Source organism: Nyctereutes procyonoides, unplaced genomic scaffold, assembly GCF_905146905.1.
Source record: "Nyctereutes procyonoides isolate TBG_1078 unplaced genomic scaffold, NYPRO_anot_genome, whole genome shotgun sequence".
Lineage (NCBI taxonomy): Eukaryota > Metazoa > Chordata > Mammalia > Carnivora > Canidae > Nyctereutes > Nyctereutes procyonoides.
In genome coordinates, this window is record NW_026575046.1 from 64610793 (window position 1) to 64851522 (window position 240730).

The 240730-nt window shown below is 37.4% G+C and overlaps 2 protein-coding genes across 3 annotated transcripts; both read right to left on the reverse strand.

The window, feature by feature from the left end:
• Window positions 1-233: 233 nt before the first annotated feature.
• OIT3 (oncoprotein induced transcript 3) lies at window positions 234-26094 on the reverse strand. Of its 2 annotated transcripts, none has more exons than XM_055324812.1 (9): window positions 25987-26094; window positions 21428-21802; window positions 20180-20287; window positions 15530-15652; window positions 11317-11439; window positions 9439-9599; window positions 7374-7789; window positions 2800-2899; window positions 234-1207 (listed from the first exon to the last, which is right to left on the reverse strand). In XM_055324812.1, exons 1-9 carry the CDS (start codon window positions 26045-26047, stop codon window positions 1034-1036), a joined length of 1641 nt encoding a protein of 546 aa, XP_055180787.1. In that variant the 5' UTR covers window positions 26048-26094; the 3' UTR covers window positions 234-1033. The 2 variants fall into 2 exon arrangements, with proteins under 2 accessions (XP_055180787.1, XP_055180788.1); XM_055324813.1 differs by lacking the exon at window positions 234-1207 and adding an exon at window positions 1228-1689.
• Window positions 26095-31269: 5175 nt separating this feature from the next.
• MCU (mitochondrial calcium uniporter) lies at window positions 31270-226390 on the reverse strand. Its single transcript, XM_055325882.1, is given in 9 exon segments — window positions 31270-33240; window positions 34802-34918; window positions 40256-40459; window positions 42115-42275; window positions 52703-52807; window positions 53924-53984; window positions 53986-54095; window positions 71633-71702; window positions 226244-226390. Coding segments are annotated over 9 exon segments (1053 nt in total). The 3' UTR covers window positions 31270-33162.
• Between the last annotated feature and the right edge of the window lie 14340 nt (window positions 226391-240730).

The following is a 240730-nucleotide window of genomic DNA, read 5'->3' on the forward strand; positions in this document are numbered from 1 at the left end:
ATAATATTTATTTCAATAAAATGTATTAAGCATCTACCTATGTAATAGAGTATGGTATAATTTTACACCTTTTTCTATTGCTTCATTAGTCTGAGGGCATAGGATGCCAAATAACAGGGCATACGGTACCAAATTTTAACTTTGTCTATAGTTCAGTCATTGAACAACTTAAGCATGTTAATAAATTTTTTTTAAAAAGATTTATTTATTTATTTTAGAGAGGGGTGGGGAGGAGGGATAGGATAAGGGAGGGAGAATCTTAAGCAGACTCCATGCTGAACAAAGCCCAAGGCAGGGCTTGATCTCACAACCCTGAGATCACAACCTGAGCCAAAACCAAGAGTCAGATACATAACCGACTGTGCCACTGAGGCACCTTGGACGTTAATAAGTTTATTAATATTTATTAATTGAATATATTTCACTTAATATAAAAATATCAAAAGAAAACGTCGTGCAAGAGGAAAATCAAATAGTAATTTTTAGTACACACATATTGATAAACTTCCGAATCCCCTAAAACTATTCTGTGTTTGAATTGAAATTTCAGAGCGGGATGGGGGGAGAAAAAGGGGATAAAAAAGAAAAAGAAAAAAAATTTCAGAGCATAATTATTATTTACATATTTAAGGAATCATTGGATATTTAAGTCATAATTTTCAAGCAACTATTTAATTTACTTTAAGTTTGTAGTTTGAAATATCATACCCAACTCTTGATTTTAGTGGTCCCACTGCATCCTATACTAGGTGTTTTATTGTAGGAAAGAAATGTGGAAAGTGGGGTGAACTGCTACTCTTTGGCATCAGGAGGATGAAGCCCCATGTGGGTCAGGGCATCAGTAGTGAAGTGACCTCTCCTGACCCAGGGGCCAGACTCAGAATGAGTCAGTTCTGAGAGTCGGTCTAAACCCACAGTGTGAGGTTTAAAGAAGTGCCATGTTCTAGGGTGTTGACTGATGTTCTCAGAGGCCATGGGGAGAAGCTCCACAGAGGTGGGCAGCCCAAAGCCAGGAGTTGGGTGTTGGGTGCTCTTAGTCCTCCCAGTCGATGCTGATGGGGCCACCTGTCAGCATCTGGCTCTGTGGACCAGCTGCGTCCTCTCTGTCCACTGCCTCACGACGCATTCTCCGGTGGCAGCCCTGGGCACAGCGGGAATGCTCATCCAGCCGGCCACAAACGAGGACCTGGCAGTGCAGAAACACTTCCTGGAAAGACCATAATTATAATTAATAAATATAGTGACAACAGCTGCCCCTTTCTGGAAGCCAGATGCTGTACCAGATGTTTCATATATAATATCTCATTTCATCTAAACAACAAACCCTTTGAGGTAGATGTTGGCATCCCAATTTTATAGATGAGGAAACCGAGACCTAGTTTAGAGAACTTGCCCAGATTCACACCATTCATCAGGTGGGCACACACACTGAGTCACGTGGTGATCTAAACCCCCACACGCACAGCTCCTGCCTTCGCGCAGGGACAGACCTTCGAGAAGGGAACACCTAATAACGTTAACATCCTCATTCTTCACTTCAAGGTCTAGGAAAAACATCGGTGCTCACACGCTTCAGTGTCAAATAACAAGTCCTTTGTCCAAGCTTCTTCCTATAAGTTACCTCCCAAAGCATGCTGCCTACTTGATGAGGCCATCATGGTTAGCAGCTGTCCTGGAACAGTGATGTAACTGGAAAGGACATGAATTCACTTAAATGCAGCGTGGAAAAGATTGTTGGCTCTTAAACTTCCTTTGGTTTAAATGTTTCAACAGCTCTACTGAAAAAACAAAACAGTCTCCACCTTAACATACTATCTACAGCCTCTTATAACCTCTGTTGTATGTATACTTTTAAAAAAAAGTAGCATATTCAACATGCATGTAAACTGTTATGATAAATGATTTTTCATTATCTTCTTTTTCTATATTTTTCATTTGAATAACTGCTTAATATTGCACTAATTGATATATGGTAGCCCTGTTTGGGGTTTTTTTCTCATTCTCCATGTAACAATTCTCTATAACATCCAACAAATCTTGTTTCTCTTCTTTTGCTTGTTTTTGAGAAATTGTCAGAATTAGAATTTTTAGATAAAAGAATATGATGATTTTATGGCTGTTACTGCATATTATCAGATAACTTTCCAGAAACTATACCCATTTATACTGCCACTGTATACTTCCCCCTATAACTCTGCAAAAGCACTGTGATTTATAATTTTTATCAATTTAATATGCATAAAATAGTGTCTTATAATTATTTTGACATTTTAAGTACTGTTTTCACTGGACAATTCACTCTTTGCCTATTCTGTGAATTTTCTGCCCATATCCTTTGCCATATGACTACCACACAGGTTTTTACAACCATACCTACCCACAACAATTTAAAATTATGATCCTATGTCTGGGTGGCTCAGTCTGTTAGGTGTCTGATTCCCGATCTCAGCCCAGATCTTGATCTCAGGGTTGTGGGTTTGAAACCCACATTGGGCATAGAAATGACTTATAAAATAAAAGTTTTATAAAACATAAAAGAAAATCAAATTATGACCCTATATTATTTTCTTTGAAAAAACAATGATTTTATTGTAAGGGAGGCAGATAACTGTGTTAATACCTTCATGAAGGTAGGTATTAAGCTTCTAGATGGCCAGTTCTACAATGTTTTTCATAGGGGGTAACACAGATCCCTACTGTGGGCTCACAGAGAATGTCAACAAATTGGCAAACCAAGAAAGGACGCTCAGGTCTGGGGGTAGGGGTGGGGGTGTTACAAGGTAAAGGTGTTCAGCTCACCTTGTGGTCTTTGCCCACAAACTTGAAGACAGGGACCTGGAAGTGCTTTGCTAGGTGGTCCCGTGATGTGTACTGCTTCACTGAGTCATCTGAAACACAGCTGAAAGCAGGACAGGAAAGCACATAAGGACTTGATCGTTTCAACAGAGGTGGAAAAACAATCCAGACCAATGTGTTTGGCCCAAAGAAAGGCTAACTGGGTGGAGGAAGTTGGGCTGCATTCAAGCTTTTCGAGAATGAAGGAAAAATGAAATTCCCTCCCTGCAAAGGCATCTTCAGGTACAGCCCTGCTCATTAATACTGCCTTTCCCGTCTCTCATTCTCTGTACCCACAAGCTGGGCACAAGGATCTTGATATGCCAATGCATTGAAGCATTAGCAACAGCAACCACATTTATTTCAAAGATAGCTTTTGAAATGAAGACATCTTTGAAAGGCTGCATTTTCATTTGTAACATATTGCAGGAATCCTGTGTTCACATACTTGATTATGGGGTTGAGAAGGCTTTACTTAATTAGATTTCATAAATATTTATTGGACACCTAATATACACTAACCCCCGAAGGAGGCTTAAAGGTGAGCAAATCCCAATTTGTGCATCACAGAACTGCATAAAGATTTAAGTTCCAGAAGGAATAACTGGTTTTATTGGGAAAGTTCAGTTGCCTGCAAATTGCTCTACTTCTTCTTTCCCCAGATTTAATGCTAAGTTGTAGTTTGATAGGGTTTTGAGGTTTTAATTTCAGGTCTACTGCTAACAGTGACTCATAGGCTCACCTCAGGGTTAGCTGGGAAAAAGAAGTGTTATTGATTCTCGATTTTGAGACCAAGGTTTAGTATTTGATGAACATTTTCTCCTTACAGGCTAGGGATTACACTTGTGTCAACTTTCCCATTCTGAATTTTGAAAGAACAATTTCCACCCCCTGAATGTATTTTCCTTTTTCTGGATACCTAATAGCTCTTGTTTACCAGGCCAGGAAAAAAAACGTAGGGATCAGAAATAAAAGTCTATGAAACTGGATCCTTGCTCCACATGTTTACAGACCACTTTCTAGTTCATTGCTAAGTGCTATTTCAGTGCAGTTGAAAAATCCAATAAAGTTGTTTAAAAATAAGGCATTGTTATTTATATTACCCCTAGTACCATATTCCCCTGAACTGAATAGGATCTAAATATATAACACGGTTTCTGTTATTTCTTGTATTTATGTACTCATTTTCATTTTCCTGAGGTAAAGTTAATTTATATCATCTTTTGATTATGTTCTATAATAAATACCTATCACATATCTAGTCTGTGCAACACACTCTGGCTGGGAGCTGCAGAGGATATAAAGATGAATAATATGGTTTGTGATGTCAAGGAGTTTATAGTCTGGACAAAAATAGTAACATGATATTAAAATGGCTCTTTTTATCTAAGTGCCTCACCATTTCCAATTTATTTATACCCCAAAATACCATTGTTTTTCTTTAAAAGAAAAAATGAGGAAGAAAGAGTTGTTTCAGGGTGATATATATTACAGAATGGAACCCAGGACAAATTCTGGCTCTTGAGTTGGTGTTTGCTTTGATTAGACAAGGCTGGTTCATCACCTCCAAGCTCCTGTGAAAGTAGTGATGGTATAGGATAATCCAAAATAATCAATCACCCAAAAGTTGTCCAGTAATTCACTTTGGCATTCAATACATTTCTTTGTCTGGAGGTTAACTTTCTAATTCTACTTTGCTTCCGCCTGTATTGTGACTTTGTATTTTCAGAGCACGTGCCAGCCGCGAATGAGCTGTGTTAAATATCAGGGGGAAACGGCCTGATTTAAATGTAAGCCGAGGACAATGAATAATCAAACAATTTATAAATGTAAGCACACTGCATTATGTTTATTTTAGGGTTCTGGACTTGCCTCAAATGATTATTATGATAAATGTTCATTCAATAGTTCATCTGGCAACTATTCAATGGTTCTTAGTATAGACCAGACATTGAGAAGGAAGGGAAATTTCTAGCTCAGGGTGGAAGGAATCAAAGAAGGCTTCATGGAGGAAAGAAGTCTTGATGAATCTGGAAGGAACAGTGAGACTTAAGCTGGAAGAAAAGAGGAAGAAGAGGGCACCTGGGTGGCTCAGCGGTTGAGCATCTGCCTTTGGCCCAGGGCATGATCCTGGGGTCCTGGGATCAAGTTCTGCACCGGGCTCCCTGCTGGGAGCCTGTTTCTCCCTCTGCCTATGTCTCTGCCTCTCTCTGTGTCTCTCATGGATAAATAAATCTTAAAAAAAAAAAAAAAGGGAAAGAAGATTTCAGGCAGAGGAAATAGCAGGTGGGATGAGGAGGGTGTAAAAGACAATAGAGTTTGTAAGAACAATAGAGTAGTTCCCTTTGCTGGGAGCAGAAACTGGAGAGGGCAGAGGGCAGAGGGTGAGGTGAGGTAAGGTGAGTCAGGCTCAGAGTTGGATTTTATCTTGAGGAATTGTCTCACAGACACCCTTCTGGTACTATCCATAATTGTGCTAGGGATGGGACTATTTGCCTGTTTACTAAATAGACCTCTGCTGCTGCGTTTTTGAGTTCTTGCCTCTGGCTTTTATGCATTTTAATTTCTCCTGCAGCTCTTTTTGTTTTTGTTTTTGTTGCTTTTCCATATGTGCTAAGGGCTACAAAATTAAATAGTACAGCTTCTCAGAACTGTCTAAAATAGAAAGTATATAGTCCTTAACTGAGCATCTGAATAACAAATACAGAAATAAACTTTACAAGCTCTACTGAGATTGTAGATTACATGTTTTTCCAGTGGGTTATGATTATACATTTACTTTTCCAAAAAGTAAATACAGGAGTAGGAGAAGACTCTTGGAATGAAAGAAATGTTCCCTATCTTGATTGTAGTGATGGCTTCATGAATGTATACACCAGAACTTACCAAACTGTACACTTTCGATGTGTATGCTCATTTGTATGAGAATGGTACTCCAATAAAGCTGTAAAAAGAAAAAAAAAAGAACCCGAATCTATTCCCCCCCCTTAAAGGAGATCCATTCCTTAAAAAAAAAGAAATAAAACATGATACTTCTACTATTCATTTTAAAACCTTGTAGAGGTAACTGTAAGATGGCAAGAAATCCAAAGAACTATAGACCCTTGTGAGACCTATTATTGGCCATCCAAAGAAGAGTGAGAAATTTTCCGTCTTCAGAAAACAAGCTAAGGAGGCTATAGAAATCTGAGGCTAGAAGTATTCCTGCTGGTAAACAGTGAAATTTACCAACCAAAGGAAATCAAGACTCATTAAATGTTTTCAGCAGGGATTTGAGTACATATATATTTTTTTTCTAATTTTTAAAATTTATTTTCCTTTTGACTGGTGACCCAGGGACTCTGAGAGCTGAGATTTGAGATTTGGGATCTAGGGGGCTATTGGGAGGCTGTTTTAGTTGTAAGGTGAAAGGTTAAGGCCTGGAATTAAGATGATAAGAGTAGAACAGAGAGAAAAAGTTTGGGGTACTGCAACTTCTACAAAAGCCTCTTAGTTGAACCCAATGTACTTCAAGGTTGAACATCACTGGGCAAGAGATTGACAGCAGCAGGTGGAGGATGCTTGTGGTGAGAGATCCAGTAGATAAAAACTAAATAGACCTTTCAGAGTCTATCAGGCCAATTCGCAAAGGGCATGACCCACGTGGTGCTCTTGTCAGACCATTTCCCTTTCATTGAGCTGCAGGTCCTGACCCTACCTGAGCTACGTCCCATCTGACATTGAGAACAAGGAAGAAATTGATAAGATTCTCTCATGAGTTTGGGGTTTGAGTGTAATTTTCCTGGGAATATAAGCAATGGGTGTGACAACTGCTAGGCTTCCAATGGTCCTGTGGGATGCACAGTTCTCAATCCAGGGATCCTTAGGAAATAAGGAAATCTCCTTCATATAAAACAAGAAATCAAAAAAAAAAAAACAAAAACAAAAAACAAAACAAGAAATCAAAACCCAAATTTCACTTGACCTTTCTTCTAAAACCTTTCAAATATTTCCTCTTTCTCCCTCACTAAAAGAGGCATCTACATCTGCTGCTTCCACTTCCTCATCCCCTTGCACTTATCAGCCTTCCACCATGCTCAGTATTCATGCTCTACCCTCTTTCTGAACAGGTTAGTCAGTCCTATGTTTCAAATAGAACAGGGATGACTCTGGTTCCCTTACCTCTAGCCCTCCTGGGTCTGATACACATTCCCAACTTCCACTGAACTTCTCTTCCCATGTATGCTGTAGGCCTTTCCAATTCAATACTATTATACAGAATTATCATATTCAATATTTCACCTCGAATCTGCTCTTCTGCTTAGAGCCTTCCATCCAGGTTAATGGCATCTAGTTGGTCATCCATGCCAGACCCCTTGGAGTCATTCTTGACCCCCGCTCCCTCACCAGTTTTTACCTCCAACGTCAATAAATGGTTTCTGAGCCAATTAGGAGCTCACAAAAGTGTCCTGTTGTTTTAGGAAATGACCAAGTATGCTTGTGTGCTCAGAAGTCGGATGTGAACTGGGGATAATAAATCATGTAAGCAGCATAATTACCCATCCTGGATGAGGTAGTACTTCAGGATCTCATCGATCTTGGAGGTGGGGGTGGCAAAGCAGCTCTCCACCAGGCTCTCTAAGCCATTCACGTGCACCACAGGCTCAATGCCAAAGTAGAGGGAGTCTCGAAGCTTGAGGGTGGGCAAAGCTTCCCGGTAAGGCTCCTCAAACTCATTGTCCTTGAAGATCTCCAGAGTGAATGGGAAGATTCCATGACTTCGGCCCATGATTTCCAATGGGGCATTTCGAAGGTTGGGAACATATCCTTCGGAAATGGTGTACAGGCGTGGAAACTCGCAGGTCACCGGGATCAGCAGTTTGCTGGTTCGGATAATAATATCCCCGCTGCTCCCTGGGGTCTGCTTGGGTAGGCCTGTCACGAGGTTGCTTGCCACAATCTTGTCATTTACCACCTGAGCCAGGCCAGGGACAGCAGAAGAAAAAGATTTTATGTCTATTTCTGTAGAGTTCCCCCCCACCCCCCCAACCTACCTTCCCACCCCAGCCCCCACCCCACTCCACTCTTGACTGTCACATTCTCCAAACTTCTATTTACATCAAAACTATTAGAGATTTGGTTGCTGAGGCCTGAAGCCTTAAAAAAAAAATCTCCTCTCTTTTTAGCAAGATTTTCTGACCGTTCAGAGTTTTATATACTACTTCATGGTCAACCCACACATTCCTTTGGAGTATCACTCATTAAACCTGAACTATGCAGAATCAGCAAATTCAAAGCTCTGGTATTTTAGGAAAGAATGGCTTCTTCACATCATTTTTTTTCTGGAATCCTAGACCTGCTGATCAGGCTGCAGCCTGACCTTGTACTGAACTCATCCACAGGCAAAGCTTCGGCTGCCACATTTAGGCAAATGACTTTCAGCTCTTTATCTCCAGCTTTGTCTGCTCCCCCAGGTGCCAGCAATTCCAATCTACCTTTGGGTATTTCCACATGATTATCCTCAGATACTACAAACACAATTTGCCTGAAGTGGGACCCCCTTCTCCTGAGATACCACCTCCATGTCTCTCCCCAAGTCTAATTATCTCTCTGATTTTCTCTTCATCAGATTCAATAAATAAATATTGTTGTAACCAAATGGTCGCAAGAACCTCTGCCCTGATCTCCTGGATCCAGGTCTCCCCCGCTTTCTTTTCTATCATCTCACACACTTCTGATTTCATCACAACAGTACCAGAAACCTCACTCTATGGAACAAAGCCCAAACGACTCACCCTTGCACACAAGGCAGAGCTCTGGAAGCATGGTCATCCCCACCCCCCACCCCCAACTTATCCAGTTTCCCTTTCCAAAGTGGATTCCTTGCCAGTCAGTCTGCCCCGCCCGTTCACTCGGCCCTAAATAGTCCCATCTCTGAGGCCGGCTCACTTGTTTCCCCTATGAAATGCCCTCTCTTTTCCTCTCTGTATAAGCCACACACAGGCTTCCGCCCCAGGTCAAGTCCTCCTTGTCATGACTGCTCCAGTGTTTGTCCTTTCCCAGACTGGGACAGCACCTGTCACCTGTACCCCTGTTTCTTATTTCTCGTGTGTGTTGTCATCTCAATACTACTGCTTGTGTCCCCCAAAGTTAGGAATCTTACTTCATGTATCCCTTAGACTCCAGCGCACATTCTTGGATGAGGGAAGCACAAACCTCTTCCCTCTACCTCAAGTTCAACACTTGAGCTCTTTGTTACCTTGTAAACGAACCTTCATCTATATCAGTTGCTTTCTTTCAAGTAAAATAATTGGTCAGAGGAGATGCAACCAGCCTGCCAGTCCTGGTGCTGATGCGCTCAGGAAAATGTCTGCTCATATTGGGGAGATAGGACTATCGAAGAACAGAAAGAGCAGAATTCTTACCTCCCTTGCTCACGGTGCCAGGACCACGGTAGAAGCTCAATAATACATGTGTTAAACGAATGGCAAATGGTTTTTTGAGCTCCATCCTTTCATGCAGAAATATTTCATCTATGACAAGTCACACTGCAGACCTTTGTCCACTACCTCCCAAATAACTGGCTTTTGGTCATTCCCCAAGAGTCCTCCAGGAAGAACCTACATCAACCACTGTGCCACACGTCTTGAGGGAGAAGAGGATGTTGACATGGGTGCCATTGGACACTCCTCGGCAGGAGGTGTTGGTCAGGAAGAGCTCCAGACCACCAACCAGGTCCCTGGGGATGCTCACTTCAATGGTATTCGACTTGCACAGCACGGGGACTGCAGCGGAAAGGGGGTACTGTCAGAATTGGGAAATCTGAATGGGAAGAAGGATAAGGAAGGCTTCTAGGAGAAATAATTTTACCCTCACACAACTTGAGCTTTTTGTTCTATCCTCAAGGAAATCTATGAGGCTCAAAACAAGCTGGTGAATAAAACCAGGACTCCTAACTCCCCGGGTTGTGGTCAAATAATTGCTCCTCAAATACATTGATTCCCCACTGAGGAAATATTGCATTCAAGTTTCGATTCAACATTTATTTCAAAATATGGGTAGCATGGTTCCATGAACTGAACCACCTAAAGGATTTACTTTTAGCACAAAAACAATTTATTGTCAATACAGAAAAAATACTGCTTTGATATAGGCTTAAATTACATAACAGTACTGCTTTGACTTTACCATTAATTATGTCTCATAAAACAGAGGTAATAAAAACAACGTTAGTGCACTTGGGGAAGAGTTCCAAATTGTCCTTGCATTGTTCAGTAAACCATAAATGCTGACTATAAATTCCACTTGAACTTAATATGAAAAGGATTGCTTTTCTTTAGCATTCCTGTGTTCACTTTCCCGGCTCTACAAATACCCTAAAAGGAATATTTATGGGTACTGTCAAAAAATATGTGAGGATATATCATAACAATGACAGTATAAAGAAATCAGAGGTAGATGCTCATTAAATATTTGCTAGATGAATAAGTTAAGATTCTGGACATAAATTACTAGATTTCCAGAAAATAGTTCTCAGAGGGTTGTTGATGCTCATATTGTAATTGTAGGTAGAAGAATCAGTTTCCTAAGACTTTCAACTTAGTTTCACCACCCAAGTATCTGTTGGAAAAGAGATGAACTGCATCAATGTCTAAGGCTTCAAAATGAACTACCAGTTGTACTACTAATAATAGAAATTAGAGAAAAAAATCACAAGTGAAAAGCAAAGGAAACTGTACAATCCAGCAATCTCATTTCTGGGTATATATCCAAAAAGAATTGAAAGTAGTTATCTCAAATAGATACCTGCACACACCTGTTCATAGCAACATTATTCACAATATCTTAGCCACAGAAGTAACTCAAGTGCCTGTCAATGGATGAGTGGCTAAATAAAAGGTGGTATATACACACAGTGGAATATTATTTAGCCTTATGAAGGAAGGAAATCCTGTCATACACTACAACATGGATGAACCTGGTGGATGTTATGCTAAGTGAAGTAAATCAATCACAAAAAGACAAACACTATATGATCTCACTTACATGAGGTGTCTAAAGTAGTAGACTTCATAGAAATAGAAAATAGATAGTGGTTGCCAACCATGGTGGGGGGTCGAGGGAGAAGGAATGGAGAATTGTTGTTTCATGGGTATAGAGTTTCAGTTTTGCAAGAAAAAAAAATTCTGGAAATCTGTTGCATAACAATGTGAACATATGTAACACTACTAAACTATACATTTAGAATTGGTTTAGATGGTCAGTTTTTTGTTGTATGCTTTTTTAAACCACAATATCTTTAAAAAGTGAAGGAAAATTAACTTTTTGGTAATATTTTCTTAGAGAGCTTCTCTTTTGAATGACCCCAGAGTAAAGCTATAGGGATACACACTGCTGAAAAAGCTGATATTCTAAAAGATGAGAATTTTAACACACTTGAGTGAGGACGGCAGGGAGATTCATGTGGAGGGGGAACAGAGGTTGAGCCCATCCATGTACTACCTTGGCATGTGTGGTTATCCTCAGACAGCACCAAGCCCCGGGGACATTCACACTGATAGCCCTTCTCAGACACCAGGCACAGGTGGCTGCAACCACCGTTGTTACTGTGACATCCTTCAATGTCTGCAATAAAACCAAAAGAAAAGGGAATGATCCTGCAGGCCTCTTCCCTGAGAATTCTGGTTCTTGGGATAGCACTTGGTATCAGGGAATACACCTGACTCATCACAGTGTCACTGGGGCCTAACTCAGTCACTGAGTCATGTAGGGAAGCCCACAAAAAAATGTTTATTCAATGTGATAGCTGCAAAGAGCAACCTTACAACATCCAAAGCTCTAACCTCTTCATCTGGTCATTTTGTAGAATGTCCTTCAATCTGTATTTGTCTGTTTTTCTCATGGTTACACTACAGTTTTGGAGAGGAAGACCCAAAAGTCATTTCTTAACTGCTGTAACATTTAATGTACCCATTTTGAAATTTTATAGAATATTACAGATATAAAGGAGACTGACAAAACATAAATTCAACTAGGCTAGCTAGATGGATTATTTAGTTATTGCCAGTTGGTCGGATTGCCTGGGATATATGTTTTGGGCTGACAGCACACTATAAAAATGAGGCCTGGATAACATACTAAGAGGGTCTACTCCATCAAGCTCTTTGTTATATTCCTCTTTCAAGGCAGTTTTTAAGTTTCCTTTTAAAAAGTTTTGCATTTTTTGAGGGCGCCTAGGTGTCTCAGTCAGTTAAGCATCCAACTCTTGATCTTAGCTCAGGTCATGATCTCAGGGTCATGAGTTCAAGCTCCACCAAAAAAAAAAAAAAGTAAAAAGTCTTGTATTTTCAAAAAGCATACTCAACAAGTGGACAAGAAAAAAGGATTCAACTGAAAACTAAAGAGACTACCATATGATTTCATAGTTAGTAGAGAAAAATTAATGACCTTTGTGGGCTCTAGAATTACCTTCTAGGTCAGGAGTCATCAAACTCTGGCCTGCTACACGCCCTTGGAAGTTTAACTGGCACACAGCCACATCCATTCATTCACCTATTGTCTATGAGGGCTTTCTCACTACATGGTAGACTTGAACAGTTGCAACAGATTCCATTTGATCTGCACAGCCTAAAATGCCTACTATTTGGCCTACACAGAAAAAGTTTGCTGCCCCTGTTCTAGGGGTAAGATAAATAAAGGGGATGCTTTTAAATCATCTCAGCTGCTTAAGGAAAGATTTGAACTGATTTCCAGTTATAATTATAGTTCTCAATAATTCTCAGTTCAAAAATAGTAAAAAAAATTAGTTCTTTGGAACATCAATAAATTAACTGGGGATGAATCAATTTTGGTGAAACATATACAGAGTGTAAATTTACAGTGAATTAATCCTTGCAAAACTTAAGAAAGATTAGGCTATGACCTGTTTATAAATCTGGATACTTAAAAATGATAAAAGTACTGCTATGGGTTTTTAAAAGCTGAAAACAATATATAACAACGTAGATGACAGCATAAAAATATACTATAAAATGTTAAAATCAACATTAATGGGAATTTTTTTTCCTAAAAATGATCTTCCTGGGGCAACTGCGTGGCTCAGTCTGTTGAACATCTGACTCTTGGTTTTGGCTTCGGTTGTGATCTCAGGGTCATGAAATCGAGCACTACGTAGGGCTCCACACTCAGTGGGGAGTCTGTTTGGGATTCTCTCCTTCTCCCTTTATCCCTCCTCCTGCTCACATATATGCTCTCTCTCTAAAAAAATAAATAAATATTAAAATGAGTACATAAAAATAATCTTCTTTAAGTCATTTAATTTCTCTGTGTCTCAATTTCATATTTCATATTTCAATCTTTGTAAAAGGAAGGAGTTGGAGTCAATGTTCACTTAGGATATTTCCAAGCCTAAAACTGCAAAGCACAAAAATTGAAATTCTAGGTTGGCTTACAGGACTTAAGTCTTGCATGAAGGTATTCCAAAATGTTTGGATAGATCTGGCAAGTGGGATTGTGGGTCACTTTAGTTATCTTTCATTTACTCCTCCATTATTTTCTTCTATGAACATAACTTTCATAATGAGACAAAATAATACAAATTACTTAAAATTAAAAGAGCCACTTTTTAAAAAAAGATATAATTATTTTACAGACTAACCAAAGATTAGTTGGTTAGTCTGTAAAAACAATTATGTTTGAACTGTCAATAAAACTTAAGGTTTTAAGGGACACCAGGATGGCTCAGTCGGTTGAGAGTCTGACTCTTGATTTTGGCTCAGGTCATGATCTCAAGGTTATGAGATGGACCCCTGCATGGGGCTCCTCACTAAGTGGGGAGTCTGTGAGATTCTCTTTCCCTCTGCCCCTTCCCCCTCTCCCACTGTGCTGTTCTCTCTCTAAAATAAATAAATAAATCTTTAAAAAATAATTTAAGGGTTTCAAATATAAAACTTAATGCTAAAGTATAACTTATGTACAAATTTTATCCTCTGTGAAAACACTTTTCAATTGTGACTGTTAGGTTTTAAAATTATATGAGGATTAACAGTAATACTTCCAATAAAAAGCTCATGAATAATTACAAATGTTCCTCATGGAGCATTTTAATATTCAAATATGCAAAGATTATTACATAAAATAATTAAGATTTAAGGAAGATTCAGGACATTACCTGTATTCGATAAAATTTAAAGTACACCTAGTGTTGTTATAAGGGACAGTAATTTAATATTCTGGCTAATGGTCCTTAGTGAATAATGCAAACTTGGTTGCATAGAATAAATTGTGGGAACTAGTCATAATTTTTCCTTTTGGGGTAGTATTTTATTATATTGACTATAACTCGAATAAAGTGAATGCTTATAAGCAGTATTATACCACAAATTCAATTAGTCTCAGGGGCAAATCATATGTCCTCTGAAATAATAATAATTAAGCCATTTATCTCTTTATATAATCTGCAAAAAGGTTTTTTTTTCTTTTGATCCCTCAACTCCCAACATCATGAGATTCAGACTTAATTAAGTAGAAATGATGACATTTTAGTTTTGATAATTTGCAAGGGCATATGTGCCTTACAGAAGGGACATTTTCTAAATTTCATATTGTTGTAACAAATTTCAGGTATTTGACATATGTTACAAATTATTTTTATTACTTAATCATATAATATGTACATAGCATTCCTGCTATCAAAAATAGATAACGTGGGGTCCCAGTTGAACGCGTGACTCTTGGTTTTGGTTCAGGTTGTGATCTAAGGGTTGTGGGATTGAGCCCCCTATGGGGTTCCACACCCAATGCCAGAGTCTGCTTGAGATTCTCTTCATACTTCCACACCCCCACCTCACTCATGTTCTGTCTCTCTCAAATAAATACATAAATAAATAAATACAAACTTCAAGAATAAAAGATAATGTTACTTATTTCCCTCAAAGTGTATTAATCTCCAATAAATGCAAAGCACAGAGGGAGTAAAAAAGGCTTCATGTGAACTAGTTTTCCAAACTTTCAAGATGGTAAGACTCACCTAATGGAACTTGGTAAAAACACAAATTGTAAGGCCCATCTCGCCCCACTAAACCAAGCTTCCAGGAGAGAAGCCTGGGAAGAGCCAGGTGTGAAAGCATCTGGGTGATTCTTCTAAGCAGGAATGTTTGAGAAACCAATTTTGCTACCACCTCTATTTCTTGCTACTTCAGGTATGCTCCGGGATCTGCAGCAGAGGTGTCACCTAGAAGTTATTTAGAAATGCACTCTCTCCCTGACCCCAGACCTTCTGACCCCAGCATCTGCATTTTAAAAAGATCCCAGGTGATTTACAGATATATTAATGTTTGAGAAACACATAATATCCTATTTTTATTTCCCAAATCAAAACAGATCAAGAGTCTGTAGAGCCTGTGACTGTTTATCCTGGGACTGTGAGTTCGAGCAGCATGTTAAGGGTAGAGATTACTTTTTTTTGTTTTAGGTGGCTTTCTGCCTCTTGCAAAATGCAACAACTCCTTCCTGTTAAATCTTGAAGATAAAATCAACACTGAATTCTGCTTGCAACATTACCGTCCTCAACATTGGTGAACCCCTTTTGTCATTTTTTTACACAGCCCAACCTTGACTCTTTTCTAACATTGGACATTTCATGAACATCAATCAAAGAATAAGTCAATGGCTTAGTTCGAGCTCTTGATCTGAATCCCTTCTTGGCCATTCTCACCTTCACATGTCTTGCCATCATTTCTTAGCACACGGCCAACCCCACACTCACAGCGATACGAATTTTTCAGGTTTACACAAATCTCACTGCAGCCACCATTGTTTTGCTCACATTCATTTTCATCTGTAGAAGAGAAACCACACCATTTACATACTGCTGAGCAACACAATCTTTTCCCAAGCCCCTTAGCAGAATCTTCACATTTTCAGAGCCTGTTGATACAACTCCTTTGCTATAATCCTTATAATTACTTCCATCAACTTGATCTCCTCAACCAAGTTATTTGTCCATCTGCCCTCTGCTGGAGTACAAGGCACTTAGATGTTTGCCAATTAATTCCCTTCTAAGAGCAAAACTGAAGGGAAATGATGTTTCTTTTGTTACCTGGATTCACCTTTTCTTTTCTTTTCTCTCTTTTTTTTTTTTTTGTATTGGTGACTATCATTTACTCCAGTGAGTTCCTGAAAACTTGCTAAATAAATATATTCTTATAAATCAGATTGTGTTTTAAATACATCAAAGGCATTTACATCACAGAAGTAAATAGCTGATAAAATTTTGTGTGAGGCAGTCTTCTGTTACAACATGAACAACTACCCTTGAAGTCTATTTTAAATATGGGAATATTCTTACACTGTACTTAAGCAAGGATTGTTAACCTTTTAAGAATCTAATGAAGGATATGGACTCTTGGTATAAGAAAATGCATAGCTGGGAACAAATGTCGATCCTCTTCTTTCTATAAGGAAAGGGAAGCTTGGGAACTAAATGTATCATGGCTCGGGGTTGGGGTTTGAGGGTTGGGATTTAAACACCCACGGGGTGACAGAAGGCATGGCCTTGGGCCCAGAGGAAGTGATGAGCTGCAATTGAAACCTTACTTAAAACCAGGACCCCAGAAAAAATATCCCCACAATGAATGGAGGAGTAGAACTTTGCCCCAAGGCCCATGGACACAGTAAGCAAGCTCTCTCTGAGGCTCTAGGGAAGAGAAAACCCTTCATGAACAACAGGAACCCCAAGTCAGGCCTTGCCACAGGTGAAGTATGAACTTACCTTAAAGCTGAGAAATTGGTATAAAATTGGGTCTGGACCAGGGCACCTGGGTGGCTCAGTGGTTAGGCATCTGCCTTTGGCTCAGGGCGTGATCCCAGGGTCCTGGGATCGAGTCCTGCATTGGGCTCCCTGTGGGGAGCCTACTTCTCCCTCTGCCTGTGTCTCTGCCTCTATCTCTGTATCTCTCATGAATAAATAAACAAACAAATAAATTTTAAAAATCTTTTAAAAAACTTGGCCTGGACCGATGAAGCTTCTGTGATACCTGATAGAAGCATCTGAAAAACTGCTCTGTAGTCAAACTTCCACAAACCAGGTGGTCAGAGCAGCTCCACAGAAACACAATTACAACAGAAGGTGGTTTGCCACAAAACACTACACAGGAGGAAATGATCCACTGTGAGAATGACTCAGCAAGATTACAAATGGGAGGCTTTGAGCTGGAGATAACAGAATAATCCAGAAAAATCCATGTTGCAAGGATTTTAAAAATCACTAAACAGATGGAAGAAAGGATAGTAACCAAGATAAAGGAGTGTGCAAAAAGACAAGGCAATGAGATGAGCCCTGGGTGTTATACTATATGTTGGCAAATTGAATTTAAATAAAATGAAAAGAAAAGAAAAGAAAAGAAATAAAATAAAATAAAATAAAATAAAAGACAAGGAGGAATTGAAACCAAACAAACATAGAACTTGTAGAAATGAGAAATGTAGTGGTTAAGAGTAGACTCTTCATTGGAGCCACTACTGCCTGGAAAGCGGTTGCAGCTCTCCCAGATGTGGCCACACTCTGTTCCAAGCTTGGACAATTTACCTTGAGACCGATTTTTTTTTTTTTTTAATGTGAGAGAGTGATACCCTTCTACTGACTTAAGCTGTTGTTACTTGGGAATTTATTATCATTTACAGCCTTAGATACTCTGTGTCCCAGCAATTCAACTTTCATGGGTATGCTCTAGAGAAAATCTCACACGTGGAGAATCATTTTAATGTAAATTTTAAGAACATAAAAACAACACTCTGTATTGTTAGGGTACGTACAAAAATGATAAAAGCATAAAAACAGGCACCAGAAGAATACACACTGACTTCACAATAGTGATTACCCCTGGAGGATGAAATAGGAAAATGAAAAAGGAGATGGAGTGAGATGGCTTTATTTATATTTGTAAAATTTTATTAGAAAGAAAAAGGAAAAAAATGAACTATAGTTAAATCAGGGTACATGATTTATATCATTTTATCATCCTGGCCAGAAATCCTGTAGTATTATTTTCCTTTACTCTTCTCTCTGCCTGAAAAAAATTTATATAATTTAAAATAAAGAATTAAAATTGTTACTTTAAAAAATAAATAAAGGAAAACTGACATAATGCACATTAACACAAAACTTTGCCTTTGATTTTAGGGAATTCATGACCCCCCTGAAATAGACAGACCTTAGGTAGGAACTGGGGGTTTTCCCCTATGCACTGCTGGGCAACAATGTTAAAGATAAATTGTTAAGCAAGAGATGTGTAGGATATGCAACCTTTGGCATAAGAAAAGGGCAGTAAATAAACATATATATTTGCATTTTTTTATATCTGCCTGAAGAAACCCAGGGAGCACACATAAGAAAATAATATAAGAGGGGCGCCTGGGTGGCTCAGCCTGTTAAGCGTCTGCCTTCAGCTCAGGTCATGATCCCCAGGTCCTGCGATGGAGCCCCACATTGGGCTCCCTGCTCAGCGTACAGCCTGCTTCTCCCGCTGCCTGCTGCTCCCCTGCTTGTGCTCTCTCTCTCTCTCTGTCAAACAAATAAATAAAATCTTTAGAAAAAATATAATAAAAGAGTTTACCTGAGATGGGGTTGGAGAACAGAGAAATACCACAAATGGAGGAGAGAGAGCTAGACATTTCATTGGATACCTTTCATGCTGTTTAATTTGGGACCCAGTAAAGCTGAGGGGCACCTGGGTGGTGGGATCAAGCCCCATGTAGGGCTCCACACTCGTGGAGATTCTCTCCCTCTGCCCCTCCCCCATTGGCGTGTATGCTTTCTTTCAAATAAATAAATAAATAAATAAATAAAATATTTAAAAAACAAACAAATAAAAAAAATCCCAAAAGCTGAATGATGAAACAAAGCCTGCCTTAAAATGACATCAAATATTTGCCAAGCACACTGTGTATGTGTGTGTGTGCATGAGAGAGACAAAGACAGAGACAGAGAGAGACAGAGACAGAGAGAGAAAGACAGAGTGAAGGAGGGCAGGAGGGTGGAAGAAGGGAGGTTGGGGAAGATTACAGGAACCATCCTCTCCTGTATCCCAAACCTTAGCATTAAATGACACAAAGTCCATCACATAAGAGCCCTAACAGTTGGTATGGGGGGCATAAACATGCTCCATAGGATGGTCCACGGGGTTCATTAAGGAGGTTGAAGAATAAAAGCTTTTCTAAAATAAGAATCTTTTTAATATACCTTTCAACCTAATCTCCATTCCATTCTGACCAGTTACTATTCCTCTTGAGGAGGTGGGTATCAGCCAGTCCTCCCTTTCTCTCTGAGTGTGTTTTAAATCTATTTGAATCTGAATACAAAAGGTTTCATAATGGGAAAAGATATGATCTTCATTCTTGGGTTTTTCAACTCTATTTTCTTCCAATTACAGACAACAACACATTTACAAGGAGACAACTTTAGATTTCCTAGAAAATATTCTGACTCCCCTTTCTTGCTACTCAGAGAAACCGTAATCATTTCAGTGAAGCCATAGAACTATGTCCTTAGATAATTCTAGACCAAAGCCACCCAACAGAAATACAAAGCAAGCCACATAAGTAATTTAATATTTTCTAGTAGTCACATTAAAAAATTCTAATAATACATTTAATTCAGTACATCTAAAATATTTCATCTCAATATAAAATCATTATTAAAATTATAGAGATATTTTTCATTCTTTTTTGAATGAATCAAGTGTATATTTTATACTTATAGCACATCTCAATTTGGATGCTAATTTTGATTGGAAATACTTGATCAGTATTTAGTCATAAAATTTACAGTTGGTTACTCAAGTTGTCCCAAACATTTTTAATTTTCCAACAACTGAGTCAAGCATCCGTTTTTATATTAAAATTAGGTAAAATTACAGGGCACCTGGCTGGCTCAGTGGTTAAGCATCTGCCTTTGGCTCAGGGCGTGATGACCACATCAGGCTCCGAGCCTGCTTCTCCCTCTGCCTATGTCTCTGCCTCTTTCTGCGTGTCTCTCATAAATAAATAAATAAATAAATAAATAAATAAATAAATAAATAAATAAATAAATAAATTTTTAAAAATTAGGTAAAATAAATTTTTTTTTCAGTCACACATCAAGAGCTCCACAGCCACACACAGCTAGGGTTTGCTGTACTAGACTGTGCAATTCTAGACTGTTCCTACACACAATATAAATTTAGTTCAGTCATGAACTAAAAAGGCAAACCCCATTGTAAGTGTTTAGAGACACAGACTAGATAAACGACAGAGCTCTGACTCGGGAAGTTTTGAGTTTGTCCTTTTGATCTAATGGTCTGTTTCCACGTCAAGATGAGTTTCTTACCGAGGCATGTCTGCCTGTCGGGGCCTAGCACAGTTCCCGGAGAGCACGTGCACTCACTGGTGTCCACACAGCTGCCATGGCAGTCTTCATCACAGATGTCATAAAAATCTGTGGAAGGATGAAGCCAACTTTTCATGAGGGGCGAGGACCAGAGGGCACTTTCATTCGTGAGGGAGCCTCACGAGTTCAGTCATGAAGTCTGAGTTCTTGGACAACATCAAGAGAGTTCTCATTGTTCAGGGTCTATGTAACCCAATGGAAAGAGAGAGTGCCGGGACATCTGTCATTCAGATCAATGATTCCCAACTTGAGATCCATGGGTGATAGAGTTTCTGCAAATTTAAAACCTCACCAAACGTGAGCTGGAGATTAAATAAATGTTATGCCCCACTCTTCTATGTACCATGTTTTCTTTAATGCCTATAGATTTTGGTGGGATTAATAACACAAAAATTCATTTTAAAATATTACTGAGGGGATCCCTGGGTGGCGCAGCGGTTTGGCGCCTGCCTTTGGCCCAGGGCGCGATCCTGGAGACCCGGGATCGAATCCCACATCGGGCTCCCGGTGCATGGAGCCTGCTTCTCCATCTGCCTATGTCTCTGCCTCTCTCTCCTTCTCTCTCTGTGACTGTCATAAATAAATAAAAAATAAATAAGGGATCCCTGGGTGGCGCAGTGGTTTAGCGCATGCCTTTGGCCCAGGGCGCGATCCTGGAGACCCGGGATCTAATCCCACATCGGGCTCCCGGTGCATGGAGCCTGCTTCTCCCTCTGCCTATGTCTCTGCCTCTCTCTCTCTCTCTCTGTGTGATTATCATAAATAAATAAAAAATAAATAAATAAATAAATAAAAATAAAATAAAATATTACTGATCTCAAACTCGCGTTTCTCATTACATATCATTTTTAAAAATCAATGGATACTACGCATGACGGTACCCTATGGGTGTCTGATACATATTTTAAGAAAGGGTCCTCCATATTCAAAAAGGTTGGAAATCCATTATCTAGATAACCCAAGTCAATATCCCATTTTCTAATGTTTTGTTTGAACAGAACAAAGACAAAATAAAATAGAACTGATCAGAGTCACAGCTCCTTTCCCTCTCACAATCTGAAGTTATCTGGGGCCCTAAATCAATGTTATTCAGACTGTGAAATACTATCCTGAATTTCATAGCGCATTTTTCTGATGCGCTCTATGGCCCTAACAGGGGAGGAAAAAGAGCACAGAGAAGGTACTCACGACCACAGTAGACATGAAAACAGACACTCGGCTTGGTCAGACGATACACATAGTAGCCTCCCGGGCAAGCCTTGACCTCCACTGTGGTGTTCCAGAGGCAGCAGTTCCCATTGAAGCTTGCACAGGCCTGGCGTTGCACAATGCCATCACCTTCAAGAGGGTGGCTGCCATTGAGCCAGACAGGTGCATGGGTTCCACAGTGATTTTCCGGTATGCAGAAGGTGGGCATGGCATCCCCCGCCATGCCTGTGAAGCGGTACCACTCCCCATCCACATGGTTGTCACATAGAGGAGAACCTTGAGACTCATCCAACTGATGGTCAGTGTTCCTCCATGGCTCATTCAAACTGATGTAAGCAGAACAAGGATCTAGGGCTGGGAATGAAAAGGTACCTTGTGATGTCTCAAACTACAATGGCAGGAGCCTGCTGAGTCCACCTTCTTGGTCTTACATTTTAGCTGTTTTTTTTTTTTTTTGAAGAAAGAAATAATCTAAAATCCCCCTCAAATTGACTGAAACATGTTTTATAAATGCCTTTTACAAAATTATTTCAAATCTGTTTAAGGGTTAGTGTTACTGTTGGACTAAACTTTTTATCCAGAGTAATCATTTGATAGAATGATAGCTGATCAGACCAAGGGAGGTTAGGATTATAGTCTCACTGAACTTGGTAGCGCTCAGAAAATATTCTGAATATTGTGTTCACCTGGAGACTATATTACACGAAAGTATGGACAAACCTGGTGTCCAGAGAAAAGTGACCAGACTTGTAAGGGAGTCTAAAAATTACTAACCGGGGAAGAACCTGAGAACTATAGTTTAGAGGAAAAAAAGACTGAAGAGCATGCACCAGTTCTCACAAATCTAGGTTCTCTGTTACAAAAGCAAGAACAGACCATTGGGGGAGCACATTTTAGTTCAGCTGTGGTATAACGGAGAGACTGTATCACAGTGTTGTAAGCTCTTCATCTTTGGAAATTCTCAAAAAGTGTTTAGATGGTCATTTGTATGCAAGACTATAGATGAAATTTTGCACTATTGGAAAGTTTGTCTTGTTAATAAGGTGTATAGCTCATTCCACTGAAAAGGAAAATGCCTCTGGCAGATGTCTGCTATTTCGAAATATACAGCATATTGGCAAATTATTACCAAAGTTATTCTCTAAGTGAATGTCGGTACATTTGCCATCAGCTTATTGAAAATATGAACTTTGTGTATAAACAATCAGCCATGGCATCACTATCTATAAGAGAGCCTAATTTCTCAAGCTTGCATTTTTAATGCGTAAAATCACATGGATCTTATCAAAAAAATTTTAATGACTAAAGACACCAGTATCCCCAATATTCTCAGTTTCCCTCAATTTCAGGGAAACATTGAATTAATATGGGCGGTTTGTCCTTATGAAGACTCTATAAAGCCAAGAAATTCTGGAAAGGAACCCTAGCCAGAGAGTATTATCCTTTGTAACGCACATGAGGCTGACTTGCCTGACACTGTAGGCAGGGAATTCACATTAAGGCCGATACATTTTATAGGCAGAAAATACAGTTTTAGTAGATACTGCACAATAATTAAATGTGGATGGGCCATGATCATAAAATTTAAGTTGTCTAGAAAATATTTTGGATTTTCCCAGTCTACGTTTCAAACTCCAGTTCACTCTCTAAATTCAATCACGTGTAGAGGAGGGTGTAGCCTGGTGCTAATGGTCCCGAAGAGAATATGACCGTTTGGGACAGGAAATAAGTGGGCTATGGCATTTTCTGGAAATAACACACTTGCAGAGTTGCACATGGCAGGAGACACTCTCTCTCTTTTACAATGTCCCTGAGAGAGGTGCCTGGGCAGCTCAGTGGTTGAGCGTCTGGCTTCAGCTCAGGTGGTGATCCCGGGGTCCTGAGATCGAGTCCCGCATCAGTGTCCCACAGGGAGCCTGCTTCTCCCTCTGCCTACCTCTCTGAGTCTCATGAATGAATAAATAAAATCTTAAAAAAAAATGTCCCTGAGATATCCCAGCTGTGCCCTAGACCATATCTGATATCACTTGAGGGCAGGAAATGTCTTCAAAGAGACTGTCTCTCCTCTCAGACAGGAAAAATTCTCTCATCTGTCCTCCCAGCTGCAGTTCTCTTCAGAAGCCAGGTTTCCAGGGCAATTTTGCAGGTGATTATAAATTCATAGAAATATTTGGTTGATCTCCTTGGCTCTAATTTTACAAGAAATGGTTAGGTACTCAACTCTTAATGGCTTTTGCAGAAATCCCTAAAACTCCCTCAATAACTATTTCATGACTTATAAAGTCTTTCCTTAAATTTAACTGTCATTTCTTGTGCTCGCTGTTAAAAGTTCACTTCCTCTCATTGAAGGGGGGCTGATGGCACAAATAGGTGACAGGACGTCACCGACTATCTTCTGTAAAATAAATATGTTTTTATGTCATCCACGCAATATTTTCTAACATTAAATAACCGGTCCGTCTGAATAACCCCTTCAGGCCTCTCATACCCGGGCAGGCTCGCCTCAGGGTCTAGGTGCGGAGCCTGGAAGCCGGGACTGGGCGCCCCGCGCGCTCCCTAACTGGGCGGTCCTCCCGGAGGCGCCAGCCCCGCCCTGCTGTCGGGCCCGCCTGGGGGCTGCTCGGCCTTGACCGGGTCCCCCAGGGGCGCCGCTGTGTCCCCCAAGGGCCCGTCGGTGTGCGCGTCCCCAGGGCCGTTGGTGTGTGTGTCCCCCAGGGGCGTCGGTGTGTGTCCCCCCAGGGGTGTCGGTGTGTGTCTCCCAGGGGCATCGGTGTGCGTTCCCCAGGGGTGTCGGTGTGTGTCCCCCAGGGGCGTCGGTGTGTGTCCCCCCAGGGGCATCGGTGTGTGTTCCCCAGGGGTGTCGGTGTGTGTCCCTAGGGCCGTCGGTGTGTGTGTCTCCCAGGGGCGTCGGTGTGTGTCCCCCAGGGGCGTCGGTGTGTGCCCCCCAGGGGCGTCGGTGTGTGTCCCCCAGGGACATCGGTGTGTGTCCCCCAGGGCCGTCGGTGTGTCCCCCAAGGGCCCCGGTGTGTGTCCCCCAGGACCGGCCCCTCGCAGCCAAGTGCGGAGCCAAGTGCGGAGGGACCCTGCCCCTCTGGCCCAGCCCAGCAGGTGGAGGCGACTCGGCCCCTCCAGCTGGGTCCTGAAGCTCCGGGTGCCCTTCCTTCCCTCTCCCTCCGTCCCCCTCTCCCCCTTTGCTTTCTGCTCCCTCCCCTCCTCTCCCTCCCTTTCTCTCCTTTTCTCTCACTTACCCTCTCCTCCCAGGGAAGGCCCCCTCCCTGCTCCCCAGCGCCCAGAGTTTCTCTTTATCTCACTTTTGGCGTTGAGTCAAACATCCTAGAAGGGCTACAAAAAAATTAATAAAATAAAAAAGGTCTGGGAGGGAGATCTATGATGGGAACAAGAGGTACTAGAGGAAGAGTAAGCAATTAAAAATAAGAAGAAAGGGCAGTGGAAGTTGAAGGGTGGTGGGTGGCAGCCTTTGCTTAGGCAAGTCTTGTCTAGTTATTGGCAGCAGATACAGCGTGATTAAACTTAGTTCAAGACTTTTCCTAATAGACTTTTTTTTTATGTTTTAGATTTAGGACATACTTGAGAAAATAGTACAAAGAGTTTCCATATACTTGGTGCCCAGTTTCCCCTGTTATGAAACACTATACACTGGGGTGGTATCTTTTCCACAATTAATGATCCACTAGAGATACATTATTATTAACTCAAGTCCATAGTTTAGATTTCCTTTTTTTTCTTGCCTGTGTCTTTATTCCAGGATCCCATCCAGGAAACCATATTACCCTAATTTTCACATCTTCTAGGGTCTCAAAGCCCATTTTAAATAGGTATCCTTAAAGGTGCTAGAGCAAGACCTGAGTTACCCTGGAGAAATAAATTGGGGTCAATTAAACAGAGAAACGCCAAAGTGCCAAAAAGCATGGCTCTGTCCATCTCAACCTTCTCTCACTTCCAATTAGAACTTAAATTCTACTGGAAAAAGGAGAAATGTGTTAGTAACTGCAATTGAAACTTTGTTTTGCCTTGTTGGCCACTTTTGTGCCAAGCTCAAAAAGGGAAAGAGTTTAAGATTCTATGCAAAAGTCATATTTTTCAGATGTCCAGACCGAGAAGTTTGATTTATCCAGATCTGTGCCTTTCATGGGGATAGAGCTTTCATTCAGTGCTTTGTATTCATTAAAGAATAAAAACTCTATCCTCAGCTCTAAAGATTATATTTCTGCTTTCAAAATTGGAATTATACAAGTGCCTATAATATAAAAAAAGTTGTAATTCTTTTTACATGTACTCCAAGAAATATTTAGCTAGTGGAAAGCTGTTGGATATGGCAGGTCCATGGAAATTCTGGATGCCCAGGCAAGAGGCTAATCGGAACATGAAACAGAAATTCTATGAAAATATATCTATTGTAGGTTATCATAGATTTTTACACTATTCTAGAACCGGTATTTAAGATACTGGAACCTAACTCTTAATCTGGACATAATAGAAAATTCCTACAACAAAAAGTTCGTTGTGTCAAGACTCACCCATTGGTGATACAGGTGTGATTGTGATGAAGAGGCAGGTGAGAAGCAGGAACTGAAGCATCCTTCTGGACAAGCCACCAGAACAGACTGGAAATCCTCTTAATTCCAGTTGTCCTTTGTCCCTTTCTTTTTCAAGCACTTAAAAAAAAAAAAAAAAGAGGCCACTAGGCTCTTCTGAAAAAAGACTTTACAGTACTGGCCGGTGCTTTATCAGAGGAAGAGGATGAATGGGATAAGGTGTCCATTGCTCTGGCCTTGACCCCAGATAGAAACACTGCTTTACACTGTCAACAGGGTTACTGATATTTTTCTTTAGGGGGGAAAGAACCCATCACAATCCCTCATCCTCCTATTGTTTTCTCCCAAGAATTCCCTGCAACAAGGCCTCCAGTATCTCATCCAGAAGGGAACTCTAAATGGGGGATGTCCCCTCATGTCAAAACCTTGTTTTGTGACTTCTAGGAATTAATTTCATGATGTAGCCCTACCATTGCTTACGAATGGGATAAAGCCAAATTGTTGCAACTGGTCATTAGGAAATGTCTTGGTCAGATGGTAAAGGAGTTTACAATAGCATACAAAAAAGTAGTAGTAGGGAAAGGTATGGAATGGGGGGGACGACATTGTCTTGAAGCAAGCTCCTAAGTGTGTTCCGTTATGGTCTTTGGTCTCAAAACTTCCTAAAGAAACAAGGTTTAAGTTGTGTTTTTACCAATTCAAACAGCAATATCTCATGTTTTCAGAGTGCCTGCCTTCCCCAAATTTAAAATGGTTTAGTATTATTTTACTAATTCTCACATTAAGATTGAGGTAGAGGCTTTGAATTAGGAACGACTCATTAAATTAACAACACTGAAAAGTGATGTTTACAAGGATTTTTTTAGACACAAGAGGCAAAATGAAGGGACCTATATAATATGTGCCCCCGGACAACAGAATGCCGGCTCCCTGGCATTCTATGGTGTTTGGACATCTGAGAATTGGCAAAGCACTATTACTGAAAATAATGTGAAGGGGAAGGACAAAAAGGAAGGTAGAGGGAAAGTTTTTTTTTTTTTTTTTTTTTTTTTTACCATTCTTTTTTTAAAGTAGGCTTCGCACCCAACACGGGGCTTGAACTTACAACCCTGAGATCAAGGGTTGCATGCTTTGCCAACTGAGCCACTCAGGTGCCCAAAAAGTTTGTTTGTAAATACTATATGAAGGAAGGATCTGAATGAACCCCAAATTTCTCTTACCTTGACCTGATGCTTTGGCCTTCTGTCATTCTTACTCTTTCTCTCATCTGTGTTTCTTGTCTTACTAACCAAATTTCTAGTGACTGGGGAAGGAATATTTATTGCTTTAGGAAGTAGCTCATAAGCTGGTCTTCTTAATCTCTTATCACAATGTTTTCCTACGCTAAGTGGCATTCAAATTATTGTGGCCCCTTTTCTCTAAGGGTTTTGGTTCAATTAAACATTAGTGCTTACTGGGGGCTAAGTGCCAAGCTGTCTCTGTTTTTTTACAGTGACTAAGGTAAAAGTGGTTCCCGGAAGTACAGAGTTTACAATCATCTAGAGTGGAAAGCTCTAGCAAGGGGTTTCCGGTGATCTAAATTTATAGTTGGCTACTTTATCACTAATGTTAGCAGAACACAGGCAACCTGACCATTTTTAGCTTATTAAGTTGCAATGTGATGACGGCAATGGATGATTCTGGGACTGAGGAACTGTTTCATTGCAGTTAATAGTGCTCTTAACAGAAAAAAACAAAACCCTGCAATTTCCTGTCCCAGAGAAACTATCTGAATGCTTTGTAAGTGTTACAGAGAAACAGAGGACGTGTGCATGAGATAAACCCAGATTTGCTGCCAGGATTGATTGCCAGAGTCAAGGACTTTTACCAGATAGCCCTTTGGTTCTGTAAACAAGCATTCCCAGGATGACAGGACCTTTTTTTTTTCCTTATTCCTATTTTTTCCTTTTTAGTTGACCTGCCCTCTCTTTTTAATCTTTAATGATGAAAAATTTCAAATGTATACAAAAGCATAAAGTACATATAAACACACAGCTGCAGATACTAATATTTTGTCAGTCTTATTTTATTTATACACCAAGATGAATTTCTAACATATGGATTTTTTTTTACAAAACTATAATATTATTACGACTGTGAAAATTTAGTACCATCTAATATCCATTTCATATTTAAATTTCCCCAGTTGTTTCAAAAATTTCTTTGCATTGCTAGTTTGAGTCAGGATTCAAACAAAAACCATACATTGCATATGGTTGTGTCTCATATCTTCTTTTAATCTAGAATGGTCCCCTTCTCCCCCAAGCCCCACATCCTTTGTTGAAGAAAGTCAGTTATTTGTCCTATAGAATGTCTCACATTCTGTATTTGTCTGACTGCTTCCTGGGATGTCTTTTGGCATCCCTTTTCCCATATAATTTTTATTTATGGGAATAAATATTTTATAAATAAAATATTTTTTATTTTAAATAAAATATTTTTATTTTTAAAATATTTTTTATTTTTAAATCCCATATAAGATTTATTCATTCATTCATTCATTCATTCATTCATTCATTCATTCATGAGATAGAGAGAGAGGCAGAGACACAGGCAGAGGGAAAAGCAGGCTCCCTGTGGGGAGCCTGATGTGGAACACCATCCCAGAGCTCCCGGATCACACCCTGAACTGAAGGCAGACGCTCAATTGCTGAGCCACCCAGGCATCCCCTTTTCCCATATAATGTTAATTCTTGTTCATATTTTATTTTTCCAAAGTCTGTGCTATTAGAAATTAAAAACAAAAATACTCTGGTGACACTGAAAGAATTTAATGTACAGTGGGGGACATAGGTCAGTTAGAAGATAGATAAACCAGTCTGCTATTCAGGAAAGATCTGAGCTTACCTAACAATTTGAGAACTACCCGCATATAAATGGAGGAGGGGAGTGGGTGAGATCATCCATGGAAAATGGGGTCCAATATGAAACCTTGGAGAAGCCCAACATCAAAGATGTGGGCAAAGGAGGAGGATACTGCAAATGAGACCAAGAAGTAGTCAGAAATTTAAAGAAGGAAACCCAAGAGTAGAGTCATAGGAGCTGAGGACAGTTTCAAGAAAGAGGGATTGCTCAGTGGATGATGCATTTATAAAACATATGCAAAGGAAAATTTACGAGGCAGGTCATTTTATATTCAGTAGAATTCATTAAAATTCACCTATACATTTGTCCTAAGGGAGTAACTATGTAGTACATTCTGGAAGACAAGGAGTTTGTACTTACTTGAGAGAGCAACTAACTAAAGATCCTTGGCAGTGATAAAAACAGATTACAGGGGATCCCTGGGTGGCTCAGCGGTTTAGCGCCTGCCTTTGGCCCAGGGTGCGATCCTGGAATCCCGGGATCAAGTCTCACGTCGGGCTCCTGGCATGGAGCCTGCTTCTCCCTCCTCCTGGGTCTCTGCCTCTCTCTCTCTCTCTATGTCTATCATAAATAAATAAATAAATAAATAAATAAATAAATAAATAAATAAATAAATAAATCTTAAAAAAAAAAGAAAACAAAAACAGATCACAAGTAGGGCATCTAGGTGGCGCAGTCAGTTGAGTGACCGACTCTTGATTTTGGCTCAGGTCACAATCTTGGGGTTGTGGGATTGAGCCCCATGTGGGGCTCTGTGCTCAGTGGGGTCTGTTTGAGATACTCTCTCTCCCTCTGCCTCTCCCTGTCTCTCAAGTAATGAAACTTTTTTTTTTTTTTTTTTAAGATTTCATTTATCTGAGAGAGCAAGAGCAAGAGGGATCACAGAGGGAGGAAGAGAAGCACACTACCTGCTGAGCAGGGAGCCCAATGTGGGTCTTGACCCCAGGACCCTGGGATCATGACCTGAGCTAAAGGCAGCCGCTTAACTAAGCCACTCAGGAGCTCATTTTTGTTTTTGTAAGCATCTACTATGTGCTCATCACTACTCTCCTGCCCATAAGCAAGACGCAACAGGACATGTGACGTGAGCTCTATTCCTTTCCTTTACCATATTCACCATACTCACCAATCCTCTATCACTTGGTTTCGTTGTTGGTCATAGGATTCACTTGTGAGTTGTGATATAGATGTCCTGTGCTTCAGTTTCCTTTCTCTTTAAGGCATTGGTTTGACTAGACCAACAGTTCCCATCAAAATCACCAGGACTTACTAGGACAGATTGCTGGCCCCATGCTTAGTTTCTGATTCAGTAGGGATCAGAGAACTTGCATTTTTAACAAGGAGATACCAGGTTGCTGCTCCTGCAATCATACCATGAGAACCCTTTTTACTTTTCCAGCTCCAAAGGTCTATCATCCTTTAGCAAACCTGCATTATCTACATTCGTTAATGGATTTAATTCTCCATTATCTATCTCCACTGAAAAGTTTACTAACGCCTAACAGTGTTGTTGAATATGTAGACATTATTCTTTGAAATCAAACAGTGGCTTAGCGTTTTCAATCTTATCTTCTTACACTTTACTTCTGTCTCAGGGATGTATTGGTTTGTTGTAGCTGCCAGGAGACTCTCAGTATATCTCATACTAAATATAGTCAGACATTTAACGTATGCTCTCTGATATGCCTCCAATGGACTAGTTAGCATGTGATATTTTCCTGTTTGGTGATCACTATTTGATTTGATCAAATTTGATAAAATTCTTAAAACAATGAATATTTAATCTTGGTTCATTCTTTTTATGTTTTATTTATTTGAGGAAAGAGAGAGAGAGGGTACTAGAGACAGAGCAGCATGAGTTGGGGGGTAGAGGGGGAGGTAGAAACAGGCTCCTCACTGAGCAAGGAACCCGATGCCAGGGCTCCATCCCAGGACCCCAGGATCATGACCCAAGCCACCCAGGCGTCTCTCTTGGTTCATTCTTGAACAACATTCTGAAGTCCAGGAGACCACATTAGGCAATCTGGTGGTCTGATATAATGGAAAAAATACCCTATTAATCAGGATATAAGTCTCAGTACTGCCAGTGGCTTAATTTTAGCTGTAGAAGTCACTTAACCTCTGGTGGCTCTGAAAAATTAGGAAAATACTGACCATCTTAGATTTAGGAAGCATTAATGAAATGCCTATTTTTAAAATACAAGCTCTAGGAACCAACTTTAATTTCAAAATGGTATTTCTATAAGAATTAATTTTAAAAGTAAACAGTTTTCCACCTAGAATCACAGGAAAGTAAATTTTCTTGCTGTTGTTGGCTTTTTTTTTTTTTTTGGTTTTGCTTTAAAGAATAAGATGCTCTAATTCAAAAACTGAATAAGTATTTATTGTTCCAGAAGGTACATTGCTTTTTATACATATTTCATAAATGATACAGGATTTTACACATGTTCAATATTTTGCTATTTGTTTAAAGGACTTTTCTCCACATCTTCCCTCCCTTGCCTCCCACACACCCTGAAAGGATTTGCTTGTACATTACACTGTGCTGTTTCTTCTTAAAAACGCTGCACACAAACAGGATAAGTGACTTAAAAATAATTCACATAACTTAACAAAAATAAATGAGGGAAGGGGTTGAACGACCAGGGGGGGGTTGGGGGACTGGAAGGAAGGGGCGACATGCATCCTTTCATTCCATCATGCCAGTGGAAGGGGTGGCGGCAGGAGCAGCAGCAGCAGCAGCGGTCCTGGCTGGCCTTCAACCTCTGCAAGGCACCTGGAGTCTGGGTTGTCATCGAAAGTGTTTCTTTTCATACACAATGATCCCAAAGGAGGAAGAAAATGAGAAAGAACCTCCTTGCCACAATGAGGAGGGGTGAATCATGTGAAAGAAAAAGCCAATCGGCTGTGTGGCAAGCCTCATCATCCTTTCCATCCTGCCCCCACAGTAGTTAAAAACAGGATATTAGACACAGATTCCTTTGACTCTTCAAGTGCAGATGTCATCTGGAAATATGGTAGAAAATATTTTGATAGAGTATAAGATTAATTCTTCCTTCTCTCAATTTAAGATAAGAAAAAATAGGGTGAAGAGGGTAGGCTGAAAGAAGCCATAAAAATGTATTCCTGTATAAAGATAAATTGCACCCTTTGAGATCCACACACTTGATTTACAACTATTGAAGTGGTGGAGGTGGGGCGGGGGGTGGCTCACAAACAGTGTGGAAGTGTGTGTCCTTCAAGATTAACAAAGTCTCCAGACAAGGCAGCGCCATCTGGGGAGCTGGAATGCTGTCACACAAGCAGATCAACAGCAGTGAAATTACTCTGGTTTGAAATGGCTAGAGAGCCATGATTTTTAGCCAATTTGTAAACCTTAACATCTTCCTGATTTGGTAATACAGCTGAACACCCTCCTCTGATTTGAGTTATGGAGGGAGAGGGGACATCTCAGTAGGACAGTTAAATAAAGGAGGGAAGTTTTGCCTCCTCTTAAAGATTAATTAGTAAAAAACAAAACAAAACAACCTCATGCAGTGTTGCCAATGATTCCTAGATACTGATCCAGAGCACTGGAATATTACAGACATTTAAGAGGTATTATGGGGTAATCCAAAGTGTCAATTATCAAACAGTCTTAAGTTGGTTCCAACTATCATATGGATAAAATTACTGTAACCAACAGGAGTGGGTGGTCAGAAATGGGGCACAAATAGGAGAGATTCCTGGTAACTTGGCAGAGACTAGGTCCAATTTAAGATAAATGTTAATGACATGGGCTCAGACTTTGTTTGCCACCCACATATCTTGAGGATTTGCTTTTCTGGTATATTTATTTACTCCTATGTCAAAAACAAGAAAAGTTAAATTAAAAAAAAAATTAGAGCTGAGTTGGGTGCTGGTGTGTTACTGTTTTGCTGACCCTGCAAAGAAGATACAAGAAAGGAACACCCCAGCATCCTTTTCTCCTTATGAATCTCTCAACTATATAATGCATCATTTTCATCCAGAAACTAAGATGCTTGATTAAGACAATATTCACTAAGCCCTTTGAGCTTATGTTCCACAAAGCCTGATCCTTAGATTTTAACATTCCCTTCTTCCCTAAGATCCTTTTTGTTATTGTTTTTTAATTAAAGGTAAAAACCCTCTACCCCGACATGGCTCTCAGCTTCCACCTGCAATGCTTTAATTAAAAAGGCAATAGTTCTAAACAGGTGTTCTTTCTGCCAGGATTCAGAGGCTCTTTGCAGATCAATCTTTTTCACCAATTTGTCGAAGGGGCAGATGTACTTGTAATGGGTCTCTCAGTCTCTTAAGGTCCATTTCTGCCTAAAATAGAAACAAAGGTGAGAAAAACTGGCTAGTCAAGCTTTCAATGATATTACTTCTCTTGAGAAAAGGAAATTGTCTTTTCTGCATCACTGTGAATCACAGAAATCATCTCAATTATTCTCAAAGTAAGAGTGCCTCAGAAACAACAGGCTTTAAAGGCAGAGGACAGGGCAGCCCGGGTGGCTCAGCGGTTGAGCGTCTGCCTTTGGCCCAGGGCATGATCCTGAAGACCCGGGACCGAGTCCCACGTCGGGCTCCCTGCATGGAGCCTGCTTCTCCCTCTGCCTGTGTCTCTGCCTCTCTATGTCTCTCATGAGTAAATAAATAAAATATTTAAAAAATAAAATAAAATAAAGGCAGAGGACAGCAAATGGGGACCAGAATGAAGTCTGTGCTGGCAGTTTCAGCTGTCAACAGAACCTCCACAAGAGGCTGTGCTGTCCATAGGGCAGGACTTAGAGGCTCAAGAATGTGGAGAGCATCTGATATCCCCTGATGGCATTTCTCAAGAGAAAAGTCCTTTCACAGACCTTAACCTGATCCAGAGCTTTACTTTATGTTGCTCAAGACTTTAGTTGTTTCTCCAGTAGGTAGGTTTTTCGTGTAGTGATTTTAAAAACAGGGATGTGCTGACAACAGTGGCACTTTCAAAACTCACTCGGGCTGGGACCTCACCCCTGTGCAGCTGGATTATTAGGCTTAGGGCAGGGCTGAAGCATCTGTATTGTTAACAGCTCCAGAGATAATCTGATGCATTCTCTCTAGTTGAGAACCATCACACAGAGCAACAGTAGACACAAGTCCACTTGGACCAAGGCAGAAAGACAGACTAAGCCTATTCAAAGTACAACCCCATCACCAATAAGGGGCAGAGAAGAACAACCAAATATTACAGAGGATGGAAGAGCTTCTAGAGACTTTTAAAAAATCTCTGATTTAGAGATTCTCTGTTAGACTACAGAGAAGAGGAATGAAGACTTATACACCAAAATCAAAGGTATCAAAAGGAAGCAACACAGAAATTTGAAAGACGTAACTATTATGAAAAATGAAATACATCAGTCTTTTTAAAAATAGCATCTTCTATTCAATAAACTGTGACTTGTGTCTGGCAAACATTTCCAGTGGTCTCTCTTACCTGGATTTTATTTTTGCCCCATTGCTACCACACATATTAGGTGTCACATCTTTGGAAATTGTTATAAAAAAGATTTTTAAAAAGAGAGAAAAATTAAAATAGACCACTTTAGAGAAACATAAAGAAAAAAGGTAAAAAAAGCTCCACAAATTTCAATATGCTATGTGAGACCCATCACCTTTTCACCTGCTTGTGTTCTAAAACTTTACAACGAGGTGTCCATGCTAAAATAGACATTTTTATTAACTGAGGAATAATTAATATAGGAAGAGATGGGTGGGATCTTTTTCAGAGTTTATCCATCAAAGCACTATAGTTATGGATAATAGTAATAATAGTATAATAAAAAGAATTATTATTATAATATCATACCATATAAAATGGAGCTGGAATTTATTTTTATTTTTGGGGAAAACTTACCTGAGCAATTGCATCCTTGAGCTGATTATATTTCTCTAGGTCAAAACGTGACTTTTTGGCTCCTTTATGGAAAAATAATAAGTATTGTCTGTCTCTGGCTTCTGGATAAACATATTCCTACAAAAATAAAGGAGAAATTAAATTACTAGTTCTTAGAACACTATCTTTACAAAATGAACACTTACTAACTGTTGATTAGGTTCAATACACTTGCACACATATAAAATATATACAGATATGTGTGCTGTATTAAGTATTTATTTTTTTATTGTGAAACATACATGTAAGAGTACACACAACAAAAATACACATCACAATGAATCATCTTATAACAAACAAGTTAATCATCATCAGATAAAGAAAATCTAATATTGCCAACAACCAGGTAGGCATCTTCCTGCCTCTTCCCAATTATTAATCTTTCCTTCCTCCCAAAACTCATCACTATCTTGCCTTTTATGGTAACTATTTTCTTGCATTCTTTACAACTTTCCAACTAAGCATGCATCCCCTTGCACTCTATGGCTTAATTTTATCTGTTTTTTTTTTTAATTTTATAAAAATGGAGTCAGACAGTAAGTATTGTACCTCTGCTCAATGTTTGTGATATTCATACTTTTGAGTCCATTTCCATTGCTATGTTAAATTGATGTATGACTACATCACAATTTATTTATCCATTTTACTAATGATAGATTTTTGGGTTGTTTCAGGCTCTGCTATTATAAATAATACTGCCAAAAACATTTTGGGGCTTATCTCTTCTGTTGGATGTATACCTATAAGTGGAGATACTAGATCATCATAAGGTATGCCTGTGTTCAAATTAAGAAGTGACATCAAACAGGTTTCCAAAATGGTGGTACCAGTTATACTCCCATCAGCAGTCTATGAGAGCTGCCATCATTCCATGTCCTTGCCAATACTTAGTATTGCCAGTTAAAAAATTTTTTAGCCATTCTGGTGTGTGTGCAGAAGTACCACCTCACTTTTCAAAAACAGCTTTACTAAGATATAAATCACATACCACACAATTCACCTATTTAAAGCACAATGTTCAATGGTTTTTAGTGTATTCAGGAAGTTGCATAACCATCAGTACAATCAATTCTAGAAAATCTTCATTTTCCCCCCCAAAAATCCTGTACTCTAATAGTCACTTCCCACCTCCCTCAACATCTCCAATTCCAGGGAACTATTAATCTACTTTATGTCTCTATGGATTTGTCTATTCTGGACATTTCATATAAATGGAATCATATAACATGCAGCCCTTCATGGTTGCCTTCTTTCAAGGTTCATCCATTTGCAGTATATATTGGTACTTCATTTCTTTTTGTTGCAAAGTAATATTTCATTGAATGGATATACAACATTTTATTTATCCATTAATAAACTGATAGACATTTGGGTTGTTCCAATTTGACTGTTATGAATAATGCTGTTATGAATATACTTGTACAAGTTTTTCTGTGAACATGTTTTCATTTCTCTTGGAGATATATAGAATTTTCTTGATCACTCATAAGGCTGAGGCCTTTTTGTTTCATATATTACTGGCCATTTGAATTTCCTTGTTTAGTTGTGCTTATTCAAATCTCTTGTCATCTTTTTCTATTGGGTTGTCTCTTTTTCTTACTGATTTACAGGCTTTGTTAATATACTCTGGTTATGGATCCTCTGTTGGATATATGTACTACAAATATCTCCTCCCAGCCTGTCAGCTCTTTTAATGGTGTTCTTTAATAAACAGAAGTTCTTAATTTTTTTTAAAGAGTCTATTTATTTATGAGAGAGAGAGAGAGAGAGAGAGAGAGAGAGAGAGAGAAACAAGCAGTGGGGTGGGGGCGGACAGAGAGGGGGAGAAGCAGACTCCCTGCTGAGCAGGAAGCCTGATGTGAGTCTTGATCCCAGGACTCAGAGATCATGGCCTGAGCCAAAGGCAGACATTTAACTGACTGAGCCACCCAGGTGCCCCTAGAAGTTCTTAATTTTAATATAGTAGAATTTATCATTCTTATTTTCTTTTTTTTTAAATTTTATTTTTAAAAGAGATTTTATTTTTAAGTATTCTCCACACTCAATGTGGGGCTTGAACTTACAACCTTGAGATCAAGAGTTGCATGCTCTACCTACTGACCCAGCCAGGAGCCCCTCTCCTAGAAGCTTTATTACCTTTCATATTTATTTATTTTTTTAAAGATTTATTTACTTATTCATGATAGACAGACAGAGAGAGAGAGAGAGAGAGAGAGAGAGAGAGAGAGGCAGAGACACAGGAGGAGGGAGAAGCAGGCTCCATGCAGGGAGCCCCACGCGGGACTCGATCCTGGGACTCCAGGATCGCGCCCTGGGCCAAAGGCAGGCGCCAAACTGCTGAGCCACCCAGGGATCCCCTACCTTTCATATTTTGATCTATAATCCAACTGGAATTAATTTTTGTTAATTACGGATGTGCAAAGATGGGATCGTTTTACTTTTTTTTTAATATGGATATTCAATTGTCCTAGCACCATTCATAGAAGAAGATTCTCCTTTCCTTGCAGCACTATCTTTTTAAAATCAAAAGTTCATTTATACCAGATCTGTTTCCACATTCTCTCATCTATTCCATTGGACTATTTGCCTTTGTGTCATTTTCTTAATTACTGTAGCATTATAAATAAAGCTATAGTCGTCCATGTCTTGTAGAGCAAATCCTCTTACTTAGTTTTCCTCAAGGGTTTACTGGCTTTTACATTTTCATAGAAATTCTAGAAGCAGCTTATTCAAATCTTTTCCCCTCCCCCATCTCCAAAATTGTTGGAATTTTGACTGGGATTGCACTGAAACAGATCAATTTGGATATAACTGACATATTTTAATATTTACTTTTCCAGTCTATGAACATGCTTATTCTACTTATGAAGTTTCCTTAAATTTTATGTTTTTCAACACAGAGGTCCTGTACGATTTACTTTTAGATATATTTTAAATGATTTACTTATAGATTATTTAAAAGTCATTTTAAGTTGCGTCTTTTAAATTCTCATTTTATAATTGTTTGTTGCTGGTATACAGATATGCAATCGATTTATGTATGTTGACCTAGTATCTAGTAACCTTATGAAACTCACAGATTCTAACCAATTATATGTACATGGCTTTGTATTTTTTTAGGTACAAAATCTTTGAATAACGTCAGTTTTCTTTCTTTCCAATCTTTTTTTTTTTTTCCTTTTCTTCTCCTTCCAGGGATGACTTCTGTTTGCTTCTGCCTGGAATCTATGAGCACTACCACTTTGGGATTACCACTCTTCTAGGAATATCTTAGTCTAATTTGAAGGACTTAGACGAACGAATATGGGCTACGGTTCAGAGAGAACCTACAACAGGTTCATCCTTATTCTACAATAGTAGCCATTAGAGGTTCCAAAGCAAAGCCAACTCTATGGTTTGGGTTCTTCTAGACTATCAGGTATGGCTCAGCTTCTTGGTTTCTCAGTCTTATTACCCTGTTTCGTCAGCATAAATCCCCAGGGGAATAAGCACACCCAACATCAAGTTCACCTTCCTTTTCTTCAGGTCCTTGCATGGTAATTTTTGCTATCTTATAAGCTCTCTAGTGCCTATGGCAGATGTATTTTATGTTTTGTCTAACTATTCTAACTTTTCCTAATGGGAGGATTGGTCTGATTGCCCAGTATGCCATACAAGAAGCAGAAGTAAATACTGAATTATTCATGATTGATGATGACAGGTAATGTATTAATAGTAACTAAGGGAAACAGAAATAGAAAAAACTGAATGCCTCACCTCATAAGACATTAAGTCTAGTAGAGGGGTGAAGAAATTATATGTGAATAAATATAATGCAAGATAGCATAGGATACGTGAAATGAGAGGCACAATGTGCTACAGGAATTCAGAAGGACCATTCAAAGTTGGCTGTAGGGAACTGGCCAAAGGTTTATGAAAGATAAGCATTAAGAAACCTTGAAATATAACAGGTAGAGATGAACAGGGAGAACTTTCCCAGCTGACAGAATGATGAGAAGGAATGAAGTGGTAGAAAACTCAGGGCATTTGGGGGAGTTAAGAATATAATTTGATTTGTTTAGAACACATGGTAAGTACACTGTGGGAATTGACACACCTTTGGAGAAGACAGAGAGCAACCAGTTATGAATATCAGGCTAGGGAGTTTGGACTTCAATCAATAGATAAAAAGAACCTATTAAAGGGGTGTGTATATAAGGAACAGGAACAGGGAAGAGAGGAGAGAGAGAAGGAAAGAAAAAAAGACAGACAGACAGCAAAGCCAAGTCCAGAGCTGTGATTAGACATGACTAATCTGGTTGTTTAATTCTGTTTACACAGAGTAATGAGTATGAGCCAGACATGGGACTTGGTGCTGGATACTCTGGGCAAATGATGGCAGGACATGAACAGTTTGTCATCTCTCTTTTCTACTAGACAAATTTGGGAAGCCCAGAAAGGTTAAATAACATTCTTGAGCTTTCATTTTCTTACCCAGAAATAGGCCTATGACCAGTGTTCTAACAACAACAGACACAAAATGCCTATGTTCAATAGCAGCCATATAAAAATATAAGAGAAGCCATTCTCAACTTTCTTTTGATACCTAAGAATAGAGAAAAGGTTTCTCATGTATCATCATTCATCGCAAATGTTTTTTTATCAAGGGAGGTTGGATCTGTGTTGGTATCACACAGATAAAAATAAGTAATAATAAGTTCTTCATACTTTCTAAAGTGACACAGGGATTTTCAAGGTATTATAAAAATAACACTGGCAACAAAAATTATTTCTAGATACTGATATTTAATAAGTGAGTCTTGCCTCCTAGAGAATAGGACAGGCGCATAAAGTGATTAGATACCTAATTTTCACCTATCTTCCAAGAAGTAAAAACAGTAACAAAGAAGCCTACCTATACTCTTAAGATACTTAGAGATAGCATAGAGTTGAGTTTAAATATCTGATCACCAACTTTCCATTCCAAAAATTCAATAAAAACAAAAAGCTTGAGACTACCCTATCCAACTTTCAAATTAACTACATAGTACACAAAAAGCCAGGCCAACTGGCTGAATAAGCTATCCTGTAGCTGATCATTCTTCTCCTTTGCCCTTTTATCCTATAACTTAGTGTGAATTTTTTCCTGAATTTAATGGTTTATATGGCTCATTTTATAATCTGTGAGGTTCATGAAGTCAGTAGCCATGATTTACCTCCCTATCTTTAGCACCTAGAATAGGGGCTAATACACAATTATCATGCAGGTACATGTGTGCATGCGTGTGTGTGTGTGTGTGTGTGTGTGTGTAGGATAAAAGAGTGAGTACTTAAAGGGAACTGGCCTTAGAAAGAATATAAAAGAAAAGAGAACTACTTTGACAACCAAAACTTCATTAGCATCTCATAAAAAGTTACTAGAAGAGGAATTCTTACCTGGCGTGTCATTACAAAATATGCATACATCGCCATGGCACTTCCGTAAGTGATAAAGTAGGTGACTGGCTCCATGATGTCCCAGGAATATTCCCACCAGGTAAGCCGGGCCAAAATGCCAAACTGTGTGGCCATGTAGGCAAGTCCACCCCATAGCACCAAAGTGGTCCTCTTCTCAGCTTTTCTGCTAATCTCAATTCGTACCTACGGGGCACACATGATCAATCAACCATAAGGCATTTTAACATAGAACAAATTATAAATTTAAACTGTTCTACATTCTCTGAAGAAATAGGGCTCATAATCAAGACATATTAGCCTCTATTCTAGTAAATGCAGATTGTCTTTCTAGATAGCATCTGTAGTTTTTACTGAGTATTTTATAGGAGTAACAATTTTCTTAGGATACTTATGTTTTATGTTTCACCCTAGAAGTAGATAAAAATATAGTGAAACTATGGGAATAAGTTAGAGTCAACAACTCTTCATCCAACTACACAATAATCTTCTTTGAGGGTGAGATATGAAAACATGCCAGTGTTCTCTTACTGTAGTATACAAGATTTAATCTATCATTCTTTACTCAAGAGGTCTGCTAGGGGCAGAACAGCACAGTGAGTCAGAGCATGGACTCTGTATTCAGAATGCCTGTGCCCAGGCCCCAATCTGTATATCATCATCAGTGTCATTACAGAGTTGTTCTGAGGACTAAATAATGGAACACAGATAAAATACTTGCACAATTCCTGGCACAGAATAAGTATTCAATAAAGGATGATAATTATTTTGTTATAGCTGGTACATTAAAAAATGCTTTCCTTATATTCTGAAAATATCAAATTTAAATCTCATTCTCCTTTGTAACAGTTCAAGTTTAATTTATCACATTTCTAATGGTCTTAAATTTAATGAGAACAACCTTGAGATACATGTTCATTATTTTTAAGGAAATGAGAAAAAGCACAATATTAAGAGTATTTGTTCCCTTTCGTAATCTCTGATAGTCTAATTTCTGAAAATGAAAATATCTGCATCATTAAAAAATAAGAATGACACACTTACTATAAAACATCTAGAAAAATGTAAAAAAGAAAAATAAATCATCATCCTACCACTCTATTACCATTTTGGAATATATTCCTTTTGACGTTTTTCCTGTGGTTTACATATACATATACATAAATATGCATAGCTATATGCACAACACATTTAAAAATCATATCATAGGGATCCCTGGGTGGCGCAGCGGTTTGGCGCCTGCCTTTGGCCCAGGGCACCATCCTGGAGACCTGGGATCGAATCCCACATCGGGCTCCCGGTGCATGGAGCCTGCTTCTCCCTCTGCCTGTGTCTCTGCCTCTCTCTCTCTCTCTCTGTGTGTGACTATCATAAATAAATAAATTTAAAAATCATATCATAGTATACACTAATGTGCACACTGTTTTATAATTTACTTTTCATAAAATAACATGCATATTCTTGTATTAGGGCTATATAATCATTTTTAACAGCTGCATAATATTCCATATAATATTGATCCCTGGCCAAAATCATTATTCACTACACCCACCACTTTTCTCAGTCAGTAATTTTTTCAATTTTTGTTGCAAAGATGGTAAATCTGGTTAAGGGGAGACATTTAGAGCTCAAAATTATATGCCATTATGAAGACTCAAAACTATTCCTTTTAAAGTTTTTTTCTTAGCTTTGACTAAAATTTTTTTATAATTTAGCTCCCAAAACTAAAGGATCAATTTGACACAACTCAATTACCAAAAATGATCGAGGGGGGAGAAAGCAAACATATATGCTTTAGAAAATTACTGTTGAAGAGGAAGGTCTGTGATTTGAATTGGCACCTTTTCCAGGGGAGCCAGTTGTTCTTTGAGATCCTCTAATCTTTCAATAAGCTCCCTTTCCTTGTTTAACTGGTGCTGCTCGATGCACAGTGTAGTATACAGCTGCTGGACAAGTGTCTTTACATCATTCAGTGTTGCTGCATTTTCATGGCTTAAGAGGTCTGAAAAAAAGGGGTTACATTTTTTTAAATGTTTGCCTTAGATGGAACATTACTATTCCCAAGTCTGTTAGACAATAATAAAAATAAGACAGATTCATTTGCTACAGGGATCCCACCATCAGTTCAACTGAAGGAGAGTGATAGTTGCTTTTTAAGAAAGAGGTATCTACAAATCCTAGAAAGTCAATTCATATTTAGGCAACCTGAAAATTTTGAAGCCAACATATAATATACCTTTATATTCTTAGAAGTCAAAATACAACAAATAAGGTTACAATAGTAATAATCTTCATTAGATAAAAACAAAATTTTAGGCAATACGTTAAAAACTAGCAGAAAGGTTCAAAATGTATCTAATTATCATGCTTATCAAAATGCTTATCTATAATTTATCTGTGGTCTTGCCATTTTAATTGGTGATATTCCTCCTGTTTAACACCTAAGGAAAAAAATACACAGGATTTCAAATTTGCAAATACAAAAGTATAAATAAAAATACAATTATCCTAAAACTATTAGCTTCCATAAACCTTTCCCTTAGCATACCAACTTTAATTTATTCCTTTTGGGAAAAGACACAGGATATAGCTGTTTGGACCTCAATATCATGTTTTAGAGGGCATGAAGTTAAGAACAATGATTTAAAGGGTAAAATATTAAATTCTTTGATTCAATACCCTTTTCTGTGAGTAGCATGTGTTTCCAGAAATCTAAAAATTATGTTTTGAGAATCTAATAAAAAATCTGCTGATCTCAGCTGTCAAAAGAATAAAAACAAAAAACACAAGAAAGAAAACTTTTGTTTTAAAACCTTATTGGCCTTAAATGAGACATTTTGTTACATACAGCATAAGGTCAACCCTCACCTAAACAAAAATAAGCCATAGTCAGAATTAGTCATGTATTTAAACTTTTTTCAAGGATATCCTTTAGTACAGTTATCACAGAAATGCAGTCAATGAAAAATTCAAATAAGGGTAGCAGATTGGATTAGAGAAGAGCTGATAAAGTAAAACAGGATATAGCACCTAGTAGAGCATCTTGCACACTTCAATAAATGTGTGCTGATTTAATGGGAACAGACAAAAGCAAGAACACTTTGAGTTCTAGAAGTCATCCATGTCAACAAGGTCTTCTTTGCACTGAAGTTGTAGCTCACATTTGCAATATGGCTTTACACTCTCCAAAGTTACCAAAAGAGGAAGCTACACTCTAGAAGGCAGTAGCTTGTCTGGAATGTCACAGTGAAGTGATAGAGTCCATCCATGTCTCCTGACTCCATGACTGGAACTGAGTTATAATGTTTCTACTAGATCAATAACAATATTGCTCCTGAAAGCTTGGTCCCCTATCAAAAATACAACTCCTTAAGTAGTGATCAATTATCCATGGTTAACAAAATCTCATCTATTATTTATATGTTATCCTCACAATAAAAGCATGAGTAAATTTGGCAGCCAAAATTTATAAATGAGGAGTCTGAATCCTAGAGATAAGATTAACATATGTTTTTGTATTAGTTACTGATCTAGTCACTACAGAGGGAAAAAAATAATATAGGCAGTGGTTACTCTCTTTCATGAGGTCTAATAATAATTTTCACAGGAAGTTGCATAGCTAGCAGGGAATGGACAAAAATCTTCAGACTGGTAATCCAATGACTTTCCTATTGTATGCTCTTTCAACTTTTTTTTTTTAAGATTTATTTTTTGAGGGGGGCAGGAGAAGGGACAGGAGAGAGAATCTCAAGCTGAGCATGGAGCACAAGGGGGGGCTCAATCCCACAACCCCAAATTCACAACCTGAGTCAGATGTTTAACCATCTGAGCCACCCAGGTGCCCCCATTTTAACTTTCAATACTATAATGCTGTATTTGTGTAGAAGTCCAAGGAAGGATGGGAGGGAAGGAGGGGGAAGGAGAGAGGAGGAAGAAAAGAGGAAAGGAGGCAAGTAAGCAAAACTAAATATCTTTTCTTCTTTTTCCTAATGAAGTATGGACATGTTAATGATCAAATGTGTAGATAATCATAATCTGAAAATATATAAAATTGGAAATCAGGCTTGGAATTTGTTTTATAAAATGTAAGTCTCTATGAGAATACTGTTCATTGAAAATTTGTTAGCTTAAAAATATTCGTATTATAGGTTCTGCTGTGTAGAACATTTATTTTTTATACCAATCTTGTCTTTTATGGCTTCTGGGTTTTATGTTATAGTTAGAAAGCTCTTTCTCAATCCAAGGTTACAAAAAATATTTCTGTTTTGATTGTATTTCAGTACTTTTAAATTTTTTCTTCTTCAAAATTTAAGTTTTTGATCCATTTACCCTTTGACAGTCTACCACTTCCAGATATTTTTCTTACATATACACTCATAGACTTCCTAAATGACACATATTTAAGATTATTTGACACTATAGTAAATACTATAGCAAAGGATTAAGATTACATAAAAGTCCAGTTTCTAGACCCTTTCTTGTCTTTCTCTGTTTTGTGTTTTGCTCTTTTTCTTTAGTGATATATTTGGATTTTTTTTCTTTTTGAAGTGTGTTTCTAATCTAGTTTATTGCACTCCTCATGTCTGATTCCTTTTTAAAACTTTATTTATTTGAGAGAGAGTGAGGGAGAGGGAGATCATGAGCAGAAGAAGTAGGACAGCAGAGGGAGAGGTAGAAGCAGACTCCCCTGCTGAGCAGGGAGCCCACTGCAGGGCTCTAACCCAGGACCCTGAGATCGTGACCTGAGATGAAGGCAGGTGCTTAACCAACTGAGCCACACAGGCATCCCTGTCTGATTCCCTTTTAACTCTTTTTATCTCTATGGTAAAGTTCTCAATAATATCTTCCATTCTTTTCTCAAGCCCAGTGAGTAATCTTATGATCACTGCTTTAAATTCTCCATCAGATATGTTACTTATATGTTTTGCTTAGATCTCCAGCGGTAGCCTTATCTTGTTTTTGCATTTGGGATAAATTTTTCTGTCTTCTCATTTTGTCTTAGTCTCTGCCTGCCTCTGTGTGTTACAAAAGTCAGTTATGTCTTTTTCTCCATCTACAATGTAGCCTCTTCCCTCCCCTCATCTTTTTTTAAAGATTTTATTTATTTATTTGAGAGAGTGAGAGACAGAGAGAGCAAGCATGAACAGGGGTAGAGACAGAGGGAGAGGGAGAAGAGGACTCTCCCTCTGAGAGAGGAGTCTGATGTGGGGCTCCATCCCAGGGCCCTAAGATTATGTCCTGAATCAAAGACAGATGCTTAACCAACTGAGACATCCAGATGCTCTACTGTTCTCTCTAGTTGTGGAGTTTGTTCTGTCAGTCTTTAGGTTGATTTCTGAGGTATTTAGGAGGATTTGATAGGCATCTAGTTGTATTTGTGGGAGATGAGCCTAGGGTTCTCCTACTCCACCATCACCTTCCTCAGAATCCACTCTTACTTTTTTAGCTTCATTTACAATTGTACAAGGTTGACTCAGTCCTATAACAATTATTTTATTCCACAATAATTATGTGGTTCTGCTTCCCCAGTTGAACCCTGACTGATACAAATACTATGTATGTATATATGAATGATATTATTTGCATACAAAGGGGGGGGGGAATTTATGCATTTATATTTTCTTAAATGCATCAACAATGTCTGTCAGAAAACATAAGAAACTAAAAACAGTGCTTCCTGGTACAGAAGCAGCAAAAGGTGGATGTGGAACAAGGAAAAGAAGACTTTTTCCCATATATACTTTGATTTTGGGAGTTGAACTTTGTGAATGCACTATCTATTCTAAACAAATAAAAAAACTTAATGTGTAATCAGATACTTTCTAACAGCAATGGAAAAAACTGTAAAATTATAATTTATAGATCAATCTCACAGATATCCAATTACTAAAGCCCCAGTAAACTCAAGAGAATTGGCTTTATTTTGTTAGATTTTTCTTGTCAGGAAGAACATGGTTCCAAGGTATTATCATGGTGGAAGAAAACATCAACCTCAAACCCTTTGACCTAGAAAAATATGCCCACATATTTGGAGATGAAATTATGAGAGAAGCTAATGGCTTAACAACAACACTTTTGGATAATCTGTGTATGCTTTACTACAAATGCAATTAGAAATTTTTAATGTTTTTGCACTTAACATCAGTGCCAGGAAATTAAGGTACAGAAAGGCAAAGAGATGTGTTAACATAATGAGTATTAAAAGTCTTAGATACTAGAATGGTTTGAGAAGGACTTTGGTTGAGTCTCTGATAAAGTACTTATTGTTTTTATTTGGTTTGCGTGTTCAACCGTTTCTCTCAAGTCATTTACATCATTAAGAGAGAAGCAAGGTTTCCAGTAGCCTCTGGATGGATAAATGGGGAAAAGGGCTTAGTGGTACCAATCAAAATGATTCTCCTTAGCACAATAACTTTCAACAACCAGTGACTTAAATTATATTCTCTTCCTCCCCAATACTAAGTCAAAGGCAGTTAATTATTATTTCAACATGGACTGAGATAAAAGACCTTTTAAAGTACTCTCTTTCCATAGGCCTTCCTCTATTTTATATTTAGATTAGGTTTAAAATAATCTAATTGCTAAAACAGTTATTCTTCTAATCCTGTGGGCAGAGGGCAATCCAGCCATAGCTATGGTAATCAAAAGAATGCAATGATGCTTCCAGCTAGACTTAGTGCTATGACCTGGTCCCTTGATTTCATTTCAGGTTTTTTCTGCCTCTTTCCATTCAATTTTGAGGTTAGGTACAAGGGTTGTTAACACTTAAGTATCTGTAATACTTACAGACTGTCAATCCCACATAAAGGTTAAATAGGCCTTTATTAGATCCTCTATCAATACGTCCTTTATCCTCAGTGCCTGATGGAAGTGTGTAAAGTTCAGGTTTTCTAGTACACAACATACAGCATTTTTAGTTCTAAAGTGCCACACATCAACAGGGAAAAGAAAAATAGGAGAGAAGTGAAAGTTGAGAGGGGGGCAGTGAGTAGAAAAAACTATTTCAAAACTTAAAAAACTGTCCTAGAAAAGTTCTCCTTCATTAATTCTTTTATTAGATTTGTTCCATCTGCTCCGTGGGTATATATAATCCTAGTGTTCCTCCTCATCATTTGATCCCTGAGCCTTAGTACTTTCAATTGCTTTTCTGTTTAGCCTTTTCACTATAAAAGAGTTCTAATGTGGAGAAGAGGAATATGCCTACTCATCTGCATGACTGCCAACCTTCTTAAATACAGAAATTCAAACAACTCTCTTGATGAAGCTGAAAAAGACTGGTAACTTGGATGCCAGCAGTATCTTCCTCAGACAGGGAGAGGAAGATAATATGATAGAAACAAAATTAAAATCTGTTTTATGTATCATCAAAAGAAAATGGTTTTCTTTACTATGTTTTTAAAAGATCTTTATAAAAAAATTTTAATTCCAATATAGTTAACATACAGTGTTATATTAGTTTCAGGTGAACCTCAGGTGAATCATATAGTGATTCTTATAACAATATAGTGACACTTACAACACCTGGTGTTCATCACAACAAGTACAGTCCTTAATCCCCATGACCTGTATCATCCATCTTCCCACTCTCCTTACCTCTGGTAACCATCAGCATGTTCTCTTTAGTTAAGAGTCTGTTTCTTAGTTTGTCTCTTTACTTTGTTCATTTGTTTTTTCTTAAATTCCACATGAGTGAAATCATATGGTATTTGTCTTTCTCTATTTCATTTAGCATTATACTCTCTAGCTCTATCTATGTCATTGTAAAAGGCAAGATTTCATTTTCTTCTATGGCTGAATAGTATTCCATTGTGTGTGCATATATATGTACACACACATACATACATACCATATCTTCTTTACCCATTCATCTACGTGGACACTGGGGCTGGTTCCATAATATGGCTACTGTAAATAATGCTGCTATAAACACAGGGGTGCATGTATCCCTTTGAATTAGTGTTTTTGTATTTTTAGGGTAAATACCCAATAGTGTGATTACTGGATCGTAGAGTACTTCTTTTTTTTTTTTTAAGATTTTTATTTATTTATTCATGAGAGATGGGGGGAGAGAGAGAGACAGAGAGAGGGACAGAGAGAGAGAGACAGAGAGAGGCAGAGGGAGAAGCAGGCTCCATGCAGGGAGCCCGACATGGGACTCGATCCTGGGTCTCCAGAATCACGCCCTGGGTGGAAGGCAGGCGCTAAACCGCTGAGCCACTGGGGCTGTCCCGAGTACTTCTATTTTTAATTATTCAACTATTTTAATTATTTTTAACTGCCTGTCTCCTTTTTCTCTACATTCTCACCAACACTTGTTGTTTCTTACATTTTTGAGTTTTACTATGGTTTCTTTTTTTTAATTATTATTATTTTCTTAAGATTTTATTTATTTATTCATGAGAGACACAGAGAGGCAGAGATACAGGCAGAGGGAGAAGCAGGCTCCATGCAGGGAGCCCGACGTGGGACTTGACCCCGGGTTCCCAGGATCACATTCCGGCTGAAGGCAGTGCTAAATCGCTAAGCCACCAGGGCTGCCCGATTTTTACTATGTTTTAAAAGTTTGGGGAAAAGTGTTTACGGACTTGAAACAGTATTATTTGAGCTCCTGCGAGAAATGGTATCTAATGGCATAATCTCTCATTGTCTAATAACAGAGATAAGAGAACTATGATGTGTGAAAATGTTTTAAATGCTAAAAAGATATTTTAGGAGTGCTTGGGTGGCTCAGCTGAGTTGAGTTGGGTTGAGTGTTGGACTTTTCGTTTCAGTTCAGGTCATGATCTCATGGGTTGTGAGATCAAGCCCTGTGAAGGGCTCTGTTCTCAGCAGGGGGTCAGCTTGAGATTCTCTCTCTGCCCTTCCCCCGACTCATACGCTCTATGTGGAATAAACAAATTAATCCTTAAAAAGAAGATACTTTAAAAATTCTACACCAGTGTCATTGAGCTTACCAAATTTCACATTTCAATTTCTAGTTATTCCATGAATTATAAACTTTTAACCTTTGCAAACTTCATATTCCTTTTTTTAAATAAAGATTTTATTTTATTTATTTTTTTTAATAAATTAATTTTTATTGGTGTTCAATTTACCAACATACAGAATAACACCCAGTGCTCATCCCGTCAAGTGTCCCCCTCAGTGCCCGTCACCCATTCACTCCCACCCCCCGCCCTCCTCCCCCTCCACCACCCCTAGTTCATTTCCCAGAAGATTTTATTTTTAAGTAATCTCTACACCCAATGTGGGGCTCAAACTCCTAACCCCAAGATCAAGAGTTGCATGCTGCACTAAATGAGTGGCCAGGTGCCCCACAAACTTCATATCCTAACTGACTTTTGGGGAAGCTAAGTAGTATTCTACAATTCTGAGATGTAGATAAAGCAAAGAGTTGTTAGATTGCCAAATTGATTACCAGAGAATCAAATATATCTCCCCCTTTCAGTTTCTATCTTTACTTTTTATTATTCAGCTCAGGAATAACCCTATTTAAAAACCTAAAACATTCATTTCTTACTCTGAAAATAAAGAATTTAGACAGGCTGTTTAGAATTAATCATTGATTAAAAGCCTCTTTTTTTTTTTTTAAAGATTTTATTTATTTTATTAGAGACAGAGAGAGAGAGACAGACAGACAAACAGGCAGAGGGAGAAGCAGGCTCCATAGAGGGAGCCTGACGTGGGACTTGATCCTGGGTCTTCAGGATCACACCCTGGGCCAAAGGCGGCGCTAAACTGCTAAGCCACCGGGGCTGCCCAAAAGCCTCTCATTTTTGACAACATAATATATGGAAGCTTACTGTCTTGCTTATTATACCTAATGTAAGGATATATTAATCAACTTTTAAATTTTTACTAACAGGGTCACCTGGGTAGCTCAGTGGTTGAGCATCTACCTTTGGCTCAGGTTGTGACCTTGGGGTCCTGGGATTGAGACCCACATCAGGCTCCCCATTGGGAACCTGCTTCTCCCTCTGCCTATGTGTCTGCCTCTATCTCTTTGTCTTTCATGAATAAATTCTTAAATAAAATAAAATTTTACTAATAGAAAATCTAAATAGAATGTGAACTTTCAGGATAATTCACATACACACACAAAATATTCCTAAGTATAATGCCCTCAAGGTTTACCCAGGTTGTTACAAATAGCAGGTTTCCTTCTTTTTCACAGCTGAATAATATTCCATTATATGTATATACCATACCACAACTCCTTTATCCATTCATCTGCAGACAATTAAGTTGTTTCCATATCTTCACTACTATGAATAATGCTTCAGTGAATATGGGAGTGCAAATATCTCTCTGAGATCCTGATTTCATTTTCATTGATATATATCCAAAAGTGGGATTGGTGGATCGTATGGTATTATGGTATGACTGCAAAGGGTGCCAAACTTCCCACTGTAAAATGAGTAAGTTTGGGGATCTGTTGTACAGCATGGTGACTATAGTTAACAATATTGTATTGTATACTTGAAATTTGCTGAGAAAGTAGACCTTAAGTGTTACTACACACACACACACACACACACACACACACACACACAGATAATTATGTGAGGTGATGAAGATGTTAATTAAGCCTATTGTGGTAATCATTTTGTAATATTAAAGTCTATCAATCATCACATTGTACACCTTAAACTTCACAATGTTATATATCAATTATATGTCAATAAAGCTGGAAAAGAAAGAGCATTTTTAAAGAACAACAACAATCTTGTGAGTAAACTAAGGCCTGTACTTTTGTTATTTTAAAGAGAGCTTCTAGTTCAAAAATCAGGGAATAAAGAAGAAAAACGTATTAGCATAGCTGGTATATAGCTAACAATTCTAGTTCAAAAATCAGGGAATAAAGAAGAAAAACGTATTAGCATAGCTGGTATATAGCTAACAAAGAAGAAAAACGTATTAGCATAGCTGGTATATAGCTAACAAACATTATTCAGTTATTCCAACATGATAAAGTCTGGTTCAGTAATGTCTTACTATTTCAAGGACACTTTTCCATTCTTGCTGTATTCACTACACTTTTTCTAAGCTAGTCAACTAGCTCACACACAGAAGAGAATCTGGCTTCTGAACAACCAAAATGCTACCACCTTAACTCACTTACTTCACTCAATACAGAATGACCACCTGAGACAATGAGGAACACAAAATCACAGCGCCTTCTGTCTGAGCATTAACAAAGAAGAGGAATAAGAAGAGTTCCCAGAACAGATGAGTCACTTGTAGTTGGCTGGGAGTCAGAGCAAAAAGAATAGAAAAAATAGGATCATTAAAGCCTTCGTGGAAAAGCTGACCTTGACAATTTTGACATGAGGAATAGGAGGTTAGGAAGACAGAGAAAAGGCACCTTAGAGAAAGGTGAGCAAGTACTGGGATGGCAAAGAATGGCACAGTTCAGAAAAGAGCAAAGGAATAGAAGGTGGAGGTAAAGGAGGCAGCATGTAAGGGGGAAGGAGGAAAACCTTTAAAGTAGATGTGGATCAGATTTTGGAGGCATTCAATGTTTAGGCTTTCAGGGAGAATATTCTCTATATTAGACACAATTCTCAAAAGCAGAATTGAAAAGAAGGGATATCCTAGGAGGCTAGTGATAATGGAAGTGGCATTAACAATAGCAGTAAGCAACAATAAAGATCAATGGCAGAGAGAGAAAAATGACCAAAAAAGATCCAAATTGAAGGCTACTTTAAGAGAGTTTTCTAGCATCAGTACTGTGCACAGCCATTTTAGAGTCTGGGATAAAAAGAAAAATCAATATACAATTGCCTTCATGTAAATTTTGGTATTTTGTTCATCACAGGTGTTTTGCATTAACTTTGGTTTTAAAAAAATAGTTCCTTAAAATTTTATCTTGATTACTGAGGTAATCAAAATTTTTTTTGAGGGGGCACCCTCTTAAAATTTGCACCTGAGGTAAATACGCTTTTTATATAAAAGCATAAATATTATACATCAGAAGTTCCTAAGGACTATTATTTTATACTGACTTTCACACTACTGATCTTGAGCCATCAGGAAAAAAAAAAAGATTAATTCCTGTTACAAATGTTTAAGAGGACAAGAAGTCCATAATTTATTTTAAAAAGATTCCCCCTACAATTTTATTAGAAGAATATGACTTTTACCTTGTAAAAGGTAAAATAGAGGGAAGGAGCTCATTTAGAATATTAATGTGTGTGAATGCATGATAATATCCCATAATAAAGCATTCTGGTATCTAAGTTTTAGTCAGTGTACTAACCAGGTACTCAAGTATGAGGTACTCAATGAGTTTTCAATGAAAAGAGTCTATCTGGACCTAAGACTTTCAGTTTTGTTGATCATTTACTTGTCAAGGTTATCCATGAAAAAACAAAGTTCTTTCCAAAAGCCCTTCCACATTTGTCTGACCTTATCAAGATTACTTTTTACCTCTCTTTGGTGGTCGTACATGATACGTTAAGTCATTAATGACCAGCTTAAAGTCATCAAGGAGTAGGAGGTCTATCCCTGTTGAGGCAGCAACTCGAACACCATCTGTGAAAAATTTAAATGTAAAAATTTAAACTTGCCATATGTCCATAATTATTCAAGAATGATCAGGAAAAAGCAATCCTTAAAATAGATTTTAAAAATTATATCTTCTCTTTTAAATTCCAGTTTACTTTTGCCTCATTCCCAAGTACTATGCTAAACAAAGCTTTTATTATCTGAGGTTTTTTGCTTTTATGGCCTCAAGTCCATGAAGATTTAACAATATATTTTTCTAACAGAACTTCATGAATAAATAAAACAATTACATAGATATATAGATGTTAACTGGAAATATAGGGTCACTGGGAGAGCGGCATGGATGTCATATCTATGATGGAAGTTGGTTGAAAAAAACACAATGCTTTCTATGTATGGTACTTCTCAGTATAATTACTGATTAGTTGCAAATAATTTAATAGGGACAGATGTTAAGGTCAGCAAAATACACCATACTGGTATACTAATTATATTACTAGATAAGATGAGAATTAAGTATACTTAAACTATATGAAGTATAGAATGTAGTAAATTGATAAATGATAAATCCAAGGGTAAATAGGTACTTCCTATGTAGTCTTTTATGTTTTCAGTAGGTTTAAGATTTTTCGAAGAATGGGAAAAAAATGTAAGGCACTCAAATAAATAGGACAGATGTCAAATCAAATGGGAATTTTTTAGTGCCTTATTTTACATTCTTTTCCAAACACATATGTCTTTACTTTGAAAACTTTCATGTGAAAGGCAGAAGATCTAAAAAGAAGTCCTAGTATTTCTATCTCCAGAGATGAGATCTCAACTACTAGAAAAATTTATTTTATACCTAGGATAATAATAAAAGGTTCAAGAACATAAAATGTCATTGCTTATCTTTGCCTGTGGCATTATATGTGAGGTGCTTCTGAATGAGACTTCTGTGTATATACAGTTCTAAAATTGAACAATTATATTTTGAGAACTGCAAGAGAAATAACTGTCTCTCTTGACATTTGCTCAGCAAAAAATATGTGTTCTAAAGTTAAGAGTGTGGGATTCTTTAGTAGCAGTGTGTGTGTGTGCACGCAGAAGTGGTCTGGGGTGAAATGAGGGTTGGGTGGGAATTAATAATGAATGTGACCGTACCTGGTGAATAGATTGCAACTCTGTCAATTCCTCGATCCTCTTCTTGAAGTTGTCGTAAAAAACACACCAACCGAGTCTGAGATAGGTTTAAGTGTGAACTGGCAGCGTTCACGCCGGGATGGCAGCCTCACAGATATCACAGGTAACCCATTTTGATACACCACTGTCACATCTGAATGAAAAAGACCCGTAATCATATGATAATTAGATTTCATTAGAAGTTAAAGCTACATTATTACTATTCTTATATAGGGTCTATTATTATCAATGTGGTTTAAAATGTTTTCAAAGGTTTAAGAATATGCCCTTCATCTTTTGTTGAAGGTTATTCTGAGAACTGGCTTATGGAAGATCAATCATATGGATCACACAATTCACTTTTCAGGAAAAAAAAAAAAAAAAAAAACAACAACAAACCAAACCCAAGCAGAGGATTATCTTCTAAGTAGGTCAAGGAGAGACTTTCCCAGGAATCTGAGGTAAAGATTTTGGTATTGGTAAATATAAACCCTAGTTCTATTGAGGAAGATTATTATTTTCAGGGTACTTGATAAATCAGTATTCTCTTAGATGATGTGAATATATTACAACATAACCAAAACAATTCTTTCCATGTTCTCTTGAACATCATCCTCAGGTCAGCTAGAAGCCAAAACTCAACCATTTGGGATTTTCTTTTTTTTTTTTTTTTTAATTTTTATTCATTTATGATAGTCACACACAGAGAGAGAGAGAGAGAGGCAGAGACACAGGCAGAGGGAGAAGCAGGCCCCATGCACCAGGAGCCCGACGTGGGACCCGATCCCGGGTCTCCAGGATCACGCCCTGGGCCAAAGGCAGGTGCCAAACCGCTGCACCACCCAAGGATCCCTATTTGGGATTTTCTAACAAAAGTTATTAAGGGAAACATTATCATAAGCTATAAAACTGAAAAGATTTTCTACATTACGGCACAGAATTCCTATTTCCTTATCTTTTTCCTCAATAGTCTTGATTTACAAAGCCTTAGTAACTAAAACAAATGTCAAAATAAAATAACTCTTTTGAAATAATTTTCATATGCATTTTTTAAATAATAAATTCTGAAGCAGAATTTTTTACACAAGTAACTAAGATTTAAAGATGGTAAGTTAGCACTAGCCTGTGAAGGAGAATAGGCTTTAGTGGCAAATCTGGGATGGAATCTTGACTTTATAACTTTGGACGTATTACATAACTTCTCTGAGGCCACACTTTCATGGCATATAAGATAGATTTAATCCTTAACTGACAGAGTTGTTTCAAGGAATAAGTAAATCATTTAAAACACTTAACACACAGGGCACTTGGGTGGCTTAGTCAGTTAAGCATCTGCTTTTGACTCAGGTCATGATCCTGAGGTCCTGGGATAGAGCCAGCCAGATGTCAGGCTTCCTGCTCAGTGGTGAGTCTGCTTCTCCCTTTGCCCCTGCCCCCACTTGTATTCTCTCTCAATCACTCTCTCTTTCAAATAAATAAATAAAATCTTAAAAAAAAATTAAAACAACACACTGCTTGATATATACATGATAATGTTTATTAGCTTTTTAAGAATAAAAAATAAATTCTACAATGTTTCTAAGGATTCATAACCCTCAAAATTGCAGAGTTGAGAGGAAATATATATAGATTAATCTTCTGGAGATTCCAAATGTATCACACTTTCAGTGTTATAATTTTTATTTATAAAATTTATTAAAAAATTAAAAAATCGGGATCCCTGGGTGGCGCAGCGGTTTGGCGCCTGCCTTTGGCCCAGGGCGCGATCCTGGAGACCCGGGATCGAATCCCACATCGGGCTCCCGGTGCATGGAGCCTGCTTCTCCCTCTGCCTATGTCTCTGCCTCTCTCTCTCTCTCTGTGACTATCATAAATAAATAAAAAATTTAAAAAAAATTAAAAAATCATAATTTTTTACATCTTATTTCCTTGCTCATTCTAGTAAATTTATAAGGCCTATAATATATACAATAGCCTCACATTACATTTTTTTAAAAGACTTTATTTGAATCAGAGAGAGAGGACGAGCAGTGGGGGGAGGGACAGAAGGAGAAGCAGACTCCTCACTGAGTAGGGAGCCCAATGCAGAGCTCAATCCCAGGACCTGTGATATCAGGGATCATGACCTCAGCTGAAGACAGACATTTAACTGACTGAGCCACCCAGGTACCCCTCCACTACATTCTTTCAGTACATTTTAAAAGTAACCTTGATCGAGGCATAGTTTGTAAATAAGATAAAATACTTTTATTTTAAATAGACATTTGATGAGTTTTGACACAGTAACCAAGATAAAGAACATTTCCATTACTCTCCCAAATTCTCACTTCCTATCTGAGTTAATCCCCAGGCAACCACTGATTTGATTTGTGTCAATACAGATTGTATTTAGCTTTTTTGGAGTTTTTACATTACTAGAATCATATCATATAGCACAGACTTTGTATCTGACTTTTCTCAGTATAATGATTTTGAGATTATTCCGTGTTGTTGCATGCATTAGTAGTTCATTTTTTATTGTTGAGTGGTATTTCACTGTATGGATATACCATGATTTATTCATTTTCCTGATTGATGTTTGGACTATTTCCAGTCTCTAGCTACTATGAGAAAAGTTTTTATGATTAGTCACTTTCAAGTCTTTGTATAGACATATGTTTCTGTGCTATACCCTTTCTTATCCATTTACTTTTAACCTATTCATGTCTATATTTAAAATGGGTTTTCTGGGGTATGTGGGTGCACTCTGTAGTTCAACAGAGGGGGTGGCTCAGTTACGTGTCTGCCTTTGTCTCAAGTCATGATCCCTGGGTCCTGGGATTGTGCCCTGCATCAGGCTCCCTGCTCAGTGGGGAGCCAGTTTTTCCCTCTCCTCCCTACTCATTCTTTCTCTCATTATCTTTGTCTCTCTCAAATAAATAAATAAAATCCTAAAAAAGAAAAGGGTTTTCTGCAGAGAGCATATAGTTGAGTCTTGCTATTTTATCTAATCTGACAATCTTAGATAAGTCTCTCAGATAAATAAATAAGTCTCTTCCTAGACTTTTTTATTTTAGAGAGGAAATAGACTGCACAAATGTGAGGGAGAGAAGAGGGACAGGACGAGAATTTTAAGCTGAAAGTGGAGCCAGAAGCAGGGCCAATCTCAGGATCCTGAAATCATGACCGGAGCTGAAATCAAGAGTTGGACACTTAACCAACTGAGCCACCCAGGTGCCCACCAATCTCAGCCCAATTAAAGTGTGTACATTATTTTCATTTAATACATTATCAGTAGGGTTGTGTATAAATCTACTTGTGTATGTCTTGCTTCTTTCTTTATTGACTGACCCACCTGTTCTTTCTTCTACTTTTCCTCTAGTCTTGCTCTCTTTTAGATTAACTATTTTTATGATTATACTTAATCTCTACTATTGGCTCATTAACCATACCTTTTCATATTTTTAGGGGTTTACCTACAGTCAGTGTTGGCAAACTTTTTCTGTAAGGACTAGATATTATTATTTTTTAAAATAGACTTTATTTATTCATGAGAGACACAGGGAGGCAGAGACATAGGCAGAGGAAGAAGCGGGCTCCCCGTGGGAACCCTGATGTGGGACTTGATCCCAGGACCCTGGGATCACGACATGAGCCAAAGGCAGACGCTCAACAACTGAGCCACCCAGGTAACCTTGTAAGGGCTAAGATATTAAAGATTTTATGTCTTGTGGGCCATAAAGATCTCTGTTGAACTACAGAGTGCACTGTGCAGCAGAAGTAGCTACTGACAGTATGTAAACAAATAGGCATAGCTATTACAATAAACTTTATTTACAAAAATAAGCAGTGGCCTGGATTTGACCTATTGGGTTTGCTGAACCTTGCTCAAAGTTTTACAATTTACATCTTTAACTTCTTTCACTTGATCTTCATATAATTTGCAACTTTAGGTACAATGTAGAATATCTTAGATAAATATGCTTCCATTTCTCTTGCTTTGTACTATTGTTCTCATACATTTTTCTGCATGTTACAAACCACACAATCCATTATTTTTACTTTGATAACTAATTACATTTTAAAGAAATTATAAAATGAGGAAAAATATCTTTTTTTCTATAGATCTAAATTTCTAATTAGCATCATTTTCCTTCTGTCTGAAGAGCTTCCTTAAACATTTCTTGTTGGACAGATGTGTTGACAATAAATTCTCCCCAATTTTGATAAGTCTGAAAAAGTTTATTTACCTTCATTTTTGAAGAACATTCTGCAGTGTAAAAAATTCTAGATGAACAGATTTTTTTCTATTTAGTACTCTAAAGAACTTAAGTCTTCTGGTTTGCATAGTGTATGATAAGTTCATGTATAGTCTTCCTTATTCCTCTGCTTTATATGTCTTTTTTCCCTATGGCTGCTTTTAATATTTTCTCTTTACCATTGGTTTTCAATAATTTGATTATAATGTTCCTTTCTATGGCTTTATAAGTATTCTAACATGGGAGTTATTAAATTTCTTAGATCTATGAGCTCATAGTTTTCATCAAATTTGAAAAACTTTGGTATTACACAAGTATTTTTTCTAGCTCTTACTCCTCTCCTTCTCAGATTCCATTTATACTTCTATTAGATGATGTAGTGCTGTCTCACAGGGCACTGAGGCTCTCTTCATGTATTTCAGGTTTTCTCCCCCCTCCCAGATTAACTTTGGTTAGTTTTAACTGCCATACACTTCAATGTCACCGATATTTCTGGAGTGTTTAAATATGTTGTCAGTTCCCTATACAACTGCTTTTCATCTCAGATATTATTTGTTTCATCTCTTGAAGTTACATCTGTTTATTTTTGTATGTTCTATTTTCTTCGTTTTATGCTTATTTTCCTTTTCTCTCCTGAATATAAAAACATTTATAGTAACTATTTTAAAATCCTTGTCTATTAATTCCATCATCTGTTGTTTCTAGATCTGTTTCTATTGACTAATTTTTCTTTTCTTTTTCCCCCCTTCTTCATTTGCCTAGTAATTTTTGATTTGGAGTTAGACATTGTGATTTTACATTAAGTGCTGGATCTTGTTGTATCATTGGTTGCATGCTATTTTGATCCTTTCAGGTCCTTTAGAAAGTTTCTTAGGACAGATCTAGAGATTACTTTGTTATAGGGCCAAATTTGGCCCCACTTCTAAGATTCAATGCACATTGAACATTCATATATTCAGTGATACCTCTTCTCTGGCTGGAGGGAAGTCTAATGATTTCTGGCCCTGTATGAGTACTAAGAATTATCCATTTTACAATTTCTGGTAATTGATATTGGAAGTTATTCTAGCCTGGTCTTGTGGTTTAGAATTTAGCCAAAATTTCAGGCTGTGAGCTGAGGCAATATAAGGTCAATCCCATTTGCTCTTCTTCTCTCAGAGGTCACAATCTTGTCCTTATTGTCCAATGTCTAAACAAATTTGTTTTACATATTTTGTCTGGTGGTTTTGTTGTTAACAGTAGGGCAGCAATTCCCATAGTAGTTAATCCTCTGTGTATACATGATTTGAATTTTTACATAAAAATTTAAAAGACAGAAATCTCTATTTCTTTAATTCTTCCAAACGGGTAGTTTATATTTCTTTAGGAAGAAGAGGCCAAAGATAATAATATGAACTTTATAATAAGTACTATCTAAAGTTTTCAATGTCTAAAGATATCTGGAAATTGTCAGTTTCTTTGCCATTGCTAAAAGAATCCTTAGCAATCCAGTGTTTCCTTAAAGTCAGAGCCATTAATATGAATATCCTCACTTCTAAAGGCAGTGATGATGATGGCATCATAAAATTGGGTGACTTATTTATTTCTGTGCCCCACCCCCTTATCTTCTTTCTATATGTGAAAAAACTATTCTGCCACAGATTTCAAGAAGTAGACAGAGGTTAATTTATTATTATTATTTTTAAATATTTTATTTTATTTTTTCAAGGCGGGGGGCAGAGACACAGGCAGAGAGAGAAGCAGGCTCCATGCAGGGAGCCCGACATGGGACTCGATCCCGGGCTCCAGGATCAGGCCCTGGGCCAAAGGCGGCCCTAAACCGCTGAGCCACCCGGGCTGCCCCGACAGAGGTGAATTTAAATAAAAGATGGGAATCTTTTTTTTTTTTTTTTAAAGATGGGAATCTTAAATGCAAAAGCATGGAAGATTTCACTAAAGCTTCAGTTTTGCAGGTTAAGTGCTTAGGGGTTACTGTTTTAAAATAACGGAGATGAAGTCAACAGAGAAAATTAAGGTCTTTCTCAGCCACTTTTTTACACTAAAGATCATGAAGCCTTTCAAAGGAGTGAAACATGAAAGCTTTGAGAAACTCTGCATGGAATAACACAATTCAGGACTGACAAACCTTCATTATAACACTGTTTTTGAAATAAATCCTAAGCCTCCTTCATTCCCACACACTAGATTGTAATGTAAATGTCAGATTTCTTGGTTTGCAACCAAAGAACAATTACCCAAGCTCCTCAAGTTTAACAATATGTAAAATAGCTGCTGGTTGTAGCTAAGTCACAATGGGTATTTACAAGCTACTGACAATTGTCAGCTCCTATTCTCTAGAGACAAAAATTCTTTTTAAGTGCAAATTACACCAGGAGTTCTTCCCTGGGGTTTATTTTTAATCTTTTGCTTTGATTTCCATTTCAGTAATATAAGAAAATAACCTAAGTATGTTCTGAGGTAGTCTGCTTCAAAGAAATCCAGAAATTATGGGTCAACCAATATGAATATTGAGAAGGAGAATATGACAGTGGATTCACACATAAAAACAAAAAAGCAAGGGATTTTCCAGACTAAGAGAAGTGCAAGGACAATAGACATTTGGGGTTAAAGAAGGACTACATTAAAAAAAAAAAAAAGTCTTTAGGGCATCAGGTACAGAAAAAGTTGTAAGGTAGAAATGCTTATTTTTTAGCCAATTGTTAAGTAGGAATGTTAAGTTCATTTAGGAAACTTCTTTGATGTCCAAAACCATGGGTAAAGTCCTTCAAAATAGATCATCTCATGTATGAACATGACTGTATATATCTTAAGGACTTACGAAAGGGAACTGGTATTATAAGGAAGCACATATAGGGTGTTTTTTGCAAAGCTACTTAGAGGTGAACCTTATATGATATAAGATTTCAGTGGTTTAATATCTTGTCTGTTTCTTTTCTTCTTTCTGCATTACTATGCATAAAAAATGTGAACTGTAAGCATAGACTTTTAGTGTTGGAAGAGACAGAGAAATCATATAGACTTTGTCCTTCTTTTGCAGCTAAGAACAATAAAGTCCATTATGGTTAAATGATATTTTTAAGGTTCAACCCAATGCAAAGTGGCTTTGGATTTCATCCAAAAATGACTAACAAGTCATTATCTTCCAGGTCATATGGGATTTAGGTTGCTAAATTCAGTGGTAATGTTAGCCCTTAACTTGCTTGTTTTAGGAATATCTAATATGTCCACCTATTCCTTCACTTTATAAAAAGTTTTCCTTTTGGCTTCTGTGATTTCATACTCTCCTGGTTGTTTTGTATCTTTCTGTCTACACTTTCTCATTTTCCTTCATGGGTTCTTCTTCCCCTATTCATCCCTTTTGAAAGTTTCTCAGTGCTTTGCCCCCAGTCTTTGTGCTTCTCAATCCATATACTCTCTAGGCAATCTCATGTCCTTTCATGTTGTCAGGTACCATCTAAATGCTGCTCATGTCCCAAATCTATATTCAATTCTCTGCTAAGTTTCCTATATACATACCTCAAACTCAAAAAATCCTAAAATTTAATAATCTTCCCCGAACCACTACCACTCATCTCTGACAATTCTCATCTCAGTCAATAACACCACCATTATTTAACAACTGCCTAATTCAGAAAATTGTCTGATGTCCCTGACTACTCTAAGAACCAGAACATGATATTCTTCTTATCTAATCAGTCACCATGGTCTTTCATTCTTTTTCCTAAACATCTTTAATCCTTCCAATTCTCTCCACTACCAACATCTTCTTAGTCCAGGCCAACAACACCTTTCTTCTATCAGCTACACTGTAATTGGACTCCTTACTTTATTTCAGCCTTGCTCCTGTTCAAAACATTATCTACACTTAAACAGAATAATCTTTCTTTTTTCAAAGGAAACCACTATCTTGAAGTTGGTATTTGGTGTTTAGCATTCCCATCCATTATATACATACAAGCAGGCAGGCAGACAGACACACACAGACAGACACAGACACAGCTCAATATACCATATATAGTATATGGAAGCCAGCCTTTATGATGGCTCTCTATGATCCTTGCCTCTAGGTATTCATATCCTTGTGTGGTCCCATCCCACATCAAATCAGGGCTGGTCTGTCAAAATCAGTAGAATACAGCAGATGTGATGGTGTGTAACTTCCCAGGCTATGCATAAAAGACTGTAGCTTCTGTCTTGCTCTCTTGGATCACTTGCTCTGAGGAAACCCAGTAGCCACAAGGACAATTCTGCAGCCCTATGGAGAAGCCAACATTGAGAAGAAGTGGAGTCTCCTATCAAGAGCCAGTACCAACTTCTCAGCCATATAGTGAATCACCTTAGAATTGAATCCTCTAGCCCCAGTCAAACCTTTAGATGATTGTAGCAACCCCATGAGATCCTGAATTGCCCAGCTAAACTGCTCCTGAATTCCAAATGCATAAAAACAAGAAATAATGGATTGTTATTGTTTTAAGCCACTAAGTATTGCCATATTTGCTATATGGTATTAATAACTAAATTTTGCATGGTTTTTACATGTACTTAGATATTACATAAATGGTTGCACTGTATTCAACCTTCTACAACTTGCCTTCTATGCTCAATAATGCTTTGAGATTTATCCAAATTGAATCACATTTCTGGATCATTCATTTAAAGTCCTATGTAGAATTTCATTGTATGAATATACCACAATTTATTCATCCATTGAAAAACCAGATTTTTTATTCTTATTCTAAATAAGAAGAAAGCTAAGAGAGCTACCAGCACTCCTTGTTTTTAGTTTCCAATATAAATTTGGCCAAATTTTCTTTTCCTTTTTGAGCTCTTTGTTTCACATTTTACTCCTTATGCCATCTGGAATTTACTTCTATGAGGTAAGAAGTCAAATTTAACAGCAGCATTTATTGAATAGTCTGCCTTTTCTCCTGATTTACAATGTTAATTCTATCATACGTCAAATTTCCATATATGCAATGTTCCTCTAATCTGACCCTAAGATCTTTCCTGAACCAGTATTTCACTGTTTTGATTATTATGGTTTTATTTATTTATTTTTTTTTATAAGTTTTTTTTTATTTTTTTATTTTTTTTAAATTTATTTATTTATGATAGTGAGAGAGAGAGAGAGAAAGAGAGAGAGAGAGAGAGGCAGAGACACAGGCAGAGGGAGAAGCAGGCTCCATGCACCGGGAGCCCCATATGGGATTCGATCCCGGGTCTCCAGGATCGCATCCCATATGGGATTCGATCCCGGGTCTCCAGGATCGCGCCCTGAGCCAAAGGCAGGCGCCAAACCGCTGCGCCACCCAGGGATCCCTATTATGGTTTTAAAAATACATCCTAGTATATGGAATACGTGGTTAGGGCAAACCTTCTCCCCTTTTGTACTCCAAATTTATCTCAGGTATTTGTATAGTTTTATTCGTTCGTATGAGTTTTTGAGTAAGTTCAGCAGTTACTGTTGGGGTTTAGATTAGCATTGCACTGGAGTTTATAAATTCATGTGAGGGGAGCTGACATTTTTACAATATTGTCTTCACATTCATTAATGTGTTATAACTCTAATCTATTTTCATCTTCTTTTATGTCCTTCAAATATGTCCTTCAATAAAGGACATAAAATATTATTCTTAATATATGTTTTATAGATAACATTTTTCCATAGCAATAAGAAATCCCAATTATATAATTGTAACTTTAATAGATTGATTAATCCAGTTGTCTCTTTCTAACCAGTAATATAAATTAATTTTTAAAAAAAGAATTTATTTATTTGAGGGGTCAGGAAAGAGAAGAGGGAGGAGCAGAGGGAGAGGGACAAACAGACTCCCTGTTAAGCACAAAGTCTGATGCTTGACCTCAGGACCCTGGGATCATGACCTGGGTGGAAACCATTAGTCAGATGCTTACTGAATGAGCTACCCAGGCACCCCTAAAATTAATTTTAATCACATCAACTACATATTTCACTTTATACCTCAAGTGAATCAGTATTTGTAAAACCGAATCTCTATAAACTATGTAAAAACTATTTTTGTGAAGTTATTATGAAGCTTAAATGATGAAAGCTGGAAAAACACAAAGTTGTAAATCATCTTTGAATATATGGTATCATCAATCTGATGTTAAATAGCTGTATAACTTATGTACCTTTTGTTAATTCTGGTTCTTTTAAAATGAGTTAATGAAAATATTTCTCATACATGTCAAAACCATTTATGCTAAAAGGTCATCCCCTCCTTTCTTTTTGTTCATGCACTCATTCTACTGAGAATTAAACATTTTTGTTTGCTTTTGTAAAAATGAAGTCCTGTCCCAATATAGTACTGTAACTTTTTTTCCTTTCAAAAGTAATGCTCTTGGGATGCCTGGGTGGCTCAGCGGTTGAGCATCTGCCTTTGGCATGTCGTGATCCCAGGGTCCTGGGATCATGTCCTACATTAGACTCCTCACGAGGAGCCTGCTTCCCCCTCTGCCTGTGTCTCTGCCTCTCTGTCTCTTATGAATAAATAAATAAGATCTTTAAAAATATGGGATCCCTGGGTGGCGCAGTGGTTTGGCGCCTGCCTTTGGCTCAGGGCACGATCCTGGAGACCCGGGATCGAATCCCATATGGTGCATGGAGCCTGCTTCTCCCTCTGCCTGTGTCTCTGCCTCTCTCTCTCTCTCTCTCTCTCTCTCTGTGTGTGTGACTATCATAAATAAATAAATTTAAAAAAATTTAAAAAAAAATAAAAATAAAATAAAATAAAAGTTAATGTTCTTGATTGGGTGCTGTGAAAGTAACTTTATTAAACGTTGACCTTTGACCCACTTTAATTTCTGGGTAGTGAGAAGCAGAATACAGTCCTAAAGTGAGGACAGTGGAATGCAGTTGAAATAGTATGGTTTTGGAATCTCAGATTTGATAGTACTCAAGTTCTACCACAGAGGACACCTTGAATCCATGGGCACACTACTGAAAATAATTGTACATTAGTTTTCTCACTATAACCTCATTATAACCTCTCTTATAACACAGGGGTTCAAAAATCTCACAAGGCTGCTCTGAAGATTCAATCAGAATATGTGAAAAAAATACCTGCTTTAATAGTTTCTCCCAACTTTCCTAAAAACTAAGGTCTTAAAACCCAAAGTCTAAAATCAGAATATCAATCAATCAATCAATCAATCAGAATACATCCATGGAAAATTTCCAATCATGCCTTTAAATCTCAAGATAAGAAATTTGACTTGTTCCACTGAGGGCAACAAGAAGAAAAACAGTGTATGCTATACAAAACAATTCCATGTTTCTTAGTATTTTTGGATAACTGACCTCTTTGAGACACTGTAAAGATATGGATTCCTCCTTTGGCCCTATTTCCTGAAAAAATTCCAATAATTTATACATAAAAATTTTAGATATAATTTATTTTAATGCATCAGAAACTGATCTCCTTCATATTGCCCACTATGTACTGAATTATGTATCCCTGCGCAATTCATATGTTGAAGCTCTAATTCCCAGTGTGACTATCTGGAGATGGGTCTTTGGGAAGTAACTAAGGTTAAATGAGGTCATAAAGGTGGGGCCCTAATCTGTTAGGACAAGTAAGGAATCTCCCCATCCCCCTACCATGTGAGAACACAGAGACAAGGTAGCTATCTGCAAGCTAACAGATTTCTTATCAGAACCAGACCATGCTGGCACCCTGGCCTCAGACTTCCAGCCTCCAGAACTGTGAAAAAATAAATTTTTATTGTTTAAGCCACCCAGCCTATGCTATTTTGTTATTATGGCAGACCAAGCAAACTACTACATTGATAATATTTTTAAAATAAATGTTGACCAAAAACTTAAGTATTTTCCTCATTTTAAATCCCAAATTAATGGTCATTTCCTGCTTCTCTAAAGAGATAAAACAAAATTGTATGACTTAAAGTTTAATTTTTTATAAACAACTATTTCACTTATAAGGCTTCTATTGTTTGGTTTACATTAAGAAGCCACATAATGGCCTGGTTTGGGAACATAGTTAACTTGTTTATCATCTTTGATATCTAAAAGGTTGTGCCTTTCTGTTTTCATGAAAAGAAGTTATGAAAACTCTGAGACTCTGGTAAAGATATGTGGTAACAAATATAATCACAGCTCACTTTGCCACATGATGATGGTAGGCTAGGTATGTGTATGGAACCTAAGAATTTCTAAGACTCTTAGAATTGAATTCATATCACTGTTTTGAGGCAGCATTAAAAGTGAAAAGATTACAAATCCAAAATTCAATTTTAAGGTTTCTGAGTGGAGGTAATCTTCAAGAGCCCTGAGGCTTTTCAATTCTTGTAGAGAAGCTGATAAAGCTTTCCATTCATGACTAGCCCCAGAGAAACTTTCCTCCAGCAATTGAGAAATTCACAAGGTTGTCTATTTCTAATTATTCCTTGGATAAAAGAACTCAGGATTGTTCTATCAAATTCATCATAATGACTGCAAGGTCCTGAATTGGCGAACATGCTCATTCATGAAGTCCCAAATATCCCTAAATAACTCAAGCTATAAGTAAACACTTCCTTGTACTAAATTTTCTCTTCTTTTAAAAAGCAAACTCTTGTCCAAAGTTTAATCAAGCAATGGAAAATTTTCTATACTGATAAAATCTTCTTCTCATGATGATTACTTCTGTGGTGGTAGGCAAGGATTCTTTTAGGGCTGTTGGAAGAGCCTTCAACTCTAGTAGGTGCCAAGGAAGAAAAACAAACCGAATGTATTATTACAATGGGTGGGGCTCCTTTCTTCTCAGAGGCAATGTAAATATGCATGTTACTAAGCTTGGAAGATGAACCATCTGTGCAGAGTACCAAGATCTGCCTTAGCATCAAGAAAAATTTTTTTCTGGTAGTTATTTTGGCAAAGAAATTTAACAGTCTTTCAAAGATGGTGACAGCCATTAATGTTAACAGCTTTTTTAATTTCTGTAAGAGAATCTCACATATTTGAGATTTTATTTTTGATTGTGTCAACATGCTTATTAACGGACAAACCCTAGGAAATAACTCCCCAGAAGAAATCACTGGTTTCATCAAGGTGCATTCTGAAGGGAAATGGGATAGTTTTCAATTCCTTCAAAACTTCAAAATACTGGAATAAATGACAGCAATCCTAGAATGGATGACATCATCTGAAATTTGAAATAAATCCGCTTCTACTCCAAGCTAAGTCGGTTCAAAACTGTCAGGACATAAAACTTAAAGGTCTTTCCAATTTCATGTAGCAGCTTTTCTTGGCAATGTGAAAGTGAATTTTATAGAACCTTTTCAAAAAAGGGTTTTGTGATCGAACAAATTCAATCACATTTTGATGGTTCCTAACTGAAACTTCTACTTAGAACAAAAATTCCAAACTGTAAGATATATTTTAAAAATGGAAAACGAAGGGATCCCTGGGTGGCTCAGAGGTTTAGCATTTGCCTTTGATCCAGGGCGTGATCCTGGGGTCCCAGGATTGAGTCCTGCATTGGGCTCCCTGCATGGAGCCTGCTTCTCTCTCTCTCTCTCTCTCATGAATAAATAAAATATTTTTTAAAAATTTAAAAATATATATATAAATAAAAATGGAAAACTATAAGCTGTTTCAGCTTTCCCAACTTCATTCTTAGGTTGGTGAGAACTCTGCCACATTAAAAAACTAAGGCTTCGTGTTCTAGCATCTTTGGTGATTAGGTGATTTCATTTCTTTTTTGTTGTCAAGTTTCTTAAAAGTTGGAATGAAAGATAGTGGTGGGGTAGTTTGTGCCCTCAACACGGCAATGACAATAAACACAGAATTTCCAAATGTATATACGAGTGGCCATTAATAAAACAAGAGGACTCAAACAATAAGCTGAGGTCATGATCCCACAGTCCTGGGATGGCGCCCCCTTGGCAGGCTCCAAGCTCAGTGGGAGACTCTGCTTCTTCTCCCTCGCCCCTCCTTCTCTCAAATAAATAAATAAATTCTTAAAAAAAATACCCCACACTGAAATAATACTACATATCCACTAAAATATCTATAATCAAGAAGACTGATCCAATTGACAAGTGTTGGGGAGGATGCAGGGAAACTGGAACACTTGTATGTTGCTGGTGGAAATGCAAAGTAGTACAGCCACTTTGGAAAACAGTCTTGTAATTTCTTCAAAAGTCAAGCATATACCATATAATCTAGCCATTCCACTATCTACTCAAGAGAAATGAAAACATATGTTCACACAGACTTATAAACAAATGTTGATACCAGAAGTATTAACAGTCCAAAATGGAAAACAATCCAAACATTTTTCATTGGTGAATAAACCAAATGTGATATGTCCATATACTAGAATATTTCTCAGCAATAAAAATAAAGAACTGCAACACCCACCACAACATGGATAAACCTCAAAAGCATTTTGATATGTAAAACAAACTATAAAACATTATGACATGTAAAAAGAGACTACATATTATATATGAATCGATTTACAAGACATTTCAGGAAAAGATTTAATTATTAGAGGCAGAAAGCAGATTAGTGGCTGTCTGAGGCATAAGGTGGGAGAAGGGAATGACTGCAAAACAGGAACAAGGAAACTTTTTGAGGTGAAGGAAGTAATCTTAAGCTGGACAGTTATGATGCTTTGACACAATAGGTGAATTTTATAGTATGTAAAATCTATCTCAATAAGGTAAACAGGTAACAGGACAAAGACCAAAAAAAAGTTGGGGCACATATTTAGTTCTCCAAACCACTCACAGACCTTAGGTTAAGAATTTATATATTATCTATATTTCGGCTGATTAAACAGATGATTATTCTTAAACAGGAATTTTGAATGACCCTTCATTACTAACATGATTTGCCCTCAAACAATTCTTGTAAGGAAATCTTGTACCTTTTGTTAAGTACAAAATAAACACAACTGTCTACCACAATTCTCAACACAGCAGCATTACAGGGTTAATTTAGCAGCATTACATTCTGGATAGAGAAATAAAGACAGCTAGAAAAGGCTTATTTTCCTTGTTCTTATCCTAGATCACCTTTGTTACTTTCCCAATTGCTAAGGTGAAGATGTGTCCTGGCTTATACTATTAAAAATTGTTAGGAAAACTCTGGTTGTCCGTTTTTCATCCTCAAAAGTATCCTGAGATGGATGATCAATTATACATTCAACCTGTCTGTAGCAGAATTATTCTCATCCTTAACTTTCATTAACATGAAAGGGAATCCCCTGAAGGCTCTGAACATTGTAAGTAGGTATAAACAATGCAATCATCAAAACTGTGCTGTTAGTTATTTTATACTTGAGTGTCAGGGGGTCAGGGGGTCAGGGGCACAGGGAGATTAAAATGAGACGCCTCAAGCCACATTTTTTAGATTAGCAGGATTTAACACTACCACTAGCATTCTTCACAGAGTGAGTGTTTCTAGTGGACAAGCACCATTTCTGCAGGGTAAGTATGTTTTTCTCTCTTTACTAGAGAAAAGAGGCTGTGAGAAGTTAATTATCTTCCTAAGGTTATAAGGTGGTTAAATCGTGAAATTGACCTGAGTACACTCAGGTCTTCTTGACTCCAAACCTATCTCTTACTTAATCTCTAAGCATAATGCCTCTCCTGAAAGGGAACAAGGGCATGGGTGTGGGTGTGTACATGTGTGTCTGTGCACCATGTATCCAAAGTGGTTCTCCAGTTGACAGACATGGGACTAGGGAGTCCGTGGGCTGGTTTGGGGGAGTTTGTATCACTAAGAAATTATGCGTAAAATTTCCTATATATGTAAATAACTTTTCTTTAAAGACAGAGTCTAGAACTTTCACCAGATCTTTGAAAGTATTTCTGACATAAGTAAAATAAAGAATTTTTAAGCTACTCTGGTAAGAAGGTTAAACACTTAAGATAATATATACCTTTTATATCAGCTATTATAGTCATGATTAGAAGATGTATCAAACAGCACAATAAGCAATTACTGAGAGATAGTATAGATTAGGCATGTATATATACACACACACCCACTATGCATATAAATGTAAGGTGGTATTTTGGATTTTGTACTTTTAAAAAATGGGGGTCCTCATTTGATAAAGAGTATGATCCAGCAGCCTCAACTAAAAGCAATGAATAATGGTAGAGATGTTTACTACTGGTGGCTAATTCTATTCAAGTAGCTGTGTATTAGGCAGAGTTTTCTCATAGGCTATACAGACCTAAGGTAAAATCAGTTTAGAAGTAAAAATAAGAAAAATGTATAATTTGGGGACAGTAAAGACAATGAGTTGCATTAAAAATTATGTGCTTCTATTTCTTGATAACTAATATGAGTTGGTTTTCTTGAGAAGGACAATAGCATTGGTAGGAATTTAGGGAGCCATGCTTTTTTTTTTTTTAAAGTATGTGTCTTTTCAACCCCTTATGCAACACAGGGGCAATCTACTAGCATTTATGTCCTAGAATAATCCAGATACTCCAATATAACTGTACCATTGTCACCCTATTGAAATATTTCCATACAGGGTAACAGCAACTGCATTAAGTTTAAATAGCTTTGGGTGAGGGGAGGATTCTGATAACACTGCAAGTATTTATTTTGATGAGTAACAGGGGATTCTTGGAGTTTCAAAATTCCTCTGAGGTTTCTTCACTTTTGGTGTCTATAAGTTTGCTAGATGTTCTCCTGATGGTTGCTTTGCCCATAAATTAATGTTTATAAATTTGGAATTAGAATTCTATCAAACTAAACTTGATACAGAGGAAATATATGTAACATTCAAACCAAAGCAAACAATCTAAACTGTAGATGTGTAATACTGGGTAAGAAAAATGACAGTAAGAACTGTGAACATATTTCCCACTACTGTAATAACTACCAACACCTCTATCCTATTGCCAGTTTGCAGCATCATGGACATCAAAGGACTGTATGGTTCCCAAGCATCTGTTAAGCATCTGTTCATTCTTTCTCACATCAAAGAAGAGTATTACAGCCCTCAGTCTAAGGGAAGAAAAAAACGATCAGGGCAGGAGGTCTCAGATTTTGAAATGCTTCTGTCTAGGTGCTGATGATACAAAGGGGCTGGAGAGTTTGATCATGATCCATAATATGAAGACCCAATGGTTAGGAAATACCAAAAACAGTGCTTCTGTGATCTTTACATTACCTATGTCCCCATTTTTAAAACATAAATGGAAAGATGAGATAACAATATTCCATGTTCTATGAAAACCTGATGGGTCTATTAGTTTTTCTTTCTGATTTCTCCTCTAAATTCACTGTATTTTCATTTGAATTTTCTCTTCTTTAGTACCACACTCCCTCAGCTTCTCTGTCTGACTCTAAGTCCATCTCAAGCGAAGGAGTATGATTTTTAAGTTTATATGTTACAGAATGAGAAATATTTAGTTAAGGAAAAAAAAATGAGACATAAAAAATGGATTTGCCAAAACCTACCATCAGAGGGCACAACAGTACTGCAATAAACAACTCCCAAATTCTGCCAGAAAGAGAGCCTCTGGTGCACCTAGAAAACACAAAAAGATATATTCAGGGTCAGGTCAGAGCAACAAATGTGTGTGTAAATGATAAATAACTTTTTGATTATTTAAATAACATGTATTCTTTGTAGAAAACTGCTCCATATATGCTGACTAGTTTTTTGTTTTGTTTTTGATATTAACTCCATGGATTAACGTAAGTAAGGGAAACTGACTTCCATATGATTTAGAGTCTTCATACCCAATAACCTTGTAAGCCTTTCCCTTTAAGTCTATATTTGTGTCACTGAGAAGCATTTTAAGGTCTTCTTCACACAGATCTTATATGTCCTTTTCCCTAATGTAATGCTTCTTGTACTAACTGTACCAATCTTGTCTGATATTAAGATCATGACCCCTGTGGGTTTTTTTTGGTTTGTATATGTCTGTTGTATCTTTACCTGCCCTCTAACTTTGTTATTCTTTCAGAGTTTTTTTCAGAAATGACTCTAAATAATTTTTTTGGTGATCTAATCTGGGAACCGTTTAATGGGAAAGTTCAGCCTATTTACACTTATTAATATAACATATTTAATCTTTCAGTCATCAAATATTATGTTATAAAAATTTTATGCTTTCTTTTATTATTGCTCTTTCTTCTTAAAAATAATTTACTAAATAGTTTGGGCTTGCTTTATTTTAGTTATGCATTCATTTCTTCTGATAATATGGAAAGTTTACTTTGGTTTATTGATTTCAGAGTAAAAGTCTAAGTTCTTTTAGGTGCCTTTAAGATCCAGTACTATCAGATATCCTATTATCTCTCAGTCTTCATCTCCTACCCCTTTCTCAATTATTCTGCTTAAGCCCCTCTAGACTCTTTCCTGTTTCTTGTATACACCAGTTATGCTCTTGCTTCAAGACTTCGGCAATAGTTACTTTTGCTTAGAATATTATTTCTCCAGGTAACTATCAGGCTCCCTCACTTTCTTCAAATGTTTGCTCAAATTTCACTTTCTGAGGGAAGCCTACTCTGGCTACCCAATTTAAAATGTCAGTCCCAGAAATTAAGATGGCAGAGTACTTGGGGGACCCAAAGTTGGTCTCCTCTCTCGAATACAACTACATAGTTATCAAATCATTCTGAATACTTGAAAAATCAATCAGAAATCTGAAAAAATAAATGCTGCAAGTCTACAGGTAGAAAAGAAATCACAGTTTAGGAGGTAGGAGATGCAGAGACTTGAATCTGATATGATATACCAAAGGATATGATGAAGGGGTGGGAGCCTGCTTAAGGAGGCTACTGTAAAGTATTATAAGCAGTGGAGAGCAAATTCGGAACTTCTAGAAGTCTGCTACAGTGGGGGACATCCCTGGCTTAAAGGTGCCCAGGTGGCAAAGTGGAATGAAAACCCAGATGTGACAGGATGGTCTCAGGATCCCTAGGATGGCAAGAACAACAGGGGGCAGAGTGGGGCAGAGTTCCCAGGCATAGGAGCAGAGAAGTTGGCTGAAAACAGTGAGTCTAGGTGCAGGCTTTCTACTCTGTATTGCCATAAACTGCAACAACTGGATGATTGTGCAACTGCTTTCCTGGACAGGATCCAGCAAAAGGCAGAAGCCTGGCAAGATCCCCTCCCCAAGAGGAAAGTGTGAATCTGCTATGGGAGTCCCTAAAATTTGGGAGTTTTGAAACTCAGTCATATGCCGGAGATAAAAAAAGCTTGGTCATAGGCTGGGTGGACAGAATTCTGATGGAAACCAGGGAGACAAGAGTGATTGATTGCTTTTTTGTGAGGGTTCACTGAAGAGGAGGGGTGTGAATTTTCACCTCTGGGGCTAGAGAGCAGGGTGCAACCATATTCATCCAGCCCATTAGTGCTGAAAGCCTTCAGGGAGCAAAACAGTGCCACCTAGTGGAGTCTGGATCTCTTATTCTGTGCCCTGGCCCCTCTGAATACTGGAGGCACTTCACCAGAGGTAGTCCACCTGACAATCAGCGCAATAGACGCCTCCCCCAGAAGACCACCACGAACAACTCACTTGCACCAAGTTTATTGATGATAGAAGTCTACAAAACTTCAGCTCTTGGGGAAAACAATATATACTATTCTTTGTATTTTTATTTTTTAGTCTTTTAATATTATATTTTCAGTTATTTTATTTTTTCAATTCTTTTTAAATTTTTATATGTATTTTATATAATTTTTGCTTCCTTTCATTGTATATTAATACACATATATATGTATTTATACTCACATTTATATATTCACATATATACGTTTTTCTTTCTTATTTGGGGATCTAGTTTCTTTTAACAAGCAGATCAAAACATACTCAAGATCTTGTTTTGTTTTCTGTTGTTGTGGTTGTTATTATTCTTTTTTTTTCCTGTTTCTTTCTGCTTTTCTTTCCTGGACAAAAATGACGAGATGGAGAAACTCACTCCAAAAGAAAAACCTAGTGGAGTCTGGAGCTGGAATCTGGTGGTAGTACTCACTGCCAGGGATTTAATCAATATGGATACAAGTAATATGTCTGAACTAGAATTTAAAACAATGATTATAAAGACACTAGCTGGGCTTGAAAAAAAGCATAGAAGACACTAGAGAATCCCTTACTCTAGAGTAAAGAAAACTAAAATCTAGTTAAGTTGAAATTAAAAATGCTATTATCAAGATGCAGTCCAAGATGGAGGCCGTAAAAAAAAGGATGAATAAAACAGAAGAGTGAATCATTGATATAGAAGATAAAATGATGGAAAATAAGGATGGTAAAAGAAGAGGGAAAGAAAACTACTAGATCATGAAGGCAGACTTAGGGAATTCAGAGATTCCATAAAGTAAAATAATATATGAATTATAAGAGTCCCAGAGGATAAGGAGCAGGAAAAGAGGCAGAAGGTTTATTTGAACAAATTATAGCTGATAACGTTCCTAATTTGGGAAAGAAATGGACATTTAAGTCCAAGAGGTCCAGAGAACTCCCCTCAAAATCAACAAAAATAGGTCAACATCTCGACATATATGACAGTGAAGCTTACAAATTACAAAGATAAAATCTTGAAAGCAGTTTGGGACAACAGGTTAGACACATAACCCACAAGGTTAGACACATAAAGCTAGCAGCAGACCTGTACAAAGAGACCTGGCAGGCCAGAAAGGACTGGCATGATATATTTAATGTGATAAATGGGTAAAGTATACAGCCAAGAATACTTTATAGAGCAAGGCTCTCATTTAGAATACAAAGAGAGAGAAAGAGTTCCCAGGACAAACAAATACTAAAGGAATTTGTGAGCACTAAATCAGTCCTGCAAGAAATATTAAAGGTACAGAGAGAGCCCAAAAGTAACAAAGACCAGAAAGAAACAGAGACAATCTACAAGAACAGCTACTTTACTGGTAATACAATGCCACTAAATACATATCCTCAATTATTACTCTGAATGTAAGTGGACTAAATGTTCCAATCAAAAGATATAAGGAATCAGAGTGGATTAAAAAACAAGACTCGCTATATGTTGCTTATCAAAGACTCATTTTAGACACACAGACACCTCTAGATTGAAAGTGAGGGGGTAGAAAACCATTTATCATGCATGCTAATGGACATCAAAAGAATGCTGGAGTAGCCATCCTTATATCAGACAAACTAGATTTTAAACCAAAAACTGTAATAAGAGAAAAGGACACTGCATCATAATAAACAGGTCTATCCGACAAGAAGATCTAACAATTGTAAATATTTATGCCCCTGACATGGGAGTAGCCAAATATGTAAACTGATTAATAACAAAAATAAAGAAACCCATTGATGATAATACAATGATAGTAGGGACTTTAATACCCTACTCACTGCAATGGACAAATAATCTAACCTGAAGATCAACAAGGAAACAGACTTTGAATGACATACTGAACCAGATGGACTTCACAGGTATATTCAGAGCATATCATCCTAATGCAGCAGAATACACATTCTTCTCAAGTGCACATGGAACATTCTCCAGAAGAGATCACATAGTGAGTCACAAATCCGATCCCAACTAGTACAAAACGATTATGATCATACCATCCATATTTTCAGACCACAATGCTATGAAACTTGAAGTCAACACAAGAAGAAATTTGGAAGGACCACAAATACATGGAGTTTAAAGAACATCCTACAAAAGAATAAATGGGTCAAACAGGAAATTAAAGAATTTTTTTAAAATACATGGAAGCAAATGAAAATGAAAACACAACAATTCAAAACTTTTGGAATGCAACAAAGATGGTCCTACGAGGGAAGTATATAGCAGTATAGACAGTTCTTCCTCAATAAGCAGGAAAAACACACAACCTAACCTCATACCAAAAGGAGTTGGAGAAAGAATAGCAAATAAAGCCTAAACTCAGCAGGAGAAGAGAAATAATAAAGATTAGAGAAGAGATCAATAAAACGAAAAAAAAAAACAGTTGAACACATCAATGAAACAAGGAGCTGGTTCTTTGAAAGAATAAGATTAATAAACCCCTAGCTAGACTTAAAAGAGAAAGGACTAAATTAATAAAATCACGAATGGAGAGGAGAGATCACAACCAACACTGAAGAAATACAAACAATTATAAGAATATATTATGAGCAACTGTATACAAACAAATTATACAACCTGGAAGATATGGATGCATTCCTAGAAATATATAGACTACCACAACTGAAACAGGAAGAAATAGAAAAGCTGAAGAGACATATAACCAGCAAGGAAATTGAAGCAGTCATCAAAAATCTCCCAACAAACAAGAGTCCAGAGCCAGCTGGTCTGGCAGGGGAATTCTACCAGACATTTAAAGAAGAATTAATAACTATTCTTCTGAAACTGTTTAAAAAAATAGAAATGGAAGGTAAACTATCAAACTCATTCTATGAGGCCAGCATTACCATATCCCAAAACCAGACAAAGACCCCACCAAAAAGGAGAATTACAGACTAATATCCCTGATGAACATGGATGCCAAAATTCTCACCAAGATAGAGCCAATAGGATCCAACACTACAGTAAAAGGATTGTTCACCATGACCAACTGGGATTCATTCCTGGGCTGCAGAGGTGGTCCAATATCCACAAATCAATCAATGTGATACACCACATTAATAAAAGAAAGGACAAGAACCATATAATCCTCTCAATAGATGCAGAAAAGGGGTTTGACAACACACAGTATCCCTTCTTGATAAAAACCACCACATGTAGGGATAAAGGGAACATACCTCAACATCATAAGAGCCATATATATGAAAGATCCACAGTGAATATCATCCTCAGCAGGGAAAAAGCTGAGAGCTTTTCCTCTAAGATCAGGAATATGACAGGGATGTTCACTATCACCACTGTTGTTCAATATAGTACTAGAAGTCATAGCCTCAGCAATCAGACAACAAAAAGAAATGAAAGGCATCCAAATTGGCAAAGGAGAAGTCAAACTTTCACTCTTTATGGACAACATGATACCCTATGTAGAAAACTCAAGGTTCTAACAAAAAATTGCTAGAAGTGATACAGGAATTCAGCAAAGTCCCAAGATATAAAATCAATGCACAGAAGTTAGCTGCATTTCTATACACTAACAATGAAGTAGCAGAAAGAGAAATCAGGAATCAATGTCATTTACAATTGCACCAAAAATCCTAAGATACTTAGGTGCCCAAAGCAATGTACACATTTCAACAGAATCCCTATCAAAATACTAATAGTATTTTTCAGGGTGCTAGAACAAACAATCCTAAAATTTGTATGGAACCAGAAAAGACCCTAAATAGCCAAACTTACGTTGAAAAAGAAAATCAAAGCTGGAGGCATCAAATTCTGGATTATTCAAGCTGCATTACAAAGCTGTAATCATCAAGACGGTATAGTACTGGCACAAAAACAGACACATAGATCAATGGAACAGAATAAAGAAACCAGAAATGGACTCTCAACTCTGTGGTCAAATTATCTTTGACAAAGCAGGAAAGAATATCCAATGGAGAAAAGAGTCTCTTCAACAAATGGTGTTGAGAAAATTGGACAGTCACATGCAAAAGAATGAAACTGGGCCAATTTCTTATACCATACACACACACACACACACACACAAACCCTCAAAATGGATGAAAGACTTAAATGTGAGATAGGAATCCATCAAAATCCTAGAGGAGAACACAGGAAGTAACCGCTGTGACATCAGTCATAGCAACATCTTGCTGGACACTCTCCAAAAGCAAGAGAAACAAAAGAAAATGAGCTATTGGAATTTCATCAGGATAAAAAGCTTTTGCACAGCAAATAAATAATCCGTAAAACTAAAAGGCAACCTATAGAATAGAAGATACTTGCAAATGACATATCAGATAAAGGGCTAGTATCCAAAATCTATAAAGAACTTATTAAACTCAGAAAACAAAAAATATAGTCAAGAAATGGACAGAAGACATGAACAGACATTCCTCCAAAGAGGACATACAAATGGCCAACAGACACATGAAAAAATGCTCAACATCAGCATCAGGGAAATACAAATCAAGACCACAATGAGATATCACTTCACACCAGTCAGAATGGCTAAAATTAGCAACTCAGGAAACGACAGATGTTGGCACGGATATGGAAAAGGGGAACCCTCATACAGAATTAGTGGAATTGCAAGCTGGTGCAGCCACTCTGGAAAACAGAAGGGAGGTTCCTCAGTTAAAAACAGAACTACCCTATGACCCACCAATTGCACTACTAGGTATTTATCCAAAAGATACAAACATAGTGATTCGAAGGGGCACATGCACCTTGATGTTTATAGCAGCAATGTCCACAATAGCCAAACTATGTAAAGAGCCCAGATGTCCATTAACAGATGAATGGATGAAGATGTGGTATACTGGGGCGCCTGGGTGGTTGAGTCATTAGCGTCTGACTTTGGCTTAGGTCATGATCTAAAGGTCCTGGGATGGAGCTCCACATCAAGCGTCCCACTCAGCAGGGAGTCTGCTTTGCCCTCTGCCCCTGCCCCATTCATGCTTGGTCATGCTCTCTCTCAAATAAAAATTGTAAAGAAAAAAACAAAACAAAACAAGATGTGGTATTTACTCAGCTATCAAAAAGAATGAAATCTTGTCATTTGCAATGACATAGACAGAACTAGAGGGTATTATGCTAAGCAAAATAAGTCAGAGAAAAACACCATATGATTTCATTCATATGTGGAATTTAAGAAACAAAACAGATGAACATAAGGGAAAGGAAGGAAAAATCAAATAAGATAAAAACAGAGAGGGAGACAAACCACAAGAGACTCTTAACTAAAGGAAACCATCTGAGAGTTTCCTATAGTTAAGGGAAACCCCTGAGCTAAAAGGGAAGTAAGTGGGGGGGATGGGGTAATTGGGTGATGGGCATTAAGGAGAGCACTTGATGTTATGTGCAACTGATGAATCACTAAATTCTACTCCTGAAACTAATAATACACTATGTGTTAACTAAATTGAATTTAAATTAAATTTTTTTTAAAAATGTCAACCCTAACAATTGGTACTGCTTATATATTTATATATTTCCCATCTCTGTTGTGAGCAGTGATGACTTTAACTATGCCTTAAAAAAAAAAAGATTTTATTTATTTATTTTAGAGAGAGAATGAGCATGAGTGGGGAGAGGGGGAGAGGGAGTAGAAGAGAGAGAATCCCAAGCAGACTTCTCACTGAACATGAAGCCTGATGTGGGGCTTGATCTAATGACCCTGAGAACATGACCTGAGCCAAAATCAAAAGTTGGATGCTTAATTAACTGAGCCACTCAGGTGCCCTGAATTATGTCTCTTTTTTTCTGCCCCACTACTATACAGTTTAGTTTATATTATTTCTTAGTGCTTACCTATTTATCATCTAATTATCTATTACCTATTTATCTATCATCATCTATCATGTATTATCATCACTCACACCCTCTTTTACTGGATTTATTGATTTTAAACATCTTTTGTTAGTGTGTTACACAACATAAGGTTTATACCACTTTATGTCACTTTTGTCCTCACTCTTCCAGCTTTTGTTAGTTATATCAATACTGCCTTGTCAAGGTTTTAAACATTCATACTTGCTCTATAAAACCCTATCTAGGGGCACCTGGGTGGCTCAGTGGCAGAGCATCTGCCTTTTGGCTCAGGTCTTGATCCTGGGATTGAGTCCCCCATCAGGCTCCCTACTAGGAGCCTATTTCTCCCTCTATGTCTCTGCCTCTCTCTAAATAAATAAATAAATAAATGAATAAATAAATAAAATCTAAAACAAAAACAAAAAAACAAAATCCTAATCTACATATTTATTCTAGTCTTAATTTTATGGATCCAATGGACTTGATGCTCACTTACCACTGTGTTAACTATAGTTTCTCCTTTCACATGTTGGGGTCTGAACTCCATCCTATAGAAGTAGGACTCATCAGAACAAAATTTCTCTGGAATTTGGCATGTTAGAAAATCCTTGCCTTTATACTGAAAGATCATTTGGATTGGCATACAATTCCTAAATAAATATTTGAGGAAAGTATTAGGTAAAGTGCTAGTATTGAATGTTGCATTGGAGAAGACTGAGGTCAGCTACTTCTTTTGGAGAACTGAGCTCTCATAGCTTTTGGGGCTCTGGAGCCATACATAACGTCTCTCAGAATCTTCTCACACACACCTATTTGACCTTCACTAGATCTGGAAGCATTTCTTCATATATCAAGCTTTAGGATCTCTCTGGCTGTGTTGAAGATGGAACTTATTTTCTTATTCACTTTCTTATTTTAAGGTTATTTCAAGAGAAGGGGAAAAGTGCTGCCTTTATCAGGCCATTACTTATTTAAATAGTAACTCTCTAATGTGAACATTTCAAAACATACAAAGAAGTAAAGAGCACAGTGTGATGAAGTAAAGAGCACCGGGTGATCTTCCAGGTACCATCACCTACTCCTATATTTACCAACATTTTATCAAATTTGTTTCATCTATATCCACTTAGTTTTTTACCTGTAGAATAACTTAAAGGAAATTCCAACCAGCATATTGCATTACCTGAAATTATTTCTACACACATCTACAGACCATTTAAAAATAGGATTTAAAATCTGTGATTTTACAAGGTATCCTTAAAAGTAAAAAATGTTTTTGTGGGGCAAAGAATTGCTTAAACACACGGTTGTTTATGAGTATTATTTGTTAGGATGCCATAGAACATAGGTTGGCAGGCAAAACAACTGCCTTTCTAAATAAAGTTGTATGGAACACAACCAAACCCATTTATTTACTTCCTGTCTAGAGTAAGTCATCAGTCATTTACTTTCTCACTACAATGGCTGAGTAACTGAGTAACTGTAGCAGTGTTGAGTAGTTACAACAGAGACTATATGGCCCAGAAAGTGTAAAATATTTACCCTTTGGGCCTTCAAGAAAATGTTTGTTGACTCTTGCTGTAGAATGCTACCTCTGTAGTTTGAGATAAATCACTTTCCCAAAGTCCTTCCCAGTCACTTCTATAATGATACTGGTAATTATAAAATATTACTTATTAAATGTTCACTAACACACATATAGGTCCTTTCCTTTCTTTAAACCTTCTAATACCATAGAGTCTAATAGACCAGTAGAAACAGAAATGATTTTGCTCTTGTCATTTTTTTTTTTTGAAACGGAGCAACAATAACAACAAACCAACAAAACCCAAACAAGACAAAATGAAGGAGAGAAATGTACATGCTGGAGAGCAAAGAAGCACTGTTATTCTAAACTGTCTTCCATGACTCCCCCAGATTCAATATATTTCACTGTTAGTTTATATTCCTTTTTTTTTTTTTTTAAAGATTTTATTTATTTGAGAGAAAGAGTGAGTGAGCAAGACAGCATGAGCAGGGGGAGCAGGAGAGGGCAAAGCAGGCTCCCCACTGAGCAGGAAGCTGGCTCTGGGGCTCAGTCCCAGGACCTTGGATCCTGACTTGAGCCAAAGGCAGATGCTTAACTAACTGAGCTACCCAGGCAACCCTTAATTGTATATTCTTAACAAAACACAAGAAGATAGAAAGCTTTTAATAAATTCTTATCTGATGCTTGAAGTTAAAAAATCTCAAGTTAAAAAAAAAGGAAAACATGGGACACCTGGGTGGCTCAGTGGTTGGGCACCTGCCTTCGGCTCAGGTTGTGATCCTGGGATCCAGGATTGAGTCCCTCATTGGGCTTCCTACAAGGAGCCTGCTTCTCCCTCTGCCTATGCCTCTGCCTCTTTCTCTCAGTCCGTGTCTCTAATGAATGAATAAATAAATAAAATCTTTAAAAAAAAAAGGAAAACATTCAGGCAAATGGCATGTATTTATTCACACATTTAAATTTCATAGGCAAACATAAAGATTAAGGTTAAGAAAGCAAATATTCAAATGTGCAGAAATCATAAGAGTAAAATCTCTAGTAATATCAATGCCAAATGAACAAGGTGATTTGGTGTCTGATTCCTTGAAAAAACAAGATTATACTTTTGGCACAAAAGAGTCCACGGGCACCTGGGTGCCTCAGGTGGTTGAGCATCAGACTCTTGATTTCAGCTCAGGTCATGATCTCAGGGTCCTGGGATCAAGCCCAGCATTGGGCTCCTTGCTCAGTGGGGAGCCTGCTTGAGAATTTCTCTCCCTCTCCTCTGCCCCTCCCCTTACTCATGCTCTTCCACTCTCTCTAAAATAGATGTATAAATCTTTTTAAAAATAGCCCATATATTTTTCTTGTTCCTTTTTAAAAAGTAATCTCTATACCCAACATGGGGTTCAAACTCACAACCCCAAGATCAAGAGTTGCATGCTCCACCAACTGAGTCAGCCAGGTGCCCTGATTGTCCACATCCTTGATAAATAATTTGAGAATTTCTGGGAAAAACAAGGGCTTAAAGTATAAAATCTGCTCTGGTATTACAACCATTTCTTAAATCTTAACTCCAAAGAAAAATGCTAGCATTATCAAGTTCGAGTCAGTCTACAAAACATCGTTACTTAATTTTCCCAAGTCATAAAATTCAAGCTAATAAAAAATCAAACTTAAGTATTATAAAAAGACATTTCATGCCCTCAGAGCAAATTATTAAATGTAAGTCAAAGCTTACTTTAAAATTCTTTACTACTATCATAAATTATGCAACTTCCCCTACACTCACCTTTCATTGTTCAGAAGAGCAAACTCAGCAACATATTTCTGTCAGCAACTTGGGAAGAATGTCAAGTCTAAATAACCTGTCAATACCCTCAGAATATTAATTGCCATTTAGACACTAGACCATCTAAGTTAAAACAGAAGAGAGGGAAGGAGGAGAAAGGAATATAGAAAAGAAAGAAAAAGGCAGTTCCCTATTTGCACAATTCCATCTATTTAAAAAAATCTTAGATTAACACTGTAAAACTATTTCATTTGATCTCAAGCAAATGTTAAAAAGAAAACCAGAGGCCCAGAATGGCATCACTTAAGTTGAGTCCCCAAACCAGGGCTTTATTATAAACCCAACTGCAGTTTCAACCTCCCCCAGAAATGTAGACTTAATTGGTCATCAAGAAATTTCTAATGGGTGCCACCACGTCTGCCACCAGGGCCCTCTCCATTCCCTAAGTAAGATGAGATAGTCTGTTATAAGACACTCTGCTCTTCCCTCTAAGGGAACAATCTTTTCATTTTGCTAATAACTTTCCTGCTCAGCCTCCTTCTAATAAAAACTTTCCATTTTGTACAACTCCTTGGGGTTCCCCCCATACTTGCTATATGGGATGTGACCCGATTCATGACTTGTTTAATAAAGACAATTAGATCTTCAAACCCACTCAGCTGAATTGTGATTTTTAACACAAGACAAACTTATAATAGCTTCTACAATTTGGCATCAGTTTTATCCATATCCTCTATATAATACAATTGTTGAAGCATCCCTTCTTTGATAACTTTTCCTACTTCAACTCTAACAATATACTGAAATAAGCACCAAGACTGTAACTCCTCAAGATATGATATATGGGAAAACACCAAAAGACTTGGGCCCAGTTCCAATTCACTATCTTCAATTTCTACCCTTAAGTCTTGGTATTTTCATTTGTTAAATTAACAACAGCAATGACAACAAAATTGATGATTTCACAAGGCTGATTTCATTTAAGGATAAGTGATAATATGAATGTGACAACATTTGAATGACTAATGTCTTACTAAAATAAAATGTAAGATATTTGGAAATATAAACTCAAAATAATCTTAAATCTCCTTAAAAGACTGACTGAAAAGAATTTAGTTAGTATAATGTATTTTGACTACCTGTAAACTACCTCTAAACAAGGACATATTATACAACCTAAACACCTTATTATGTTAAAGGTAGAAATCTAAGGTAAGATTTTAGAAGAGAATCTCTTCAGGTAAACCATAAAAAATATTTAAACGGTTAGACTAAATATAGGGTCTATTTTAATCTTCTTTCAATAACTCACCAAGGACACAAAGTTTCTTATGCAGAAACTTTGGCATTAATATTTTGTGACTTAAATTATATTACAGTTTAATATTAGAAAATTATTTTCTCCTTGAAAATAATTAAGTTACATTTTATTATAACATAGGCAACATTTCCTCCACTAGAATATATTGTTACTTTATAATGGAAGTCATGATTCAATTGATATATCTTTGATTTCCTAGAGAATTTCATATGTATACAACAAGGCAATATGAAGCTTTTTTTTTTTTTTTGAAGGACTTTTTGTCGCATGTAGTCAACATCAATTTTTGAATTAGGGAATTAAATCTAGCTCCTAAATTATCAAGAAGTTTATTTAAACATTAATACTTGTTCACTGACGTGGGGCATAAAGGAATTTCCTTACAACTTACAGTCTGTTGACAAGTACTTGAAATGGGCAGAGTGACCTTCCTCTAGGAACTCAACTGCCTTGATGTTAATACTTTGCCAAGGGCAAAAGGCAACCTTAGCTTAACATTAGCCCAGGATCCTAGAAGTTTCCTTTAACATATAAAAATACCTTTGGAATTTCCTTTATCTCCACACCTCCCTCCTCACCTAAGCATACAAGGCAAGACCTTAGCCATAATATTCAGCACCACTGCTGATCTAGCAATAGATTAAAATAATCAGAGCACTCAAACCTTAACTGAAACTAGTTGTACATCATATTATTCAACATAATATAAACTGATGAAAGGTCATTTTTATTTTTTTAATTCTTTAAAAAAGATTTTATTTATTTATTCATGAAAGACACAGAGAGAAAGAGAGAGAAGGAGAGAGGCAGAGACACAGGCAGAGGGAGAAACAGGCTCCATGCAGGGAGCCCGATGTGGGACTTGATCCTGGGACTCCGGGATCATGCCCTGGGCCAAAGGCAGGCGCTAAACCGCTGAGCCACCCAGGGATCCCCTGAAAGGTCATTTTTAATCCTAATAAACATAAATATTCATCCACTTAACTGTATCAAGAAATGCTCATTAAAGCCAATTCTCTTATATTAGGTCTTAAAATTAATAACTAGATTTTAAGACTTAAAAGATTAGTGATATTTCTGGCATGAATTAACTTCATTGATAAACAATGTTTCTATTTTAGATTTTGGTATTACTGCAAAATTACAACATATGGTTTATATTATGCAAGAAACAGAGCCCAATATCTGCTATAATTCCATTGTATAGTCGAGATCCCTAGTATTTGAGGTAATCCTACACCTGTATTTGGTATGTGTTTATACCCTAATGGTTGCTACATTTTCCTTAATGGATGCACTTTTACTCCCTTGGGTCTCATGACAAATATGTTAATGATACCACAGTGAAGAATTCTGTTTTTTCTTAAGTGACAACCTTCCTTTCCCACAGTGAACTGGAAAGCTCTTTTCTACCTTGTTTCTTTCTTTCTATTTATTAAGAACCTACATTCACGCGCAAAAATAAAATGTTGGGATGCCTGGGTGGCTCAGCAGTTGGGCATCTGTCTTGGGCTCAGGGCGTGATCCTGGAGTCCCACATCTGGTTCCCTGCATGGAGCCTGCTTCAGTCTCTGTCTCTGTCTCCCATGAATAAATAAAGTCTTTAAGAAAAAAAAAAGAAAAAAAGAAAATGTTGGCCTCTTTATACTACCTTATTTGGGTTTTTAAACAACTATTATTTTTATCCAACATTTGAATTATAAGACTTTTCAAACATGCAGCAAAATTGAAAAGATTTTACTGAGTTAAATATTACAGTTTAACAATTAGCTCATAATTTTACACCCTTTATAACCACCTTCACCTAGATTCAATATTACCAGGTTATCTATCCATTCCTTCAAATTTTACAAAAAATTTTAATTCTTATAGTTTTTCATTTTTAAATGCATTACCTTTTCCAACTCCATTTCCTTTACAACTCTCCTGCACTGTTCTGATTTTTGTCATTACCTGTTTTCACTTGTAATATTGTATTCTAGATGTCTATTTAGATGCCTGCTTCCCCTTCAGAGTAACAATCACCCTGAAGACTGCTTTCATTTCTTTATATTTTGGAGCCCACCCCACCCCTAGACCCTAGGAGAAAATAGAAGCTTACTAAGCTTTGTGTTGTCTTTGTCTCTTTCTTCATATCTCAGTATCTTTGGCAAGTTTTACAACTTTGCTTTGTGTCCAGGTTTTCCTCTCTTGGAAATTGTTACTAACTTTTCTTTTACTGCTAAACTACCCTGAGAAATAAGGAAGTAATTATGATTTCTATAAGCATTTTGGTAGATATTCAGAGTGTAAATTTCTTCATGTATATATTAAATATCTACTTTATTTTAGCTACTGTCATTGCATAAATATATTCCATGCTGTATTGGGATGGCCATTAAACTGCTAATCATTGTTTTTATTTTTTAAAGATTTTTTAAATTTATATGACAGAGAGAGTGAGAGAGTAAGTGAGCATACATTAGTGGGGTGACCAGTAGAGAGAGAAGGAGAGGCAGACTCCCTGCTGAGCAGGGAGCCTGACATGGGGCTCAATCCCAGGACCCTGGGGGTCATGACCTGAGCTGAAGGCAGACACTTAACTGACTGAGCCACTCAGGTGCCCCTAATCATTGTTTTTAAACAAAAAAACCCAAATGCAAAATCCTCAAAGGACTCATTGTTCCACCAAACCTAGCCAGCATTTGTACCTTTCAATAATTATTTGTACATTTCAAAGCAGTGTAAAGATTTAGACATGAGGTAATGAAATCAGAATATAAACCACAATGGAACATGAACTTTCAATAAGTGTTAAAGGTATAAATGTAAGTTTTTGAAAGATGTTTTTATTGAGAGTAAAACTGAAACTTCACTGGTTGCTCTTTTTGATTGACAGTTCAATTTGGCTATGGTTCCTTTTATCACCTGAATTTGTATTTCCCTCTAGTACCACTGAAGTCTGGAAGCTCAGTATTTGTTGATATAACAATATTGGGGAAGTAAGTAGTTGCATCTATAAATTAATGTAATGGGATAAAACTCCCACTCTGAAATGATATAAAAGGAAAATAACAAGTTTTAAACATTTTTTTTTGCTTGATGATGAGTAAACAGGATTTGTTATATTATTCTCTATATAACTGAAATATTTTGTAGTTTTCTCTACTTTGCTAGTGCCTGGGGGCCATGAGACTTCTGTGCTTGTTCTAGATAACTTCTCAAAAATACTGTCCACAGATCTGCAGCATCAGCATCAGATAAACATGTTAGAAATGCACATCTCAGGCCCCCCCTCAAACTTATCACATTCTGCATTTTAACACAACCACTAGGAAACTCATATGCATATTCAAGTTTGAGAAGCACCACTATAGTTCACCCAGGTGAGCTTCAAGGGGGTTTACATTAGATGGTTAGATGTAGTACTCTCAGACATTTTACCTTTCTCCTTTATCCAGACCCCAGCATAAGAATTTAGAGTTTGTGGGGACACAACATGACATAATAGAAAAAATGTGACACTGCGGGTTTGAAAAATGGGGCTGTAGTCCCATCTCTGTATGTGACACTGAAACTTAGTTCTTCTCATCTGTAAAATGAATGGGTTATACAACATTCACTGTAAGGTCCTTCAATTCTAAAAGTCTTCAAATTTATGAAAATAAATAACAGATATTTAGGGAACTGGCTCAACTGTATGTGATATCCAAGGAACTGGGCCTACTTTTAATGCTATAGGTATCTTGTTCATCAATTCCTTTATGTTTATTTAGGTTTGAAAATTAACCTCTATCTTTTGTTTTCACACTTGGTTTCTGGAAGATACATAGTGAGCCTACTATTAATAATTTCCCTCACTGCTTCCTTTGTTCTTAAATGCAGATAAAACACAGGTAATAGGATTCAGGAAAAAGTAAAATCAGATTCTATGTTTTGTGTAAGAGCATGAGAATGTTAATGTTCTTGGAAAAATATGAATCATTTAGAGGTAAAGGATTATAATTCCTGACACTGTCAAATGGATCAGGAAATAATAAAATTCATCTGTGTGTGTGTGTGTGTGTGTGTGTGTGTACATGCACGAGAGAGAGAAGAGAAATAAAGCAAATGTAGCAAAATATTAATAACGATGAATCTAGTTGAAGGGTATAGGACTATACATTGTACTTTCTGTAATTTTTTGTAGGTTTGAAATAATTTCTAAATAAAAGTTGAGAGAAAAAAATTAACATAAATATATTATCTACTAACCCTCAAATGCCTATTTTATTCTTTCTTCCTTAAAGTAAAATATAGATTTATTTATTTTTCTGTAACCTTTAACATGCAAGAGGAAACCTTAAAAGGAAAAAAATCATTATCTAGAAGATTATAAAGAAGCGTTAAGTGCAACTTACACTCCCATGTTGCTTCTTTATTTTGTCTTTTGGATACAGACTTGCTTAATTTTCTTCCTAGCTAAGGATAAAATAAAAAGGGTGAAAGAAGGGGTGAGAAGTTGCCTCATATTTTCCTTATATTAATGAAGTAAACAATTTTAAACCAAAAGTTGGCGTTGTACAATTTTCATTTTTGCTCTAGCTTTGGCTAATAATGAAAAAGAATGTAGCTACCACTCACAAATATAAATAACTACAGGCCTTCTTTATTTCTCTGCAAGGAGAGGGATACAACAGCTGCTATAAAAATCATTCTCCACCCTCCCATGTGCTGTGTAATTGTAATAGACTTAAACCATGAGAAGACCAAATATAAAAAAAGAAAGAGCAAAGCAGTTGGTTCTGTTGCAGGGTTCCTTTTCCATTTACTGTAAGTTACTTTACCAAATTAAAAACAAAATAAATACACTGCCTGCATTTCTAACATAACTGTCCTGCTTAACTGTAAATCTCAACCCAAAATACCAAAAGACTCATATACTAGCTAACTGATAATGTTCCTTCAGTCTCTCCAGACTTTCTTCAATCCATAAAAACAATAAATCTATCTTCAATTAATCAGATATTTAAAAACACTCGTAAGTTTTGTCTTTAACATTGGCCTCATACAAATAACACAGATTTTGATAACCTTTCCTCCTTTTAACTACCATTACAGAAGGGGATTCATTTTAATTTGCTTAGTTTTAAAAAATGTCCTTAACAAAACCATTCTAGAGTATAACTTCAGATAATGAACACATTGCTTAAAATTAATACAAAAGAATAGTCATTAAAGGTCTTAGTGCAGTACAAAGGGTAAGATCAAATAAGATAGTTGAGATCATTTTCATATATAATTCAAAACTGAAAATACTCAACCCAGAATGGTCCTCATCCCACATTCTCTGACTCCAGCTGATCTCTCCATCTGTTAAGGGATCACATGGGAACCAATCTCAGCAAACAATCCTAATCACAACTTTACACAGTCTGAGAGATTGATAGAGCCTTATCTAGAGATCCCTGATATATGATCACTATCATCCTCTTCATTTTCTAAGTATATATAGGGTCCAATTTTTCAAATTATTTTTTTATCCTTAGTTCTACAAAGAATTTGAGGCAACTACAACACAAACATTTTTTTAAAAGGAGGTTGGTCTATTTTTTTTTAAGATTTTATTTATTCATTCATAGAGACACAGACAGAGAGAGAGAGAGAGGCAGAGACACAGGCAGAGGGAGAAGCAGGCTCCATGCAGGGAGCCCGACGTGGGACTTAATCCCGGGTCTGCAGGATCATGCCCCTGGTCTGCAGGCAGCGCTAGACCACTGCACCACCAGGGCTGCCCCAACACAAACATTTTTGATAAAATGGTGGTTACTTTAAAAAATCTTGAAATCAAAATTTAAAAAAACCAGGACCAAGAAAACAAAAATACTTGAAAACAAATATTGGGGCAAAAGAACATGTGGATCATTAAAACCTTCACACTGCGAAATTAATTTCCATACTCTAAACCTCTAAGATAGCCAGAATAATGGCCCCCCCAAATGTCCATGCCCTAATCTCCGGAATTTGTGGGCATGCACATGCCAAGGGGAAATTAAGGTTATATAGATGGAATTAAGGTTGCTAATACATGGAAGATACTGGAAAAGCAGATTCTCCTTTGGAGGCTCCAGAAAGGAACACTTCCTTGCTGACACCTTGGTTTTAGTTCAGTGAGACCTGTATTTGACTTCTAAACTATTGAACTTTAAGATAAAAAACTTATGTTGTTTTAAGCCATAAAGTTTGTGGTAATTTGTGAGAGCAACAATAGAAAACTATTGCTCCCAAGACAAAAAGACAACACAATCAGTGATAACCTCCATTAGAAGGGAGGAAACATAACAATTTGTCAGGAAAGGCAAATATTTTATTTTTTATTTTTAAAGATTTTACTTATTTATTCATGAGAGATGCAGGGTTCCTAATAATACTCTGAATATTAAACAAGAAATTTTACATGATTTTTTCTTACATTATTCTTTGATAAAAGATGAGAATATCTTTATCATCTTAAGATACAATTAGTAAAAAGTAAAAAGTCAATCTTTGAGGGAGTAAAATAATATAAACCAAGTTTGGACTTTTTGGGCAGAGTCAGCCTGATTTGAAAAGATTATAACTTGGAATAGCATAAATATTATGGGTAATTAAGTGTAATAACTCATATAATAAAGTTCAATTAGAATTAAAAACTATTAATAGATATATACTGGATAAATCTTAAAATTAAATATAGAAGGATAAGCAAATTATATTACTGCAGAAGTTAAAAGAAACGTGCTATTTTAATTTTCATATGTATTAATATATACATGTATAATATATTCAACATAAATATTAAATATTAAAATATATGGGAAAGATATCATTTTTATGACAATTATCTCTGGAAAGAAAGGATTTGGGGACTTGGGATGGGAACAAAGGCAACTTTAACTTTATTATATTTATATTGCTTATTTTCTTTCCAATTTTTTTTTTTTAGTATATGTGATGCCAAAGTGAGCACAATACATTGTTTATTTTTCTTTTTAGTAAAAAAGATTTGATACAGGTATGACAAAATGTGAGTATTTAAGGGTATAATTCTCTGTAATTTTGTTTACAAAATTTCTAAATTAAAAACAAAGAAATAAAACACTATCCTTTTAACAGTCTTTGAAAAAATCATTTCTCCAGTTAGGCTTTTTATGGGTGCTGGAAAGACTGAAGATTTTATTTTGTGATATAGGACTGGACTTTATTTTTTATTTTTTTAAAGATTTTATTTATTTATTCATGAGAGATCCAGAGAGAGAGAGAGAGGGGCAGAGACTCAGGCAGAGAGAAAAGCAGGCTCCATGCAGGGAGCCCGACGTGGGACTTGATCCCAGGGTGTGATCCTGGAGACCCGGGATGAAGGTGGCACTAAACCGCTGAGCCACCCAAGCTGTCCTAGGACTGGACTTTAAATGAATGGAACCATACAGCATTTATTAATTTCAGTTTGACTTTTGTTGCTCAACACTATATCTATTAGATTCATCCACACTGTTGAGCTGTCTTTGCTACATATCTGTGTATCCATTATATGTATATGTATGTATATGTATCCATTGTATGAATATTCCAAAATGGACATTCAGGCTTTTTCTAGATTTGGCTAAAAATGCTGTGGTGAACATTCTTCTTCTTTTTAAGAGAGGGGGAGAAAAAAGGGAAGATAGAGAGAGAGAGAGAGAATCTTAAGCAGACTCAGCACTGACCACAGAGCCTCACATGGGGCTTGATCTCACAAGCCTGAGAGCGTGATTTGAGCTGAAATCAAGAGTCAGACACTTAACTGACTGAGCACCCAGGCGCCCCATACATCCTTTGGGTATAACTAGGAGTAGAAGCGCTGGGTCATAGGATATGCATACGTTCAGCTTTAAGAGATATTAGCAGTTTTTAAAGAGGGTAGATGCCAACTTACACATCTATTAATGTTTAAGAGTTCCAGATACTACACCTTCTTGGTATTGTCAGTTTTGTTAAATTGTGGCCATTCTGGTAGATGTTCAGGTTATCTCCTTGTAGTTTTATCCCTTCATGATTAAAGATGTTGAGATCCTTTTCATATATTTACTGACCATTTAGATATCCTCTTGTGAGTATCCACTCAAATTTCTTGCTCACCTTTTTGTCACATTGTCTTATTTCTCAATGATGACTAAATTTCTTGATATAGTAAGGACATAAGCCCTCTGTCAGATGTATTCCTAGTATCTTTTTTCACCCTGTAGCTTGCTGCTTCTCTCAATGGTGTCTTGATGAACAAAAAATTTTAATGTAGTCTAATTAGCAATCTTTTCCTTTATGGCTAGAACTTTTTGTATCCTGTTTAAGAAATCATCTACTCCAAGGTCATGAAGATATTCTCCTGTGTTTTCTTTAATAAGCTTTAATGTTTTATGTTTTCCATTTATGTCTATATTTTACCTAGAAGTGTGCTTTTTATTGGTTGGGGGGGTGTCTAATAGGAGTTGAGGCCAAGATAAAATTTATTTTTATTTTTTAATATGGTAACAAATTGATCCACCAACATGTATTGGAAAGACCATCCTGGGATGCCTGAGTGGCTCAGTGGTTGAGCGTCTGCCTTCAGCTCAAGGAGTGGTCCCAGAGTCTCTGGATTAAATCCCACATCAGACTCCCTGTGGGGGAAGGGGGGCTTCTCCCTCTGCACATGTCTCTACCTCTCTCTCTGTGTCTCTCATGAATAACTAAATAAAATCTTAAAAAAAAAAAGGGAAAGACTATCCTTTCTCCACAAATTGAGATAAGCATTTGTTCTAAGTCAGATATATAGGTCTGTTTCTGTACTTTCTACTTTGTTCCATTCGTCTATATATCTGTCCTTGCACCAATTCTGCACTATCTTAATTACAATAGCTTTAAACAGTATGCAAAGATTTATATAGTTTTATACTGTATATAAAACTTCATATAGATTTATACAGTCTTAATACCAAATACTATAAATCCTTCAGTTTTGTTTTGCTTCAAGATCATCTTGACTATGCTTAGCCCTTTGCATTTCCTCACACATTTTAGAATCAGTTTGTTAATTCTCACAAAAAATTTTTTCCTGAGGTTTTAACTATTACATTGAATATATAGATCCACTTGGGGAGAACTAATGATTAAACAATGTTGAGGCTTTCAGTACTTAAACACAGTATATTCCTCCATTCACTTGGGTTGTCTTTGTGATTTTCTCTAGAGGTTTGGCACAAGTTTCATTTATTACTAGGTATTTTTATGTTATTTGACATTATGGTAAAGAGTATGATTTTTCAAATTTCCTTTTCTAATTGGTGGCATATAGTGATACAACTAGGTTTTTTAGAGACTGTACTAAAGTATAATATGTATGAGAAAAGAGAATTTTAAGTGCTATACTTTGGTGATTTTTACAAACTGATCACAACAAGCATACAACCAATTTTTATATATTGACTCCAGTTCTAGTAACCTTGCCATGTCTACATATTTTAATATTTTATCTGTAGAATGTTTTGGATTTTGATGTAAAAAATTACATCATCTGCAAATAAAATGGTTTTAAATCTTCCTTTCCAGTACAAGACTTATTAAGGGAATTCCTATCTATTCCTAGTTTGCTGAGAGGCTTGTTTTTAGTTTTCCATTTTTCTTTTTTGGTTGCTGTTGCTTGATTTTTTTTGGAGGATGTCTGTATCCATCTTTAAGAAGAAGATGGCCTAAAAAAAAAAAAAAAAAAAAGAAGAAGATGGCCTAGGGTTTCCCTTTCTTATAATGTCCTTGTTGGCTACAAAACAAGTTATAAAGTAAGCCCACTTTTTATATCCTCTGGAAGAGTTTAAGACAGCTATTATTTCTTCCTTAAATGTTTTAAAGAATTGATCAGTGGCACAGTATCTGGGCCTGGAGTTTTTTATGTGGGAAAGCTTTAATTATAAATTAGATTTCTTTTATAGATAAGAGACTGATCAGATTTTGTATTTCTTCTAGGATGGATTTCACTGTTTTTGGGGGGAAGGGTTGCTTTTATTTTTTTTAAAATAACAGCAATATAAGTATATAAGTATATAAAACCATTCAGTTCATCTATTTAAAGTACGCAATAGTGGTTTTTTTTTATACATAGAGTTAGGCAACCATCCCACAATCAGTCATTGAACATTTTCATTATCCTCAAAACTTTGTACTTAACAGTCATCTCCTGTTCCTCCTGACCCCTAACCTCTGACAATCACATATCTACCTTCTGTCTCTATGAATTTGCCTACTGTGGACATTTCATATAAATGAAATCATAGAATATATGGTATTTTGTTAACAGCTTCTTTCACGTAACATAATCTTTTCGTCTTAGCATGTATCAGTTCTCCATTCCTTCTTGTGGACAAATGATATTCCATTGTATGGATAAAAGATATTTTGTTTATCCATTCATCTGTCAGATCAGAAATCTGAGTTGTTTCTACTTTTTGGTTATTATGAATAATGTTAATATGAATATTTGTGTGTAAGTTATTGTGCGGACATATGTTTTCATTTCCCTTGGGTAGTTACCTAGGAGTAAAACTGTGAGATCATATGGGAACTCTATATTTGATTTTGAGGAATTGCCAAACTGTTTGGTAAAGTGGCTGTACAATTTACATTCCCACCAGCAATGTTTAAGGGTTCTAACTTCTCTATATCCTGACTCATACTTATCTTCTTTATTTTAGCCACCAGAGTGAATGTTAAGCAGTATTTCATTGTGGCTTTGACTTCCATTTCTCTGATAAAATGTTGAGCATCTTTTTACATGCTTGCTATCATATCTTATTAGAGAAATGCCTATTCAAATTCTTTGACCATTTTAAAAGACTCTTTTTTTTTTTAAGATTTTATTAATCTATTCATGAGAGACACACAGAGAGAGAGGTAGTGACATAAGCAGAGGGAGAAGCAGACTCCCCACAAGGAGGCTGATGTGGGACTTGAGCCCAGGACACCGGGATCACGACCTGAGCCAAAGGCAGACGCTGAACCACTGAGCCATCCAGGTGCCCCAGGTTGTCTTTTTTATTATTGAGTTTAGCGTTGGTTTTATTATGTTATTCTAGGAATTTGTCCATATCATGTAAAGTTTAAAAATTATTTGCATAAGGTTGTTGGGAATACTCTCTTTCTTTTTTACCTTTTTAATGGCTGTAGGATCTGTAGTGATATTTCCTTTTTCTGTTCCTGATATTGGTAAATTGTATCTACTTTTGTTCTTTTTTTTTAATTTTTTTAAATTATTTATTCATGATAGTCATAGAGAGAGGCAGAGACACAGGCAGAGGGAGAAGCGGGCTCCATGCCAGGAGCCCGACATGGGACTCGATCCTGGGACTCCGGGATCGCGCCCTGGGCCAAAGGCAGGCACCAAACCACTGAGCCACCCAGGGATCCCCTCTACTTTGTTCTTAATTTGTTAGTTTGAATTATTATTTCTTCTTTGATATACTCTCTAATACTGGACGATTTTCCAATGAAAATGTTATAATTTTCAGCTTAATTCCAATGTGGTTAATAAACATATTCTGTTTTAAATCATTTGAAATTTATCAAGCTGTGCTCTATGGCCTAGCTTATGGTCAATTTTGGAAAATGTTCTATGTGCCTTTGAAAATAGCCAAGTAGGGGATCCCTGGGTGGCTCAGTGGTTTAGCGTCTGCCTTTGGCCCAGGGCGCGATCCTGGAGTCCCACGTCAGGCTCCCAGCATGGGCCTGCTTCTCCCTTCTCCTGTGTCTCTGCCTTTTTCTCTATGTCTATCATAATCTTTAAAGAAAAAAAAAAAAAGAAAATAGCCAAGTATCTATAGTTGTGGTGTTGCCAGAGGCTTTTAATACTTAGAATATTCTAAGCTACCTGAATGAAAAAAACTTTCCTCTTTAACTTCTTATATTTATCTTGGCATTTTTATACTTAATATGCTGGTATCTAAACTTACTGATAAGTATTTACGATGTTAAGATGAAAGAAATAGTGGGAAATAGGAATAACCACAATTAATGGAAGGACTAACAACCTGTGTCTTACTTAATTCTGTGTTTTTTAGTCTTCCCTAGAACCCTTGCCTGAAAAAACAGATGCTTAATTTGGGGACACTCTGAGATCTTCAATATTCCAAAGCTAACTTAAGCAGAGAAGAGAGGGAAAGTAAGAAATTTCTTGATTTTAAAAGTCAAATTGGTGCTGCAAGATTCATGCTGGGTTATTTTGTCAGTCAGAACACTGTAATACCTAAGTGGAGGCCTACTGATGACAGATTGGCAGTGGTTCAGGAGGTTGACTCCTACCCCCATGACCTCCAAGGTCTCGATAATTCCTTCTGAGCTTCTACATGAAACATGATGTTAACTCCTAAGGCCTATCTTTTAATAAATATGCAAACAGATATCAGAGGTTTCAAATATAAATATATAAAAGAGATAGATTAGTGTGTATGCATAATAAAAATGCTTTTCTTTCCTTTCCTCCTTTCTTTCTCTGTTGCTACTCTTTCTTCTCAACAAAATGTCAAACTTACTGTGAAAGCTATCTCCTCAAAGTAGCTTTTCAGTTGAACTACATATGCAAGCTATAAGGCCTATCCTGGTTTACCCCAATTTGTCAAAATAATGAAATTTTATTTAAATCCCTCTCTGCTGTTGATTTTTAGAGATGTTGGTTAGATCCAGACACTATTTGTCATGTGGTTCTCCAACCAAATGGCATCTGACAAAATACCTTACATCTTTCTCTTTCCTTTCTTTCTTTTTTTTTTTTTTTTTTAAAGATTTCTTTATCTACTTGAGAGCAAGAGACAGTATGTGGTGGGTCGGGGGCAGAGGGAGAAAGAGCTCAAGCAGACTTCTCACTAAGCACAAAGCCTAATGCAGAGCTTAAACTCACAACCTTAAACAAACAAACAAACAAACAAACAAACAAACTCACAACCCTGAGCCGAAATCAAGAACTAGATGTTTAACCCACTGAGCGACCCAGGCACCCCCCAAAATACCTTTTATCTTTTTCTACCTTTCCCAACAGAAGAAAAGTATTATAGAGACATGACAAAGTCCAAACTGGCATCTGTTTATACACTGAATTAATGGTCCTATAAAGGGAGGATTAAGAGTATTAAGAGTTAGAAGTTACTTTTATTGCTAGTGTATAATTCTCAGTGCCAATATGTTTAAGTGTCATCGAACAGCATCATTACGACAATGCTCTGAGTCAATGCTGTCTTCCTATGGCTTGATAACACAAGCTCTTTGAGGATGGCCAGAATATCACATTCCTCCTCTCTGGATTCAACACTACTAAATAATTTACAAATTGATCTTCAGTAACAATTCCAATAAATAAATGCTGGTCAATTCTACAATTGGGGTATGGTAAAGGAGTTCAAGTTTCTAAAATCAAGAAAGCCAAAGGAAAACTTTAGCAGCTTCTAGGAATAGTACTTTTGGTATTATTTTCATAGAAAAAATTAGCAAAACACTGTGAATATTATTATTACCACAACAGAGTAATCATGCTTTGCTCACTCAGCCTATCCCCTCCTATTAATCATTCTACATTTGAAGCAAACGAAATTCTGAAAAGTCACAGAAGAGGACAACGACCTAAATTACCAGCAGGAACTTTTCATTCTAAATCACAATCCTATAATATAGCCAGAACAGCTGCTCGATTATAAACTGTTTTAAGTCTTTCATGTTTTTTGCTCCATTATTGTGCTATCACCTAATTCTCCAAAAGGAAGTTGAACGCTTTCCATTTTGCCTCTTTCCAAACAGCTATTTTCCATTTTACAAAATTCTAAAAGAATGAAACAAGTCAAAATATTATCCACCACTTAGAGATTAGAGTTACGACTTGATTGCACCATATAAAAGTACTTAGTACAGGCAAGGCATAAAATAATGTTAATTCTCTTTGGGATAGAATTTCAAAGTCCTCTGCATCAACCAAGTCCATTAAAGTCTCTACTATTCTCCCTCTATCACTTTATTAATACAAAATAATATACTTCCAACTTTTCATTTTCAATGCTTCTCCAATTAGACTGCAAGCCCTTTGAAAAATGTGGAAATGGTGTCATATACTTTTTTTCAATGCTCATATATAGCAAGAGCTTTATAATTGTAATGTTATAGACAGTAATAATTCTAATATCCAAGGCCAGTGGCTACTGTAAGTGACACCTAAAGAGAGTTTCAAATGTTTATTCAAAATAGTATTGGGTTTCCTTATAAACTATTAGCAAGCCAGCATACCTCAGGCTATTGTTAAGGTAAAATTTTAAAAAACAAACAATATTGTCACTCTTCAGGGAAAGGCTATGTGATGAGATGCAATGAGCTAGGACTGAAGAGTCCTATTACTCTATTGTGTAAATGGTGGTAAAACTAGAAGGGTAAGAAACAAGCGGAGGTATACTGAGGAGAGTATACCTCCAAAATAAACTTAGTCACCATAATTATTTTAAATGTAATATATACACACAGGATATCTACTTTGCAATAGAGAGAAAACTGAGTACCCAAGGTGGAAGGGAGAGAACCAAGGAAAGACTATTTTTCTGGATGCTTCTGAATTAAATTGATTTTACAGTGTATGCTGGGGGGAGGAGGGTGAAGGAAACTGGCTCCAGGAAGTGATCATAAATTCATAGCAATGAAAATAAATAGAAAAAAATATTGGCAATAAGTTTGCTGCATAACCCTTCTTATTAATCAAATTATAAAATGCAACTATTTAAATTATAACATTGTGCTACCACTCCTCATCCTACCTATATGGGATTGTTTGCTTGGTTGCCCAGCAGATTTTTTTATAAGGAAGCTCAGTAATTTTTACCAGGTTATGTCTTAGTTTTAATCATTCTGAATTAGCTACTTAAAAGCACACAACTGGGTGGAAGGGAATACCTTTCAGTTACTGGAGTGTAGGAAGCCAGAGGAAATTTCCTTTTATATAAATGACTGCTAAAAGTTCTACTGTGCAACCAAATAAATCTCTTATTTTTTGCTCATCCTAACATATTCCAAATATTCCTAGGGGTTTTTTCTACGGTATATTAAAAATTTCATTGAATTACCTTTAGAAAAAAAATCTAAAATGAAAGACTTGCTGACAAGTGCTGCATATACAACACACTGGTCCCTAAAAGACCCCTCTGGAATTAAGAAAAAAATTATGAAAAATACTAGATTGGAGCAATTTTTTAGCCATGTTCAACTTTAAGGAGCATTCATGATTTCTTACCATGAATGATGAAGAAAGGATCACATTTACACTTCTGTCCATCTCCTTCCCCACTTGATTTGTTATTTTTATAATATTGAAGTTTAAAAATTTACAATTTATTTTTGAAAGTATAATTTCCACAGAAGTACTTCATTTCTGTCATGAAATGAATTTAAATTTCTTATTATCACACTGTTTTTGCCATGGTTTATTTCTTTTCTTTTTTGTTTTTGCCATGGTTTATTTCTGAGTTTTTAATTTTGATTCATCTCTTGATTATGTCTATTTTATCATGATGTAATTTTTTTAAAGATTTTATTTATTCATTCATGAGAGACAGAGAGAGAGGCAGAGACACAGGCAGAGGGAGAAGCAGGCTTCATGCAGGGAGCCCGACATGGGACTCGATCCCGGGACCCCAGGATCAGGCCCCGAGCCAAAGGCAGGCACTCAACCGCTGAGCCACCCAGGCGTCCCTGTCATGATGTAATTTGCTTTAAAAGGTCTTATGGGTATATGTTTCTTCAGCTTCTCCACGCTAGTGTACATCCATGCATGCATTGTATTTATGATTCAAGTAAAAAATCTCAGGTGAAGCCTCAGGACAAGATAGAATTCCTCCGCTATTTTCTAGCATTGGACCTACTTTAGCTTCTTCAACAAGAGACAGGTTCTATCCCTATGCCACTTCTTAGATAGCCACAGAATTCTTTTTTCAAGTGAATAATTTGACCAGGATATGCCTCGGTACAAGTTCTCATATATCAATTGTTCCTAGGCCACAGGGTAGTCATTTTGATTCAAAATTTTAATTATCTCAGGAAATATTTTCTTCTATTATGACTCTGAATGTTTTTTCAGTTCCATTGGTTGTTTGCATCAAGAACAGAGATCAGCAAACTATGAACAGGTAAAATCCAGCCCCAAACCTTTTTTTGTGTATAAAGTTTTACTGGAGCCCAGCCATACATAGTGTCTATAGATGCTTCTGCACAGGGGGCAGAGCCGACTGGCTGCAACAGAAACTGAATGGACTGCAAAGCCTAAAATATTTACCATCTGAATCTTTACAGAAAAAAATCTGCTGACCCCATGCATATGTTTTATCTCCTTTGGTTTCCCTTATCTTCTTCTCTATAATTTTATACTTATATTTTATTTAATGTTATATAATTTCCTCAAGCCTCTCAGCCATGTCTCATTACATTTACTCTCTTTTTATAATTTCTAACGTGGTTTTCATTACTTTTATTGTTTACCTTTTTTCTCCTGTATTTCTTTCCTGAGGTTTGCCCACTGATTTTTCAGCTCCTTCTACTGTCCTATTATCTCTTCTTAACATTTATGTTGGAGAGATTTTTAAAAACTATATTTTCTGTAACAGATCATGTCTATAATTTCTTTGCATCTATGATAACTATTGGAACTCCAATAAAGCTTCACCTGTTAGACCTTTTAAAGTACTGTAATACTTACTTTTAGAGAAACCAATATATTACTTGGGCTTCCCAAGAGAGGGTCAGCATTCTCCCACAGTGGAGTAGATTTCACAGTATATAGCAAGTTAAACTTCATTGTTTGCATTCTGGGCTTAGCCTCATGTCTAATTTCATTAAAGATGGACTTCTTTTCTATTTTCCTGTTTCGTTTTTAGCGAGTTTCGAAGGGAAGAGTAAAAATGTCTTCACTCTGCTATCTTTAACTGAAGTCTTCTCCTGACACATTATATTTTAAGATGAGCTAATCTTCAAATAAATAAATTATAGGCTTGACAGGTTTGAATGCATCAGGTAATGAAAGAAAAAAAAAAATCCAACATCAGCAGTGTGAAAGAATTGCTTAGAAGAAGCCCGTGCCAGGAACAACATTTGTTTGGAGATCTGTTCCAGCAGCCGTGCCAAATCAGTTGTGAGACTTGGATTAAAAGTAGCTGCAGAATGCTGTACTATAAGACTTCCATAGCATGTTTTCAATTAAGCTTAGGATAAGGATTAGCAGTTTCACCTGAACATCACTTTATACAGACCCTTTTTCCACTCTTCCTTTTGATTTAGCCCTCATTTGTTGACATACTTGTGTATAACTGCATTACCTTTTTCATCACTTGCCATTCTGGTTCAAATATCCCTTTCAATTTCAGGAGGTTAGACTAGGTGATTTCTAAGGTTTAAAAAAAATTCTTTAAGTCTAGGTATAAAAGTATCATGTTGTTGATTATAATACACATTGTTCAGTATAAAGCTGAATTATATTTTTAAAAATATTTATTTATTTGAGAAAGAAAAGAGCATACAGGGGGAGGAGCAAAGGTAGGGGGAGAGAGGGAGAGAGAGAGAAGGAGAGGGAGAAACAGACTCTCAAGCAGACTCTGAGCTGAGCACAGAGCCCAACACAGTGCTCCATCCCACTACCAGATCCCATTATCAGATCATGATCTGAGCCAAATCAAGAGCCAAACACTTAACTTACTGAGCCACCACCAAGGCACTCCTGAATTATATTTTTAATATATATATGTATAGATTAAGGAACATTGACAAATAGACTTATAGGTGATTATGTCTGTATAGTTCCAAATTATTTACAGTAATCATGTATTATTTCACAATAAAAAAAATCACAAAAATATGCTACCTATAGTACAGATATCAAAAGATAGGACAAACTAACAAATCCTTTTACACTTCTTTCCCAAATTTTGTCTGATTTCTTAATCATCTTCTGTAACTGAAGGTTCAGAGTTGCTTACCACTCTGTATCTTACATCTTATTGCTGGTTGATGTCTTTTGTGCATAAAAAGATCCTCTAAGTGTTAATATCCAAGTTGGCTGGTCAGCAGCTCTCACTAACAGTCCATGGCTGGCTAGATAATTTGAATTTGGGTTACAATGGGTTCTACTCGTCTTGCTAAAAGCTGTTTCATTTCAGTTTCCTATTGGGAATCTGTTTGGATTCCTGACATGAGTCATCCTCAATATATAAAAAAAATCAAGAATGTGGGGCTGGAATAGTGAGCTAACAACCGGACTGTGTTCCAAGTGCTGGCAGCAGTGAGCCCTCATGCTATTTAATGTTTAGTACAGCTTAGAAAAGACACTGATGAAAGTGATCCCAGAATCAGATGTAACAGTTAAAGCACATTTTGAATCTAAAAGTCTCAAAGATGACTAAATTGTCAAGTTGTAGATCTTATGTTTACTCAAGTGCTGGATGTCCCACTCTGCCAACCTCCCACAGGACACTAATAAACGGACAACATAAAACCCAAGTATTTGATAAAACATTATTTAAACCAGTAATGGGAAGAAAGCTTATTTCCTCTTTGTATTGCTTTGCAACAATTTGCTTCAAATTGCAATGGTAAGCTTATTTAGAGCATATTTTCAATAATGAATACTACAGATTACTCACTAGAGATGAAATTCCTTTGCCCTTTCACATCCTATATTCAACCACATAACCTCTTTATAAAATTCTGTTCTCTCTGGTCACTGACTCAGAGGTCCCTTTTCTTCCTTTTGTCCTATCTCTTGCTCTGCCCACTGTCTCTACCTCACGTTAATAATGAAGAAATCTTGAAACTGAAAATGTTATACTTTCCCCGCTAAAGAAAAAAAGCACCAACCATATCAAAGATGAATAGGTAAATAATATTGTTTCCTAAAATATGGTTTTTTTAAAAGATTTATTTATTTTTAGAGGGGGGATATCTATTGGAGAGGAAGGGGGCAGAGGGAGAGAAAGAATTCCAAGCAGACTCCCAGCTAATAAGCACAGAGCCCAATGTGGGCTCAATCTCACAACCCTGAGACCAAGACCTGAGCTGAAATCAAGAGTCAGATGCTTCGGGCAGCCTGGGTGCCTCAACCGTTTAGCGCTGCCTTCAGCCCAGGGCATGATCCTGGAGACCCAGGATCGAGTCCCATGTCAGGCTCCCTGAATGGAGCCTGCTTCTCCCTCTGCCTGTGTCTCTGCCTCTCTCTCATTGTCTCTCATGAATAAATAAATAACATCTTAAAAAAAAAAAGTCAGATGCTTAACTGACTGAGCCACCCAGGTGTCCCCTAAATTATGTTCTATGTGGGAAATTGCCTTTAGGTTTATCTAGTACCTAAATGTCAAGGAACTTAGTCTTGGTTGGGTGAAATTTATTTTTCCCCTGAAAAGAGGCATATAAGGAGGAATGCTTTAGGTTGTGTCTGTGATGAAGGACAAGACATCATTTAGAATTTTATAGGTATCAAAATAAAACCCATAGGGTCTTTTTGCTAAACTCTGCAAAAAAATTTATAGTATCTTGAGAAATTATCATTCATCTTTAAGGATAAATTGGTTAACATGAAACTTCTTTTTCAAAAATTTAAACATCCTTATTACCCAGTCCTTGAATACAGAGATAGAAAGCAATGCTTAAACAATAAGCTCAAAGACAACATATGCATTTAAATTAATAGAATGCCTTTGTATCAAACTGAGTTGAGATTCCTTCCCCCTGCTCCAACATACTAATGCACCGATTGAGAGAACAGCATACAAGGATTGAGTAACAGACTAGTCAAGAAAAGAAAATCCAAATATAAGAATAATCTGAATGGCCCGCACTGATTTTACACTACAAATCTTATTGAGTGAATTAATAAAAGATCAAGTCTATTGGCTACACTGGATCTCCAGTACTTAAATAACTACAACAGACACAAAAACATGTTTATCTCATAAAAATGCCAATTCATTTCAGCAAAAACATACACACATACATGAACTTATCAAGATCTTGAAAAATGATATTTTGGCTCACTGATGTTATAATGCAAATTTTCTTTAACATAATGAGCTTTTTCTCAAAACCACCACCACTACAACAAAACTGAAAAGGCAACCTGGACTTAAATCTTATCATCCACTATATTGTAGCCTATCTTTCCTATATTATAAATTATGCATTTGTTTTTTAAAAAACATCAGTGAAAATCTTGAGTCTAAACTCTCTTGGTTCAAAGTGTGACCCCGAGAAGTCAACTAATAAAGTAGCTATTACTAAAAGCATGTTAACAGGTTTCTTACGGGGTGTAACCAAAAGAAATCACCACATAGCTTCAATATTGTCCCTCAGCATATCTAGGCCTAACCTCCCTGCTTTATGACTCTTACTCAGTATAAGCCTTATTTTAGTTATGTTTTCTAGGGTCTCTCTCAGCTTCCTTGATGTCCAAGACCCACTTCACCAAGACTTACTTCTGGTAAGTCCATTCGATCAACTCCTGTCACAGGATGAAGCAGGGACTATAAAAACACTTTAACACTATAATTGTGTTAAATGACATCACTACAAATTCATGTTATCCAACCTTAGCTAGATGGCCCTGACGTCACAAATGGTTTTGGATCACAGCTCTCCCATTTGCTAACTTTGTGATTTTGAGCAAGTTCTTTATCTCAAGCCTTAGTTTCTGCATCTATAAATCCAAATGTTGTGAGAGGTCAAAGGACTAATGTATAAAAGCAATGACACCCAAAAACACTAAAACCAAACCAAACAAAAAAAAAAACAAAAACCCTGCTATTGTTAATTAATCCTGCAATAGCCTCCAATCTTTTGTCCTTCAAATAAATCCACGAGGGTACACTAGTCATCTGCCTAAATAAAAACTGGATACCATCCTCTCCTGAAAACATTTTCACTAGCTTTTGTTTAAAGGATAAAGCCAAAACTTCATATGAGTTTCAAGACTTTTCACAAAGTTAACCAATCCCAGCTCTTCTTCAAGGTCCTGAAAGGATACTTCCTTCTAAAGCATACCTTAAAAATGTGGGTCATTAGAGTTTTATTTCCTTTATCTAACAGCTGCCAGCCCATAAATATGAGGAATTCACTTAAAATTTAACAAGAACTTTTAGAAACTTCATTCTCAAGTCAAAATCGTAAAATATTTTCTTAGGATTCTGCAAGGCTTCTGAAGTTAGTATTTCTGATGCCCCTGACTGTTCCTGCCTTACAAATTTCTATAACAGACTCATTTAATTTCAGCGCAAGCATTTACCTGAATCTTTTCTCATTTGGCTGGTAATGAGCTCTGCATCACGAACCAAAGACAAGAAAATCTGGCTAAGTTTCAGATATTGCAGTTGGAAGAAAAGGTAAGCCAACTGCAAAATATAATGACAAAAGAAATCTAATATCCATTAGTGGTGATGATATCTCGTTGTAAAACATAACTATTCTTTAAATTCACGGTATTCTTTTCCTAAGCATTTCTTACAGAAATCATCTATTTACAATCAAGTAAAATAAGTGTATCTAAAGATCACTGCAAAGTTTCATATTTTGTGTTACTTATTGACTAGATTGCATCTAAGAGATTTGCTTCTATGTGGAAAAGTAATTAGATGTTTAAATAAATAAATGAAATCTGGTTAGGAATCAGTGATTTTTCTCTTAAGCTTTTTTTTATTTCATGAGTTTATCCTAGTAATAATTTATAAATACGTGTTAATAGAATGTTACTTTATGAATTGTTCCTGGCAGAGAGTAGGGAAAAGGTTCTCAGCACCCTATCTTCTTTGGCCATCTCTTAAAACAGTCACTTACCATTTCAGTAGAAAGCCCAATGTCAGGTCTATTTTCTGAACAAAGCTTATGTGTGTGGGGAAAGCAGGAAAAGGAAACAGAGGCTATATGTATATATTGAAAGAAGAATGAAAAACAGAAAAACCAAAGTATTAAATTCACTCTACCAATAATCAATTTAGAACTGAGTTACCTGGAAGCTTTTTGGGCTTTGGTTATACTATGACAATTAGCCTTTTTTATTTTTATTTTTTTAAAGATTTTATTTATTTATTCATGAGAGACACAGAGAGAGCGGCAGAGGGAGAAGCAGGCTCCATGCAGGGAGCCCGATGTAGGACTTGATCCCGGGACTCTGGGATCACAGCCTGGGCTGAAGGCAGACACTCAACCACTGAGCCACTCAGGTGTCCTCTAGCCTCCTTTTCTAATAAAAATGACCAATAAAGAACTCAGTAGAGTTGAGCAGATTTTATTTAGTTATCTTAGCTTAGACCACATCAAAGTTACTGGCTCCAAGGAGAAGCACCTTTTATTTTATTTTTTTTTTTATTTTTATTTTTTTTGTTGTTGTTGTTGTTTTAAACATTTCAGAAGAGGGACACCTGGGTGGCTCAGCAGTTGAGCATCTGCCTTTGGCTCAGGGCACGATCCTGGAGTCCAGGGATCGAGTCCCACATTGGGTTCCCTGCATGGAGCCAGCTTCTCCCTCTGATTGTGTCTCTGCCTCTCTCTCTGTATCTCTCTCTCTCTCTCTCATGAATAAATAAAATCTTAAAAAAATTTTTCAGGGATACCTGGGTGGCACAGCGGTTTGGCGCCTTCCTTTGGCCCAGGGCGCGATCCTGGAGACCAGGGATCGAATCCCAGGTCGGGCTCCCGGTGCATGGAGCCTGCTTCTCCTTCTGCCTATGTCTCTGCCTCTCTCTCTCTCTCTGTGTGACTATCATAAATAAATAAAAAATTAAAAAAAATTAAAATAAATAAAATAAAATATTGACAATAGGTAATATATTCCTCAAGATTCTCATTAGGTTTTATTTCAGGTGATTGTGCTGTTAATGAGGCATTATTACAAAGTCTTCTCCCCTGCCCCACTCCCTAAAGCTGAATCATCTTATGGTATTTATTTATGGCCAAAGTCAGGTTTTAAACTCATCTAAATATCCAAATAATAAATGAAAATGCTGCTCCTGTGTGTGAAAAGCAATACAACAATTATCATTTCTCAATGACTTTAAGAAACCATATTAATCACCAGAGCAAAGGTCACTCTTTAGAAGTGTAGAAAAACCATAACCTAGACAAACTGGAGTAATGCTATGAAACTCACTTCCACATTTCTGTCTTACACAATGCAAAGTTCTGTGCAGCCAAGTGACATTATGATAGATGGTACAAAGCTTTCATATCATTTCAAAAAGAAACAAATAATGGCAGGAGACTGAGCACCACACCACAAAGTAACATATGTATGTTGAATTCAAAAGAGTCTGATCAGTGGTGGTAATCAGTATCATAATCATATTTCAAGTTGGCCATTTAATGGTAAAACACTGCCACTTAAAATTAAGGCCAATTGAAATTTACTAGTTTTATAATACAGTTTTATAGTGATATAGGAGCTATGTGCCTCTCTGACCTTATTCTGTCCCTCTGTCGTCTTCACTCCTTGAACTGGCTAAGTTTGTTCTGGCTTTATGGCTTCGAATTACTCTTCTCTGCCTGGAATATTCTTTCCATAGATTTTCATATGATTGGCTTTTTCTTGTCAATCAGGTTTCATTAAACATCTCTACTCAGAGTCCTCTCTTTCCATCAATCTGAAGAGGCTCAGCAGTGAACACAAGACTATGAACACAAGACTGCTTAATTTTACTCCTGGCACTTCTCAATGGGTGATTCTTAATTGATTTGTTTTCATCGCCTTCCCTTCTGCCCACACCACCACTAGAACACAAGATCCATGACTGGCTCAACTATATGTTCCTAGCTCCAAGAGCAGTGTAATTGGCACATCATAGACATATTTATTCAAATAATTACTGCATTATTAGAATGAATTAATGAATTAAAGGCTACCACACAGCTGCCTCAGTCCTTTGTGGCCTAGTGCCTACCTGTGTCTTTGGCATCATCTCACATCAGCCTTCCCCTTACTCTGTACTTCAGTGCACACTGGCTTTTTGTAATTAGTTAAATTCTATATTCTCCTCTGTAGGCACAGGGCCTTTCTTCATTCAGTCTGTTTAGAGAAAGATCCCAGTTTGTTCCTTCAACTGACGAATGCCTATTCATTTTGCAACTCTCACTCAGTCACCCCCTCATATAACCAGACTAGGTCAAATCCCTTTGCCTAATGTTTGTTTGTTTGTTTTTTAAAAGTTTATTTATTTAAGTTTATCTTTATACCCAACATGGGGCTCAAATTCACCATCCCAATATCAAAAGTTGTATGCTCTTCTTCTGACTGAGCCAGCCAGGCAATCTACTACCTAATGCTCTTCAAGTTTTTTCATCTCTCTCTTATAAGCACTTAGGAAATTATAATTTTACTTTTTTTTTTAAGTTTGGGCTTTTTTTTTTTTTTTTTACTAATCTCTACACTCAATGTGGGGCATGAACCTATGACCCCAAGATCAAGAGTCACATGCTCTTCCAACTAAGCTGAACGTATAATGGAAGTTCTCTTCTGTCAGAAATATATTCAATAACATATGCCATGCAATTATAATGCACCACACCTTTTTCTGTTGTTGGAAACTGCACAAAATAGAATTAATCAACATTCCTATTTGGAGTAAAACTACAATGAATGCATCTGTGTGTGAATTCGTTTTTTGTTTTTTTGGTTTTTTTGCATCCAAACTATCCACAATAAAAAGCAAATTGCAATAAATCATGCTAGATAAAAGACTAAATTAGCTTTTGCCCTCTACAGAAAATTATCTAGAAAATTGTCATATGAAGAAATGATCTAAGAGTATGAAGACCAAAAAAAAAGGGGGGGGGAAGTACTACAGAAGTGTGTCAGGCAGGTAATTAATAAAAATAAAAATGTTGAGGGAGGGGCAAGATGGCGGAAGAGCAGGGTCCCCGAGTCACCTGTCCCCACCAAATTACCTAGATAACCTTCAAACCATCCTGAAAATTTACGAATTCGGCCTGAGATGTAAAGAGAGACCAGCTGGAATGCTACAGTGAGAAGAGTCCGCGCTTCTATCAAGGTAGGAAGACGGGGAAAGAGAAATAAAGGAACAAAAGGCCTCCGAGGGGGAGGGGCCCCACGAGGAGCCGGGCTGAGGCCGGGGCGAGTGTCCCCAGGACAGGAGAGCCCCGTCCCGGAGGAGCAGGAGCTGCACCAACCTTCCCGGGCGGGCAGAAAGGGGCTCGCAGGGAGTTGGAGCAGGACCCAGGAGGGCGGGGATGCCCTCGGGCTCCCGGGGACACTAACAGACACCTGCGCCCCGGGAGAGTGCTCCGAGCTCCCTAAGGGCTGCAGCGCGCACGGCGGGACCGACCGGAGCAGCTCGGAGGGGCTCGGGCGGCGGCTCCGCGGAGGGGGCTGCGGGGCGGGAGCGCGAATCCACCAGCGCAGGCCCCGGAGCACAGGGCGCCGGGACACAGCCCAGGATCCGGCCTCCCCCGGGACAGGCAGAGGCCGGGAGGGCCCAGGACAGCGAGGACGCTCCTGCCCCGAGCTGAGCAGATCAGCGGCCCCGCCCCGGAGCCTCCAGGCCCTGCGGACGGAGAACCGAGAGCCCCGAGCCCGGTAGTTCCTGCGGAGGCTGAATCCAGGCTTCCAGAGTTGCCGTAGCAACTGCGGCTGTTCCTCCTGGGGCCTGGCGGGGTAAACAACCCCCGCTGAGCCCGGCAGCAGGCAGGGGCAGAGCAGCTCCCCCAAGTGCTGACACCTGAAAATCAGCACAGCAGGCCCCTCCCCCAGAAGACAAGCTAGACGGACCAGTGATACTCCCCCGTGTTCCAATACAACTTGTTTTTGGCCACTCTGCACTGAGCAAAATGACTAGAAGGAAAACCTCACTTCAAAAGAAAGAATCAGAAACAGCCCTCTCTCCCACAGAGTTACAAAATCTGGATTACACTTCAATGTCAGAAAGCCAATTCAGAAGCACCATTATACAGCTACTGGTGGCTCTAGAAAAAAGCATTAAGGCCTCACGAGACTTCATGACTGCAGAATTTAGATCCAATCAGGCAGAAATTAAAAATCAATTGAATGAGATGCAATCCAAACTAGAAGTCCTAACGACGAGGGTTAACGAGGTGGAAGAACGAGTGAGTGACATAGAAGACAAGTTAATGGCAAAGAGGGAAACTGAGGAAAAAAGAGATAAACAATTAAAGAACCACGAAGACAGATTAAGGCAAATAAATGACACTCTAAGGAAGAAAAACCTACGTTTAATTGGGGTTCCCGAGGGCGCCGAAAGGGACAGAGGGCCAGAATATGTATTTGAACAAATCCTAGCTGAAAACTTTCCCAATCTGGGAAGGGAAACAGGCATTCAGATCCAGGAAATAGAGAGATCCCCCCCTAAAATCAATAAAAACCGTTCAACACCTCGACATCTAATAGTGAAGCTTGCAAATTCCAAAGATAAAGAGAAGATCCTTAAAGCAGCAAGAGACAAGAAGTCCCTGACTTTCATGGGGAGGAATATTAGGGTAACAGCAGACCTCTCCACAGAGACCTGGCAGGCCAGAAAGGGCTGGCAGGATATATTCAGGGTCCTAAATGAGAAGAACATGCAACCAAGAATACTTTATCCAGCAAGGCTCTCATTCAAAATGGAAGGAGAGATAAAGAGCTTCCAAGACAGGCAGGAACTGAAAGAATATGTGACCTCCAAACCAGCTCTGCAAGAAATTTTAAGGGGGACTCTTAAAACTCCCCTTTAAGAAGAAGGTCAGTGGAACAATCCACAAAAACAAGGACTAAATAGATATCATGATGACACTAAACTCATATCTGTCAATAGTAACTCTGAACGTGAATGGGCTTAATGACCCCATCAAAAGGCGCAGAGTACCATGGACTTTCTTCAGAGACTTAGAACAAATTATTTTAAGATTCGTGTGGAATCAGAAAAGACCCCAAACAGCCAGGGGAATTTTAAAAAAAGAAAACCATATCTGGGGGCATCACAATGCCAGATTTCAGGTTGTACTACAAAGCTGTGTTCATCAAGACAGTGTGGTACTGGCACAAAAACAGACATATAGATCAATGGAACAGAACAGAGAACCCAGAAGTGGACCCTGAACTTTATGCTCAACTAATATACGATAAAGGAGGAAAGACGATCCACTAGAAGAAAGACAGTCTCTTCAATAAATGGTGCTGGGAAAATTGGACATCCACATGCAGAAGAATGAAACTGGACCACTCTCTTGCACCATACACAAAGATAAACTCAAAATAGATGAAAGATCTAAATGTGAGACAAGATTCCATCAAAATCCCAGAGAAGAACTCAGGCAACACCCTTTTTGAACTTGGCCACAGTAACCGGAGAAGGACAAACAGTGTATGTTCTCATTCATTTGGGGAATAGGAATAATAGCGAAAGGGAATATAAGGGAAGGGAGAAGAAATGTGTGAGAAATATCAGAAAGGGAGACAGAACATAAAGACTTCTAACTCTGGGAAATGAACTAGGGGTGGTGGAGGGGGAGGAGGGCGGGGGGTGGGGGTGAATGGGTGACGGGCACTGAGGGGGGACACTTGATGGGATGAGCACTGGGTGTTATTCTGTATGTTGGTAAATTTGAACACCAATAAAAATTAATTTATAAAAATAAAAAATAAAAAAAAAATAAAAGTACTCTGCTTTGATCTACTAAAAAAAAAAAATAAAAAAATAAAAATGTTTTGTTATTATTCTGGAATATGTATTTGCTGGCTTTTAAAATCTGTAAATTGGTGGAGTTCTTTTCTCATTCTAAATATTCACTTAACATTGTTTAAAAAAATGTGAAGGAAGAGGAATTTACAGAATAAAACAGAACTTAAAGTATAGTCCTTATTTAGATTCTACTTCAAATGAACCAACTGCAATAAAACATTTATGGGACAATTAGGAAAATACGAATAATTACTAGTTATTTGATGATACTAAGAAAATATTGCTAATATATTCAGTTGTGATGATGATAGTGGCTATCTATCCTCATGTCAGAGAAATATATTGGAGTATTTGTTGAAAAATGATATGATAATCTGTATAAAACAATCCTGTATTTGTGTGTGTTATGTTCAAGTAAATGGGTAAAGGTAAAGATGAAATAAGATTGGCAATGTGGTTGATAACTGATTAAGATAGGTAACTGATACATGGGATTCATCATTCTTCCAATTATCAAAAAAGGTTTAAATTTTCATGATAAAATATTAAGAATATAAAATGGAAACTTAAGGTTATTTATTACAGTTTAAAGTTATTTATTGGAGGATAGGAAGAGAATAGATTTAGGGATTCTCTAAGAAAAGCCTTCAAAAACAAGTTCTCTTTTCAGAGTTTTTAATATGGATAGATACATTAATAGCAGAGGATGCTACGAGAACAAACAACAATCTAGATTTGTGAGTTTGGATTTTTGTATGTGTGTGTCAAATGTTTGTGCATTCTTTCCAGTACTACACTATTAAATAAAAATCCTGCAGCTTTTGTAGGCTTGCTGAATCTCTTACAATAGGCAATAGAAGGTAGGGGAAAATGAGAGCCAACTAGATGAAGAAATACGGGAAAAATTAGAACTGCTGCTGATTCTGTGAAAAAGTGGTTTCTAAAACAAAGATACCAGCAGGAAAAGAAAATAAAAACCATCTACTGTGTAAGTTATATTGCCTACTACAACAAACTAAGCCAAAACAGATTACTCAGATGGAAAGACCTACCCAAATTTGCTCCTGGAAAGTATTCTGCTTTAAGCCTATCTTCTCTGGCAATAAAACCCACAAAGAAGAGAGAGTGGGAAATAGAATATTATTCTATCATAAGAGAAACACAGAAACAATGAGTCATGAATAACACAAATGAAATAAGATACAATTCTCTTGGTAGGAGTTCTGAAGGTTGTACGGGGAATGGAGCCACTGTTGATTAAGGTGTAGTGAAAAACTGCTCAGTGCAATTACTTGGGAGTTATAAATATTTCAAAATAAATTTGAGTAGTGATGTTTTTGTGAAGTATTGAACAGATTTACCATATCACTTTTCATAGGCACTTACAGAATAAAGAGGAAAATATAACATTTTAATGTTCAAATAAAAGCATGAAACACAAAAGAAGAAGTGAAACTTGAAGGGTTATGCAAAGGAATCCATGTTTTGTTTTGGCTTTTAAAAGCAAAAGCTGAACAATGAAGATATATACATAATGAATATATTTGAGCAGGGTAGGCTTTGAGAGCTGTGGTTATCTAACAGCCTGAGCAGTTAAGTATTTACCTTTATCATAATTTTCCTTTCACTCCATTTCTAATGAAATTATACATTGGTAGGCCTCATTTAGGTCCTTCCCAGTTTCACTAAAGGACTTTTAAGTATTGTTCAGAAGCCCTGGTCAGAGTGGTCAGCTTTGTGTCACTCATATGCCTTTATCTTCTTTTTTAAAGAAAACTCGAACAGGCTTGATTTATATCTCAGTTAAATATAAAATTATGCTTAACTGGTAATGGGGTTAACAAAATTTGTCTTATTTTTTTATTGCTCCTCTAGACTCACTGAAAATGCTGAAGGGGTGCCTGGGTGCCTCAGTCAGTTGGGTGTCTGACTCTTAATTTCAGCTCAGTTCATGATGACAGGGTTGTGAGATCAAACCCCACGGTGGGCTCCATGTTGGTCATGGAGCCTGCTTGAGGATTCTCTCTCCCTCTTTCTCTCCCACCACCCACCAACCCATACATGGGCACATGCACATGTGTGCACTCTCTCTGAAAGAGAGAGAGAGAGAGAGAGAGAGAGAAACAAGCAAGCTGAAATTACTGAAGTAAAGAATAGATGATTATCTCAAAGGAAGCAAGAAAAATCCTGAGGATGCTCTGAGTCTGTCTCTAGAATCATTTGCATCAGAAAATGCCTTTTATGTCCTTAAGGACAGAATGGGCCAATCTCTCAAATGTGGAAGTTTCCACTTTTGAGTTGAACATTTGGTATCAACAATTTCTTAAAGGCCACATATGCATTCTTAAAGGAAATCTTAGAGGATGTGGAAAGCATGCTTAATTAAGAGTTACCTTGAATTAATTACCTAAACCCCTCAGGAACCAAGGTATGTGTCCTATTTTCAACTTTTTAAATAAAATGGCAATTTTAAAGAAAATAAACTGGCAAAGAATTACTTTTAAAAAGTCTCTGGGTCAGAGTCAGTCCAAGCCTCTCAAAAGGAAGTCGGGTACATGGGTGGAACATGTGACCAATCGGGAGCCCAGAGTTCTACTGCCGACTTCCAGAACCAGCCAAGACTGTGACTTCTCTCAAATTCCTCACTTCTCTCTGAACTTCAGTTTCTCCATCTGTGATTCAAGGGCTGGATTAGATGATCTTTAAGATCCTGACTATAAAGTTCTACCGTATCATTCTTGATCACACAGCTTCAATAGTATAATCCTAGATGATGAAAAATAAATGTCCCAGAAGTACCTGACAATATAATGATTCAAGTAAGAGTCATTTATATTAATTATACTGCACCTATAAAATCAACAGAACAGATCTTTTGGAAACACTTAAAGCAAAAAGGACTGCAAGTGTTATGAGTCAATACTGATTACCCAGAAAATTATTTAATCAGTTAGAACCCCTCATCACGTCCATTTGGAAAGCACTTTAAATTTCTACCACACAGTAAGTAATTGATACTTAGCTTAATACAATATGATATTGTATCATAACACTAAAAGTACTATGAATTTTCTAGAGGAAAGTGCTCAAAGAACTATGAATATGGACTCTACCCACCTCTATCTTCCCAAGTTAATGACAATATGTTCTATTTTCTGATTTCTCCTTTCACTTCCAGATAATCCAAAAGCCTAAGGTTTATGTACTTATTTGCATGTGAACTATGTTTCAATTTTTAAAAAATTTTAATGAATGTGGGCAAGGTTTAAAAAAAAATCCAAAACACAATTCAATTCAAAGAGTTTGTTAGGAAAATACAATTTTCTCTTTTATTCAGCATTGTTTGCTTTTATTATCAGTGATTTTCAGGCTTTCAAATGAAGAGAAAAACTACAAGGATGTGATTTTTAGACAGGGTAGATGTATGAACTCATTAAGTCATTCAGTAAATAAATCTTGACTTGCTGATTCATGAACAAAAGGCTTTTCCATTTTTTGCATTGTCAGAATGATTATAAAGAAAAAAATTAATAGAAACTATGATATTCCAACAAATGTATCTCAAAACCAATTTATTATATACATCACAGTGAAATGAGTTTTTTTCCTATATTATTAGAGTAAAGAGATTGAGCAGTATCTAATGTGTGCTCTTTGCCCCAATGATTCTGCTCTCAAGTATTTTCTGTGCTGAACTCGTCACAAGTATTCAGAAATAGGAGCATTCACTGGAGAACACTTTCATGAAGGCTTGAACTTAGTTTTATTTACTACTGTGTTTTCAAAACCAAAAATAGTGGTTGGCACACATAAGGTACTCATTAAATATATATTAAGGAATGAATATTTACCGTGGCACTGTTTATTATAATGAATATTTGGAAACAATCTCAACAAGTTATGATATGTCAATATAATGAAATACTACATAGCTGTTAAAAAGAATGAGGTTGGGGACATGTGTGGGTGGCTCAGTTGTTGAGCATCTGCCTTCGGCTCAGAGGGTAATCCCACGGTTTTGGGATTGAGGCCTGCATTGGGCTCCCCATAGGGAGCCTGCTTTGCCCTCTACCTATGTCTCTGCCTCTCTCTGTGTCTCTCATGAATCAATCAATCTTTAAAAGAAAAAAACCTTCCCCAATTATATTGTTGGGGGGAGGAGCAGGATATTTGCTTTGGCAAATATCCCCAGTGTTCTCCCTACTTGTTGCCAAGTAAAGCCCTTCCTTTTCCCACTCTGGCTTGGTTGTGTCATTTGGCTCCAGGACCCACCAAGAGACAAGCCCAGTTTCAGGTTACTATAGTTTTTCCTTTTGCTGGTTGCTCTCTTTTTGAGTGGTTTTTAACATCTGGCTTCCTATCGGTTGCTGAATTTTGCCCAAGTAAAATTCTGAGGCAGGCTCTGTGATAATGCTTATTTCTAAATTCCTAGCTATACAGTCACCCCTTGAACAATGTGGAGGTTAAGGGTGCCAAGCCCCCTCACAGTAGGAAATCCCTGTATAATTTTGACTCCCCCAAAACTTTACTAATAGCCTACTGATGACCAGAAACCTTACTAATAACATAAACACTCGATTACCATATTTCATATGTTATATGTATAATACACTATATTCTTACAATAAAGCAAGCTAAAGAAGACGTTTTGAAGAAAATCATAAGAGAAAAATACACTTAGAGTACTGTATTGTGAAAAAAAAAATCCACGTAAAAGTTAGTGCACCTGCATAGTTCAAACCTATGCTACTCAAGGATTGACTGTATTACTGCAATAAACTTTGGAAAGGGGCATAATCATCACTGTCACCAACATCTACTGGGCACTAGCCATGAAACACACTCCACTTCACGTGCACTGACGTCATTTAATTTTCAAAAGAAAGAAATTCCTGAGGAGACATTATTATTTCACACTCACACAGAGATACTGAGTGACATTATCCAAGGTCACACACAGCTAGAAAGTGGCAGAGCCAGGATTCAAACTTGACTTCAAAGGCCCCATTCTTTACTACATATTTGGCTCCTTTTGATAAAGGCAACTGAGGTAGCAATCTCTTCTGGATAGAGTTAATTTTAAAATGTTGATTGCTGGGGGATCCCTGGGTGGCTTAGCAGTTTAACAACTCCCTTCAGCCCGGGGTATACTCCTGGAGTCCCGGGATCAAGTCCCACATCGGGCTCCCTGCATGGAGCCTGCTTCTCCCTCTGCCTGTGTCTCTGCCTCTCTCTGTGTGTCTCTCATGAATAAATAAATAAAATATTTTTAAAAAATAAAATAAAATGTTGATTGCTTTTTGGCATTTAGAAAGAATTTCCTACAAAAAAGAAAACGTTTAGAAGGAGAAAAACTGAACTTTATCATTTTCATATTCTTATATAAATGTGCAACTACAACTAATATAACTGCACTCAACTACTAATTACTCAGATTAGTTGCATTTAGTAATTCATGGCATTTTAATAATAATGGGAAAGCACACTGGCTGAAAGGCTCCCTGATAAAAATAAAGATAAATTATCCTATATCTAAGTATGCAATATAGTTAAGCAGAAACTTCCAAGAAAGAGAGAAAAAAGCTACAGCTTTTTCAGCACTGTTTTTAAAAAGAGAAACGATCTCTATAAGGAATCCCTTCAAGGACTAGCATAACTCTGACACCCTTCTCCTAGACTCGGGGTATAGATGGAGATGGTGAAGGGAGTAATAAACAGAAAAGGAGCAAAAATAATTACTAATGATTATGATTTGCAGTCCATACATGACATTTAGTTAAAATCCTCTTCTGTCCATTTTGTATGACTCTGAGCTACATTAAGAGATCGCCATCAGTAGTTGAGCTTTATAGACTTAAATTTGATTTTAAAGCATTACAGTCATTTCATAATATAAAAGAACTCAAATGACATAAGACCCATCACTAATTTGAAATCATTGGGAATAAGACAGGGCAACAAAGACAAAACGCGCTACCACTTCTTACCTCTCAACAAGGAGATCATTTCACATAAAATCTTAATATATGCTTGCAACTCCTCCCCTGCATCTGCAAAGACTATCACGGATACATATCATATGAACATTATCCTTCTAGGGAGCATCAATCACTCTGAAGAATATTTACTAAGTATATACCAATAGAGCAAGGCTTTCAAGATTTTGAAATGCCTCCAAAATATCTGATCTATCTTTGTCAGACCACAACATATTTCTTTGTTTCTTATTTCTCTATAATCGAAATGAAAAGCACCATTATGATTTAAAATATATACTGGATTTGAGATCCTGGGAGATTGCATTTTGACTGAAGTGCTGTTATTCATAAAAGTGCTTCTGCAATCAGTTTTCTGAGCATACAGTGGCATATAGCACACGTAGTAGCTTTTATTACATAGCCACAGCCTTCTCTAGATACAAAACTATAAATAAATAAACACCAGGGAATCCCAGGAATGTCCAGGGTTATTTCATCAAGCAAAAAGAGATTCAATCTCAATAGGAGATGTATATTTCAACTCTATGCTTATTATACCTTCATCTCCATTCATCTCCAAAATAATAGAATTCAAAAACAAAAAAACATCAAATGATCTTGCAGATCTTCTTCTAATACCACAATTTCTAAAAGGAGAACATGATTCACCTCAGATTTCATTAACAATCTTCATACGTTTGTTGGGGCTTCTAGGAGGTATATAATACATATAACTTCCCCTGTGGCTTTCCCCACTTTCTTAACTAGGGATGGAAGAATGAAGATAGAAAGCACTGTAAATACAAAAGTCTGGAATTAGAAGTCATTTCTCTTCTCTTTTCAAAGAAAAAGCCAACATTCACTTAATACAGATTAATGAAGGTCTTCCTCGCCCCCTACTTTCTTTGCTGAATTTTGCAACATGAAAGACATACTAGAACTAAACTGAAAAGTTAGTGTCAGGACTGCAATGCTGCAGGGTTAAGAAAGATTCAGAGTTCAGAATTCTGAAATACAGGTCTACAGTTTAAGTGGTCTGTGATAATGCATGGCAATGAATAGGTTCCCACAAAGTCTCTCCTGAATCAAGCCACTGACCAAACCAGAACCAAAACTAGTAAATATATCAGAAATGTGTAACCAGAAACTACCGATGGGTCATGTATTGAGAAGAACAGATATCCTTTGAGAAACTCTGCAAGGCAAATGCAGAGGCATTTTTCCAATTTCTTTTCTAGTGCTCCATATTTTATTGTGTGATTTTCGTGGCTTGATTAAGTCTGAAATGCCTTTAAAAAAGGATAACTACTTCTGTGCTATGATTAGAAATATGAATCTAATTTCAGAAGCCTAGGAGAGTTACAAAGATTAATGTACTGATAGTCTTTTTCTTGGGTAAAAATTTGATGAAGAATTATGAGGGAACAGAACTCAACATTTTTAATGGAAATAGAAAGGGAAAGTTAGAAATCCTGGAAAAAAACTTCACCAATCTTACTTTTAAGGGAAAGAATAAGAGGAAGTGCTAATCCTGTGTGTCTAATATGGGTTAATCTTACTTTATATGGATGCAGAATGAAAATGAGCAATTCTCCCATAAAACAAAATCAGAGAGAAAGCTCAAAACAAGATGATGGCTGTAAAACGACATAGAGCTAGCTAGCATCATAAATTCTTATAAGCTCCTATACTTACTTGACATGAAGCCAAAAGTGGTTCTAAACACATCACAGAAGCTACTGACATTTGAAAAATGCTGTATTATAGCTAATAGGCAATAGTAATTACTCAAATTCCACCCATTTGATATCATCCTCCCAACAAAACTTGAATTACATAATATTATTTAAATCTAAAACATCTTATTACCTATTGTGCCAAGATAACACCCTTAAGTACCTTAACTATTTCCAAAATTTCCAGCCATCCAATCCTATTTTCGGAACTTATCCCCTCATCCAACATATTAATTTTGTTCATTTGATGGGGTAAGTTCTAAGGTCCCTAGACTGTCCCGGAGCAAAGTGAACTCAGAAACAGTCAATGGGAGAACCCAAAGAAAAGAAGTTACAAGCCTATTCTCTAATTTTTTATTCATCTAATACCCTAAACTCACCCCTTACAAGCCTCAAGAAGTAGACACAGTACTCATTCTAGAGAGGTAAAATTAGCCAGTTACAGGACTTAAGGACTCTAAGCACAGTCTTATTTTTTCACTGGGGGAAGATAACACAGGAGATTCAAGAAAATAGCAAAACTGGCTACTTGAGACATTACACCTCATTCTAGACTGTTGTCAGAGGAAGGAATTCAGACATACCCATTCCCTATATCTTCAGTCCCTACTTAGCAAATGTTTATGTTTATTCCAACAAACTACCATATCCACTGCAGTAGCTGTTAAAATAGAGGATGTTATAGATTAGCAAACAAGCACTCTATCATGAGTCAACAACTCCTGATGTGTTACTATGTGACAATACAAAATATTAAATGATTTTTTAGACACATCTTCTTTACCCATCCCTTAGCAACGTGGGTGTGGTGTAAAATTTCCACATAGAATGTACTAACTTGGGGCACTTGGGTGGCTCAGTTGGTTAAGCATCTGCCTTCCCAAGGTCCTGGGATCAAACCCTGCATCAAACTCCCCATTCAGTAGGGAGTCTGCTTCTCCCTTTCCCTCTGCCTCTCCCTCGCTCTCTCTCTCAAATAAATAAAAGTTTTTTTTTTAAAAAAGAATGTACTAGCTGAACCTTACTCATTACTAGTTTGTATGTGCAACCATTTATACAGTCTACTACCTATGTACTTGCCCTATTAATCCTATCATTTCAGTACTACATTAGTCATTGAATTTTTTAACTAGCTGGAGTCATAAACCCAAAGTCAACAACTACTTGTTTGGGTAATGGCTAGATACCTATTGAATGAAGGAGACGGAATTCTCTCCACAGACTGGAATACATCAATAGAATCCATCCTTGTTTCCTGACAACTGTTATCATCTTCCTCAAGTAAAAGGTATCCACTCAGAGCTTATTATGTATAAAGCAACACTTAGGTGCTGGGAAGAAAATAAAAAAGAATAAGACAAGGTCTGTGATGGCTAAGAAGTTACAATTTAATCAGTGAGGCAAGATACAACCATAAAAATGAACATACACTGGTTTATAACAATGCGTAAGTCCTGAAAGAGAGGTAAACCCAATGAAATTTAAATTATCAACAGAAATTGAATTTTCAATGAGTGAAGAATATTGTGGCCAGGAGTGGCAACAGAAGGCTTCTTGGAAGTGAGACCTTACTTGGGTCCAACAAGATATGTTATTTTATAAGGTGCAGGGACAGTAGGTTTGTCTTTTAAATTATGTTTTGTTTAGCCTAATATGAAAATCACTTTATATTACATTATTAAGCTGATGAAAAGTTTATCCTTTAAGCTTGAGATTAAAATATGGCCCTTTAAAAATCTCTCCTTTTCCATATATATTTTTTCTTTGTTCTTTTGCTATGTGAAGTTCAAGGTGATTTACAAGAGGTAGGAAAGCACAAATTTGGTGGTTTGCACAAGGACTGCAGGAAATACCTAAAACTTCAAAAATAACTATTCTACCAGTGATGGCATGTTTCCAGGAGGACTGAATTTAGTGTGAAAACTGGGGAAATAAGGTTTATGTGTTTCAAAATAACTTGGAATCTAACAAATCTGTGAAATTAGTAACTATAATCCTAATCCTTCCAATGAGAAAACTGAGGTCCCAGGAGGAGAGAGAACCAAGAATCAGCACAACTAGGATTTGGAATCAGATATATCTGGTTCTAAAAACGCATCTTCTATGTGACTCATTTTTACCTAGTAGAAACAGTGCTCACTCCATGTTGATGTGTTCCAATACACTGAAGACATATATATTAAAAACAAAAACAAAAAAACCCAGCCAGAATTCCACAAACAGCTATTTAGAACTACATTAATTAAACTGGGTGACATCTGTGAACACCAATCTCACGTCTCATGAAACTATCTCAATGGCAGGTCAGTCCATTATGTACCATTTTATTCTTGAATTTTAACTGCATGGCATTAATACCTTATTCAATACACTTAACTGTTCAATGGACAGCTTTCATCTACTCAAATTGGTAACACATACCTTGTAAATACATCTATTATTCTCTTATAGAATCTGTGCTCAATACATTCCATAATATATATACAATATATACCTGAGAATTAAGAGGTGCTGAGCAACATTCTTTTAATTTCTATAAAAGTCTCATTTCCAAAGGATTCTCTTCAACCACTTCTATTACTAGAGACTAACTCTAAATTAAAATAAGTGGCTACACACATATTACAATGTTTCTCTTACAAATTAAACCAAGGTGAAAACTGCTGTCCTTGTAAGGTCTTTCTATAGACAAGGGTCAGAGATAAAGTGAACCCTTACTACCATGAAATGAGCCAAGAGGATACCTTTATATAAACACTGAAAAGTGAATAAAATTGCAGTTCTGGACTATATGCCGACACACAAAAGCAGCTCATTTCAATGTGTCAGATAAACGCCCACTCAGCAGATATGACCTCAAGAATATATATTTGGCTATTTTTTATCCTGTTTCCTTAATCTGCCACCAACTGTGACAATCACCAAATGTTTGGGGATGTGAGTGGCAGGAGGGGAGGTGGGGAGACAGAGGCAAAGAAAGGAGGAAAAGAAAGTTGTGGCTTCAGTGAATACACAACCACTAACCTTGCTGCAGAGACCCCAAGGTGATTAGGAAACTGTTGGCATAAGCACTGCCAGGATTGTCTGGAGCAGCCACCACTACCATTTGCTTGGCTGATGGTGTGATATATGGGGAAATCGGGGAGATTCTCCTGCTGGATGGTGAAACTGCATCTGCATACTAAATATCTAGAGGAAGGAGAAGCCTTCGGTAAAAGAAGAGCAATCCCTGTGCTATGTGGAATCCTAACTCTGTTGACAACAGCAAGATGCTGCTTAAACAGCTCTATCAAACAAGTAAAAGACATACACACTAGGAATTAATTGATTCAGGTTTTAATATATTTGCCTATGTGCTTTTCGTTCTTCAGTCTAACAAAGGCATTATCCTTTAAGAGCTGAAAACATATCAGCATTAGGAATTTCCCCAAATTTGCTGTGTAGAAGGAATTCCCCACACCATGCCCATGAAAAAGCAAAGATGCTATGCAATGTACTTCAGCCAGAGGCAGAGAGCTCAGCAACCCTCACACATACCCACACCCACGCATACTTAGGGACAGGCTTTCCCCATCATCATGCACTGAAATGAGAAGACTCCCTCATCTCCCTGCACCATGTCATATTAACATTTAAAGAAGCGACTGGGTGCACAGAGGACTTTTCCTGACAGACAAGGACATTGAGAGATCTAATCCCTGCCAACAGAGGCTTTGCTGGACTTTTTGTCCTTAGATACGCCACTAAGCAGCAAGCATACTTAAATCTATTCTTTAACCCCTCCTACAACTAAATGTACACATTCTTTGCACTGGTTTTCCAGACAGAATAGAAAGAAAATGCAAATCTCTCAACATCCAGGTAAATGGGCTTTTCAACCTCACCGCACAACATGAAAGGTTAAGCAAGGAGCTACAGTATCCAAAGGTACCTAGCTTCCTCTGGCTTCTCTTGAATCAAGCAGCAAGGTTAATTACGTGGAACAGCCAAAAAGGTACAGTAATTGGATATTGACTTTTGGGCGCTGGTGAATTTTAATAATGACTGTGGCACTAGACTTCATAATAAGCTTCTTCTTAACCTGTTTTTGAAACTGAAGAGTGGAAGACAAAGTGAACAAATTAAAAAAAAGAAAAGAAAAAAAAGAAGGAAGGAAGGAATGTACGAATGAAAGAAACCATACTACCTTAAAAAAAAATGTCTGAAGCTAATCATGGGGAAGATCCTTCCCATATGCATCTGATTTTAGGGACTTCTCACATTTTCTTCTCCACCTTACTCCAATTTGTGTTTTTCTTGGCATGATCTCAGCTCTCTCCCTTCCTTTGAGAAAATAAACAGTATTTACTGTATTTAACACTTTGGATACAATAGACCCCCTCCCCCCAAAAAGCCTATCTTTCATCCTACAATGTTTAAATTGACATATTTTTCCCTCATCAAAAGGAAAATGGGCTAGAAATCCCAACCCTGTTTTGCTCAAGAAGGGTTCACGCAGTATATGCAATGCCTCTTAGATGCCAAAGACAGACTCAAAGGAGTGGCATATGGCAATTCCTTACCTGAGTCCAAATCACATCCCTTCAAGGAACCACTAGTTTGTTTTTACCACACCTTTGTCCTAAATGATATTCTAAAATAAACAGCATCATACTTGTCTTGGATATGAGGATGGAAGTGAAGCAATGGAAAGGAATTTAAAATATCCTTCAAAAATCTGGAAGCTTTATTTACAGTGCAGCCAGATGGTGTACCTATGCCAGATAATAAAATCCAAATTGAAAACAGTCAAAACACTGACATTCTCTAGCCAAGGTGGAGCACGTGCAATGCAATGGTTTCATTTAAACTATTCAATGAAATACTTAGGGTAGATATTGATTATGATTAAAGTGCATTCAGCAAAAATTTCAAACCAGTTGAGTTATTGTTTCCTTTTTTATAGCTGGGAACTCCTTTCACACTTTCCTATAGAACTGTAGACTGCAAATTGTTCTGGTTTGCCTTAGTAGAAGGAAGGTCCATTGATATACACCACCAGTCACAAATATTTCTAAATTCCCTGGATTCTTGATCATTTATTTTGTTTCCTTTAAATGTTAAGGGCCAGTTCCTTGTATACTACTGTAGGATGTTGGCTCATGGTTACACAGCTACACTAAGACACAACTATCTCTGTTGTTGGCTTTGCTCACTACCTGCCAAATACAAATAATGGATGAGCCCTATAAGCAACAAACTTACAAATTAGTAAGGGAAACTAAATACACATCCTTGTAAATTTAAGTAAGAAAACAAAAGTTAAAATGAGTTCCTCAGAAGTGGTAGAAATTCAGTTGGACGTTTAAAAAATAGGTAGAATTCAGATAAATGAAAAAGTACAAGAGAGCATTTGGTAGAGCATGAGTTTAGGAATACATATGGTGTGAAGGTAAGAATGTACCAGGCACAGGCACACTACAAGTGGAAATGGATCAGTTCAAGTACTGCTACACCTTTACAACCACTTCACAAAGGAAATTTCAGGCAGACTGAGAAGGGCTATAGCATTCATTACACTGCTATAGTGTAAAACCTTTTTGGGGTTCTTTCCACCCAAACATGTAGTTAGAGAATGTTTTGTGGAATCACCAAAGGTGATGGCAAGTTCCAGAACAGAGTAGAGAGAATCATGATCTATGTCCTATAGAAAGGAGTCTACAATCCTGGCAGCACATACTGGTTTCCTTTAGAGAAGTGACCAAAATATCTGATGTGAGTGAAAAGGAATTCCCCCTTTTTGCAGCCTATGCATGACCAAAAATCACAGTGTCCTCATTGTTAGAACTGACCATTTGAATCATCTACAGATCCTGTCACTAAAAGTTTCTGGGATAATCAACCCTTTGGCCAATCACAAAGACATTAATTATGTAATAGCAACCAGGGGAAGGGCGGGCGGGAGGGGGGATAAAGAGAGAAGAACTGAATGAAAGTAGGCATCTATTTTTCTGAAATATGTTTGAGAACTAAGGAATTCGGAATTCTCATTTTTCACCTAGGAATTAACTCAGGTTAGGCTTCCACACTAAAGTCTCAACTGATTTCAGGAAAACAAAACATCTGCTTCTGTATCACCAAACAACCATCTGTTTCTGAAAATAAACACCCAATCCCCAAAGCCTTGTTTTAACGACAAATGGAATGAATAAGGTCTCATCCACAGTATACTTTAGGTGTATTTTGCCTTTGGGAATCCTCATCACCTATAATCTGGCTAGCCTTCGGTTGAATTTAACCCCACCATTCATTTAAAATTAGTAAATCCAAGAAACTAAGGAGGCTATCTGAGGAAGCAAAGCATCAGAGACAAAGTAAGCCAAGGGGAAAAATTCTAAGAGTTTGCAGTCCAGGCTAAGGATACAGCAGTTTATACACCTGAACAAAGAAGTCCATACTGGCTCCAAGTAACCTCAGCCTCCAAGTAACCTCAGCCTCGACAATTTCTTATCCCCAAATTCCTGGCCTTACAAATTCAATTCGTCTTTCTGATGACCAATAACAAGACACCAAATTTTACATCAAAAACTTAACAGTCCCTCCATGGGTACTATCCCCCTTAATCCCACTCAACTGTTCTAATCCTTATACTAAAATGGCAAAAAAAAAAAAAAAAAAAAAAAAAAAAGCCTCAGTGGTGCAGCGTTTTAGCGCCACCTGCAGCCCAGGGTGTGATCCTGGAGACCAGGGATCAAGTCCCGCGTCAGGCTCCCTCCCTGCATGGAGCCTGCTTCTCCCTCTGCCTGTGTTTCTGACTCTCACTCTCTCTCTCTCTCTCTCTCTCTCTCTCTCTCTCTCTCTCTCTCTCGTGAATAAATAAATAAAATATTTTTAAAAATAAAATAACATGGCAAAAATACCCAGAAATAAATAAGTTATTCATTGAATTACTATCTCTGTATGTCAGTCAAAGCAATTAAATAGGCATCATAATGTCACCAAATTAACACAAATATATATTACATTTGTAGAATGTTTTTTTATTTTTTTTAAAGTAATATCGGGATCCCTGGGTGGCGCAGCGGTTTGGCGCCTGCCTTTGGCCCAGGGCGCGATCCGGGAGACCCGGGATCGAGTCCCGCGTCGGGCTCCCGGTGCGTGGAGCCTGCTTCTCCCTCTGCCTGTGTCTCTGCCTCTCTCTCTCTCTCTCTGTGACTATCATAACTAAATAAAAAAAAAATTTAAAAAAAAAAATAAAGTAATATCTATGCTCACCATGGGGATTGAATTTACAACCCCAAGATCAAGAGCTGCATGCTCTAGTAACTGGGCCAGCCAGGTGCCTCACCCATAATGTTAATTCTTTAAGAGCTTTTACCTTCTAAAACTGCATCTGAGTGTCACAATAAGCCTGTGAGTGTGAAGAAGGTATTAACAGGAGAAAACGAGAGAAGCAGTTGACATGGTAAAACTTAGATCAGATATCACTGTTTCAGGATTTTGGTTTGTGTGGGTTTTTTTCTTTTTTTTGAGGGGGGTGCTGCTAGACCTTTCCAGATGATGAGGTGGGGAGGAGGGGGGGAGTGGAAGGGGAAGGAGTGAAGTTTTTTGTGGCTTTCCATCTAAGTTAAATAGGCATTATGCTCCTCTTATCATAAAAGATCATGGTAAACTTGTTTCAGCAAGTGATGACAAATGCATCTTTCCTACTCTTTCCAGTTCATCTAAAACACACACACACACACACACACACACACAAATATTACCCAAACAATATCTTAGAAAATCACTTTTTAAAAACCCCAACTTTGTTTTCCATTTCCTTCTTCCACAGTTTTTCAGTTATTTTTTAAAAATATTTCTGAGATACAATTCACATATCAAATTACCCTTTTTAAGTGTACAATTCAGTGGCTTTAGTATAGTCACAAAGTTCCATACCCATCCTCAATATCCAATTCTAGAAAATTTTGTCACTCCAAAAAGAAACCTCAAGCTGGTTAATATTCTCTCACTGTTTCGTTTACCCAGTCCCTGGCAACCACTAATCTACTTTCTGTCCCTATGGATTGCCTGTTCTGGACATTTCATACAAATGGAATCAGACACTATGTAGTCTTTTGTAACTGGGTTTGTACGTTTAACACATTTACAAGGCTCATCCACATTATAGCATATATCACTACTTCATTCTTTCTTGTTGCCAAATAATATTCCATTACATTCTGTAATATTCATTACATTCTGTTTATTCATTCAATGGATATACATCTATGTTTATCTAGCTGATAAGTATGTAGGTTATTTCTACTTTTGACCTATTATGAATAAATGCTGCTATAAACACTGTACAGGTTTTTGGGTAGATATATGCTTTCATTTCTTTTGGGTATATGCCTAGAAGCAAAATTACTGAGTCATATGAGAAATCCATGTTAAACACTTTTAGGAACTGCCAAACTGTTTTTGCAAACTGGCTATACCATTTCACATTTCCACCAGAAATATATAAATGTTCCAATTACTCCACATCCTCACTAATACTTATTATTTTCTATTATTATCATTGTTGTTGTTGCCATAATAGGCGATGTGAGGTAGCATCTCTTTGTGGCTTTAATTTGCATTTCCCTAAGAACTGGTGAAGCTGAACATCTTTTCAATAGTTTATTGGCCATTCATACATCTCCTTCGGAGAAATGACTATTCAAATTCTTTGTTCATTTTTAAATGAGGGTTGTTTTTTTTTTATTATTGAGTTATAAGCGTTTAATATATTCTGGACGCAAGTCCTTTATAAATGATTTGCAAATACTTTTATTCTGTAGGTTGTTTCTTCACTTGTCTAATACTATCATTTTGCAGCAAAGAAATTTTAAATTTTGATGAGGTCCAATTACATATTTGTCCATGAACATGGGATATTTTTCCATTTGTTTAGGTCTTCTTTACTTTCTTTCAATAGGTCTCAGTGTATAAATCTTATACCTTTTATTAATTCCATAGTTATTTTTATCACAAAGATACATCTGAACTACATGTTCCATTGATGACTACGTATGTTAATGGTCCTCCCTGTATTTAGTATGTGTATCCACATACAAATTTATCCTTTTAATTTTTATTTTTCATCCATTATACATCCATATTAATTTGGAACTTTAATCTGTAAACTGGTTACAAAAACAGCAATCCATTACTGCTACCTCTACCCCTAAAACCTCCACTCCTCCATCCCCAACACACTCAACTTACTTCTTTTCCAATTCCCTCAGGTAACTACTCTGAACTGATCATTTTGATATGTTCTCTCATATCTCTAAATAACACACTTTATAGTACCACCCCTTGAAACAAATACCAATAATTTAAAGAGTGTTGAAATTGCTAATGAAAAACTTTCAAAGCCTCTGACCCTTACCTGGAAGAATGGCCACCTCTGAATTATTACTTAAAAGTATTTTATTATAGTTAGTACTGAAATCCACAATTTGATGGCAAATATACACACTGGAACAGCCTAGTCTTGGAGCTTTGGAAAAGTCAAGAATTATCCACAAGTGAGATATACCCTCTCCAAATGACACTGGCTCCAGATTTTACTCTGAAACACTCTCAGGATCCTTCTATCATAGAAGCTCACATGAAACAAATGTGCTCAGCTTCAACTGGTGTATTAGCCCTATGTTGGGACTCACCTAAATCAAATGATAAGAATGGCAAACATACTGATGACTTGGCACCAACTATTCTGGGTTTAAAAAAATATATATATATATGTATATATAATATGTAAGTATTAATTAACATTATGTAATGATTAATATTATGTTATACATTAATTAATATTATGATAATATAATTAATAATTATATATGCCTAAAACAGTAAAGATGGTTGAAATGTTCTTTTGTAACAATACAGAAATTAGTAATGATTTACATGTCTAAATTTCTCAGGTGCCAAAGGTCTTCTAAATCTTAACCATGTGAATTTAAGTATTTATAGAATAGTTAAAAAATAAACTCGGCATATCAAACTCCAATAAAAAATATATATATATATATATATATATATAAATTCAAAAAAGGAAGAAAGTAAGTCATTTTAACTAGTGAATTAATGAAACCTTAATAATATCACTTATGAAAATAATATCACTGGATACCCGTACTATATTGACCCCTCACCATACACTGACAATTCCATGATAGAAAAGTATTCTTTCTAAAAAATGTAAACTTAGGGGTGCATGAACAAGGAAAATCTAAAGTCGTTTCCCCTCAAGACTTGGTCTTCTATCACCAAAGTAAATCAAACATCTAGTCACCTCTAAGTCTAAGAGACAAAAAAAAGAGTAGATGGGGGACTGAGGATTCCATTATACCATGTGTCCAACTTGGTCATTTCTCTCCAGGCATCTTATCTAATACCTCTGGCAAGTGAGTGTCAGGATGTAAATCCTGGTCTAGATAATGACTACACAAAACTTGCAGGCCATGAAGAACTGGGAGTATACGAAGCCAAAAAGATTTTCTTTTCATAAATTAGTCTAAAAGCATGAATGAAATCACAGTACTACAAAAGTAAAACAGTACTTGTTTCACTAGAACACCACATTGAGAGTTAAGAGAAGATTTCTTCCCCCACGCCACTCACCAAATTAGGAAATCAAATATATTTCTCCAACAAACTTGCTCTATCCCTTGTATTCCTTCTCTCAGAAAATGGCACTATCATTTAGTTGTCAAAATGATAAACTTGGCCATCGTTCTTAACTCCTTCCTCCCACCTTCCTTCCTTCCTCCATTCAGTCACCAAAAGACTGTGGGTTCTATCTCTTAAATAGCTGTAAAATCCATCTGTTTCTGCATCTCCAAGTCTGGACTGCACCAATTCTATTCTCCCTGCCTACTATCTATTCTCCACAACATAACCAAAATTATCTTCCTAAAATGCTTGTCTTTTCATGTCACTCCCTTGCTTAAGACCTGTTTCTTTAGCTTTAAGAGCTTTAAAATTCCAAACATTTAAGGAGAAGAACAAAAACAGTTACAGAATTTCAAGAGTCAAACGTCATGAATATATACTTGGGAAAGGGCCAAAAGAAAAGATATGGATTAGTAAAATGTCAGGAGAAAGAAGAGTAGCAGTGGGAACCAGGCTGTGATTAAAGCCAATGCTAAAAATCAAAGGTGGCATAAAAACTTTTTAAAAGTGAATAAATTGCCGTGTAGCAAATTAAAATCACAGCATTACTTAAATCATTTATATCAGATTTTTCAATTCAATAAATGTTTAAAAGAACTCCAATTATATGGAAGGCTTTGGATTATCCACTTAACTCCAAGAAGCCTCCAGTCCAAAGACTTGCTACAATTCCACTTCACCAATAACCTACTCTCAAGACAACCCCTTCTCCACTTTCATTCAAAAACAGAGTTACACAGTATTTATGGATAGAATAATATGTCTGAGATTTGTTTTGTGTTTTTCTTTTTAAGAGATGGAAATAGGGGAAGAGGCAGAGATAGAATCTTAAGCAGCTCCACACCCAGCCCAGAGCCCAATGCAGGGTTCAATCTCATGACCCTGAGATCATGACCTGAGCTGAAACTAAGAGTTGGACACTTAACTGAACCACCTAGGGGCCCTGTCTGAGATCTGCTTTAGAATAATTCTGGGAAGGGAGACAGTGGGAGAGAGGAAAGATAAACAAAACTGGCAAAAGTTCACATACGGAAGGTGGTTGGTGGATATGTCAGAGTTCATGGATTAATTATACTATTGTCTTTGTATCTTTGAAAAATTTCTGAATTTCTGTAATAAGTAAAACAAACCTAAAACAAAAGCCACTCAAAAATTATAAGAAAAATGATCCATTGCTGAAAACATAATGCTTTTCTCATTCAATAAGATTTCATACAGGATAGTTACGTAGACTTTCATATTTCATACATCACTTTGGTGTGATTTTGAAACACAACCAGAAAGATTATTCTTTCAAATTCAATTGTAGAACAGAAAGATTTATACCAAAGTTAGAGAAAGTAGGGACGTCTGGGTGGCTCAGCATTTGAGTGACTGCCTTCAGCTCAGGGCATGATCCTGGAATCCGGGTGGAATCCCACATCAGGTTCCCTTCAGAGAGCTTGCTTCTCCCTCTGCCTATGTCTCTGCCTCTCTCTCTCTCTGTGTCTCTCATTAATAAATAAGTAAATCATTAAAAAAAAGAGAAACTATAAGACAGATCAAAGTTGCAGTAACAGCTTCTGCAACTAAGATATAGAAATCATATTTACTTTAAGAAAACTTTAGTACCATACTGCCATTCTTTGTTCCTAGATCCATTACAAAAAAAAAAAAAAAAAAGAAAAGTTTCTACAGTTAGCATCTACTTCACAAATAATTGATTTTAAATAGTCCTGGTCTATACTAGAGGATAGACTATAGGGCATTTTGTGTTTCCAATAATAAACTTTTTATGAATATGATCATGCTGCTCCCTTTCTCTCTAAAACTAACCTTGGCTTGCTACACTGCCCTCCAGCAGGGTTTCTTAACTTTGGCACTACTAATATTTTGGACTGGATAATTCTTTGTTGTGGGGTGCCGTCCAGTGTGTATATCCTTGGAAATATCCTTGGCCTTGGGAGTGCCTGGGTAGCTCATTCAGTTAAGCATCTGGCTCTTGATTTGGCTCAGGTCATGATCTCAAGGTCATAATATTGAGCCCCACATCAGCTCCCTGCTAAGTGAGGAGTCTGTTTGAGATTTCTCTCCCTGTCCCTCTGCACTTCTCACTCATGCTCTCTCTCTAAAAATAAATAATAATAGATAAATCTTTTTAAAAAAAGAAAGAAATGTCCCTGGCTTTAGCCACTGTCACTAGCAGGGCCAGCTCCTCAATCCCCATTAGTTGCTAACAACCAAAATGCTCCAAACATTGCCAAGTATCTTGGGGCGAGGGCAAATTACCTCCTATTGAGAACCACTGCCCTACGCAATGAGACAGTATGATTTCTTAGTTGCTTGTTTAAAAAACACTCTAATCTTATTTAGCTTCATAAATACATTTCCCTAATCTAGAAGAGCGAGACACCCTGGCATGTGTGTATATATTGCTAGTGTATATATTGCCATCATTTCTTACAGGAACAGGTCCTTAGTTACTGGATCATAGGAGCATCTTAGATTAGCTATCTATGGTTATATGCTTTAGAGTTTAGAAGTTCTCTAGAAGAAATTTTAAATTTTATGACTTTATCATTGATAATCTTTGAAAATTTGGATCATCTGAATGATTTCAGTGTTGCTAGAATATTCATGTGCCCACATTTGTGTTTACCAACACAAGAAGTCATCAGTTTCCCTCACTATCTTAAAATGAGAAAAACAGAGGCAGCAATATAGTTGAGACAGTAGAGGCCAAATGCTATCATGATATCATTTTCAACAGTTTTAATAGAAATGATGCCTTAAGAAAATTAAATTATCATCATGTGCACAGTATTCCAGGTGGCCCAATGCAAAAGAACCTATAGGACAGCAAAGAATAACATATTCATATCAGAAGCAGCATTTTAGTTTCAGCAAATCACTATCATTCATCATATTAATATGTTGCTAATATGTTGGTTTTGCTTTGTTTATATTCCATTTGTTTTGATTTATAGCTCTACATGGATGCAGCACAGGGAGCTTCTATTTAATTCTATGTTTGTCCAACACTACAGTTATGCATGTAATTAAAAATAATGCAGTTTCAATCAATACTTGGAATATTTGCCCCTCTTAAAGGATCTGCAAATTACTCAAATTTGAAAATTACTGATCTTGTCCAATGCCTCATTCTACTCAGAAGAAACTACAGTCCAGTGATATTATAGTAATTTGTCCAAAATCAAACACCTAATCACTGGCAAAGACAACATTACAACAAATAGGTCTATTCATGCACCAACTGTTATCATGTACCTCAGTGTCTTGTATAAATAACATTATTGAGTAAATATAATCCAAAATGTCTTTTTACATATCATATTCTAAATTTAACTTATAAATAGGGAACCAAAATAAACTAGCATTAGAAATACACTATCAATAGACTGCACCAGTACAATACTGACATGTATTTCCCTATGAAAGACGACTCGGCTAATTACTCTACTGAAAAATTTAAAGAGTATATAGGTGTTACCCTTGGTCATGAGAGGTACCAATTCAATATTCCAATCCCATACTTCATAAGTCTTCTTAGCATTAAAGAAGTTGCTTAAATACTGCATTTTTTTATAATCATGAAACATTAGAAAATTTTCCCAACAATAAGGAATTTGTTACATTACCTATAGGATATTCATATAATGGAACCCTTGAGTAAAGATAGTGACTATTTATTAAATGATACTGTATATTGAGATTTTGTATTAAATGTGTTGTACGACCTCATTTACTCTTCACAACAATCCTTTAACTTACCTCCGTTTTACAAATAATGTTTATTTGCCAGGTCATGTAATTGTTAAGCTGAAAAGTCCAGAATCAAAGTCTAATTCCAGATTCTAAACTGATGCTAATGAAAAACTGCTACAAATTAAAATTCAGGTATAACCATCACATGAAAAGACATTCAATGTAATGCTATAATAAAGAAATTTCAAAAATAACATTTACAGGAAAAGTCAGGAAAGCTCTATGTCAAAGTGTTAACAGTGAATATATTACTGGGTCTTATTTTCACTATCTCTATTTTCTAATTTATTTGCAGTGAATAAATATAACTTGTTAACCAAGAGAATCCTTTACTGATACAAGTCAAGCCAACAGACTTATGCTGTGCAATGTAGTCATTCAGGGCAATCTTAGCTACAAGATCCCCATGCTCTAGTCACAAATGAGATCTTAGGCTCCTAAGAGTTTAAAAATAAAAAATCTTCCTTTCTGAATTTCTTATACTCGGTAGTCTCCCCCAGAGAGGAATTAACTACAAATAAGGGAAATAAGCAAAGTATGTCATTTTATAAACTATTGTTTTTACATATCAATGTTAAACATCTTTTCATGTGATGATTACTTAATACATGGCAGTTTTCATAAAACTTATCAATGACAATCTGAGAATTAAGCAGGAAATTTAACAACTGCATTAAACATTAATCACCTTCAAGAAATACTATATTTGTGAAAGTTAATGGTTAATTATTTAAACAGAACATTCCTGGGATGCCTGGGTGGCTCTGCTTGGGGCTCAGATCCTCATCTTGGGGCTTGGGATTGGGTCCCACGTTGGGCTCCCTATGGGAAGCCTGCTTCTCTCTTGCCCATGTCTCTGCCTCTCTCTGTGTGTCTCCCATGAATAAATAAATAAAATCTTTAAAAAATAAATAAAGGGAACATTCCTTTCACTATGTTTTTATTTTTTTTATTTTTTTTTAATTTTTATTTATTTATGATAGTCACACAGAGAGAGAGAGAGGCAGAGGGACACAGGCAGAGGGAGAAGCAGGCTCCATGCACCGGGAGCCCGACGTGGGACTCGATCCCGGGTCTCCAGGATCGCGCCCTAGGCCAAAGGCAGGCGCCAAACCGCTGTGCCACCCAGGGATCCCTCACTATGTTTTTAAAATCCGTTTACTTCTGAAAGAAGCCTGTATTTGCTCAAAACACAAGTCTTCAATAAGCATGTAATGACACAAATTATTAGCTCTTATTAATTTTATTTTAGTTCTTGGTTTTGAAGCAACAATGTAAGGAATCATGTTGGTAACAGACAATGAAAAGGAGGCAATGATTTGGTAATGTAGAATAGCTATGGAATTATTTGTGTGAAATTTATAATTAAACCTTTATGCTATAATCTACTTCTCATTTCACTAACAGTAATAAAAGTGACATTAGACAATCATAGTGCTAACAGCTAGGATATAAAAAATATGAAGTCCCTTAATACTCAAAAATAAAAGTTAGCCAAGTTTTTCCTTAAGTAAAAATCAAAGTACTCAGAAATTACAAATATTTTATTATCACCAGTGCCTTCACACAGTCATGGGTGTATGAACCTGTGTGTAACCTGGTATGTAAACCAGGTCTTCTTGTTTTATTAGTTTCCTATTGTCTTTGAAATAAATTCCCCAACTCCAGTGGCTTAAAACAACACATATTTATTCTCGTGCATTTTGGAGGTCAGGTATTCAAAATGAGTCTCACTGGGCTAAATAAAGTCAAGGTTCTAGAGGCTCTGAGAGGAATATCCCTTTCCTTACTTTTTTCAGTTTCTAAAGGTCTCCTGCATTCCTTGGCTCATGACACCTTCCTCATATCACTCCCATCTCATGCTTCAGACATCTTATCTCCTACTATTAACTCTCATCTCTTGTCTCCCTATAATCATGAGGACCCTTGTGATTATATTAGACTCAACTACATCATCCAAAATAATCTCCCATCTCAAGATTCTTAATCACAATATCCAAGGAAAGAAAACAATCCATTTGCAAAGCACTACATATTTCCTATCCTTGGCTGGTGCATGTCTCCGGAAAAACAACTGGCCAAAGAGTTCAAGAAGTAGCAAAGATTTGTGACTCAGCAGTGAGGCATGTAACTACATTGCTATCAATTCTCTGAAGTAATGAAACTATTTCATCTTTTGCTGGCTCATGCCTATAGGCTTTCTTTATTTGATAAAAAGTAAGGGCAGTAAAAGTCAATCTTAAGGGCCAACCTTGTTATGAGCTAATCATAGATACCCTGGATCCAAAAAATACTTTGCTACATTGCACATCCAATAAGGCCCAAGGACATATAGCTCTGCATTTTCAGCTATACAGGTATAATGGGAAATAGTGAACAATATAACCTCTCAGTATTTGCTATACATTCTGCAGCAGCTTGTGACATATGTAACATATAAAAACATGAATGAAAATATCACTGAGACATTTCCCATCTTACAGTATCCTTTTGTGCGGACATTTAAAAAAAACCATAATAGGGATCCCTGGGTGGCGCAGCGGTTTGGTGCCTGCCTTTGGCCCAGGGCGCGATCCTGGAGACCCGGGATCGAATCCCACGTCGGGCTTCCGGTGCATGGAGCCTGCTTCTCCCTCTGCCTGTGTCTCTGCCTCTCTCTCTGTGACTATCATAACTAAATAAAAAAATTTAAAAAAAAAATAATAAAAATAAAAAAACCCATAATATCATTTTATAGCTTATAAATGGTTTGTGTTACCTAACTTAGTAAATAAATTGTAAGAAAACTTTATATACTATCAATCCATCTTCTGTCAGGCTAGCCACAGCTGTAGTAATACTAAGACACAGCTTAAATGAATTTGAATCCTTTTACTTGCCCTGTGGCAACTACCTGTTATCCAAAGAAGGTGATAATGTGACTAAGTAAGACTTCTTTAATCTCAGGATTTTAAAAGGCACTTAGCCTAGTTCATATAGGCAAAATATCCTCCATTAGATCGGAAAGTACTTTGGTCTTACCAACACTTTAGACCAGATAAACTAAACGCTCATATCACAAAGCATGGAGAAATGCGGGGTAAAACTATAACAAATACCCTCTGAAATGCATAACTGAGCATAAAGAAAAAAAGAAAAAATCCTCATGGGCCTAAAAATGAATTGAGAAATGAAAACCAGAGCCCTGAAGGAAGTTCCCTGGTCTGGGTAATCCACAAGCTTGGGTTTAAGAACTCTCCAGGGTGGGCTACATCAAAATTAAAAACTTCTGTGCACCAAAGGACACAAACAAAAGAGTAAAAAGGCAACCTATGTAACTGAAGAAAATATTTGCAAATCTATGTCTGATAAAAAGTTAAATAAAGAACTTCTGTAACTCAATAACAACAGAAATCCAGAAAATCCAAACAAGGGATGCCTGGGTGGTTCAGTGGTTGAGTGTCTACCTTTGGTTCAGGTCATGATCCCACGGTCCTGAGATCGAGTCCCACATCGGGCTCCCCACATGGAGCCTGCTTCTCCCCTCTGCCTGTGTCTCTCTGCCTCTCTCTCTGTCTCTCAAGAATAAATATCTTAAAAAAAAAAAAGAAAATCCAAACAATTCAATTAAATAATGAACAAAGGACTTAAGCAGACATCTCTCCAAGAAGATAGACAAATGGCCAACGAGCATGTGAAAAGATACTGAACATTACTAATCACTAAGGAAATACAAATCAAAGCCACATGAAATACCATCTCACACCAATTAGGATAACCACTATTAAAAGTAATAAGTGTTGGGGCACCTGGGTGGCATAGTCGGTTAAGCACCCAATTCTTGATTTCAGCTCAGGTCATGATCTTGGGGATATGAGATCGAGCCCCACATTGGGCTCTGCACTGAGCTTGGAGCCTGCTTAAGAATCTCTTCCTCTCCCTTTTTCCCTCCCCTGCTCAAGCACATTCTGTCTCTAAATAAATAAATAATAAGGGTTGACAAGAATGTGGAGAAGTTGGAACCGTTGCGCACTAACTGGTGGGAATATAAAAAGTGTACAGTTGCTATGGAAAACAGTATGGTGGTTCCTCCAAAAATTAAAAATAGAACTACCATATGGTACTGCAATCCCACTTCTGACTATATATCCAAAAGAAATAAACACTCAAAGAGATATCTGCACATCCATTTTCATAGTAGTATTATTCACAATAGCCAAAAGGTGGAAACAACCTAGGTCTCCATCAATAGATAAATGGGTAAACAAAAAGTGGTATATACATATAATGAAATGCTATTCATCCTTAAAAAGGAAGGAAATTCTGACATATGCTATAACATGGAACTTGAGGACATCACTCTAAGTGAAATAAGCCAGTCACCAGAAGACAAATACTGTTCATTCCATTTATATGTGTATGTAGTCAAATTCATATATATGGAAAGCAGAATGGTGGTTGACGGGAGGCAGCAAGGAGGAGGAATGGGGAGTTGATTGTTGCTTAATGGGTATAAAATTTCAGTTTTGCATGATGAGAAAAGTTATAGTTTGCCACAATTAAAAACAAAAAACCACCAAGGGCTAGAGACAAAAATTTGAGTTATTAAAAGATAAGGTTAGAACTAAGATCCTCTCATGAAGCAAGGAACATTAAAGTGCTATATCCTCAACAAAGGAATAAATTATAAGGAATTTATTCATGCCACAGGAATAGGACAAGAATTACATCTTTAATTTGGCCTCCATTCAAATAGTACATAAACACTCCCAAGCTGAGAAATACAGAAAGTGGTGCTGATATACAATAACATCAGACATTCAGAAAAATCAAACTCAATATATATCTCTGGAGACAAAACCCTCAACACGGAATTACTACATATTAAACCCAGGGAAGGCAAGTTTATTATTCAAAAAACAAAACATCTGAGAAAACAATCCATCCCAGATAATGTTGGACAATTAACCCCAAGAATTTTGGATGCTAAAATCATCTGATACAGACTATAAAGCATATTTGTTTAAGATGAATAGAGATGGGGCATCTGTTGGCTCAGTCAGTAGAGCATGCAACTCTTGATCTCAGGGTTCCAAGTCTGAGTCCCACATTGGATACAGAGATTACTTAAAAATAAAATCTTTTTTTAAAAAGATGAATACAAACCAGAAACCTGAAAAACTTTTGAAGACCATGAAAATTATAGGTATATTTGAACAAGAGCCTAAAAGAGCTTCTAGAATGAAAACTAATAACTAAAATGTCAAATTTATGGTTCAAATAGCACATGAGACACACTGAAGAATCAGTACATCAGAAGTTAGATATAAAGAGTTATCCAGGATGCAGCAAAAAGATAGAAAGCTTTTTAATAAAGAACAAAAAGAAAAAAAAAATAAAAAACGAAAAGGACCACCATATGTTAGTGATAATGGAGGGAAAATAACATTCAAAGGAATATTTGATTAAGAATTTTCCAGAAATGTTAAAAGCCATGAATCCTCATATTCAGGTACCATAAAGTCCAAAATAAATAAAAACAAATCTACATCTAGATAAACGGCTGTGAAGTAGAAGGAACATAAAAGAGAACATAGTAAAAAACAAAACTAGAGCACATGAAAAGATATCCCTAATCCCTAAGGAAATGTAAATTAAAAACATAGTGAGATACCACATCACTCCCAATAGCATAGCTATTAGCAAAAACAAAACAAAAAAACAAAAACAGAAAATAACAAGCATTGGCATGGACGTGGAGAAAGTGAAACACTTCTGTATTGCTGGTGGCAATATAAAATGGTGCGGCCACTGTGGAAAAGAATATTGTGTTTCCTTAATAAATTAAAAGTAGAATTACCATATGATCCAGGATTGCACTTCTAGGTTTTTATCTAAAAAAATTCAAAACAAAGAACGGTAACTTACACAACAGTGTTCACAGCAGCATTATTTACAATAGCTAAAAGATGGAAACAACCCAAATGTCCACTGATGGATAAACAAAATGTGACACATAGATACAATGGAAGAAAGGAAATTCTGATACATACTACAACACAGAGGAACCTTGGAAACATTTTGCTAATGAAGTAAGTCAGACACCAAGGGACAAATACATGATTCCATGATATGAAGTACCTAAAATAGACATATTCACAGAGATAGAAAGTATAAAAGTGGTTATCAGGGGCTGGGGAAAGGTTAATGAGAAATTATTGTCTAATAGTTACCAAGATTCTGTTTGCAATGATAAAAAACAGTTCTGAAGATGGCAGTGATGGTTGTGCAACCATGTGAAAGTACTTAATGACACTGAACTATTTAAAAATGTTGTCAGGATGGTGAATTTTGCTATATATTTTACCAAATATACACACAAAACCCAAAAATTTAGAGAAAAAATATGACTATCAAAGAAGACAACAGAGTGACACAAGATGTCCAAACAAAATGGAATAACATCATCAAAAGGCTAATAAGATAAGGGGTTCCTGGGTGGTTAAGTGTCTGCCTTTGGTTCAGGTCATGAGATCAAGCCCTGAATCATCCTCTTCAGCGGGGAGCTGAGCTTCTCCCTCTCCTCTACTCTTGTGCTCTCTCTCACAATCTGTTGCTATCTGTGTGTCTCTCTCTCAAATAAATAAATATTTTTTAAAGGCTAAGATAAAATAACCATCAAGCTAAAATTCTACATGCAACTAAACCATCATTAAAGGATATGGAAAAATGAAAACATTTTCAAAAGAACACAAAATGAGAGTTTACTACAAACATACCCTAAGTGAAAGAACTATTAAAATCTATACTTCAAAAGAAGAAAATTGAACCTAAAAAGAAAAGAGTACTGAACAAAGATACTGGCAAAGACTGGGCTACATCTAAGCCAGTTATATAAAAAACAGGAATAATAACAACAACAATTAACTTAGAAGAGTAAAATGTGAAGTTAAAAACAAGATAAAAATAAAATTTTGTAGGGTACTAGGGTAGCTCAGTCAGTAAACTGCCCAACTTTTGATTTTGGCTCAGGTCATGATCTCAGGGTTGTGAGACTGAGCCCCACATTAGGCTCTGCACTAAGTGTGGAGCCTGCTTAAGATTCTCACTCTCCCTATGACCCTCTATTATTTCACTCATCTAGCTACTCTCTTTCTCCCTCTTAAAAAAAAAAAAAAGCATTTTGTATGATAGAGGGAATGATAGGAGTAAAAGCATACTAAAGTTTTGGACTTTATGAAAGAAGGTAGAGACACTGATTAAACTCTAAGTGAGAAATATATGTTAAAATTCTAAGGGTAAATATTAATATATATAAAACATATAACTTCTCAATTCATAGAGGAAAAAAAAGAGTATAAAGAACACTTTTTCAGGGACACTTGGGTAGCTCAGTGGTTAGCATCATCTGCCTGTGGCTCCGGTTGTGATCCTGGGGTCCTTAGGTTAGTTTCACATCAGACTCCCCACATGGAGCCTGCTTTTTCCCTCTGCCTATGTCTCTGCCTCTGTCTCTCATGAATAAAATAAAATCTTTAAAAAAAAAAAAGAACACATTTTCAGAAGAAAAATCAAGAAAGGAGAAAAAAACAGAAAAAGTAGGATCAGTGCAAAGTAAGATGGTAAAAATAAACACAAATAGAGACAACTTCTAAAATGCCAATTTGAGGAACTCTAAGGACCATCTATCTACCCAGTAAAACAACTACAACTGGTGAAAACTATAAAACAAAAACTAACCAACTGTTTAAAGTTTCTGCAAATTGTCCTAAAAGTATATAGCAAATGAAAGAACATTTACTTAGAAAATCTACAAAATCTCTGCAAAATCAGCAAAAATCTGTGGCATTTGACCCATAACCTGCTCCCTTCCTGTCCTTCCCTGAGTTCAGCATGATGGAAGTTCTATCCTAGGTGAATGTAACCAAGAATGTAGGCTTTCCTCTACCTCCAACTCCCAAATAAGGACTATTGTATCTACTTAGGACAGGCAGTCCCTACGAGAAGCATTTCTCATACTTCCATCTCTGTTGCAAAAGCTCTATAGAGGCAAGAGCCTCTGAAAGGTGTGGAGGTTCACTTCTTCCACTAAGCTCTCATTTATAGGCAGAAGTTCTACCACAGCAGACAGGCCAAGAGTACTGGGATCCCAACTACCCTTACTCCAGTTTGCTCACAGAGTGAAGTTTCCACAAGAGAAGAAGCTGAAAAGACCAAACAGGAGTGCCATTCCAAGAGAAGGTGACCCTATCTTCACTCTCAGCTCAAGGGCAGTGGTAGAGGTTTAGTCCAAAGGTAGGGGCAGGCCATAAGAAAAGAGAGTGCTAGAGAAATGACTACTTGGAACACATGTGGGGGAAGTTCAAGACTTAAGGCACTACAGTAACAATAGAAATTTTTGTGACTCTATGAGAGTAACGAGCTAAATCAAAGAAAAACAAAAATTTTACCCAGGAGAATCAAGGAGAGACACAATCAAGAAGATTCTTCTTGAGTCTAGAACAAACCTCAAAGGTTGGCCTCAAAACCACCCCTGCAATAAGATCCAAATTTAATTCCATCAGCCTGTGGAAAAAAATTCATGCTACAAGCATTACTTACAACAATAAAGCAATTACCTGGCAATTGGTGGAGGCTAACAGTTGGGTGTAATACCTAAAGAGGCAGAGAGCTTAACAGAGAGAATAGGGAAAGAGCCTAAGAGAGCTCTGCTAAAACCACCATTATTTTAGGATGATTCAAACTGTATACTGCAGGGGTGCCTGGGTGACTCAATTTGTTAAGCATCTGCCTTCCACTCAAGTCGTGATCCTGGGGTTCTGGGATTGAGCCTGCATCATGCTCCCGAGTCAGCACGGAGTTTGCTTCTCCCTTTCCCTCTGCCCCTTCTCCCTGCTCATGTTCTTTCTTGATATCTCTTTCAGATAAATAAATGAAATCTTAAGAAAAAAAAAAAGCAGCTACATACTGCAACTGCAAAAGAAATAAATTTCACTAAAATGGTCCAGCCAAGTCACAACAAATAAGCAAGCAAACAACACCCACCTCAGTCCATGAGTGTGTGGGTACTGGGGGTGGAATAAGTATCCTTCATTTCTACAATGTTATTTAAAATGTCCAGTTTTAAAAATAAAATAAAATAAAATGTCCAGTTTTTAGAGGGCCATGAGGACACATGAAAAGATGCTCACCATCACTAATCATCCAGGAAATGCAAATCAAAACCACAATGGGATATCACCTAACACCTGTCAAAATGGCTAAAATCAATGACACAAGGATGTAGAGAAAGAGGAACCTTCTTGCACTGTTGGTGGGGATGCAAACTGATGCAGCCAGTTTGGAAAACAGTATGGAGGTTCAACAAAAAATTAAAAGTAGAATTACCATATGATCCAGTAATTCCACTACTGGGCATTGACCCAAAGGATGCAAAAACACTAATTTAAAAAGACAGATGCACTCCTATGTTTGTTATGGCATTATTTACCATAGCCAAACCATGGATGCAACCCAAATGCCCATCAATAGATGAATAAAGAAGATGTGGTGTACACACATGCACACACATAAATATGCAAAATGTAATTCTACTCAGCCATAAAAAAAGAATGAAATCTTGTTATTTGCAATAACATGAATGGATCTAAAGGATATAATGCTAATTGAAATAAATCAGAGAAAGATAAATACCACATTATTTCACTCATCTAGCATTTAATAAACAAAGAAAAACAAGACATGTAAAAGAGCAGACTCAAATATACAGAACTGGTGGTTACTAGAGGGAAGATATGCAGGGAGTGGGTAAAAGAGATGAAGGGGATTAAGAGTACACTTAATTAAGAGTACACAGATTAATGTATAGAATTGTTGAATCACTATATTGTAAACCTGAAACTAATATAACACTGTATGTTTATAATATTGGGACTAAGTTTTTTTAAAAAAACAAGTAATAAAATGTCCAGTTTTTGACAAAAAATTATGAGATATTCAAAAAACCAGGGAAAGCAAACAAGCAATGGAAATCATCCTTAAGAGTTCAGATGTTGAACTTAGCAGACAGACTCCAAAACAACTATTATAAATTGTTCAAAGAATTAAAGGAAAAAGTACTTTAAAAAATAAAAGATGCTATGATAATTTCTCATCAAATAGAAATTATCGTTAAAATACAGAAATGATTTTAAATAGTGAAAATTCTAGAGTTGAGAAGTACAATAATCAAATGGAAAAATTCATTGTACAAAGCCTGAACCATAAATATGAATTAGTAGAAGAATCAGCAAACTTGAACATGATGGATAGAAATTATGCATCAGAAGAACAGAGAGAAAAAGAATGTACCCTATGAACAGTATCAGAGAAAAGTAAAACCCATTAAGCACATCAACATATACATAATGAAGAGCAGAGGACAAACCCTTATTTCAGGGAAGCAGAGAAAGGAACAGAAAAAATATTCAAAGAAATAATGGCTAAAACTTTCTAAGTATGACTAAATAATCTGTATATCCAAGAAGTTCAACAAAATTCCATGTGGGAAAACACAAAGTAGTATTATATATGCACAAGATATATCACAGTAAAAACTCTTGAAAGTCCCAAGAGAAAAATAGCTCCTTATTCTTAAGGAAATCCCCAAAATATTAACAGCAGATTTCTAATCAGGAATAACAAAAGCTATGCGGCACCTTCGTGGCTCAGTTGGTTGAGCATTCAACTCTTGATTTCTGCTCAGGTCATGATCTCAGGGTCTTAGGAAGGAGTCGCATGTCACAGAGCCTGCTTGAGATTCTCTCTCCCTCCTCCTCTCTCCCTGATCAAGCTCTCAATAAATTAATCAATTAATTTTTTTTAACTTTAAAAAAGAAAATGAGGGCTAGAAAGCAGTGGGATAACACATTCAAAACTAAAAGAGTTCATTGCTGGCAAACCTGCCTTACTAAAAATAGTAAGGGATACTATTTAGCCTAAAAATGCCCATGACCCTAAAATTAACCTCAAATCTACATGAAAAAAAAAAAAAACCAGAGAGCTACATGAAAAAAAAAAATCAAAGAGCTTCACTAAAGGTAATTACATGGTTATAAAACATAGTATAAATACTCATTTCCTTATCTCTATTAACTATTTTAAAAGCAGATGAATAAAAAACAATATGTATATAATTGTTATTTTGAGATTATACCTTAATGGATGTAATATATTTGACAATAACAGCATAAAGTCAGTAAATAGGAACAAGTTTGACATCAAAATGTTACTTGAATTCACAGGAGCAAATGAAGAAAACAAATGTTAAACAAGAAGGTTTAATACAAGAAATTTTATAAATTCTGTACTTGTTCTCCAGTCTTCTCTCTTTTTTAAAAGACATAAAATTATATAAATGAATGATTATAATGCTATTTAACTTGAAACATATATAGCTATAAAATGTGCAGTTGACCCTTCAACAAGAGGATTAGGGGTTCCAACCATTCCCTCCAGTAGAAAATCTATGTATAACTTTTGGCTCCCCCAAAACCTAACTACTAATGGCCTCCTATTTACTGGAAAGCTTACTAATAATTAGTCAACACAGATTTTTGTAATGTTATATGCATTATATACTCTACTTTTACAATAAAGGTAAACATTATTTTAAAAAATTTTAAGGAAGAGAGTATATACATTTATAGTACTATATGTATATTTATTGAAAACAATATGCCTATTAGTCGACACATGCAATTCAAACTCATTTTGTTCAAGGGTCAACTGTATAATAATAATAGCATAAAAAAAGGAAAGGAAACAGAGATAAATAGTGTATTTTGATGCTTTGCTGGAATTTAGTATAAATCTGAAGTAGACTGTGGTTAAGATAAGCCCTAGGGCACTCAGTAAGAAAATAATTTTTAAAAACTAGTGAAAAATCATCAAAGGAATCAAAATGTTACACTAGAAAATATTCAGATAATGCAAAAGAGCAGTACAGGAGAAGTAGAGGAACAGAAAAATAAGACATCACGTGCTAGGCCTTAAACCTAGCATCAGTAAATTTAAACAAACTGAAACCAAAGGAAGCTCTCTGATCATAACAGAATGAAATTAGAAATCAGTAACAAAAGGAAATTTGGGAAATTCACAAATATGGGAAATTCACAAATATGTGGAAATAAAACATCATAAGGAAAATTAGAAGATATTTTGGGATGGATGAAAATGAAGACACAACATAATAAAACTCATGGAATATAACTAAAGTGGTGCTCAGATGAAAATGTATAGCTATAAGTGCCTTACATCACAAAAGATCTCAATTTAATAATCTAACCTTTCACCATAAGACCCCAGACTGTATGATTCAAATGATGTGTTCAGAGTAGGTAAATCTACAGGCAGGAAGTACACTATTGGCTACCAAGGACTGGGAAGACAGGCGGAAAAAGGGAGGTTCTGAATGTTCTAAAATTGGGATGCCTGGGTGGCTCAGCGGTTGAGTGCCTGAGGGTGCCTCAGGGTGTGATCCCAGGGTCCTGGGATTGAGTCCCATATCGGGTTCCCTGTGAGGAGCCTGCTTCTCCCTCTACCTATGTCTCTGCCTCTTTCTGTGTGTCTCTCATGAATGAATAAATAAAAACATCATAAATAAATAAATAAATAAATAAATAAATAAATAAATAACAGAAGATCCAGAATCAAGACCAGGCCCTATATTGCCCCAACAAGAATAATCTTTTCTGAATATCACTTTCATATCTACTGGTTTTTGGAAAAAGTGTTTAATGAGCATATTTAAATAAGAAGAAATAGAGTTATTAAAACATAGAAGTTCATCTGAAGAACCAAAGAATGTTCAACAACTTGTTTTCAATCATAATTGATCAATAAGTATCAGAAATACACGACCAAAAGGCCATAAAGTAGTATCCTACCAGTTTTACAGAGACAAACAGAAGTATTAAGAAATGGACTATCATCCTAAAAGTTCAGTTTTAATGTCCTAGCTATAAGATTCTGAAATCTCCTAAAAATACATTTGAAAAAAGAATTATTTTTGAAATTATTTAAGGGTACTCAAGGGTTTGAGGGTTTTCAAGTACTGAAAACTCCTTGAGGGTTTGAGGAGTCCACGCAGCCCTAAACTATAGATTACTAATTTATGACTACCTAAACATAATGAATAAACAGAGGCCTTCTGCTTCTTGCATATTTGATACCTAACATAGAGAGGCCAACCAAAAAACAATCATATTTGAATGGCAGAGACTGTGGCAAGCTTTGATTTTACCATATATTAGTAATGCTAATTAATGGCTAAGGCTGGTTTGATCTGTTATCCAAGAAAATCTTGTTCTACTTCTCCTTTTGAACATAAAAATTTTTTTGAACATAAAAATTTTAAAAAGGGAATAGACGGACATAAAAGGTACTCTGAATTTCCAACCTTCTCTTAATTTTATTCCAATGGAAATAAACTTTAAGAAATGGAAAATAATGGTTCAGATTATTTTTATTCTAGAAAGTTTTAGAGCTTCTGTAAACTTTTATCACAAGTGAAGAAAGGGATTCCTTATTCTTGATGAAGTCATTTGCCTTTAATATCTGCAACAGAAAGCCCTACAGGTTACTAAAATAATCTTTTAAACATAAGACACATCCCAGGAAATAATAACTTTTCAGGAAGAGCTGGCATTAGGCAGAACAAAAGGTTAATAAACTTTTCCTTCCCTCTTACTCATTACCCTTTCCCATTTTCTCTCATCTTTTACAGTACCTCTAAGGAAACCATTTGCAGATTTTGCAACATTAAAATTGTTTTCATTAATACATTTTTAAATGGTCAGATAGTCAAATACTATGCTATGCTATCTACAACTGAATTCTCATAGACTGAGTTTGTTTGCAAAGAGAACAATATTTTCATTAAGACCTTTGTTCTCTATGCCCTAATATCCAATTCTTCCTAAAGGCAAAAATTACATCCATGTGTCTCATTTTTATCCCACTCTACAAATCTGTGGTCATTAACAACTATATGTAATGGCTACTAATCAAAGTATCTACAGTGAATTTGTACTATATAGAAACTCAGAAAATCCACTGAAAACTCCTATTCTCTTTATATAGCCAAAAAATAATTAAATCAACTTAGAACTTCATAGCAATTACATTTCTAAGCTACTGCAAGTAGACTGTATGCCATTTTTCATTTAGAAATATTAAAAATATAACCTGAAATCTGTTTAGGGGAATGCAATCATTTAAATTCAAATTATGATTATTCCCTACTGCATACTCTTCCTAATGAAAAGGTATAATTACTGCTTGAACATTTTGTAGCTTGAGCAGTGTATGTAGGAACCCTAAGTCCAGCTGGTGAACAGAAAATATTTGGGCATGCGTGCTACAATATGTTATGCTACCTTTCAGCTACCATATCAAGTACAGGCTCACCTTTTAAAATAACTGGAATTCCTAGCTATGCAATACATTAAACTGCTGCATTACCACAAGGAAAAAATACTGTGTCTACATGTTAATTCTACCCCCAATCAGCAACCACCTTCCTCCAGTTCTTTTGATATCTTGAAGTAACAATTCTTTCTGCGGCCAAGATTATACTGCCCATTAAATTGAATTAATGGACTATCTGGCAAACCAGAAACTGGCTCAATCACCGCAGCACAATGAAGGAAGAGAAAGTAAACTCGAATATACTTCTATGATGCCCTGATTCCTTAAATCATTTAGTGGAAGTGAAAGCCAAAGGGCAGGGAAAAGCAAAAGATGTGGCTAGTCAACACTATGTAAATATGGAGTGGATGCCAAAGGGGAAAAAGCTTGCTCTTAAGAATAGAAAAACCTAACAACAGTTCAACCTAACAAACTCTTTGCTTACTTACTAATGGTAAATGGCTACTTTTAGAGAAAGAAATTAAGATTTAGGTTAACTCACTAACAGGCAGTTCTCTTTTGTAAGTGTGTGTATGGGGGGGGGTATTATTATTACTTTATATCTCTCAAATCTTTCTGTATTATTCTATCTCAGATTGTATGACCCAGGCATCTAAGCCAAAACCTTAATCAACTGAGTAAATATATAACAATACCTGAACAAAAGTAACAGCATTTCCCAGTCTCTTTACCTCCAGTCTTAGATCATTCTCAGCTGTTGTAAGAGAGACTATCTAAAGTGAAATTTGATCACATAATTCCTCAGTTTTAAACCTTTCAGTGTCATGCCACTCTAAAGACAATATGCAAAATCCCACCATAATCAAACTTCTCTTCCCATCCCATCTCATACTACACTTTGAACTAGTGTGTAGTTCCTTAAAAAATAAGTAAGTCATGCTGTTTTACACTCCTCAGACACTCCTATAGCTCCCTTAATTCAAATGCTTTTACTCATCTTGATACCCACCTCGTGGCTACTTTTCAATATTCCTCCTTCACTCAATTCAAGACCCAAATAATTTCCTCCTGGAAGTTTTTCCTGGACCCCTAAACTGGATTAGGTGTCTAACATGTGTCCTTCCATATTTCCTTGATATGGTACATAAAATAATGGCCCCCATATATGTCAACACTTTAATCTTCAAAAATCTATGAATATGTTACTTTACATGGCAAAAGGGGCCTTATAGATGTGATTAAGGACTCTGAGATTAGAATTAAAATTGTCATCCAGGATTATTTAGGTAGGGCAATCTAATCACAGGAGTCCTTACAATCAGAAAACCTTTCCCAGCAACAAAGACTCAGAGAGATGATAATAAGAACTAAACCCACTGCTTCTGACTTTGGAGATGGAGGAAGTGATTAAGAGCCAAGGAATTTGGGTAGCCCCTACAAACTAGAAAAAGGCAGAGAAACAAATTCTTCTGTAAAATGTCCTGAAGGAACACAGCCCTGTTAACACCCTGATTTTAGCCCAGTGAAATCCATGTCAGATTTCTGACCTACAGAACTGCACAATAATAAATTTGTGTTCTTTCAAGCCACTAAGTTTATGGTAATTTATTACAGCAACACTAAAATACTAATATATTTGGGCACCATTTTTACGGTCTGCTCAAGAGTGGGAGCTCAATCTTACTCAAAATTGTTTTTCCAATACCTAGCACAGTTGCTGTCTACAGAGATGCTCAACAGTATTTTGGAACTAATACATTTTCATAATTTAATTCTGCAAATTCTTATTACTATAATTAAAACATTTTTCTTCAATTCAGAATCTTAACTGGCAATATGAATTGCTTTCACTCTACATTAGTCATTCCAGACACAGAAATCTATTAATACCAGTTTACTTCTTCTGACTTGTCTCCTTTTAGTAAGAGGACAAGCACTCACTGTAACACAGTCTTCCCATGGAACTTGAATGTATATAGTTTTATCAATTTTCCTGTTTCATATTACATACCATATTTTTTAAATCACATATATATTGTCATCAGGAACAAGTTTTTACTTCTATCAATTCTACAATCCATTAAAAACTATTTTTATTTATCCACTGTGGTTTTAAGTCTCCTGAGTATCTGACAAAATAACTACTGGAAGTTCATCTCTTAAATCAAGGATTTAGAAATAGTCAGAAGGTACAAAGTGCCATTTCACAACCCTCTAAAATTAGCATTATTTTTCCCTCTTCAAAAGCATTCTCAGTACTATAGTTCACAATATCAGCTGACATTTTTGAGGGCATAATATGTGCTCATTCTCTGTAGTATTATTAATCTTTACATGACCCTACAAAGGTGATTGTACCTATTTCCTTATGGAGGTGGGGGACTCAGAGGATTTAAGTATCTTGCCTAAGATTAATTACATAGCTCAAAGGTAGTAGAAATGGGAATTCAAGTCCAAAGTCAATTAAAGAGTAAAAAAAAGTAAATTTCTTAGATCAACACTTATATAGCTTATTCTACTACTCAAAAATGGAATTTGGAAAAGTCAGCTTTCATTTCTGAGAAAGAGTTTTCAGACTATCGGGTACTCATAAAGGTATGGCAATGGCTATCATAAAACACCAAAAAGTACCCATCATGTGACAAGGTGAGAAGATGTATTTTGACCCTACCATTATTTTCTTTGTACCTTAAAAAACCTTTTCTAAGATGAAGATAAAACTGTAAATCATATCCCTGTGCATCTCTTCTATCAACTAACACTTCCACTCTTCAGGAGATAAAAAGTAGAAAGATTGTAAATTCTAGGCTCATTTTGTGGCTTAAGAACTGGTGCCATATGCAATTTAAACCTCTCACTCAACATCTTCTGGTGCCTGTCATTACTGATGGTTAGTATTTACACAGGTTTAAAAATGGATTGCAAAACATTAGCAGCATTGACCTTCACTTCACTAATTAGCTCTGCAATCTTAAGTCACCTCACTCTCTGGTCCTTGTTTTTCTCATCCATAACGTAACACAAGAAAGTTAGATTAGATGAAGTTTCTAAACCTTTTCCTAATTCTAATATCCTAGGGCAGCACTAACCTTTGCATTTTGCCTGACATCCTACTGAGCTCAGTACAGCTAGTAGAAATTCAGAGGAATCAGGATATAATTAAAAAGCTTCAGCAAGACTATGTTTGAATTTCAGTACTCACTAAGTATATGACCTTGGGCAAGTCTTACTTAGCTGTCTTGTCTGTAAAATAAGGACAAAAGTGCCACCTATGATTCTTTTGAGAATTAAATTTTTAAATACTTCTTAAAAATGCATCTAGGGGGATCCCTGGGTGGCGCAGCGGTTTGGCGCCTGCCTTTGGCCCAGGGCGTGATCCTGGAGGCCCGGGATCGAATCCCACGTCGGGCTCCCGGTGCATGGAGCCTGCTTCTCCCTCTGCCTGTGTCTCTGCCTCTCTCTCTCTCTCTGTAGCTATCATAAATAAATAAAAAAAAAAATTTAAAAAAATGCATCTAGGGCAGCCCGGGTGGCTCAGCGGTTTAGCACCGCCTTCAACTCAGGGCATGATCCCCAGATCCTGGGATCGAGTCCCACAACAGGCTCCCTCCAGGGAGCCTGCTTCTCCCTCTGCCTGTATCTCTGTCTCTTCCCTGTCTCTCATGAATAGATGAATAAAATATTTTTTTAAATGCATCTAAAACAATTCCTGGCACTGAGTAACTACTCACTAAATATTCTTTCTCTTACAGTGTGATCTATAAGTACTATAATCAGGTTTTTTAAAGAAACCATTTCTTGAAACAGGAGTTAAAGTTTTGTAGGATTTAAAGATAATATAGTATCAAGAGTGTCTTTGTCTACTTGGGGTACCATAAAAACATACCACAGACTATGTGGCTTAAACAAAAGTCATTTCTTTTCTCACCATTCTGGAAGGCTACAAGTCTCCGATGACAGTCTGACAGAGTGGTTTCTTGTGAAAGCTCTCTTTCTGGCTTATAGACAGCTACCTTCTCCTTCTTATAAAGGCACCAGCTCTGCCAGACTAGGCATCCACCTTTACAACCTCACATAATCTTTACCCCCTCCCCACAGGACCGAACGCCAAATAGAGTCACATTGGAGGTTAACACTTCAATATAGGAATTTTGGAAGCATTCAAACATTCAGTCCATAACAGACGATGCTTCTTTATTTTTGTACTGAGACTTTATTTTATTTTCTAAAGGTTTTATTTATTTATTCATGAGAGACAGAGAGAGAGATAGGCAAAGGGAGAAGCAGGCTCCCTGCGGGGAGCCCTATGCAGGACTCGGGACTCAACCTGGGGACCCTGGGATCATACCCTGAGCCGAGACCAAGGCAGATGCTCAACCACTGGGCCACCCAGGCATCCCTGAGAGTTTATTTTTAAGCAAAGTTTATAAATTTCAATTAAACCTCCTGCCAAGTCTCTAAGATGAATAGAAGTACTATGATCCTACACGGAGACTTGAGGAGCAGACATGGAGAAGTTAAGCAACATAACCTTAATGATGCAACTGAATAGAGGCAGAGTCACAAACAGAATTTGAGCCTTTTGGGGATCCCTGGTTAGCTCAGCGGTTTGGTGCCTGCCTTCAGCCCAGGACGTGATCCTAGAGTCCTGAGATTGAGTTCCACATCAGGCATCCTGCATGGAGCCTGCTTCTTCCTCTGCCTATGTCTCTGCCTCTCTCTCTCTTTCTCTCTCAATCTGTCTCTCATGAATAAATAAATAAAATATTTAAAAAAGAACTTGAGCCTTTTAACACTGAAGCTCATTCTGTTAAATAATACTGCATTTTTGAAACTTCTATCTCTAAATGTATTATCACTGTCCTTCTCACATTACTTCTTAAATCTGACTTAAAATTCTGTTTTCACTAGAAAATTTAAATAATATTTAAAGAAAGGGGAAATTTTATAAAATGACTGAAGTTTTCAGAGCCAAGAAAATATATTAAATAGAGCTATGAAAACCAGGGTTTAATTAGCCCTGGTTTTGTGATTTCTGCTTTCAGGGAAAGCCAAAAAACTGACACATTCACCAAAACCTTTGGCTTCTTTCTTGACCAACAGTCATCAATGAGGCTCATCCACCCACAGGCAAGCTGGAGTTAGATAATTATTTCCAGTAACTGAAAGTTGCCTATTTGTGCTCTCAGAAAAGAGAAATAGATTACTTTAATAATTATATTTCACTTTTTCTGGGTGGCAGAGATTTTATACACCTCTTTGGGTGCTAAATACCATTATACAACTGTATCTGTAGATATGATATAGCACAGAGAACTGTCTCAAAGAACATTCTTACAGGGTAGAGGTAGGGGGACAGAACTCTTCAGTAGGGAAAAACACTGGCTTATATTTGGTAGGTATTACTCTTCAGACCACATTGGCTAGGCATTAAATTTTTCCCCTCTTTTTAGAGATTAAAAAAAAAAAAGTAAAACTAGGTGATGTTATTCTGATTCCTTTAGCAGTGACATGCAGGCTGGCACCTCCTAGAAAAAGTGAGAAACTTCCTATTCAAAAATAGCAATTTTTATGGGGTTCTCTGTGCTTCTTTGGAGGGAAGGGAGAGATGGATCATATTGTACTTGTCCTTACCTAACCAAATTAAATATTCTATTTTTTCTTTCCTTTTTCTCCCCTGAAACAATTTTGTACTCACTGCACAAAAATGTAGTACCTCCCTGGATTTCTTCAGTTGGAAGGGGTGATGGTGGTGCTGGGGACTTTCCATTGCTAATCTCTAGATTACCTCGCCATCTCTTATTTGGCTCTCAGCCCATTTACTGCCTGTGTTATCATTTTCCTGTGTCAAATTCCTTCTGTTGTAAATACCTGACAGAGTTTCCATCTTCCTAGTGAGCCTCTGACTGGAAAAAAAATAACTTACTTGGTAATTTCATCATTTACTGTTTTTTTGAAATGTTAATTACCTTTTTTTCATATATTTATGTGCTTTAATATGCGTCCTCAAGTAAAAATCTTTTTTTTAAAGATTTTATTTATTTATTCATGAGACACAGAGAGAGAGGGGCAGAGACAGACAGAGAGAGAAGCAGGCTCCATGCAGAGAGCCTGACGCAGGACTCGATCCAGGTTCTCCAGGATCAGGCCCTGGGCTGAAGGCAGACGCTCAACCGCTAAGCCAGCTGGGTGCCCCCTCAAGTAAAAATCTTAACCCTGAATTCATAGATTCTAAGATCTTAACTCTGACTTCTCAGGGCATACCCTGAAATCAGGATAGGGAGTGCAGAGGGTAGAAAAAGCTGACAATGGAAGGTCAGTGGATGAAATGCAAGTAGCAAAAGCTAATCAGATAACATGCTAGCCATGACAAATAATGTCAGCCAGGGAGTCTCTAGAATGAGGAGTTTTTTTGAACATAGCAAAAGTATTATTAAAATCAGGTCAATACGTGTTCAGACAATGAATACAGCAAACAATGATAATGCTATTATATAACCTCCAAGAATCAGGACTCCTATTCATTCAGTGAATTATGCAGTTTCTTCAGAGGCTCCCCAAACTGGTTAATAATCCAAAAGAAATTTCTTTTGTATGAGTAATTGTTAGTGGCTACAACTTAGAGCAATCTACGGAAAATCCAATTTTTAAATGCTAAACATACAAAGATAGATTGATACCACAATACAGTACAAACATTATTTTAGGGAAAAAATGAAGAGCACTGTATGACTCATGCACACCTCTTTCAGGAATTGGTTTCAATTGGGCTAGTATCCCTGAAGCAATACTTTGACACAATCTTTGAAAACTCATCTGGCAAGAAAAAGTCCCAAGAGACTATAGTTAGAAAATCGTTTATATTTCAGCAAATTAAATTGCTTTGACTTATAGGCACAAACTCATAATGATATAATACTAATAACAACATCAGATAGCAACTAATTTAATAGTAACTATATTTATGTGCCAGGCACTTTTCTTGGTGCTTTATATACTTAGCTCATCTAGTAATTCCAACTCATCAGGATAGGAACTATTTTTTCCCACTCCACCTCCACTATTACAGACAAGGCTTAGAGACAGTAAGTGGGGTGGCTGGCTCAGCAGTTGAGCATCTGCCTTTGGCTCAGGGCGTGACCCTGGAGTTCCAGGATTGAGTACCACATTGGGCTTCAGGTGAGGAGTCAGCTTCTCCCTCTGCCTATCTATGTCTCTGCCTCTCTCTCTCTCTCATGAATGAATAAATAAAATCTTAAAAAAAAAAACGGACAGTAAGTTAGTTGCACAAGTTCACATAACTAGTAAGAGCTAGAATATGATCCAGATAGTCTAATTCTGCAGTCCATGCTCTTAATTATTATACTATAATCTGTCCCTAACTTGGTCAAGGTCATAAGGAACTGGGTGGTGAAACTAGAAACTCAATAAATTCTTGAGCTACATTTAACCAAAAACACATTCAGTAATAAAACATGTGCAGTTATAACTTTTTAGCTTTCCCCTTTCAAGCCCTTAGAAGTCTTTACCATCACCAGCAAAAATACCCATGGAATTAGGCAACAAGCATAGTGCAATATGGGATCCCAGTGCCATCATAAGTCAAATGGTACATGACAAAAACGGCCAAATGTTTATAGTCGGAAAACGTGGTTAAAGTCTTAACTTTGCCATTAACTGGCAGCATGCTATTCAACACAGTACAGAATCTGAAGTCAGACAGACCTGGGTTGAAATCCTAGCTTTAAGACCATGGTATAGAGTGGCAAAGTTTATGTAGAGCACAAGGGCACCTGGCCAAGACAGCACAACAGGGCTGAAATTCTGCCTTTGTTCATTCAGCTCACCAAGCCGTCCGCCTTGGAATGGGGGCTACCTGTGCTGGAAGAAGTGGCACTTACCACAAGTCCCCAGGCTACTACCTAGTGCAGTGAGTGTGGCAGCCCAGTTTCAGTTATTTAATTGGTTCACCACAGGGGGCATCTTTTTCTATTTCAAAGGCTCCTCATAAACTAGAGGTAACTAGTTATGTAATCTTGGGCAAGTTACTTCACTCTAAACCTCAGTTCTTTCATATGGAAAAAATATGTGAAAATAGTACCTGCCTCATGGTTTTGAGGATTACACAAAATGGTGCAAGTAAAGTGTTTAGTACAGTGCCAGGAACTTAATAAATGCTCATTAAGTTATAAGCAATAAATTATAACCACATGTAATATCACAACTTGAGCCTCAGATCCCTCATCTGTTAAAATAAATACCATCTACTTCGCAAGACATTTCCATGAATGTTGAATTGTGATGAGAAGGCATTTTACAAACTACTACATGTTTATTTATAATTTTTATATAAAGAATTAGCAAATACAAAAAGTTCTTCGTACCCAGTACTTAGTGCTAAACAAATGTTAAACGGTATTGTTGCTGTTAGTATTGACAACTCATTTAAAGTTTTTTTGCATCACACATTCATGTTTTCGATATTTCTTATTTTAGGGAGGATAACCATGTTCATGGATCATTTTAAATTGTGAAAGGAAAATTATCTCATTAGATTGATAAACAATACAGATCTAAGGGGCCTAGGGCTAACTGGTATTCAGTTCAAAAAAAATTCTTTTTAATTTTTTTTACAATCTATCAGGTTTGTACTAACTTTAAAAATAAAAAAAGAGGGGTGGCTGGGTGGTTGAGTCGGTTAAACATCTGCCTTAAGCTCAGGTCAGGACCCCGGAGTCCTGGGATCAAGTCCCGCATCAGGCTCCCCTGCTCATCGGGGTGTGCTTCTCCCTCTTCCTCTCCCCTCATCCCTGCTCATGCTCTCGCTCTCAAAATAAAGAAGTAAAATCTTTAAAAAAAAACAGGAGGTGGGGGGATCCCTGGGTGGCTCAGAGGTTTAGCACCTGCCTTTGGCCCAGGGCGCGATCCTGGAGTCCCAGGATCGAGTCCCACATCGGGCTCCCAGCATGGAGCCTGCTTCTCCCTCCTCCTGTGTCTCTGCCTCTCTCTCTCTCTCTCTATGTCTATCATAAATAAATAAATCTTTAAAAAAAAAAAGAAAGAAAGAAAAAAGAAAAGAAAAGAGGGCACCTGGGCAGTTCAGTTGGTTAAGCATCAGACTCTTATTTTCAACTCAGGTAATGATCTCACAATGGTGAGACAGAGGCCCTCATAGGGCTCAGCGTTCAGCAGGGAGTCTGTTGGAGAGTCTCTCTCCCACTCCCTCTGCACCCTTCCCCCTGCCCACATGCTCATGATCAAAATCTCTCTTTCTCTCTCTCAAAATAAATAAAGTCTTTTTAAAAATGAAAATAAAAAAGAAAAGAAAAATCACATCAGAGGCCCAAAACCTTCTTGCTTAATATCGGAGCCTCTCAACAGAAAAGACTGTATTTATATCCACATGACATATAATGGCATAACTGTAGTTTCTCTGAACTTGGAAATAGCATTCCTCAGAAACTGCCTGTTGATTCATTTCTAACTCAAAATAGATATTGACCTTGCTCCCTTAAGAAAAGGGTTCTTTCCACCATTTGGGATAAAGTTTCTATTACTATAAATTCCAAACTTGTAAGTCAGCTACAGCAACTATAATTCAAGCTACAACAAGCACACACAGCACAGGGCTGCAAACTAGAGGATTTAACAGGCCTCTAGGCCTCCAGTTCTGCAACAGAATGATGGTTACTGTGACCCATACAGCAGGCAAAACCCAAAATACAATGAAGATCTAAGACTGCTTATACTTGCTTCATGTCTGTGTTTCCAATGTGCTTATAAGTTTTGTTGCTATTCACAGTTATTACCACCACCAGAGAGCTAACTACACAACTACTGACACAGTACTAATGGAAGAAAAGAATGTTTTCTCAACTTTATTAATGCCTGCCATCTTCTTTTTTTTTTAAGAGTTAATTAATTAATTTATTTATGAGAGACACAGAGAGAAAGAGAGGCAGAGACACAGGCAGAGGGAGAAGCAGGCTCCATGGAGGGAGCCTGACGTGGGACTTGATCCCAGGTCTCCAGGATCACGCCCTGGGCTGAAGGCGGCCCTAAACCGCTGAGCCACCTGGGCTGCCCTGCCTGCCATCTTCTTAGCACTCAAGCAGAAAGCACATTCCATAAATACTGTAGCTTATTCTCCCCATCAAGACATCTCAATGGGATGAACACCAAGATGCAATGGATTCAAATCTGAATTGGTCACTAAATAGTGTTATGTCCTCAGAACATAATTTAATCTCTGCAGGTCTCCTCTGAGATAATATATGAAAGAGATTTTTTTTAATTATAAGGTGATACACATATGGAAACGATTATTTCTGCCAACAGAATGTCATACATATCAGTATAAAAACCCTGCTTCAGTTTTTTCAATTCACTATAAAGAAAAGTTATAAAAGTGCTTGAGAATAGAAATATTCTACAAATTCAAGACTTATGAATTATATCATCGTTTAATTCTTTATAATCTTATTACAGCACCCATAGAGGCATTACACAAAAGTCTCAATCAAAAGGTAACAATAATTTGGAAACTTCTAGAAACGTAAGTATTGACAGTGGGGATATAATCAGGTTCCTCAGTAATATTATCTGTTTGGCAATATGTGCTCTTTCTTTTGGCTTTTTTAGTGGTATTTCATGCAGCCACATGCTACTTCTACAAGAGCAGTAAAAGAGCCTCAAGTTTGTCTATCCTGACATCTCTCACGGTACACAGGAGAAGCAATACTACCTCCATTTAATAAATGAGAAAAGTCTTGGCGATCATCTAAACCTATGAAATAAAAAACAAAAGTGGAACTAGAGTAATAAATAGGCTAAGTTCATTGTTCTTTTTCCTAGAATGTACTGTCTTCCTTGGGGCAGGACAAACCTCCAAACTAAAAGACAATTGAAAAAAACTTCCCTATCCTTTCTCTCTCTGGCTTCTTTACTACTTACCTGAGACATTTATACAACAGAGCACAAGAACCAAAAAGTTTGTCCCATAGGCACAGCAAAAGATGAACTTCATGAAATCTTGTTTTCTACTTGGCAGCCCTGTAAATCATCTATAAACCAAACCTCCATTAATATAAAGGCCAGACTCATGTGACTCATCTGCTCCTTTTGGAAAGGAAACCCTAGATATCTGGCAAAATAATCTGTCAAAGACAGGGCTCCCTATAGCATGAACAGGCAGATAAACATGACTGCCAAACATCAAGTATGATACAGAATGACTACTGCTAATGTAGTTATTTATAGAGGAATTATTTTCTTTATTTAATTTGCGTTATTATTAAACTACAACATTTCTAATCCAGAGTACACCTCACATATAAAGCATGTCCACTAAAAAACAAAACTATCACCTCGGCTGGCTTTAAAAGCCAACTAGGAAGAAGCCAGCAACACAAAGGCAGTTTAAGAATTGTACAATTCAGGGCACCTGGGTGGCTCAGTTGGTTAAACAGCAAAATGGTTAACTGTTGGTTTCAGCTCAGGTCATGATCTCAAGGTCATGAGATAGAGCCCTGTGCCCAGGCTCCACACTTAGCAGGGACTCTGCTTAAGATTCTGTCTCTCCTTCTCCCCCTGTCCCAACTCCCTGTTGTGTTCTCTCTCTCCAAAAATAAATAAGTAAATGTTAAAAAAAAAAAAAGAAAAGAATTGTACAATTGTCCCTTGAACAATACAGGTGTTATGGGCATCAACCCCTGCACAAATATCCATATATAACATTTTACTTCCACCTAAAACTTAATTACTAATAGCCTACTGTTGACCAGAAGCCTTACCAATAACATAAACAGTTAACACATATTTTATATATGTATTATATATTGTATTCTTTTTTTTAAAGATTTACTTATTTTTTTTTAAGATTTTTTCTTTTAAAGATTTATTTATTTATTCATTTGGAGAGAGAGGCAGAGACACAGGCAGAGGGAGAAGCAGGCTCCATGCAGGAAGCCCGATGTGGGACTCGATCCCGGGTCTCCAGGATCACACCCTGGGCTGCAGGCAGCGCTAAACCGCTGCGCCACCAGGGCTGCCCTTTTTTAAAGATTTTATTTATTTATTCATGAGAGACACACAGAGAGAGAGAGAGAGAGAGAGAGAGAGAGAGAGAGAGAGAGAGGCAGAGACACAGGCAGAGGGAGAAGCAGGCTCCACGCAGGGAGCCCGACGTGGGACTCGATCCTGGGTCCCCAGGATCAGGCCCTGGGCTGCAAGCGGTGCTAAACCGCTGAGCCACTGGGGCTGCCCAGATTTACTTATTTTAGAGAGAGAGTGGAGGGAGGGGCAGAGGAAGAGAATCTTTCAAGCAGACTCCCTGCTGAGCACAGAGCCCAACCCAGGGCTTAATCCCAGGAACCAGGAGATCATGATGGGAAGGAGCCAAAACCAAGTGACAGATGTTTAACCAAGTCAGTCACCCAGGCACCCCTATATACTATATTCTTACAATAAAGCTAGAGAAAAGAATCAGAGAAATCATAAGAGAGACAACATTTAGACAACATACTGTAAAAAATCCACATAAGTGGACCCATATGAGTCAAACCAGTGTTGTTCAAAGGTTGACTGTATTTCCCAAGTTAAACATTTGTGTGCTATGTAGTGTACAAACATGTTGTCACTAGGACAATATTTTGCTTACAACGTATGGCAACATTGATATGATATACCACAGGCTAAAAATGGTTGCTTATCTAGACATGAGGTCTACAGATGAAGTAAATGCTGATTTGGTTTTAAAATACTAAATATGTTTCAACTGCTGAAATACATCACCAATCTGAATTTATACAGAGAACATATTGAGTCCATAAAATATAACAAAATAGTGCATAAACTTTCAGACGGCAGAAAATGAGGAATGGTTTTTTGGACTAGATGGCTTTTTTAAGTTGAGGCAGAAGTTTTGACACAGAAGTTGTTATTGAAGACTTTTGTATCTGACAGATCTGTGCTCCTATGGCCATGATTTGCTATGAAATGTATTTTAAAACCATTTAAAGTTTAATTAACATCTGAAACTCATCAAGGTGTAGTTTATTTGTATGAATTTTCTTAAATAGTCTCTCTCTCTCTCTTTTTTTTTTTTTAAGATTTTATTTATTCATAGAGACAGAGACACAGGCAGAGGGAGAAGCAGGCTCCACACAGGAGGCCCAACATGGGACTCGATCCCGGGTCTCCAGGATCACATCCCAGGCTGCATTAAATGGTTATGCCACCAGGGCTGCCCAAATAGTTTCTCTTTTATGAAAACTGTATTTGGGTTTCTGAGGAGCTAGTTGGCTGACTCTCAGGGTTCATAAATAATCACTGTTCCAACCCTCATTTGGGATCATTCTCCTGTGCCAATTTCCCTTTACTGACACCTAACAACTCTTTTGGGTTCCTAGACCCAATTCCAACATGTGTGTGAAGGGGTTTCCCAGTCCACCAATAAGAAACTATTAGACACTAGCAGGGTATACAAGAATTCTACTCAATTCTGACACTATCTACCTGAAGACAGTGTCAGAAATTCAAGAACAGCCAGATAGAGGAGATGCATAAGGCAAGGTATGTGGGAACGGACATGGAGCTTCCTTCCATGCTCTCTCCTGGCATACCATTCTCCCTGCATCTCCACATGCTCACCAATCCAGAAGCTCTGAGCAATGATTTTTGGAATAGGATATCTAAAAAGATAAAATAAGGACACTTGATTTTGTATTAGAGCCCACTGAAAGAGTTGTTTCATCAAAGACAGATATTTGAAACGGTGTAATTATATAGAAAACATTTCAATTTGGTCTTAAGAGCTGATTTTAAATAGAAAAGTGGATTAAAGATATAAATGGCCAACTTATAGGAGAAAAATGAATAGTTAATATATTTTTAAATGCTCAGGCTCACTCATAATCAGAAAAGTAATTTAAAAGACTTTAAGATTCCATTTCATATCCATTACATATATAAAAAGTAAAAAGCCTGGAGTGCCTAGGTGGCTCAGTTGGTTAAGTATCTGCCTTCAGCTCAGGTCATGATCTCAGGGTCTTGGGATCGAACCCCCGAGTTGGGCTCCCTGCTCAGCAAGGAGTCTGCTTCTCCCTTTCCCTCTGCCCCTCACCCCTCCCCACACTCACGCTTTCTCTCTTTCTCTCACTGTGTCTCTCAAATGGATAAATAAAATCTTTTTTAAAAATTAGTTTAAAGATATTTTTTAAATTTATTTGAGAGTGAGCAAGAGATATAGAACTAACACGGGCAGGGGAGGGGGAGAGGGAGAGGGAGAAGCAAACACCCACTCTGAGCAGGGAGTCCAATGCAGGGCTCAATCCCAAGATTTTGAGAACATGACCTGAGCCAAAGGCAGTCAGATGCTTAACCCACAAGCCCAATAAATAAAATCTTAAAAAAAAAAAAAAAAAAGTCTGACAACACCAAACATTGAAAAGGATATAGAACAACGTAAACTCTTTTTTTCTTTTTTTTTTTTAGAGCAATATTAACTCATATATTCTTACTCAAAAAGTAAATTGGTATGATCACTTTGGGCAGTATCTATGAAGAAAAACATGGAAATCCTACACCCTAGCATTCCTGCTCATAGGCAAATACTATAGAGAAAGCCTGGGCCATGTACCCAAAGGGACCTGCAACAAGAATGTTCAGACCTACATTTTTATTATAGAAAAAAAAACCCAAAAACCTAGAAATAGCTACCTATCAATAGGAGAACAGAAAACAAGTGTTCAAAAACTGCTGAATGAATGACTCTAAGGGATGAACAACAGTGTTCTCAAAGGAGGTCAGAGACTCAGGAATCTGTGGGATAATACCAAGAGGTGTAAGTAACAACAATATCATCAGAGAGAAAATATGATGCAGAAAAGAACATTTGAAGAAATACTGGCTGAAAACAATTTTGGTGAAAGACAAACTGTAATATATTCATACAATGGAAAACTATTAACAATAAAAACGATAAACTACTGATACATGGAATAACATGGGTGGATCTCAAAGGCATTATGCTGGGGAAAGAAGACAACCTCCAAATGTTACATATGATTTGATTCCATTTGATCTACAAAAGGCAGGAGTTTAAGAACAGAGAACAGATCAAAGGTTGCCTGGGATTGTGGATGAGAGGAGGAGGGTTCAAGTCCAGTGGACAGCAAAAGAGAATCTTAGGGGTGGTGGAACTATTCTATATCCTGATTGTTAAGGAGACTACACAAATTTACACGTGTTAAAATTTACATAAATGTACACACACAAAAAGTCAATGTTATTATATACAATTTTAAAAAAAGAAAATCTGGGGAAAAAATCTATCTCCTCCAAAGTCATCTATAACTGAGATATATGGCATCACATATATGTAATTATATGTAAAAGGCCACCAAATCAAGCAGTTATATGGGCCATCCACATAAACACTACAACTCTCCCTTAAAGATGGTTAACAAAAAATCTAAATAAAAGCACCAAACAATAAAAATCAAATGTCTTGCAACATAATTTTGTCAGAAGAGAGTGCTCAGTTTTTCTGGTTTTTGTTTTGTTTTATATTAAACATCTCATTTTTAAGTAATTTCTATACCCAACATGGGGCTCAAACTCACAACCCCAAGATCAAGAGTCACACGCTCCACTGACTGAGCCAACTGGGAACCCCTAGTGCTCAGTTTTTTGGTACTTCTTTTTATGGAGCTAATCTAGATTTAAAAGACAGTAACTTTGCACATTCAAAAGGAAACATTATTCTATCATATTTCGTGCCTGTAAAACCTTCTCTAAGGGGACAGAAGATGCTGCCAGTGCATAAAATTAAATTTTTTTACCTTTTCCTTCTCATTCAACGTCTCAAGTTCAGAGTGCCCTAAATAAAAAATTATCTAAGCCCTGAGATGAAGGAGATGTCATCAACGGTACAGGTCTTTCACAGTGATAACTTCCACAAATGCAATTTTCCACAACCTATCAGGATTGCCAAAACAGAAGATAGCAAAGCTTTAACAGTGCCCTTTAACTTGGATGACCATGTGTCCTAATCTGCTTGGGACAGCTCTGATTTAAGACCTGCTATATTTACATATATATATATATATTTTAGTGGGCTCCACACCCAGCATAGAGGCCAGTGCAGGGCTTGAACTCACAACCTTAAGACCAAGACCGAAGCTAAGATCAGGAGTGGGACACTTAGCCAACTGAGTCACCCAGGTGCTGCCCCCTGACATAATTATTAACAGTACTCTCACACAGGAGGTGCTGAGGCTTAGACAACGAATTATACGGCTACTCCACCCTTAACCCTTAAGGAAACTGACCCACAATCCCTACCTATCACCAAGACTTAAAAAAGAAGACCTCACAAAGAGAAGCCCTTATACTAGGTTCAAAAAAAAAAAAAAAAAAGACACAGGAGAAATGAATTCGATTAACCTAATGTGTTTGTGTTGTATTTACTTATTTTGTCAATTGTAGCTAACAAAATTCTCTTATTTGGATTGTATAACTGCATAAAAATAACCCAACACTCTAATTAATCCATTCCTTAATATCTTAGGAGAAACTCTATCAGTCACATTGAAGAAAAATAAATCACCCATTTAAAATCTCTACCAATGCTTCCATTCTCATTTTAAAGGCTACTGAATATGAATAGCATGGAAAGGCTAGTGCTTTTTATTCTGATTTAGGATGCTGTTTGCCAAATTCTAAGGAATTCTAATATGCTGTATCTCCAGACAGAGATATCTCTCTGCTTCCTTAATGTGGTATCACTGTCAAAAAAAGAAGAGATTTCAAATTATAATTCTTCCTTGAGACTCTAACAATGTGGATAAGGATATCTCTCTTTTATAGTCTACCTAAAACAGTAAACTTAACTTCCTCGCGTAATGAACTGTCAAGACTCCTTATATCTCCTTGTCATCCACCCTTTGGGCATTTATTGAATAAAGAAAAGTTAATACTCCTGCTATCATTCCTTGGTAATAAATCTGATGGGGAAAAGAATAAAGTGAAAGACCTACACTGTGCATTTTAACAGCCACTAGTCACATGCTCCACTGACCACTTGAAGTCTGTCTCATCCTAATTGAGATGCATGGCAGAATTTTTACAACTTGGTACAAGAAAAAAATGTAAAATAATGTTAATAATTTTTAAATTGATTACATGTGGAAATAATATTTTTGATATTTTCTATTAAAATATATTATACCTAGGGGGCTCAGGCAGTTAAGCATCTACCGTTGGCTCAGGTCACAATCCTAGAGTCCTGAGAATAAGCTCCATATCGGCTCCCTGCTCAGTTGGGAGTCTGCTTCTCCCGCTCCCTCGTCCCCTCCCCTGTTGCTTGTGCTCTTTCTCTCTCTCTCTCTCTCTCTCTCTCAAATAAATAAATCTGTTTAAAAAACTATAAAATATACAAATTCACCTGTTTCTTTTTACTTTTTTAGTATGGCTACTATAAAGTTTTAAATTACTAATATAGCTGCATTATATTTCTATTGAATAATCTCTACAATAAACTATGTTTTGATGTGTTTCATAATAATTTTCATAACAATAGCAGGTATAATAACCAACTTAGTTACCAAGTCTTTGCAATTGCACCACAGATGTCAAAGTGACAAAATTATCTGTAACGAGAGCAGTCATTGTTACTCTACAGTAATAACCACTATATTTATTTTTTTTAATGAAAACCAAAGCAAAACTCAAAATATTTTTAAAATGCAATGCCCTGCACTTTTTTGTTTCAAGGAGTATTTTTAATTCTCTAAGAACTTATTGGTACTTATTATTTGTCTAGACACTGTATGATTCCTGAAATATCTCAAAGTAACCAACCATGGACTTTTTACATTGAAATATAATTGATATATTAGTTTTAGGTGTAGAACATAGTGATTTGACAATTCTATACATTATGGAGTGTTCATCACAATAAGCGTGGGTCACAATACAAAGTTATTACAATATCATTGACTATATTCCCTATGCTGTACTTTTCATTCCTGTGACATATTTTATAACTGGAAATCTGTACCTCTTTATCCCCTTCACCTTTTCTGCCCATCCCCCTCCTCTCTGGCACATATTTGGGCCTGTTTGTTTATGGAAGCAATCTGAATGTCTACTGATAGATAAATGGATAAATATGTGGTGTGCATACATGCATACACACACACACACAACATACATTATGCAACAGGGAATATTACTCAGCCAAAAAAAGATGAAATTTAGACATTCATGACATGATATTATGCTAAGTGAAATAAGTTGAACAGAGAAAGATAGACATCCTATGATTTCACTTATGTCTGGAATCTAAAAAATAAAACAAAACAACCATAGTGCCAGTTTGGGAAACCTATGTCCACAAGTACAATGTGGAATAAGGAAGAAAAACCTAGGTTCTGGACACAGACTAGATGCAGCAAATAGGCAAGCTGAATTTAAACAAAAATAAACTCGAATTACTACTCCATAGGACTTTTGCCCTACATCTACTCCTAAACATTCCCTTACATTTTTGGTTTATATTTTGAGTTGCTTTTGGTCATATCTGGAGAAATTTAGTTAGGCTGAAAAGGCCTTAACAGTTTCATTGTTAGGTTCAGAATTTCAAATAGTCTAAGTTCATGCTTAGCAACCTACCATTAAGAGTTTATTAAACTTCTAAGTAAAAGATAATAAATCAAGCCCGTCCCAAACCCCTACATAATAACTACAGGTCTTGATTTCTCAGAGTTGGCATCAAAAGATCCAAGCAAATGATTTTTCGATACCCTGATCTATCTTACATGATAGCAATTATAACAAATTTTGCATTAAGTTTAGATTTCAGATGGCTATTGACATTGTAATTATAAAATAGAATAAGATCTCCAAACACACAGCAGCTAGTATAATCTCTGTTTGGAGGCAATTTCAGATATTTGAAACACTCAAGACTTACTTATATCTCAGAACAAGACCTGAAAATAAGACACTTCAGACTTACTACTTAGGACAGACACAGCTTCAATAAATATAACTCAAATGATTTATCTCTTTATAGCCAGATTTAACCACTTTAAAAGGGAGGTTAGGGATCCCTGGGTGGCGCAGCGGTTTGGCGCCTGCCTTTGGCCCAGGGCGCGATCCTGGAGACCCGGGATCGAATCCCACATCGGGCTCCCGGTGCATGGAGCCTGCTTCTCCCTCTGCCTGTGTCTCTGCCTCTCTCTCTCTCACTGTGTGCCTATCATAAATAAATAAATAAATAAATAAATAAATAAATAAATAAATAAATAAATAAATAAATAAATAAATAAATAAATAAATAAAAAGATTAAAAGGGAGGTTAAATAAATAGGAAGTAATATTTATTTAGATACAGGTGACATTTATGTCTCTTTGACACTTAAATCCAAGAACATTGTACAGCAGCTTTTATTCACAACCACAAAAAATCTTTTGTATTCTTCAGATGTGTAATGTGACTTGGAGCTTCTACTCAAGTATTTTTTTTTCTTTTAAGTCTGGCCATAATTCAAATATCCCTATGGAGGATATTTTTCTTTTTGGTTTTTGTAAAACTACACCAATACAACCATGGCTAGTATCAGGTAGTTCTGTATTTGAATATCACAGGTAACGGTTACATCACTAAGTTCCATGCCCTACCACATATACATAAGGTGCTTATTAAATATTTCTTGAATAAATAAATGAGAGAAGGGGAAATATGCACACTAATATTAGACTGCAAAGAAAAATGCGATGCAAGCAAACAAAATACAGGGAGAACCAGATGGGATGTCCTTCTACTAAAAACATTAAAAATAGCTATTCCACACAGAATGATGAAAAAGTTATGGAGACGGATAATGGTAGTGGTTCACATCAATGAAAATGTACTTAATGGGGATCCCTGGGTGGCGCAGCGGTTTGGCGCCTGCCTTTGGCCCAGGGCGCGATCCTGGAGACCCGGGATCGAGTCCCACGTCGGGCTCCCGGTGCATGGAGCCTGCTTCTCCCTCTGCCTATGTCTCTGCCTCTCTCTCTTTCTCTCTCTGTGACTATCATAAATAAATAAAAATTTAAAAAAAAGAAAATGTACTTAATGTCATTGAATTGTGCATTTAAAAATGGCTAAAATGCTTAACTTTATATTATGTATATTTTACCACAGTAATCTTTTTTTTTTTTTAAAGTAGGCTCCAAACCCAATATGGAGCTTTTAAACTCATTATCCTGAGATCAAGAGTTGTTTCCTCTACCAACTGAGCCATTTAGATGCCCCTATAAAAGCTTTTAATAGCTACTCAGCCAAGTGTAACTATGTACTTCCACAGGAAGACACTGAGACTGTGATGGTGAGAAATTCTGACCATGTAAAATATTATGGTACATGGTACAGTAAAAAACTTAAAAATAAGCAAAAAGGCTCTCACTGAAAAAGTTGTACTGTGAGGATATGCTGTTTTACAAAATATGTTTGCCAAGTTCTGTGGCAAAAGTAACATACTATGATAGCTGTTTATATATAAAATACTAAGTAGTATTTACTCCATTGGAAAAAAAACTAAATACAATTTTTGGTAAACACAGACTTTGAGCCTTTAGAAATAAACATGCTTGCTTGAAAAAGAAATAAACAGTTTGGGGACACCTCGGTGGCTCAACAGTTGAGCGTCTGCCTTTGGCTCAGGGCATGATCCCAGGTTCCGGAGATCCAGTCCCACATCAGGCTCCCTGCAGAAAGCTTGCTTCTCCCTGTGTCTCTGCCTCTCTCATTCATCCATTCATTCATTCATTCATCCATAAATAAATGAATGGATGAATGAATGAATAAATAAAAATCTTTTAAAAAAAGTTTGATCCAAGTTGGTCATAAGCCTTTCAATTCTATAGTTTTTTAAAACTGATATGGATCAACCACATAAGCAATATTATATATTAATATGAAATACTTATTTGCAGATCTTGTTACACAAATCCAAAAGAGGAGATCACTTTAAGCAGAGAAAATTCTATACTAAACCCTCAAAGATTAAAATATCCTATCCTAAACACCCGAAGATTAAAATAAGATATGAAATCTCAAATGGCGATATGGGGACTATTTGCTGACCTATGCCTATCTGAACATTCCTGCAATACTCTCCAACAAAACTTCAGGGAATAGGTCTGGGCAGAAAGAAGTTTGCACTGTAGGTCAAAGAAATCTGGAGTGGAAAAAAAAAAAAAGAAATCTGGAGTGTTAAAAAGGAAAACAGGCCTATGATTGAATAACTACTAACCTTGCTATTTTACATTCTGTCCCAAAGCTGTGACCAGTCAGTCAAAAATTCTAGGATTTTCTCCTCCTCACCAAACTATTCTGGATTTAAGGAGCTACTTGGCAAAATAAAGTCAGTCCACTGAACAAAGTCTGCACTCAGTATGTTAGGAATATCATATTACCACTAATGTTAACTACCCAAAAGTCTTTTTTTTTTAATTTTATTTATTTGAGAGAGAGAACACACATATGAGCAGGGGGAGGGGCAGAGAGAGAGAGAGAGAAGCACTCCCCCTGAGCCAGGAGCTGCAGGGGCTGGATCCCAGGACCCTGAGATCATGACTTGACCTGAAGTCAGACACTTAACCCACTGAGCCACCCAGGTACCCCCTCTAAAATCTTAGAACAAACAAACTAACTAAAAAAACTCCTTTGGATCTAGAATAGAAAAAAAATGAAGCCAAAGGTATTTATTACATAATATAGACAAAAAAAAACTGTAGCATATATAAAAAATACTTCCTATATTAAAGGTGGGTTTAAAAAGGATTGGGTTAAAATAATTTTCTAATAACAAAAGAAACAAAAACATATAAATATATAAAACTGTCAAGGGGGAGAAGTGAAAATGAGTTATAGCATAACCTACAAAAACAAACGGTTCAGGGTGCTTGGGTGGCTCAGGTTGTTAAGCATGTGCCTTTGGCTCAAGTCATAATCTCCAGGTCCTGGGATTAAAACCCCATGTTGGGCTCCCTGCTCAGCGTACAGTCTACTTCTCCTTCTCTGTCTCCCTCTGCTCTCCCCATGTGTGTGCTTACGTGCTCTCTCTTGCTCTATCTTAAAAAAAAAAAAAAAAAAAAAAAAAGATCTAAAAAAAATTTTTTTTTAACTCCAATGGCTGGATTACTGGAAAGAACTGCAATAGCCTAATTATACTGTAGAATGTTCAGCTTTTTAAAATCAGCTGCCATCAGGTGCCAAGAGAACTTCAAGGAGAAGTCAAACTATGTAGAACAATGGTTATTTTCAAGTCTAATTAATCTCAAATTCTATCATGTATATACGAAATCTTTCATGATTTCTTCATAGCTACTCCTCCAGTAAGAGTATCCAGTAATATCACCCCTCTAAGTAATAATGCAAAATGAATTTTGATTTGTTAGTTTCTTTCATTTGCTTCTAAATTCATAAAATACTAACCATAAAGCTTATGCTTGCAAGCTTCTAGAAGTAAAAACATGGTTTATAGAAAAAAAAATACCAGAAAAAAAAAGTGCTTTCAATGATTAGAACAGTGCCTGATAACACAGGTACACTAAGTATAAATATTTGCTGAATGAATACAGGAATTATAGTTAAGGAATTAGAATTAATTATAGTTAAGTTTACCATCTTCACCTCATAAAATGTTTATATCACAGTAGCTCTAGAATCTTTTCTCTAGACTGCTCAAAACCAGGCAAACCCATAATCAATGTGGTAACCAAATGGCATACACTCCTCCTCTCTACTTCCCTCACCACCCAAATACACACATCCACTGGATAGCAAAACCAAATTGAAGATACTTGTTTCCTTCCTTTTTCTTGACTTTCTGCCTAGAACAAAACCCTCAGTAGTATTTTTACAGCTTTGCACTCCCAAAAAATCAGCTCAGCAGTTGCCCAAAGAGCAAGAGCAAGTAGAAGTGCATCTAAAACTACATCTTCAAGAGAAAGCTTTTCTAACTCAGGTTCTCTGGTGGTCTCTTTCTTCCCCAACAGGTACAAATCAAAACCTGCAATTTTCCATAGTCCAGGTCCTGCCCATGGGCAACAAATTATTTTAAAATTAATGGCTCTTAAATAAAATAATGGCTCTTCCTTATTAGATATGCCTCTACATGTGGAAATTGTTGGGCAAAACACACATCTCACTTATCTTTCACTGTGTCCTATTCAATCCTTACTAGATACAGTTCTCACACAGTCATCCTAGCCAATGAATAGGCAAGCACTTAATAAACCCAAGAAAACCACAGTTATTAACTTACAAGCAAAAATACTGACCAGTGGCGACCAATAGGTTGTGACTAGAGGAACTGTACTCATTTCTGAGCATTACTTACTTCATCAAATACCTAGAAGTCAAAAATATGGCTGAAATGTATATAAAAATGCTGAGAACCTCTGAGGAAAAATGGTAATACAACAAAGAATAAATAACACTGCAAGTCTGAAGAACCCGTATGATGACAAAGATGGATAGAGTACACAGAGAAAACAAGGAAGAACTAGATTCTAGAAGACTCATCAAATAAAAGTTTTAGATAGAAATAATCCACAAGCCGCAGTCAATTTGGAAGCATGGCACAGGAACTGTCACCAACAGAGACCACTGACCACAAGGAACATGAACACGCCTCTCACAGTATAGATGTCTTTTATGCCATCTTCCACTTTCAAAATACCTTCTACTTTCAAAAGAAGACTGTTTCTATACGTTTATCTTTTACAGTGAGTGTCTATAAATCACAGGGCATATTTCTGACACAACTTCCTTGTGCCTATTGAAACCTATATTTAGTCATGGTCAATTAAATGCTGCTTTCTCAAGAGCTCAATTAACTAAACTCATTAACTGTTGTATCTAAAAGGAAAAAAGACTGTTCACTGTGTTTACAATTAGATATATGAATAAGTGCATTAATATTTTATTAACAACTATTGAAGTATGTTGGAACAGCCTACATGATGCCAAATATAGCTAGAATCTTTTTATACATCCAGTAAGTCTTTGCCTATTAGATGTAGAAATGCCTCTCTAAGAACCATGCTGTCATCTCCCTGCTGACACAACTGGATTAAAGGATCTGTCCTGACAGTTCATTAAGAGATACAACCACACCTAACAGTAGTAGCATACAGGGTTGCTCAGGCAAAGGAGCAAATGACTCAGGGTACCTGTTGATTTAAACTTATCCTTGTATTACACTAGCTTTAGTGACCTCACTGGAATTGAAGTTGGAGATGAAGAAAACAAGTAACACATAAAATAAACAAAGAAATAGAAGTCAGAAGTAAAACAGAAATGCAGAACTAAAAGTCATAATTCTGAAGCTCGGTCATTCAAGAACTTTCCAAAAGAACTGGTAAGAAGGGCAGCCACGGTGGCTCAGCGGTTTAGCACCGCCTTCAGCCTGGGGTGTGATCCTGGAGACCAGGGATTGAGTCCCGCGTCGGGCTCTCTGCATGGAGCCTGCTTCTCCCTCTGCCTATGTCTCTGCCTCTTTCTCTCTCTCTGTGTCTGTCATGAATAAATAAATAAAATCTTAAAAAAAAAAAAAAAACTGGGGAATTGAATTGAATTGGGGTGCCTAGGTGGCTAGTCAGCGAAGGGTCTGCCTTCCACTGAGGTTATGATCTCCGGAGTCCTGAGACAGAGTCCCAAATGGAGCCCTGCCTCAGGGTCCCTGCTCAGCAGGGAGTCTGCTCTTCTTCCTCTCCCTCTGTCTCTCCTCCTCATTCTCTCTCTCTCTCTCTCTCTCCCTCTCTTGCTCTCTCTCAAATAAATGAAATCTTAAAAAATAAAATAAAATAAACTGATAAGTTTTGTTTTGGGAAAACCATTCCTAATAGGATATTTTGTCATTTCACTGTTATGATCAGCCATGAACTATGGAGCTTCCTATTTATAGGTAATGAAAGAGAAAGCCTCATGCTAGAAGGGGGAAGACCCTGATGAAAGCATTCTTTTCCAGCTTGCCATAGAACAATAAGCAAGAGAGCTATTAATCAATATACAAACAAGATGAAAAAACTGTGACTAACAGGATCGAAGCAGAGTTAACACTAAAAATCTTCACTGGTTAATTTCATATTATAGTAAGCTCACTTTAATGGGAAAGGGGCAGAAAAACCACACAGCCCCAAACCCTACTCCCACAAAAAGACTACAGAAGCATAAGAAAATGGCTTTCTTTAAAATGGAAAATTTTCCCATTTCATAAACAGAGAAGCCTGAAGGATTGCTGCAAGGGAGGCTATTAAAATGTGAAGTTTGCCTAGAACTGAAATTAACTTTTTAACTAGAATTTAAATTTTAAAAAAACCAACATATATATATGCAATATATATATTGCTGACTTTAATCACTTTTCCAGTTCCTAACATGTAGACTTTTTAAAAAATCCTATTTGAGACAATTTAATAAAATTTAAATTATTCTAAGCATAATTTCAGATGTTATTTTAAAAGTGCATAAAAGAGGGGCACCTGGGTGGCTCGGTCAGTTAAGCGTCTGCCTTCGGCTCAGGTCATAATCCCAGCGTCCTGAGATACAGCACTGCAGTGGGCTCCCTGCTCAGTGTGGAGTCTGCTTCTCCCTCTGCCTCTGTCACCACTGCTCGTGTTCTCTCTCTCTCTCTCTCTCTCTCTATCTCTCTCAAATAAAATCTTTTTTTAAAAAAAGTCGATAAAAAGGAATGGTCTATCTCAAATCTGAATATAAACTCCCCACTGCTCGTGTTCTCTCTCTCTCAATCTCAATCTCTCTCAAATAAAATCTTTTTTTAAAAAAAAAGTCTATAAAAGGGAATGGTCTATCTCAAATTTTAATATAAACTTCACTACAATGTAAAATGGACTTTACAGTCTTCTCTTTTTTGGCTATTAGTCAACTACTCACTAGAAATCAAAAACTTTTTAAGGTAAATTACATCCAGGTACTCCAATTTATAGTACGTACTTCAGTAATTTAATGACGTCTTGTGCATCTACTATGTGCAACACATCACTGTGACATGACATTCAAGCCTAAGTATTTACACTAAGTGCACATAGTACTTACCTTCTAATACATACCCAAACATACTTTTGGCTCCAGCTGAATATAAAAATGAAACAAAAGAGCTGGAGCCTTCAAAAATGAATAGCATATTGGCCAGTAGAAAGGGTCAGGAGGGCATCCCACAAAAAGCTGTGAACAAAGACAGAACCATAAGGCATGTCTCAGAAAACTAGCCCAGCAAAAGCCTAGGTTGCAAAAGGGAGGAGAAAAAAAGAACCTGGAAGATTAGACAGGGTTCAAACTATAAAGGGCTTTCAACACCAAAGCTCGGGGATTTTAGGCTTTATTCTCTAGGCAACAGGCAGCAAAGGATTTTAAGCAGAAGGGTGACCATTAAAAACAGTATGCCAAATACAGAATTTCTACAGATAAGCAATTATAAGCTTCACATAACATTTCCTTATGTTCTGTTATTTATAACCCTTAACTACTGAAATATGAGGCTAGGATGTCAACATCACGGCTATCAGTACTCAACATTTCCTTTTTCAAGACAATTAAGAATCCACATTTCCCTGCTTAGCATACACTTTCTAAAAAGGCTTGGTCTTTTTGCCCCATTTTCTCTAAAACAAACAGCATAAACCAGAGGAAAAAGTAGTCTTTTTAATGTTTGCTCAATCTAAAGCTAAACCCAGCACATAGGGTACACATGAGTATACAAGTTGGCTCTATTCCTCACTCCATGAGGCTATTTTTAATTTGTTGGTCATGTAACTAAGGAGGGATAAATGGGAGGGATTTCTCAGTACCCCTAAGGTACTTATTCATATAACTTTAGGACAATTCCACCTCTATCTTCCTCAAATAAACTTTCTGATTACTATAATTATAAGCTTTATTTCATTATCAGAACTAGAGAAAGCCTTTCCAGTATTTTTTATTTGTAATGATTGTAACTCTGTCCTCAGTTCCAGTCTAGGCTTTGTCATTCTTTTAAAATTATTACAGGATTTCTCCAGCAGCATTAACTCCCAGAGGCCTGAAAGTCTTAATGACTACTAAAATAACAATTGCACCCAAAGATAACTGCCATCTCTACCACAGCTCACTGCTACTCTTATGCCCACTAAAAAGCAACAGAATGACAAGGAGTTATTAGGGAGAGTTGGAATCAACAGCTTGCTGCACCTGTAGAAAGGGAGAGCCCGCTCTTGAAACTCAGGTCAAAAATTAAGAAGCAGAAAAGGGGGAAACACTGACAACTTTCCTCCTGAGGAATTCACATAGGGTTGCATCCTTTATTCTCTCTTCTCAAATTTTAAAATAGAAATCTCTTTAAAAAAAAAAAAAAGAAAGAAAGAAAAGAAATATCTTACAATTAGGTTATGTGTTATTTGAGTTCTGAGGCCAAGGCCTAGCAATGTGGGAATTTACATGGAAGGCTGGTACTTTTTTTTTTTTTTTTTTTAGTATTGGCTTGAGTTGAGGTTTCTGCACATCTGTTTTACCACTTTCATTTCTATACTGCTTAACATAAAGTTCCTATCACATTAGTAATTACCCTTATGTGTTTTTTTTACCTCTAAAACACAGTTACACCTTAATATATCTGAGATTGCAAACTCATGACTGAAAAGTATGAATTATACACTTTCATGGTACCAACTGAAGAATTTCTCAAGTTTGGAAAAAGCAAGTTACAAGTTATTTTCAAGAAAAACGTTTATGTCCATTTAGGGTATAATTCACAAGACCCATGCCCTACATACTCCACTGACAAGACTAAGAAGTTTTGGGTAACACTGCAGTGAATTATAAACAAGTTCTTGTAGAAACTTTTTTAAGCACTGAAAGCAACCAGTCTGTGAAAGCTTTTTGACCAAATGCCAACAGCACCATTTCTCCTCACACTACTGTTTCAAATACTGAACAGCTCCATGTTGACATGAGGCAACAATGTCTAAGACTATCCACCATTTAGATTGCTAAATGCTTGGCCTAAATCATCAAAAAGGCATTATTAAGCTAAGGCAAAGGAAGTATGGTAATAAAACTCTTCACTGACAAATGTCACAGATTTTAAAAGTATTTAAATCATTAGAATCCAAGCTAAAATTTGCTGCCTGAGATAATAGTAGGAGGAGGAGGTATGGCTCAGAGTTTTTGTTTACAATCTATTTACTAAGGCAACTTAGCAACATTTCTCCTCACATCTATCTCCAGGAGGCAAATGTTGGTCATAATCCTTCTTTCCCAACAAGCATAAAGGGCCAACCTTTGTCTCTGTGGGATAAAATACAACCATCTAAGGGAAAAAGATGTCTGGGTTCGAAGGAAATATTTTCCTAAGAGAATGCAACAATTTTTTCCAGTCTCACTTCCTTTTAGAACTGACAGCCTTTGTGAGTACAGGGGTACTAGGCAGCAGTAGTCAATGGGGGAGAAAGTGAATCAGAGAAATTGGTCAGAATCTTACTATTTAGTTGCCTAATAATCTAAACCTGGGGTTAGTAGTAAATCTGAGGATGTAGAATAACCTGCCACAGCCCAACCAAATTTTACTGTCACCATTAAAATAACTACTAAAAGGAATACAGGCAAACTATTAAGCAAAGCGCTCTTTCAAAGGCATAAAATATTCACGTATTCAACTTCCATGTATACACACATCTCTCAAAACATGAAAGGATTGTAAACAAAAAATGTTATGTTAATTTACTTTTATTTTTGAAATTTTTAGAATCAAAGCACCAAAATGTATTGATATGCAAAGGAAGAATGTTTATTTACAAGTTTGTTTTTAAAAATAGAGTAATATGTACTTACTGTAAAAACTAAAATTAAATACAGAAATATGTAACATGGAAAGTGACAGTCCCCTCCAATCCCAACCCCCACAGACAACCACTGTTAACAATTTAAACCCCAGCATTTTACAACGCTCTATAATTACAAAACCTCAAGGTTGAAGATCCACAAAATAACAGGTATAAAGGAACCTCCATCCTTATACGCCTCCAGATAATAAAATATCACAAAGCCTCTGCTTGAATAAATCCTTTGACAAGGACCTATGGCCCAAAGCAGTGCACTCCACCTTTATAAGAGCTTTTTTTTTAAAAAAAGATTTATTTATTTATGATAGACAGAGAGAGAGAGAGAGAGAGAGAGAGAGAGAGAGAGAGAGGGAGGCAGAGACACAGGCAGAGGGAGAAGCAGGCTCCATGCCGGGAGCCCGACGTGGGACTCAATCCCAGAACTCCAGGATCGCACCCTGGGCCAAAGGCAGGCGCTAAACCGCTGAGCCACCCAGGGATCCCCTATAACAGCTTTTATTCTAATACTGAGTAGCAATTACCTTGCTGTCACATCATCTCAGTTTCTGTCTGGAATATGTCTGTTTTTAAATGTGCACCCTTGGGCAGCCCAGGTGGCTCAGCAGTTTAGTGCTGCCTTCAGCCCAGGGCTTGATCCTGGAGACCTGGGATTGAGTCCCACGTCAGGCTCCCTGCATGGAGCCTGCTTCTCCCTCTGCCTGTGTCTCTGCCTTCCTCCTTTGTGTCTCTCATGAATAAATAAGTAAAATCTTAAAAAAAAAAAAAAAAAGATTTAAATGTGCACCCTTAAAACCAGATACTGACATGAACACAATAGTCTGAAACAATCATAGTACCCATTCTAGATACTATGCTTCTATGAACAGACCCCAAATCACACTGTGGACTCACATGAACGTGTACCCACCATTCCAACCCCACCCCTTCCTGTTAAACTACATCACAATCATCTTTAGTAACACTTATTTTTAGAACCATATGTGGAATTTTGCACTTACAATGTTCAGTAAATCTTGATCAGTTTAGCCCATTTCAGTCATCAATATTTCATCCATGTTATTAATAAAAATGTTGAGTGCTGAAAGCCTATTCAGCTATAAAAAGAACTAAAATTCTGATATATACTAAAACATGGAAGGACCTTGAGAACACTATGCTTAGTGGAATAAGCCAGACACAAAAGAACGAATATTGGATGATTACACTTATCTGGCACCTAGAATAGAAAAATTCAGAGACAGAAGGAATACTAGAGGTTAGTAAGAACTGGAGGAGGGAAAATTATTATTTAATTGGTACAGAGTATTTTAGGGGAATATAAAAAAGTTTTAGGTATAGTGATAATGGTTTAGTGGTGATAGTTACACAAATATATTTTGAATATATTTAAGGTTGTTGAATTGTATACTTACAAATGGTTCAAATAAATACTGTGTTTATACACAAATATATTTTGAATATATTTAAGGTGGTTGAATTGTATACTTACAAATGGTTCAAATAAATACTATGTTTATTTTATCACAATAAAGAAAAAAAAGGAATGAATTATTGATACATGCTGACTGAAAAGAAGCCAATCTCAAATGGTTACAATACCCACTCTAGGACTCCATTCATACAACATTTCTGAAATGATAAGCCTACAGAAATGGAGAACAGATTAGTTGTTGCCAGGGGTTAGAGACCAGGGAGGGAAAAAATGGATGTAGTTATAAGAGGACAAGAAGGATCCTTGCGGTGATTGATTTGTTCTGTATCTTGACTGTGGTAGTGGATACAGAAGACAATACATGTAACAAAGTTACACAGAATTAAATAAACACAAAAGCGAGCAGAAATAAAATCGAGAAAATCTAATACAATCTGTAGGAATGCCTGGGCTGGCACAGGTGGTAGAGAGCATGTGGCTCTTGATCTCTGGGGTCATGAGTTTGAGCCCCACACTGACTGTAGAGATATACTTAAATATGCCAGAGAAAAGAGAAAAGAAAAAAAAGAGAGAAGATTTGTGAATTGCATCAAAGTCGATACCCTGGTTTTACAAAATGTTCACTGGCTAAAGGGCACACTGGATCTTATTGCATTCTTTCTTTCAACTACATGTGAATCTACAATGATCTCAAAATTTAAAAATTTAATTTAAAAAATTAAATGCTGAACAAAAGATGGTCAAAACACAGTATGTGCTATTACTACAATTTTCCCACTGTCTCCTGTTAATGTAGTCACTACAACTAGAACATCCTACCACTAGACATGCATTCTCTTTAGTCAAATTCTTTAGTTATTTAACTAGTTATAAGTCCGTTTAAGTATAAGATGTAAAGTCCTAGGGACGCCTGGGTGGCTCAGTGGTTGAGCACCTGCCTTTGGCTCAGGGTATGGTCCCAGGGTCCCGGGAACGAGTCCCACATCGGGCTCCTTACTTCTCCCTCTATGTCTCTGCCTCTCTCTGTGTGTCTCTCATGAATAAATAAATAAAATCCTTTAAAAAAATGTGAAGTCCTCATTATTTTCCCATCTGTTGATAAGGAAATTAATTTAAGCTTTGTTAAATATTCAGTACTTTAAATTTTTCAAAAATAAGTTAGTAACTATTTCTATGCTCAAAGCACAGTACTTTCCAACACTTCCAATAGAAGTATGTGAGCCACATATTTCTCACATATGTGAGCCATAAAATAGTAGCTATATATTTCTCACATATGCAAGCCATAAAATAGTAGCAACATTAATTTTAAAAATTTTAAGGTAAAATTAACTTAGTATTTTATTTAACACAATATATCCAAAATAGTGTTTTTTAGGATTTATTTATTTATTGTAGAGAGAGCACGGACACAAAGGGGAGCGGGGCAGAGGGAGAGGATCTCAAGCAGACGCCATGCTGAGCACAGAGTCTGACATGGGGCTCAATCTTACAACCCTGAGATCATGACCTAAGCTGAAATCAAGAGTCGGCTGCTTAACCAACCAAGTCAGCCACCCAGGTGCCCCCAAAGTATTATTCCAACAGGTGTGTATTTTATGATGAAAACAAAGGCAAGAGAATTGTAGCCAAAATGAAATCTCCTTACAACCTGCAGCCCACTGATAAAATCCTGAGGTATGCAGAGTGTGACATTCCTTAAGAAACTCATGGCTGCCTTTATGTTCATGTTTCATTAAAGACTAACAGTAGGCCCTACATTCAGCACATAGAAATTCCTTAGAAACTTACATTGTCTACCCCCTTCCCTCCACAAACTTCAAGTACATAATTATGTCAGTCCTCGCAATCACAGCACAGCTGTTTCTGCGCAAGGGTCCTGACCCTGTACTGTGATAAAAGCACCTTTTTGCACCATAAAACATCTTAAGAATTCTTCCTTGACCATTGTGCTTGGCAACCTTGCATCGTTTTACACTTAACAGCACATCTCAATTTGAATTAGGCACATTTCAAATCACCTGTAGCAAATGACTACTATATTAGATAGTGTGGACACAGCATTTCACTCAACTACTAGTTTTGCATCTTATTTGGAAAACTGCTTACAGTTTTTAAAAGTCCTTTTTAATTATCTATTCTGGAAACCTGCCTATATCACTTTCTTTGGTCTGCAAATTTGCTTTTTTCTCTTTTTCAGAAGACCCATCCTCAATTTTCCAATACTGTACTTCTCTCATTTTCTAAGATTTCTCAAAGACCACACAAATAATCTCATATATACATATAAGTTCTGAATACTACCCAGTTCATTTTTTTCTGAGATAACTCTAAGCTCCCTTATAGGTTTTTCACTGTTCCCAGGCTTGGACTACTCTTTATTAGTGTCATTTTCCAACCTTCAAGTCAAAAGAGGTTCTTTGTTGTAAATGTGAGTAGGAGGCAAGGAATTGTATTTTCATCTGCTTCATCATCATTAGCAAGCCTATCCTTACCTATTACTGTTATTCCACAGTTTTAAAAAATGTTTGTTGTCTTAGTAACTTTAGAAATCTCATCTCATTTTAAACTCATTCTGATAGTACACCAAAGTCAGTCCTAATTATATATCCTCCTCATTGGTCTTTTTTCTTTTTTTTTTTTCTCATTGGTCTTTTGTAAATGTCTGTTTTAGATCTGAGTAAAGCAAGGAATCTCTTTTGTAGTATGCATCAGTCTTTAAAAGACCTCCTCCAGGGACGCCTGGGTGGTTCAGTGGTTGGGCGTCTGCCTTCATCTCAGGGCATGATCCTGGGGTCCGGGACTGAGTCCCACATTAGGCTCCCTGCATGGAGCCTGCTTCTCTCTCTGCCTCTCTCTCTCTCTCTCATGAATAGGTGGATAAATCTTGAAAAAAAAAAAAAAAAGACCCTCCTCCAGTTCTTATTCATAATTTCCAATTAACATTATTTACTTTGAAGGAACTGTCTTTCTTTCTTGAACCTCCTATGTTAAGCCTCTGTTCACAGTTGCCACTTTTTATTTTTCAGTTGCCACTTTTTAATTTTTTAAATGTAACTTCCAAAGCAATTCCCCAAATTTTCTTCAACAAGCATAGTTTACCATCATAATCAAAAAGTTTTAAAAAATAGGTTCCAGTTTGCTTTATCTACCTTCTGTGAAATTAAATTATCAAAAAGCCTTGTCAAAATTGAGTAAATGCTCCAATTTAAGCTAAATGAGACTATTAAAATTCCCCTCCCCCCAAAATACATATATTTGAAGCAATAAACCTCAAGTAAAGCCAAGTTGCCTATTAAGCACTAGTCTATATGTTTTTCATACATTGTCTCATTTTATCTGTACAACATCCTTTCAAGGTTGATTTTATCCATCCCATTTTATAGATGAGAAGACTGATGTTTCAAGAGATTAAAGTGGTTTGTCTCATGTCACCCAAGGAGGAAATGGTAGATTTTGAAATCCAGTCTGGTGGCACAAAAGCCTGTGCTCTTTCCAACACTCTCTACCTTCTTACAGACATTCTATTCTATTTTTCCATTTAATATTAATAAGGCATAGCACATAAATGCTCCTACTGAAAGATTACATTCATATTAAACCCACTAAATGTGGGGGGGAAAAAATCAAAAGGGCAATTCTGGTCTCATAAATGCTCCCTCCCGTAATTCAATCAAGCTAAGAATACATTTAACAGGAGCCTTCATTTGCTACAATAGATGGCACATACAATAGCTATGTAGATCATTCTTATGATCCAGTTAAACCAGTTATGAATTCTTTGAATACTCCAATTCCTTTTGAAGGAGTGTAAAACAAATATATAATCTAGATGTTATATATAAAACCTTGCAATACTGGGTACAAATGTTTCTTAAAATCTGGTAAGGAAAAAAAAAAATCTGATAAGGGGCAGCCCAGGTGGCTCAGAGGTTTCAGCTTTCAGCCCAGGGCCTGATCCTGAAGTCATGGGATCAAGTCCCACATCGGGCTCCCTGCATGGAACCTGCTTCTCCCTCTGCCTGTCTCTCTCTCTCTCTCTCTCTCTCTCTCTCTCTCTCTCTCTTTCTCTCTCTCGTGATTAAATAAATACAATCTTAAATAAATAAGCAAACAAATAAAATCTTTAAAAAAAAAAAACCTGATAAGGAAGAGTGCTTAAGGAAGGTGCCAGAAACCAACAGCATTTGTTTGACAACACATTTAGTATTCCTGGTTTTCCTGCTCCATCAGATTCCCATAGGAATTAAAGGGATTTAATTTCATTTACCAGATCCTATCATATTTGATCTATATCAGTGGTCCTTTATAATTTCTTCCATTAATCTGTCTTCATACATCAACAATCTCCATTTAAAAAAAAAAACATGACTTTTACTCCCTTTATGACCAATATTGAAAAAACTAAAAGACACCAAAAGGGGCATATGACTGCCTTCTTTGGAAAAAGACTCTGAGTTATCAGTTTGAAAAAAGAATGAATGATAGATTCATCAAGAAGTAAAGAAAAGCTTAAAAAAGACACCCCTACTCTTAGAACTCAACAGCAGAAATAGAGAAACAACCTAACTTAAAAATGGGCTAAGAATTTGAACAGGCCTTTCTCCAAAGATGATACAAATGGCTAACAAGCACACGAAAGTATGTTCAATATCATTAGTCATTAGGAAATACAGATCAAAACACAATGAGTGACCACTTCACACCCACTAGGATGGCTAAAATAAACATAACAGACAATAACAAGTATTGGTGAGGACACAGGGAGACTGCAAACTCACACATTGCTGCCGGAAGATTGTCAAATGGTACAGTGATTTTAAAAAAAGATTTGGCAGTTCCACAAAAACTAAACAGAGAATTATTCTATCACCTTGTAATTCTAGTCTCCTAGGTATATACCCCAAAAAAATAAAACATATCCACAAAAAAACCTGTGTAAGAATTTTGAAAGCAGCATTATTCAAAAATGGAAAAAAAACAAACATCCATCAACTGTTGAATGGATAAATAAAAGATGTATATCCATACAATGAAACATCATGGATTATATTATGCAATAAAAGGAGTGAAGCAGGGCGCCTGGGTGGCTCAGTTTGTTAAGCATCTGCTTTCAGCTCAGGTCATGATCTCAGGGTTCTGGGATTGAGCCCCACATCAGGCTCCCTGCTCAACAGGGAGTCTGCTTCTCCCTCTCCCTCTGCTTGTGTTTGCTTGCTCTCTGTCAAATAAATAAAATCTTAAAAAAAAAAAAAAAAAGGAGTGAAGTACTGGGGCACTTGGTTGTCTCAAGTCAGTAGAGCATGCAATTCTTTTTTTTTTTTTTTAAAGATTTTATTTATTTATTCATGAGAGACACAGAGAGAAAGGCAGAGACGCAGGCAGAGGGAGAAGCAGGCTCCATGCAGGGAGTCTGACTTGGGATTCAATCCCGGGTCCCCAGGATCAGGCCCCGGGCTGAAGTCGAGGCGCTAAACCGCCAAGCCACCCAGGATGCCCTTAAAAACATTATATTAAGTAAAAGAAACAAGTCACAAAAAGTTATTTGATTCCATATCAGTGAAAATTTCAGATTACAAAAATCCATAGAAATAAGGAAGTAAATTAGTAATTGCCAGGATGGGTGTCGGGGGGAATGGCAAGCGATTGCTAATGGGTATAAGGTTTCTTTCTGTGGTGATGAAAATGTTCTGGAATTAGATAGTATAGAACTCTGTGAATACCCTTAAAATGACTGAATTGCATACTTTAAAAAGGGTGAATACTATGATACGTAAATTATATCCCCATAAAGCTATTATTAAAAAGAGAAAGAGAAGGGCGCCTGGGTGGCTCAGGTCATGACCTCAAGGTCCTGGGATGGAGTCCAGATTTGGGCTCTCTGTTCAGTGGGAAGCCTGCTCCTCCCCCTGCTTGTGCTCTCTCTCTCAAGTAAATAAAATTTCAAAAAATATAAATAAAAAAATAAATAAATAAAATATATATAAATAAACAAACAAACAAACAAAGATTTCTACCCTTTGATATTAAAGACAACCATAGCTTTCCAATATCCTTTTGTGGGTGGCTCACTGATAAGAATCCCTAGAATAGGGATGCCTGGGTGGCTCTGCCTTTGCAAAGCTTTGCAAAGCTGTGTGATCCTGGAGTCCGGGGTCAATTCCTGCATCAGGCTCCCTGCATGGAGCCTGCTTTTCCCTCTGCCTATGTCTCTGCTTCTCTCTAGCTCTCATGAATAAATAAATAAAATCTTAAAAAAAAAAAAAAACCTAGAATAAAAGATTCTTCTATGTCTGAACAAGTTAGTTTTGTTTTCTCATAAGTGTATTCTCTGCACAAGCTTGATTTTCTTTTTGCCATTTCAAAAGAATGAGATAAATTATTTTTTTCCTTTTGAATACTCTAAAGAGAAATAAATACAACCAAAAATGTCAGTAAAAGAAAATCATAGCTGGTGGGTGGCTCAGTCAGTGAGTGGCCAACTCTTGATTTCGGCTCATGTCATGATTTTGGGATTGTGGGATGGAGTCCTGTGTCAGGAAGGGAGGAAAGAAGGAAGGAAGGGAGGCAGGCAGGCAGGCAGGCAGGCAAGCAAGCAGGCAGGAAGGCAGGAAGGCAGCAAGGCAGGAAGGAAATCATAGCTGGGGTTTTTTTTAAACTTAGAAAATTAAAGAATCTCTGAGACTATGTAATTCAGAAAGCTTTAAAGAGAAAGATTCAAAATCAGTAAATGAGGGGATCCCTGGGTGGTGCAGCGGTTTGGCGCCTGCCTTTGGCCCGGGGCGCGGCCCTGGAGACCCGGGATCGAATCCCACGTCGGGCTCCCGGTGCATGGAGCCTGCTTCTGCCCCTTTGTGTGTGACTATCATAAATAAACAAAAATTTAAAAAAAAAAAAATCAGTAAATGAATATAAAAAAACAAAAATTAGATGGTTAATAGAACCCTTAAAATGAAGTTTTGTATGTATAATATTCACCATCATAAAGCAGCATACTCTACAAATATTAAATATTGTGTTCAAATAAAGCAATCTGTTCTATATGAGACCTCAAGTAACTTAGTCCCAATTTCACTTCCTGGATGAGAAAAAGGGGTATGATTTCCATCCAGATTCTAAAAATAGAAACTAAGTTCCCAGCAATTACTCCAAAACAGCCCTACTATCATATACACCCACCAGTCAGTACTCTTAGTTACAAACAGAGCAAAACACATTTAAAGTGCCTTCAACATTATGGAAATGTATTGTTCACTGGAGAGCAGTGGTAGGAGTAGGCTTTAGAGCCAGTTCCACAGTATCTGCAAGGACCCAGGCTGTGTTCATCTTTAACTTCAGGCTGGTTATTCCCGTGGTTTTGAGATGGCAGCCAGCACCAACTGGATTTGCAGGCTTCTCTATACTCATGAAGTAGAAGAATTAAGGTTCCCTCATCCAAAGCCCTTTCCTTCAGGTTGAGTGAGCCAAGTAAGCTCATATGCTAATCTCAGAATTAATTACTGCCACCAGAGGAATTCCATGTATAGTATAGGCTGGCTTAAACCCAGGCTCCTGAACCAATCACTGGCAAGGGGAATGGAACTATCATGATTGCCTTAAACCAGTGGCTTTCTAACTTTTCCAACTGCAAGCCAGGGTAAGAAAAATATTTTACAACAAGACTCATACACTTACATATGCACACATTCAGACATTGTGTGCAGTTAACAAACATTCTGTAAAGCAATACATATCCTTACTATATACAATGCACTCTGGTATTTTCTTATATTACATTTATTTTTTTTTCAGTTGATTGCCACTCTACTAAAGTGATTTTCTGACCCCTTAATAGGTCATGTTTGGCAGCCTCAAAAACACTGGCTTAGGCTAATCAGAGCTCTCACATAAGGGAAGTGTCAAGTTCAGAAACCTAACTACTGCTGCACAGTGGGAGAAAGGTGAAATAGTTAATGAGGCATCAGCCACTGCATCCACTAACATTACCCACAGTGCACTTTAACACACATTTTCTTACATGATCTTACACAAGTAGTCTTGGAAAAATCTATAGGATATACACAAAAGAAAAAGAGGTTTATGCCTTATCATTTGGAAACTAGGACTTCTGCATATTTAGAATAAGGAGGTCACATTCAGAAACTGTTCACATGGATATATTCTCTGCAGAGCACCTACAAGTATGGTCATTAGATATTATTAGAAAGGACAAATAGGAATAAGCTTTAAAAGCTATGGTTGGAGCAGTGATTCTCAACCAGGGATGAAATTTGGTGATGTCTAAGGTAAATTTTTGGTTATCACAACTGAGGAGGGGCTGCTATTTTTAACTCGTGGTAAAGGCCAGGGATACTGCTAAACGTGTTACAACGCACAGGACAGTCCCCTTCTCACAAAGAATTATCTTAAAAGGTGAGGAGTGACAAGGTTGAGAAACTCTGCATAGAATATTACCACCTATAGTCCATCTAACATCCAAATGCTGCTCTGCAGTGTGAGAATATTAGATACGTATGTACTATCCACTCCAGTTTGAATTTGAAATGGAAAATGGAAAAGAGAGTGAGCAAGAAGCAGAGTCCACTTTATTCAGAGTAGTAACTGTTCTGCATTCCAAGGTGAATTTATCTCACTTGCTTATGGAGTTGATTTCTTAAAAAAAAAAAAAAACTAGAAAGCAGTTTTCTACCTCTTCATTATACAGTGCAATTCTTTACTAGGAAAGATCTATCAGTGCAGATTTGAAGTTGGAGTCTTTTTGTTATTCTGAAGCAGTCATGTGAGCTATTGTTATAACCACACAAAATATTGTTCCCAAAAATCAAGGTAAGAGGAATACAGAAGGGATTTCTTTCAAGGCCACTAGGTTGAGACACTGGAATGAAAACAGGCTTCATTCCACTACTCACTGGACATGAGGTCTTTCTAATATTTCTTATCTTTGCTAGAAACCTCATGCTGTTCTCCTAAACAGCATCCAAATAATTTTAGTCACTCCATGATATCCAACAGCCCACAGGTTTAATAACACAGAAATATCCTTCTCTTCTCCACACCTATAATTACATACCTTCTCTCAACAGGACATCTCAGGGAAAGAAAAAGTAAGATGTATGTCCTCAAACTTCTGTTAAAACAACACAAAAACGTCCTCTCCTTTATAATCTCATCTATACTTCCTCTTACTCACCACACTCCAGTAACATCAGCCATCCTGCTGTTCCACTAATAGACCAAACTCAGTCACCACCCTGTCCCTCAAACCCCCAACCCAAACCCAAACCAGGGCTCCCACTAAAATATTCCTTGCCCTTAACATTACATGTATTTCTCCTTGTCATTTAGGTCTGAGCTTAAGTATTTTGACCTCAGAGAGGGTTTCTCTGACTGCTCAAATCTAAATTAGCCCTGCAATCATTCTCTACCATATCAACTTTTCCATGGTTTTTAACTACTCAGCACTTTTAAACAGCCTTCCCCATTTGGGAAATTTCTCATCTCCTAAGTCATGCTTTCCCAAAACAAAGTCAGAAATTCACCTTCTCAGCCTCTTCTGTAAACAGGAAGCAGGTATGTGACCTAGGTTCTCCCAACCAACATCCACATATTTCAATTAGGAAGCAAATGATGTAATGGAAACACCATGTTCAATCCATTCTGATGTATATTCAGAGAGATATACCTTCCTTTCAGAAGCAGAAATGACAGAGGTCCTAGCAGTTGCATATCATACTCAGAAAATTCCAGTATCTGCTCCCACTGACAAAAGTCGTAATATCTTCAATAAAATAGCCCAATGTTATAATTTAGACATTGTTCCTAGCTAAGCAGTCTCCAAGACTGATTCTCCACTTCTCCCCCAAAGATTCTGTGAGTTATATAATACTCTTAAATTTTTTTTCTCTGCTTTAACTAACTACAATGGGCTCTACCATCTGCAACTAAGTTATCTGATTCATTCTTCATAAATGTTTTCATAAGATTCTTTTTGTCTTATGTTTTCTTGTTAATTATTTTATTTATTGGCTGTCTCTCCCCACAAGAATATAAACTCCATGAGGATAGGGATATTGTCTATCCTTATCCTCTATACCCAGTATTTAGAATAGTTGCATATACAAGAGGTACTCAATAAAAACTCAAAACAGATATTTACTGCTACAAAAACATATACTTAGGAACCAGTTGGAAGAAATTCAAAATATCAGTGCTATAGGAGTAAGAACTAAAAAAAGGATCAATGTGGACTAGAGGGCAGCTTGGGTGGCTCAGCGGTTTACCGCCGCCTTCAGCCCAGAGCCTGATCCTGGAAACCTGGGATCGAGTCCCATGTCGGGCTCCCTACATGGAGCCTGCTTCTCCCTCTGCCTGTGTCTCTGCCTCTCTCTGTGTCTCTCATGAATAAATAAATAAAATCTTTTAAAAAAAATGTGGACTACAGAGGTCAGAGAGGCTTCATGAGACAGTGCTTGAGTAGTGAAAAGATAAACTGTAATCCATCTCTCTGCAGGAATGCAGACAGGGAAATACATGCCTTCTAAAGGATGAGAACAAATGAATACTGGGAATACGTGTGGCAAACATATATACAAGATTAAAGAAAAGTGTGTGGAGCTCAGTGGGAAGTATCTTAGATATGCAGGATGGGCAAGATTATGAATGGCTCTGAATGCTTGGCCTGGGAATGTTGTATTTGATGATGTTTCAAGAACACTAATCCTCAATGAGCATTTTCATCTATTCTTTATCCTAGATGTTATCTTTATGTAAAACTACAACAGCTACCCACACATTTTCTACAGCATTCCCTCTCTGAACTTTGGTGCTCTATATTTATCTGTTCAAGCTGAGACTACTAGAAAAAGAGATTCTTATAATTAATCCTCTTATAACCAACTGAATACTCAATTTAAAGATAAAAATCTATTACCAAAATGGGCTTTATTTCCTAGCTCCAATCCCAAAGTCAGGTTTTAAGATTTGTCTCAATTCCATTTACCCTTTAGTCTATGAGACTATTATGTTGGTACCAGGTCCACGAACTAGAGCTTTGGGCAAAGAATTTTGTTTTCTTTTGTATTAAAGTAACACAGTCACTGAGAACACAGAAAGATAATTTTATAAAGAGACTTCTTTTTTTAAAAATTTATTTCCGAGAGAGAGATAGTGAACACAAGGAAGGGGGGAGGAACAGAGGAAGAAGCAGACTTCCTGCTGAACAGGGAGCCTGACTCAGAGGTCAAGCCCAGGACCCCAAGATAATGACCTGAGCTGAAGGCAGATGCTTAAGTGACAGAGCCACCTAGGCACCCCTAAAGAGACCTCCTCAGATAAAGTCTTCTACGTATCCAGCAAATCCTATAGCTAACAACTATAAAAAGCTACATAATTACGTTTTCTGGTCTCATGTGAATCAGAGGGACTTGAGAAAGACTTATGTTGTTGGTTTTGGAAAATAATCTGCAGTAATTATTAAATATTACTAAACATACATATAGCATATAAATATATCCTTTGAACCAGCAATCCCACTCCTCTGATTCTTTATCTCATAACATAAATGTGCCAGTATGTGAGGGTATAGACAAGATGCTTATTACAATGTTCACAGTGACAAAAAAAATGAAAAACAAGTGTCCATCAGCAAAGGATCAGCTAAATGAACAAATGTACAGATGCACAAAAAATAATCTCATTGATAATGGCATATTTTATACAACCAATAAGTGAATTCTTTAGTGCTATACTAGTTGATGTGAAGAATGCTGTACTAGTTATTACTGAGAAAAACAAGACACAGAACAGAATGCATAATATCCAATTTTTTTTAAACCTATACATATACATGTGTGCCTAGAGGAGTATATGTGTACTGATAGGCAGACAAAAAATAGATAGGATGGTGATTCAAGTTTGGGGAAAGATATGAAAGGATATACATTCTATAGTTACTTTGGGGCAAAATGAGAAGGGGGAAAGGGAATTAGACAAGAAAGGAAAAAACTGATATAAATTCACGATAATATAAAAATAAATATGCATACAGATATTTGTATTTTTTAAATAAAAACAATATGAAAATAAAAAGAAGTATGGGACGCCTGGGTGGCTCAACAGTTTAGTGTCTACCTTTGGTTCAGGGCATGATCCTGGAGTCCAGCATCGAGTCCCACATGCTTCTCCCTCTGCCTGTCTCTGCTGTTCTCTCTCTGTGTCCCTTATGAATAAATAAAATCTTTAAAAAAAAGAAAAGAAAAGAAAAAGAAGGGATACTAGAAACCACCTAATCTAACCTCCAGATAATTCAACAACCCTCATTTATTGTTGTGTAATGAACAAGGATTAGTATCTCCTTTCCTAACAGATTTAGTAACAAATAATCATGTAGACCCAGGGATGCCCATTCCATTTTAAAGCTGTTCTAATGGAAGAAATTCTTCCATGTGATGAATTGAAATGTGCTTGTCTATAAGGAGAAGAAATCAATCTAATCTAAACCCTATTTACATAACTGTCTTCATAGGACTAATATCTTATTTCCTTAGCAACATTTATAGGCAGTTTCCTGCTTTTATACATAATACAGCCTTTAAAATGTGTGTGTTGAAATTGTAGACTCAGACATAAGATATTGAAATATTAAAAAATGACAAACTGAAAAAAATTGGAACTCAGATCACAAAGGCTTTCTTTAATACCCAAATAGCTCCTAAAAATCACAATGAAAAGGACCACTTAATAAGAATTAAAGAACAGGAGCAAAAGGAAATATAGTTTTTTAAAAAGATGTTCAACATCACTCACTCAATGCAAGTTATCTACATTATGATTCCATTTTTTTCACCAAACAGACATAGATCCAAAAGGTTGGTAACACATTGTGTTGGCAAAGATGTAAGCAGATAGTAGTTCTCATACTTTCTGCTTTTAAGAACACATTCTTTAAACTCACATAAGAGCAGTAATGAATGCACAAGGTTATTCACTGTGGCAATGCAAATAATAGAAAAGGGCTGGGAACAAATTAAGTGTTTAACAGAAGGGAACTGATTTTTCTAAAGAAAATAGTACATGGAACAGAGTAGATGGCAGAGGAATAGGAGACCTTAGCTTTGTCTGGTACCAGGAATTCAGCTAGATAGGCATTAAATCATTCTGAACACCTTCAAACTCAACCAGAGATCTAAGAAAAGAATAACTAAAACTCTACAAATAGAAAAGTGAGGGACGCCTGGGTGGCTCAGCGGTTAAGCATCTGCCTTTGGCTCAGGGCATGATCTTAGAGTCCTGGGATCAAGTCCCATAACAGGCTTCCTGCATAGAGCCTGCTTCTCTCTCTGCCTATGTCTCTCTCTCTCTCTCTCTCTCTCTCTCTCTCTCTCTCATGAATAAATAAAATCTTAAAAAAAAAAAAAAAAAAAAGGAAAGTCATCACTTTCTGCCAAGAATGACATGAGGGAAAAACTCATCTCAAAAAAGACAAGAGGCAATAATGACTGCCAGGGACCTAAACAACATGGACAAAAGTAGGATGTCAGAACTAGAGCTCAGAATAACGATTATAAAGATACTATCAGGGTTTGAAAAAAGCATAGAAGACACTAGAAAATCCCTTTCTGGAGCAATAAAAAAACTAAAATCTAAATGTCAAAATAAAAAAGGCTATTAATGATATGGAATAAAAAATGGAGGTGCTAACTGTTGGTATAAATGAGGCAGAAGAAAGAATTAGTGATATAGAAAACAAAAGGACAGAGAATAAAGAAGCTGACAAAAAGAGAGCTAAAAAAATACTGGAACACAAGGTGGGAATTCAAGAGATAAGTGATACCATAAAGAGAAAACAGTATTAGAATAATTGGGATCTCAGAAAAAAGACAATGAGGGACAAAGAAAGTCTATTGAGCAAATTATAGCAGAGAACTTCCCTAATCTGAGGAAAGCACTCAAATCCAAGAAGCACAGAGAACGTTCCTCAAAAATCAATGAAAATAGGTCAACACCTCGACATATATTAGTGAAACTTGTAAATCTCAGAAGTGAAGAGAAAATCATCTAAGTAGTTCAAGACAAGCAATTTATAACCTACGAGGGTAAAAACATTAGGCTGGCAATAGACTTGTCCACGGAGACGTGGCAGGCCAGAAAGGACTGGCATGAGATATTCAGGGTGCTAAATGAGAAAAATACACAGCCAAGATACTTTACCCAGCTAGGATGTCATTCAAAATAGAAGGAGAGGGATCCCTGGGTGGCGCAGCGGTTTGGCGCCTGCCTCTGTCCCAGGGCGCGATCCTGGAGACCCAAGATCGAATCCCACGTCGGGCTTCCTGCATGGAGCCTGCTTCTCCCTCTGCCTGTGTCTCTGCCTCTCTCTCTCTCTCTCTGTGACTATCATGAATAAATAAATAAAATCTTAAAAAAAAAATAGAAGGAGAGATAAAAAGCTTCCAGGACAAATAAAAACTAAAAGAATTTCTGAACACTAAACCAGCCCTATGGAAAGTATCAAAGGGATCCTTTAAGCAAAAAGAGAGCCCAAAAGTAACAAAGACCAGAAAGGAACAGAGACCATATAGAGAAACATTGACTTCACAGGTAATACAATGGCACTAAATTCATATTATTCAATAGTTACTCTGAATATAAATGGTCTAAACGCCCTAATCAAAAGACACAGGATATCAGATTGCATAAAAAAGCAAGACACATCTATATGCTGTCTGCAAGAGACTTATTGTAGATACAAAGACACCTCCAAATTGAAAGTGAAAGGGTGGAAAACCATTTATCATGCTAATGGACAGCAAAAGAAAGCTGGGGCGGCAATCCTTCTATCAGACAAATTAGATTTTAAAACAAAGACTGTAATAAGAGATGAGGAAGGACACTATATCATAATTAAATGATCTATCCAACAAGCGATCTAACAATTGTAAATATTTAGGCCCCTAACATGGGAGCAGCCAATTATATAAACCAATTAATAACAAAAGAAGTAAAAAAATAATACATCGATAACAATACAGTAGGGGACTTTAACACCCCACTTACTGCAATAGACAGATTATCTAAGCAGAAAATCAACAAGGAAACAAGGGCTTTGAATGACACACTGAACCAGACGGACTTCACAGATATATTGAGAACATTCCATCCTAAAGCAACAGAATATACATTCTACACGAGTGCAACATGGAACGTTCTCCAGAACAGATCACAGACTGGGTCACAAATCAGGTTTCAACCAGGACCAAAAGATTAGAATCATTCCCTGCATATTTTTAAACCACAATGCTTTGAGACTGGAACTCAATCACAAGAGGAAACTTGTAAAGAACTCAAATATATGGAGGCTATTGAGCATCCTACTAAAGAATAATGGATCAACTAGGAAATAAAATAAGAATTTTAAAAATTCATGGAAACAAATGAAAATGAAAACACAACTGTTCAAAATCTTTGTGATAAAAAAAAAAAACCTTTGTGATACAGTAAAAGTGATCCTAAAAGGGAAGTAAATAACAATACAAGGCTTTCTCAGGAAACAAGAAAGGTCTCAAATATACAACATAACCTTACACCTAAAGAAGCCGGAGAAAGAACAGCAAATAAAGCCTAAACTGGAACAGCTTAGGCCCAGTCGTTGAGCATCTGCCTTCAGCTCGGGGCGTGATCCCAGGGTCCTGGGATTCGGTCCTACTTCAGGCTCCCTGGGGGAGCCTGCTTATTCCTCTGCCTATGTCTCTGCCTCTCTATCTCTCATTAATAAATAAATAAAATGTTAAAATAAAATAAAGCCTAAATCAAGCAGAAGAGAAAAAATAAAGATTACAGCAGAAATCAATGAAATAGAAACCAAAAGAACAGAACAGAACAGATCAACAAAACTAAAACCTGGATCTTTGAAAGAATTACTAAGATTGATAAACCCTCGGCCAGACTTATCAAAAAGAAAGAGAAAGGACCCAAATAAATAAAATCATGAATGAAAGATAAATGATCACAACCAACACTGAAGAAATACAAACTATTATAAGAACAAATTATGAGCAATTGTATGCAATTGTATACAATCTGCAAAAAATGGATGCATTCCTTGAGACATATAAACTACCAAAACTGAAACAGGAAGAAAGAGAAAACCTAAACAGACCAATGACCAGCAAGGAAATAGAAGCAGTCATCAAAAATCTCCCAAAAAACAAGAGTCCACGGCCAGATGGCTTTCCAGGGGACTACCAAACATTTAAAGAAGAATTAATACTTAATTCTTTTGAAGCTGTTTCAAAAAATAGAAATGGAAAGAAAACTTCCAAACTCTTTCTATTAAGCCAGCATTACCTTCATTCCCAAACCAGACAAAGATCCCAGCAAAAAGGAGAATTACAGACCAATATCCCTGATAAACATAGATGCTAAAACTATCATCAAGATACTAGCCAATAGGATCCAGCAGTACATTTATTTAAAGAATTACTCACCACAACGAAGTGGGATTCATTCTGGGCTGCAAGGGTGGTTCAACATCCACAAATCAGTCAATGTGATACATTACATCAATAAAAGAAAGGACAAGAACCATACGATCCTGTCAATAGATGCAGAAAAAGCATTTGACAACATACAGCATCCTTTCTTGATTAAAACTCTTTAGCTTGAGTGGCTCAGCAGTTGACCATCTGCCTTTGGCTCAGGGCATGATCCCAGGATCCTGGGATCGAGTCCCACATCGGGTTCCCTGCAGGGAGCCTGCTTCTCCCTCTGCCTATGTCTCTGCCTCTGTGTGTGTGTGTCTCTCATGAATAAATAAATAAATAAATCTTAAAAAAAAAGAAAAAAGAGACAGAAGTAAAAGAAATTAAGGAGTCAATCCCGTTCACAGTTGCCTCAAAAACTGTAAGATACCTAGGAATAAACCTAACCAAAGAAGCAAAGGATCTGTACTCAGAAAACTTGTAATAGAACACTCATGAAAGAAATTCAGGAAGATACAAAGAAATGGAAAAACATTCCATGCTCATGGATTGGAAGAACAAATATTGTTAAAATATCTATGCTACCTAGAGCAATCTATACATTCAATGCAATCTCTATCAAAATACCATCAACTTATTTCAGATTTGGAAGAAATAATCCAAAACCAGAAAAGACCCCCGAATAGCCAAAGGAATTTTGAAAAAGAAAACCAAAATTCATAGCATCATAATTCCAGACTTCAAGCTCTATTACAAACCTTAATTATCAAGACAGTATGGTACTGGTACAAAAAAAGACATAGATTAATGGAACAGAATAGAGAACCCCATGAGAACCCAGAAATGGACCCCTCAACTCTATGATCAACTGATCTCTAATAAAGCAGAAAAGAATATCCAATGGAAAAAAGAAGTTTGACTCTTCAACAAATGGTGTTGGGAAAATTGGACAGTCACATGCAGAAGAACGAAACTGGACCATCCCTTCCCACCATACATAAAAACAGTCTCAAAATGGATGAAAGACCTAAATGTAAGAGGTGGTGGGATTCCCTGGAATCCACCAAAATCCTAGAGGAGAACACAGGCAGCATCCTTCGTGACCTCAGCCACAGCAATTTCTTGCTAAATACGTCTCCAAAGGCAAGGGAAACAAAGGCAAAAAATGAACTAGTGGGATTTTATCATGATAAAAAGCTTTTGCACAGCAAAGGAAACAGTCCTCAAAACTAAAAGATAACCAACGGAACGGAAAAAGATATTTGCAAATGTATTATCAAATAAACGGCTAGTATTCAAAATCTATACAGAACTTAACCAAACTCAACACTCGAAGAACAAATAATCCAATCAAGAAATGGGCAGAAGGGACATCTGGGTGGCTCAGTGGTTGAGCATCTGCCTTCAGCTCAGGGCATTATCCCGGGGTCCTGGGATCAAGTCCCGCATCGGGGTCCCCACAGGGAGCCTGCTTCTCCCTCTGCCTATGTCTCTGCCTCTCACTTTTTTTTTTTTTTATTATTAAACATGATTTATTCCTTTGGGAGAGGGGCCAGGGGAGAAACTGACAGACCAATAAATATCGCACAGGCCACTGGTAGAAGAAAGATCCAGACCGAGGTAGTTTCTGCAGAAAGAGTGAGGGACCTGGGCAGGGAAGGCACCTGAGGTTGTTGGGGCCTGAGTGGACATGAGTCTTGAAGTGAGGATGGTCTCTGGTTCCTCCTGACCCACGGCCGTGTGCCTGACACAAGGCTCCCAACCCCTTGAGCCTGGACCAGCTGATCCGCAGTTGACCTGCCTTTTAAGCATCGGCAATTGACAGAAAGATTATTCTGACAGAAAGATTATTATTCTCTCATGAATAAATAAAATATTTAAAAAAAGAAAAGAAATGGTCAGAAGACATGAACAGACATTTCTCCAAAGAAGACATACACGTGGCCAACAGACACACGAAAAAATGTTCAACATCACTCAGCATCAGGGAAATACAAATCAAAACCACAATTAGGTATCACTTCACACCAGTCAGAATGGTTAAAATTAACAAATCAGGAAACAATAGACGTTGGTAAGGATGTGGAGGAACAGGAACTCTCATACATTGCTGGTAAGAAAGCAACCTGGTATAGCCACTCTGGAAAAGAGTATGGGGGTTCCTGGAAAAGCTGAAAATAGAGCTACCCTATGACCCAGTAATTGCACTACTAGGGATTAACCCCAAAGATACACATGTAGTGATCCAAAAAGACACTTGTATCCTAATGTTTATAGCAGCATGCCCACAGTAACCAAACTATGGAAACAGTCCAGATGACCATTGACAGATGAATAAAGAAGATACATACACACACACACACACACACACACACACACACACCATGGAATACTACTCAGCCATCAAAAAAAAATGAAACCTTGCCATTTTCAACAACATGGATGGAACTAGAAGATATTATGCTAAGTGAAATAACTCAATCAGAGAAAGACAATTATCTTATGATCTCATTCCATATGTGAAATTTAAGAAACAAAACAGAGGACCATAGTTAAAGAGAGGAAATAATAAATGAAGATGAAATCAGAGAGGGAGACAAACCATAAGAGACTCTTAATCATAGGAAACAAACTGAGAGTCCCTGGAGGGGAAGGGGTGAAAGGATGGGATAACTGGGTGATGGCCATTGAGGAGGCCCTGAGATGATATAATGAGCACAGGGTGTTATATAAGACTGATGAATCAGTGACCTCTACTTCTGAAACCAATAATACATGTGAATTAAGTGGACTTAAATAAGATTTTAAAAATAAAAATAAAATTATAGCACATCAACACACCTACATGAAAGATTTTACAAGGTATAAAATTCTGAAAGAATTTATTTAGGATTCTGAAAGAAGAATTTAGAAGACAATTATATCTTAATATCTTGGTTACCAAATCTAGAGATAGAAGAATGGGCTTTCTAAGAGCCTTAGAAGATTTTTATCAGTTTTCATTAAAATAGTAAAAAGGTTCTTGAGAACAGTATTTCAAACAGATGGACTTCAAGAGACGCTTTAAATAACTTTATTGTAATTGGAGGCTGTTACTTGTGAGTGTATGAGAACACAGTGAGGGCAGTATCCAATTCTGTTCACACATAAGCACCAAAGGATCATTAGGTGAATATAGGTTTTTTTTAAGTTTTTTCAATTTTCCTGAAACTTGTTTCAAGAGAAAGAAACTTGTTTCAAGCTGTTTAAAAGCTTATTCTTTAAAAGTCTTAATAAAAAAATAAAATAAATAAAATAAATAAATAAATAAATAAAATAAAATAAATAAAAAATAAAAGTCTTCAATATGGGACGCCTGGGTGGCTCAGTGGTTGAGTATCTGCCTTTGGCCCAGGGCATGATCCTGGAGTCCTGGGATCGAGTCCCGCATTGGGCTCCCTTGCATGGAGTCTGCTTCTCCCTTTGCCTCTTTCTCTGTGTCTCTCATGAATAAATAAATAAAATCTTTAAAAAAATAAAATAAATAAAAGTCTTCAATGTGCCACCAAAATCATCTATTTTGAAAATTGTATTGTAAATACAAACAGTAGATACAGCCAGTCTATGGAATATTAAGTTGCCATTAAATGTTTTTGACAGGGGTGCCTGGGCAGCCAGTGGGTTAAGCATCTGACTCTTAGTTTCAGCTCTGGTCATGACCTTGGGATCATGAGACGGAGCCCCTGATAGGGCTTCACGCTCACCAAGGAGTGTGCTTGGGATTCTTTCTTGCTCTCTCGCTCTCTGCTCCTCCACTCTCCTCAAATCCTTAAAATAAAATAAATGTTCATGACAAGTTTGTTAAACATTTGATATAATGCTACGCAAAGGAAGAATAATATAGTTTTATGCTGCATATAAAAATGAACTACTATTTCATCAAAAGATGAACTCCATAAAAAAATGTCTGGACGCAAATGCATAAAAGTGTTAATAATGATTGTTTCTGAGTAGCATTTTCTCCTTCCTTCCATTTTTCTGTATATTTTTCTTCTCTATGATTTAGTACTTTCATAGTAGATAAAAAGCTTTTAAAAATGAATAATAATTACATCATATACATGAATAGAAAATTGAGTTTATCTCTGTTCTAACAGATTTGCTGGACAATTATTAAAAATGTAGTTGTAGGGGCACCTGGGTAGCTCACTTGATTAAGCTAACCATCTGCCTTCAGCTCAAATCATGATCCCAGGGTCCTGGATTGAGCCCTCTGCAGGGAGCCTGCTTCTCCCTCTTCCTCTGCCCCACCCTTCGTTTGTGCTTTCTCTCTTGATCACTCTCTCATCTTAAAAAAAAAAAAAAAAAAAAAAAAAAAAGTAGTTGTAAAAAGAATCTAAATCTCTTCTCTCCACTTTTGCTGTGATTCTTAAACTGCTCTAAAAGCATTAAGTCTAAAAAAATTTTTTTAATTTAAAAAATAAAAACATTAAGCCTTAATTTTAAAAATTCTAGAAGATAAATATTTCCTGCAGACAAAAGTGATAGAAAAAAGAAAGCTAAGCTTTTCAATTATACACATAACAAAAAATTTGTATTTAGAACATACACATATCATCCATTTAACAAAACCTTTGTACCCAGAACTCTTACATTCAATAAGATGAACACGAATAAAAAATGGGCAAAGGTCTTGAATTGACTCTCTTCACAAAAGACGCAAAATGGCCATGAACAGAAACTATCCAGTGATGCTGGAGCCAAAGAACTCACACCTCAGCCTAAGAGGTCTCTGAAATGAGACAGTTTAACAGGAGGGGAGTGTCAGAACTACTCCTTGCGAAATGAAAAACATGCTCACTGGTTTACTAAACCTCCACTTAATTTCTCACAGCTTGCTCACAGGTGTAGACAACAGGGAAGCATCCTGATACCCAACTTAAGCTTTCTTAAAAGAAAGTGGCTTTTTCACGTATGTTCAAAAGTCTTAAGGAAGAAAATACCACAAATTTTCATTAAAACACAACCCAAGAAAGTAACACACAAAAAAGAGAAACTAATTTTTTTCCTCCATTTCTTAACTGTCTGCAGAGAAGTGATGGCATTCAGTTCAAGCTACAAAGCTATTCTCTTCTCTGACCTTTGTGAATCAAACCCCAAAACAAAAGTGGGTTATTGTGGTTACCCAAAGATTAACTTGAATAAAGTAATGCTGTCTACCATGTTTTCAACTATAATAAAATTTTATTTGTAAAAATACTTAAGTATAGAAAAGAGGAAAAAGGAAACCCTGGGTCACTCACTACAACTCAATCTTGCTATCTCATTATAATTGTCTATGCCCAGACTAAGTCAAGCACAGGGCTGAATGAAATAGAGAAAGGGGAAGTAACTGAGACCTAATTCACAAGAAGTCACACACTTTTTAATTATAATAAACCAGTATGCTAAACTGGTCTATATATTTTAGTATTTATACAGAAAAAGGTCCTCATAAGCCCACCTCATCTTCAAATAAAATGTACAACTTGTTTTCTCATTAGTTATCACAGATCCTCAAAAGCACACTACCAAGCACACAACCCTAAATATTGTTGAGGAACTCAACAGAGCTTAAGTGAACAATAATTTCAAGTAGCAATTACTAATGACAAGGCTTAAACTGATTTGTTTATGTTTTGCAAATTTTTTTTTCAACTAAAATGAAACTCTTTGTTTTCAATATCAAAAGCAACACAACAATTAGACAACAGTATCTAGAAATAGCAGTAATGCATCACTATAGTAAGGCATCAGTCAGGTATAAAAACTCCATAGCATATATTAGAAATCATTTCAGAATGACCAATAAAATGAAAATTAAAAATTTCTTCTATACAAAGGATATTCTGAGATGGGGAAACACTCTCAAATGTGCACTTTAAAAGAGGTATATATTAATATATAAATATGTAATAGTGGAAGTGCTAAAAAAATAAAGCAGAGCAATAGAGAAAGGGAGTACTGAGTAGCTGGGGAAAGTCTGCAGCTTTATACAGGCATACTTCATTTTACTGAACTTTGCTGTATCGCATTTCAGATACTGCACTTTTTGCACACTGAAAATCTGGCAGCCCTGCATCAAGCAAGTCTATTGGTGCCATTTTTCCAACAGCATTTGCCCATTTCATGTCTGAGTCTCATATTGATAATTCTTGCAATATTTCAAACCTTTTCACTATGATACTTGTTACAGTGATTTGTGGTTAGTGATACCTGATGTTAGAATTTTTTTTAAAGATTTTATTTATTCATGAGAGACACACAGAGAGGCAGAGACACAGGCAGAGGGAGAAGCAAGCTCCCTGTGGCCAGCCTAATACAGGACTCAATCCCAGGACCCTGGGATCACACCCAGAGCCAAAGGCAGATGCTCAACCACTCAGTCACCCAGGTGACCCGATGTTAGTATTGTTAATTGTTTGGGGGCACCACGAACAGTGCCCACATAGCATAGTGAACATAACGGATAAATGTCGTGTATGTACCGACTGCTCCACTGACAGGCTATTCCCATCTCTATCCCTGTCCATAAATCTGCTCATTCCCTGAAACACAACAATAATGAATCAGGTCAATCAGGCCACTAAGTGTTCAAGTGAAAAGAAGAGTCCTCATCTCCCACTCTAAATCAAAACCTACATATGATTAAGCTTAGTGCAGAACGCATGTCAAAAATGGAGATGGGTCAAAAGCCAGGCGTGTTATGCTGAACAGTCAGCCGAGTTGTGAAGGGAAAGGGAACATTCTTGAAGGAAACTGAAGATGCAACTCCAGTGAACACAGGAATGATAAGAAAGCGAAGCAGCCTCATTGCTGATATAGGTCAAGTGGTCTGAAGGGAAGATGAAACCAGCCATGTCATTCCCTTAACCCAAAGCCTAACCCGGAATAAGGCCCTAACGTTCTTCTGTTCTGTAAAGGCTGAGAGAGGAGAGGAAGCTGCAGAAGAAAAGTCAGAAGCTAGGGAGGATGGTTCTTAAGGTTTAAAAAAGTTCAAGGTAAGACAGATGTGCTGCTGTGGAAGCAGCAGCAAATTATTCAGAACATCCAGTTAAGATCATTCATGAAGGTGGTTACACTAAACAAGAGATTTCTCAATATAGATGAAAACAGCCTTATATTGGAAGATGCCATCTAGAACTTTCATAGAGAAGTCAATGCCCAGCTTCAAAGCTTCAAAGGACAGGGAAACTTCTTTTTTTTTTTTTAGGATTTTTTAGGGGCTAATGCAGCTGGTGACTTTAAATTGAAGCTAAGGCTCATTTACTATTCTGAAAAACCTAGGACCCTTAAAAAGTATGCTAAATCTACCATGCCTGTCTATAAATGGAACAAAGTCTGGATGACAGCACATCTGTTTACAACACAGTTTACTGAACATTTTAAGCCCACTGTTGACTCCTACTGCTTAGAAGAAGAAAAAAAAGGATTCCTTTCAAAATATTACTGCTCACTGACAACTGGTCACCCAAGAGTTCCAACAGAGATGTACAAGACTGTTTTCATGCCTGCTGACACAACATCTATTCTGCAGCCCATGGATCAAGGAGTCATTTTGACTTTCAAGTCTTTTTTTTTTTCAAGTCTTATTATTTAAGAAAGATGTTCCATAAAGCTATAGCTGCCACAGATAGGGACTCCTCTGATTAATCTAGGCAAAATAAATCGAAAACCTTCTGGAAAGGATTCACCATTCCAGATGCCATTAAGAACATTCGTAATTCATGGAAAAATGTCAAAATATTAACATGAATGGGAGTTTGGAAGAAGTTGATTCTAGCTTTCATGGATAACTTTGAGAGGTTCAAGATCTTCATGGAGGAAATGTGGAAACAGCAAGAGAACTAGAATTAGAAGTGGAGCCTGAAGATGTGACTGAATGGCTGCAATCCCATGATAAACCTTGAATGGATGAGCAATTGCTTTTTATGGATGAGCAAAAAAAGCAGCTTCCTGAGATGGAATCTACTCTTGGTGAAAATACAGTGAAGATTATTGAAATGACAACAAAGAATTTAGAATACTACATGAACTTAGTTGATAAAAAAGCAATAGGGTTTCAGAGGATTGACTTCAAGTTTGAAAAAAGTTCTACTGTGGTTAAGACACTAACAAACAACATTGATGCTACAGAGAAATTGTTCATGAAGGGAAGAATCAATCAATGCAGCCAAATTCACACTATTGTCTTATTTCAAGAAATTGTCAAAGCCACCCCAACTTCAGCAACCACCACCTTGATCAGTCAGCAGCCATCAACACAGATGCAAGACCCTCTACCAGCAGAGAGATTACAACTCACTGAAGGCACAGATGATGGTTAGCACTTTTTGGCAATAAAGTCTTTTAAATTAAGGTATGTACATTTTTTGATATAAAGCTATTGCATACTTAATAGACTGCAGTATAGTGTAAACCTAACTTTTACATGCACTGGGAAACAAAAATACATTCAAGTCACTTTATTGTAATATTGACTTTATTACAGTGGTCTGGAACCAAATGTGCTGTATCTCCAAGGAATGTCTGTGTAGGGAAATCATGGAAGATATCTGAGCAGACTTGAGAAAGATAAGAAATAAGCAAACATGCATGTATTTCAGGAAAAGATCATTCTAATCATAAAACTGCAAATGCAAAGATCCTGTGAGGTGGGTCTGTATCTAGCATCTTTGAGGAAAATGAAGGAGGTCAATATTATAAAACTGGAATGGGTAAGGGGAAACCAGGTGGGGGGTCAGATGGGGATTGTTCAGGAGTAGTAAGCTAGAGTTGACTGGTAGTAGATGAAAAACAGATTGTTATACATTCCAGAACTTTGAATCAGCCATAGTGGGAGTAATTATATCATAGAAATAGTCAAGTGAAAAAAAAAAAAAAAAGAAATAGTCAAGTGCTACAAATCAGTGGCTTTCCCCCTCTGGAGATCCAGTTTATCAGCACATTGCTGCCTGTAGGCCACTTTAAATACTTTATCTTTTGGTCTGTGTGAGATCAGAAGCTATTGGAAGGGTCATCTTGTCTGGTATCACTGCTTCAGTTCTGATCACGGAATAAAAGGGGAAAAGCAAGAAGACTAATTTGGAGGCTGACATAATGTAGGTGAGATATGCTGATGGTCTAAATCAAAGTGCCGGGATCCCTGGGTGGCACAGCGGTTTGGTGCCTGCCTTTGGCCCGGGTCGCGATCCTGGAGACCCGGGATCGAATCCCACGTTGGGCTCCCGGTGCATGGAGCCTGCTTCTCCCTCTGCCTATGTCTCTGCCTCTCTCTCTCTCTCTCTCTCTCTGTATCATAAATAAATAAAAATTAAAAAAAATTAAATCAAAGTGCCAATGGTGAGAGCATGAGAAGTCAAATTCTAAATATGAAGAGCTCTGATTTGAATCAGCATGTGGCAATTGTTACCAAGCTTCCTACCTACAAATCAATGATCTATCTCTAAATATGTCATTTCTTGTTCTGAATTAAGACTGCTAGTTGGATTTATAAAGAACTTCAAAAAGTACAAAGAACCAATAAGGAGTCTTAGATGCACATTATACATCTTCAGCTACCCAGGGTTCCATTATCATTCCAAATGATCAACACAGACATTTACTAAGTACCTGTTACATATAAGATACTGCAGGTGATACAAAAAGATCTAGAATCCAAGCGCTTAAACTCAAGAATTTTGATAATCCTATAATTCAGACACCATATATTCTAAGATGTAAAGCTAATTTGTTCCGTGTGTTCCCCATATATCCTTTAAATGTTAGCAATCAATTTGTGTGTGTTTCCAGAATTGCTAGCATTTTCATATATTTTCTTTGAACAATATGAATATAGAAAAAATATATAAGCTTCGTGAACTTTCACAAAGTGAACATATCCATATAACCAACTACCCAAAACAAAAGCCTGAACATTACTGCCACCCCAAAAGGCCCCTTCATAAGGCATTCAAATACTTTCCCCAATCCCAAACAAGGATAATCAATCTCCTGACTTCTGACATCACAGATAGTTTAACCTTTTTTTGAAATGTATGTAAATGCAATCATAGAATATGCACTCTTCAGTGTCTGGCTTCTTCTGCTCAACATTATATCTGTTTCACAATTGTATATAGCTACAGTTTGTTCATTCTGATCAATGTTTAATTCATTGTGTGATTATGCCAGAAATTTATTTACCCATCCTACTGTTGATAAGCATTTGGAAAATTCCAGCTTGCACTATTGCAACTAGTCCTGCAATTAACAGTTTTTGTCCATGTCTTCTGGTGAATATGCACATACAATTCCGTTGTGTATAACTCTACGAGTGAAAATGCTTAGTCACAGAACATGCAAGTGTTTAACTTCAGTAAACCAACTAATAAACTTTAAAGGAAAGAATTTTTTAAGATTTATTTATTTATTTGAGAGAGAAAGATAGAGAGAGTGTGCATGGGTGGCAGGGAGAGAGAGAGAGAGAGAGAGAGAGAGAGAATCCTTGAGCAGACTCCCCAGCAAGTAGAGATTCCAACACCGGGCTCTATCCCAGGACCCCAAGACCATGACCTGAGCTGAAATCAAGAGTTGGCTGCTCAACTGACTAAGCCACCCAGGTGCCCCCAAAGGAAGGAGTACTTTAAGGTCTTTATAGGGCAATCTGAATGATTAAGGATTTATCAGAAGGTGCTGATAAAAACTCCATCAAAAACTACTTTCAGGGATCCCTGGGTGGCTTGAACACCTCCCATCAGCCCAAGGCACAATCCTGGAGTCCCAGGATGGAGTCCCACATCGGGCTTCTGCATGGAGCCTGCTTCTCTCTCTACCTGTGTCTCTGCCTCTCTCTCTTTCTCTCTCTGTGTCTCTCATGAATAAATAAAATCTTAAAAAAAAAAAAAACAAAACCTACTTTCAGGGGCACCTGGGTGGCTCAGTCAGTTAAGTGCCTTCCTTCAGCTCAGGTCATGATCTTGGGGTCTTGAGATGGAGCACTGTATCAGGCTCCCTGTTCAGCAGGTGAGTCTCCTCGCTCACCCTCTGGCCCTCCCTCTGCTTGTGCTCGCTCACACTCTCTCACTCATGTGCACACTCATGTGCTCTCTTGCTCAAATAAAATCTTAAAAAAAAAAAAAAAGAAAACCTACTTTCAGGAGGGCAAGCATATTGAAGTAGGATTGTTGAACCACATGGCTTCTTCCAAGGATAGCAGTTTACTTTAGAATATTTTCACCAGCAATTTGGAATGTGACAATAACACTTAGAAGTAACCAAGTTTGTCTTGTCTTTCCTGGAACTGCTGATGCTGAAAATTTAGAAACAGCTGAAGAGCCATTACTATCAATAAGGTTCAGTAGTCACTTTCTCAACATGTTATGGAATATAAATGTTACATGTCAGAATTCTGCAACAGTTAAGCCTGTACTCATTTAATCACACTCCTGGAAAATGAAAGGGACTTCAAAACTAGTCTAACCTTCCGGTGGTATATCAATGACTTCTAATTCAGTGAACATGCAAACAAAAATTCATTTAATTCTGAAACAGAAGAAGAATACTAGGCAAAAACTAAGGGAATCTGAATAATGCATACTTTAAGATGTATTAATACTAGTTTATGAATTATAACAAATGTACCAATCTAATGTTAACAATAGGGAAAATGGGGTTGGGGTATAAATGGGAATTGTGTGTAAAATCTTAGTTTCCTGTAAATCCAAAACTGTTTAAAAATAGAACTTATTTTTTAAAATCCATTTAAAACTCTGCAACATAATCTACAGATTATAATACACCTGCTAAACTCCTCTCAGAATGCAATCCAAATGCATTTTAAGAGCTGTTAGACACCTACGCATGCATACATGCGCACACACACACACACACACACACACACACACACACACTTTCCATCTATGGGCTTAGAGACTTAAATATATGAGGGAAACATTTTGTCTATGCTGATTTTGGTTTTGCCCCTAGCTGTAAAATTATGAGCAAGGCTCAGGCTTCCTTTTTTCTTCCAACTAACCTAAACTTTTTGGTGTATATCCTGTAAGCACTTAATAATTCATTAAGAAGCAATCCTCCATGGGATCCCTGGGTGGCTCAGTGGTTTAGCACCTGCCTTCAGCTCAGGGCCTGATCCTGGAGACCTGGGATCGAGTCCCACGTCGGGCTCCCTGCATGGAGCCTGCTCCTCCCTCTGCCTGTGTCTCTGCCTCTCTCTCTCTCTCTCATGAATAAATAAATAAAATTTTTAAAAAAAGCAATTCCCCAGTTAAGCTTCAAACAATAAGAGCATCCAAACTCCAAGTAATATCAATTCTCCAATAAATCACATCTTTGTGGTGGAAATCATTGAGTCTTTGATTTTACTTTAGAGGGAATAAAGGGAAAAGGCTATGCCTTACAGCTAGTAGGGAAAACAAGCAGCCCTAGTATGGTATGAGACCTAGTGGAAGGACGTCGGGCAAAGAGGCAAGAGATCTAGCTTCCAGCTTCAGTTCCACCACTCATCTCCTCTGTGATCCTTGAATATTTCCCTGAACATCTCTGATCCTCAATTTCCATGATCTCAAGTCCATTTTAACTTTATTATTTGTTCCATGAATCAAGAGGTCCTTTAGTGGGACACCTGGGTGGCTCACCAGTTGAGCATCTGCCTTGGGCTCAGGGCATGATCCCAGAGTCCTGGGATCAAGTCCCGCATCAGGCTCCCTTCAGAGAGCCTGCTTCTGCTTCTCCCTCTGCCTGTGTCTCTGCCTCTCTCTGTTTCTCTCATGAATAAATAAATAAAATCTTAAAAAAAAAAAAAGAGGTCCTTTAGTTATCATTTCTTGACTATGCCAGATATTCTAGTTAATTCTTTTATCTTTATCTGTTCTATAAAATTTTTAAAGCACCTAGGAAAAAAAAACAATATCCTGTCATAAAATGAATGTTTATTTCTACCAGGGGATATAGGGTGGGGAGATACAATGAGTGAAAGATAAGAAGTTGAACAGCCATCATAGCTTTCCACTCCATTAACCTTGTGTGTGTGTGTGTGTGTGTGTGTGTGTGTATTTACTTGCTAATCAGCATTATGACACAGGTTTTGACTTTCCCTTTAGAAGACTATCTGAATTCACCTGTAGTTCCAGCAAGTTTATATCTAAACACAATCTTAAGTTTGGTTCTTCTATAGAAGGAGTTGGAACACTTTTTCTTAAAAAGCTAGATAGTTGGGATCCCTGGGTGGCTCAGCGGTTTGGCACCTGCCTTAGGCCCAGGGCGTGATCCTGGAGTCCCGGGATCGAATCCCACATCGGGCTCCCTGCATGGAGCCTGCTTCTCCCTCTGCCTGTGTCTCTCCCTCTCTCTCTCTGTCTCTCATGAATAAATAAATTAAAAAAAAAAAAAGCTAGATAGTTTGGGGCACCTGGGTGGCTCAGTTGGCTGGGCATCCAATTCTTGGTTTCAGTACATCATAATCTCAGGGTTATGAGATGGAACCCCTCAACTGGCTCCACACTCAGTGGAGAGTTTGCTCAGGAGAGTCTCTTTCCCTTTGACCCTCTTCCCCCCAACTCACGAGCTCTCTCATACATGTGCACGCTTGCTCTTTTGCTCTCCCAAATAAGTAAATAAATCTTAAAAAAAAAAAAAGCCAGATAGTTTAGGCTTTGTGAATCATATGACCTCTGTCACAACTCAACTTTGCTATTGTAGTGCAAAAGCATACATAGATGGGTGTGTGTTCCAATAAAACTTTATTCAAAAAAAAATCAAGGGATGGCCTTGGCTGTAATTTGTCAAATGCTGTTCTAATATTGAGGGCAGAAAAATCAACTGGCAAGACAGATTTTGTAAAACCACATGAGTTCACACTGATATAAACTGTTTTGTTTGCAGGGACAGAATGTTTATGAATCATGATCTTCACATACCTGAGAATGTTCAAGTTTCCCCTGCGTGAACAGGTCACATCACCAATACCTAAGACAGAGCAGGAAAACACTCTCCCTTACATGGTTGTTATGACATAACAGGGGATGTGTTAATTTATATAGGCAAAATTTACAAGGTGACCTGCAAAAGTAAAATACCAGGTTTTAGCAACTTTAGCAATAACAGAAACCCAAACCCGATTAATGCCAACCACCACTTTTTCTATATATTAAGCTAAACTAATTCAGGTAAATGTCAAGGTCACTGACTTTCCTGGGAGAGCTGTTCTGTTTCCATGCAACCCAGTTGGTTTAAACCAGCAGACCCTTGGTCATCCATAATCTGCTAAATTTCAAAAGGCCAGACTAACTGTTTGAGCTAACACAGATGTCCTGATTCACTATGGATGGGATGGGACAGGAGTGGCTCATCAACATACATGGATTAATTAGGCCAAGATCAGATCTATCATCTCTTAGGGTCTATCCTGATAAAAATGTACCATTCTGTGAGTCACCTTGCTAATAAATTCAACTCCATGTTAGCTACCAGGTGTTCAATAGCAGGCTGGAGCAAAGAGCCAGCCAACAAGGATCAAGCAAGTGCCTTTTTAAAAACTAATCTTAAGAAGTTCCTCTACATGGCTTTGCAAAGTAAGCAAAAACCATGCCAAATAGTAAAAAAGGCACTTACTTGACTCCCACAGGCCAGCTCCACACTCTAGCAGCTAAGATGTCACTGGCATGGTACATGGTAGAAACGATATCTTGTCAACCACTGTAGAAATGGTAGTGAAAGACCTAAAAGAATAGAAAAAAGTAAAGTCAATGTCAAAGGTAAAGGTTCTCCTGAGCCTGCTGACATGGATATTTCAGCATATGACAACAAAGAAAAGAAAGCTTGAAAAGATGTTGTTTAGGTCACTTTTAGCTGCTACAAGCGACCTTTCAGACAAGAGAGAACTTTTGAAAGAATATTAGCTGTAACCTAGAATAAATCCAGAAGGTTATGAGAGACTCTCAAATATACATTTTTCCCAGAGAAAGAAAGTATTGAATCTTTGATAAGCTCACACAGATGTATAATTGAGAATCTGAAGCAACAATTCATAGACCTATAATATCTTTAGAAATAGTTTTAAAGAAGTGAAATTTTCTCACTCATCTCTATGCTTCTAGCGTTTAAAAAAATGGAATGCTAGTCAACAATGAAGAAGAAATGAAGAAGAAATATTTAAGATTTTTTTTTAAGTAATCTCTACACCCAACATGTGAACATAGAACCCTGAAATCAAGATTTGCATGCTCTACCAACTGAGCTAGGCAGGTACCCCTTTTCTTTTTTAAACAACAAACGGGGATCCCTGGGTGGTGCAGCGGTTTGGCGCCTGCCTTTGGCCCAGGGCGCAATCCTGGAGACCCGGGATCAAATCCCACGTCGGGCTCCAGGTACATGGAGCCTGCTTCTCCCTCTGCCTATGTCTCTGCCTCTCTCTCTCTGTGTGACTATCATAAATAAATAAAAATTTAAAAAAAATCTTTAAAAAATAAAAAATAAACAAACATTTTTTAAAACTAAAGGGATCCCTGGGAATAGAAGTCTCAGATTACTCCTATTCATTTAGAATTTTCACTAGTTTCAGAAACAAATTGACAAAACTTAGAATCCTTGGTGCACTTAAAAAAAAAAAAATCTAATTCATTTACCTAGCCACACAACCCCCTGGTTTAGGAGTTTTGTTTCAAAATCCTTGACTTGAGGGTACCAAGGTGACTCAGTCGATTAAGCATCTGCCTTTGGCTCAGGTCATGACCCAGGGTTCTAGGATGGAGCTGGAAACATTTCAGGCTCTCTGCTCAGTGGGATGTCTGCTTCTTCCTTTCCCTCTGCCCCTTCCTCCCCACTCATGCTCTTTCTTTCAAATAAGTAAATAAAATCTTTAAAAAAAAAATGCTTGACTTTTGGGAAACTTAATCAGGGATCATTCAAAAACCAACAATAACAATCTTTTTTCTCCAAAACAACAATTTAAAAAAGAGCCTGTTCACATACCACTACCTCCTTTCATAATATCTACACTATTTGTGGGTAAAATAATTTGTGAATAAAAAATTGTGACTGCAAAAAGAGCAGCAATAGTGGAAAAAAACAAAAATCATTCTCAATAATCAGTTAATTCTCAATTCTTAATTCTTGATACTCTTTTTTTTTCCATCTAATCATTCCAAATCCTCCTCCAAAAAAATTTTTTTTCATTATCTCCTCTTTTATTTGCAGGTCCCTTCAGCATCCTTTCCCTCAGAACCAGAATGGAAGAAATGAACAGCAACTGAATTTAATCATTCTTGAGGCAACAGAATCTCTCCAATAAGAAAAAGCAAAAATAATTTTTCATTATAAATAAGTTTTAGCCAAAAAACTATTCTTGCACTATTTCCTAATTCAAATACGCTTAAAGTTGGATCACCTTTTTAACAGACAGTCTGATGATTCAAATTGCCCAGGCCTCAATTAATTTAATTAGAATGGGATATTCACTGTTAATGGCATATTTGGCCAGACTACATCTTGTGTGCCTAGCTCACATATTCTTCTTAATTTTGGATTGTGTTTGCCTTGCCTGAGCTACTGTCCCTGGAAAGCATCCCATGTATTAGTGTTTCCCTTGCTGCATCAGCATTTCTGGTTAAAGCACAATAGCAAACCATTTGGAGGGACGGCCTTAACAGAATTCTGTACTATGTATTCTGAAACATTATCCAAATCATTATCAAAAATCTTGCAAGTGAAAAGACAATTATACGAAATTGGAAGAAAAAAATTTTATCAGAGATTGCCTACAATCTGATGACTACAAAGTAAAGGCTACTCAATGGCAAATACATATGTAAGGTTTATTATAAAACAAATACTTATTTCACATCAACTATCTACCTCAAAAAGAGTACTTCCCTTCCCTCATTCCTAGACTTTGTTTTTCCTCTGCTCCATAAAATCATGACACAAAAACAGTCTTTTTACCATTTAAGGCACATAAGCTTTTTACAAAAGAAAGCAGTCCCAAACTGCAAATTATTCCAAACACACATGAAAGAAACAATGAATAAAGGCCACCAAGTTTCCTTCCACAGTTTGTCTGCACTTTACAAGTCTGAGCATTTTTATAGAGCAAACCAAGTTTTTGCTGCAGCAGCTCAATCCCACATGAGCTTGCTATATTACAGCAGATACTGTTCTGCATTTTGCACAAGACATGTTCATCTGTGTAACGAAACATTCTTCTTCTTCTCTTTCTCTCCAGAAGTACAAAGAATTTTCCCAGGAATATGATAAATGAGTACATTTCACACCAAAAAAGGGGGAAAAAAAACCACATTTCTAATCTACTTTTAAAATGACATAATAAATTCCTCTTTTCCTGTCCTCCCAAAATAATCAGCTAAAAAGACGCTCAGTCAACAAAAGAATGGTTAAACATGAGAAATAGAGAATGAAACACCATAAAACAGTTAAGAATGAATGAACCAGAACTACATGTATCAACTACATATTTTTTAGAGCATTTAAGCAAAAAGAACAAATTATGTAACTATATACAGTGTAAAATCTTCTAAGTGAGGTTTAAAACATACTTACAGTACTATGCAACACTGACAGACAGATAGAGCAAAAGCATAAATACATGCATGGTAATGGTAAATACCAAATTGGAAAGGACGGTACTTTTGGGAGACAGGACAAGAAATAGGGCTGAGGAAGGATATTTGGGATAGCAATTATAGTTATCCTGTTTAATTTTTCAAGCTAAAAGAAATAAGCATTATACACATTTTTATAGACATGCTATACTTCATACTTTAAAAATAAACTTTTCACCTTGTAAGTTTAACTGAATACAATGTCATTGTCTTATGAAGGAACCCCCACCATCACCCCCAAAAAACCCCTCTGGTGATGGAATGCCCTTTCCACCTGAGCTTTAAGAGACAGCTCATCAGTGCTGACCTGTATTTTCTTCCACTAATGTGCTACTTTCTGATGTTGGCTGTGATGTGACTTTCAGATCCATAACTCAGGGCCTCAGCCAGCTGGTCTCTACTTCTAATCTTACCAAGAATACTTTTTTTAGGCAGGAAATCTGCTAGAGTTCCCTTTCATTTTCCCCCTTTTTACTGCTAAAAGCTCTAGCAATCATTAAAAAAAAAAAAAAGTCATTACGTATTTAAAGCTCACCCGACTTTGCGGCACTTGGCCAAGCTAGGAACTTGATTTCATTCTGAATCAAATGTCAATGTAGAATGAGATGCTAAAATAAAAGTACTAGTTGCAGTTCAATTTTCCGTCTAATAAATCAATATTCCAAAATTCTGTAATTGTATACTACAACTGTTTTACCATCTCAACAATGTTTAGACAACATTTTGTTTTGAAGCTTAAGTCAGAGCTGGAAATCAAAAAAAAAAAAAAAGTCACTTTTGGAGGGGGTGTACTTGCTTTAGAAAGTACAAAATAAATTACTAACATGCATACATGTAACGAGACATTCACTCAAAGCATTCCCTTGGGATTCCTTCAAAAGAAAAACAAAACAAAACAAAATCACTATCACCTCTTCAGGATCAGAAAACTTTTTTTCCTGTCTATTCAGCAGCTTCTAGCACCAGCATGCAAAGATCAGAGAAAGAGGGACAAGAGAGAAACTGATAGAGACAGACATAAGCTGGTATTCTCCAATTTACAAAACAAATGTAATTCCATCAAGAGCAAATCAGAAACTTACAATCTTCTCATTAGGTTTTTACTATTTCTCTTACTCCATTCAATCTATCCTTAAATACTTCTTTGAAGTATTCTGACATCCATATTCTGTTTTAAAATGAAAAATAGGTTTTATCACACTTGGCTACTTGCCACAGCCCTGCTTCATGGCAGCTAGCAGAATGCTGGCAGTGCAAGACACAGGATACAGTGGGGGCAGGATGGAAATACGGAAGATTAGTTCCAAAATAAACACCTCCAAAAATCTGTCATCTTTGGAAATATATACATGTAGGGAATCTGGAGTTGGCAGTACCTCTTTCAAAGAGTTCCTTTAAAGCCCAGCCCTTCACCCTTCTCCTCTACCTGCCCCAAATACTTGCCAGGCAGATGCATGTGTCAATTTCTTAAATCACTTACAACACAAAAGAACTACAATATTTTTCCATCACTATTTTTACTTAGCGTTTTCTAAAGTCCTGCTGGTTTCAGCATAATCTGGGAACTCTTTTAAAATGATTTGCTGAAAAAAAAAAAATGATTTGCTGCTGTGTGAATCTTTATTTATTTTTGCGTGTATCTTTTAAAAAAGTAATTCCTTCTTCACATTTCCATGATTCCCATCACTGTATTATCTAGGCACAGAGAACGAGATGAACTGTAGATGCATTATTCACAGGGTTGAAGAATTTAGACAATGGTCTCTAGGACGTTTTAACTCACTGCCTCTCATTTATCCAACACTGTATTAGTCTGGGAGGAATGGACTACTATGAGCAACTAATCACCTGAGGTTTTCACATTCAAAATTCCTGTAGTGTAATTACAAAGGAAAACAGAAACATTTTCTGTTTCAGACTAACAACCCACAACTCAGAATTAACAAATTATTAGAACAGTCCATCTTAGCTCAGCACTACATGAACTGCTTTTTTCCTTTTCCTGTCGCTCACAACTCTCTGGATTCCCCACCACATCTTCACCTCTTCCCTACAGCCTTGATAGTTTGGATTGGACTAAAGGCATAATGAACTGTTAAAGAGGAATGCAGGGTAAATTGTCTATCAAGATATCAGAAGTAATTATGCAAACTGTCATGAAAAGAAAATGGAAGCTATTTTTCTTCACTAAGCCCTTGACCCTTGTGAGAATAAGCAAATATATTATACTTGGGTTTATGATTTTATACAAGCCCCCCATGAAATAACATAAAAATTACTTATAAAGTATTATTGAAAATGATATATGTCTTAGAATAAGAAAGCCCTTTAAGCTCACCTGATTAAGCATCCTTATTTAACTGACCAAAAACATTAAGACCAAAGAGGTAAGCCATTTGCCCAAGGTCAAACAGCAAGTTAAGAGAAATGAACAGAATCCAGACTCCTACTTCTATTGTACCACATGGCACCTAATCCTCTTCAATCAATAACTTTTAGTTTAGTGAATAACACACACACATACACATACACACATACCTCTCACTTCCGTCTCTTCTTTTATCTAACTATCTCAGAAAACTAATAAAAAATTATGTGATGGTACAACAATCCTTTATTCCCATAGATTTCAAAAGGCTCACTACAGGACAAATACACTCTTCTGACAAAGTAGATATTGTAACGGCTTTAAAAAATTGTCATAGCCGGGGCTCCTGGGTGGCTCAGTTAGTTAAGTGGCTGACTCTTGATTTCAGTTCAGGTCATGATCTTGGAATCGTGGGGTAGAGCTCAGAGCAGAGTCTGATTGAGATGCTCTTTCCCCCTCCCTCTGCCCCTCCTCCTGTTCACTCACATGCATGCACTCTCTCAAATAAAGTATTAACAGAAAAAAAATTGTCACGATTATCAAATACTTACCTCTGTATTATAATACCTAGAAGACCAAAGAATATGTGCTTTCTGAATAAAGCAATCCAGTGAGTCAAATAAAATACTAAAGAATTACTTCATATAACTTGTTCTTGATTATTATGTAGTTTTATTTTTTATACTTCTCTTGAGAAATGGGTGGCAGAAGCTGTAGGAATCTCATATCTTCATTTCTAATGTGAAAATGGAGGTTGCTAAAATTTTAAGAAAAGGTGCTTAGAAATGACTAGGTTTTTGTTTGCTTCAAATATAAAAGACCATCATACATACAATGCTCAGTATTCCCTAATGGTAAACAAATATTACAAAAATGGAAAGCTGAAGAGAACACAAAGGAAATTACTCAAAAATATTCCTCTAATTAACGTAATGTGAAGTTTCTGCTTTGAAAGAGTATAATACACAGAACACACACTCTTCAACAAAGATTTGTTGAGTGCTCATCATGTTTTGTAAACTTTTTCCATACTGGTGCGCAAATCTTTCAGATTCAGATGGCATGGGATTGGGGATGGAGGCAGGAAAATGGGAATAAGGTGGGCATCTGCTTCAATATATAAATTTAAAAATCACTAAACCAGATCAGCACATTTTCACATACAAAAGTAGAGGTACAGAAAAGACAACAATGAAACATACTTAACATGACTGTAAAAAGAAATACACAGAGAAGGTCCAGAAACAAAGTTTCAGCACCTGAGTATTAATAGAATCAGAAAGCCCCTGAAATGAACTCCCTTTCTCCAAGGTACTAGCTAAGTGACAGTCCACGTCCAATCAAGTTCTATCAATTCTATTTCCTAAATCTGCCTTCTCTCTATTCCTTTTCTCTATCCCTAATGCTACTGTCCTCATTCAAACATCCTCTGCCTGGCCCATTAAGATGTCCCTTACTGGGGGTGCCTGGGTGGCTCAGTGGTTGAGCATCTGCCTTCAGCTCAGGGCATGATCCAGGGGTCCGGGGATCAAGTCCCGCATTGGGCTTCCTACGCAGAGCCTGCTTCTCCCTGCCTGTGTCTCTGCCTCTCTCTATCTCTGTGTCTCTCATGAATAAATAAAATTTAAAAAAAAAAAGTAAGAGTCATACAGAAAACTTCCTAATCATCTATCTTAATCCAGAAATTAAAAAAATAAATAAATACAGATGTCCCTTACTAGTGGGGTGCCTGGGTGGCTCAGTTGGTTAAGGGTCTGCTTTAGGCTCAGGTCATGATACCACGTCCCGGGATCAAGTCCTGCATTAGGCTCCCTAACCCTGCTCTGCAGAGAGCTGCTTCTCCCTCTGCCTTTGCCTGCTGCTCCCCTTTCCTGTGCTGTGTCAAATGAATAATAAAATCTTAAAAAAAGAGATGTCCCTTACTGGTCTCTTGGCTTTTCTGGTCCCATCATCCTCTCCAATCAAGCCTTCACACAGCTGCTATTGTAACCTACCAAAAAGCACAAACCTGATCATGTGATTCACCAAACTGAAATTCTTCAGACACTGATTGACCAGCAGTATTTTTCCAAATTATGGATTAAATTGTGGAATCAATTTAAGTGGGTCCCAACCAGTATTTCTTCAACAAAACAGCACAGAAACTATGTATGCCTCATACATAGTAAAAATATTGTTCCGTGAAACTTCTACTTTTACGCACACATGCACATTCTGGGTTATGATATAAAATGTATTTCTACTGTGGGCCGAGTTTAAAAAAAAAACTACTGACCTACATAATAAAATTCCAACTCCTTCACAAGTCTCTTCACAGTCTGATTCCCTCACCATAGCACACTAGTTAAGAGACAGACTCTGGAGCCAGATCGCATGGGTTTATTTTCCAGGTATGCCAGTCGCAGCTGTGTAATCCTGAACCAGTCATTTACTGTCACTTACCAGCTGTGATCCTGGGCAAAACAACCAATCTGAGGGGAACTCAGTTTCACAATCTATAAAAGGAGAATAGTAACAGTACCTACCCATAGCATGTGGGTATTTAAGTGAAATTATGTTAAATTTGTAATACATGATGCACTTAATATTAATTATTATTGGTATCACTACTACTGACCAGCCTAATATGTGGTTATTCTTGCCCATACTCCAGTTATAACAAACTACTGGCCATTTCTCAAATACATCTTCCTCCCTCATATTGTCATGTCAGATGTTGGTCCCATGTAGAATGTGAACTACACCTTTCCAGTTCCCAGCACATTATATGTCCTCCTATTTCCGCCTAAATGAGGCCGCCCCTGTGAAGCCTTCCCCAGTTCTCTTGAGTAGGTCTAAATGTTCCCACTGAGCCTCTGTAAGGGGAGCATTAACTAGTTACAGTCTTGCTTGTCAGTGTCTTCTAGCCAAACTGTGACCTCTTTGGACTACCTCAGAGGCATCTCTCTTTCCCAGCACAGCATCTTTCAAACAGTAGTTCAACAGATATTTTCTGAATGACTCCAGGTTACTTACCCTTACTAGGTCTTTATTTTCTCATATGTACCATAGGGGTAGAATTTTGCCTGAACAGTTGTTGTGGAGTATACTAGACAATGTTATAAAAGTGATATAGAGGCAATGCTCAATGAGTAGGACTTAATAGAATCCTTAGCTAAATTACAAAGATCCTAAGGAAGCAATACCTTAGACCCTTAGTAGCTAATACCTGGAGGAAAGGATGGAGAAAGAGATTTAAGAAATGTAGTCAGGGGATCCCTGGGTGGCACAGCAGTTTGGCGCCTGCCTTTGGCCCAGGGCGCAATCCTGGAGACCCGAGATCGAATCCCACGTCAGGCTCCCGGTGCATGGAGCCTGCTTCTCCCTCTGCCTGTGTCTCTGCCTCTCTCTGTGTGTGTGTGTGTGACTATCATAAATAAAAGAAAAAAAATGTAGTCAGAAAAATGGTGAACTCTCTTGTAAGAAAACTATAGTAGATGCTTGAAAAAAAAAAAAAAAACATGGCTGAAGGAGAAGACAAAGGGAAGGAGGCCCCACACAAATACCCTGCCAGGCTAAGACTTAAATTCACCTCCAAAACATGTCTTGTCCACCTTTGTATCCCTCGCATTAAAACAGTTTATGACACTTAAGAAAAAATGAACCTATCTCATCCTCAATGTCTTCATCTATAAAACTGGGATAATAATGCCTCTCACAGGGTTATGGTGAGAATTAAATGAGGTAACACAATGCCCTCGGAGCTTGGATGCTTTCTCCTCTATCTACTCCTCTACATACACATCAGGTAGTTCAAGCTAACCTATTTGCTGTCCCGTTAATTTGACAAATTATCAGTCACATTAACTTTTTCTAAAGTTCAAAGCAGATATTAATACTTAAATATCCTATAATACCACTTACTATAGATAAGAAGCATAATGTAGCCTCTCTTAGAAGGCAAAAAAGAAGTCTAAAGGATCTTGTAATCTATGAGGCAGTAGAGTTTAAGACTACATTGGAGACTGTCCTCTAGACTCCCTCATACACATAGATTTCTCAGCAGTTCTCTGGTGATTATTACAAATGCTCCCCAAACAATAAAGTAGACAATAAAGAGAAAAACTAAAAACTTCAGTAACAAAGTATAAAGGGTAAACACCCCACTCTTCTGATTAATACTAACAATGTCCTTAAAGAACCTTTGGAAAAGTCTCTTATTTTTAAGAGAGATGTCAAAATGCAATGTCATATTTTCCATTTTTTCCAGAACTGCATTAGGAAAAGTTCAGTTTTAGCATGCTATTAGACCCAGCTGGTGATGTAATTTACCAAGTTATATTTTTATCAAAATAAGAGATTCAAGCCTGTACACAGTTTATGCGTCAATAACTCAATAAACTTAATAAAATTACTTTGCTTGAAGTCAACTTTTACATTACACAAGCTCTCTCACTGCAAGCATTTAACAAAGTGCAGTGAAATAATTAAATGGACAGTTTCTCTTGTGTGTTCAATACGCAGAGGACAACTTTTTTTTTTTTTAAACACATGTCATCAAGCTTGACCTAAATCAGGGAGTAATTATTCAAGATTGGGTTTGAGATAAGTCACTTACTGAAAAAATATGGCCCCAACTCACTTTTTTAAAACCCACCTCTGCTTAATTTTCAAAACAAAACACACAACTGTGTAATTTTGTTGGAAAAGAACTGAATGTGAAGGCCAGCAGATGGGGAAGCCATTTTCAGCTCTGTAGTAACTTGCTGGCCTACCAAGGAAAAAGCCATTTCACCACTCTTGCACTGGTTCCTTAACCTACGGTCTTTTTGAGCTCTCAAGTCTATGATTCTTTTAAGTACATGTCCTCCATGGTAACATCGTAAGTTTTCCTAATAACATGTTACCCCAGTAATTGTAAAATACCCATGAGCCATGATATAGTATTAATCAGTCAAAAAAAAATAGAGGATTCCCTTTTGTTGAGTGACTATCTCAAGATCTTAAAGATTAGTGTTATCCTTAATCACAAAAAAAGGAAAAAAAACAGTAATTTTTAAGGAAATCCACAGAGGTACAAAGCTATAATATAAAAAAAGAAACAAGTGGTGCCTGGATGGCTCAGTTGGTCGAGTTTTCAACTCCTGATTTAGGCTCAGGTCATGATCTCGGGGTCCTAGAATTGAGTCCTGCATCAGGCTCAATGCTCAGCAGGGAGTCTGCTTGAGCATTCTTCTTCTGCCTCTGCCCCTCGCTCCTGTTTTCTCTAAGTAAAGAAATCTTTAAAACAACAACAACAACAACACTTCTGCAGTTATTCAGATAATGGTATCAATAAAGTGCTATTGCAAAAGACAGTGACCACTCTGGATTTCAAACATGAGGCAGCTCTAAAACCAAAACTGATTTTTGTTATGTTTGCATACACCATTCTTGATGCTGCATTTTCTTAGATTTCCTCTTGGACTCAAGTTCCATAAAGCATAAAATAGAGCCCCGTGAGACTTAGAAAAGGTCAAATAATCGTAATCTGTTGAATAAGTCCAAATTTACTCAAATTTTTTGTGGGGTACAAAATAAGCATGATTTTAATATAAATAAAAGGATGGTTGCAGAGTGCCTGGGTGGCTCAGTCAATTAAGTCGCCTCAGGTCACGGTCTCTGGGTCCTGGAATCAAGCCCCACATGAGGCTCCCTACTCAGTGGAGAGTCTGCTTCTCCCTCTGCCCCCCACCCAGACTCTCTCTCTCAAATAAATAAAATCTTAAAAAAAAAAAAAAAAAAAGGATAGTTGCTTCCTTAAAAACAAATCTGCTGGGGCAGCCCCGGTGGCGCAGCAGTTTAGTGCCGCCTGCAGCCTGGGGTGTGATCCTGGAGACCCGAGATCGAGTCCCACATCGGGCTTCCTGCATGGGGCCTGCTTCTCCCTCTGCCTGTGTCTCTGCCTCTCTCGCTCTCTCTGAATGAATAAATAAATAAATCTTTAAAAAAAAAAAAATCTGCTCTTGGAACTAATGTAACACTATGTGTCAACTACACTTCAACAGAAAATAATAATAATAATAGTAAATTTTAAGTTTGTTCTAAACATTTATCCAGAACCATAAAAATCTTAGTTTTGTAGTAAACGAAAACAATAAAAATGCTAGAACCTGATTCAATCATATATTTCTATTAATCTGGGTATTAATCATACTTTTGCTGGGCTTTGGGCAGGAAGCAAGTACTACCATAGAGCCAAGCCAAAGGTACTCACTCTGTGCATCAGTCTACCATAAAGAAGTATAATATACAAAGACAGCACTGGCAATACCAAAGTTAAAGCAATTACCCAAATGTGGCTACCTAAGCAACAGTCCATTAAACAAGTCACACTGGGGACAGGGGGTGGGTGGGTAGATGAGCATACCTTTACACTGGCAAGCAGACAAAAAGGTGCATATTCAATTAATGCATGTCTGAGTGTCACCTATATACCGAGCACTGTGTTGGCATCTATGAGGGACAAAAATCCAGTATCTCCCTACCTCCCCTGTAAGATAAGGAATCCACAAATGAAATATTTAGATAACAAGACAAGTCAGTGTCAATCTGTGTCCTGCTAATAATAAATCCTATCAGAATTTAGACAGGACAGAATAGAACCAAAGAAAGGGATTAAGAGTCAGAAATCACGTAAATTAAGATTCTGATGAGGAAGATCTTGAATCCACCTCCACTTAAAGAATTTTAATCGGGATCCCTGGGTGGTGCAGCAGTTTAGCGCCTGTCTTTGGCCCAGGGCGCGATCCTGGAGACCCAGGATCGAATCCCATGTCGGGCTCCCGGTGCATGGAGCCTGCTTCTCCCTCTGCCTATGTCTCTGCCTCTCTGTGTGTGTGTGTGTGTGTGACTATCATAAATAAATAAAAATTTAAAAAAAAAAGAAAAAAGATTTATAAAAAAAAAAAAGAATTTTAATCTCAGGGGCATCTTGGTTGTTCAGTCAGTTAAGCATCTGCCTTTGGCTCAGGTCATGATTTCAGGGTCCTGGGATCTACCAGGATCCTCTACCTCTCTGTACCAGGTATCTCTACCTCTCTATCAACAGGGAGCCTGCTTCTCCCTCTCCCTCTGCCTCTCCCCTACCTTGTGTGTGAGCACACTCTCTCTCAAATACATAAATAAAATATTTTTTAAAAAAAGAATTTTATTTTTTTTAAAGACTGATTGATTGACTGATTTATGATAGACATAGAGAGAGAGAGAGAGAGAGAGAGAAAGAAAGAGAGGCAGAGACACAGGAGGAGGGAGAAGCAGGCTCCATGCCGGGAGCCCAACGTGGGACTCGATCCCGGGACCCCAGGATCGTGCCCTAGGCCAAAGGCAGGTGCTAAACCGCTGAGCCACCCAGGGATCCCCTAAAAAAAGAATTTTAACCTCAGATGTAATTAACCACAAACATAATCTAGTAAGTCACTTCCCTCATTCCCATTAGACCTGTTTCCTCATCTGTAAAGTGAAGAGGTTAGACTCAAAGCGGAGTAGTCGTAGGTCACAGTCTCTAACCTGAAATGGACCTTAGAGGTTAGAGTTGATTAGGACTGAAATTCAGTTGCAAGAACTGTATAAACATTTAGTATAGCTATATGGAACACTGAGCTAAATACAGTGGGGTATTTGTGCTGGGATCGATCTGGCTAAATAAGACTGGCCAGACCATGAGAAACCCAATTAGAGAACTGGTACTTGCTTCTGTGGCAGGTAATGGAACCTCAGTTCAAGCTGTCAGGTTAAAGTAAAATGCTATCACTGCCAAAGAACTATATAATGTGTAAAACAGACAGGGACAGCCACAAACTCTAAAAATCCAATGACACACTTAAACAAGATATTTAGTAATTCGGCATAGCCGTTGACCACTAGGAAATGTTAACAGTCAGGCTTTCATAATCAGAGGTGAGACAGTTTGATTTAGCAAAGCAATTACCCAGCTCATAAGGAAAGGCAGTTCCCCCTCAAAAAATTACCCTTGAAAATAGCAGCCACCTTCACTAATCACACAGAAAAGCATGCAACAAACATTTAAATAAGTCTTGGTTACAGTCACAAGCTGAGAAGCAGTAACAGGCTCTTCATACAAGAAAGGAAAAATTAGGGATCCCTGGGTGGCGCAGCTGTTTAGTGCCTGCCTTTGGCCCAGGGCGCGATCCTGGAGATCCGGGATCGAATCCCATGTCGGGCTCCCGGTGCATGGAGCCTGCTTCTCCCTCTGCCTGTGTCTCTGCCTCTCTCTCTCTCTCACTGTGTGCCTATCATAAATAAATAAATAAATAAAATTTAAAAAAAAAAAAGAAAGGAAAAATTACACTAGATAGTGCTAAAAATATTGAATAAGCCCCTGAACCTTTATTTCTATTTACTTAGTTGAATGATCTTTTAATGAGGAAGGTGGGGAAGGGACAAGTTCTGTTTTATAACTTCGAAACCACATTTACCAATGCGCTGATCTGTACTGCTTTGAACTCATTCTGTAAACTTGGAAGAGATTTCAAAACACATGCCTCTCAAGCAAAAAAATTAACCAGCACCATAATTGGTTATGTCCCCCTGGCTCTAATTTACTGTACCTACTACACCAGAACAAAAGTGGCACAAGCTGGGCTTGTGATCTAGTCCAATGCAGAGTGCCATCTGCTGCACATGCACAGGATGTGTGCCCTATGCAAGATTCAACCTTAGTGTCTCTCAGGGACCTTTGTAAGAGCAAGTTGTCTGTTCCCATATTTGCCTCAGACAACAGCTATGCCTCAAAAACACCTACTTACAGGAGAATTCCCATTCGTGGGACTTTAAAATACCAATACTCTCCTAACAAACAACAATTTTGTAAAGGAGGAGAGCTATGAAGGAGCAACTGCACTTTATAACGAAAAGAACACGATAAAGAGCTCAGGATATCTGGGATGGGTGGGAATCCTAAAACTGTTGCATATTAGCCGTGTAAACCTGGCCAAGACCTTCCCCTTTTCTGGGCCTCAATTCCAGGCATAAAATGTCAAGAGTTAAACAGATCTCTAAGAGATACCTTTCAAATTGAGTCTTGTGAGGAATCCTAGAATAACAGATGGAGACAGCTATATACGGGATGGCTTCAGAGCAAGCGTAGAAAGAGGGGGGGAAAAACTGTTTACATATTTTAAATAATCAGGTACAACTTTTTTCAAAATTGTACAATTCTAAGTTCATTTACAAGTCAACATTCCCATGATAACACTTCAGCCCTTCAGAAATAACACTTCACTTTAACTGTTCTTTCAGTTACAAATTCAGCACATCACTTTTACCCACCCCAGAATAGCACAGAACACTTTCATGAAGTACCCACACAAGGAAGACACTCACAGCCTGACAGATTCGCATAGTGGAAAATATACAAGGCACAAATTTAAAAATGCTAAATGAATACCACACCCAAACAGCCTTAAAAAACAAACTGCGCAAAGTCAAAAGGTGTATTAGCAAAATACAGGGATAAAGACAACTCGGGAAGTCTTGAAACGGTTTGAGGGAGAGGGTAATGCCATCAGACTTGGGGGAGGCTTTATGTTTTTAGGAAAATAAAACACATAAATGGAGGCCATGAAACATGCGGATCTAAACTGAACTGTGGGGGAAAAAGCTCGGCTCTCACCCAAAAGCTTCAGCAAAGCAATATGTCAGTATGCCAAATACGAAGTACAAATCTTCCCAAGAATGAGGATAGGATCCATACATATGACTAATAATAACAGTATCATCTTGCATTTGCAGAGCATTAGTTCTTTTCATAGCTCTTTCAGACACTTGGTTTTAGGCTGTCACCAGTCTTGGGGTATCCTCGCTGAAAACCCCCAGGCCAGTTTCCTCCCAGGAGCTACTTGGCCAGAATAAGGCAGGTGGATGGGATGTACTTGGGCTGAGCTCTGAAGGTACTAGTGTCTGCTCTCAGGCCGTCTTGCAGGGATTCTCTCCTGACCACACTCTACATACAACTCAGCCCTAGGAAATAAAATCTACACTCCTCCTCTCACCGTTGGCCAGGGACCAACACACAGCGGGGTCTACAAAGTCCAAGGAGAGAGAACCGGTCAAGAAGTCCATACCAAGTCCATCTCTTACCATCGAAAAGAAAAAAAAGAAGAAGAAGAAAGAAGGAAATCCCAATCGCTCCCAAATACACCCCAAAAGGCTGTTCAAACAGAAACTCTCCTTCGTTGCCAGCCAATGAGCTCCAGCAATAACTGGTTAATGCAAACCACCAAATGCCTGCCTCTGCGAACAACTTGCAACAGTCGCTCTGCCTCCGCCCGCTGCGCACCCCCGGGGGCTCTCCAGGCCGGCGCGAGGGACCCCCCGGCGACCTCCCGCGACCCGCGGGGACGGAGCCCGCCTCCCGAGGCAATGCAGCACCCGCCGCGAGGGGGCTGCTCCCCGTGCCCACGCACGCAGGAAGTCACGGAGGGGGATAAAGTTTGATCATCCCTCTCGCCCGTCCCCGGGGTCCCGGGCTGCCCCCCGCTCGGCCGCTCTCCGGACACCGACGGCAGGCGGCCGCGGCAACTCCGGACACCCCAACCCGCCCGGAGGAGGGGGAAAGGGGACAACTTGCACGGGGCTCAGTTCACGAGCAATGGGGCAGAGCTGTTCTAAAAAAAAAAAAAAACAAAAAAAAAAACGGGGGGGGGGAGGAGGGACCGAGATCGGGGAGCAGCCGGTTGAGAGGTTCAAGTCCCGTCCCTTCCCCGCCCTGGTGCCCCGGGTCCTGCGGGAACATCCCCGCCATCGCCCCTCCTCCCCCTCCTCCTCCTCCTCCTCCTTCTCCTCCTCCTCCACTCGGCTTCCTCCGCCCTCCCTCCCGCCCTGGTCGCCGCCGCAGGCGCCTGAAGGGCACGGCGGCTCCTCGGTGCCCGGCAAGCTCGGGAGCGGCCGCGAGTTGGGGGAACTCGCCCGCTGCCCCGGCGGCCTGCCCGCCGGCGGCTCCCACACGCCAGCGCCGCCCCGCCCTCCCCGGAGCCGCCGGGCGCGCTCGCTCACCGTCCGGTGGTGCTGCTGCTGCCGGTGGCGGCTGACGCCCAGCCCCGGGAAGCAGCCGGCAGTCAGCGCTCCGCAGCCGCCGGCGCCCCCGCCGCCGCCCCGGGAGGAGAGGAGCAGCAGGAGCGATCTACCTGCGGCGGCCGCCATCTCTCAACTGGAAACGGCGCCGACCCAGGCAGCGCAGCGGACGGCCGGGGCGGAGCTAAGGCCCGTCACTCAGCGGCGCCGGGCCAACCGCCGCCCGCGGCTGAGTGGAGGAGGCGGGGCTTCCTGCAAGGCCCAATCGACAGGCGGGAGAACCGCACTTGAGGCTGCCTGTCACTTCCAGAGTTACCTATTGTGGGACATGGTCAATTACGGGCAAATTCTAAGGAACCGGTAATCGGCACGGGAGCCCCTCGGAACAGCAGCTGTAGAGACAGGGCATACTGGGTTGGGCTAATCCTCACCAAGGATAGAGCTGCGATAAGGGTGACTGGGGGGTCATATTCGTGCTAAGCTTTGCACTTTGGGAGTGTTCTAAGTTGGCAAAACGTGAACCCAATTAGTAAATCATTAAACCAGGGATGCTGGAACTCTCAGTGACACGCCCAGAGTTATCGTTCACGACGTGACTGATGGTATTTGGATATGCTGAAATTAACCCGACGTCAAAGGGAGATCTAATGACCGTGAAATGTAGCATGATATAGGAGGGATTAGAATGCTTGTGATATCAAAGTCCCAGAATGAGTGCACGCCATCAGAGTGAATTAACACACCTATCTACATTTCAGATACTCGATTCGTTTTTACAGCACCTTTTAGACTGATACTCTTACGCTCTCCAGAAGGAATAATCGTGTTACTATCTTTGACCCTATGCACACTTATTAAACTATGGAAACAGAACACGTTGGCAATGTAATCGAAGTCATGTAAAGGTTATTTTAATGAATTTTGAGAATTTAGATAAGCTAGCCATCAGGATACACTTTGGAATAATTCTTGATCTCTCTCTCTCTCTCTCTCTCTCTCTCTCTCTCTCTCTCTTTTTAAAGGTTTTCTTATTTATTCATGAGAGACACAAGGAGAGAGGCAGAGACATAGGCAGAGGGAGAAGCAGGCTCCCAACTTGGTCCCCGGACCCCAGGATCATGATCTGTACCAAAGGCAGATGCTCAACCACTGAGCCATCCAGCTGCCCCATCGATCACTTCCTCTTGAAAAATACTTCATTTTCCCCCAAGGAACAAGATCATAATGAAAGCTCATTAAAGACTGTGAAAGAAGTATTTCCTTAGAAGAGGATTTCCTAAAAATAAAAAATAAAATAAAATAAATTTTAAAAAAGAGGATTTCAAAAAAAAAAAAAGAGGATTTCCTTGCTGTTATAAGCTGGATAGTCCTCACATCTTTTAAAATCTGAAACAGAAAAATAGTTTAATAAGCAGCTAAAAGTATTCATCTAGATTTTGGAAAACGTCTTGGTAGTGTAGCCTTAGGTGATCAAGCTGAAACAAACAAACAAAAATATATCACACACAATTCTACTGTATCACTTGTTCTAATAATATTTCTTTTAAGGCTTCACTGAAATGGTACTTGTTTGGCCAAGAATTGCTAAATAATGAAGTGGAGCTTTTGGTTTGTTCAATCCTCCCACCCCACCCCAGAACAGTAAAATGACTGGCTTCTTTAGGTGAGAATATCACACCACTCACCCAAAAGGCATGTATTGCCCAACAAGTGGAACCTGAGAGCTCAAGAATGCGATGAGGCCGTCCCACCCCTGCCATTCAACAGCTGCACACACTAATCCTCCTTGATGGAAATCTGTGACATTCCTGGAACAACTTCCCTTACAATCATTTTCTGCCCATCTATATTTATCCTATCTGCACGTTATGTATTTACCTGTGCTGTGCCATTTCCTCCTTCTTACTAGGATTACCATGAATTTTACTTTTTTTATTTTCTATGCCTTTGCCATATCTGGCTATGAATCAAGATTGTCCCTCCATCTCCATCTTAGATTTTGAGAAGTTCTACTGGAATTGTCTTTCTCCTATTTTTCCAAATACAGAGATTAGACATGCATCCTGCAGTTCTGAGATTTAGTCCTGTGCATTTGCAAAAGAAGCACAATAAATAGGGTTTTCTTTAACTGCATAAACCTGAAACTAGAGGGATTACCAAAAGCTTCCTTCTTATTTACCAAAAGATGTCATCTTTTAACTACCAAGATAAAACCATCGATGCACCCCAGGTAGGCTGTGTAATTTGAGGGTCCACTGACTAAACTGAGTTCTAATAATCCAGGACTAGAAATTAAGCAAATATCAATTACCTCCTCACAGAGAAAGTCTTTTCCATAGCTGCAAAGGATATTTCTCACATTAGTTGGTTGGCCAAGCCCCATAATAAGAAAGTGTAGATAGCTCAACAGAAAGTATCCTCATTCCTAAAAAAATAAGTAATAAATTACCTATGAAGGAAAGGAAATTAATATTCATTGAGTACCTGCTATGCCAGGCATTGTGCTGATCACAAAATAATATTTTCATAAAAAATGGCAAGGTAATCATGAAAAACTTCAAAACATCATAACTTTTGAGGATAAAAAAATTGAAGAAAACCTAAATGTTTTCTAACAGGGAATTTGTTAATAAGAGACTAATCCTATTACAGAATATTATACAACCGTTAACAAAATGAATTATCCCATCTATACTTTAAAGAAGTAATAATGCAGTACAGATGAACCTTTTGAAAAGTTATTTATATACATAAAAGTTACTTACATATATTTGTATATGTTATATATATATTTCAGATACAGAGTGACTTCTGGAAAAAGTCATGTTAACTCTGGGGACTTTTGAGGGGTAGCTACCCTTTTGAATTTCCCATCTGCATGTTATTTTTATCATTTTAAAAACATGGTCACTGCAATCTACATGGCCACAGAGTTGTTTTCTGTGCCAATCTTAAAACAGGTTGATCTTTTTTTAGCTAAAACTAATCAGAACAGATTTCCTGGAGCATGAAACTCTAACTAGGCTCCCTACTAAAATGTACACCGAAGTCAGCTCCCAATTATGACTCAACTCAATGGAGTATTTGCCTAAAAGCTTTCCAGAATAGCCAAAATAGGTGATGCACACAGTTCATTGACATGGGCAAGAAATCATGACAGGGATCTGCTTAGAGGTCTGGGGGCTGTGTTTCATTGTTCACAGATGGTGTGAATTGTTATGCAAGTAAGATCAGCAATTCTTAAAGAATAGAGAAAAAGTATGATGTAAGTATAATAGTAAAAAAGGAGAGCAATAGGAGAAAGAGTTTTACCGTCAAATATTTACCATGTCATAAATCACAGCCTAGATCTGTTTTCGTGGTTATTTGGGGTTCACTATTTTCCCAGGTGTCATTATTCCCATTTCTCTACCCCTACCCATCTGCAGCCATCTCACCATCACGACCACTCCCATTCCCATGACATCTTCACTTCTGTAATCTTTTATGTTTTTTCTTCAGCTTCTCTGGGCCAGAAACATTTCTAGTAAGTGTAGCCAAGAAGGGCTGAACTCCTCATAAACCCCACCACATATTCTTTCCTGTCTACATTTACATCTAGTCTCACTTCATTGAACGTACAGTTTTTTCCATCCTTATTTTTATTTCTCTCCTCTTCTTCCTCCAATATTCCCATCCCCCTTACTCTAATAGAAACTGCAACCTTACACTGGATTATGTACATACTTTACATACATAATTTACATTGATATATTTACATGTGACCTCTTAAAATTTTTGTATGGCAGGAGTCTCATGCCCTGGCCTCCAAAGAATGACTGACTCCATATTCATTTTGTTAACTCAGCGACCCCATAATCTAAATTCTTTTAGATCAGGAACATCAATCTGCAAGTTCTCTTCTATCGAGAGCAGGACACCAGGAAAACACTGAGTTGAAAAGGGTAGGGCTTGTTCAAATAGGACTGTCGTTATTCGTGTTTCTCAAGATCTGAGAGGTTGGCAGCAAGCATTAACGCTGTCCCTTCTGTGTTGGATTGGCTGTGCCTTCCTACAGCCTTTGCTATTTACTAGACCTTTGGAGCCAGGAAGTCTTTTGCCTCTATCTGAAGCGATTCAAAGGGGCAGAACACTAATTTTGCACTCAAATAAACCACACACCTCCACAGGATTTCAGCGCTCATTCTTATGGAACCAAACACCATTCCAGAGTAGCCAAAAGTGTCAAAAGATCACAAGAACATTCTCTAACAATGTTATAGCAAAATTCCGAATTGGTAAAGTACTCTACCTCTCTCAGCAATCTCTAGGTATTTACTACTTATACCCTGAAAATGCCCTGACATTTCAACCTCCAGCTCTGCTCCTGCTGTCCCTATAAGCCACCTGTTTCACCTTTTGAAGACCAGCTTTACCTCCTCTGAGAGTCAACGTTCAGGTAAAAGTAAACTCTCATAGTTGATGGTTTGACTTTGTATCATAGTACTTTCATGCTTGATGTGAGCTGATCTGACAATGAGGTCGGCCACACTCCCTTGGTTATCAGACCTATGTGATTAGACTAATCTCGTCGCCTGGGCCACAGTCCCCTTCTCTCATCTTCTAAGTATAATTTGTATCAAAATTATTTGTGTTACTATATTTCTCTTACAGAACTCTTCCAGGTTAGTGTTGCCAATCTGGCAAACTCATTTAAGCTAACTCTTTAGACGATAAGTACTTCTTGGATTGCCTCTTTTACACAACATTTAAATTTATAGGACCCTCCCAATGCTGAGAGCCAAAATATTTTCACAAAGTATGGCAGGCTTCACAAAATTATTCTGGGGTGAGATAGTTCATTAAAAGTCTTCAAAAATTCATTAATACCAAGCCACATTAGTCTACCTACTTCAAGGTCAGATTTGTCTTTACATTATGCCGAATGTTGCCTAAATTTCAGCTCCTCTGAAACCAAACAAATTTTGTGTCAAATGCTATATTCATCCTTCACTTTGACGTCATGCATATAATCTTCATCAGTACTTATTTATATGTGAACACATAAAGACTCTGGGCTGTGGGTAGCACTTGGTAGGAGGCAGAGGGTGGAGGAAGCTGTGGGCGTGAGACTGGTCACTGCCAGTTAACAACAGGTGCGAATGCTGCTCTTTAAATTTAGCCATTGCACTTGGCATCTTGTCTCTCAGCCGTCACTTATGGCAACCACAGCTGATTTGGAAAGGATCAAGGAAAGAATGACAGAAAGGGTCACATTTATTAAAAGCCAGAGAGAAAAAGCACTTTGTTCTCTTTTATTTAATAAAAGCTAGCCTAAGAAATAAAAAGCAGCATGAGACTTGGGAAGTGTAAAAACAGCTTAAAAGAATGAAAAGGGGAAGAAAATTATTCAAAGAGATAGCAATTATTAACAAATCATTCTTAATTAGGCACTTTAAAAGCCATTCAGCTGCCAAAACTTGGGAGCAAAATTATTTAAAATGTGGGTAGAGACTCAGAAAATAATTACTATTAATTGGGAGTTGGGATAAGAGAAAGGGACAAGACCTGGATGAGGATAATTCATTTATTCATTCATTTGATCAGTCAGTCAAGAAAAATATATCGAATGCCTCTTATGTGCCAGGCAACATATGCCAGGAGAAACTTTCTAAAATTTACATGTTTTGCATCATATAGTACTTTTTTCTAAAATGCTCATCCTAACCTTGAAACAAGATCAATTCTTCCCATAACTTTGCAGTCAAACACTTATAGATCATTTGAAAGAATTAGAAAGATCCCTTGAGTTATCTTGGAGTCTCTATATAACATAAATTTAAAACAGACTACCAATGTAATAAACCACTCCACCCACCAAAATTAGTAAGAAGACATATGAAAAAAATGTAGTTGTTGTCATTGTGTAGTAGGGTACAATGCTTTTTCTTTTTTAAAATAAAGCCATTTTTTAAGACTTATTTATTTATTTATTTATTTTAGAGAGAGAAAATGAGAGATAGTATGAGTGGGAGGGGCAAAGGGAGAGGGAAAGAGAATCTCAGGCAGACTCCATGCTGAGCTCAGAGCCCAATTTAGTGACTTGCTCCTAGAACTCTGAAATCATGACCTGAGCTGAAACCAAGAGTCAGACGCCTAACCAACTGCACCACCCAGGTGCCTCAGTAGAGTACAATTCTAGTTTCTGACTAGTTCATTGCCTAGAATATAAAGAAAATTTCCATCTTAGGGAATTATAAGAAGACATTTCGTTTCTTCCTTCATGCCTTGTTTGGCTAAGATATATAGATTAGGTTGAAAAGGTCCCTTTGGCTTTTCTAGCATCAGAGAGAATAACTCCTTTAATAGACTTGTTAAAATTAAACAAGATTTATAGCATCTATAGGTGCTCTAAGGCTCTGAAGCAATCAGATCTATTAACTATTCAATCAAAACATGATCATTATTAAGAGGGTATTTTCACATAATACCACCAGATTATAAACCTAAAATAGCATGAGTAAAGGTCCTAATTCAAAATCCTGGGTTAGGGACGCCTGGGTGGCTCAGCAGTTGAGGGTCTGCCTTCAGCTCACAGCGTGATCCTGAAGTCCCTGGATGGAATCCCACATCTGGCTCCCTGGATGGAGCCTGTTTCTTCCTCTCTCTCTCTCTCTCTCTCTCTCTCTCTCTCTCTCTCTCTCTCTCTGTCTCTCATGAATAAATAAATAAAATCTTTTTTTAAAAAATCCTGGGTTAATTTGGAATATTTCCCATGATATTTTATAATTATTTTAATTCCCATGATGAAGAACTCACTGAGGAGGATGTGAAAAAGATTGTAAAGATTTGAGGATTCTTTTAAAATAGACCTTTGCTACTTTCTTACCAATTTTGTGTTTGGGAAGATGAAAACATATGAGCATAGACAATAATTTCCTGTTTGCAGACATGAGTCCTTCTCCGAGAAACAGACTTAGGAAGTGAAGGAATCTTGTTAAATAAAATTTTACATATAGGTTAATAGTAAGCAGGACAACTTTGAAAGTAAAACCCTAGCCATTAGTCATTTCCGGAATGGATTCCTTAGGATGGTAACTCCCAATCTTTGTTCCATCTTTGCAAATAAATTTGTAACACATGGCTATCATAAACAATAGCTTACTAAAAGCATCTCAATAAATAAGATGGACTTTGGCTCCTACAAAATTCTAAGTGTGTTAGTTGTAACTACATTGTGCCCAAATATCTCCTTGTATTAGAGGATCTGAAATATTTCTCAAATTTAATAAAAGAACTTATTCTGTAACTACAGTTAATGTCTATCCCTGAGTTCCAAGAAATTCATTCCTTATTTCAAGGAGTTACCACAGCTAACAAACCAACAGAAGAATCTGGCCTCACAAGCTTACCATATAAGAAGAGATAAGAGAAATAGAAGAGTATTGTAGGAGGGCATTTTACCTATTTTTGAGGATCTGGGAAGGGTTCTCAGGAGATCCCTCTGGTGAAATCTGACAGATTAGTAGGAGTAAATGCCAGAGGGAGAATAGTGAGATATGATACCAAAGAGGCAACGAGAATCAGTTACATAGCATCTTATAAACCATATTAGATAGTTTGAACTTTATACAAAGAACAAAGGTTAAGTCTTGAAGGATTTTAGAAATGGAAGAGATTAGAGAATAGATTGGAGACCAGAGAGACTGAAGGACAGAAAACAAATTAGGAGATATAGGCAAGAAACACCAACAATATGGTTTATAATATTGGCCATGGGGAAAAAATAGACTAATTTAGGGAGATTGTATATAAGAAATTGAATCAAAAGGTATTAATAATTGAGAAGATATTTGGAGGCAGCAGGGGAATGAAGGAGAGTAAGATATCAAAGGAGATTTCTAAGTGTCTCACTTGGGCAACAGGGTGGATGCTGGTGCCAAACACTGAAAGAGGAAACACAAAAAAGATTTATTATTGCAGGAAAATGAACTCAGTTTTGAAAATGTTGTATGACAGGGGTGCCTGGGTGGCTCAGTCAATTAAGTACCTGGCTTTTGGTTTGGCTTGGGTCATGATCTCATGGGTGGTGGGATCCTACCCCAGGCTCCATGCTTAACAGGGAGTCTGCTTGGGGATTCCCACCTTCTCCCCTCCCCTGACTCACATGTGCCCCTTGCATGCACATACTCTCTCTCTAAAACAAATAAGAAAAGAAAATGTTGTATGGCAGGTGCCTTGAGACATCCAAGCAGCAATATTCATCAGATAATTGGTTATTAGAGCCTGATGAATTGATAGAAATAAATGTAGGGGTCATTAGCATATAGATAGTTGGTAAATGAAGCCATAGGATTTTTTTTAAAAGATTTTATTTATTTATTCATAGACACAGAGAGAAAGAGGCAGAGACACACAGGCAGAGGAAGAAGCAGGCTCCATGCAGGGAGCCCGATGTGGGACTTGATCCCGGGTCCCCAGGATCACACCCCAGGCTGCAGGCAGCACCAAACCGCTGCGCCACCGGGGCTGCCCTTTTTTTTTTTTTTTAAGATTTTATTTATTTATAAGCCATAGGATTGATTGAAACCATCCAGGTTGCGTATGGGGAAGAAAAGAAGATCTAAGAAATTAGTTTCCATTTAATGTTCTTCAATAATACATGCTTTAAAAATATTTGAGTAAACGAATGAATGAATAAAAAAAACACAAGTCTTAATAAAATCTAGAAGGCAGGGCACCTCGGTGGCTCAGTGGTTGAGCATCTGCCTTTGGCACAGGTCGTGATCCTGGGGTCCTGGGATCAAGTCCCGCATCAGGCTCCCCACGGGAAGCCTGCTTCTCCCTCTGCCTGCGTCTATGCCATTCTCTGCGTGTCTCTCATGAATAAATAAATAAATAAGTAAATAAATAAATAAATAAATAAATAAATAACTCTTTTTTCAAAATCTAGAAGGCTTTTTTAAAAAAAGATTTTATTTATTTATTCATGAGAGAGAGACAGAGAGAGGCAGAGACGCAGGCAGAGGGAGAAGCAGGTTCCATGCAGGGAGCGGACGTGGGGCTCAATCCCGGGTCTCCAGGATCACGCCCTGGACTGAGGGCGGCGCTAAACCGCTGGGCCAGCAGGGCTGCCCTAGAAGGCATTAACATTTGTACAGGACTTCTTCAGTATTTAGTATTGATATTCACTTTTTCAGTATTCATTATTGATATTCACTGACCTCAGGTAGTTAGGTCAGTTTTCAAAAATGTTCTGGATCTCTGAATATTTTTTTAAAATTTACTGTAAGATTCTTATATTATTACAATGACAGTATGTATAGAGGAACCAAGCTGAATTCTAATACTTCAGTAAGAAGCAAATCCACATAGTTGGCATAGTTCCTTGCTCCTAATTAATGGTCTAAAATCATATGTTCAGGGACACCTGGGTGGCTCAGTGGTTGAACATCTGCCTTTGGCTCAGGGCATGATCCCAGACTCCTGGGATGGAGTCCTGCATCGGCTGTCTGTGGGGAGCCTGCTTCTCCCTCTGCCTATGTTTCTGCCTCTCTCTCTCTGTGTCTCATGAATAAATAAATTGAAAATCTTTAAAAAAAATAAATAAAATCATATGCTCAAAGAGAATTGTAGAATGAATGAATAAATACTTAAGTGAAATACATATTCCTATCTTCTCACAATAGAGAAAATTATAGTACCTCCACTCCACTGCTCTTAATGTTTGTTGAGGTATGACAATGAGAACAACATAAGCAATGTAGTCCCTAAGGCCTTTTAATCAAAGGAGGAACAGTTGTACTAATAACTCTGCCTAGGCATATTGACAGAAAGCTGGGATGATATTGACAAGAACTCATCCAAAATATGCAGAGCTCTCACAAATCAAGAAAAAGGCAGCAACCCAACAGAAAAAATGGGCATGACTCGAACAGATAATTCACAAAAAGAGGAGATAAAAATAGCTAGTAAACAAAATAAATAAACAAATTTCCCCACAAAGGTGATTTAAATTATTATTTTTTAAGATTTTATTTATTCATGAGAGACACACAGAGAGAGAGGCAGAGACACAGGCAGAGGGAGAAGCAGGCTCCCTACACGGAGCCTGATGCAGGACCCAATCCCAGGACCCTGGGATCACAACCTGAGCTAAAGGCAGATGCTCACTCAACCACTGAGCTAATCCAGGACCCTCAAGAAATGCAAATTAAAAACCACAATACAGAGGCACCTGGGTGGCTCAGTCAGTTAAGCATCTGCCTTCTGCTCATGTCATGATCTTGAGGTCCTGGGTTCAAGCCCCACATCAGGCTCCCTCCTCAGCAGGGAGTCTGCTTCTCCCTCTGCCCCTCCCTCCCATTGGCACCCTCTCTCTCTTCTCTCTCAAGTAAATAAAATCGTAAAAGAAAAAAACCACCCACAATGCAATAGCACTTGAAGCCCAGCAGAGTAGTCAAAATGAAAAAGATGAAAAATATCAAGTTTTGGCAATGACATGTAGCAATCTCAAGTTCTATATGTTGCTGGTGGGAGTATAAATTGGCACAACCACTATATCAGTCATAGTACATTCAGGAGACAGAAATCACACCAATTACTTGAAGAAACAATTTAATATAAAGAATTATTAATAAAGTGCCCTTCTCTAGTTTTAATAATTTTAATCATTGTTCTCTTAGCCAGAGGAATTATAGCTGCTTCCTATAGTTGCTACCCCATGATTCTTTCAAGTTTTCTTTTTACTCTTGTAGTTAGTTGACATCTTTACACCTAGTTAATAATTATTTACAATTATTTCTTCCCAAGTGACTAGTATGGTTTTAGTCTGCTGACTAATATAGAATTGATCCCAGGAGTGATCCAGGAAGCAGACCCTCAAATATAGGATTGAGGAAATGTTATGATCAAGTCTTTGGGTATGAAAGCAGTGCTTAGCTCTTCATCAATAAGAAACATGCTGCTAGAAACCCACATGTGATATATTCACATTTAATCAAATTATCACCTATAGGAATGTGATTAATTGTCTTCTAAGTAAGACAAATGTCTTGGGGTTCAAGTGGCCACTGCACTTTATCAATATGATAATAATGATGACTTCTAGGACTGTGATGTGGCCTGAGACCTAGCCATCTACAGACGTAGGTTTTCATGTTATTGGGAGCGGAGTATAGGAGCAAGGGTGTTCAGATTGAAACTGTACAACTCTCATATCCTGGTCACCGGCAAGGATCCTACACATTATAGGAGTAGTTCAGACTTAGAAATCTTTCTGGGAGACTACTCTGTGCATATGGGAGGGATAATTGAGCTACTAATTCAAACTGGCCAAATTACTAAAGCACACATTTCTTTTACAAATAAAAAGATAGCGACTGAAAGACAGAAAGAGAAAGCAACTTGGAAATCATTTAGTTCTATTCTCTCATTGGACCAAAACAAAACAAAAATAATTTATTGAGACCTAGAGAGGTAAATACTGAGGACCTACTAGCGCTAAGTGCTTTAATATGTATTAGCTTATTTAATCCTCTGACTAACATTATAACTAGGTATTAGTATTCCTGTTTTACAGATAAAGAAATTGAGGTTAAGTAATTTATGCCAACTCAGCAACCAAACTCAGGAATGAAGGACTCTAGCACCCACACTCAACCATTACTGTAATCTGACTCTCTGGAAGCCAGCACTCTTGATATGCAGTTCAATATGATTTTTTTTTAAGATTTTTGAGAGACAGAGCATGAACAGGGGAAAGGGGCAGAGGGAAAGGGAGAAGCAGACTTCCCACTAAGCAGGGAGCCTGATGCAAGGCTCTATCCCAAGACCACAGGATTATGACCTGGCTTAACCAACTGAGCCACCCAGGTGTCCCCCAATATTATACTTTTGAAGCTACAATTCAGCATTGCTTTTTCTCACAAGTTGAACAGGGATGCAATGGAGGATAAAGCCACATAGAAAGACCTGAAAAAGATTTCACAGGTTCTCTAATGCAGTCTCCATCCACAGTGATGTCATTGAAGTGTAAGCACATACCTGACTTGCCCAAGTCCACAAAGCTATTTTTTTTAAAGATTTTATTTATTTATTCATGAGAATACACAGAGAGGAGAGAGAGAGAGAGAGAGAGACAGGCAGAGACACAGGCAGAGGGAGAAGCAGGCTCCATGCAGGGAGCCCGAGGTGGGACTCGATCCCAGGACTCTAGGATCATGCCCTGGCTGAAGGCGGCGCTAAACTGCTGAGCCAGCCGGGCTGCCCCACAAAGCTAATTTTTTCCCAAGGGAGAGGACATTTTATTTATTTGAAAGGTTGTTTTTTGTTCTTTGGGTTTTTTTAAAATAATCTCTACACTCAATGTGGGGCTCAAACTCACGACCCTGAGATCAATAGTCCCACGCTCTTCTGACTGAGCCAGCCAGATGCCCCCCACAAAGCTATTTAGTGGTAGAGGCAGAGCTAGAATCCAAGTTTCCTAACACTGAGGCAATTTTCTTTTCATTATATTACAAAATTTGCCCCTTCCACATTCTCTCTTTTCAGAGGTGGGTCTTGGTATAGGGTCCAAAGTTCTTATTGACTCTTTAAATGCACCGGCTAATGTGAGATTGGGAAGCTTGTTCATTAAATGCACACAGCTTCTACTTCCTGGTTCGCATTCAATGCCACCTCTAGTTTTATACATTAACAGATTGGGCAGCTACTATATGCTGTGCTGAAAAGTCCCCTATTTCAAACTCTCTACATGACCTTTGCCTTCATACTTCAAACTCTCTCAGGGTTCACTCCTTTGGGTTGAAACACTGAAACCTTTGTTAAAATGCCAATGGACAGGGATCCCTGGGTGGCGCAGAGGTTTGGCACCTGCCTTTGGCCCAGGGCACGATCCTGGAGACCCGGGATCGAGTCCCACGTCGGGCTCCCGGTGCATGGAGCCTGCTTCTCCCTCTGCCTATGTCTCTGCCTCTCTCTCTCTCTCTGTGTGACTATCATAAATAAATAAAAAAAAATGCCAATGGACAATATAACTAAAGGAAGTTCTGAATCCCTTAGCTTGAATTAGTTCATGCAATTAGCACTCATCTCATAGAAGAATCCTGAAGGAGTAGGACTCTGGAGAGATTTGAATTTTCATGGCAGAAATGAACGGCATAGGATGACCTGAGAGAGGTGAGACAGATCATAGTGGAACCTACAGGGATAGGTCATGGCCATATGAAATCATTGAGCACCTGAAGAGGTGACAAGAAATGAAAAGTCAGAAAGTGGTATAGAAATGGGGTAGAAAATGGAGCACTTTTATACAAATTCAAAAAAGAGACCCCCCCCCTTTTTTTAGATTTTATTTATTTATTCATGAGAGACACAGAGAGAGCAGCAGAGACATAGGCAGAGGGAGAAGCAGGCTCCCTGCAGGGAGCTCAATGTGGGACTCAATCCCAGGACCCTGGGATCAGGCCCTGAGCCAAAGGCAGACGCTCAACCATTGAACCATCCAGGCATCCCAAAAAAAGAGACCCTTTCTTTTTTACAGACAAAAGTCTCCAATGTCTTCCACTGGAGAATGGAACACAGACTAGATTTCTACTTTTACTGGCCCAGCTGGAACACTGAACAACCATTTGTGATATAGACTTGTGCAAATCACATGCATCATAATGTCACTGAGAGGCTACCCTCCCTGCCACCCCTGCCATTGCTACTCATTTCCCAAAATAGCCACATAAAAAAGGGAACTAACCTTCATAATGCCTGGCCACAGCCCTCAATGAATTTACTGAGCTCTTTCTCTGTATAGTCAGTCATCACAAACAACTCACAGAGTTAGATATTACTTTTCCAACTTTACAGATGAGAAATACAATGGCCAAAAGAATTTAGGTAATTTCCCTAAAGCACACAACTAAGACATCATTCAAAGAGGCTAAGTACAGTGTGCAGAGCTGAGTCAAGCTGGGTCTGTCTGATTCGTGCTTATCTTTGTCTCATTAGACCACACCTCTTCACGGAAAACTGCTTCCTAGAGTTTACATAGTCATAGGTTCTCAGTTATGCCAACCCTATTCTTTACTCACTGCGTTGACCATCAATGATCTAATATAACACAGGTAAGCACGCAGGTTTCTCATTTGTAAGTGGACCATCTGGGAGGCAAAATATGGAAACAGAACCTTTGACAAGGTCATAAGGAAGTTAATTAAATCTAGATTTTAAAGTATTTTTCTAAAATCTGAAAGAAAGAAAAAAAATACTGTTAATGATAATATTGAGTACTAGTGGGTCGCCTGGGTGGCTTGGTCAATTAAGTGTCTTCCTTTGGGCTCAGGTTGTGATGCTGGGGTCCTGGGATGGAGTCCTGCTCAGCGAGGAGCCTACCTATCCCTCTCTCCACCCCTCCCCCAGTTCGTGCTCTCTCTTGCTCACACTCACTCTCTCGTTCTCAAATAAATAAAATCTTTAAAAAATACTGAGTATTGGGGA

Bases quoted from the DNA above. Each gene is read 5' to 3' on its own strand.
- OIT3 (XM_055324812.1), bottom strand. From the start codon at position 26,047: ATGCTTCAGTTCCTGCTTCTCACCTGCCTCTTCATCACAATCACACCT. The intron at 21,803-25,986 runs GTGAGTCTTGAC...TTTCATTCCCAG, and splicing joins CACACCTGTATCACCAATGG to CCCTAGATCCTTGTTCTGCT. The intron at 9,600-11,316 runs GTAGTACATGGA...TTTCCGCTGCAG, and splicing joins GGATAACCACACATGCCAAG to TCCCCGTGCTGTGCAAGTCG.